This window comes from Centroberyx gerrardi, chromosome 1 (genome assembly GCF_048128805.1).
Source record: "Centroberyx gerrardi isolate f3 chromosome 1, fCenGer3.hap1.cur.20231027, whole genome shotgun sequence".
NCBI lineage: Eukaryota > Metazoa > Chordata > Actinopteri > Beryciformes > Berycidae > Centroberyx > Centroberyx gerrardi.
This window is the reverse complement of record NC_135997.1, coordinates 2,660,186-2,940,684: the sequence shown is the minus strand read 5'-3', so window position 1 is coordinate 2,940,684 and position 280,499 is coordinate 2,660,186. Positions and strand designations below refer to the sequence as shown.

The window sequence follows — 280,499 nt, the reverse complement described above, 5'->3', positions numbered from 1 at the left end:
TGGGAAGAAACCCAGGAGAACTACCACCACTTGTACTACTGCTACTGCTACTAGTAGTACTACTATTACCACCACTACTACCACCACTACTACTACTACTACAGCTACTACTACAGCTACTACCACTTCTACTATTGCCACTATTACTACTACTACTACTACCATTACTAGTACTACAACAGCTACTACTACCGCTACTACCACTTCTACTACTGCCACCATTACTATTACTACTACTACATACAGCTACTACTACCACAGCTACTATTACTTCTATACAGCTACTACCACTACTACCACTACTCCTACTACTACTACTACTACTACTACTACTACTACTACTACTACTACAGCTACAACTTGCATACAGCATAAGAAGTGTTTTGTAGCCAAGCAAATGCACTTTAGGTCCAAAAGTCCAATATTTACCTTTTTATCTGCTTTATTTTCCTCACTGACAATGCTCCGGTGGCGCTGCACCCTACAGTGCTCTGGTGGAAGACTGTAAGTAGATAATGACTGAATTTTCATTTTGGGGTGAACTATTCTTCTAATGCAAAGACCCCACTCCCCCTCCACCCCCCTCTCCCCCGCTACTCAATACAAACTATACTTATTCCTGTGAAAATCCACTTTTAGAAAACTCCACTTTCAGATGGTTCATTCTGCAGAACTAAGTCACTTTCTCAGGCGTTTTTTTGTTGGAGGTTTGAGTTAAAGGGAAGGGAAAATGGTGTCATCAAAATGTGATGACATGATGTGATAATTGAGTTGATCTAAATCAAACATTTATGCGTGTGTGCTGTGTATACGCTGTAGCTGCCAGATGCCCCCGAAGGAGTTATCAATTGTTTGATGTAAAAAAAAGTTTCTAGCAATAAAACACAACAGACTAGAAGCTGATTTGTGACAGGACTTCCCAAATCGACTATAACATGACAATCAGCCCTGATCCGCTGCTACACTGTTGGCAGACTGTTGTCCTACATTCACTTATTTTATTTTGCCCCTGTACTAAGTGCGGGCTTATAACAAAAAGAGAAATATGACTTGGGAATGTTATGATGGCAATATATGCCATATTTCAGCATAATCCGAAGCCTGCGGGCGGATCTTCTTGCTCCTCTGAGTCCAATTATAGAGTGTGTGTTGTGTGAGCAGACAGGCTCTGTTACAGATCGAGCCCCAGATCCAGCCAGCACTAGCCACCTCCTCTCATCCTCACGCTGGCACCCACACACACACACACACACACACATATACGTGTATATATATATGTACGCATGGGTGCATAGATACGCAAAGTGGGCGATTTGTTCAAATTTAAGTAGGCATGCTGTGCTGGTAAATTGTTGTTTACTCTCTCACATTTTCCCTGATATGTCTAATTAACAAGGGAGAATATATTCAACAGTATGTGTGAATGCAGGATTCAAACCCCCCCCCCCGCAAACGGCATTTGCGCTCTCTCTCTCTCTCTCTCTCTCTCTCTCTCTCTCTCTCTCTCTCTCTCTCTCTCTCTCTCTCTCTCTCTCTCTCTCTCTCTCTCTCTCTCTCTCATAGACACACACACACACAGGACAGCACTTTAGAACAAAAAGGCGCTTTGGAGAAATCTATTTTTCGAAAACTGAGCGAGAAATTATAAATCACCCTGAAAATAATGCAGCTGGCTGCCATGACAGCCAAGCGTCTCTTTGTTCTGGCCGACTGCTTCTGTGCCTTCATTAAAATAACAACAGTCAAAATGTCAAAATGTTGAAGGTGGGAAGCTGGGATACGCAGCGGGTGAAAGGACGTACCGGAAGGGGAACGAAAATGATGTGTTTTAATACTTCTTTCATTATATTAGTAAGCCTAGGTTGGTTAGACAGTGCTCAGCCTAGCAGTGTGGCCCTGTGGAGTCCTTAAAGCCACTGATCAGAAGCCCCGCTGCTGTAATGACACCCAGTGGGAGAGGGATATTGCTTACTTTTAACACCAAGGACCCGTCCCCAGTCCCCCCTCCCTCCTCCTTTGTCTCTGAATCCATCCGCTCCGTCTCTCATCCTCCTTCCTGACCCTCCCTCTTCTCCCACACCTCTTTGATGGATCCTTAACACGAACCGTCCCTGTTTTCCTCACCTTCCATCTTTCTCACCATCCTTTCCCCAGTTCCTACCACCTCTCCTCCCCTGTGTATTCTTCATTAGGATGTCCCATTAGCTGACACCTCAGCCGTTGAAAAAGATTTCACAGCACAGTTTGACATCATAAGACAGACAGACAGACAGACAGTACTACAACACAAACATTACTGGACACAGAAAGGACAATACCAGTGTTATTTAGAGTTACAGCCCATTTACTTCTGTCTATATCTAGTTTCCCCCAATCATTTTACAATGCATGCTGTATTTTTTGTCATCAAACCTAGCTTGAAATTAACTGCTGTCCCAGCTAACAAACACGGCCTAAATAAAAAGCCATGGATGTGACAGTAAAGTGTTTCTGAGGATTATTTCCTGGAGGAGACTTAATTTCTTCCTGTGGGTGTCAGCTGACTGACAGGAAGCAGAGCAGAGCGTAACGCAGCGCTGAGACGAAAACACTCGACTCAGCTCAATGAAATAAGGAGAAAACAGAAAGTTTGATGTGATGGATTCTCTCGTTGTTTTTCATACTGTACAAGAATGAATGGCAGCAAATGGCTTCTTCTGAAGGGAGGAAAACGAGCGCTGATATCTCAAACTATGCTGACTGTGTGCAGAAACCAGAGAGGAAGCTGGACCTTTGGTACTGACTTAACAAAACACCTTTATTCTTCTTTAAAACATGATAAAAATTTCAAGGAATTCGACTGGTACGAAAAATCTTCAATTAGACGTGGGTTTGCTAAATCAGTGTTTTATCTGGTATATTCAATGCTATATATTGGAGTTTTTTATGTACATTGTACTGTTTTTTTTTTTTAACTGTGTTTTACTGTATTGTATATTTCGTATATGTGCAATTTGAATAGGAAAGGGATTCCACTCTGTAATTGCCCTATAAATAACAGTGCATCTATGGAGATTTGCTCTTGATCTAGAGGGAACCAAGTGACACGAGCAAGCAGTTTTATATGATAATGATGTGCTGTACATTGTTAGTGTGGAGTATTTGCTCTGAGGTTCAGGTTTGCCTTTCCGTTTCTTCACCTCTCTCATCTCTCGTCTTATTTCTCTCTCACATGCCCTCTCCATCTCTCCTCCTCCCCTCTTCTCGCTCTCCACCTCCATCTCCATCTCCATCTCTAACGCTCCCCTCCATCCATCATCTAGCCACCTGATGTCTCCTACCTACATACAGCAACTGCTCTCTCTCTCTCATTCTTTATCTCTTTCTCTCTCTCTCTCTGACCACATCACCCCAGCCTCCCTCTTTCAATCCGTCCATCCACGACGACTCCTCTGCCTCCGTTACTTCCTGCATCCATTTATCCATCCGTCCTTCCATCCATCCATTCATCCTCGTTTTCTCTCCCTCGCTGTATTCACCCACCATCGATTTGACCTCCCCATCCATCCATCCATCCCTCCATCCTTCCACCCATCCCAGTCCCTCGTGGTTCCAATCCCATTCACACCTTGGAAGAGAGAAACACCTCCCAGAAGTGTGAGAGGGTGTGAGACGGAGAGAGTGAGAGAGAGAGAGAGAGAGAGAGGGAGAGGTGGAGAGGCATCATCAAAATGAGATGGGGCGAAGGGAAGGGGGGGACAGAACGAGGAGGAGACACACAGCGGGAAAAAAGGTGTGATTGAAAAGATGTGAAAAAAGGTGTGATTCACCATTTTAAAGAGCGGTTGGAGCCCTTTGCTCTCCCTGTGATCCTGGCTACCACAGATCGCCTCCTCCATAAGGAAAGCATTAGGGTTAGACGTATATATCAGGCTGATATTGGCCCAGATATCGGTCAGTCAGTGCCGTCCACTGCCAATTTGATGGACGTTCCTCCCCGACCACAGCTCTATAAAAACAGTCGGAACAACCTGTAATGACATTTTATTTTCTCTTTTATTTTATTTATTCATTGAACCTTCAACCTTCAACCTAATGTATCCCAGAGTTTCTCCTGCCATTGAATAGGTGCAGTGGGTCACACACTAAAACTAAAAAAGAGAGTTTTAGTGACACGCGATGGTCTAAATGAATGAATGAATGCTGTTTCAGAGGCTTTTCCACCCTGACAAGAATGAAACCCTGTCAGGGTGGACTTTAAAGATATATGGAATATTGGAACAAAACACCAAAATATCAGTATTGGCCTTCAAAACCCCATATCTGTCGGACCGTAGAAAACATCTAACAACTCTCTGTAACTCAGTTGACGCGTGAATGGCAGGTAACTTGCATCTAACTGCCTGTTTGTCTGAAGCCCAGGGGCTCCGGCTGGAGTCTAACTATCCCATTAGTTGTGTGTCTGTATGTCTGCATGAGTGTGTGTGCGCGCGCGTGTGTGTGTGTGTGTGTGTGAAGTCTCGGGAGTTTGGTATAACATCCACCTTCACCGACGCATTCTCCCCTCTCCTCCGTTAACGTGCTGTTGCTAAGATACCAGCCGCTCATCTTCACTCCCCCACACACAACCAGCCTGTGTGTGTGTGTGTGAGAGAGAGAGAGAGAGCGAGAGAGATCTTTCTCCCTACCTCCTGACCATCCTTGACATGCACAACACACACAAACACGCACACACACACACACACACACTTCTCTATAAATCATACCTCCATGCCCATCCGCCACCTTAAAGGTCATTGTTTGACAGGGAGGAAAGGTTTTTTTTTTTTCTGCCTCCTTCTCGCCTCCAGACACATTCCTGCCTCCTGAAAACAGAAGACAAATTAAACAAGACTGTTGGACTGACCCAGGAGCAGCTTAGACACTTCAAACACCAACATTTACATCCCACAGCTCCTTAAACAAAATGCCATCAAACACCACTTAACATCATAGTGTGTGTGTGTGTGTGCGTGTGTGTGTGTGTGTGTGGCTGTCCTGTCTCCAGCAACTCCAGCATATGGCCCCCAGTAGAAATCCAATAGCTCCACACACGCCATAGTATGGTACCTCTCAATAATTCATACCGATGTGTATTTGAGATACTGGCTCGGTGTGTATGTATGATTGTGTGTGTGTGTGTGTATGTGTGTGGCTGGGGGATGGAGGGGGCAGAGGTTGAGGTTGGGGGGTGGGGGGGTGGGGGGGGGCAGGGCACTGGGGCGTAGCAAGGAAACATACTTTCCTCATGGGAAGTTTTTTTTATGCCGATTCCAATATAGTACAATCAAAGGCAACAGATAAACCTAAACAGTTAATCACACTATAATTAATGTAACTTGCAAGACTGAATGAAGGTAGGGAAGGAATGCCAATCAAATAAATAAATACATAAATAAATAAATACAAAGGAGAAATAATAAACTGAAAGAGAAGGATAATTGTAGATTGTTAAAAGGAAATAAAGACAAAAGGGGACAACTGTGATGTCATATTAAGTTGTAGTTTGTAAGGACTTCTTTTGAGTTTAAATGCTTTTTTTTCTGAAATGCATGAGACTTAATAATAGTAGATAATAATAATAGATACAAATTGAAGCCTTCTTTCAAAACAGAAAATCGCTGTTACCAGTATTGGGTCGGTTGGTTTTTACCAGGAAAAAATCCTCTGGTGCACAGGAAGTGATGCGTTTTACGTTTCCAGTTTGTTTGGAATAAACAGAAGAAGAAGAACCGGGTAGTTAGCATGAGCAGCGATAGCCACCATGGCTGAACAGACACAGAAAAGAGCGCCACCTACAGAAACATCATCACTTCATCGATGGAAAATCCAAGCTCCGCCCACACTGTTTGATTGACAGGTGATCTCTGGGAAGTGCAGTGCAGAAACACCACAGCAGTGGAGTGCTTGGCACCAAAGACAAAACAACACAAAAAAATAAATATATAAATAAAACACAGATCTCACAGATCACCAATTTACGGACTGTGATGTGAATATTTTTATCACCGTCACTGATAACTAAGACCAACAGATATCTAAGGTTGTGGAAAATGTTTTGGTGTTTGTGAGCTTGGAGTCAAAATGCCTGCAATCTCTTCAAACTGATTAATCCAGCAAGCAATCACCTGTTTGTTTTTTTTAAGAATATATGCATTCAGATCAGTTACTGGTTTGTTTGCAGTCAAATTACTGTTACCCCATTACACATAATCTGTTTTTCCTCAACACTCCATTTAAATGGCACTGCAATCTAGTCCAAATCTTCTTGGTTGAATAATCACTTACTTATTCATGTTGGTTATGAGGAAACACGCTCCAGAAAACCATTGATCACATGGGCTGAGTAATCATGTAATATTTACCAGGAGAACTAAAGGCTATAAAATTCTTTGCCTCTTTCTCACGTGTACTCAGACACACACACACACACACACACACACACACACACACACACACAGGGGATTATGTGTGTTTGTAAGCATTTGTACCCACATGTGGTTGTGTGTGAGAGAGAGACGCATCTCTAAATTAAGGCTTTCTGTAGAGAGCCACTTTCTGCTGGTGCTAAAATTTCTCCTAATTTTAGTTTTGCCGGGGAAATGGAAGCGTGATGAGGCTGGGCCGAGCTGGGAGACGCATCCCAGCGCTACTGAGTGATGAGTCACTCAAATAAACAACACCAGGCCAGCAGGATAGAGAGAGAGAGAGAGAGAGAGAGACAGAGAGAGAGAGAGAGGGAGGCAGCGAAAGAGAACGGATCCGGCATTTATGTGCTATCATATAAATCGGAAAAACTAATTTCCCAGCCAGAAATGCATCATAGTTGGATGATGAAGTCAGAACATCGGCGAGTTTCCGAGTTATGACACAATGATGACCTTTACCCTTCTCAACGTGGCAGGAAAATCAAGCTTTGTGTCAGTCAACGGGAAAAAAAACGCTGAAGTTTGTTAAATTTGCTTGTTAAGCTGCAGGACATTCATGTTTACTTGTAATTTGTTTTCCCAGTTTCTCATAGCACATCCTGAACGCAGCGCTGTTTAGCGGCCAACTTGGAAGTCCCAGTTTTCAGACTTTCTCACCAGTTTGTGAACGCACAAATAGTCGGAGCAGGAGTGTTGCTGTAGGAAGTATGTGCACAGGAGGTGACTCCGGCCCCCCTCCGCTTTCCTCTCGTCCTCCTCACACCACCGTTATTCCATCTGCGACAAACATCTACAGTATGTCGACCCGTCCACAACTCAAACACTCCTCCACTCAATCATTTACTGATCGATTATCAGACATGTCCCTGATTGAAATTCAGGGTTTTGGTTGCTGCCCTGATAGCTAATCAGCTGTCATAACCAAACTTTCACCAGTCGTCAAAATCTGTCAAGGGAGGACAGTTTTGCTTGTCTGCACAGGAAAAACTGAGCCAAATATATTATTATTATTATTCCTGCATGTTCCAGATAACACTTGTCTCGGATAACACGGCAGCTGCTGTATCAGATTTTTGAGAAAGTATTGTTTGCAGTTTTGTACAGTTCAGCCAAATCCTGTTTCAAAACCAGAGCAGTGTGAAATAAAAGTATAAAATATTTATAAATCTGCACTTGAGGACCACAAAAGACATTTCAGTCTAGATACTTCAGGGGCCCCTCCCTCAGCTCGGGGCACCTGGATAGTCAGTGCCCCTTTTATGGAGCTGGTAGATTGAGAGGAATGACACAAATCCACAACAAAACCTACACCAGCCAGTATCACATTGCACACCAGCACAGATACCAAAAATAACACACAGCTATCACTCTGCTTTAGACACCGCCGAGCTGACAGAGGATTGCCAAAGCTTATATTTGTGGCTGCTGATGACACCAGTGAGTCATGGTGCTGTCTATTACCTGGAGGTGACAGAGTATGACTCGGTGCAGCATCTGGACTACACTGACTGAACACTCAGGAAGAGTTTCCTTCAACCACACATTTGCAAAAATACGTTTACCCTTCTATTAATGTAAAATAGTTGAATGTGAACCCTGTAAAAAAAATAAAATAAAATAAAACCAGGGCAGCAGTTTGGTTTGTTCAGGCTGCTTTTAGTTGAAGAGTTGCTGGTTCAATAACTGGTATTGAGAGTGATCAATACTAATTCCCTAATTGTCCCACAGGGATCAATAAGGTTTGATCTTATCTGATCTTACTGCTGCAGCAGTACCTTTGAGCAAGGGCATCTAACTCCCATGTATAGTATGTGTACCATTCTATTCTATAGCTATTAAAAATTCACATTAGTTTAATACAATAACTTAACAAAATAGACAGTTTTTTTTATTTAGTTTTTATTATATTTTTTCATATTCTGTATTGTAAATATCTCTTTTTGCTTTTTATATGTATGTTCTTGACCTTTTGACTTGCAGTACTTGTTGTGTTTTTTACTTCTACTTTCTTATTTTTCTCCATGTTTACTGTATGCACCTACATACCAAGGCAAATTCCTTTACTTTACTTACTTTACTTGGCAATAAACCTGATTCTGATTCTGATTCTGAGTTGTTCTGACTGTATTTATCCATGTAAAACGAACCATATATTCTGCATTTTTTGGTTTGTGGTAAACAGTATTACACTGAAAAGTTGAAGAGACCCAGTGAGCCGTGCTGTAACGTCCCTGTTAATGTGGTGGGAAGCTACTGCCTCTTATTGGTGGAGGTGTAAAATCACACCTACGTATATTTCTATCAAGTGCTTTTATTGTGCAGATGTCACAGTACAGTGTGCAAGTGAATACAACAAGAAACCCAAACAGGAACCACAAAACATGTGATAGCCAGGCAATTTAAAAGATAATACAGGTGTTTTTTTATTTAGTTAGTTTTAAGTGTGTTGTCAGTGGTCTAGGTTCCCCCCTGTCCTTTCCATTCCTCCTGCTGGTATCGGGACAGAAGAAGCCATTTGCTGCCATTCATTCCTGTTCACTATGAAAAACAACTTCCACAGAGTGAGAGAATCCATCACAGTAAACATGAAGCCTTCATTTGGTTTGGTCAAACTTTCTGTTTTCTCCTTATTTCACTGAGCTGAGTTGAGTGTTTTCATCTCAAGAAAGAAGAAATGGAAGTCTCCTCCAGGAAATAATCCCTCAAAAAACATGTCGCCTGTAAAACTTTACTGTCACAACCATGTCTTTGTCTTTAGCGTGTCTTTGTTAGACAGGGCAGCAGTTCATTTCAAGCTAGGTTTGACACCGTTAATATTTTAAAAACAACGAAAAATTAGTAAATGTGAAAAACCCTAATTACATATGGAATGCATTGGAAATAGACAAGGGGGAATGTAAACTAGACGTAGACAGAAGTAAAGGAGCTAAAACTCTAAATGACACCACTCATTATTTATTATTTATTTATTTATTTATTTATTTTTCATCGTTTATTGTATCTTTTAATTGTATTAATTTTATTGTTATTTTTTTATCTCACCTACGATTCTTGTCACATTTACTTTATTTATATGTACATGTAATTGTTTGTGAAATCTATTCCGTTTGATTACTAAATGGTTCAATAGGGATGGGGCTGAAACATGGGGGGGGGGGGGGGGGGGGGGATATATTGTGTTTATCCAACTGTATCTGTGATTTATTGCATTTTGTATGACTTTAAATACCAATCTACCAATACCTAACCCAAAAAAAACCTCTAAATGACACCGATATTCTCCTTTAAATTCAAAGCAGTAATTTCACGTTGAGTTAGAGAGGTTGACTAACATCCTAAAAGTTGCTAGTATGATCCCTGACACCAAAAGCAGTGTTTGTGTATCTGGATTGGATATTTAGAAAGACAAATTTCAATTGTGTGACAAGAAAAATGAAGTAATATTCTCCTGGAAGTACAACAGGTCCGGATCTTTTGCTGTAATCAAGACGGTCCGAGACGTGAAGTGTCTGGAGTACGACACTCTTCTTCCATCAGTACCCTCCTAGTCCGGGGTTAACCGGGTTTTGGCACGTGGGGGAACCCTGTTTCCGGTGGCTGGGGGGGGGGGGGGTAAGATACATAATTGGTTGGGGGGTCAGAAAAAAATAGTAATTTAAAACAAATTTCCTGCATTTCTACACCACCTAACCTCTAGTCTTTATTTTAGACTCACTGCATTGGTAGAGGATGTTGACCCGCTTGATGTCGTTGGCACTCATCTGTGTGGCTCGTCCAATCACAGCGTTGGGATTGGGCTTGGGGATGATGGTCGGCTGTCTGTTCTTAGAAAACGCATATCTAGAACAGAACACAAATACAAAAATGTATAGCATACATCCTTATACACACACACACACACACACACAAACACACACACACACAGACACACACACACAGTCTTACGTAAGTCACTTTTGGTGTATTTACATAGACTTACATTCATTTCCTGGAGACTTACCCTAACCCTAAGCATAACCACTACTTGCCTAAACCTAATCCTAACCCTAACCTTAACCTAACCCTAACCTTAACCTAACCCTTACCTTAACCTAACCCTAACCCTTAACTTAACCTAACCCTAACCTTAACCTAACCCTTACCTTAACCTAACTCTTTTTACCAATTGGGGATACGGCTTTTGTCCCCAATTGCACAAGCCGTCCCCAATCAACTGGTCTTAAGTCTGGTGTGTGTCCCTGAAAGTGACTTAAGTCATACCCACACACACACACACACAGAGAAACACAACACACTCACACAGAGAAACACAACACACTCACACAATCACTGTACAGTAGTCCAGAAGTATATGAGACGAAGCGACGAGTGACAGATACATTGGAAAAATCCAAATATTGCGTTTTCTCCTGTCCGTCTTGACTCCGTTCTTGACTGGATTTATGAGCTATTTTTAATACCATTAAATATCATACAGTAGAAAACATAATATTTCACTATTTACCATTTTAAATTGTGGAAAAATGTCTGATGATTTGGTGACAACAATAGCATTATGTAGGTGTTCACCTGTGTACGATAGGCTACGACTTTGCTTTAACAAATAATATAACCTCCCTCCAAAATGTGTTTTTTTTAATGTTTTACAAACATTAAAGCCGAGATGAGACCGATCGTCCATATTGCGATTTGTCGCTCTGTGTGTGCGACACATCCGGTGTACCGACCAGCTGGGGGCGACGTTGCGTTGGAAATGACGTACAGAGAATGTGACAGACTCAATCGTGAATGAGGCGTCACTCACACCATCATACATATATAGATATATGGGCTCAAACCTCAAACCCTGCACGCACCCACACACACTCACACACACCTACCTGCCGTAATGCATGACAGAGTTGTAGTCGTAGGGAGTGCCCAGGTTGTTAGTTGACACCTTCATAAAGTTGGGTTCCAACCCTGTAGAGGAGCAGAAAACATAATATATTACTCTGACAACAAGGCTTTGAAATTTACTTTTTTGTCCACCAGTATTTTAAATGTACATTTGTTCCTGTTTTTTTCCACAGAGAGCAAGAGAACAAAGTCACCAGTCAAGATCTTCCAAAAAATAATAAAATATCTAACAAAATACACAATGAATTACATTTTATCGTCCTCAGGTGAAAACCTGCCATTCCCTTTTCATGTTTTTGAGTTGAGAAAATTCTACAACTCTATGGTTTATAAAACATTTTCAAAACTAATTAGATAAACTCAAAAATGCAACGTGGTCAAACAATCACTTTTCTGCAGGTCCACATACAAAACAGGGGGGAAATACAATGGGGTGCATTCAAAATAATTAAGTAGGAATAGCTCAACATAATTAACATAGTATAATTCTCAACATAATTTGTTTAAACATTAGTATAATAAGTACATTAATCAAAAGATGAATGTTTGAAGACAAAATTATTAATTTGAATAGTATAAACTGTAAAAACAACAACAACAAAAAAAAAAGCATCACTCCTCCATGTTTCCTGTTTTTCTGCACTGTACGCTACCTCATGAAATGCCTTATAAATGTTTTTAAAGGTGAGCGGACCTGGCTGGATGTTCTGGTAGAGGATGGTGGCGTGTTGGTCTCTGTCGGAGCGGACCTGCTCGTGGTGGAAGCCCAGGGCGTGGAGGACCTCGTGCTGCACCGTTCTCCTGTACACACACCCTCCCTTCTGGAGGGAGATCGGCTGCCGTCCCCCCAGGCGACCCAGGTAGGACCAACACCTGACACACACACACAGAGCAAACACATATCAATACACTTATCAATTGGTGAGATAGGTGTGTAGTAAAAAAGTCTTGTTTTCCTTGTAATTCTGGGCCCATTTTGTTGTTTGCCGGTGTATTTTTCGTATTCTCGTGGATAACTGGCTAAAAGTAGATGATGTGACTTCACATTGAGACATCTCCAGCAGCTGAAGTTTGACAGCAGAAAATTTTTCAGCAATCTAAAACATCGTCAGGTTTTGGTGTCAGTCCCTCAGAATCAAAAAAAAAAAAAAAAGAGCGAGGGCTTCTTTCTAGAGCCGCCATTTTGCACCAAGAGACGTTCAACAATCATACAGGGAGAAATCCATCGTAGAAGAGGAGAGAGACCAGTTTCTCCACCCACAGGAGCAGGAGAGAGACCAGAATGCAATGCAGCAGCGAGACAGGCTGGGTGTTGAGTAAGGGATGTGACTCTCTCCACCTAGACATATAACCCTTAGCTGAATGCAACAAGTTCACGCCTGTTCTCTGGGGGTTGTCAAAAGGCATTCTGGGAAATGTAGGAAATCACTAACTGAAGTAGAAGTAGACGAGGCAGGTTGAGGGAAAGTGGCTACACCAAAAAAAGTAAATTACAATGCTTCATCACAAAATAACGGAAGTAATGGAATGCACTGAACATCACAGATTGCTGATATATAACAGTGGAAGAGTATCTGAGGGTGGATTTTCCCTTTAAGATGTGAGAGAAAGTGTGTGTGTATTTCCTGTCCTTTCACATTAGTGTAGGGGTGTGTGTTCCTACCCCCAGCCAGGAAAGAAATAGAGGTAGCTCCAGTGGTAGCGGCGCTTAACGAAGCGAATGCAGGTGGATTTGTGGAAGGACATCAGGCTTTGCAAGATGACGTTCCGCTGTGCTGGGGCTGCGGACACAGAAAGCCAGACGGTGCTGAGGGGCACAGGGATAAACCAACACTATCCTGCCTGCGGAAGAATTCCCTCCCTAAACAAGCTATCCACTAGTTAAAGCACAACCTGGAACTATTTCCCCATGATTTGACATTATACCCATCGATTCAACTGCTTCACTGTAGAGCTATGTCTTGCCTGAATGGGTGCGGCTCTCCAGTCCAGTCCTAAAGGGCCAATGGACAAAAATCAACCCCCAAAGCATGTCTTTTTCAACTTATTGACATCAATTCTGACATGTATATATTTCATTTTTAAAGTTATCCATGACCTGACAACTTTAACTATTCTATTTCTATTTTTTTATCCTTACTTTCCTATTTTTTAATCTTTGTTTCTTTCTCTTTTTTTAAATGTTATTTTACTAGACACATTTTGTCTTGGTTTTTCTTGTGATGCATTTATTTTATGTAAAGCACTTTGGGTTTAATTCTATGTATGAATGGTGCTATAAAAAAAGTTATTATTATCATAATTATTATTATTATTATTACTCTTATTTATTTTTGCACTACTTTACACAGAGCCCAGGAAAACAGGATCCAATCGAAAATGCCGAGCGCCTATGATTGCTGGCATGAAAGTTAAACTTTTCATTGAGTATAAACTATATTGTTGAAGCTTTTAATTATATTTGCTCATAAAATAGTACAACGACCCTTTAGACTGTTATGTTGCCCTGTCATTTTTGCATTCATGCTGTGCCAGCGTGTTACTGTTAATGTAAGATAAGATGAAACTTTATTGATCGCTGTGGGGAAATTAGGTCGTTGGAGCAGCAAAGGTAATAGCATTCAGCAGGGAAAAGGAAATACAGTAGGCTATAAACACACAAATATATAAATAAGCAATAAAAATAGTGGCAAAAATAAAATAATATAATAATAAAATAATAAAAGCAATATCGTAGAATCTAAACAGTTGTGATATCATGTAAACATGCTGTATGTTGCTGACAAGTTCAACATGACAACTGTAAAAGTGGGAAGTGTTGGAAAGAAATGGATTACTAACATTTATGGATTACTTATAGCTGTTACTTGCAGATGTCACTTGCAGTTTTGATTGCTTAGTTAAATATTGATTACTAAATCTTAAACATTATATACACATATATGTGGGTATAAGTGGATATAAGTAATAAGTATATATAAATAAGTAGGTATAAACTGTAATGTAATATGTAATGTAATACTTAATACTTTGTAAAACTTCCCATTAATGTTGCCTAATAAACCATTGACTTAATAACAATTTGCAGGTAATGGTGCAATAATGTGACCTATAGTCACTTTTTTCCTATTAAGTTTTCAAAAAATATAATATATAATGAAATATATGATAACAGTCAAAATTCAACTCACAGCTGTCACCCATTCACAGATTTGGTCATTAATTATGCTGCTACATCTAAAAAGGTATGAATATGTATGGAAAGGTCTTGGTTGATTATTGTAAATGAATTACATTTCAAAAATTGTATTCTTCCTTTTAATGTAATAAAACCGTAACTAGGAAAAAACAGCACTCGCTAATTCACTCAGCGTTCATTAAATGTGTAGCAGGATTATTATACAGTATTATACTGTCATGCTGCAATTTTCTGTTAGATTAATGATTTATTACATTAACGGAACATTATTACATTAATAATAATCCTGTCTGTTTCCTTATATTTTCATTTGACTTGATCTTATTTTACTTTATTTTATCTTATTTTTTACTTCACGTCTGGTTTCATTTTTAATCTCTTGTCTTGTGTTCTGTGTACTGAGTGTACTTATTTTTCTTAACTGTTTGGAAAGCACGTTGTAACAGTTGTTTTAAAAAGTGCTATATAAATAAAGTATATCATTATTATTTATTATTAACAGGTGTAAAAAGTATCATTTTTGCTCCAAGCAAGCAGCCACTACGCTGGCTCTGTGTTAGCTAATGGAGGCACATGTTGGACAAATGAGAATGCTACTATAGTCAACATATTGTATTTCTTAATATTGCTATATGAATTTTAGGTAACAATCTCTTTTTGAGTAATGAAACCCTTCTAGTTCTGACTGAAACCAAACAAAGTTTAAAAAGGAGTACACTGGTTTAAGATGTAGGGGTCAGGGGTCAGGGGTCAGGGTTATCTTACAGTAACTTACAGTATGACCAGGAGATATAGTATGGTATGTAGACGTATTTTGACCATTTTGACTTGTACCACTTGCAGCCTTTGGCCGTGCATGGTATTGCGTTCCTCCTGTGGTTCACCCTAATGTCACCATCGAACTTGCTCAAATCTTAAGGAGAGAGAGGACAGATATGTTGAACAGACAGACAGACAGACATTTAGCTAAGTATTTATTCATCTACAGATTAGACCTAACAAAAGGGCTCAGATCAGGAAGGAGAATCTATAAGAAAACAATTCAACAATGCTTTATCCGTCCATCTCATTCATACATGGAGTTTAACATCTTTGATGGCCATTCAAATTTCTCTGAAATGAAAACCAATCAGCTGCAACTGTCACATACATCCTGCATGATGAAGTCTCACCATGTTTTCACGGCTGTATTATATTTATATTTTAGCCCGATGAGTCAGATCTTACCTAGGTACTTGTTAACTGTCTCAAGGACGTCTGAGACGTCCATAGACTCGAGGTCTGGAAGCACACAGAGAAGACTAAGTGTACCAGAAACATGGAGCAATGGGTTCACTTGTTAAACATCCAGTTAAAACTATGTGTCAGAGAGTTGAGAGGAAGGTAGAGAATTAAAGACATCACAGTCCACAGTAAAATGAAAAATCACTGTGATATCTGTTATTTAAACTCACCCGGATATTCATCATTAGTTGCACCCTGCAGCACAAAGGCACAACATTGCAATGATTTGTTTATTCATGACTTCAGATATTGCAGCTGCAGTGCAGTAGATGAACATGTGTAATGTCATCTCAAAGCCCAGTGAACCTGTGATGTTAGTGGTGAGAGGGTCAAGCTTACCGGAGGAGCGGAGAAGACTGTCCTGCTCATCAATGAGAGGAGGAGGAAGAGGAGAACTGGAGTCATGATGAAGGGTCTCTCCTGTCGAACTTCAAATCTGGAATACAGTAAAAATCAGAGCATTGTTTCAGCAGCTGTTCAGTGGTCTAGTAAAAGTTAAGTGGTAAGTCAATAAATCGACACCCGAGTATCAGTGTCTGTTCCGAAGGAAAGTAGGAAGGAGGAGGAGAGAAGGGAGGAGTGAAGCTCACCTGTCATGCGACTCTGATGCTGGATGCTGCAGGTGCTCGGCTGTTTGCTTTTTATAGACAGCCAACACAGGGCGTGGCAGAGGATCTTTCAATCTCTGTCATCAACCAAATATTTTGCGGTTTGTTATTCAAGTTCAAGATCAATAACTTTATTTGTCCCCGGTGGGGCAATTGGTTATGCAGCAGTGGGACACATACATTTAGCACACATAAAACACAGGGCACATAAATACAACACTAGACCAAAAGACATAAATACACAGTAAAAATACGCAGTCAATTAAAAAGATACAACATTATGCAAATAACTACCTTTTCCTCCTAGAGTTTAGGAGGGAGATGGCAGAGGGTATAAAGGAATGTTTGTATCTGTTTGTTTTAGCTAGTGGAAGTCTGAGGAGGGAACCAGATGGCAGAAACTGAAACTGTTGATGTAAAGGATGGGAACAATCAGACAGGATGGATTCTGCTTTCTTATATAACTGTTTGTTGTAAAGATCCTGCAGAGTTTCCTGTGCAGTGCCAGTTATTTTGCTACAGACATTAACCACCTTATTGAGTACATTTTTGTGTTTTACCTTGAGAGATTGATACCAGCAGATAAAGGAGAAAGTGAGCACAGACTCAATAAAAGATCAATAAAACATTGTCATCAGGGTCCTGTCAACCTGGAACTTAAAGAGTTTCCTGAGACAAAAGAGACACTGCTGGCTTTTCTTGTACACCATGTCAGTATTACTTACTGTTATTATGAATTTGCTGGAAGAAAATGACTTAATTGGCACTGAATTTTCCTGGAAGGAAAGCAGATTGCAGCGAAGACTCCAGATAGAAAAGAAAAGAAAAAAAAGAATGGAAAAGAAAAGAAACAAGTCACACCTGTCCAGGAAGGTGAAACACAAAACAATCAATCATCTGGAAAATCATGTGCAGCACAGGATAGATGTGGAATGCATTTAGGAACAATGAACTTGATTAAGTTCAGTAGGCTATCTTGTTCTGTGGGGACAAAGCTAGCGCTCCTTTTCGGGGAAATTTCACCTATGGATTATATACTTTGCCATCACTCACCAGGTTGGAGCGGGCGGTCATCAGTCAACATGTCAAGCAATGAACAGGCAGAAAGTATGTGCATCTGAGTTGACTCCAGGGAATTGAATGCTTTCTAACAAATGGCTTCATTTCAGCAATTTTGGCATCAGGAGTTTTCCTATATGCACTTCTTACTTTAAAAAAGCTTCCCTGAAAAATGCATGAAATTGGTGCACTATCTGATAACACATAATCAAAATACAATATATCTAAATCAATATGTAATTTTTTCTGCTATAGGAAAGCTGCCACTTGTGTGAAGTTATGTGTGAGTGCCAAGAGATGCAAAATTCGATCTGACTGATGGGTGAGCCTCTGATAGTGTTAAAGCACCAACTAACCCACATCTAAGGCAATAACCTTTTATCTGGTAAATAATCAGACATAGTTTTACACTGTAGGCTTTGTTTATTCACTGGTGCCTTATCACATGTCAACAACAGACACTGTATGAGGCACACACATATTCCTCTACAACCCTGAAGCACAGAAGCAGTAGTGTGTAGTGCTGTTATGAGGCTATATGAGTAAAATGCATTAATAAGTAATTAGTTAGCAATGACAACAAGGCTTTTTTTGTGTTTTGGTACTGATGGCGTGGAATTGTTTCTTCTCTTTAAATCAACTTTAAAGCTTGAAATACCTTACGAGTCAATAGCACTCAGCTCTACACCTAACACACGCACCTTTCCAAAGCTTGTTCATGTTTACCAGGAAATGTACCATATATGTTCATTGCTATTCTTAAAAAAAAAAAACCCAGAGGAACTGTTCCGAGAAGTCGCATCATTCAGTTCTCTTTATCTCTCATCTTTTGGCAACCTAAACACCACATACAGGTTAGTCCAGACAAACATACAGATGCCATAATTCATCACTCATCTGTCAATCTGTACTGCTGCCAGCTTTACAGTAGCACGACAACCTATTTAAACTGAACATTTTAATTGATTTATAAGCTTGACTGACAGGATTTAAGCAATATCACACGAGAGGGAGTGCTGCTGTAGCCTACTGAATATGATTCGGTCGTAGGCACGAGGCCGCAGGCCGATTGCAGAAGACAATGCTTTTATACAACAGTTGTATAAACAAAGCTATTCATCAAGTATTGGTAATTTGAGACAACAGATGATTTTTGTCTTTTATTAGTCTCCGCCAACAAAAACAGTTTCCTATTCCCAACTGCAGGCTAACTGCTACTTTGAAGTTTGCACAGAAGAATTCAGGCTACGTTCTTCCCCCTCGTCCTCCTCTGACGACAGTTCATAATTAAGGTCAAATGTATCCATAAAGCTGTCGCTACTAGGTGCAAATTAAGTTACAGTTGTGTGTAGCTAACCAGCTGGTTAGCTAGCCAGCTACTCAGCTAACGTCAGATGACGTTGTCGTGATTCGCTTTTTATTTCTCCTCACAAGAAGCTCCAGGCAGCGTTCTTTCCACACAAAAATGCTATGTGTGAACGCAGCCTAATCAAGGTTACATTAGAACACCTGTGAAGCGGAGTGATACATATAGTAAAAAGTCCCAGTGCTGTTATACTGTATATCAGCACTCATGGACTGCCTCTTGTCCAATCAAATTACTCGACCGGAACTAACTGTTGTATAAGTGACATTAAGAATTGGGTTAATAGTAACTGCAATAATTGTAACGGTATGATTGATTTCTGTACCCTTGCCACAAATAAAAAAAAAAAAGGAAAAAAAAAAGGCCCATATCTACTAGCCATCTATTATTGTGCTCTCAACTTTAGTCAGTTTAGTTTAAATGGAAAAAAAAGATAAAATGATTTAAACATAAAAATAAAAAGCAAATAAAAGTTTGTCTATCTGTCATCATCAATGTTTCTTGCATCAAAAGTGGACTAACAAGAAAGTAAATGCACTGCCACACCTAAATATCTACATGCAATCCCAAGCATACCACTGCCAAGCTAAATGGCTGGGAGGGGAAATAAAGAGCATGCATGGCTCATGATCTCAGGTCTGCTGCTCAACAGTAATTGCACATACAACATAATAAAAACATACTAAGAGAATACCTAATAAAAACATAAACAACATAATAAGAATAAGAGCTTCGATAAGAAATGACATCAAATAACAGATTCTCACACATCTACACATTCTCACACATCTGCACATTACATCTTCACGTTCACATTTATATTGCACAGACCCTGCGGCCGGCAACTCATATTACCTATCAGTGTTAAGTGTAATTGCCATTGGCAGGAATAAGTGTTTAGCCTGCACTGAGGGACCCTGAATCTTTCACCAGGAGCTAGGAGCTGGAATATAGAGCAAAGGATATGAGTGGGGTCAGACACTATTTTCTGTGCCTGTCTGATAACAGACTTCTCATAAATTGACTGAAGGGATAGGTGTTCTTTAACCTCCATAGTTTTCATAGCAGTCTACAACAGACAATCTGAGATTTCATTTGTACAGACAAATTACTATACCAAGCTGTTATCCCATATCTTATTATGCTCTCTAAGACCGCATGATAAAAGAGTAACATAAACTTCGGCTCAACTCCATAAAACCTGACCCGACATACAAAGTACATCCACTGTTGCAGTCTCGAGCAAAGACTTTCAACATGGGTCCTCCAACTTAGATAGTTATCAATGTGGGAGGCAACATAATGTGCTCTCTATTTAAAAATCAAACATAAATATTAAAATATACATATTTAAAAATTATTATAAATATTCAAAAATACATTGAAAAAACAAGGACACATACACACAGAGAAACAGTGACAATACAAGACCTTGTAGAAGTGGCAGGAATGTGGAGACAGACAACTTCTCTCGTTGACTACACCAACTCGTGTGTCATTTATTTGAAATCCACAGAGCCAGACAATTTACATTGCGCTGCCCAAAATCACAACAACTCTACATCGAGCTGACGTCACTCAGAAAACCAGACTTTCTTAAAGGGGCCATGTCTCCTTAACCCTGAGAAGCACACAATATAACTGCGTGTGTTAAACATACCCAAACCACTGATTATGGTGAATAATGTCCATAGAGTCCGCCACATACGTCCCCCCAGAATTCACCATGACAGAGAAAGTCAACATGGAGGGGGACGGATGGCCCGGGGCGCCCACAGGAGGAGCCTTGGGGACCCTGTGGCGGCGTGGGGGCAGGGTGGGGGGTGGAGGCAGGGCAGGGGGGTGCCCCCGCCGCAGGGGTAGGGCCAGGCCAACGGGTTGGTCCAAGTCCAGGTGAGCTGGTTTGAGGCGGTCCGCAGAAACGTGCTCTGGCTTGCCACCGACGTCCACCACAAAGTGCTTGTCCCCGGTCTCCAGGACGCAGAACGGGCTGTTGTAGGGAGGTTGCAGGGGCCCACGGTGGGCGTCGTGGCGGATGAAAATGTACCCTGCCGACTGCAGACTTGTGGGGATGTGAGACCGTGGGAGGCCGTGATGTGAAGTGGGGACCGGTGCGAAAACACTGCCGTTGTCCCGGAGCGTGGCCCATTGGCGGGCTGTAGACCAGGGAGCCGTGGTGTTAGGGACGAAATCCCCTGGGACCCGCATTGGCTGGCTGTAAACCAGTTCGGCAGATGAGGACTGGAGGTCCTCTTTAGGGGCGGTCCTGAGGCCCAGCATGACTCACGGGAGCCTGTCGACCCAGCTGCTGTCCTTGAGGCTGGCCCAAAGAGCGGCCCGAAGAGCGGCCCGAAGAGCGGCCCGAAGAGCGGCCCGAAGAGCGGCCCGAAGAGCGGCCCGAAGAGCGGCCTTCATGGAGCGATGAAACCACTCGCACAACCCGTTGGCCTGTGGGTGGTACGCGGTGGTGCGGTGGAGCTTCACCCCCAGGCCCTCTGCAACTGCATTCCAGAGCTCGGACGTAAACTGTGGGCCTCGGTCAGAGGAGAGGTCAGATGGGGTGCCGAACCGGGCGACCCAGGACCCGATGAATTCCCGGGCCACCTCGGTGGACGTCGTCGACAACAGCAGGACGGCTTCCGGCCATCGAGTGGTCCTGTCCACCATGGTGAGGAGGTAAGTGAAACCGTGGGAGGGGGGAAGGGGGCCCACCAGGTCCACGTTGACATGGTCGAACCTCCTTTCGGGCACCGGGAACTGTGCCAGGGGGGCTTTGGTGTGGCGGTGCACTTTAGAGCGCTGGCACTCCATGCAGGTGCCAGCCCAGTCTCTCACGTCTTTTTTGAGCCCGTGCCAGACGAACCTGGCCGCCACCAGCTTTATATATAGCTCTGCGCGCCCATGTCCAATATAACTGCGTGTGTTAAACATACCCAAACCACAGATTATGGTGAATAATGTCCATAGAGTCCGCCACAACCTAATCATAGGCCTGTAGTTTAAAAGAAATCAGCATTGGGGTACATCTCAGGTCCTCAGGCAGGGCATTCCGCTTTCTAGGTGCATAGCAACTAAAGGCAGTTTCCCCTGCTTTTGAGCTTACCCAAGGATTAGATAAAAAGGCCCCTGCCTGATGACCTGAGGGCTACTTTTTGTTCATAAGTAACAAGCATCCCACTGAGCACTACATGTGTTTTCAATGTTGTCTCTATGCTTTAGCTCTCATATAGCCCAGGATATGTTTCGCTATGTATAGGCCAGTTTTAGACCAAGTAGTAAATACATTATTATATATTTAAACAATGCATCAACAGCTGTAAATATATCAAATATATCAAAAACATGCGCCAGAGAAGTCCATATGTGCAAGATAATGCTTTATTTTTGTCATTTACCCCAGAAGACGTAGTCTAAGATATACTGTAGATGTCTGCTAAACTTTCACTTTTAAACCCTATGTAGCCTCATTTTAGCCTAGAAGTCTATAACCATTTAGATGTCTTTTAAACGGCTGATCAACATAACATTGCTCAGTGGGATGTCTGATATAATTGGTGCAAGGCCATTGAGCGCTTTATACACAAGTAATAACACTTTTAAGTCTATTCTAGAATAGACCAAGGACCAAGGATGGAGACCTGCGGAATGCCACATGTGACATCAGTTCTCCCAGAGACAAAATCCTCAATCGACACAAATAAATCTCTGCCCTGCAAGTAGGTCCTAAACCAGCTAAGCACAGATCTGTCTAAAAGAATGTTGTGATCAAAAGGTATCAAATGCTGCGCTTAGGTCCAAAAGTATGAGAATGGATATTTTGTTTGAGTCTGTGTTTATTCTTAGGTCATTAATAACTTTTCCGAGCGCAGTTACAGGTTGTTTGAAATTAAGTATTTGTTTAGCTGATTGCACACTATTTTTTCAAGGATTTTACTGAGGAATGGCAGGTTAGATATGGAACTGTAGTTATTGATAATTGATGCATCCAGGTTATTTTCTTCAACAGGGGCTTAATGACAGCAGTTTTTAAAGAACTTGGAAAAACACCTGGGGCCGGTTGCACCAGCTGGACGTAAAAAAGTTGGGTGTAAGCCCTACGCCAGGTTTAGATACGTCCAGCCTTGTGATAAATATTTACACCTGTTGCACCATCTAAAACTACGACTAGGCGCAGCTACGCTCAGTGTAGACGATGCGCGTCCACGCTGACACATTCTACCACAGTGATAGTTGCCACTCCATTCACGTTGCTATGGTTACAAACTTACATTTACTTGCGCCAACGATTAGATTAAAAATGACTGCTGAGCCGAAGTAACGAAAATTAAATTACTCTGATTGCGAAACAAGAAAAATGATTGAATTGTACAGTAAGTATATGCATATTTTAGTATGCAAACAAAACAATGCCATAACTAATAAGAAAAAACAAGACGTCTGGCAGAAGATAACAGCGGCAGTCAATGAAGCAGAGGGTGGATTAGGAAGTCGGACAGTCGACGAAGTGAAGAAAAAATGGAAAGACCTTCTTCAGGCAGCCAGGAGAGACTCTAGCCTGCTCAAAAACCCCCTCCTAAAATCTCACCATACAGCACTATCATCATGGATGTGTTTGGAGATGACTCGCCAGCTTTCAACAGGCTAAGAGGCTGTGACACTAGTGCCAGCTATATAGACCTAACGAAAGAAAAGCAAGTTGAAGCTGGAGAAAGTTTTTCTTCCACATCAAATGCAAGTTCATCAGACACCAGTCATGAAGGTAACATGGCCTCTTAAAAATAGTAACAAATAGTAATAGTAATAAACCTGTTTCCACTGGGTGTAAATTTATGACGCAAGTTTTATTTTAATGAAGCTGCATCTCTTGCAGAGGATCCCAACCCGCCTTCAGCACCGCGGACACCGGAAAACACGGCAACTGTAACTGCTCGAAGGGCAAGAGATCCAGACCTCCAATCTGTGTTACTGGAGAAAGAAATTATAAGAGTGGAGATGGAGACGGAGAAGTTATGGGTGGAAAAGGAGAAGCTTGAGCTCGAGAAACAGAAACTTGCCTTAGAAATCCAGCTATTAGAGCGAAGGGCCAGCTACACAATCGAGAATGACAGTGTGTTTATGAATCTGAAATGAAAATAATCCCATACATCCCATACATCTAAATAAATATAAATCCCTGAATAAATCCCATACATCTAAATCAAAATTTTTAAACATCTACATCAGCAATCTTATTTTATTTCTCAACATACACAATTTAATCAATAAATAATTTATTTACAAGCTGTTTACATGTATTTTTTCGCCAGGACATACAAGTTGCTGTCTCTTCATTTGGAGCATGGTTTGATTTAGGGAAAAGACATAGGCCGGATTTAGCCACATTCTTTTATAGGCTGATCAGCCGAATTATATTGCTTCTGATGAGACGAGCCGTCACATCCTCCTCTGCAGCTTGTTCTCTGATATGTTCCACCTCTGCCTCCACTGGTCCCAAATCCTCCATTGGGAGAGGCACTCTCTTGGCTATGCAAATGTTGTGCAGCACAGCTGCTGCACAAATGATGGTGCATGCCCTCTCTGGCTCCATCCTGATTTCGCTGTGCAAAAAAAAAAAAGTCATTAGTATGCCTATATGCAGTAGCTATGCATCATCCCATAACATTACTCTCTGATAACCTATACCAGTTTAAGTGTAGGCTAAAATAAACAGGGGGTGGACATGTTTCATATTTAACCTAAACATAAGCCACACACACCTGCGCTTGAGCACTCCTATGCAGCGCTCAATGATCGACCTCGTCCGTGAGCGCACATAGTTGTACTGCCTTTCCTGCTCCGTCCGGGGTACCATGACAGGTGTCATCAGCCACTTCTTTAAAGGGTAGCCACTGTCTCCAAGCATTATGCCAGAGAGCCATCCCTCCTCTCACACTCTTGCCAGTGCGCTCTCCCTCAAGATGCGTGCGTCATGGGCAGACCCATACCACCGCGCCACCACATCAATTAATCTCATGTCTGCATCGCACACAACCTGAACATTAATTGAGTGAAAGCCTTTCCTGTTCACAAAAAGGTACTCGTTTTTAGATGGTGCCTGGATGCGCACATGAGTATCATCAATACAACCAAAAATACCGGGTATGCCGGAGTCTCTGCGAAATCTCTCCTTGGTGTGTATGGCCTCCTGCTGGGTGGGTAGACGAACATACTGGTGAGCCCGATCTTGAAGGCCCAGAGAAACTCGTCGTATCGCCCGGCATGCTGTACTTCTGCTTACATTCACCATATCAGCGACTGTATTTTGGAAAGATCCACTGGCATAAAATCGAAGAGAAATTAACACCTGCAGTGCTGGGGACAGCACTCCGTTCCTATCCGTTACATGTTGCAACTGCGGTGATAACTCATCAATTAATTAAAACAATTCAGCCCTGCTGAAATGAAATCTCTCAATAATTTCTCTATCTTCATATATATCCAGAGGATTGGTGCGGTCTCTCATTACTCTTTCACGCCTGAAAGCCCACTGATCGTGTAGCCTGTATATTAGACGCGCCATTGTATCAACTTTTTATTGTCACCTTGGAAACTAGTCAAGACTTTTCACTTTACACCTACCTTTGACTAGGCGTAAGATTTAGTCTCAGAGCAGCACTACGCCTAGATGGTGCAACAGGTATTAATTCTACGTAGGGCTCAAGGCGCATTTTACGTCCAGCCTAGTCTTACAGCGGGTGTACGTCCAGCTGGTGCAACCGGCCCCAGATTTGAGTAATCTATTTACAACTTTTAGCACATCAATCTGAAGACAGCTGAAAAGTTTAAAAAAAAGGTTGTGGGGAGAGGGTCCAGACAGCAGGTAAAGGATTTTAGCTGGCCTACAGCTTCCTCAAGTGTTTTTGAATTGGCAGTAGAAAAGTGTGCCATGGTAGCAGTAGGCCTCCTGGTTACATGGGTGGGGATAGGAAGCATGTCACCAGTAATGGAAAGCATGGTTTAATATTAACAATTTTTGTTTTAAAGAAATCTGCAAATTCTTCACATTTCGTTCAGTTCAGGGTAGATGGATGAAGCGGGGGTTAACCAGTCCGTCAATGGAAGAAAAAGGTTTCTGAGGATTGTTTGTTATCATTAATGATCCTGGCAAAAAATGTTTGTTGTTAGCGTTTTTAATTTGATTATTATAATTTTGAGACTGGACTTATATAGGTCATAATGTACCTGAAGTTTTGTTTTACACCTCTTTCATTCCACCTTACAGCATTCTCTCTTTGACTGCCTCAGGCACACACTGTCAAACAAAACCTCCTCCATCTTCTTCACATTTAAAATAAGATGCTTATTAACTCCACTGTACAAACCTGTCTGTTTCAGAATGGTATGCCGATGAACTGCTAAGCCAAGAATGGTTTGTTATTGCCTTCGTACTGTAGTATCCCATGTTGGAATTTATTGCTGAAAAGTTCTGTTCAATGTTTTCTCCTAGCCTACTGCTTTACTGCTCGACTTTAAAAACATTGCTCAAAAAAAGAAAGAAAATGCTGAGTGATAAGCATAACAGTCAGTCACCAAAAATTGTCCGTCCCATCACATCCAATTAACTCAGTATCCCGCTAACACCTCATGGTGCACAACCCCCCACAGGCAATTGACTCAGGCCTCGTTCACAACTTCAGACTGACGGTTTGACGGAGACTGAAAATCATTTATTACAATAGAGGATGATTGACGGACAGCAACAGACTAGCGCCCTCCTGTGGCTGGTGACTCCGTTGGCCTATGGATGACGGATAAGTTGGATTTTTCCGAATTGCTTTGAGAAAGGATCGTCACAATGACCAGAAGTGGGAAGTAAATGCATTTAGCAAAAGAGACTAATGGTGCCTTCAAATGGGGTCATGTTTATCGTGTTCACGAGAAGAGTCCATATGAACGCCCCCCCCTCCTGCGGTATTCACGACTTCGGAAGTGGAAATCTTCTGAAAGCTCCGAGTTCATGAGTTGTGACGTGTTTGTTGACGTTTTCAGAAATGGCGGAGGCCGTGGAAGTTCATTTTTCGGTTGTAATTTTAGTCATATAGAGTTTTTCTTAATTTTATGATATGTCTGAGGAAAATGTTGATATTCCCAACGGCCTCATCTTTTTCCTCTGTCATTATGCCTTTGCATTTCCTGCATTACGTTACCCGCTCGCTAGCTAGCTAAATTGTTAGCCTTGGTGGTTTCTAGACGCAGCACTGCCTAGCAGTGGTGCTCTCACAACTTAACCACTTGAACGCCAAGCATATCGTGTACACGACTTCCCATGTCGTAACCACGAGCTCACGAGTTCCATTTGAAGGCAGCATAAAACAATCACGAGTAACATCTTCCACTGCGTACCTTAAACACAACATCCGGCCTCGCCTCACCTATCCGGGACAGTCATGTCATGTGTGAACACACATGAAAGAATCAAAGAAGACTGTGCTCTTTGATTCTGAGGGACTGACACCAAAAGCTGATGGGCCCAGGAATGCAAGATACACTGCCAATTGTGTTTTTTAAAAAGTGTTTTTTAAAAATGTTTTAAGGTGGATTTTTCCTTGCCAACTATTTGTGTTAAGGAGCAGCAGATAAAATTGGGTAGCAAGTTGTATAAAAAAAAATGTTTTGCATACTGGATGTTATTGGTGGTGCCTCGCCTTCATACGCTGATACCTGCTTTAAAGCTGAGCTCATTGACCTCCTGGCCCGTGTAATTATAGAGCGCTCAGGCACGCACTCAATCTACCCCTATCTAGCTCCTTGAATCCCTGGTTAGCATTGGCCCTGCTAATGCTATCGCGGCTGGAGGGGAACTCGACTCCACTGTGCCATGCTCAGAACCTGCTCCTTCCCAGGCTGGAGATCCCTGGAGCTAGACCGAAGGCTCCAGTTAGCTCTACCCCCCAGCAAATGGAGCCCTGGACCACCGTTCGTAAGAGCAAACACAGCAAGAAGAGTCCCTGTTCCATCTCGTCATCCCGGGACATCCAGCTGGCCAACAGATTTAACGCCCTGGATGAACAGGATTTTCCTCCACTAAGGGGAGGCCTCCGGTCTCCCTCATCTATGGACATCGCAGGGCGAACAGTTGGACTGGCACCCCGAAGGAAGCCTGCCTTCGCTCCAGCAGTCACTCCAGCTCCTCGAAGGAACCCTAGGGTGTTGGTTACTCCACCGCATCCTGCGCCGCATTGCACTCCTCCATCCTCACCCCTGCCATCGCAGCCGGTTCCAGCACAGCTCCCACGCCATCCCACTTCACGACTGTGATCATAGGAGACTCCATAGTCCGGAATGTCAGGATGAAGACGGCGAAAACGTACTGTTTTCCTGGTGCGAGGGTCCAGGAAATAGCTAGCAGAATCCCAGTGATTATACGGGACCATCCAAAGTTGGAGCAAATTGTAGTCCATGTGGGAACAAATGACATCCCGAACAGTGCAGTCGGAACTGCTTAAACTGGACTTCATCTATTTGTTGAAGGTCCTGGAGACACAGAAGTGCCATGCTTACATCTCTGGCCCAATCCCAACTCTTGGCCGAGGGGTGGGTCGCTTCAGTCGCCTGCTGAGTTTACACACCTGGCTGTCATCGGCTTGCAGCGATTACGATGTGGCTTTCATTGACATTTTTAACTTGTTTTGGGAGCGTAGACAGCTTTTCTGGAGGGATGGCCTCCACCCAAATAGAGCTGGCTCTCGTATGCTAACGGCAAACTTATCTTACTGTTTACAGCACTCACATGCTCCACCGCTCCCTAGCCATTCACATGCACCTCCCCACTTCCGGTCAAGCCCCTCACTCTCTTCAGGTGACCAGTCTCGCAGTATTTGATGTCCTCCGGGTCCGAGCCACTGTCAGATCAGTTCTACTAATTTAGTTACTGCATATAACAGGCACGGACTCGCTATTATAGCTCCCCTTTCTATTTCCCCTCATTCCATATGTTTATGTGTGAACTCTGCAGTTAGTAATCTTCAGAATGAAGATGGTGTGTCTGATTTCCCTCCGCAGGTGTCAATCATTCTGGCACATTATATAGCAAGGCTGTCTAAAAAACGGACTAGTATTTATAGGCACAAGAGGGTTCTATCTGACCTAATCACTATAAAGACTGAGTCTGCCAGTCGTTTTAGTAATTCATTTTTAAATGGTTGCCTGTGGAATTTAAGGTTTATCACCAATAAGTCTTTTATTGTTAATGATTTTATTCCTTCACATGATTTAGATTTTATTTTTCTGGTTGAAACTTGGTCAGATACCAATGTTCCTCTCATTGAGGCATGTCCCCACAGAATACATTTTGGAATTGCCCTAGGTTATCTGGACGAGGGGGGGGACTTGCTGTTATTTGTAAGGCCGACCAAAAATGTACACCTATTGCTGTTGTCAATTTTATTTCTTTTGAGCTACTCTCATTCACTACCTCCCACCCTACTGTCTTTTTTGGCTTTTTATATCGCCCTCCCAAATCAAAAGGTGACTTTTTGACAGAATTTGGTCACTTACTTCCCATCACTACCACTAACTATGAGAAAGTTTTACTATTAGGAGACTTAAATATCCACATCGACAACCGGAATGACAAACTTGCATCTGAGTTCCTCGATCTTATCCATACTTTCGACTGTACTCAGCATGTCTCTGGCCCTACCCATCAACACGGTCATACTCTTGATTTAATTATTACATATGGCTTTAGTCCAGTAAATCTCCAGACTATGAACATGCATGTTTCTAACCATGCTGCTGTCCTTTTCAATGTTCCTCCTGTGCCTGCGGTCTCTAACCTGAGAGGCCCTCGACACTTTCGACCCATCACTTCACAGACCATTGAGAATTTCTGTATCACCTATCAGGCTTCTCAGCAGCTTGATCCGCTAGATTTCTCATGTTCTGCAGAGGAGCTGGCTACTACACTGAACAAAAATATAAACGCAACACTTTTGGTTTTGCTCCCATTTTTCATGAGTTGAAATAAAAGATCTAAGACTTTTTCTATGCACACAAAAGGCTTTTTTCTCTCAAATTTTGTTCACAAATTTGTTTAAATACATGTTAGTGAGCACTTCTCCTTTGCCAAGATAATCCATCCACCTGACAGGTGTGGCATATCAAGATGCTGATTAAACAGCATGATTATTGCACAGGTGTGCCTTGGGCTGGTCTCAATAAAAGGCCACTCTAAAATGTGCAGTTTTATAGTCTTGAAAAAAGACATTTATTAGGCACTGAACTATGGATCTCACATGACTAGGGCTACAGATATGCATTTTTTGAAAACCAGTCAGTATCTGGCGTGACCACCATTTGCCTCATGCAGTGCGACACATCTCCTTCGCATAGAGTTGATCAGGTTGTTGATTGTGGCCTGTGGAGTGTCGGTCCACTCCTCTTCAATGGCTGTGCGAAGTTGCTGGATATTGGCAGGAAGTGGAACACGCTGTCGTACACGCCGATCCAGAGCATCCCAAACATGCTCAATGGGTGACATGTCTGGTGAGTATGCAGGCCATGCAAGAACTGGGATGTTTTCAGCTTCCAGGAATTGTGTACAGATCCTTGCAACATGGGGCCGTGCATTATCATGCTGCAACGTGAGCTCTGGTGGACATTCCTGCAGTCAGCATGCCAATTGCACGCTCCTTCAAAACTTGCAACATCTGTGGCATTGTGTTGTGTGATAAAAACTGCACATTTTAGAGTGGCCTTTTATTGTGACCAGCCCAAGGCACACCTGTGCAATAATCATGTTGTTTAATCAGCATCTTGATATGCCACACCTGTCAGGTGGATGGATTATCTTGGCAAAGAAGAAGTGCTCACTAACACGGATTTAAACAAATTTGTGACCAAAATTGAGAGAAATAAGCCTTTTGTGTGCATAGAAAAAGTCTTAGATCTTTTATTTCAACTCATGAAAAATGGGAGCAAAACCAAAAGTGTTGCGTTTATATTTTTGTTCAGTATAGATTCATGAAACGATGTACTGCCACTCTGGACACTGTAGCTCGCTTTTAATTGTCTAAAGCCTGTCCTGCTTTAACTAAACCACCACCATGGGTTAATGACCGTGTCCGGAGCATTAGAAGGGCATGTAGACGTGCTGAACGGAAATGGAAAGCTTCCAAATTAAGGTGCAATTTTAATGCCATGAAAGAGCTTTTAAAAGAGTTTAACAACACTGTAAAGGAAGAAAGATCAAAATACTTCTCACATCTTATTGCTGCAAATCCTCACAACCCCAAGCTGCTATTTAGGACCATTAACTCCCTTATCCACCACCCTCCCGATTCCAATGAAGTCTCTTCTATTGAGAGATGTGAGACATTTCGGTCCTTTTTTGTCGATAAAGTTTCCAGCATTAGAGCCCAAATCGTACCATCTCTGTTTACTCTACCACACAGTGAGGTGTATCAGATTTTTAATTCATTTTATCCGGTATCACAGTCAGAGTTACTGAGGATGATTAATGGTATGAAATCTTCCTCCTCTCCTTTAGATGTTTTACCTACAAGATTTTTAAAAGAGGTTTCTGCCTTATTATCTTCAGATATTTTAGCAATTTTTAACAAGTCTTTATCTTCAGGGGTTATTCCTCCAATTTTTAAATCGACTGTTGTTCAAGCCCTACTGAAAAAATCCAACCTTGACACCGACAATCTTAATAATTTTAGACCCATATCTAAATTACCCTTTCTTGCCAAAGTACTGGAGGAAGTGGTATATTCTCAGCTCATATCCTTTATGAATGACCACTCACTCTTTGAAAAGTTTCAGTCCGGTTTTTGAATTCAACATAATACAGAAACTGCACTTCTAAAAGTCTTAAATGACATTAGGATGAATTCAGATGCCGGCTGTTGTACTGTTTTGGTGTTGTTAGACCTCTCTGCTGCGTTTGATACAGTTGATCATGGCATATTAATTGATCGTCTAGAAAACTGGGTAGGCGTGACTGGGACTGCTCTAGACTGGTTTAAGTCTTACCTGAGTGACAGAACCTTCTCTGTATCAGTTGGGAATGTCTTCTCTAGCTATGCAAATATCACCTGCGGCGTTCCTCAAGGGTCTATTCTTGGCCCTTTACTGTTCTCCATCTACATGTTACCACTGGGTCAAGTTATCCGCAACTTCAACATTTCTTTCCATTTTTATGCGGACGATACACAAATCTATTTATCCATAAATCCATCAGACCTCTCCTCAGTTACCTCACTCACAGCCTGTCTTGCAGACATAAGGTCCTGGATGTCCAGTAACTTTTTACTGCTGAACAATGACAAAACTGAAGTGATGGTGTTTGGACCCAAAGCATACAGGGATATTGTAAGCCAGACTTTAGTTTCCCAAGGTTTGCAGTGCACCCATGAGGCCAGAAATCTGGGAGTAATCTTTGATTCGGACCTGAACTTCTCTAAACATTTTAGCAATATCACCAAATCAGCTATCGGTCAAATCAGGAGTATTGCCAAGATTAGATCATTTCTTTCATTCAGTGATGCACAAACTCTCATTCATGCTTTTGTCTCCTGCCATCTAGATTACTGTAACACATTATTTGCCGGACTGCCCCAGAAATCTATCAACCGCCTCCAACTTGTACAAAATACCGCAGCTAGGGTTCTTACGAGAACTCGAAAACATGAGCACATTTCCCCTATTCTCGCCTTATTGCACCGGTTACCCGTGGTGCTCAGAATTGACTTTAAAATTTTATTGCTTGTTTTTAAATCACTGAGTGGCCTTGCCCCATCTTACATTATCAACCTTCTCACCCCTTACACCCCTGTTCGTACTCTCAGATCTGCAGACCAGCTGTTGCTCTCAGTCCCCAGGGCAAGGCTTAAGACAGAGGGTAGTAGGGCATTTGCCGTAAGGGCTCCACAACTGTGGAATAACCATCCATTGAGAATCAGACAAGCTACCTCAATGTCCTCTTTTAAAACTCTTTTAAAAACTCATTTTTATAAAATGGCTTTTAATTAGTTTTTCTTTATTTCTTTATGCTTTTATTCATTTATTTATTCTTAAGATTTTTATTCATTGTCTTTTATCTATGTTTTTATTTCTTGATTGCATTGTATTTATTCTGATATTTGCACTGTGTATTTTCTGTTTTTATGTCTGTGAAGCACTTTGTAAACTTGTTTTTGAAAAGTGCTATACAAATAAAGTTTATTATTATTATTATTACTACAATACAGTGATGGAAATCTGGACAAAATCATATCTAACAATAAAAATATTCTCTGATTTGGGTCTGGGAGACAAAATCTCATCAAATGGGGGTCCGTGGCTCTAATGTGGACTAAATTAGGGTCCTTGGTATGAAAAAGGTTGAGAATCACTGGACTAGATTACTGCAATGCTCTTTTCTCTGGCCTCCCTAATCAATCGACCAATTACAACTTATTCAAAATGCTGGCACATATGGGTCTGGCACTCGCTCACATCTCTGATCTTTTAACCCCTTATTCCTCGGCTGAAAATGTATGATAACACACAGTGCCATAGATGCGAAGCACCACAGCAGTGTTGCAGAGAGGAGGCGAGTGAATGAGCCTCCTAATGGCCACTAGGGGGCACAAACACTAACCGTGAGTGAGTAAATGCCTCCAAATGGCCACTAGGGGGCACAAACACTAACCTTGAGTGAATAAATGCCTCCAACCGGCCACTAGGGGGCACAAATACTAACCTTGAGTGAATAAATGCCTCCAAACGGCCACTAGGGGGCACAAACACTAACCTTGAGTGAGTAAATGCCGACGAATGGCCACTAGGGGGCAGAAAGACTAACCGTCAGTGTACAAATGCCTCCTAACGGCCACTAGGGGGCACAAACACTAAAGGGTAAATTCTACTTCTGCATCGAACGCGGTAGCTACACCGTCGGTACGGCGTAGCCTGCAGAGGCTGCCGCTGTAGCCTACATGCTCCTCTCCAAAAATGTAACTACACGTAGGGCGACGCAAGACCACAAGAACTGTGATTGGCCCGCTTCGTATTTCCTCCTACCTGTATCGGGTTGATGTCCACCGATAGCGAAGACAATAGACCCTTTTCACAGCAGCCATCTTGACGTGTCATAGCAGGTAAACACAGGTGTAACTAATAACATTAATGATGGCTCCATTCCATTTAGGTGTTCCAGTGACAGGGCCTTGGTATTGTGCATGCTGGGTCATTGGAATGGCACTGGAACACCTAAATAGACACATTCAAATTAATCACATGAAGAATCTGCTTCCTCTTGCCGTCGGGGAAGCTAATTCTTTTGAATCATCTTGTTGCTCTCTTCATTTCAGAGTGGATCTGTCTCAGCTCTCCCATGATACATTCCTCTGTATGGACTGAACCACCAGGAAGTGGATGTGCATCTCAGTCAGGGTCTCGGACATCTTTCTTTAGTGGACAAAGCTTTTTCTTCTTTTTTCTTTTTTTTCAGCACAAGATATAATAAAATGGTAAATGTTAAACTGTCAGATTCTCTTAGCTGCCTTTGTCGGTCTTTCACTGCAGCCATTGTTGTTCTGAGGTTTTGTCACTGCTATTTACAGTCTCCCTAGATTACAGTGACTTCTTTAAAGGTAAAAGGGGTAATATTTCTGATTTACTTAAGCATAATATGACTAGTAAATATCAGCAGAGGTTCCCGAATGGTAGTGAGTGAAACAAAGTGAACAGCCATGACACACGCTGTGGAGATTTCTGCATTCAAAAACTTGTTTGAAGGCCCCCAAGGTCCATTCAAAAATTTGGCAAGTTTTTTGCCTTGCTTATCGACAAAAACACACACATCGAACATCCAACCTGCCCACCATGCTGATGATGATGCTGATGATGCTGATGATGATGATGATGATGATGATGATGATGCTGATGATGGAGGGCAGAGAGTTGTTGCAATGACAACGCTGAATGATAGAGGCCGCATTGGACCAGAAATTACACATAGACCCATTAAACTTTCTGCGCCCCTACTGGAGTGTCATGTTAATAAACAAATAGAGGCTTTGAAGTTGTTTCACAATCCTCCTAGCAACCTTATATGGCCCCACGGAGGTCCACTGGTGAGCTGACTGTGTGAAAATAATGTCACACAACCAGCTGTTCACAGCCACTGTTGCCAAAGGGGTGACGACCTCCAATATGGCCACCAGAGGGCGTGTTATGTCACCTGAAAGCAATCTATAAGCTGCAGAGAGTTTATGCACATTTGTATATTGTATTGTATATTGTATTGTAGTTTCTGTGTTGCTCTTTCTGGCAAGTTGGCATTCAGTGTAAGTATACTGCTACCTTTAGTGCAGTCTCTGAGGGTCGCACACCCTACACTGGTCATTTTTAGCTGGCTAATGTGGGCTATTGGTGTATACTTGCTTGACTAGCTGACACTTCACTAATAATATACTATCACATACAGTAATATAGCAATAGTATTCTGTGCAATTGTCTGGTCTGTTGGTATGGTAATGCTAAGGTGGCACACAAAAACAGACTGGGTAGGATTGTGGTAAATGTGGTAAATTCATAGGCGAGCAGCAGAGAGATCTAGCTCACCTATACTTGACCAGACTGAATAAAATGGCAGATAAGATTGCTGCAGACATTTCCCACCCTCTTAACCATGAGTTTGGGGCTCTACCGTCTGGACGCAGGTTCAGATGGCCACAGTCTAAAACAAATAGAATCAGGAACTCATTTATCCCTTCAGCCATCACTCAGTTAAACAGGCAGTGGATATACGATGGAGCCATAAAAACAGCTAGCCAATTAAATGTAGGCTACTCCAGTCCTACAGTTCCACTTTTTTTTCTTTCTTTTCTTTAAGGTTGCTTGTTTCTACTTTATTCATTACTACTTGTAAACAATTTAACTCATGATGTAGTTAAATATGTTGCTGTATTATGAGGCGTGTACTTCTCAGTATGCACTTTATCTGGATATGTACATATTGTATTATATGTGCTGTATAGTATGTACAAATTGCCTCAATGAGGACATTAAAGTTTTCTATTCTATAGATACATTTGTGAGACATGGAGATGAAATGAAATGACAATTAACCAATACTCTTCTTCCCTTGTTCTCTTCTTCCAGACGGACTCCGTCAAGTCCTCAAAAGGGCACTCTCACAGGAAGATGACCACCGATATAGCTGCCGAGAAGAACGCAGGCTAGTTTGGAGTCGGCTACTCAATTTGATCAGCAAGGTCAAGGTCACCAATCCAGAGCTGTGCTTCACCGACAACCCAAAAGAGGCCACACTGCATCTCCTGTATAGTCTCCTGTATAGTCAGAAAAATAAACTTTTCAACATACTGTTCTTTTACTTTCAGAGTAGAAACAGAATACAGAGCAGCAACAAAACTACAGAAAGCCAGCCAACCTGCACACATGCTGTAGCCAGTACAGTCCACCAGAGGGCGACCTCACTCCACACAAACACTCATCAAAGATAACAGGTCCCATTATCCCAAATGGGACCTTAACTTAATATGAACTGCAATCCAGAAAACTCTGTGTGCATGTCTAGTCTAGTCTTGTTTATTTATATAGCCCTTTATCACAAGCATGATTCAAAGGGCTTTACATAGCATCATATACAGTACATGTCTACATACTACATACACATATACATCATTAACATACTACATACAAACACACTCATACCTATGGGCAATTTAAGGTCTTCAATTCACCTGACCTGCATGTCTTTGGAAACCCACGCAAACACGGGGAGAACATGCAAACTCCACACATAATGGACCGGGGTGGAGATCTTGCTGTGAGACAACAGTACTAAGCACTGATCCACCGTGCATGGTAACACTCTCACTGTTTCCACTGTACTGCTTTAAAGATTGTTTTTATTTTTCAGTCTGAATTTTATTTTCAGCTTCTGCTCCTGTAAAAGATTTGCTTTCTGGAGTAAAATCAATCTGTATATTGAGTGAAGAAAATTGTGTAGAATAAGGTCAAACAATTTACTATGACATTTCCATGAAAATCATTAAACATTCATAAAACCTGGAGAAAGATTTACCTCTATTTAGAGTTAGGATAGGTTAAGACATTTCCATAAAGGGTAAAATAGGATTTACAAGGGGTTTCATATGAAATGATGCATCTTGCCTACTGCCTGTTGGAGGACTTTCTTTAGTGTGATTTAGTTTGTATTTTGCTCTCTTACATTGTTGCATGTTGTTTGTCTGTGATGCTGATTTCTTCTGTGATGCTGAGGTCTCCCTTCAAAAAGAGTCTTTTTATATATATATATTATTCTTGATGCTGAATATGTGAATCTGAGTGTCCTTCACATTCTGGTGACCAATTTGGCAGCATAAATCAATGATGTCATAGATTACACTTTCCTTGGTTGTTAAAAGGCATGACTCATTATTTATAAAACAATAAATCAATATAATGGTGTATTTTAGGGCAATTGTAAGTATGTTCTATGTTTTATGGTTGTTTGACAAAAAGAGGTTCAAACAATGTTCATTTAAAACTTTAATTCTGGGACAACAATTGTAGAAAACAAAATAGATATTTAGCTTGGAGAAGTGAGATGAATAAAATACCAAATAAAACAAAGGTTCAAAGGAAAGATCAGTGATTAATGAATCATGAATCATGTTTGTTTACAGTAAAAATGAATAATAAACCTACATGAAAATACAAGCAATAATATTCTCACTTTAAGATGTAGGTGAGTGTGTGTGTGTGTGTGTGTGAGTGAGTGAGTGAGTGCGTGATCATGTACAGTGTGAACTATCATTTAAGCAGTTGTCTTTGGGCAACGGTGTGAGTGTTTCTCTACACAGGAGGCGACTCTACCTCCTACCCAACACAGAGACACTGAGGAACCAAGCCTAAACCCAGACCTAAATCCAAACCCAGGGTACAGGGGTTCAGTGAATGTGGAGTGGAAGGTGTGGAGGTGGATCAGTGTGTCAGAGGAAACTCTGTAGAAGGACAGAGTGCCAGCAGGCCAGTCCAGATATACTGCTATTCTGTCAGAGTCAGAGGAGGAGGAGATACGTATGTCTGTTCTTCTCTTATTGTGCCAGGCAGAGTAACTATTATCAGAGCAGAACAGACACCACGACTTATCATTCCGTCCAAGCCAGCAGTCATCATCCCCTCCTGTCCTTCTGATTCCTCTGTATGTCACTCCTATATCAACCACTCCTTTCCACTCGACCTCCCAGTAACAGCGCCCAGTTAGACCATTTCTACACAGCAGCTGTTTGCTATAGTCAAATCTCTCTGGGTGATCAGGATGTGGCTGCTCCTCTGTCATCACTGTCACCTTTCTGTTGTCCTCAGACAGAGAGAGGTTTCTGTGTGCTGTGTTTGGGTCCAGTGTGAGTTCACAGGCATCTGATGGGGAGAACAAGACACAACACAGCAGTGGTTTTTAATCTCATGAGCCTCTTCTGTTTATTATTTGTTGATTTATCAGTACTTTGTTATTAATCTGTTTCCAAGAGGATTTAATGACACTAGAAAAGTTCAACTTACACCTGAGGGGCACTGGTTTCAACTGACACTTTCCACCATGGTCAACACTGTGGAAGAGGCAGAAAGAAGAGAAATAGAGACAGAAAGCCAAATGGACGAAAACACACACACACACACACACACACACACACACACACACACACATAAAGTACATAATGTAACTGTACAGTCACAAAAGCTACCTGAGAGTGTCCAGTCTCCAGTGTGGATCCTCCAGTCCAGCAGAGAGCAGCTTCACTCCTGAGTCTCCTGGGTGATTGTAGCTCAGGTCCAGCTCTCTCAGATGGGAGGGGTTGGAGCTCAGAGCTGAGGCCAGAGAAGCACAGCCTTCCTCTGTGACCAGACAGCCTGACAACCTACAAACACACACAAAACAAGCTACATGTTAGATTTTATTAGTATACTACTGTGAAATTAGTTCTGTTAGTGCAGTCAAATGCTAGTAAAAACTATGGTGTAATTGGTGTTTAGTTCACAACACTAGGGACAGTAAGGAGAGGACATAATGAAATATTCTCATTGAAAGTAGTTCAGAGGGGCTAGAAAGTATTGCTGAATGTTAGTTTGAAAATTACATAAGCAGAGAAAATCGTACAGAGGTTAGGTATCTTCACTAACATTAATGTGCATGCAAATAAATAAATGGTCATGTGTTGAACATTATGTAATACTGACCTAAAAAAAGACTGTTCTGAGAACATGGACCTTAGAAATGTGTCAAATCAATTGAGAAAATTTGTAAATTGAGCTTACCTTAGAGTGTCCAGTCTACAGTGTGGACTCCCCAGTCCAGCAGAGAGCAGCTTCACTCCTGAATCCTGCAGGTCGTTGTTACTCAGGTCCAGCTCTCTCAGACTAGAGGATCTGGAGCTTAGAACTGAGGCCAGAGCTTCACAGCTTCTGTCTGACAGCTTACAACCACTCAGCCTGAAGAACCATTAGTAACAAGGACAAAAACTTTGAAAATGTTCTATATCAGTGCATTTAAAAAGATCACATTTAATGTATTCAATCTATCCAGTTATTGATGCACCTACAGAGCTTTATTGGAGGCTTTGACCACAGGCAGCAGCCTCAGAAGACCCTCCTCTGAAGCAGAGTATTTCTTCAGGTCTAACACGTCCAGCTCCTTTTCTGATGACAGTAAGATGAAGACCAGAGCCGCCCAATGAGCAGGGGAGAGTTCGTCTGTGGAGAGACTTCCTGATCTCAGGTACTGTTGGATCTCCTCCACTAACCAACAGTCATTCAGTTCATTCAGACAGTGGAACAGATTGATGCTTCTCTCTGGAGATGGATTCTCCCTGATCTTCTCCTTGATGTACTGGACTGTTTTCTGATTGGTCTGTGAGCTACTTCCTGTCTGTGTCAGCAAGCCTCGCAGGAGAGTCTGATTGGTCTCCAGTGAAAGGCCCAGGAGGAAGCGGAGGAACAAGTCCAGGTGTCCATTTGGACTCTGTAAGGCCTTGTCCACAACACTCTGGTAGAGGTGTTTTACTTTAGATTTCTCTCTTAATAGTATAGACAAACAGGATGTTGATTGAGTTTCTGACTGTAGATTGACACCAGTGTTGATGAATGACAGAAAGACATAAACAGCAGCCAGAAACTCCTGAATGCTCAGATGGACAAAGCAGAACACCTTGTCCTGGTTCAGCCCACTCTCCTCTTTAAAGATCTGTGTGAACACTCCTGAGTACACTGAGGCTGCTCTGATATCAATGCCACACTCTGTCAGGTCGGCTTCATAGAAGATCAGGTTGCCTTTCTCCAGCTGCTTAAAAGCCAGTTTTCCCAGAGAGAGAATCATCTTTCTGGTCTCTGTATTCCAGAGAGGATCTGCCTCAGCTCTCCTATGATACTTGACATTTCCCACTTTGGACTGAACCACCAGGAAGTGGATGTACATCTCAGTCAGGGTCTTGGGCAGGTCTTCTCTCTCATCTGTTCTCAACACATGCTCCAGAACTGTAGCAGTGATCCAACAGAAGACTGGGATGTGGCACATGATGTGGAGGCTTCGTGAAGTCTTGATGTGTGAGATGATTCTGCTGGCCTGCTCCTCATCTCTGAACCTCTTCCTGAAGTACTCTTCCTTCTGTGGGTTAGTGAAGCCTCTCACCTCTGTCACCATGTCAACGCACTCAGGAGGGATCTGATTGGCTGCTGCAGGTCGTGTGGTGATCCAGAGACGAGCAGAGGGAAGCAGTTTCCCCTTGATGAGGTTTGTCAGCAGCACGTCCACTGAGGTTGACTCTGTCACATCAGTCCAGATCTCGTTGTTCTGGAAGTCTAGAGGAAGTCGACACTCATCCAGACCGTCAAAGATGAACACAACCTGGAACTTGTCAAACCTGCAGATTCCTGCTTCTTTGGTCTCAGTAAAGGAGTGATGAAGAAGTTCCACCAAGCTGTACTTTTTCTCTTTCAGCAAATTCAGCTCTCGGAAAGTGAATGGAAATGTGAACTGTATATCCTGGTTGGCTTTGTCTTCAGCCCAGTCCAGAGTGAACTTCTGTGTTAAGACTGTTTTCCCAATGCCAGCCACTCCCTTTGTCATCACTGTTCTGGTTGGTTTATCTCTTCCAGGTAAGAGTTTAAAGATGTCTTCACATTTCATTGTTGTTTCTGGTCTTGCTGGTTTCCTGGATGCAGTTTCAATCTGTCTGACCTCATGTTCATCATTGACCTCTCCACTCTCTCCCTCTGTGATGTAGATCTCTGTGTAGATCTGATTCAGAAGTGTTGGGTTTCCTGTTTTAGCAATCCCTTCAAACAAACACTGAAACTTCTCCTTCAGATTAGATTTGAGTTTACAGTGGCATATTGCAGGAGGGGTTTCTGAATGAACAAACAACAAATAATATCAATGAGTGAATGTTACAGTAAATTTGAGAAATCTAAACATTTCTCGGTAAACGCATACAATTCCCATCACCATAGCATCTATTCTGCTCATCACTGGTGGACAAACAGGTCCTGGCTGTGTGTGCAGCTGAATGTGAAAGGCAACTGTGGGCAACTGTGCACTTTTTAAATTAGCACTACTGTGTTCAGCATTTTACACCCATATTAACAAATTGATAATTTTAGCTGATGATTTGTGAGCATTTACCTTTCTGATCTGGTATGGAATAGATCTTTTTTGAGAAATGTCTATATTTACAGCAGAGATGTAAATGTAAACATCTCCCATTTTCCCACCATTTCCCCTTTTCATCATGTTAAACCTGTTAAAGGCCTCTTACTGCTCTGCAGAGAGTCAGCCAGCTCCTCCTGCTTCATTCTCCTCAGGTAGTGCAGTGTTATCTTCAGAAAAGCCTCTCTGTTGCTCCTCCTCTGCTCTTCCTCCTCACCGTCCATCACCTCCTCATCCTCCCTCTGCCTCTCTAAGCATTCTGGGAAATCTGGACTCAGAACCCTCTGGAACCTCTTCAGCTCGTTCTTCACAAAAGTGACAATGTTCTCCTCAAGCAGCTGCAACAGAATAATATATGAATTATACTTTCTTATTAAAATTGCAGAACACAACATCAGATCCATCTTGCATGAACTGAAAGCTCACTGTAACATGGAGAGTAAGTGTTTGCTTTGAAATTCATTTGTAGCTGAGGTAAAATGTCTTGTTGTACATTTACACACCATAAATACAGAGTCCAGGTCTGTTTGATGCTCCTGGGCAGATTGATCACTGGGAACCTCTGACGTCTCCTGGTGGACTCTGGAGAAAACATGATCCATTAGTTTATATAATAGTAGGAGTATGAAGGGCCGGACTTCTTTCCTCTACTCAGTAGAGTCAGATAATAACAAACTCATCTGTTTTCAATTCTTACCTTTGCTCAGTAGAGTGCTGTCCATCTTTGAATACAATAGGTGGATCCATAGACCAGTCACTCTTTATGGACACACAGCTGGGTACAGGGGAGTCTGCTCTCTCCTGCTGGATCCTGCTACAAACACAGGACTGATAAATTAAAACAGCTTGTATGCTCACTTAAAATGTGTTGAAAAATATATAACGTTATTGGAATAGTTCACTCAAAAATTAAAAGTCTGTCTACTCTTAAATCTACTCACCCTCATGCCAGTTGAAACACAGTTGAAGTTTCTTTGCCCACACACAGAGAGATTGCCAGCACAACTCCATAGCAGTCTTTTCCAGTAGAGACCGGTTCTTTAGAGTTGCATACCATAAAATTACTCTATACAACTCGTGCAGCATAATCCAAATCTTCTGAAGCTAAACAATTGCACTGAGTGGAAAAGACCTATATATACATCATTATTTAGCGCAAATCTAAATGTAACTTTAGCACACAACCAGACCTCGCGCATTCACATGAATCTTCCCCACACTGCTATGTATAGGAGTCCCCATTGACTTCAACTGTTTTGGAGAAGGCTGCTGGAGTTGTGTTGTCAACCTCCCTGTTTGTTATGTGGACAACAAAACTTCACCTGTGTTTCAACTGGCATGAGGGTGAGTAGATAATGTCAGAATTTTCATTTTTGGGTGAACTATTCCGTTAAGTGTTCATGCTAAAAAAAAACATACTTTTTGTCAGATAAATGCTGATCTTTAAAATTAATATCAAAATGCTTGGACCAGTCACTCTTCATGGACACACAGCTGGGTACAGGGGAGTCTGGTCTCTCCTGCTGGACTGGGCTTCAACACAACAGAAACAGACCTTTTACTCTGAATAATGATGGTGTAATGATTATTTCACTACTGAGCTCTGAGATGGAGAACAGTCACGGACAGTTAGAGATCCTCATCTTACCTCTTAGCTTTGGTCTGCCTGTCATGTTCCCCAGACAGAGTGGTTTTAGAGGGAGGGAGCCCCTCCTCTCTCTCCTCAGACAGACTCATAGTAGAGCGAACACCTTTAAAACACACTGGACTGATTCACTACAACAAGGTTTCCACTACATATATTATTGCAATGGCTGTGTAAGTGTACAAAATACTAAAAATACCTGTTCTTTCCATCAAATAGACTGACAGGATTTTTAAGCCTCCATCTAGAAATGATGTGTGAAACAAAATGTATCTCAGTATTAGTAAGATGGTTGTGTTTTGCACACTTGGAGTATCAATAGTGGATAAACTGATCCAACCAGTTCTGAGGCTTCCTGCATTTCCGGCACTACCTGGCAGCCACTAAAAATAATACATGTAAATCATTCTCAGCCTATGTTTATGTTGTCCTCAAAGTCAGACAGAAATGTTGGAAATTATCATAATGAATATTTATATCTGCAAGCATCAGTTAGACATTTAGATACCTGAAACAAGTCTGCTCTACAGTTATACAACACAATGTGATATCAGCAAACATTTATAATGTTCCCAGATCCAGAACAAGTTTCAGTTTCTGAAACAGAAGACAGTTTCTACCTTCATCTGTAGAAGAAACTCTCAGAAGACGCTGCTTATTCTCATTCACCAGTCCAGTGTTCCTGTGTACATTTGATCTGAGGGTGTTGTCGCATTTTCATAACTTCAATCGCAGTATGGCATTATAACCAGTCTTAACTTGTTGCCAAACCTCTGGCAAATCACAGATCAGGTGATGTAGTTCTACTATGTGTCCACTAGATGGTGCAAAGTAACCATAGAATCTACAGTGAACTAAAAAATTGCCTCAGCACAAAAAAATGTGATGCATGGAGGAGGAGAAAATTGATCACATGAAAATCACACTACAGGCAGCATGGTTGGTTCAGTAGTTACCATTTATTTTATATTACAGTAAACAAGAGAAGAAGTTTTAATGTACCAGTGTTCGCCAATGTCAAAAAACAAAAAGGGGCGGGGAGAGGGGCCTATAGCCTATTTGATCGCCATGCATTATTTATGCCAGTATCGTGCAATTATATAAAAACTTGAAAACCATCATAAAAATACCAGAGAACATCAGAAAAAAAACATATCACAAATATCTGATAACATAAAACATGGATAAACCAATAAAGATACAATCTGTTGTGCAAGGAAGGAGTATTTTGGCGAACGTCATATACAATAAATACAGGTAAAACAACTACTGCTAACTAGTGTTATGACTACTACAAGCCTACAACTACTACTACTAATAATAATAGTAATAATAATAATAATAATAATAATAATAATAATAATAACAATAATTATAATAATACATACATACATACATACATACATACATACATACACTACCAGTCAAGTTTGGACACACGCATTTTTCTTTATTTTTACTATTTTTCACATTTTAGAATAGGCTAATAGCAAATCAAACAAATCAAAACTATTTTATATTTTAGATTCTTTAGCCGCCCTTTGCCTTGATGGAAAGGCAAAGGCTTTGGAAAGAAATTCATACATAGGCATCAACTTAACTATTTATATTTGTCGAAAAATCTAATTTCAAGCATTTAAGCATAAACCTTTAGATCAAAATGGCTTTAAAATAATGAAAAACATAGTACATTCAAATAAGGTGTGTCCAGACTTTTGACTGGTAGTGTACATACATTTATTATAGTACTCATATAGACAGAAAAATATTTTTTTACATTGTGCTCCTGCAACAATATAAAACAGTAAACCAGTCAACCTGCACACCTGCTGTAGCCAGTACAAACCACTAGAGGGCGATGTCACTCCACACAAAAATGTGATTTATACAGAAAATGAGTTGTGCATGTTTACACTCACTGTTACCACATCATTGGCTTTGTTTAGCGAACAATTATTTGGATTTAAGATTTTTTGTTAAGTTTGGAATTTTTTTATTTGAGCTTTTGATCCAAGCACTGCCAGTCGGTGACAGCTGAGTTTTACATGTAAATTAAGGCTGTTAGGGCTTTATTTTCTGGATTAAAAGCGACCTATATTCTGACACGATTATGTCAAAAAAGTTCCAATAGGGTTATCCTTAGTAAAATTGGATTTTAAAAGTGTTTCATAGCAAATTCTTATGAAAATAATTAAACATTTGTAGTGGGTGAGGGGTTAGCACTGTCGCCTCACAGCAAAAATGTCCCAGATTTGATTCCCGTGTCTTTCTGTGTGGAGTTGGCATTTCCTTCCGTGTTCACATCCTTACAGTCTATGGGTTTCCTCCACAGTCCACAGACATGCAGGTGGATTGGACACTCTCAGTTGCCCATAGGAATGAATAAGGTCCTATTGTGTTTAATGAGACGCGCCCTCTACTGGTTATAGAAGAAAACACACATTCCTCTAAATGACTACATGACTACAAGAGTCAAAAGTATATTGGACACTCTGGGGACCCGTAGTCAGCACATGTCACTTTCAGCTTGACCTAGTCTAAGAATGATATTCTTGACATATACAAATAGAGCAAAAAAGTTTCAGATTATATTACTCATTTTATATCATCAATCATAGATTTGTAGAGGAACTGTTGCCTGTTTTCCATGATCAATACTGAGAGCTGGATCAGTGTTGACACTGTATCCCAGGGTAGCTGATCTTTAAGGATAATAAATGTGAGAATGTTTTATTTGGCTTTCCCAATTCTTTTAATAAGCTGCAGCCTCATCTTGGTTATCTCTTAGCTAATGTTAAGGCTGCTGCTAGAATCCTGGGAGTGATTTTTGATTTTAATCCTTTGCTGACCTCGAAAAGGTGATTCACACCTGTAGATCAGCTCGTTTGGACTACTGCAAGTCTCTTTGGTCCTGTCTCAGTCAACATACCCTCTCTCATCTGCAGTTAGTACAGAATGCAGCAGTAAGGCTGTTAACTAAATCTATATATCCATATTACTCATATTTAATTCTCTACACTGGTTGCCTTGCCAGTAAATTTTAGAATTGATTGTTAGATTTTACTGATCACCTACATAGGTTGTGTTGGACTAGCACCTAGCTACATGTCTGACCTTTTAATCTCCTATGAGCCAAGTGGCAGCCTGAGATCCTTGGGCAGGACAGGCCGCTGTCAGTTGTCCCTAAATCCAGGCTGAAAACTAAGAGTGGCCTTCTCAGTTAAGGGTTCCAGGACTGTGGGACAAGCTGCCTGAGGAGATCAGGCTGCTTCTTCAGTGTCTTTTTTCAAATCACTCTTACATTATCCTTTTTGTTAATGTGTTTTTTTTTTAGTGTTGGTGCAAGTTGGCTATACATGGATTTTCTCATCAGGATATGAAAAGACATATAAACAGTTTATTTCCAATCTGACTCTCATGGTGTTATGAGCTAGCATCCAGAATACTCTGTTCATGTAAAACACCTATTTTTATATACCAGTCAGTCCAGCAGGGGGAGCTACTGATATTTGAAAATGAATGTTTCCCTACACCATACAATCATCATATTATTCCTGTATAGGCAGAAAAAGAAATTAGTTTTTAAATTTGTTGTTGGCTGCACAAAGTTCTTTGTTGTTGCTTCCTGCACCTTACACCTTAAGTATAAGTTACAGAAAATTTTGGAAATAAATTAGTAAAAACATAAATCACACAAACAGCACAGTAACTTCAAGGTTTCTAATGTTTTTATTTGGAAGCCTACATGGGTTAGCTGTAGCGGTGCTCCGATCAGCAGGCAGAGGGAGGCTCCCTCTCACACAAAACCCACAAACTTCACTAAAACATGAAAACCGAAAAGCTGACATCTTTAGACAAAAAAAATGAACACTTATTTTAGATAAGTGAGCTGCGTGTGCTTCAGGATTAGGAACCAAGTTGAGCGCAGCCCAGCAATACAAACTAGCAAACAAACCTCCCACAGGTTAAATGACCCAAATCTACTATTGTGCTCCCCACTTTAGTCAGTTTAGTTCAAATGGGGAAAAAAAAAGATTAAATGGTTTAAACATAAAAATAAATTAAAAGCAAATAAAAAGTTTAACTGTCTGTAAAAACTCTAACCTTAAAAAGAAAAAAGATTTTCTGAGAAGCAGGTGGTAACAGTTTGGACCATCCATATTCAAAATCAAATGACTTAATATAAACGTACGGCTATCACATAAAAAAACAGACAACAAAAAAAACAAAAAACATCAATGTCTCTAGCATCAGAAAGTGGACAAACAAGAAAGTGAATGCACTCTCACACCTAAATATCTACAATCCCAAGCATACCACTGCCAAGCTAAATGACTGGGAGGGGAAATAAAGAGCATGCATGGTTCACTTTTACAGCTAATCAAGTGCTGTGTGCACAATCAAAGTTACATGAAACCATTTTAAATACATGACATTAATGACATTTACCAAAGTCCAGGTAAAGTGACCGGTTTGACTCCTGGAGGTGATCAGCAGTAACATTAAAGGGCCAGGTCAGTGTCCAGCAGAGGGTGTAATCCCCCAGTCAGACAGCAGGGCGGCGCTGCGCTTCTCTGGCCTCCTCTGCTAAGGCACTAACCGTCTCTCATGGTCTATTCATGTTGTTGTCCACTCTGGACAACGTGTCTTCAGAAGCGGTTTCTCTCTCTCTCTCTGTAAAGCATCTTCAAACCTTTTTTTTCCAAACACATAGTCAAAATATTGTCGACTCGAGGCCGAGTGAACAGCCTGTCCTTCTTACTCCGCTAGTGTGGCAGGAAAACACGAGTGGACTGGCTGAAGTCCAAAACGTTGCAAAAAAAAAAAAAAAAAAAACTTGAGTGGCGGGTATTACAGTCAGTCACCAAAGATTGTCCAGTTTCACAGAGGGCATGTCTACATGTCGGCGCTAATAGCTTGTGATTGGTCCTGGCGTCTTGAGTCTCGTGTACCATTGGCTGGGCGACCAGAGGGGACGGGCCATCAGGAAGCGACAACCTGGACGTAGTTGGCAGGATAGAGGCCAACCTGGCCGCTGGTCAGCTGTCCTTTACACCAGCCCTGCTCATCCTCCTCTCCCAGCTTCAACAGCTCCTCTCCTGGACAGGAGGGGGGTAAGAAGTTACAACTGTGAAGTCATGTAAAACACAGCATTCACATCCATTGCAAGTGGTATAAGGCATTCATTCTTTGTGAAGATAATCCACACTAGAACAGAAGTGGTCACCTGTCCCACCTGGTCTATTACCTGGTCCTGGTTTAGACTAAGCAGAGCTGAGCTGGGCTAAGCTTTTCCTAACTGCCTGTCCCATCACGTCCCATTAAGTCAGTATCCTGCTAACGCCTCATGACGCCCACAGGGCATGGACTCACGCCTCGTTCACAACTTCACGGATTGCCGGTTTGACAGAGATCGAAAATCATCAATTCCAAGGGAGGATGACTGACAGACAGCAACAGACTAGCGCCCTCCTGTGGCCGTCGGCTCCGTCGGCCTGCAGATAACAGATATGTCGGATTTTTCCAAACTGCGCTGAGAACGGACCGTCAGAATAACCGGAAGGAGATGCATTTAGCAAGTTTTAAGGAATAGCAATTTGTAAATAGAGTCTCTCTCAAATATATTAAGTCAACAGAAAATATTTTTCAGTATATATAGTTTCAGGATGGTGTTGGTGTTAATTATTATCAATTAGTTCACTATTCTGTTCCGTCAAAGTAAAAGCACGTCAGTGTGTTGTAGAGGGAGCGGAGATTGAGCCAAATGGTCAAATCAGTGGACAAAGTTGTGCATGTAGCGTAAAGCTCCAACATGTAAACCAGGTCAAGGCATTACCAGAAAATACATAAATGCCAGAAAACCCAGGATTACGCCCAAAGCTAGCTCGCTAACCCACTAGACTTGCTTTGTGAGGCAAGACCCTGTTCTTACACCGGATCACTGCCACCAAATTATCACAAAAACAAAAATATTACTTTTTTCCACCCGCAAACCAATCACAAGAGAGTCTGGGGAGATGTATTTCATTCTGCAACTTGCCCATGGCAGCATTTGTTTGGAGCGAGAGGGTTGAGAGTTTGAAAACTGACAAAGTGAGTGACGTTTTCAAAAATGTCTGGTAATTGAACGGACTCTGAGAAACTCGAGCCATTAGCCATCTGAACGGAGGACGAGATTAATATGCACATGTGCACAATAATAGCAGGAGAAATTTGGCATCCGTCATTTTTGTAAAACAATAACAAGGGACGTCTTCCGCCGGGACAGTTATCCATGGGAATAACAAAAATACACCACGACAAAATGAGTCGGTCAGGAATGCAAGGAATATCACGAATAGCGTTTTTTTGTGCTTTTGGGTGGACTTTTCCTTTAAATACTCTCCAGTGCTTTGTGTTGGCCATAGGAATACCCTGATTTTTTAGTGAATAAGCTCTTTGATCAAATTACTCTTCTGCAACAACATTGTTGTGTTCTGTGTGTTGAGTATTTAGTGTTTTTGTGATGATGTTGAGCCTTCCAGTACAATCCACTAAACATACACAGCAGGCTAACATGTTAGCATGTACCACGGTGAACTAAATACACGCTGTACACACAGAAAAACAGTTACCAATATTCTTGTCACATAAAGATAAATTGATCAAAGATCTTATTGACACCAACAAAAGTCAGTGTATTCCTTTCACTCTAAAGTGGAAAAGGAGCTAACAACATAAATACGTTTATACAGCAAATACATCCCACCACAGCCCAGTGATTCATCAACCAACAAATCATTGAAACAGATTACAGACACTTACCTGACAGGCCAATGAGCAATATGAGTATAGAATCATAGATTATCCTGCGATAATCCCTCAAGAGGAACCACATAATAGCATTCTTGTTATTTAGACAGCTTTTGAATGTCAAACATCCCGTGGATCAGGAAGATCAACATTCAAAATGGGTTTTATTCCCAACAAGAATGTCCCTGTTGCCTGGGTTCCTGAGTGAGAGGGGTCAGTATTTAAAAAAATAAAAGCTGATTTCTTCATAAGCTTGTTCCAGTCGGCCAGCAGAGATAATGTGAAGCTGTTTGTGCTTCACATTTGTCTCAGCTGTATGCTTCAGGTTTAGGATGAATTTATAACTACACCACTGGCTCCACAGGTTACAGCATACATGCAGACTGAGGCAAAATGTAAAGTGTGTATGTGTGTGTTCCCAGGACAATACAGTTTTACTGAGAGCCCATGCGTGTGAAAGGATGTGTGTGAGAGACATGAGGGTGTGTGTGTGTGTGTGTGTGTGTGGGTGAGGGATTCAGGTGAGGCACCACAGGTGAACATGAAAAAAAAAAAAAAAAACCTTTAATCATAACAGACTGAAATTTTATGTTTATGTTGATTCTAATGTTGACACAAATACAACCACTTTTTGTTCTTTATTTTGTTCTTATTTCTCAAATTCATGTTCTCAAATTCAAATTAGCGAATATTTCATACAAATGAGAACACTGGTTGCAAAGTGGATAAAATCAGATCGCATTTTGCTGTTTCATGCTGATGAATAACTTTTCTATTCTTTTCATGTAAAATAGCCCCTAAAATAGAAAAAACAAGATATCTAACAAAAAACAAAATATACCAAAAGAAAGCCTTTTAAGCTTTTTAAAAAGCAGCAAGTGAAATTTGGCAGCCATATGCACAAGTTAAATTGAAAAAAGAGTTTTGCAAATAGGGACGATGTCATTTTGAGAAAATGGCCGGTAAAGGTTTTGTGCTTCATGTACTTGATGCAACTGGCATAAAAATACTTTGAAAATAACACTGTAAAGTTGGTTGGGGAGTTAAAATATCTAAAACCTGACCAATCTATAATTTCCCCCTGTGGTGCCTCGCCTTCACAAGCATTAGTAAGGGTTAATACCTGCTTTAAAGCTGAGCTCATCGGCCTCCTGGCCCGTGTAATCATAGAGCGCTCGGACATGCACCCCGTCTACCTGCTCCTCCTCGTCCTCCGCCTCCCCCAACCCGTTCACTGCCAGGACCTTCTTAGGGCTTTCCTCATCTGACCAGTCTGACGAATAGTCTTTCACCCTGCAGAGCACAGCGGACACAGAGTGGTGAGAGGTGGAGGGAGATTAAAGGTCTGATGAACTCTGGTAGTGTCTTGGGTTGTGCATCTTCCTCCATGATAAAACCCCAAAATCAGTGATTCTGTGATCTGTTGCTCCGGTAGAGGAGACTGGAGAATTGTGCTTTTTTCTCTCTCCATTCACTGTCATTGTATGGAGGAACAGTCTGAAAATCACACTTCTCATCATGCTGTTGAATTGTGGTTAAGTTAATCGCTTTCTTTAACAAATTGTGTAACAAATTTATGCCGATGGAAGGAAGAAAATAATATGTTTATCAATAATTGTAAATAGCCGGAAAAAAGTGAGAGACTTGCTTATATATTGGCAGAATCTGCTTTGTCAAAGTCCTGTCACCCACCTTTATTCGCCCATTTACAACTATTGGTAAATGTATTATTTTCTTTGTGCACTTTTTGCACATTTTCGTGAGCAGAGCATGGCTTAATAAATGCCTTGAAATTACTTTTTCTGCCTCCTTCTTAGTCTTTTTGATTTAAAGTAGTGTGCGGATTCCTTGCCTTTTTTATATATATATATATAATAAATCTAAGAATTGCACATTGCAGCAGCACTATTCACAATTCACACTATTAACAATTCTCAATTGAAACTGGATGATAGTAGACTGTTTTGAATGAAAGCTGGCTACACCATAACCATTTCTTTAAAAAATTAGAGCAATATTAGTGATATTGGTCGTGTTGCCCACTGCTAGAATGGACATTATGACTGTGGGAGTGTGAACATTGGTGTGCACATTTTCTAAGAATGACGAACTCTAAGCAACCACTAGGGGGCAGCAGTGACAATGACACAATACTACATACAGGAAGGTCTGTGCTTTGAACGACAGTATTATGCTGTCCATTAAAAACACAGATGGTTACATCCCAAGAGTGTTACCATTTTGTGACCAAAGCTCTTAGATATTAACAATATTCCACAATGAGATTTAATTCAATGCCACTCATCATTTTGTGAGATAATGATGATTGATAATGGGGAGGATTGCTGTTTTAGAAGTGGATTCCACAGATAAACTACAAGGTCATAGGCGCCCAGCCCATCCAGCAACAAACAACACACACACACACACACACACACACACAGTTCAGTTGTTCACACACACTCAGATGCCAGCATGCATGATAATGATGACATATGTATTAGATATTTTAAATAGTACGCAACATTGAAGTTGTATATTGAGAAACACAACCAGCTGTTCACAGCCACTGCTGCTCAAGGGGTGAGGACCTCCAATATGGCCGCCAGGGGGCGTGTTATGTCACCTGACAGCCTTCTATATAAAGCTGCAGAGTATATGCACTTTTGTATGCAGCAACGGGTTCGACTGTGTTTGTCTTTTAGGCAAATTCACCTTCGTTGCTGCCTTCAGTTCAGTCTGCGAGGGTCGCAGGGAGGAGGGATTTGTCGCTTGTTGCTTTTGAGAAAAAAGTCGCCAAAGGGGGTCGGAAAAGTCGCTAAATCAAGTGACAAAGTCACAAGTTGGCAACAGCGCCCAGAGATGCACACACACACACACACACACACACAGACAGACAAACACAAACACACAGAGACTGAGTCAGCTTTCTAGCTACTAATTAGAGTGTGTAGCCTGCTAGGTACAGGATGTTAACTCCTCAGGGTGGCTAGAAGGGAACATCATGACTAACGTGTAGTTCACGCACACACACACACACACACACACACACACACACACACACACAGGTGGTTAAAACGGAGATAATTGTAGTCATGTATTTAGTCTGGTCTAAACAGCCCACAGGTACATGTTGTTTTAAAACTTCAGGAAAACAATCCTGTATGTACAGTCCTGGTCTGCTCTGTTTCAACTAAGCAGTGCATGTGTGTTTGTGTATGTATTGTGTCAGTTAACCCTTTCCCCACTTGCTTGGAGGGACACACACACACACACACACACACACACACACACACACATCTCTCACAACTACAGCAAACTGCATGATGAGCTGCTCAGTTGGCGCAACTGTTAACATTTTGGCAAAGCGGAAACTTGGACACAGCGAGAATTTCCATTCCAACTAGCCTACATTTGACCCTGAGTTTAACTGGTGCAACCGACCGCTGGTGAACCAGGAACAAATCAGGAATAAATCAAACCAACACGGGCACAGCAGGACTGCTCATGGTTCATCGGCTATGATATCTGATCAGTTAGTTACGCTCTTCTGTTCTGGCGTCACTGAAGACACCTGTGTGAGAGTGACTAATGAAACACAGTGAAAAGCTGAATCACACAGAGCACCAGGAGGATCTGAGGAGGATCTGACCTGCCAGAGTCCTGGGTGGGGGGGCTGGGCGGGACCTCCTCTCCCCCCGAGGAGACAATGTTGGTGAGGGTGACCACGTTCTCCTCTGAATGGCTGCTCTTCTCCTTCCTGCTGATGGAGCGGCTGGCCTCCGGAGACCACTCCTACACACACACACACACACACACACACAAACATGCATATACTGAATACACGGCTTCTGTCAGGTGAATACCTTGCATCTTCAAAGGTGTCAAATTTACAGACTCAGATTGACCACCATGCATTTTGTAAATCATACCAAAAGTTTTGAAACAAGTTCATAAGGGCCAAGGGTCAGAAACCTTTCCCAACCTTTATACACTACCAGTCACACCAAATGTTTCTTTATTTTTACTATTTTCCACATTTTAGAATAATAGTAAAGACATCAAAACTATGAAATAACACAAATGGAATTATGCAGCGACCAAAAAAGTGTTAAACAAATCAAAACTATCTTATATTTTAGATTCTTTAAAGTAGCCGCCCTTTGCCTTGATGGAAAGGCAAAGACTTTGGAAAGAAATTCATACATAGGATCAACTTCACTATTTATATTCGTCTAAGGAACAAATTTCAAGCATTTAAGCATAAGCCTTCAGATCAAAATGGTACAATCAAATCAGGTGTGTTCAAACTTTTGACTGTGCTAGTGTATACCATCCTTCAATTCAAGTGAAAACATGCAGCAGCGATATGCAAATGTAAATGACAATGTGCTCTTTCTCCTACAGGTGAATGGACATTTTTCTACTGCACTGCACTGGATTGCTGTGTGGTAAATAATCAATTGAGCCCATCAGACCACACCCAGGCAAAACAAAAAGACAGCCTCCCCACCCGCCCAACCACAACCATACATGCACCTCTCTGACATAATAACAGGGCGCTGACAGAAGTAGGTGGCTAGGGATTCAGTTACTGCCCCAGCAGGGTCTGACTGGAGCACAGAACGAGATACAGCCTCTGTGTGTGTGTTGTTGTTGTTGTATTTCTACACTTGAGAGGACCAAATGTCCCCACAAGGACAGAAAGATTATGGAAATCCTCCAAAGTGAGGACGTTTTGCTGCTCCTCACATTTTAAAAAGGGCCTAATTCAGGGTTAGGACTTGGATTCAGGGTTAAGATTAGGTTTCAGTTTAGGGTTAGGGTTCAGGTTAGGCATGTAGTTGGGAGGGGTTAGGGAATGAATACAGTCGAGAGAAAGTCCTCACAAGTACAGTAATACAAACCTGTGTGTGTGTGTGTGTTGGGACAATGGCGCTCTGTTTGCGTGTCAGCGGCGCTGTGGGAATGCCAGGAGATTCCTAAGAGGACAGAAGAGATCCACTTCTTTCTGCCAGCCTGTCTCTCTTTCTCTCTCTCTCTCTCTCTCCCTCTGTCTCTCTCTCTCACACTCCCTCAGTCTCTGTTCCTCTCTCTCTCTCTGTCCATTCTCTTTGTATGACGCTGTCTCATTTCCACGGTGGATCTCTCTCTCCCTCTGCTCTCTCTGCCAGATCGGTTTTTCCCATGGAGGCCGACGCTGCCGAAAATGGTCTCGGAGGATAATTCCATTTTTGTTAATGGCGGGGGGATCTTATGATTCTTTGGCCAGAGGAGTGTATGGTCCAGTTAGAAGCTGCTCATGCTAACTGAATGGGGACAAAATTAAACAGTAATGTTAAACAGTAATGCTTTATTTTAAACTAAATACTTTTCCCAAACTAAAGATTTTGCCCAAAGCTAGAGACACGTCTTGGTTTCTCCTCCATGAGTCTAAAATGGCTAAATTATGCTGCTGTTCATATGACTTTTACTGAACCATACATTTCAACTTAATCTGGGCTATAGATTACTCTGAGACCAAAGAACCGCCTGACTGTCATCTGACTACATGACAAAAACAGTGGAATTATCCTTTAAGCTGTTTGCACTGTGCTGCACTTCTACACCTTCGTACAACACTAATACTGTACAGGCATCAGCTGACATTCTTTGTTGTTGTACCAGTACCTGTTCACCGGTTGTGAGTGAGTTCCTGACCATCTTAAGACGGATAGAGAGTCACTGAACAGCCAAAGCAGGTCTAGTTGCAGCTGTCTAGTCTAAAAGGTACGATCACACCTACAGTTCATTTTCCACAAGAGTGGAAAAGCTGACTGCGTTGCATTTTTGTATTTGGTTCGTTTAGGTTCACATTGCTCAATTTCAAGCGAACCAGGGCTTGTAAAGAAAAGTCACATGACTCACAAGTAGCTTGTTTAATGGACAGCGTGTGTGTATGTGTATGTGTGTGTGCATGCATGTGTGTGTTTGTGTGGTGGGGGTTAAAACAAATCTGATTCTAGTCCCTGTAACTTTAGCCAAGCGTGATGGACTTGTCTGTCTCTTCTTCTGTGGTGTTCATAACAGGTAAGAACACATGAAGAAACAGCTGAGTATGAGCATCAGTCCAGACTGCGGTTTTCCCTCGCTTCGTTTCGTTATGAGCATGAGAAACTGCTGGCTCTCCTTATACCCACAATCCCTTGCGTTTTAGGGGTAAATTCCCGTAGTTGATTGGATTACACTAAGCGCTGTTATTTGGTGCCACCAGAGTTTGAATGGCACTGTTCTCACCTGGACAAATGAACCAAACTAAAGGAGGAAACACTCCAGAGTTCGGTTAAGCCACACCTGCTTAGTGTGACCGCACTCTTAGTCATCTGAACTGATTTTTACACATCACTTGCCAAGTTGTGTGCATGACACTCCAACTGAAAGTATTCAGACAAAGAGATTTGAAAACTTCAGTCATCTGAAAACTTCAAATGGACTATTATGTGTCTTCTGTATAATCTGTAATGTGAGGATCTTGTGTATCACAAGGCTCCAGGTCTGGAACAAAACACACACAGCCACTGTATAGCTGCCAAAAATGAAATAGGAGCTTGGGAGGCAGGCAACCAGATCATTGTATCTCTATTATGATTTGACAATTCGGTCTGCAGACATTTTCAAAGACACAAAACAATACGATACAGGGATCAAAATCAATCTCTGTATCCGCAAAACCATGTAAACTGTAAACTGTGCTGGACAGACAGAAGGAATATGAGAGGGAATACAGCCATGTCAGTATGAAAGGCAACATTACCTGTGAATAAAAAGTGGTGGCTTCTTGCAGATAGCCGCTTATTTGAGTTGACTGAAGGAAAGGCCTCAGGTGTCGACCCGGTGAACCCACAGTGTGTCAAGTCAAATTCAGAATGCAGTCCCTCTGGAAATGCGTACTGCATAGGAATGCTGAATTAAACGGAGCAGTCCTACTTGCCAATGAAACCGTAGATTTTCTCTGCATGTCTGCCTCCCAGAATCCATTTCTTTTTTTTTTGCATTTTTGTGAATGTCTGTTTGTACACACTGGGCAGCTCAGCAGGCCTGTGAAGAGCTGTGATGTGTTTGTGCTGCAGCTTGGAGCTCAGCGGACTGGACGAGTGTGTTCAGTCCATTTCTACTAACAACTAAATAAACACTCACACTTTATTTGGATAGTCCAATGTTGATACTCAACTTCTTATCAAGTGACTATGATGCGTCACTAAAAAAAATCTACTGAGTTTCATGACACGTGATGATGGAAACTCAGATAATTCAAACTCATAATTGTGTGAAAACTCATCGATAGACATTCAGTGTCTGAGCTAAGGTTAGTCTTAGGCCTGGGGTTAATGTTAGAGTTAGGCTCAGGTGGGGGCGTCAGTGAGGCCGGGGACCATGTAACCGCGTCCCGGGTTCAAATCTGCCCCAGGACCTTTGTCACATGTCATTCCCCTCTCTCTCCCAATGTTTCCTGTCTGTCTCCACTTTCACCTCTCAAATAAAAAAGGCAAAAATGGCCATAAAATAATCTTTATAAAAAAGAATTAGGGTCAGGTTAGGGTTGGGGTTAGGTTTAAAAATGGGGTCAGGGGTTAGGGTTACACAGTCTGTAGAGATGCACCAACTCAAGTGACACTGTTGAACAAATACCTTTTGTCACCTGACAGTTAGTAGAGTATCACTGGACTATCCAAATAAAGTGTTACCAAATAAACCCTACTACCATGTGTGTGTGTGTGTGTGTGTGTGTGTGTGTGTGTGTGTGTGTGTGTGTGTGTGTGTGTGTGTCGGGATTCCAACATTCCAGAGCCCACTCAAGACTCTCAGTCACACAACAAGGCTTTGAGTGGAAGCCTGTTTAATATTCATTCCGTCTCTGACACACACATATACACACACACACACACACACACACACTCAAACACTTGTACAGTCTTGTACAGTATTCTTGTGTTTCATGAAGGGCTTTTAGAAAAATGTTTGAATGAATGAATAAGTTGGAACGATCCTGCCGGTGGAATAAAAAAATAAATCCGACCTTTTAGTGTGTCTTGAGCTGGTTTATGAAGCAAACGGAAGCCTTGAAAAGGAATAATTTGGATTTTCTGTGTGTGTGTGTGTGTGTGTGTGTGTGTGTGTGTGTGTGTGTGTGTGTCCGGCCACACCTCAAACTGGGGCCAGTTCATGCTCATGCCAGGCCCGTGGGTGTTCCTCCACCACCTCAGATCTTCCATGTCATTGGCTGCGTTGATGGTCTGACCCAGGTCGCGGTACAGGCTCTTGAACCTATTGGACAAAGCGACTGTCAATCATAATGTCTACACCCTCCTCTTAAAGGTAGTTACCACAGAGTGTATTCAGTGAACTGCGGCTCAGCTGAAATTCAAGCAGCTTTTTTTCCCCAGGATATACAGTATTTGATTTTCACTGTCAGCATAACATGCTGATGGAATTGGAGTTGGTCTCTAATGAGCATCACCCTGACTTTCAGTTAAATCCAGGGTATCTGCGGGTCCTTTAAGGTCTAAATTTAAGGTCTTGAAAAGTATTAAAATGTCTTGAATTCAGTTATTAAAAAGGTCTTATTTTTGTCTCTCAGATGAATCCAGAACAGTGTTAGTGGTACAATCTGCATCCTATCTGCTTCACTAAACACGGTTAGACTTAACATTTAAGTGCCTTAACATTTAATTTCCTGGTGTCCTTTTACTTACAGTACACTGCCCATTTACGGTTTCACAACTTAGTTATGTTCAATCAGAAATAGGCTGGTTTTGCCAGCTTTGTTTGTTCATTTTGGTTTTAAAAAAAAATCTTAAAAAGTCTTACATTTGGCTTTTTGAAACCTGCACATACCCTGTAAGTCATATCCATTTGCTACTGTAAATATGATATATTTTTAGTAGCAAGCTCCTAATTATACTGTGTGTAATATGGGACCTAGTGCTCTAAATTCCTAAAGGCTCCACTGAACAAGGAGGAATCCTACATCCATTCATCTATATCCAGCCTTCCCAGGAGCTGCAGCTGTGCATTTCTGAGGCCTGTTTCAATATCATATTTAACCCTTTCACCCCTGTTCATTCCCGTTCAACAAACAGTGGAACATACATGGAAAGATACATCAAGCACACCATAGTCAAACAGTTTGCACAGGTTTGGACTCTGTGTGAACAAACTCTGTCAAAGTCATGTGTGTAACTCAAAACAAATAAAGCACAGGAGTGGTTAGAAAGAAAGTTTGTTATTGAGTGAGATGAGACCTTTTGCAACTGCATGACACATAATGGAACAGAAACACTAATCTAGAGTAAAGAGCTCAGTGTCAGTGAAAAACTACTCCAGTGCTCGACAGTTGTGAAATATTTGATAGCTTGCTGATTTGCAGCGGCACCCTGTCCCACACTACTGTTGGCCAATAAGCTCCTGGAGCAGTCTGGGGATAGTGCCTTGCTCAAGGGCTCATACAGTAAATGATGTGTTGAATCCCCAATCTCCAGAGTTCCACTGAATTGCAGACTTCTGGATTTTGGGGCGCTGCCGCCAAGCCCAGGACGGCTTAGGGCTGTACCTTATCAAAAATCAGCAAGTATGTGACGGCTTTCTTACAGACTTTGAAGGCTGGTTCATGCTCTCTGGTTGGTTAGACACACACGAGCCACAAACTGTGTTTGTGTACCTTGATGTTGATGCTTCTCGCCTCCTGAAAACTCCAGCACTTTTGTGGCACTTTAGGAAAATTCAGCTGTCCACATCCCCCGAAAAGAAAAACAACCCCACCAGAATCAGACAGTAAATCTGCGTCTTCTTTGTTTAGCCAATGGAGACACCGCAGCACCGTCCGCATTGTTTCAAATTTCAGGTGGTGTGTCACTTTGCGTTCGACTTCAAGGCGCCTCGTTGTTTTGGCCGCAGTTGCATCATTTTGACCATGCGTACTCCGTCACCTGCATTTCAGCATGAACCAGCCTTTAGAGGTATGAAAGCAGACTTTTAGAGCATCCACAGACTTTTGTAGAGAGATTTCCCATAGTTCATTGCGTTACTGATAAGATCTTATCTTGTTTTTTGTGAGGTTTTTTGTGATATTTTTCTGTTATGTTAAAACATGTAGGTATGCCTAACCTAGATAATGTTTAGGCTATGCAATTAATTAATTAATTAGGCTATTTTGCAATGTATAGGACTATATAAATATTTGCTTATTGTTGGAATAGCCTAGAGGTTGTTTCATGTCCTCTGACTGTTGTTACGATTACGCCTTATGTCCTCCTGAGTGTTGTTGTTAGTACATCTAAAAATGATATAAGTAATTTGTGATTTTTTTGGGAGCTGCTGCGTCAGCCTGATTACTAATAAGAGTCACCTGCGAGTGACCGATTCAGTTTGTTTGCCTAAAAAGCACATTGAAGAAGGGCGTCTTGCCCGAAATGTCTGTGCGGCAATAAATATAAATTAATTAATTGGAGTGCTGTCCTGGAGTATTTCGTTACATATTTTTTGAGGATTCAGCACCCACATAAATAACTGAGGGTTGAGCGCGTTTTTTGGTAAATTGTTACTGATAAGATGACATAAAATGCACAGAGAAAAATGTAAACAAGACGCAAACAAAATTCTAGGCATTTCTCTTTACGTTATCACACATTACAATCAGGAGCTACAATTTCACATCAATGTAGCTATTAATGCAGCCTATTAGCTAAAGGACTGTTCTGCACTGCTTCACTGAAGGAGGAACGTTAGCAGTTAGAAAGTCTGTCTCATTAAGTCCTTTTAAGTGCTCTCGAAGCCCTGCGACCTTGCGAACTCACATTAACGCACCGAGCACTTCAGGCAATGTGAGATTACGTAAACCAAAGTTTGTGAGGGCTCAGTCCGCAAGGCTGGATGTCGGGATTCGGCCACGACAGAGGGGAGATGATTACTCCATTTGCTCTGCCGGGCCGGGGATGGGAGCTTGAGCAGTAGACTTCGATGGAGACTAACTCATTTTACACTAAAGCTGAACTGTCAGTAAACAATAGAATCTAAATTATTCATTACATGCTTTTTCCAAGTACATCCCATGAGAAAACTTCATCACTGCAAAGAGTTCCCGTACATAAACTGTGAAGTTGCTCAATGTGCAGCAAATAACAAAGTAAATTCCACTCAATATTTGGATAATGGTCCTGTTGTGCCTTACCAATCAGCATTACCATGGTAACTATGGACTGTTTAAATAGAATGAGAGGTCAATCGTTAATGGACAACGGCATGAGTTGCCCATTAACTCCTATGTACACACACACACGCACACACACACACACACACACACACACGTGCACACACATCTGAGATATGACACTTCTGCATGCCTTTGTACTGAGTCATGGATCATGAATCATCGAATGACCCTTATTCTTTGGTGATGTTTTTAAGTGTGTGTGTGTGTGCATGTGTGTGTGCATGTGAATGAGTGTGTGTGTGATCTTACCCGTCTTTGCAGGACAGGTCGAGGTGTGTGTGGATGTCCAGGAGGACGTCTTTAAAGAAGCGCAGCCTCTTGCGCTCGGCCTCCTGTGTCAGGTCAAAAACCTGCTCCATGTCCTCCATGTAGCGAGGGTTACAGCGGTTCAGCTCCTCCAGGGCCTTCTCATAGCGCTCCTTCGCCTGTCACACACACACACACACACACACACACACACACACACACACACACAGAACATACTGAATATTACTGGGGGTAGTACACAACCCTGCTTCAAAGATGAGGATAATTAAATGTGACTCAATGCCATTCCTACAAATTTAGGAGGGACTCCAAATTTTCAAGCAATGTCCAGAAATCCTCTGTGAAGTGGATGAAGGCAATGTGTGGATCTTGACCTGCGTTCACACTGCGAGTGACTTGGTCGATGAGTCGAAAAATAAAATGACTTCACAGCTCACCACTGACCCCAACAGACGCAACCATTCTCTAAGCCTCATTTTTGAGCCGTTTATCCCTGTCGTCTTTCAAATAAAAGTTGTACAGAACTGGGGAGCTTTGATTGGCTGGAATCAACTTTGTGCATTTTCTACGCGCCAGGTGGAACTACTGTTCATGAAACAAAATCACACTGGTAGGGAAACAAGGAAGTGTGGAAATTAAATTGGCTGTTGATGACTGATGACCGTGAGAGCTTCAGCCGTGGCCAACTTTTCTCAGCCGACAAGCTTGTTGACCGTCCATATGTGGACTTCCATTGACTTGTTGACTGTGTTGCTCACAGTGTGAATGCAGGGTTAGTTTTGTTCTTGTTTTTGTTCTTGATGAATAAATGTTGGATATGATCAAATATGATTGAACACACAAAGGTGTGCATCCACACAGGCACACAGCTACACACAAGTCCTTAGAGCAAGATCTACCATAGTTTCCAACTTCTAAATGATGAAATTCCCAATTTCTAAATGATGAGTCCATGTACTGACATTATGACTACTGAAAGTGAGGTAATACATCCAAGATTGGAGAAAGAAATGACTGGATACAATACTCATTTCAATTTAAGTTAGCTAACTCTAATTTCAGTCTTATTGGATTTGATTCCTTTGGCCCAGCACTCCACAAACAAGAATTTCATTGTTGAAGCACTCTTCTCTATGTACCGACTATCCATTATTCTGAATTTAATTTCCAATTTATAATTTCCCTCTTTGGAGGCTGGTGCGCTTGGTTTTGCATTGGGAAAATAGTGCAGCCACAGTACAGTGAAGACAGTTACACACATTTGCCAGCTGACAAGCCTGGTCATGTCTGTTTCATGGTTAAAAACACACACACAGGTATGTTTTCCTGGACTCACCGACACACCCACACTGGAAGAATTGGAGCTGTTGTTGGGGCTGTGTGTGTGTGTGTGTGTGTGTGTGTGTGTGTGTGTGTGTGTGTGTGTGTGTGTGTGTGTGAGAGTGTGTGTGTGTTTAAGTGTACCTTCTCGGCCTCCTGGTTGCAGCGCTCCACCCGGGTGGTGAACTTGCGGACTTCCTCCTGGGACTTGGAGGGGTCGGCCTTGGCGTGCGTTTCCCTGGTGACCGCTGTCCGCTCCTCTTTCCTGGCCTGGTGGTAGGTCTTCTTACTGGAATCCACCTAAACACACACACACACACACACACACACACACACACACTCCAGTTTAGTTTGCCACGGATCTATACAGTTTGCTCATCTTATTACCTATACAACACCTCAGGTCTTTCTCAAAATGCATTCTTGTGTTCATTCTTGTATTTGACGCAATATCTGACAGCCGAAGTACAATTCCAAAACAAAACAACACGAGCACAGAGGACAGATAACGATCCTGAAAGTTTACTTGCCAAACGAGGATGTACTGGATGGTGACATGGACAATGAAAATGAATAGGAAGCCCCAAGATTCATTGAGAGAATGACGCATCACGTCCAAACAGCGCTACAGTGTATAGTACAGTGCCGGTTGAATCAGCTAGGAAAATGAACAGCTGTGCATCTTAATTGATTGTGAGACATCAAACAAACAAAAAAAGGGTTTGTCCTGCCGAAGACAACTTGAGAAAAACGTTCTCCACAAGGACACAAGTATCAACTTGGCACTCGCGGATTTGATATTCACCTTGTTCTTGGTGCGCCCCAAAATCTTCAGTACCCGCTTCCATTTTGAAGTTCTTTTTATATAATAATACTAATAATAGGTTGGCTCTAAAAAGGGTCAGAAGGTGGGTGGGATCCATCACAATAATCACTTGATACCCCAAGTCACACTGCGAGCGACTTGGGCCCTTAGCCCTCCATGGCACCTGGTTTGACGCCCCTGCTATCTAAACTACTTTATTGACAAACATCAGCAGCCCTTCAGGCGTGTCTCACCTCCTTCAGCTTGCGGACCCAGGGTTTCTGGGCCTTGCGGAAGCCGTCGTCGGCATCCTTGGTCTCCCTGAAGCCTCCCATCATCTGCTTGTGGAAGCCGTCCTTCTGCCAGTTGCGCACCTTCTCGCTGTCCTCTCCTGCCAGCCGCTCCCGGAGCTCCAGATGCAGTTCGCTGAGCCGCTCAGCCGCCTGCATGAAGGCATGCCACGCCTTCTCCAGCGTACCATACTGAGGCCCTGGGGATAAAGGGGAGGGGGGGGGGGGGAGAAAATATTGTTAAATCTACATGAAACATCCCAGCTTTGACAAAGACACAATGTCGAAATGCGTCAGTTTTAAAAAATAAAGTCAGCATTATGTATTAATGTATGTATTATTATTAATTATGTATTAATCCATTACTTTTGCTGAACAATATATACTAAGACCAGTTATTTGGCCAATAAATCAATTCAACTTAAAATTGAAGTGATGAATGATGTGTTTGTGTGTAACAGCAGTATTGTTCTCAGCAGTGGTTTGTGCTCTCCAATTGTTTCCAATGCAAATCAGCTTGTTTCGTTTTTTTTTTTTTTTTTTTTTTTTAAATCAAGTTACATTACTTTGATAACAGTGGAATAATCTGCCGTATTTCAAGATACTGTCACTTCTATTCGATTCTAGAAACCAAAATAAGATTTAAGGACTCAATACCAGATTAAATTTGTGAAGATGGACATTTTTTGCAGCGATTGAACATCTCTCTGTGTGTGAAAAAGGCTTTGCTGTGATTTCTGACATGTGAAACGGGGCTCCTGGGACTATTTTTTTAGTACTTGGTCAATTTTTCTGATCCCATGTTCCAGCCCAGTGTGTGCAGTGCTTCCATTACCTTTCTCCACGGCGCCCCTCCATCTCTTGGCCCAGTCGCTGAGCTGCAAAGCGTAGCTCTTCTCTATCTTTGCCCTCTCCTGGAAGCAGCTGACCAGCTCATTACACAGCCGGTGGCCATCGTCCACCCGCTTCACCGTCCTCTTGTAGTTCCCCGGCTGTACACACACACACACACAAAATGAAAGAGGTTGACAGAAGCAAGGCTGTGCCCCTTTTTCAATACAACATGTGTTGTGGTTGCATTGCATTCTGGTCTATCTCCTGCTCCTGTGGGTGGAGAAATTGGTCTCTCTCCTCTTCTACGATGGATTTCTCCCTGTATGATTGTTGAACGTCTCTTGGTGCAAAATGGCGGCTCTAGAAAGAAGCCCTCGCTCTTTGATTCTGAGGGACTGACACCAAAACCTGACGTTTACCGCTGATGTTTTAGATCGCTGAAACTTTTTCTGCGATCAAGCTGCTGGAAGTATTTGGACGTGATGCCATGTTGCCACATCATTTGGCCAGTTATCCATGGGAAGAAGAAAAATACGCCAAATAACAAAAAGGGACCCAGGAATGCAAAGTACATCGCCAATACCTGTTTTTTTAACAAAAGTTAGTTGTTAAAGTGTTTCACGGTGCATTTTTCCTTTAATAGGGTTCCTTAGTTTCCAAGCTGAGAGAGAGAGAGAGAGAGAGAGAGAGAGAGAGAGAGAGAGAGAGAGAGAGAGAGAGAGAGAGAGAGAGAGAGAGAGAGAGAGAGAGAGAGAGAGAGAGAGAGAGAGAGAGAGAGAGAGAGAGAGAGAGAGAGATGAAGGTGTGTGGTTTTACTGAGGGAGTGAAAGAAGCCAGAGAGTCAGTCAGCGGGGACTCATTATGTGTCTGTGTCTCTATCTAAACACCACAGACCGCACGCTGCCTTATCTAACTGCAGAGCTTCAACACCAGCCAACCTGCTGCTTTAACTCTCTGTACTGATAGCCTAATTTCACGAGGGCTTCTCAATAGCAAACAAGATATTTTGAGCATAAGCACACATCCTGAGGCTACCAGGAAAGCTGCAAAAGGCTTGGTGAGGGCCGCATGTGAGCATGAGTGTGTTCTTGTGTTTCCAAACTATACTAGGACGACCAAATGTCCTCACATGGATGGAAAGATGAAGGGGTTATTTTAGAATTAGGGTTAAGATTAGAATTAACCTAGTTTAGGTTTATGATTTGGGTTAAGGGCAAGATTCAAATTAGGTTTAGGTTAGGGTTATGGTTAGTTTAGGGTTAGGACTTGGGTTTAGAGCTGAAGGATTTCTCTGGTGTTGATGAAAGTTAGCAACCTGGTGTCTGGAGTCTGGTGTTTCCCTCGTCAACGGCTTGTTCTCGCTCGGAGAAACAATCCAATCAGAGCCTTCGTGGCCGGGACTACAGTTTGTGCAGCCGTTTTTCATTGGCGTTTTGGCAGAATAGATTAGTTGAAATCACCCCCTTAACCAACATATTGTCTTTGCAAAAACAATATTATCGTGAAAATCGACCGACATTCTTGGGTCAGTTAGTAAATGTCTGGCTAACCCTGGATGTAGAAGCTAACTGGCTGCAGCATCATGTGACTGAAGTAATGTCAGAGCGGCCGGATACGTCAGTCACTAGTGATTGGTTCGGGGAAAATCACCCCACCCCCCCCCCACACACACACACACACAGAAAATGGCTAACGAGGAGGAAATCTTCTGGGGTTAGGGTTAGGGATCAATGTAGTCAATGAAGGTCCTCACAAGTCTCATAATGCAAGTGTGTGTGTTCCTACCTCCCAGAAGCTGTCGCAGCTCCCCAGGTCGCTGAGGTCTCCATTGGAAGACATTTCAGGGTCTCCCTTACAGCACGGAATGGTGGCGGCTAGAGGAAAGACTGGAAAGAGAGAGAAAGAAATGGTTAGACACACACACACACACACAGCTGGACAAAAACTGCATCCAATTCCCATTTTATTACACACAGTGCAATTAGGGATTTAATATTTGTGAAATCTCCTTGAGACAGACACATACTTGTGCATATCGCTGGTTTCAGGTGAAAACCTTGCCTCTCCAAAACGTCAGATTTTTGGAAACTAAGAAAAACAGCCTTGACCACCATACATTTTTGAGTTGAATTGGTTTGGAAAAGCTTTCATAAACCCGAGGGTTGAACTTCCTCAGCCCATAGAGGAGCCTGTAATCCTTCAACTGTTGCGAAAACATGAAAATCACCAAAATTAGAGTTTGGAGGTTTTCACCCGACGGCGCTCATATGTGTTTCACCAGAGCGGTCAGAGTGCAGCTGTTTCCCAGGGATTCAGGGTGCAATCAGCCCTGTAGTTTGTTTTCGTTGGTCCGAACAATATTTGAAAAGTTCACTTAGCCGAAAACCAAGTGAACCAGGACTTGGGAGATTTGGTAACCTGTCATCCCGTGAGAGTAAAAATTTTGGCAGCCAGGGAGCGCGGGAGTCAAAACAAATCTGAAACTTACTGACTTGTCTGTGCTATTTGCCACAGTTTACCATCTCTGGTCTTCATACCAGGTAAGAACACAGATGTCAGTATCCATCCTTATACCCATAAAACCATACGGATCACCGCTTGAACAACAAACAACATACTCATAAAACCAGATGTTTTGGGGTCATTTCCTGGAGTTGGTACGAATACATTCTCACTTGTAACGAACCACACTAGGGCTGCAACTAACGATTATTTTCATTGTCGATTAATCTGTTGATTATTTTCTCGATTAATCGATTAGTTGTTTGGTCTATAAAATGTCAGAAAATGGTGAAAAATGTTGATCAGTGTTTCCCAAAGCCCAAATATTCACATTTAAGAAGCTGGAATCAGAGAATTTTGACTTATTTTTCTTAAAAAATTACTCAAACCGATTAATCGATTATCAAAATAGTTGCCGATTAATTTAATAGTTGACAACTAATCGATTAATCGATTAATCGTTGCAGCTCTAAACCACACTACAATCAACTTGGACACGGACCAAGACCCGCATTTTTAGGCGTCTCGGTGCAGTTATTTGGTGCCACCTGAGATCGAGTGGTAAGGAGGAAACAACCAGAGTTCGACTGAACCGGTCCAAACATGCTTGGTGTGAACGCGCCCTCAGTGATTTTCCTCAAGGACGCTGCTAAAAGGAATAGACGGCGTCTGTTGCGGGGATCAAACCCGTGAGTCTGCCCGCTCCGCCACACCGAGCACACGGCCCGCTGCAGCCTCTGGCGGACTGCTGCTCCACGTCAGCCGACACGGGGCAGAAAGCCTGGTAGTGAGGCTTCGCCACTCGCTGCCCACAAGGCTGTTTTCTCCACACTGCCCGCCAGTTTTCCTTTTGCACACAACTGGACTGTCTGTGTCTGACAAACACTGATGCACTGTCACACACATCCGCTCCATTACTAAAGCAGGAATCCATGTCAGCGAGTCCTGTTCCTACACAATGGGTTTCATTCATCGGACAAGATACGCAAACATTTGTACAGAGTCATCGCTGATAATAACTTGCGCTAAAAAAACATTTTTAACTATGTATTTACCATACGTGTTTTTACAAAACTGTCAATGATTATTGACATGTTTTGAAATTCTAAATGTATTGGGTGTGTACTGTATATTCATATTTATTTATCATCATTTATATTTTTTTTTCATGCAGTTAACACTTTTACTTATATTTTCTTTTGTTGGGGGGGGTTGCCTTTATTTAATAAGCACAGAAAGACAGGAAAATTTTAGTAAAGATAGAGGATGATTAAAAAAACTTTTTTTGACATGCCACAACAGTTCCAGGTTGCATTCGAACCCAAGAACTCAGGTGCAGCTGAATCACCAGGATGCCCAATTTTAATTATTTTTAAAGCAAAATATTAAGACAAAACAATCTGCAGAATAAACTTGTGAACTCACTGTTTGGTAATGTGGAGTCATGTCAAGTATTTTTCATGAAGCGTAACTTAATATTGTGATCTTACATTTTGATATGACACGAGTGCTGTGACTGCTGCCAAGAGAGCCGAGCTGCAGCCTGAGGAGTGACGCGTGTCCTGGGACAGACTGAGAACAGCACTCCCACCTCAACATGAGCTTCTTCAACTGTGCAGCGCTGCAGTGGATCTGCTGCTGAACCCTGTACACAGTTCACCATGACCTCACTTCTCTATACACCATACATCCACTTCCTCCCCGCTGCCTTCCCGTTGGACGAAACCCTCCGTCAAGGCCAGATGACTTCCTGTGCCAGACACAACAACCTGGGAGGAAGAGCGAGCCGCGACTCAAGGTTGGGTGTGTGCAGCTTAGCCTCTATCTGACGAGAGCCCAGCACCCTGCTGAAGACCACACAGCTGCTCTGCACCGGCAAGACACCATGGAAAACTGAACGCTATGAAAGTAACTTTGAAAAGGGCTAGTTAGTTAGAACATGGTGGCTGCATTGCATTCTGGTCTCTCTCCTGCTCCTGTGGGTGGAGAAATTGGTCTCTCTCCTCTTCTACGATGGATTTCTCCCTGTATGATTGTTGAACGTCTCTTGGTGCAAAATGGCGGCTCTAGAAAGAAGCCCTCGCTCTTTGATTCTGAGGGGCTGACACCAAAACCTGACGTTTACCACTGATGTTTTACATCCTGAAACATTTTCTGATATCAAACTTCATTGTAGCTGCTGGAGATATCTGGAGGTGACGTCACCTTGTCTACGATTGGCCAGTTATCCAGGGAAATAAAAAAAAATACACCACCAAACAGCAAAATGGGCCCAGAAATGCAAAGTACATCGTCAATGGTGGGTTTTTTTTAGTGTTAAAGTGTTTTAGGGTGATTTTTGGTATATGCAGGGCTTGACATTCATGTGTTCTGTTTATGAAAATGATGTCATCACTTTCATAGTGTATTACAAGAAATGTCGGACTCGGTAGGCCGCAGTAGTCTAACGTTACCCAGGCGAATTCACAGAATATTTATCAACAACACACCATCATATTACTGCAAGAAATTTATATGAGATTATGTGCTTTTTCTGTTTAGGACTTTGAAATCTATTGGCCTGGTCGGGCTACTTAAAAGGCTAATCTACTGGCCCGGAGGTCTGGACATATGCCTCCCGGCAAGCAGGCTAATGGCAATGTCAAGCCGTGTATACATGACTATAAGAAACTCCTGGCTATTTTTCTCCCTCCCTGTTTTTGATCATGCGCTCAAAACTGCTGTCTTTCCACTGTAAATAACAAGGGGACAAAATAAAAATGGCAGCGATAGATCTGTGCCGTTCTAGTGGCTTGGGAGCAGGTTGGTGTTAAATTAGACGCCGTGTGCAGCAGTAGCCTTGGTGAACACACACTGCAGGGAACCTGTGGGACTGAGTCTAAACAAAGATCATGCAATTAACACAGACTAAAAGACTATTACTGCCATGACAGACCAGCAAATGGCAGAGGAGTGGACACAAAATATTTATGTGTGCGTGTGTGTGTGTGTTAACTTGTGTCCGAGGATGTCTGCTAGAGTGACGTTCAAGATAAGCCATATACTGACGCTCCTCAGATCTGACTGAGCAACTCAACATCACACCTCTCAGACGGCAGCCAATCCCCTTCAGCCAGCTGAGCTGAGGTCACATTATTTCTTCACACTGTCCTAGCACAGGTGTACACAACAGAAGGGTGACTGAGAAACAGTGTGTGTGTGTGTGTGTGTGTGTGTCGCGGGTGAGTGGAAAGTATGCTAGCAGCGGAGGCATCTGCCACCAGCATGCTAGAACATGAGTGAGTATGAGAAACTCACTTCGCCATGACGTGCTAATTACTGCTGCTATATCCTACAGGACAGCAGTGTGTGTGTGTGTGTGTGTGTGTGTGTGTGTGTGTGCGGTGAGAGTATTTGGGTGCGGCTCATTGAAAGCTGGGTTGGTCTGATTGCGTCTGTATTATCTCCGTATCTGCTAGATCGCCATACAAGTCAACAGCGAGCTACCGAAACCACCAGGCTGCAGTCACACACACCACTGTTGGACCGGGAGAACCAAAGTTCGCCACTAAACGCTTGATCGACTGTATTTCTTCACACACACACACACACACACACACACTCAGACAGACACAAATACAAACACAGCTTTGGAGAATGGAAGTGTTGACTGGCTGGCAGAAGGATGGCCAGTTTCTCAATAGAGCACTAGTTCAAAACACACAAACACAGCAGTCAGTGTATTACAGCTACTGGGCCGCATTCACAAAACTTACTTAGAAAAAAGTGCTTTCAAAATCTTCAAGCATTTTCTTAACTCTTCTTATTTTGGTTGCTAAGAAAAAAAAAAAGTACAAATAAATGGGATTCTTGAGTTCTCATATTTGTCATAACTTTAAGATAACCTTCCACTTAAAATTGGTGCAGTGAATAGGTATGCCTCTAAATTCATTCATTTAAACAATGACAATTAAGTATGCATTTCAAAGTATTAATACTTTTACTTACTGTATCTCACATTTTAAACTTAACATTTTATTGCTAAACTTAGCGTGTCATTATATTCATTGGGTGTATGTCACATGTCTCATGAAGAAGCCAGCAAATTAGACAGTTACACTTAACAGGCCTTTAGCCAAAAGGCAGCAACCAATGTCTGAACCTTTTCCTGTACTTAAATTTACTTATTTAACCCTAAATAATTTTTCAAAATAGTTTTATAGATGATACCCTGTGTACCATTGTTTTCTTCTCAAAGTGGATTCAAGTAGATTCAAATTTTCAAACTAACAAAGGTTATAGGCCTTGCAGACAAAGTGCATTTGTCATCAAACATGCTTTTTTAAATTACTGAAAACACATTTTCATTCCTTTAATGCTTTTTTTACTTTGCGGTTGCTAGGTAGGCGCTATTTGAAAAGTTTGCAAGAAATGACACTAATCTTAAATAAATCTTAAATATTGGGGAAATGCACTCACAAGCCTTCTGAAGAACTTCCTAAAAGAACACTTTTGTCGAATCTGGCACCTTGTTCTCTACATTTAAACTAATAGAGCCATAATGGTTCCATTATCAGACACACAGCACTCAACGTCTGTTTACTAGGAAGGAAGATCACTGTGAGGGGGTCCCAGGAGTGTGTGTGTGTGTGTGTGTGTGTGTGTGTGTGTGTGTGTGTGTGTGTGTGTGTGTGTGTATGTGTTAGACAGAGTGACTACAGCCTTCTCAGGCAGCAGTAGAGGGATTAGACTCTACCGTCCAGCAGACAGACAGACCAGCAGCCAGACCTCATTAGCCTGTGGACTGGGTCACTGCCCTGGAATACATGCTGAGCTGCACACTGTTGTACTGTAGTGCTGTAATACTGTAGTACTGTAGTTACAGAACCAGCAATGGCTTAATTTCTATGCTGGCACTTACAGAATAGGGCATCCCAAATGATTCAGAGTTACTGAATTATTGACCAGACTTTGAAAGGAATTAACGTTCTGTGCACACTGCTCCTAAGTGCTTTTCACAAACATCACTATAATATGAATATCAACACAATGCATTAACATTTTATAAACTGCCATAATGTAATGATATGCTATATATCATGCCATCATAGACACAGAGGAGGTGCTAGCTAGATAGATCCAGTAATGGAAAGATGTGAATACACAGTGAGGCCAACTGACCGCAGGAAAAAAACTGACCTTATTCCCACAGCGGCCATTTTGAATTCACATTGCACTCAGAAACTACCCACAAGATTGGCATATATATATATATAAAAGTGGCATTACTTCAAGTGAGGACTTCAGACAGACCTAACAGTTGTAATTAGCTAGTAATGTCAGGACCAACAACTACAAGTACTTGAATTTAGCAGGGAAGCTAGCTTAGTTAGCTACTAGCTACCCAGGCTATATTCTGGTAGCTATAGTGGACAAAATGCATTACCTTAAAATGTGAACCTATATCCCTTCATTCATTTTAATACAATTTTCAGTAGGGAATCTGTGAAACATTTGTCTGATTCCCAACGTATACATGATGTGTATTTTATTGGTACACAACAGTAGGACATAGCTAGTCTTCCGAGTTTCCCACCCAGGAAAGTTCAAAACGGACACGTGAGATAAGGAGATAAGGTCCATAAGCTCTCTGTTCCAGCCATCTTGTACCCCGACTCCACTTCACTCTCTCCCCTCCCTCATCCCCTCCTCAATATATTTCCATATTCATACCAAAAACATGTGCGGAAGGGATAAAAACATCACCATAAACAGTGTTCAGTCAAAGTCAGAGTGCTGTCCTTGGTTTGGGGAAAAAACATGCTGAGTGTGGCCATGCAACGCCCATCCAGATTGACAGATCCCTCCCATCCCAGTGGCCTTGTGTGTGTGAGAGTTTGTGTGTGTGTGTGTGTGTGTCCTCAGAGGATGTTTACATTCCCTCGGTCACTGACCACGAACTTGAGTTCAGTTCCCTCAGTTTAACCCCCACCCCACCCAGGACCTCAGGCCACCCTGGAGGACAGGGACCTGCTGGAGCTGGGGAAGACAGCAGGGTCAGTGGTTAGAGAGAGAGAAGAGAGGGGGATGGGGTGGAGGGGGGGTGTATGTGATGGAGGACCAAGAGAGTGTGATCAGAGATTCGGATCCAAGATTGGGAAATTTCCAGGAGCGAGAGATGATCTGAGGCCCTGCAGAGAGAGGGCTCTGTTGACAGATTCCTTCCTTGGGCCCTCATTTCTAAAAATGTTCTTTGACTTAGATTCCATAAAACAATATGATAAAACACTGGACCTCACTGCCATGGCGGCCATTTTGATCTTATGCCACACTCAGGGTCGGAAACTCTACCCGGAAGAGCAGCCAAGCTATATGTTCTACTGTTGTACTGGCACATCATAAACATTGGGAATCAGACAAAATCTTATCATGTCACAGATTCCCCACTGAAAAACGTATTAGAAACGAATGGATCTCAAGAATCCAGACTGATATAGGTTCGCAATTTAAGGTAAGACATTTGTCCCACTATAGCTAGTTACCAGAATATAGCCTAGTAGCTAGCAGCTAACTAGCTAAGCTAGCTAACTTCCCTGCTAAATTGTTGATCTCAGAATTATGAAAAGTAATTGTTACCTGCTTTGCTGAGTTTGGCATAAAGATCATTTTGTTATAAATCACAACTTTGTCTTGGATTTAAAACATAAACAAAAAAAATGTGTGTAGGTACATTCCAAAAGAAAGACAGAATTCCCATACATTTTCTATTATAAAAATCCATCTTTTTCCAGAAGCAAGATTTTAGCCAGTGCAGATACATAGATCACTGTTTTACACCTTTGACTACAGGCTAATAATATTACTGATGCTTAGTAGCATACAGTCTTTCTCAGTGTGAAACATTTCATAGTGTGGTGGTAAATTTGCAGACTTCACAAAACAGTCTCATGTTTACTATAGGTCAACAGTCCTGAAAATTGTTAGTAACATTTTCCAAAAAAAGACATTTATGGAAATTACTACCATCTGCCAGGGTCTCTTTAATTCATGATGGAAATCTAGACATGCCCCCTAAAATGTATTGGGGGAACCCAAGAGGGGTTCATATGGAAGTACTTTGGATTATGAATAGAGAGGAACATCCACAAAGGCCAATAAAGGATAGGATGGGCCCTCTTGCCCTTCCTAATCACATTATAGTGAAACAATATCGACTCTGGACATCTGGAAAATATCTGTCCAATGACTTGGAGAGAAAGACAAGGAGGTCCTCCCCACTGCCGGTTATTCTGGCGTAATTATCTAGTGTTACAAACATCTTAAGTCAACGTGAGCAGCTCCTAAGAAATTGGCAAGACCTTAAGAAAATAGAGGAATCGCAATTAAGAACTTCTTAATTTTAGTTCAGTTTTATCTTAAGAAATTTTGTGTGAATCTGTCTGTGGCCTCCTGAGCCATCTAGTCCATTAACCATCTGAAGGCATCCAAAAGCTAAAGCTGACCCTTGATCCAGAACCTTCTGGAGGCCAGTAAACTGTCAGGCCTGACTGACAGAACACAGCAGAGCCATTGAAAAAGGGCAAAAGGGATGGAAGGAACGAGACGCGACGACTGAAAGACGTCAGGAATGAGAGGGAGTAGCTTGGGATGAGCGGTGGAAACGAGGGAGGAGGAGGAGAAGACGAACCGGGGAGGGATGGGCACTCGCCATCTCTCCATGTTGAAGGCATGTGAAACAGACACAGATATCTGCTCCCTAGCTGGGAAACAAAAGGTTTATGAGCCAGAGAGACGCAGTGGGGTAGCGGGGAGGAGGGGGTTCGACAGCACATGGCAGCACATTGAGAAACACACACAAGCAGCTTCTGATGTGGTTTCTACAACACAGCTTATCGGCATGTGGAGCTGATTTGCAGAGCTTCAACACAAATGAGGTAGAATTGTGTGCACACATACACACACCAGCTAAGTGAATCAATCACAAACACTAGAAGGACCAACACAATCTGGAGAGATCTGCATCTAGGCTACTACAGGCTGGGAAGAGAAATAAGGGGGTTGGGGGCGGAGGGAGAGAGAGAGAGCGAGAGAGATAGAGAGACAGAGGGAGATTCTGGTTGTCGGTTTATGCAGAAGTGGGTCAGGGCAGGGAGGGCGGAGGGTTGGGGGAGGCGAGACCAGGGAAGGGAGGGATGAGGAGGGAGGACGGATAGAGAGGCAGGTCCAGACCTCATAAGCTGCACTAGAAAACTCACGGTCATTAATCTGATTAATGTACACCAACAGTTTCGCTGCAAACAGGCCTGTGTTATGTTTCTAGCTAGCAGTGGCCTCCACCAGCATTAAGCTCCTCTGCTAGCTTACTTGCTACATTCCAGCAGAGCTTGGGTTTGCAGGAGTGTGTAGGTACACATCAGGGCCCGCAGGCTTGAAGCATTTATGAACGAGACTGCTGAGAAAACTCTGTGCTACTTTTTTGAATCCAGCCACAGCCACTGTTGCTCTGCCAACAGCCGACTAAACAACAGAGCTGGAGAAGCAGCTGTACCACACAGCGCTGCTATGTGGCTGGCTGCACTCCTAGCCATTTTTTATTTTCTTTCCAAAATAAGAGATCCACCATTTGAAAGAAAATGATAACTACAACAATTGCAAAATGATTGCTAGTGTGAAAGTTAAGCACATTATGAATTACTATTAGAAGTCCTCTTAAGACATTTGCTTACTAGTTGTTTTTGAAGTAACTGAGGTATTTAAAAAAAAAAAAGAAACATTCAGCATTTCGCCATGAAACCCTTCATGGATTTGCCTGGGAAATGCCCACAAGCTGTTTCATTTAAGCCCAGTTTCCATGCTGCTGCCCATCCCATACTAGTGCTTGGCTATGTGTGGGGCTTCTCTGAAACGCCAACAGGACTTGATTCTCAATGCTTTTCCGGCCCCAGTGTCGTCACAGACTCCACGTTAGCACACACATGCTGAGGCAGAAGATTGAAAGGAGCGTATGCAGAGCGTAGTCCCTTCTCATCTTCACAGCCAGCAATACCAAGGCTTAACTCACACATACCATCGACTGAGAACTCACAAAATCAAGGTATTAAAGGATCAGCATGTAGCTGGTAGTGGATGATATTGCAAACAAAAATGCCAGGTGCAAAACACAGAAACCAATCCCGTCACACACTAAATTCTGAATACAGCATGTATGTTTACCTTGAAATGTTATTATGCTACTATAAGCACAACAAGCATGACTGTGCACAGTTAATCTGCAATCCAAAAAACACAGTTAACTATATGCTACACAGGACCAGCATAGACCAAAAGCAGACAGGCATTATTGAAGAGCAGAGCCCAGACAGCGTGACAGCAAAGACTTACCTTATCAGAGACGAAAACAGATGGACAGATGTCCAAACGGAAGACAGCCTATGTCTCCGAGGGCCTGAGAGAGAGAGGGATAGACCGAGACAGAGAGATCCCTCAGAAATAGATGTGTGGATGGAGAAAACAGCAGGAGAAAAACAGAGAGAGGCTTGTTAGAAAGCGGTCCAGGCAGCAGCATGCGGTTAGCTCCCCTGTAGCTCAGTCTGCAGCCCAGGACCAGGCAGGCTGTTCACAACCAGCTGCCTGTTATAGGGCCGGGTGCTGGAAGGTGGCACATTCTGGGTGTCACAGTGAAATGCCACACATGGAGCCTGTAGTGGAGGGCTAATGAGACGGCTGGAAACCAGCGGCCCCTATAAGAGGAGGTCAGAGGAGTTACCTCACACCTCTAAAATTACCTGCCTGGGAAATGACTGGGGGGGAAGGGGGACAGAGGATGAGTCAGAGGGATGTCAGCACTTCAAGACTCAATAAGAGTTCATCAATGATTATCCAATTAATTAATCCTTTTGTACTATGGCATTTTCAACATTTAAAGTGGTCGTTATCAATTAATTACCTCCCCAACAAGGATTCACCCCTGTTAGATAGTTTGTTTGTCTGTCAGCAGGATATCTAGTTATGAACAGATTTCCATGAAATTTAGCCTAGTAGACAGACAGGACTTCATTAGATTTTGGTTGTGATCCAGATCTGGGATTTGCGCTTTTAGACGATTATCGTTTTTTAGCCATAACTATGAAACTAACAGGGTGCCTTCAAGTTTTAGCATTTAACTGATCTACTATTCAAGTTGAATATATGACTCTTGGGTCATTGTGCCAGTCAGTCATGATCGCTTCACAACCCGGAGCTGAGCAGCCCTCCCATCCATCCTCTTTACTGGGAATACAGCTATGAATCCAGTTGGTTAGTAATGCACATCAAACGCTGAAAAAATACATGCTGCTTCTTGACAGAGGTTAGATACTGGAGAGCAGTGAGAGGATTGAAGCAAGGTCAGCTGTCACTGTGTAGATCAACGCTGCTGTTGGCACTGAGGCACAAAGATCGGCCTTTTCAAATCACATCCACAGCAGAACATCAACACATTTCATATGGTATTCTCCCATACTGTAACGCCTGCTGACTACAGCTCCACCTGTGTCAAACTGACAATGGTACATCCAAGGAGAGGAGAGAAAACAAAATAAGAGAAGATTACAGAGAGGCAGAGTGCAGAGGAGGAGAGATTGAGCCGAAGAGAGGGACAACTCAGCCTTGTTCCCATAGACAGCTGTGCTTCCAGCCAGCCAGAAGCTCTTATTTCTAAACCACATCAGTGAGGCCATGTTGGGCCAGGACGGCCTCCATGCCAGCTCTCCAGGCTCTGCAGAACAGGGGACTCTGGCTGGAGCCTGACTTGGCACAATCTGTTGCACGTCGCATCGAGGATTGCCAAAGATTAACCCTAAACCTACTTCCTGTAGTGTTCACATTTGCCTCCAACAACGCTAACCGAACCCTCGCTTTCTGGAAAATGCAAGCACAAAACTGATCTAGTCTAATAACATACAGCTTTAGGCTGTTGAAGGCGGTCCTTTCAGAAAATAATCTAAAGAAAAATCGTAATTAAAAGAGAAAAAACGTGTAAATATATATTAACGGTGATTTAAGGGATCCCTTACATTTCTCAGAATGTACATTTAATGTACATGGCTCATTTTAATTTGTCTCATTCTTTCTATCCCTTGTGTCTTTTTAAATTTCTTTTTATCTTTTAATTCTTTGGACCCTTGTGTTATTTTTATTCCTTTTGTTCTGTTCCTTGTTTTTATGTAAAGCACTTTGCAAACTCTTTTAATATTTATCAGAATGCAACTGGCTGTGTTGCTGCATCTTGTAGTTAATTGGAAAAACCCAAAATGACAAAAACTCAGAAATTAGCAATCTCACTTTACCTGCTGGGAAATTATCAACGAATAATTCGGTGTCATCTAACATGTTGTCATGATATGTGGCAAATTCTGACAGAAACAAATGATGGGGGACCTTTTCAAATGGTTTCTACTCTTGTCAACTGGGGTTTTAGAAACTGGGTTTAAGCTGTGGTGCCACTAGAAGCCATGGAAGAATAACATAACACAAAGTGAAGTGGGTACCATCAAACTTCTCTTCTTTGCAGCGTATAAGAATAAGTTTGGTGTCCTAAGATAGCCTGCACTCTCTGGTTTCTGTTTTTGGCCGTTCTGAGTGGCTTCAGACGCTGATCTCTAAAGTTTCGATATCAGCAACACTGGATAAGTAGGCCGACTGGGGGAGAGCTGACACACTGGGTGGGAGTTGACGCTCTGCGTTGACATATTTCACGTTTCCATGAAATTCCACTTGCTTGGCAGGGGGTTGGAGTCTGGGACTGGGGGCGGGTTCGGCCTCCCTGCCCCACCCCCATGGGTCCTGCTATACTCTAAGCCAGGGGTTCCCAAACTTTTTCACTCCAAGGACCCTCCATATCGATTCCTATTAACCCATGGACCACCAGTTGATAGGATTTCATCCCAGAGGAACCACATCTGAGAAGATTTTTTCCAATTAGATATGACTTAGTGGAGAATTTGGAGAATGTTGCAACAGTTGGGACTGAAACTGTGATCGGAGTAGCCCAATTCATACATTTTCTCATGGGGTAGAGTTTCAGAAATTATTGGAGAAAATACTGGGGACTCCCTTTAACCCTCTCAAGGACTTTGGGAACCCTTGCTCTCATTAAATAGCCTACTAGTAGCCCCTATACAGTATGTAGCTGTGCCTAGCTGTCAACGCTCTGGCATGGAAAGCCTCTCAGCCAAGTTCCGTGTATTGCCAAAGATATAGGTTGGCATACACATGAATTGTTTTCCTAAATTTCAAAAAGTTTGGGAAATAATAATAGATTGTATACAGTGATGCAGTGGAAAATAAAATAAAATCCCCCCAAAAAATCAACTTCACTAACAGAAAAGCATGAATTTCTGCTTTTCCCTTACAAAACTGTATCTTCACAGCAGACTGATACCACTAACTTTGATGTAAACTATAGAGTATAGGTGGGTTTACCTTCCACTCCATCCCTGGTTATATAGGCTCCACTGTATTCCCAGCCTACACAGTATAATATGTAGCAATACAGGCACACAGTGTGTCAACATGTGGCCGCTTCACTTCCATCTGCTTGTTGCTGTTCAAATCATTTACCTGCAGCTCCTGTCGCTTTGCTCCGACCTGCAGGAACAAACCAAACCCTTCTGCTGCCGCTCGCCTGTGTTTCCCTCCAGCTGCACAGCCGATAGCTGGATGATTGGGTGTTATCCTGGTGAAATGAACGCGGTCAGTCCCCCTTTACTCCCGAGCAGGCTGAGACATTTTGCCTTTGGAAGTTTACTCCGCAGTCAGCCGTCGGCCCCCCTCAGCCATTACAATGACATGATCCGACTTCAAGCCTCTCTTCTTCTAGAAATTCACCAGCACATGATCATCGGTTGATTGTTTGTTTTTTTTGCCTCCTCCCAAAAAAAAAACAGATGTAGTCCTTAGCCTATATTAAATGGAAAAAGTGCAGCGTTGACTTCTTGTGTAAAATAAAGAGTTTCGGCTGGAGCTGAAGTGTTTCCCCCTCCGATGCTGCTGGCGTCGTTGTGTTGAGGTCTCTGTAATCAGATGCTGCTCGCCACAATATCCATTCATCCTATTACAGACCTTAACCCTTCACTGTCTGGAGCCAACCGCCAGCACGGCTTTATGCCGCATTCAAGTGCTGTCGGGAAAAAACGACGCTACAGGTTGAGCGCTCATAAACCACAGAGGAAAATGATACTCGTACACAGTTTTATATATATATCATCAATCTGCGATGTTCAATGCATTCCAGCAGTTCTCTTATGATGAATTATGTGTTGTAATTCAGTTTTTGGTGTAGGTTACTCACCCTCCCTCAACCTGCATCATCTACTTCTACTTCAGTTAGTGATTTCCTACATTTCCCAGAATGCCTTTCAATAACCCCCAAGAGAAGGGGCGTGAGTTTGGTGGAGAGAGCAAGAATTCTACTGACAGCGATAGTGACAGCAAGAGAGCGAGTTTTTCCAGTTTATAAAAAGTGAGTCGCACCCCTACTCAAAACATTGCACTGCATTGTATTCTGGTCTCTTTCCTGGTGCTGTGGGTGGAGAAATTGATCTGTCTTTTCTACAATGGAACATATATTTATACATATATTTTTTCTAAAATTAAACAGCAGCCACAAAATTATTACTTTTGTTACAGGGTCCAGGTGTTATTATTTACGAGCAGCACTTGAAGGCAGCATTAGGCCAACCCAGCCCTGCTGATAGTTCTCTCTCTCTCTCACACACACACACACACACACACACACACACACACACACACACACACACACACACACACACACACACACACACACACACACACAATCTATCTCAGTCACACAGAATGATGGGTCTTGCTTCTGAAAACTAACAGCTCATACAGGCTGAAAAGTCTGGAGAGATTGATTGACTGATTTTTCGGCCCATTGGTCTAAATAATATGTAAAAAGTATTTTCAGTCCACAACACTTCACTGTAATTCACTGCCTATGTTTCTTGTTAATTTAAAATCTTAAGTCTTTCCAAAGCAAAAACATTTGTATTTATTTGTGTTGATGAGTAGATCAGACAAAACATTAAGATCAGTTTGGTTTGGAAACAGCGCCATCATCAGGACAGCAGCATAATAACACACTGCAGGTCTGGTTGGAGACCTTTAGTCAGTTCAAGGCAATTATTTGAAATGATTTCATTGATTAAAGCAAGCTCTTCACAGAAAGCACAGACATTTTCTGAATTCCTAAATAAAAAGTATTGAGAAACAGTGGCAGTACAACAGTAGCTCACACTGTTCAGCCTCTCCTCATAGTTGGGATTATTAAGGTTTTGTATTACAGAATATTTTGAGCCATATCAACAATGACAGGCACTTGGAGAAAAGCTAAAATAATGATAAGTGTTACATTTGTCAAAAGTGCACATTTCATTTTGCTCCATGAAAACAGGCTTTTATGGGTTCCTGAAAAACAAGAACTTTTGGCAGCCTTAACTTTGCGTGGCAGTCTAGAGGAAATTTTCAGTTTGGATGGTCAGATGGAGGCTGGCAGTGGCCACAAATGTCCAGGTTGGAAGTGTGCAGACCGACCCTGGCAGTCGTGAAGACGGCGAAGCCAGGCTTGATGCCGTCACCGCTCCTCCACCAGCAGCGATCTGAAGTTCTGCAGCTCCCTGATGCTCGTGGAAATCCTGAAGGACATTTCAAGAAGAGATTTTTATTCCTAGGGATGCGTGCACATATGTTATATACAGCACAGCACTTGCAAAACAGTAGCAGACATCAGGAATGTCACTATTAAAGTTCTGATTCATCTTATTACATTTGCTCACAAAATAGACACATTTTTAAGAATAATCATCTGTGTTATTGAAATATTTCTAAATCAATTTCAGGTAGAAAAAACTTTCTAAAATGTATACATAGCATGTGGAAGAAATGAAACCCTTTGTATGTTTTCTGTATTATCTTTGAAACTCAAATACTAGAGAACAGAAAAGTCAGCACCCTAACTTGCATTGAAAGACCAAACATTTGGCAGATGGTACATATTGTTGTAATGATATTATATTATATTATTATTATATTATGGGACAGGCTCTCATACCTTCCAAAGGCATTGAGGAGGGAGACGATCTCCTGGCGGCTCAGCTGGAAAGCGGGCTGTTGGACGCTAGATTTGGGCAGAGCCTCAATCTGTCGCTCTGAAAACAAAACCTTTAGGGCTGTGCCTAATCCCTGGGTCTGAAGGGGCGAGAGACACACAGAGAGAGAGAGAGAGAGAGAGAGAGAGAGATTAAAACAACAAACAAATCACAATTCAATGATTAAGAAAAGAGCATGCATATCCTGGTTTGCCATCAAAGCTTCATTCACCCTCCACCCACAGAACAAACAAATTCCCATACTGAACAGGAACGTTCTGGTTGTCCGTGCCATTGTATATTTATAAATACTGTGATACAACTATTAGATTACATTTGATGAGATTTTGATGATCTCCATGGGGAAAGCAAAAACTCCCTCATTGTTGGCAGAACTATTCTTTGGGTAACAGAAATTTTGCATTAAAGGATGAGTTCGGCGAATTTGGACCTATATATAATGAGTCTCTTCCATCCCTGTAGTACTCGGACCCACAGACAATATTGTCTCCAGAGTCAGCTGTCAGTTGAAACAGCTCCGCTGCCTCTTGCTGTTAACAATCAGTCCAAACTGTTTGTCAAAATATCTCCTAAAAAGCTGTTTGTGGCTCCATGGGGAGTTGAGAGGAAACATGACACAGTTCCTCCATTATGACATTATGACTTTCACTAATCAGGAAATCACAGAACTATTTTTCTCTGCTGCAGCACAGAGCGCTGTGGGGTGAAAGGTCGTTCCTGGCGGAATGATCTAGTTCTGGACGGTCAGGTCAGATTGTAAACAGTAGAGTTCAGTAGAAGACGATCCACTGAGTGGAAACGGTGCGGTGCCGCTGCTTTCCGGGCCGTGGAGAGAAATACGTCGGTCGTCTCCATATCGTTTTCACAGACTGGATTTTTTGGAGATATTTTGACAAACAGGACTCATTGTTGCAGCAAGAGGCAACGGAGTTGTTTCAACTGACAGCTGACTCTGGAGCCAATCTTGTCTGCAGGTCCAAGAACTATAGGGATGGAAGAGACAAATTGTATATAGGAACAAAATCGCCAAACTTATCCTTTAAAGCAGTAGCATCATGGATCACACACTGTGCCACAATGGTGAGCTTTAGAGAATGGTTTGGTAAGAGCCAATCCAGTGCATGAGTCCTCCTGACTCACCTGTAGTTTCCCCCACAGCCGACATTTGAAGCAGCCCACGCAGTCCATGATCCTGGAGATGTTGAGGAAGGACAGCCTGATGTCCTCCTGAGGTCGACACCACACAGCAGAATACACACATTGTCATTTTTGGGCTGAAGCAATATGTTCAAACACTTTCAAAATAATACAGACAACTTGTGTCCAACACAATCCAACCGACAACATCAAGGTGATTCTGTGAAAGATCAGGGTTTCATTTCTGACTTTCCCAGAAATGGGGGGGCGCTCTCTCACAGCTACAAGTGAGTTTTGCAACACATTTATCGCAAGAAGTGTTGCAAAAGTCAAGGCGTGCAGATTCGTCACTTTGTGATGCAAGAGAGCACATTTGTGAAGTTGCAGTGATCGATTCGAGAGGTTGTAATCACGGAGTTGTGGTTGTACTGGAAAATGGACTCAAGTAGAATAAATAAATATGAGTAAATGTTGGATTACAAGTTTGCAGCTGTCACTGAATTCATGTAAATATCAATCTACACATTTGTGAATATTTTTTCTGTGACTTCACATTCATTTTTGTTCTTCAAGTTCTCACATCGTATTTTACAAGTTCTCACATCAAGTCTACAAGCTCTCGCATTTTGCAACATATTTACCTTCATAGTATTCTCCTTTAAAAATAAGTTATAAACCTGTCCATTACAATAGGTAAAATGGTTGCAGACCTTGAGCTTGGCTGCCTCCTTTTCATCCCCAGCAAACAGAGAAGCCTCGTCAAAGTGCAGAGGGAAAGAGCTGCAAGTGTTGAGAAAGAGAGGAATCATTAAAAAATGGCTATACGTCACACGTTAGTAATAGCAACCGCACCACTGGCTACTAAGAAATTAAGACATTTAAATAGTATATTAGTCTTTATTGCTGTAACCTGCTTGGAATAAGTCTGGAGGTTGTTGTCAACACTAATACTTTAACCGTTTCGTTTCTAATATAGTTTATATGTTATGAATAAAGGTTATTATAGTAAATTAAACTAAACCTAAGACAAAAACATGGTTGTAAACTGAAGTAAAAATAAAAATGAGACTATGAAAAAGCTCTTGAGTCTGCTGATGCAGCAGGAAACCAAGTGGGACCAAGTTTAAGTTAGTTGAGGACGTATTGAAAAATTAATTTAATAATAAACAAACATACAAACATGCTCCTTCTGAACTTTAAAAAATACCTGATTAAAAAAAAAAAACAACCACAACCAAAAATACTAAAATTACAATTGAAATTTTAAACATTCGTAAAAAAAAAAAAAAAAAAAAAACTAAACTAAAACTACCAAAACCCCACACTGAAAACGAACAAAATCTAACTAAACTGAAATGATGAATGCAGTAATCTGCTCTCTGGTCTGACCTGGCCAGCTGCAGGATGTCCAGCAGCAGGTGTTTGTGTGTCCGGTCCTGGTCCGGCTGGCCGGTGTACAGCTGGACGGACGGCTGCTGGAAGAACGGCAGAGCTTTGGCCAGCGCGCGCAGCTCGATCAGGTACAGGAAGTAGAGACTGCGGAGCCTCTTGGGCCCCTCGCCGCCCGTCAGCTCCGAGTCGAAACGCTGCTTGAACTCCAACACGTTGTGACCCCACTTGCTCTGAAACCAGTTGTCTGAAGGAAACAGGAGAGGAGAAGAGGAGATCTGGTCTTCATCAGGGTCCAGACTTTTTAATTACTTTTGTACCAGCAGACGGCATGCCTTGGGGAGCCAGTGTATTCTTCATGGGGCTGTTAACGTTACATTGATGATGACGGACAGAACAGAGTGCTGTCTGTCTAATTTACGCAGCATTGTCTGTATTTTTTGCGTACGTCAAAAGTTGAAACAATTTGAACTTTTTCCAGACTGCAGTATACGTAATTATCTGTTACTGTTCACTAACCTATGACGATGGCGGTGGAGGTCACCTTTTCTCTCGATTTTCAAAATGGAAGAGCAACTAATTTGACTCGTATGCAGCTTCCAGAGCCGTATGAACAGCAGCCTGCCAGTTTACAAAGACAGAAGCAGATCTAGTCTGGCCTGGTATAATATTGGTGCAGTGATTGTTCTTCCAGGTTGGTTGAATAGAAACACAATGTTCAAATTGTGAATCCTGATACTGATATATTAGTTGGCTAGCAAGCGTAGCTATACGAGAATGGCAATAGCAAGGAGCTTGCGCTTGTCGAGATCCATGTTTCTGTGTTTAAAGATTATCCACCGCCTTCTTTCAAAAATGTCTCGCCCTCATTTTGCATTCCAGGCGGACAAAGAAAGGAGAGTGACGGATCCATAAACAAACTTAAAACTTTCATCCACTTCTGTCTGTGCTGCCTTGTTTTTTTTCCCCTCGATTGGAGATCGAAGTTTTTACACTTTTGGATAGTGATTTTTTTTACTAGCAAGAAATCTCCAATATGACCTATAGTTAACTAAGAAAAATCTAATTCTTCATTCAAGCAAAAAAAAAACAACAAGATTCACTAATAAGAAAGAGAGAGAGGGATTGAATAAATGAATGTGAAGGTGTTTGTGTCTCACCATCCAAGAGGTATCTGGCACTCAGGTGGATGTTGATGCTGGCGTGGAGGCCAGAGACGAGCCGGTAGAAAGCCCTCTTCTCCACACACTGACCTGAACCAGGAGAGAGAGAGTTAGCAATACTGAAACTGAAGAACAACACAAAACAGTGTTTGCAGTGACGCTCTCTGTCTGTTGGCTTATCGGTCTGCCTTGTTAAAGCGGCAATAAGCGAAATCTTCTGACCACTAGAGGGCGACAGAAACCGCAACACATTTGTAAATAACACACAGCAAAGGTACTGCACTACGGAGGCCTACTAAGGACAAACCTAGCAAAGCATCATGCATAAAGGCTAACAGCTAAGCTAACCGTACCTACGGAGAAGTGTCACCGGTTACCAGTCTCACTTTGACAGATTTTTCTCCTGCTGAAGGTTACATGTCCCACAATGACAAGTGAAGAGGCAGGTAGCAAGTTTACTAGTTTAACAAGTTTACTAGTTTAACTATTTTACTAGTTTAACTATTTTACTATTTACTATTTTATTTTTCAGGAAAGGGAGGGGGTGAGAACCGCTTTTAACAGTGAGGGAGGAGGAGCCAAGCTAGTTTTTAAAATCTGAAAAGCTACTGACTGAACCGGGAGGAGCTTCGTTCAGGAGCTGAATTTGACAACAAGCTTTAGAAAAGAAGTGAAAACAGCAACACAGCTGCTGCTGTGTGGATATTGGGTTATATCATTATGTCTCAATGAAATCTCCACATAGCACACATTAGGTTCAGGATAAGGTCTGATATCGCTTATTGCAGGTTTAGGGACAGTATCTCCTTTATTCTCTCTCTCTCAATCACCTTCAGGATGTTCAGCGACACCTGCTTACCTTCCAGCCAGCTGTAGAAGGTCCTTGCTGAAAATAAAAGCAGTGCTCTCATCAGACAGTGAATTCACGACTTAAATGCAGTGAATCATGGTGCGACGTAACAGTAAAGGCCGCTCACCCTCGCTTCCTGTACTGCTGTGGAAACCGGTAGGATTTAGCGGTCGCTTAACAGTATAAGGTCTGTGGGAGGGAAGACAAAGTGTTTAAAGGCAAGGTTCAGGATATTTATAACCCTATCCTACTCATCACTAACCAGGGCCCACCTCCTTTTTACCATTTGTCAGTAACCCCGGTGTATTTCCCTACCAACTACCAACGGATCCATTACACTGTTATATATCATCAATCTTTCATCTACCATTCCAGGAATTAATATGTGATGAAGCGTTGTAATTTACTTTTTTGGTGTACCCACTTTCCCTCAACCTTCCTCGTCTACTTCTGCTACAGTTAGTGACTTCCTATGTTTCCCAGAATGCCTTTGAACAACCCCCAGAGAAGGGGCATGAACTTGTTCCTTTCAGTATGGGTTTTTTTTACATGTAGGTGGAGAGACAGAGCGACAAACGAGTTTTTTCAGTTGAGAAAAAGTTAGAGTCGCCCCTTACTGAAACCCAAACCTGTCTCTCTGCTGCATTGCATTCTGGTCTCTCTCCTGCTCCTGTGGGTGGAGAAACTGGTCTCTCTCCTCTTCTATGATGGATTTCTCCCTGTATGATTGTTGAACGTCTCTCGGTGCAAAATGGCGGCTCTAGAAAGAAGCCCTCGCTCTTTGATTCTGAGGGACTGACACCAAAACCTGACGATGTTTTAGATCGCTGAAACATTTTCTGATATCAAACTCCATTGTAGCTGCCAGAAATATCTGGAGGTGACAACACGTTGTCTACGATTGGCCAGTTATCCACGAAGAAGAAAAATAAAACAAACTACTAAATGGACCCAGGAATTCAAGAACCATCACCAATACCTCTTTTTTAAACAGTGTTAAAGTGTTTTAGGGTGGATTTCTCCTTCAAGACATTTGATGAAAAATGTGCTGTAATCCAGTTCTGTGGTGTAAATTCTATGCTCATTTACTTGAAGCAGTTTTCCTCATAGATGCTGTTCCAGATCTGCCAGGCCTCTGGCCCCTTGTAGCCGGTGTAACGCTCTGGGTTCAGCAGCAGGTCCACATACTGGGAGTCTGGGGACTCTTCATCTGGAACAGCAACATGTGGGTCAAAGCTCAGACAGCCAGTCACAGATCACAACACCTTTAGTCTGATGAGTTTGATCCATAGTCGTGTAATGTGATAATATTCCACCAGGGTTGGGGAGTAATAGAATATTTGCAATGGTTTTGCGTTATTTCAAAGAGTAACTAAACCTTAGACCATTTCTGTGGGTTTGCTGCCATCTAATGGTTAAAAGCGTGCTATGTCACCACCTGGCACCAAAGATCAGCCAATAGCAGATGGCAATTGCAATAGCACGCTTTTAACCATCAGATGGCAGCAAACCCACAAAAGTAGTGCAGGGTTTAGTAAAGTAATTGTATTCCATCATATTACCCCAACCAAAAAAAATGTATTCTGATTACAGGTACTTGTGAAAAATTGATTACTTCTGGGAATACTTTTAAAGTGAAGGCAGTTGTTCTACATCTTTATACAATTTGGCACAGAAGGAAATTGGTGTTTGTATGCAAACCTGAAATAAATTTAGTGAAGTTTGTAATTTTTCACTTTTTCTCATACGTCAAATATGGCAATCTAAGTAAAGTAATCTGAAAGTAATTGAAAGTAATCAGAATATATTACTGAGTTTGGGTAATCCATTTTTTTTTTTTTTGGTATTCCAGTTAGTTTGTTCATTTGCACTTTGGTAGCTACATTATTATGCTGTGCTTGGAAAATCATGTTTTGAATAAAATCTGTAGTTACAGGTTGACTGACTGACTGACTGACTGACTGACTGACTGACTGACTGACAGATTGATTGACTGATTGATCAATTGATTGAATACTACCATCAGCCACACAGAAGCGCTCTGCCTCATCATCGTGTTTGTTCCAGTCCTGCAGAGCCTCTCTGGTCTCCTCACTGGAAAAGACAAAAGAGCGGTCAGTTGGTTCAGCTTTGACCTTTTGACTGAACATCAGCATGTATGTCCAGAGGTCAAGGGTCACGCAGGAGATTCAATCTGTCAATGTATAAATACTTGTGGCACAGGATGCTTTCTATTCACAAATGGTTCAGAATGAGCTCTATTCCTCTGTTAAATTTATAACCCAATTTACTTTCTGCATCAACTGACACAAACCTGGATCGAGCTGCAGCCACAACATCTCTTAAAGGTGCTGCAAATAACATTTCATCATCAATAAATCATCACCACATTAATTTTTAGATAGTAGTATAACTACCATAAACAAACAAGACCATCAGTGAGAAGCCTGTCAGTCTCTATCAGCCTCTACTCTGCATTTTCCATTGTTTCTCCACCTGGTTAGCCTGCTTCCAGACTCCTGAATCTCGACATGCCCACTCTTCAGATTGACAACTTCATCACAACTTCAAAAATGCACGGAGATTAATCTGAAAATATGGTTGGTTATCTTAATTCTTTAAAAAAAATAACTTAACAAGGTTTTCATTCAGCAGCAGTGATATTGTGCCTTGAATGCCTGATCCAATATAGGATGATTGTGTGAATCCAAACAAACCTGAGGGAGACATCTACAGCTCCAAGACGCTCCGCTTTCTCACACTCACTCAGCTGCTCGTTTGCTTCTGCTGAATACTGTACACACACACATACACACACACACACACACACACACACACGCTGTTCAAGTCATCAAAGTACAAGTCAGAGTCAAGTCCCAAGTCACCAGAACCCAAGTCAAGTCAAGTCTCAAGTCTTCTCTTCATGCATCAAGTCAAGTCTCAAGCAATGAATACTGTGACCCGAGTCTGACTCGAGTCCCTGTGTGAAACGATTCCTCCATTATTCCAACGAGCTCCACCTCAAGTCTGCTGTCCTGGCTCACCTTGTTGTGGCTGGAGGATCGGATTCCCTCCGGCACGTCGCTCTGTGGAACGGAGCAGACTGAGGTTTTTACAGCTGAAGTGAACGAGTGTTTGGTTTGCTTGCAGCAGGCGGATGTGCGGAGGAACTCACCGGAGAGCAGGGCTTCACCGCGCAGAGTCTCAGACCGCACCGGCCGCTGTCCGCCCAGAACGGACACGGCTTCTCCAGGTTCACCTGAGCCAGAGGGAGGTGATGGAAAAACTGCTCAAATCCTTTACTGAAGTAAAAGTAGCAGTACCGTAATGGAAAAATACTCTAGTAAAAGTAAAAGTCCAGCGTTCAAAGTTTTACAGTAGCATTAATAACGTATTAGCAGTAAAAATGTACTTAAAAACCACTTCTACCTTAACGTCCCTCATGCGAGATCATCATTATAAACACGTTTTTCAGCCAAGCTTTGTTCAAACCTACACACCCTGATTTTAAATTCTAGTCCAGATCCCAAGGTTTCCGAAGACACCAAATGTGTCATTCTGAATTACAGGGTCAGGTGTATAAAATGGTCCAGAAACATCTAGATTTTTTTCCATTTGTTGTAATGGTGCAGCCAGGCGTGCTGTATAGCTTCAATGAAGCGTTGGAACAAGCAGATACGGAATATGGATGTGACGCTGTACAGTTTGGAAAAAAACTTTTCTAATGTTAAGTAAAAGTAGCAATACCGTAATGGAAAAATACTTCATTAAAAGTAAAAGTTCTGCATTCAAAAATGTACTTTAGTAAAAGTATAGAAGTATTAGCAGCATAAATGTACTTAAGGGAAGTAAAAAAAGTAAAAGTCCTCATTCTTTCAGAGTGTTAAATTATTGAAGCATTAACCTGTAAGAAGTATTTTAATGTTGTCGGTCTAACTGCTCCATATACTGTTGGGGAGTTTAAACTCTAACAAGGCAACATATTTTATGAGCTTATCATATGTTTTGCATGTAAAATATTCAGATAAATGTAGTGGAGTAAAAAGGACAATATTTCCCTAAATGTAGTGGAGGAAAGTAGAACGTCTCACAAAATGGAAATACTCAAGTAAAGTGCCAGTGCTTCAAAACTGTATTTAAGTACAGTACTTGAGTAAATGGACTTAGTTGCTTTCCACCTCTGGTCTCAGTACATATCATTGGCAGGGGAGAGGACTGTTAGTGTGTGTGTGTGTGTGTGTGTGTGTGTGTGTGTGTGTGTGTGTGTGTGTGTGTGTATAAGTTACCTTGTAAAATCTGAAGTAGTCCGACTCCAGCAGATGTTGAAGTTTGGGGTGCAGCTGGTCGTTGTTGAAGGCATCGATGGTTTCCACATCGCAGGCGCAGTCGTCCAGGTTTCCTGAGAGCTGAGTCAGACCAAACACAACTTCACCTTCAGCATGGAAGATGATTGACTAATATTTGTAAAGTCAGGAGGTGTGGTGAATAAAAACATTAGCAGTCGGAAGACTTCCGCTGCTGGCTCAGTAACACCCACTCACCAGAACAGAAATAGAGAAAGACTACAGTATGTAACAGTAATTAAGATAATGATATAAATACACACAGGGCTGAAATATTACGCTAGTGTTTTGAAAGTCCACTCCACAGTCCAGACACAAGAACAGTATCATATTAAAGCCACAGTGGACACTGCTGGCTCAGCAACATTCAGAAACCATCAAGCAGATTCAGAATATTATCATGTTGAGGGCAACAACAAGTAGAGATGGGACGATCTGCTTATCTCACGATACGATTCGATACGCGATATGAGGTTCAGGATTCAATACAACCACGATACGATGTAATAAATAAAAGTTCAGTGACAACAAAGTCTGGCAGAGTTATGTTTAAACACAAATCTTTCTAGCGATGGCATTGGCTCGCTAGAATGTAAACAACAATTTAAAGTGTCATTACAAAGTGTAAATAATATACTTTGGATGGAGAGCTTGTGAAATTGTGATGGTCAAGCGTCTCATTTGTGATTACTACAGCAGAATAAAATGGAGCTGATATCACCATTCATTTTTCATATTGTCACATTTTTGTATTGCACTATATTGAATTTCAATATATCATCCTATCCCTAATAACAAGGCATCAATCAAATTTAACTTTAAAATGTTTTTAGTTGAGTCTTAGCATTTCCTTAAACAGGTTGCTGTTTTTTTAGTCAGTAGTCACTATTTTGAGAAAAGGCATTAAAGGCACTGAAAATTACTCAGTACCTAATAATATTTGAACTAGCATCTATTATATAGCAATTGATGCAATTACAATATGTAATGTAATACTTTATTTATATAGCACCTTTCAAAACCGAGGGTTACAAAGTGCTTCACAATAAAATACTAAAACACAGCAAAGACATCAAACTACAGGATAAAACAGTCAATACACGCACAACAAAAACAAGGCAGGATATTAAAATGCAAAGATAGAAAATAAGAATATAAAATAATATCAGTGGTCAGGGAAAGCAAGGGAGTAAAAATGTGTTTTTAAACGTAGTGACTATTAGCTGAAACAGTGACTAGACTATTGATTAAAACATAACTACTGCCTAACTTGTAGTGACTGGTGCTTCTCAGAGGATAGATGGTGAAGCGGCCTGTGTGCAGAACGTGGTCTGACTCTCACCTGACAGAAACACCTGCTGTCCGCCTGCGGGAGGAGGAGGAGGAGGAGGAGGAGGAGGAAGAGGAGGAAGATGGACCCGGACAGCTTCACCTTCACAACACACTGCTCCATCTCTGTCTAAAACCTACAGCACACACACACACACGCACATATATATCTATACACACACAGCATGTAAGACCCTGCGCTTCTTCTGAAAGGCAGCAGCTGGAAGAAGGCGGGGATCAATATGAAGTTTGCTTCCTCATGTTGCCTCATTTCCACTCGGCTACGTGAAATACGTGACCAGTTGACATGAAGCTTGACCTGGGGGAGTTCCCGTGCTGTACCGATACATTTCACTGCAGGCTACACCTCACGATATGTTTACATGGGCGTTTCAAAATTTGCAAATGCTGGACAAAAAAATGTATTTACTTGACGTTCATTCGACATCGTGTTCTGGACACTGGAAGTATTTTCTTCCTGTTTAAAACATCTGCAAGTATATCCTAAATACATTTTGTCCATCCACTCTAAATATATTTCGAATATCATATACATGTTCAAGTACATTTTGGGCATTTTTTTTTCATATAGGCTATATATTTTCAAACATCTCTCCAGAAGTTTTCTAAAGTATAGCCATTTTTCCTCATGTGTATAAAGGGATAGATAGATATGAGGTTGATGTTATTTTGAGCTTTTAGGCTGAAAACAAAACCCAACGCACATTTCGTCTTAGTTTAATATATTTACTTGTTCATTTATGTATTAGTCAGTTCGCCTCTGTGTAATGTAATATCAATGATCGGCCACACGGAGGCGCCAGAGGCTTCAAGTTCATAACCAGAAACTTTTCATTTTGATATCAACGAGCTCGGATGACATTTAAAGGGAAATGACACTCAAATTAGCAATTTGCTCATCTGGTTTTGACAGTTCAAACAGTATTTGCCAAAATGACAGTCACAATGACTGTGTGTGCTGATGGGAAATAGGCTGTTTGGGCTTTTACACCCAAATTACTATTATTATTTTATAACAGTGATTGATCTGTACCATAAAATGTGCCTGATCACCAGACTGAGGTTATTATCATAAACTAAAACTAAGACGAAACTAAAACCATCTTTTCTACTTGTAAAATTAACTAAAATAAAATAACAACATACAAATGAAGTGTGAGAAGTGAAGAATGAGTGAGTTCTAAATGGTCCCAAGTTTATGTTAAATAAGGATGTATTGGAAAAATTTATGTAAATAACATTTTAAAAGAAGTAATGATTTAGAAGTTATTGATTTATTACACAATACCTGTTGCGAAAATATACAAAATACGTTCTGACTTTCTCATTATACCTTTAAAAAAAGTAGCAGCCCTACCAAAATTACTAAAACTAGAACTAAAGCTAAATAAAAACGAAACTAAAATTTAAAAGATATATAAAATAGTATATATTTAATAACAATAAAAATAATATGCTGCAAACTAATGTTTAAAAAGTGTTTTATTGATCCTGTATTCGTGTGGCTGTAACCTACATCAGTGGTTCTCAAACTTGGGTCCAGGGACCAGCAGGGGTCCACAGCAGGGTCCCAGCAGAATGAAGAATAACTGAATTTCACTGTTATCTAATTCTCCTAAATTTACCCCCAAAATAATGTCTGTACTAAAATCTGTACTCTGTCATATCGGTTTTTTGGTGGTCCCCATGGTCCATTCATGGTCCTTGACATGACAAATTTGGGGAATCTGACCTAGATGATGATTGTGTGTGTTTGTGTGTGCGCGTGCGTCCCCTGCTGGACGGAATTCACCCCGCGGCTAAATAAATCCACTGTGAACAACTCCAAGAAGAGAGGGCGTCACACTGGCTTCATTGAAACTAAAATGAGTTTTATTTTGCGTATGAGAATAAAACTTTTTCTCATCCACACCAGCGACTACTGCTTACTGCTCTGCTCGCGCCTTTTCCATACATTATCACCCTTTTAACCCCCGCACGTGAGAGGAGGCGGATAAGTAAAACATGCCTGTCCTCACAACTATGTACTGAATCATGGATTCATTCTTGTTTTGATTTGGAGTTGTTTGCAATGGAAACATAATTTTTTATGAAAGTTTCCTCGCGCGCCCCCCTCCCACCCCCACCTCTCTGTCCCCAGCTCCCATTCTCTATTTTGGTGCTTCCTTATGCTGCCAAGCCCCTGACGTAATGCTCCGCTGTTAATGATTAGCATGTGGAAAGCAACGCCGAGGCTCTCCTTCAGACGGCTGCGTCAAGGCACGTGCACACAGCCGGGACAGCACCGGAGGTCGGCGGGTTCTGTGTGTCAAAATAAAAGCGTGGGATTTGTCACTGTCACTACTTTAATATAGTGTGTGTGTGTGTGTGTGTGTGTGTGTGTGTGTGTGTGTGTGTGTGTGTGTGTGTGTGTGTGGGTGTTAGGGTTATATTTTTGCTGATATTCAATATCTTTAAATTATACCATTCTTATGCTAAAAATCTATATTTTCCCAGAATTGTATTCATGGAAGAATGAAAAATCCTTTGAACCAGTAATTGAACAATGAGACTCTGAAACTCTCCATACGACTACTACTAGCTACTACTACTACAAATAATATTAATCTATTCATGCATATTTGTGCAGAATCTAATCAAAACGTGGTATTAGATTCAGTTGAAGTTAAGGACTTCCCATAGACAACCAGTGCAGTATTGATCATTTATACAATAAATATGTACTGTCATCAAACAAACTGCATCATAACCGCATCATAATGTTAACTGCAAATATCTGCTCGTTGTATAACCCTAGTAGAGATACTCATTAAATATATTCTTCAACTTCACTTTGGTTGTTTGTGTTGCTCATAAAATCCTTAGCAACACGTTCGCCAGTGTGGATTTTATTTTGAAATGTAAGACCGGAAGTTGCACTATACATTCCGTCTAGCTTGACACTGGTGGTTTAGACCAGAGAAGCCCGACTGCTGGGAGAGAGAGAGGAAAAGTTAGTCAAGATGGCAAATCCCACAGACCCGGAGTGAAGGGGCACCGCTCCCCCCAAAAACTGAGCTTGTCGCCCCGTCCTGAGACCCAACGATGCAAATTGCGCCAAGAAGTAAGTACCCTCGACTTTTTGGTATATCTTGTCATTTTTCTGCCAATTCAACTATTTAAACCGGAGTTTTTAAAGGAGTTTTTTGGCGTACGTTAAGCTTCTCTCCCTTTCTGCTCGAGTGTTTACCCAGAAAAAAAGGACTTAACCTTTCACACCCAATCTTTAAATTGAAATTAGGCCTACATCCTGTCTTTGGGGGTCTGTATTTCACCAGTTAGAGCTGTTTTATGTGAGGAAAGGGCGACGGCGAGTTTGAATTCATATTACTCGTATTCGTTAACAGTCATATTGCTAATGGTCTCGGAATTGTAACGTTAACGTTAATGTTGCTAACGGCTCGTCCTCGGGAATGTTCTAGATAGAGGGCTGGAATACAGATAAGGTTAATTTTATTCGTTTTTTTTACTAACTGCACAGACAGACACATCCGCCGACTATTATTCCCTCTGTGCTGATGAAGCAAAGTGACACTTTTAGACGGCGGCTAATGCTGAGTCTTGGAGGTAGGAGTCTGCTCGTACTCTTCGGCGTTTCTTCGGTTAAAAGAAACCACTGTAGCCTATCCACGTTTTAAAATACAGCTTTATAAGACTAACCTGTCATTATAATAACGGAGGGAAGTTGGTGCTACGGTCTCTACAGCCCGCAGCCCTGCCAACCGTCGCCGTCGGTAGCCTAACTGGAACCGGCGTCCTTCCTTTGGAAAATTCCGGGACGCAGCGCCAATACTACCGACAATTGTATTTTTAGGAATGGGTGGATACCAAAACGAAAATTATTTATTTTTGTCTCGGTGGTGAATGCCACAAGCCTATGCGCATAGGCGACGGCGAGGAGGCGACCTATAAATGCATGTATGAGTTTTTGCTGGCTGGTTTTCCACTGGCTGGTTTCTTCAAAGCGGCTCTGTTGCAGCACAAGTCTGCAGTCAGCAGGCAGAGCCGAAGTGAAGCAACAGGGACGCTGTCGCATTTCCACTAGGGTTGTCTTCTGTAATACTCTGTAAAGTGTGTGTGTGTGTGAGAGAGAGAGTGTGACATTTATAGTGAGACAGAGACAGATCATTGTCTTTGAAACATGTTTTTTTTCCCACCTCATCCTGCAGGCCTGAGGGGGATTCCCTGAAGAAAATGCCAGTGAGGGTGAAGCTGATGTGACACAGCGTGTGCTGGAAGAAAGCTGACTCATCAAATATCAATCCCTCTAAGTGCGACTAAGCACCTGAGAGCAGCTCATATCACCTAATGCCCAGCTAGAAGAACACTTCTCACACACACACACACACACACACACACACACACCGGAGATTATCAAACAGTGGCCAGGCACTGGCAGGAGAAGAAGGTGCAGAAATCCCACTAGCTATCAATACCAGTAGGAACCTATCCAACAGCGGCTGCAGTCCACACCAAAGGCACCGGAAGGCCCAACAGAGGCTGTTCTCCTGCTGTCCCGCAGGCAAGAATGACACCACAGCACTTCGGCTGAACCCTCGCCGCCATCATCAACCACCTGATAGGACCGCCTCCAACCTCTCCTCAACCTCAGGTGCAACCCTCCGCCGGCGGATTGCGGCGATCGGTGGGAGGAAGGCTGCTCTCCGAGTCGCTCCCCACGCTGTCTTGTCCGGCACCGGTCAGCCCCCCCGCCCCGCAGACCATGATGTTTCGTGACCAGGTGGGCGTGCTAGCCAGCTGGTTCAAGGGGTGGAACGAGTGCGAGCAGACGGTGGCTCTGCTGTCGCTGCTGAAGAGGGTGAGCCGGACCCAGGCACGCTTCCTGCAGCTCTGCCTGGAGCACTCCCTGGCCGAATGCACCGAGCTGCACGTCCTGGAGGGAGAGGCCAACAACCCAGGTAGGACAGACACTCACTAAGTTTACCTGGACAGCAATAATCCAACATTAACCCGATTAAGACAATAGTCTGAATAAGAAATCGCCATGTAAACAGCATTTTCTGATTACCTTAACCTGTGTAAGGTCATAGTCAGAGTAAGCAGAATGGCATTAAGACGTGGAGTATTCTGATTTTAGTCTCATTATTGAAGGGCATTTTAGACTGTAAACACCTTAATCAGAGGATTCGCCACTTTTTGCGACACAAGCAGCGATCCGACTGCTTGACGACGCTCGCTCTGCCTTCCAGAGGTTGCAAACTTGTTTCCAGAGGAAAAGGATGAAAAAAGAAGTCCCAACATTTTTGGGGTCAGGTTGAAACTGTCACCATGCTCAGGATTTTGAGGGAACTGGATATCATGAAGTTTTCATTAAAGCTCCAGTGCTTCTCCTTTGTCCTGTTAATCGGACTTTGCTCCGCAGCATGTAAACAGGAAGGTCAATGGAATAGTTCTATAAGCAATCCAGGTAAACAGCTCAATCAGAATATTGTCTTATTAAGAAGGCCAATAGTCGGATTATTGCTGTCCATGTAAACACAGTCACTGTTCAGAATGACAGATGATTCATTTCCATGCGTAGACCAGGCTAAGACATTAACTTTTTTGTTTTCCAGTGGGCTTTTTTTGCCCCCTTGATCTGATTTTTATTTTTAGGGGTGTTCTGGTCCTTTTCGAGGCGGTGAATTATGAAATAACACATTTGCATTGCATAGTGGCAAATAAACATTTAATTTATACCGCTGATATTTGTCTTTCCCACTGCTGGAAACTGGCGTCAGGCCTCTGTCCCCAACCAGTCCATCTTCCACCCATCCATTTGATGATTTTTTACGATATTGGTTGTTTTATTTTTGTTGATGCAGTGGTTTGTGTGGCGTTAGTTCTGCTGCTTCAGGCTGCGTACTCAGTGGTTTTCTGATCAAAAACCACTCCATTTTTCTCACCCAGAATACAGTGGAAAGAATCCCCCGGTCACAGGCTTCCACATACTTCCAGTGTCCACATCTCCTACGGTGGCCCACGGGGGACAGTAGTCACATTCACATTCACATATGAATCTTTAACAGCGAAAAAACTGTGAACAGGGTGAAATGCAAAATAGGGTACTTTACTTATTGGCAGTATGTTTTTTCCCTTCGCATATTTAATTTCACAGGCATTTCATGAACTTTCAAAGGTGTTTTTGCTCCAAGAATACATTCATTTCTCTGACCCTGGTACAGACACACACACACACACACAGGCTTCACCTAAGCATAAGAAGACGTTTCCTGTTCGAAACACTCCACTAGATCCATCAAGAGTAATAAATAGCTGAATCATTGGTGGGTGAAACTGCAAAGTAAAACGCTGAAGCGAAGCCAGTCAGTAAATGATTGTGGATGGAGGTCGGGGTCATGTGTAGTGTTAGCCGGCTGGAGACGGCCGTCAGTCAGAGTGCCAGGCTGGAGTGCAGCAGCGCTCCCTGGATTGGTATCGCGCCAAGGCACCCAAGGGGGGTCTGGCTGGGTTTTGTTGCATCAGACTGCAGCGTGGCCATGGAAACAAAAACCCTGGCAACCGACCGGGCTCATGAAAAATAGAATGAAGTGCTGCTGCTGCCGCCGCTGGTGCTGTGATGGAGAGCATGCGTCTCTCCGTACCTATGGCAACATCTGCATGCAGTAACACATCTGCTGGCTCACATAGTGCTTTCAGAGGCAGAGGCTGTGGACGTTACTGGGGTGACATAATGGCCCTACCCTGCAGTGTCTCTCACACACACACACACACACACACACACACACACATTACATGGAGTTTCCATCAGGGTTTACAGTGGGCAGTGGCTGCAGTTAATGCAGGCTGGTCTTTGTTATTGTTCAATATAAAGCTGGAGACATCAAAGCAGACTATATGAAGTTCCTCCCAGAGCCAGGCCTCATCCAGCCTGGTTCATACTGTCAGAGATCAAAGTAGGCTGAGGAGGTGGAGGGGAGGGGAGGGGGAGGGGGAGGGGGAGGGGGGGGGGGGGTGACCCCTTTTTACAACTCACCAGGAGGTCTACAGGAAAGATGTTTCTCTATTTTCTAACCTTTTTTAACACTGTACATTTTGTGTGACAAAGAGATGCTGTGTCTTCCTTCTACATGCCAACTGCTGGTGGAAGGCTAGTTTTGCATGTGGGAAGTTGACAAAGAATATATGACCAGTTGGCCATGCGTGTAAAAGAACATGATGTATGGGCCTGTGAGTTCAAGAATAATTTCACTGCTAGCTGTTTGGTGATTGGCCTGGAGTTTGAATTTATTTCCGTTCAGACTCGCAGTACTCTTGAATTACGTAGAATGTGCTCACACGTCTGATGCCGGTGGGTATGGGTATTTCTTAATCAATCCCTCCTTGCTTTACGCAGGACAGACACTGTATTATACTTTGAAAGGAGCTGGCCAGTCCTTTCTCCCCTGTCTAATTGTAAAAGGTTGTGGAGAGCAGGAGTGGGCAATAAGACCTCAAATCCATATCACAGTATATTGGTACATTTACCTTGATAACAACAAATTAACCAATAATTTTTCTTTAACCCTGGTTCACAAATACTGCATTTACCACTAGTGTTAGAGCTCTCTGACAGTGAAATTGAGTCATCGTCCTTGGCATTTGCACGCATGTTATTTCTTACTGTCTACAGTCAAGAATGTTAGGATAGCGAGGCTGTTTTTGTTTTGAATGCAGAATGCAAAGTTGAGTGCACAGACTGGACAAGGCGGATGTACATGGACAGGATGTGACTCTGTGTTGTAGTCTTTCTTAAGAGCAGTGGGGAAAGCTTTTACCAAACATTAGGTCGGTGAGAGATTAATAATGTTGGTATGGGTGAATTTTCAGTATACTGCCGTGGTCCAGTAGACAGCATGGTGGTCAGTCAGGTTTCTGTCTCTGACCTGCTCTCACTGTGTCTGCAGGTCAGTGAGGCATCCTTGTGGTTTGTAATGTAACTGAGTACATTTACATGCAGACTAATAATTCAATCATAACCTAATTAAGGAAATGCTCACGTTGTTGAAATTGTCTTATCTGATTATCTTAATTGGAATAAGGTCATAATCAGATTAAATTTAACCCGGTAAACACACCTAGATTACTGATCAATCTTTCCATCTGTTGGGGCGTGTAAACGCCTATGTCAGATTATGTGTTGTTGTTTTTTTTTTTGTTTTTTTTTTAAACTGCATGTTAAAGGTCAGCAGATGCAGTAACCTGGATGTTGTATTTACAAAGAAAAAAATATGGCACAGTGGAGTGGTGAGCGATAGACAGAGTATTAATGAATCCATATAAACCGGGTAATTAGAGAAATCGCGTTACTTCGAACCATATAGGCTAAATGTATTCGTAATCGAAGTATTGCCTTATGCTGATTATTCCCAGTAATCAGGGTATTGCTGTGCATGTAAACATGCTCATTTCCCTACTGGTTTTTGAACCATGGTTGCTTGTTTCTTCAAGCTGCGCATCAGTAGTACACTCCCATAATCCAGACATGGCTGCATTAGTCTATTATGTAGCTGTTTGTATCGTAAAATCTTGTTTATCTAACCATCAGACTTACAAATCCACAGGTCAACAAGTGGACATAATTATCAAATTACGCTGTGATACAAAAATGTGTTTTGTTGAGCCGACACACATTTGTATGTAAATGTTGGACTTTCCTTGTTGATATGTGCAAGGAAATGCTTTCAAACCAGGAATTAGACACTACTGCAGAGCACTGCAGAATATGTGTGTACGCTTTCCCTATTTTGAATAAGCATGGCAGTGCAATTTCACTACATGTCACTTCCAAACATTTCATCTTTTGGAACAGCCTCCATCCCAGTGGAATCGGGCTAAAGGAGATTTTAATGAGTTTCTAGCCTCTGTGGCTCCAGATTGAGTTTGGGCCACGCCCTCCGGTCCTCTCCCACCTGTGTCAGCTTGTGGTCGCCTCCCTTCCGCTGATTCAGCTAAGTGTGACGGTATCAGCCGGCTCGTTCCAGCGCCAGAGAGTTAACGTCAGGGCAAATGTTGCTGAAAAGCAGGAGATTGAAGAGGTCGTCTGGTTATGTGATCCCTCTGGTATGTTGTGGTTGCTTGTTGGAGTGTTTATCTGCTGGGGCAGGACTCGTATATCGGTTTGCTGATATTGGCCTTGTATTAAATTTGGGATATCGGTCGGTCGATGTCGTCCACTGCTGATATGACCGTGGCTCTTCCCTGACCACAGCTACATGAAAACAATCTATAAAACCTGCAATAAAATTGAATTTTCTTTGCACATTATGTGTTTTGTAAATTGATTCTTCATTTAAAGGCAGTAATGTATCCCAGAGTTTCCCCTACCATTTAATAGGAGGTGGGGGTTTTTATTAGTTTATATTTCACGTCAAAATGTTGTTTGTTACTTAGTTCTTCAGTTACCCTGCCTCAAAGAGCTGCTAACACTAAAAGCATTTCATAATCTGGGTTTCAGTGGAGAGTTTTAGTGTCCCATGATGTTCTAAATGCTGTTTCAGAAGCTTTTCCACACTGACAAGAAACACAATTATGGGAGAAACACTGAATTCTCTTTCGCCATCAAAATGGTTAAGTTTAAAGATACTGAATATCGGCACACAGTATTGATGACTTCAGTCTAAAAATATTTGTATCTGCTTCTTACATTCTCATTCTTTAAGAGTTGTAAATGAGTTGTTAATTACAGGAGGCTCAGACAGTTCAGGAATAAAATCAAAACCAAAAATAGTTCCTGAGACCTCATTACTTAATGGGTAACAAGTCGAATCGTTCATTTTCCAACATGTCTGATCACTAAAAAGCCTAATAAGATTCAGTGTTGGTGTAGAAGTGGAACCTGCAGGCTGCTGAAGGGTTAACATGCAGCTGGAAGTCTTGGGCTGAGTGGAAAAGCGCAACTATTTGGAAAGCGGTGTACAAATGAATGGAATCCTCAATGACCTACTTCTCTGAGTGGCTGAAGAGGCTGCCTTGTTTTGGGACCCAGCGAGTGATGTGACTTTATTTGCTGCTTGAGATGCAATCGTAGTCAATGGGCACACTATCTTACTGAAAGACAGACAGATGCTGTTGGCTCATGCAGGATTTATTTTATTGTTTTTTGTTGTTTTCTTTTGCCTTGATGTTATGTTTGAGGTTGTGGCATAGTGACTTCTTTGACTCTCATTGGTTTAGTGCATTTTTTTTTTCTTAAAGCCTCTGTATTTCCATTTGAGCTGCTCAGTAAAGCTACTTGTTCAAAATCAAGATCAGCCAGGGAAATTGTGTGAAAATAAAGCATTGTTCTCCCTGACTTTTCAGTTCAAGCCCATAGTCAGCAAGGGAGATGCCGTGCCCACTCATCCCTTCCAAATCACCTCATGGATCTGACTATTCTTGTATTCCAGTAGTTTTCTGAATTGTTTTTGATGGACAAACCAGAGTGAAAGTTTCATTCCACTTCATCCTTCATCCTAAACACAGTTGGTTTTCCCTGATTTGTGACAGGAGCAAGCTGTGGCCGTGCTTTTCACTTGTGGTTATTCGGGAATGTGACTTTTTTTTTTTCCCCCCTCAAGGAGAACAAAACTTCTTTTTAGCCAATCCCAAGAGGGACAATATCAGATCAAGTTGAAAGGACATGAATAGTGTGCAGAGCAGTATCTGAAGGAAGACACACACACACACACACACACACACACAGAACGCACAGTGTAGGGTTAGTGTAAGGGGGTGGGGTTAGGACAGGACAGTGGGCCTGGTGTTCTGAATGACTAACTTCATTGGGATGTGGTGTGGTGTGGTGTACTGCTGACCTGGCCTGCATGGCTGCTAGGGCTGGAGGGGGAGGGGGTCTATATGTACAAGCACCTGTGTTGTAGACATGAACTGAAGATGAGAGAGAGAACGTTTTGTGGTCTGTGTCACTGAGAAATCATCCATTTCAGAGTGGTAACCAATAATTATTTTTATTTTGTTTCCATCTTTGTTGCTCAGCCTCATTGCTGTGGTGTTTCTGCACTGCACTTCCCAGAGATCACCTATCAATCAAACAGTGTAGGAGGAGCTTGGATTTTCTGTTGATGCAGTTTGAGTTTCTGTAGGTGGCGCTCTTTTCTGTGTCTATTCAACCATGGTGGCTATCGCTGCTCATGCTAACTACCCGGTTCTTCTTCTGTTTATTCTAAACAAACCGGAAATGTAAAACGCATCACTTTCTGTGTGGCAGAAAAAGAGCGACCAGACACCGGCTGTTTATAAAAGCAAATGGAAAAGCTTTCATGAATGGATATATGTTGGATCACTGTTGTCTTATAGCAATGATTGAGAGTAGCAAAACGGACATTTATTTATATATGCGAATCAGAAAGAATATATAGCCATTATTTATATATGTGGCATTTATTTATATATGTGGCACTTTTTAGCTGCTTGTCGCAGCTAGTATAAGTCACTCTGTCGGTCTGTCTGTTGGTCCAAAAAATGTCAAAAAAAACTTTACTGAGAATGTGCTACCACGGGACACTGCTATGAGCCGGCCCACTGCGTCACTTTCAGTTTAGCTCGGCTGGTGAAGCATGCGCTAAGTTTGCCACGAGACTGGAGCGCAAATCCCGTATGAGTCACTTTAGCGAGCGCCAAACTGGGTCAGTTTTATTAACTTGTGGCCTTATGTCCTTTTGTGGTGTAGGCCTAACTAACTCAGTTGGCATATGAGGAAAAGGCTTGATAATCTATGCCCCCAGGAGGCATGGATAATGCTGTCTTACTTTCATCCATAATATCTACTTCAGCCTGAATGGACCCATGTGTAATGGGATTACAGATCTGATTACAAAAAATGGTAATGTAATCAGTTTGTTACTCAAGAAACAGAAATCAAATTTTGAAAAAATAAGATCACTTGTTGGATCAAAAAGAAGCATGGTTGAAGGGGAAAATGTGTTTTTGTGAGATCATGCATAACAGTTAAATTACAGTCTGTAAATTAGAAATAAAATGTTTTACTTCTATTGACTTTGAGGAAATCCAAATGTAGCTGGAAGTAATCAGATTGGTACTGGGTTTGAGTATTCTAGCAGTTGTTATTTCTCATTACCTTTTTAAGCAGGTAATCTTACATTTGTAATGGATTATATAGAGTGGTCCCATCCACCCCTGCTTTTAAGATTGTAATTAAAGTGACAGCTTGGTATGAATGTCTTTTATAGCCTTTCATAGCAGTTACCACAATAGGAGAAGTAGAATGGTGTTCTTGCTCACACAAGGTCAAAATCTATCATTTGATATTAAATAGTACAGCTTTCCAGTCTGCACTCTGTAAGAGAGTGATGTATAGTTTATGAATGGAGGCAGTGTGAACTGAAAATGGCTCGAGAGGAGAAACCTTGTGGCGTTGCTCACCTCAGGACTCTGTCATCTTCTGGTACTATGAAAGGATTTGGCAAAGCACCTTTATAAAAAACACAACTTAATTTACACCTGTAAGCACCAAAATCCTAAGAAATGCCAGGATTGTACTGGGTGGGGGTTTAACCTCAGTTGAAAATTAGAATTTGAAATGCTGGTGGAATCTAGGTCAAAATATGACTTCCAGCTAAAGAAAGATTACTTTTCATACGAACTGCTGGTGCTAGTGTTGAGTCTAATATTGTAGATCAGTGGAGAGAGAGAGAGAGGATAACTCTGCATCTGTCTGTGTATAAGATGACTGACACGGAGGGAAAGTCTGTGTTGTATAATGGCTAGTATTACTCAGTGAATTCCTCTCGCGCTCGCTGCCTAAACTAGGTCTGATGAAAACCTGGGCTGGAAATCGGCATTCCTGGCCGAGGCGGTAAACGGTTCCGGTGTTGGGGATACTGTCTAGGAATGTGGGCACGTCGCAGCACACTTGAGTCAGGCGCACAGCGGGATTTGGACGGAGGCTTTTCCAACGTGGGGGGAAAAAGACACAATGGAAAAGGAAAACTGATTCCACCTTTAGTGGAGCTAAGGTCTCTGGAGTACACAGTGGTATGGGAGAGGGGAGGGGTGAGAGAGAAAAGGGACGGGTGGGGCGGAGAGGGGAAAAGATGAAAACTTAAAGGAGAATAACGGTGTCATTTAGAGTTACAGCCTGTTTAATCTTGTCTATGTCTAGTTTACATTTCCCTCAACCATTTTGCAAAGCATGCTGTATGAAATTCGATATTTTAACATTTATAAATTTTTTCGGCAGTATTAAAATACAAACTTTACGGTGTCAAACCTAGCATGAAATGAACTGCTATCCCAGCTAGGAAAGACACCCCAAATAAAAAGCCATGGATGTGACAGTAAAGTGTTTCTGGGGATTATTTCCTGGAGGAGACTTTCTTCACCATTTCTTCCTGTGGTGTCAGCTGACTGACAGGAAGCAGAGCGGAGCGTAACGCAGCGCTGGGATGAAAACACTCGACTCAGCTCAATGAAATAAGGAGAAAACAGAAAGTTTGGCTTCATGTTTACTGTGATGGATTCTCTCGCTCTGTGGAAGTTTGTTTTTTCATACTGGACAAGAATGAATGAAGGAGGAAAACGAGCGCTGATATCTGCAACTATGCTGACTGTGTGCAGAAACTGGACCGCTGGCACAAACCTAAAAAAGCACTGGTATGATCCTTTAACTTGAGACTGACTTGGTTGACTTCTGTGCTGCCAAGGGAGTGCACATACATTTTAGTGTCCCCATAGTGATAAAGGTTAGGAGTGAAAGTTGGGTGATCTGATCCTTCACACACACACACACACACACACACACACATACACACACTCATACAAGCTTCAGTCGGCAACATCCTTTGTGCCTTTTCTAAAACTCCCACTGCCCGTCCCATCATGTCCAGAGAGAGAGAGAGAGAGAGAAAGAGCGCTTGTCTCTCGTTTGGGTGTCAAACTATTTCATCGCACCCACGCATGAGCAAACAGTTTATTTCTGGAAGTTGACGGCGTGTTCCGTGAACTCGTACTGAACCTCAGGAATGGGGACGGAGAACCTGCCAAAGCAACCGGGGGGAAAACGAAAAGAAGCTCGTCTCTTCCTCTCTCCTTATCAGCCAAGGCTTTCTCTTTTCAGTTCTTACTCCCAGGTGTGTGTGTGTGAGTGTGAGTGTGAGTGTGTGAGAAAGAGAGGACGGACAGAGAGCGAGGCCTCATGTTGGTGGGGAACAAGCTGCCAAAAGGACTCCACACTGATGGAAGCTACTTAAAGCCTCAGACTTGTCAGGCTCTTGATTTTATCTCAGAGAGAGGCGGACGAGGTGTCACTGATAGCGGGGATTATGCAATCAAGCGCTTCATGAATCCTTGAGGTTTAGTTTCTCTCTGAACCCCCCTGTGCTTCTTTGTAACTTTTGATCCCAGCTTTACTTTCCTCAAATAGTTGGATTACCACAGCGTGTGTGTATCTGTGTATGTTTACACCCAACCTCAAACAAAAACACATTTCGTCATCAGTTGCATTCGAGTGGCCAATCTGCTAGCGTGAAGGAAGTGTTTGAAGTAGACAGAGTATACATCAATGAATATATTAACTCCTGGTTGATTGTTTTGATGGCTAGAAGTAGGGATGGGACAATAACCGGTATTACATATTGCGGTAAAACAATAACAGTAAGAGTTATGACACAATAATAATAATTGCCGTGACCACTACGATAACCGTGGCTCTTGTTTGTTTTATTATATTTATGTTTTATTTTCTCCAAAAGGGGCAGCCCTCTAATAATTTTTTTTATTCATGTTGCTGACTGAGTTACAGTGGATGCAGGTCAATAGCACTTTATTTGAGACACATTTGACTTTATTTTAGAGGTTGTTCTTTGGATTCTATAAGGTAAACCAGCATTTTATAATTTTGTTTTTGAAGAAAAAAGTTAGGCTAAATGTCTTGTGATTGATATGATAAATTAGTTCTAAGTAATTGAAGCATATTACAGTACTGTTTTTAGAGTTTTCATCTTTCTAATAAGATTTCAAGATGATTTTGGTCAAGATAATCATACTATGAAATTTTCATATCAGCACAGGCAGAGCTAGAAGGCAAATGAGTGTTGGTAGAAAAATAAAAATGGTACAATTTGGTGTATGCTGACTACAAATATAATGGAAAGTTGAAAACATGGTAGGCTGAAAAATTACATCCTTTACTGTCAACAAGAGAAAACCAGCTTTCCTGGGTGATTTGCACACGTTTGCATGTATGTGTGTATCTGCCCGTTTGTGTGTGTGTGTGTGTGTGTGTGTGTGTGAGAGAGAGAGCAAGTGAGGGAGAGAGTGAGAACAGGTGAGGGGAACAGAGAAGCCAGCCTGTCTCATAGATGACCAGTCAGTCTCGTCCCGACCAGACCAGACATACAGGCGTATAATGTTTCCCCATATAGCCCCAACCACCCCCCCACCCCCAGGCCTGCCCAGCCCTGCCCTTACCACCCCACCCCCCCCAACACCCCCACCCCCCCACCCCTCTCAGCCAGCTGGCTATGCTATACAGTACACTTCATTGTATAAGGAGGCTGGTTAAGTTTGGGCGCCATCCAGACCCAACAGTGCAGGCAAGCAGATCCATCAAGACAAGGAAGCACACAGAGTAACATAAGGTTCACTTGGGACAAGGAAGATGTCATCCCATAGACTACACACTGCCACTTTAAAGGCCCATTCCTTAATCCAACTGTTAACAAAAACTGTTAACTGACATATTAGAAAGAAATGCTCCCATTGGTCCCAGATTTTAGGTCTGGGACCAGCTTCAATTCTTAGTTTTTTGCTTTGACAGAGTCCTGTTCACAAATGTTTGACTTCCCTAGACTGTATCAATAAGATTTGCATTTGTAAATTGAGCTGATTTCCGTTTAAACAGCTAGCACTCTGTACAGGGTCTGAAATTAGCTCCCACCAGGTGCCAAATGCTGGTAAAAGTCGATAAATCACTAAGGCTCACCTGCCACACTGACCGGTTACTTTTTGAGACTATAACTTTGAACGTCTCGGTTACACACAGTCTTTGGTCTTTGCCTGGTCTCAAACTTTATCACTGCTGACCACCGTACACTCTCTGGGACTGTGAGCCAATCAAATCAAATCAAAACAATGGCTCTGCCTCAAACAGGCTCCTGATTGGCTGCCTGTTACGCTGCTCTACACAAAGCGATAAATTAAAACTAAACTTCTGTTTCTCTCCTGCCTGGATGGTTAACTAGCCTAATGGTAGAAGAAACTAGAAATTATTCCCATGTGGAAACGCATAACAGCGTGAGGCCACCAAAAACAAAAAATGCGGACGAAGACAAAAAAAAAGATCCATACTAGAAGCGAGTGAGCAAGTTTTAAATTAAAACTCGAAATCTCCTTTCGTCTCTATATTGAATGTTTCACACAGTACCTGATTCTGTACACAAAATAGCATTGAAAACTGGTAGGGTGACATATTTCTATGGAAACAGCGGCCAGTAAAACATATTCTCAGCAGATTTTTTTTTTTTACTGAACCAAAAACATAATTTTGGACCCTGCTGGAGGTTCAGACTGTTGCCTCCTCCCTGTCCTCACGAATGGATGGCGATGGCGCCACCAAACACACTCGCTTACCTCTGATTGGTTGACATGGTGTTGGCCAGGACAGCCAGGGTGACATCAGCAGAACCGGCCGGTGAGAGAGCCCCATGGCAACGGTTGCCGTGACAGCCATACAACAGGGGTCTTTGAGTCCCTGGTGGGTGGAAATGACCTCATCCTACCCAGACTCCTCCAGGAAGCTGTGTTCACCGTCTGGTTCCAAAATAACCAGTGGACTTTCTTTCTGACCAGGCTGCAGTGCCAGTACTTATCTATCATTTTTCCCTAACTGTAAACCTAACCAATACCCTAACCTTGTTTGAGAATTCATGCCGAACCCTAAACCTTAAAAGAGATGGAAAATATGTGATCATTATTTTTTGGAGCTGTAGTTTTTTACTTTGATCAGATCAGTGGAGTTTATTAACAAGCATAAGTGAAGACTTTGTATAGAGTAGGGTTCAACTGATTTTGAAAGATCTTTGATCTTCAAACTCCACTGAAACCCAGACTAATGAGATTCTTTTCGTGTCAGCAGCTCTTTAAGGCAGGGAGACCCACCACACCTATTCAATGGCAGGGGAAACTCTGAGATACATTACTGCCTTTAAAAGAAGAATTAAGGTAGAAAAACATTATTGAGCAAATAAATGAATAGATAATAATATAATAATAATAATTACAATAATAATAATAATATTTTTCTGTAGCTCTGGTCGGGGAGGAACCGCCATCGGCAGTGGACAAAATGACTAATTAACTAACTACCTAAAGCCCAATATCAAGCTGATATATCGGCAAACCAACATGTCAGTCTAACACTAGTTGACTGTAATCTCTTAAGGGCATTTTATACTTTAATGAAAATAGTGTAAACTGGCTCTATTTGATGCCTATTTGGGGTTGAAAAGGGTATCTGCCTAGGTGTTGGAACCGGCCCAAGAATCTCAACTACACAAAGTCGCGCACTCTGATTGGTCGATCATAGGAGCTATCATGACGGCATCCAACTCTTCAAGCTCCAGCTGCTCCAACACATCCCATTCCTCCAGCTGCATTGCTATAGTGGCGTCCATGTTTGTTTTTACTGATGATTGTCGTCACGTCTGCTTCCTGTTCCTCTCTTCTTCTATGTTTCGTTTTGGTGCCATATGATTTTTTTATAAAACACTGGCACCCTGTGTACGGGATTTCAACAACATGCTACGCGCACATCAACGCATAAGTATAAAAACTTAAATGTAAGCGCCACTGCGTTCTTTATATTCGCGCTTTACATTACGCTTACATTACGTTCGACTATAAAATGCGCTTTAGTTACTGTAATAACTATTCATATGACAGATGCTTCTGATACAATATGTGGTTACTTGTTGGTTTACCCAGAGGAAAGGAGAGGCATACAGAAGGTGAGAATAGATGCAAGTATCATTTTACACATCTTCAAATATCCATTCATTAGTATTAATAACGAGTAATAACTGAAACCCTAGTTGGAGTAATCCAATTGCAGGTCCAGTCATTGCCAATATGTAACAGATGTAAATGAAATCAATGTAATTCCCAGCATTGCCGATGAGGCCATACCAGACATCATTACTAAAAAGAAGTTACTCAACTCCTCCACACAAACTGTCATGGCATTTTGTGGTGATTGCTGAGTAAGTGACCACAGTTAATTAGATTAGCGCTCACTTGGAATTTCTCTGGGTGAAATGTGCTGTAAATTTGGAGTCTAGTCTTCAAGCCCTGAATCTATGCAGCGTCTGATGTTCCTCCCACCAAACGCCAAATACCGGTAACATTTTTCTTTGGTGGATAAATAAATAACCCAACACACTGGCCTTTTTGAGACAATAACATTCAGTCTTTGGTCTTTGCCTGTTCTCAGATTTTGTCCCCGCAGGCCGGCGTACACTCTCTGTGACTGTGAGCCTGTTACGCTGCTCTACACAAAGCAGTAGCGTCTAAATTTCTGTTTCTCTGCTGCCTGGATGGTTAACTAGCCTAACGTTAGTTGAAACTTAGTTACTCCCATGTGGCGAGACACTTCATGATGAATTAACTAACCTGATCCATTGTATAAGTGAACGAGCAAGGTTTAAATTGAAATCTGCTCTTGTCTCTTCATCGAATGTTTCATGCACAGTTCCTGAACCTCAGCCTTTATAACAACAACTTTTGGTGTCGTCACAAAAAACGATGAATAGACCGTGTGTGGGTTCAAAATATAGATCTGGCTTTACTGGCTTATGTCAAGGTAGTAGACATGACAACACTAGTAACATAGTGTAAAATATACTTTGATATATTTTGGTAATCAAAATAAACCATAGGTCCATGTCAAAAACAAAGCAAAAAAACAATTAGCCTACTGATGTTGAACCAGTTGGCTGCCATGTTTAACCAGTGAGTCCAGTGAAGGCAGAGTGGAGCTCCCATCGCCCCAGGCTGTTGTGCTGTCGTGTGTTTTTTCTGAATGGGTCTCTGTGTGTGTTTGTGCTGTGTCTACTCACATGGTGTTACAGCCGGATGCCACCACATCCCCCAGGCTGTGGAGAGGATGCCGGGTAAACTCCCTGCCACACACACACACACACACGCACACTCTCCACACTAAACTGCACTCAGTGTTACGCATGACACTCAAATGTACGTCACAAGCCACTACATACACACACACAGTGATGCATATGACACTTATATGCTCCAGATGTACATGCCTCTCAACAGACATAAAACACACACACACACACACACACACACAGCACCGCAGGAGTGACCAGTGCACTAACTCACACTAAGTTCAGTGTGGCTGGGCCGTAAAGTCGGTGTAGACACATTCAGACACACACTGTCGCGGTCAAACCGGTTCGTTCACTGCTGTGTGAGTTGAGTTGTTACTGCATGCTCAGCCTCAGAGTTGTAGTGCTGTTTGCAATAATCAAATGTGTGTGTGTGTGTGTGGGGGGGGGGGGGGGGGGATTTAGGGTTCGACCGGTATTTGACCATTTTTGTGCCTCCAGAATGACAATATTCACTGTTTCCTCCAGAATTGTATTAGGGATGCACCGATACTGTTTTTTCACTGCCGATCCGATACCGATACCAGAATTTTGAGTATCAACCGATACAGAGTACCGATCCGATATTGACCCCTTTTTTTCTTCTATAATTATACAGCTGCATACAACATGTAAATAACATGGGAACAATAATTTTATTGTTAAAAAAAAAAGAAAAGCAGCAGGGCAAAAGAACTGACCAAAATAGGAATGACAGTTCCTAGGATATATAAAAGACTGCTGCAATATAGGGATACAGTGCAAAAAAAACTCACAAAAGTGCAAAAGAGCAATAAACTGACCAGTGCATACTGCTACAAAACAATATTGAAACAACCATGCAGCCTTTGCTTATATATATTTTTTTCTCTTCTTTAGTGTGAATAACTGACAGAAAAAATACTGCTACACATAGGCTTTTTCTGGGCATAACCTCCAGTGTGTGCCAAGTCTAGTCTAGTTTTAATCACTTAAGGACAAGGGGCAGGTTTTTCTTCAGAAACAGAAGCATCTCACCTCTCTCTGCTGTCAGCCTGTTCCTCTGTTCACTGACAGTGTTGACAGTCACTGACGCTGACGCACGCACAGGTCGCGTCAGCGTCATCAGCGCGATAGCATTAGCTTTAGCCCCCATCTCCAAAAAGCTTAATTTTGTGAAAACAGAAGACTTAATTGAAACCTTTATGGTGGCGTGTACATGATACTAAGCCCAAGGACACTCGATGTAAGTTTGAGCTAAGGAGCAGGCGTTTGGAAGGCGTCGCCAGATGAAGTTCTTGGTAAAGTGAGTTGGATAAAGATCTTTGGGATGCTAGTAATGGCATAGCCATCTAGTAATGGCATAGCCATCTACCGATCCTTTGGGGCTAAAATAATTCCCAACTACTGCACGCTCGCTTTCTTTTTCCAACTTCTTCTCTTTTTTACGGCAGGCGACTATGCCCGTTTATTACTCCGGGGGCTCAAACTGATTGCTCTGGATCGGATCGGATTATAACGTTCACTGCCACCGATGTCCGATCCAGCATTTTAGGCCAATATCGGCCTGATACCGATACCAAGTATCGGATTGGTGCATCCCTAAATTGTATTCTATTCAGGGTGAAAAAGCCTCTGAAGCAGCATTTACACCATCATGGGACACTAAAACTCTCCACTGTAATCCAGACTGACGAAGTTCTTTTAGGGTTAGCAGCTCTTTAAGGCAGGGTAAATTAAGAATTAATTTACAAGCAAGCAACAGCAATATTTTGATCTTAAATGAATAAAACCTGCAAATCAATTTTCGTTGCAAATTTTCCAGAGTGTAGCTGTGGTCAGGGAGGAACACACAACAACAACACTGGCTGCCGATATCAGATATTCGATTGATTCCTTTGCCTTCTCTCTTTCTTCTTCTTCTTTCTTTGACTAGCTTCTTGTTGTTGTTGGGCAGACCGCAGGACTGCAATGGTTTACAAAGACACATCTCTGTTAAGCTCACATACACACCGGAAACGATTCCACAAACCTCACCACCAATACACTGCTGCCTGTGAGTGTATGTGTGTGTGTTTCTGTACACCCTGTGCTGTGTGTGTGTGTGTGTGTGTGTGTGTGTGTGTTGTTCTTCCTCCCAGCAGGTACGGAAATAAACCTTTGGTCCAGAAAGGAAAATAATTATCATTCTTGTACAAATGAGGAAGGGGGGCTGAGAAGAGAGAAAGAGAGAGAGAGATTTTGATACAAGAGAGGGGGTGGGATTTCTTTTCTGAAATGTTGATGACTTTTCACTTAAATGCATTGTCAATATTGTTTGGTTTTAAACTGTCATGCCAGTAAGGCACATTGAATTGAACTGAGAGAGAAATAGACAAAGAAAGAGAGAGAGGAGAGAGAGATAGACAAAGAAAGAGAGAGAGGAGAGAGAGATAGACAGAAACAGAGAGAGAGAGAGAGAGAGAGAGAGGCTGATGGGCCCCTGACTGCCATTTCCTTAAATAGAGTTGTGGGCTTCTCCAGTCCGGCCCTGGCAGAGCGGAGGCTCACATTCCCAGCATAGCTGCGACTGCCACATTCGGAGCCTCCCGACACTGGAGCGCTACATACGCTTCCACAGGTAGACTACAGTTCATCTTCACTCTCCTTTAAGCCTCCACGCCTCCCTGACCTCCGACCCCCAGCTACTCCTGCAGCAAGGGAGAAGAGGGATGTTGATGAAAGGCTCGAGAGGAAATGGGAGGGGAAGGGGGGGGGGGGGGGGTTCTTCATTCATGCTGCAGCAGCGGTGTCCCACTAGGAAACTGCCCCCACTGCTAGGAAAAAGTAAAGACGATAAAAATTCATCCTCTGGCCTCTTCACTCCAAAACAAACAAAATCAAGGATAATTCCAGTATATTCTCTCCATATGTCATGACATAGTTATCCAAGTAAGAGACATTTTTTTAACCTGCAACAAGAAGTGCTGCCCTACAAAACTAAGGGCCGTAACTGAAGAAAGAAACAGAAAAAGCAGGACAGTGAAACTCAGAAAAATGACTTCATTATAATCCTCTTCATGATCTCCCATCCCGACAACTATTCTTGGTACAGAAGTGGATGATATATTGTTTGATGTATATTGTCTGATTTTCGTTAAAATGAAATCTAAATTTGAGTCATGACGTTTGACCTTTTTGAATAGACACAAAAAATAGTTACTGGTAGGGCAGAGTGGAAGTCTTTCTGGGCCCAGAAGAAGCCCCGCCTCCCTCTGCTGGAGAGGAAACTGTTTCTTGATATCCGTCTGTAAGGAGAGACGAGGTGTCTTGGGTCTTGGTTGCTCGGACATGGATTAAGCCTAGAAAGCCTAGAAAATCCCTGAAAGTTTGTGATCTGAAAGAGTGGATTTGAGAAAAATAAAATATGGCGTTTTTTTTTTTAAATGAATGGATATCCTTGAAAGTACTTGATTTTAAAAATTACAACACAGCACCCACATTCATCAATAGCCCTCACCTCCCTCCCTCCTAGTATCAATACTTAATATCCTGAGGAAAACCCTATGATGGAGATCAGCAGTTTTATAATGAAAGATTTCACCAGGATTTCTTGACATGACGAGATCAGGAGTAAAACATGAGGCCTTTATGATGTCTTACCCCAGAACACACCAATTTTGAGTTCTTGAATTTCACCAAACAAGACCTCTAAAGTAAATGAAAAGTGCTTGAATTTCATGTCCAAGTGAGTGGGAACCCTGGCTCTGTAGCAGCTACGCTTGGCTGTCACAGTCACCTCAACCTTGTTTTCACTTTATCTTTAGAAAGCAATTTCACTGCAACTGCTGCGGATTGATTTGTCTCTTAACAGATTTGGTGAAGTTGGTTTGAATGAGGCTTGGAGTGGAAGTGGGCTGACATCACATGTTGGAAAGAGCGCACTCTCTCTTCTCTGATGCAAGCGACTAAAACAGGACGGAGACATGTAAGGTAGCAGTGATGATGCGTTTCCTTTTCCTGTGGAAGGGGGACACAGGTCGGTGAACGTGTTAAACTCATCGTCACAGGCAGGTGTTTCCCACTCTGTTGCCTGTCCAGCTAAGCTCAATGGATACCCACCCCCCCACCCCCCCCATCCTGGCCACTATTTCCAACATTACACAGGATAAATAAATAAACGGAGCACCCAAGAGGAAGACACACACACGCGCACACACACCGAGAGGGGGCTTGGCTGATGCACACAATTCACTCCTCCTTTTTCCTCACATCCATACCAACACTGTGCATACACACACACATACACGTACACAGACAATGTGGAAGCCAGATGATAGCAGTACTGTATGTAATGTTCTATCATTTGACCAGGTGTCCTGGCTGTGATGATGCAGAGGTGTTCCTCTTCCTGTTTTATTATGGGTCACAGGAAACTCCGTCTGTCTCTCTCTCTTTCCCTCGCTCTGTGTGTGTATGTGTGTGTATGTAAGCACACGGGGACGCTCTGATTGATCTGCCACCGATTTCTAATTTTCATTTAGTGGTCTCTAAATTGGCCAATCCTACTGTCAGAGCCAAATTTCTCTGCACATGACAAGTGTAGAATCTGTTGGAATAGTCAGGTTTAGGCCCCATGGGGTTCTGGGTAATGGTGCTGTGTGTTTTGACATGCGAGTCGTCTGAAGCTGAGCTGTAGCATTAAACTACTGAACTGAGGGTTTCTCACATCGCCAACAGATACTGCATGGCCACTTTTGGGAACAGTGAGGAAAGGCTAACAGCACAGTGTGTATGTATAGACTAACTATGAATTTGGCAAGGTGATTCTTCACTGTTACTTTGTGCATGATGAAGCCTGTTTCATAGGCATGAGGTAGAATTATTGCAAAGTCTTTTGCATTTAAAATGGCATAGACTAATGTAAGGCTGACTGATATACCGAATATTTACCAAAACCGACACTGGCACTCTCACCAACCAAATGTTCCACATGTTGGTTTGTTTGGTAAATACATTTGTCAAGTAGCCAACTTTGCATAAACAGTTTCCTTTTTGCGTTGCTTCAGTTAAACTCAGATTCGCTTCAAAGTAGGAGATGGACAGAATAAGACAGGAAGTAAGGTGGGTTTACCTTCAAAATAAAAGCATACTTTTTATGATGCTAATGGTGAATGTAGTATTTCTGCTACGGGGTTAGGAAAATAAACAGATTATCGTTTCATTTATCGTTATCGAGGTAGACATGATACAGTGATATGAATCTCAGGCCGTATCGTCTAGTGTAGTGTAGATCCATTTTGTGTTATTTGAAAGTGGAATTGTAACAATTTTACATAACAATCCTGCCTGCAGTCTTAATTGCGTCACCTAACAAGCCCATCTGAAAAGGCGGGGCTTACAGTAAATGGTTCAGGGTTTTACACACCAACTGTGTGTGTGTGTGTGTTTGAGTGAGTGAGAGAGCAGTGTAAATCACCTGCTGATGTTTCCTGACAGCTTGACTGCCTGTTTCTACTCACTCAGCCGTACCTGTCTGACACAATGACTGACAAACACATTGATTAGTCTAGATGGACAATGTCTCTTTCTCTCTCTCTCCTTCTCTCTCTCTTTCTCTTTCCCTCCCAGTTGTTGCATTATGGTCGAGCTGCAAAGCTGAAATCTAAATTTCACCTCAGAAGCTGATTAGAAACCAAACCTTTAAGGAGAAATCACCCTAAAACGCTTTAACACTATTTAAAAAACAGGTGTTGGTAATGTGTCATGCATTCCTGGGTCCACTTTGTTGTTTGGTGGTGATTTTATCTTATTCCTGTGGATAACTGGCCAAACTTAGATATGTCACATTCAGATACTTCCAGTGCAGCTATAATGGAGTATGATAGCAGAAAATGTTTCAGCGATCTAAAACATCAGCGGTAAACGTCAGGTTTTGGTGTCAGTCCCTCAGAATCAAAGAGCGAGGGCTTCTTTCTAGAGCTGCCATTTTGCACCAAGAGACGTTCAACAATCATACAGGGAGAAATCCATCGTAGAAGAGGAGAGAGACCAATTTCTCCACCCACAGGAGCAGGAGAGAGACCAGAATGCAATGCAGCAACAAGACATGTTTTGTTTTGAGTAAGGGGCGCGGCTGCAATCATAGACACGCCCCAATGCTCATAAACTAGTTGGCTAGCTAGCTATCTTTACATGTCCATACGCCTGTCTTTGATTGAAAGCTCTTGGGATTGAAAAGCTCTTCGGATTGTCAAAAGGTATTCTGGGAAGTAGATGATGCAGTTTGAGGGACAGTTGGTTTACCAAAAAAATAAATTTCACTTCATCGCAAAAGAACTCCTAGAATGCATTGAACATCATAAATTGATGATATATAACAGTAAGTATGGTAATCTGAGGGTGGATTTTTCCTTGAACATCTCTGCAGACTTTATGCCTAACCTTAAAGCAATATTCCACTTTTTAACATGTACATTTTCCAGCTATATTCATTGCCTCATTCAAACGAACGGGAAGTAAAATTCAGAACGCTACAAACTCGTCCAGCTGTCTCCGATCTTGTTGAGTAGTTTATATTCTGGTTTTCATAGCGGTCAAGTGCCGAATAACCCCCATGATAAAACTAAGTGGAATATTGCTTTAACCTTAGTTAGAAATAAAAGGTTTATTTGTGATCTTTTGAAAACGTTGCAGTTTTTGGCTTTGCGACTAGTCTGGAGAGAGAATGCCACTCCTCTTCCTCCCTCCTCCCTCCTCCTCCCTCTTCGTCCCTCCTACTCTAGTCAGCTGTGTGTCAGTGGGTCAGACTGAGGCCAAGGCTAGGCTGATCTCCACAACGGCTCTAACTGCTGCATACACTGGCTCTCTCTCTCTCTCTCTCTCTCTCTCTCTCTCTCTCTCTCTCTCTCTCTCTCTCTCTCTCTCTCTCTCTCTCTCTCTCTCTCTCTCTCTCTCTCTCTCTCTCTCTGTCAATCTCTCTGTAACCTGACAGTGGGATGTCGCTCCATACCTCCTTCCTTCCTTCTCTCCTCCCCCCTTCCCTCCTTCACTCCTCTCCCTCCCCCCCTCACCTTTCCTCTGCATCTGGTGTGTGTGTGCAGGGCCCCTAGCTTGGGCTGGGGCCTGTGGGAGCCTGCCTGCCCTTCTTGTCAGGGCATGGTCTCTCTCTCTCTCTCTCTCTCTCTCTCTCTCTCTCTCTCTCTCTCTCTCTCTCTCTCTCTCTCTCTCTCTCTCTCTCTCTCTCTCTCTCTCTCTCTCTCTGGGTGGGGCGAGGCAGACCTAGTGTAGGATGAGCTCATTCATGCGCTCACGCTTCTCTCTCCCTCTCTTTCTCTTACCACACCTCTTCCACTGTATGTCTTCCTTTATCCCTTTTTCCACCCCTAACTTTCTCTTTTCTTTCTTTCTTTCGTTTTTATGTTCTTTTGCTTTTTCTTCTTTTTTTTCCTTGCTTCGTTCTTTCTTTTGCTTTTCCGCTCTTTTGTTCTTTCATTCTGTCTTTCGCTCTTTTGCTTTTTTGTTCTGTTGTTCTTTCTTTCTCCCCCTCTCTGTTTTTTCCCTCTCTTTTTTTTTACTCTCTCTCCTTTCTTTCCTCTCTCTCTCACTCTGTCCCTTCCTTGCCTGCTCTGGGTCGAACCTTGCTCTCTCCGGTGTGTGTGTGTGTGTGTGTGTGTGTGTGTGTCAGCTGAGGATACTTCTTGAAGTGTGTGTGAGTAACAGCTAGGGAGTCACAGTGAAAGCTGATCCAATACAGCGTGCAGCCCCTCCATGTATGTGTGTTGGCTCTATAGTATTCTACAGCGGTCCCACCCTGCTGGAGCGCTGATGCTGGGGAATTATTTGTTTGGGTGGGGCTCGATGTCGAGTCGAGGCAGAGGAGGCTGGAGCAGAGAGCTGGAAGGCTGCGATCGTCTTAGCACCTGGTTTCAAAAGGTTCCTCTTGTATTTTTCAAGGTTTTAGGTAGGGATGGGACGATCTGCTTATCTCACGATACAATGCGATATGCGATACGGGGTTCTTGATTCAATACAACCACGATACGATGTAATAAATAAAAGTTCAATGACAACAAAGTCTGACTGTGCAGAATTATGTTTATTTCTGAGACACAAATCTTTCTAGCGATGGCATTGGCTCACTAGAATGTAAACAATTTAAAAATGTCATTACAAAGTGACAATAATAGAATTTGGATGGAGAGCTTGTGAAATTGTGATGGTCAAGCGTCTCATTTGTGATTACCACAGCAGAATAAAATGGAGCTGATATCACCATTCATTATTCTGCTCCACAATACGTATTGTCACATTTTTTGTATTGTGATATATTGAATTTCAATATATTGTCCCATCCCTAGTTTTAGGTTTTGGTAGTCACTGACCAGGATCATCACACAACTGAGACCACACTTCCCATAAACTATCTTGCTTTACCTGCCTGCATGCCACATTCACATCGGAACAAGTGGAAGAACAGGATGACATCTCTTTGCTACAACTTTGGAGAGTTGACATGCTTAACTCATCCAAAATCCACATCCAAAATAATTATTTATGTATTTAAAATTAACCATAAATGAACTGCAGCAAATATTGCTTACTATACGTGAGTGGAGTTGCTTGTATTAGTGTGAATATAACTAAGAGCTGTTTCTCAAAATATGTGACAGAGGACAAGACAAAATTGTCAGCTGTATTGTTGGAATACAGGAAAAGTCATGGCAGCTTCATTATGGAGAGACAGAAAAGGTAAATTTTATCATTTATTGGTGTTAATGGAGCGACTCATTATACAGTGACTGCCTTCCCCTTGTTTCCGGGCCCCGTCCTTCCCCTCCGTTTGTATCTGTCGTAAGGACAGTCAGCCCCAAGGCTTGGATGTGTTTCCCTGCCTCATCTCCACATGTGCTTCTGTTGACCGAATCGAAGCCGAGAGAGGAAACAAGACTGGTGTAGCTAAAGAGCAGCAGCAATCTGTTTACAGACAAGATCACATGAAACTGTCTATGAAATCTGAGTGATGACTTGACTATTTAAGTAAAGTTGAATTTAAAGTCCTGCGAGTGTAAAGTAAAACTAGATTTAGTGTATTGCTTTTCCGTCTAAATCTGATGTTGGCTTTATTCCTCCCTTCTGACTCACTTCCTGTGTGGCGGGAAAAACAATTCAAAACATTGTTAGGGATTCAAATTTGGTTACCCCAGAATAAAAAAACTTACATAGATGGTACTCTTTTGCAGCTATGGTCTCATTTATTTACAAAAATTGTTCTACATTATCGAAATTATGTTGGTAACTGATGTAAAAAAAAAAGAAGTCCAGGAAGTATTTTTTAAATTGTGTACGAGGGCCTCAAATACTGTTGTAGAGAATGTTTTTAGCATGATGTTTTAGGTTTGGGTCCTTTGGGACTGAAAAAACACATTACTTGGTGTCTTGCTTAGGGCTGGGTAGGGCTTTAGTGCTGCGAGTAAGGCTGGGACTGGGGCTTGGTGTGTGTGTGTGTGTGTGTGTGTGTGTGTGTGTGTGTGTGTGTGTGTGTGAGCTGGGCTGTGGATCCGCTAGGAATCGCTGCATTCTTCAGCAGCAGGCTCTGTGGTATGCCAGCACATTCCCCACTGCTGAGCTGGAGAATCCACTCGGAAAGGAGGGATGGGAGCTTTTCCTTTCTCCTCCACCCCCACCCCACCCCTCCACCCCTCTGTCTTACTTTACTTCGCTCTCCTCAAGTCCCCCCACTCCCCGCCCCCTTTCCTCCTTCCCCAACTTCCTTAAAGTAGTCCAAATTGTCTTTTCCAAACTCTTTCCCCCCGTCAAGTCTGGGCCTTTGCTCAGCTATAAAATCTTGTTTGGTCTGTGTGTGTGTGTGTGTGTGTGTGTGTGTGTGTGCGTGTGTCTCAGCTGTGTATCCAGCTCTCAGCACAGTGTTGGAGTGTCTCTGTGGGGAAAAAGCCAACGCTGGGACCTTTCACAGTCCATCTCCTCCAGCCTATTCTCCCTCCCAGTATGCCTCTCTCCTGGCCTCTTTCAGCTAGCTTGCATTAGCCTCCTTGGCAGCCCCCTTCCTAAATGAAACCCCCTGCTCTGTTTACTGTGGGTCAGCTCTCTCTCTCTGTCTGTCTGTCTGTCTCTCTCTCTCTCTCTCTCTCTCTCTCTCTCTCTCTCTCTCTCTCTCTCTCTCTCTCTCTCTCTCTCTCTCTCTCTCTCTCTCTCTCTCTCTCTCTCTCGCTCGCTTTCTCTCTCTCGCTGTCCTCCCGCTGCTGAAGGGAACACGCCGTATCGGACGTGGTGTTGACTCAACAACGGCTATAGAAAGTTGCCGGTAGTGAGGCAAAGTGAGCCGGCCGCGTGTTTGTTTTGCTAACAGGACGAGCACAGGACAGGGGATTCGAGGCCACACACGCACACACACACACACACACACACACACACACACACAGACATGTATGACTGTACTTGTGAGGACTTTCCATTGACTACATTCATTCCCTAAACCTAACCCTAATGTTAACCCTAACCTAAACCTAATCCTGATTCTAACCATAACCCTACACCCAAGTCCTAACCCTAAATTAGTCACTTTGGAGGATTTTCGTAATCTTTCTATCCTGATGACGTCATTTGGAAATACAGAAATCCAAGACACACACACACACACCAGCCGTGGCGCAGCGATGAGGGAAAGTGGTTATGCAACATCACAGCGGCTAATAATGGAAATTTTCAGGCACGAGTCGGGGTCTGGGCTCTTTCCCCACATACACACCCATATCATACGCTCTGTCTCGTAATCACACTTTCCCCCTCTCTCTGTCTCTCACACACACACTTCTCCCTTGAAACTCTGTGTGTGTGTGTGTGTGTGTGTGTGTGTGTGTGTGTGTGATTGGGGGTTAATGTGCCCCCGTTGACCATTAATATGGTCTTATCTGTTGTGCTAGCTGCCTTGTTGTGGCTTTGTGTGCTGTTGACCCACCTATATTTAGAACGAGAGGAATCATGTGTCTAACAAACACTCCCTGTGTGTGTGTGTGTGTGTGTGTGTGTGTGTCTGCGGTGGTGTGTTAGTGTGTGTGCACATAACCAATGTGTAACAAATGAGCTAAAACAATCACATTGTTTCCACCATTGTCACTTGTGTCTTGTGATCACAAACTCGGATATGACGAGAACTCGCTCTGTCCAGCTCGGAGTCAAAGTTAAAGGGCAAACTTTCACACAGTTCCCATCTGTTGGTCTGAGGATCTGAAGCCCTGTTTGCAGGGGACTAATATTACTTCAGGACGTGAAGTGATTTGCGGAGATCTGCTGTGCCTGTCATTTGTAAAGTAAAATTTCCAGTGTAAATTAGCTACTGTAGTTTGGTGAAGACTGATAATACTCATCCCATGTGAATCAAACTCTTGATAATTTCAGTCATAATTTGTTTTTAGTGCACAATTTCTTCTCCTTCTTCTAGATGCAGAATTTCTGTCTTCGTCCTGTCATGAAAAATGTAGTCACTAGTGTAATCTATAGTGGAAAGCTTTGAATGCATATTTGGTGCAAACGCACCAGGGATTTAAGCAAATTTCAGTATTAGCCATTGCTAGAAAGATTTTTTTGTCAGTGAACTTTTATATATTACATCGTATCGTGGTTGTATCGAATTGTGAACCTCATATCGTATCGAATCGTATCGTGAGATAAGCAGATCGTCCCATTCCTAAGAGCGACACATCAGCCAAGTTGCTCACAGTGTGAAAGCACAGTCATTGACTTTCCTGTCAGTCTGTCTGGTTTGCATGCCCTGATCCAAACCTCTTTCTTCCACGCTGAAGAAAGGTTTCTCTTTTACAGTGAAGAGAGAGTGGGCAGGTTGGGAGAGGGTTCGGCCCGGGACAGAGAGGCGGGGCTCTTTTGAAAGCAGCACCCTTGTTGTGGGCGGTGGGTGGTAGAGAGGGTGTCAGAGGGCAGAGTCGGGGCAGGGTGGCACACAGTTCACCAGCACATATTATTCACATCAGGGAAACGCCGTGTCAGCCCCCGAACAAATGACTCTCTCTCTCTATCTGTCTGTCTTTTCTTTTCTCTGTTCCTGTCTGTCTTTCTCTTTGTGTTTGTCTGACTTTCTCTTTCAGTGTCTCTTCTCAGTGATTCATCAGTTCCCAGCTTCTCTCTCTCTCTCTCTCTCTCTCTCTCTCTCTCTCTCTCTCTCTCTCTCTCTCTCTCTCTCTCTCTCTCTCTCTCTCTCTCTCTCTCTCTCTGTCTCTCTGTCTCTCTGTCTCTATCTCTCTGTCTCTCTCTCTCTATCTCTCTCTATCTCTCTCTCTCTCAGTTTGATGTGCTTTACTGGCATGAAAGTAAAGAACAAAATTACCATCTCTCTGTCTGACTGCTACACATTGGATTTCTCTCACTTTGATTTCATTTTCATCTCCATAGTCCACTAGTCTCTATATCAATCACCTCACACTGTATGAGACACACACACACACACACACACACACACACACACTTTGGACTATTGGACTTTATCCTAAAAATACGTGTTCCCAGGGTTGACAATGTGTATTTTATGGAGCCCAGCAGTGTCTTAACTGGAAGGCCCAGCTTGTCTCTGTCCTGTCTGTCTATCTGGATGTGGAGGTGGATGGGGCAAGAGATTGACTCTTAGTTCCAGTGAAGTGCAATGTGAAAGTCTGAGTCAGAAAAGAAACTGAAGGAAAGAAGTTGTGGGTGTCGCCCTGTCCTAAAGACAGGAGGTAGAAGGAGCAACGGTCTCTGTGTTTCCACTCCTCTCCTCTGTCAGAGCCGTAACCTCACTTCAACCTCCTCTCCTCGTTTCTCCTCCCTCCTCTTTTACTCCCCGAGGGCTCAGGGCAGAGAGGAGGGAAGGAACGAGTCTGACATGCATGTGATAACTGTGATTTAATTTGTCATGTTGTATTGTACAAATAAGGATGAAAATGAACAGCAAATACCTGCCCCCAGAGAGGTGTGTTGCAGTTTCTTCCTCTCTCTTGCTGGCTAGATTCTGGTCGACTAGGTAGTAGGCTTGGGCGATATCCAAAATGTAATATTGTGATGGTGTCCCGCCAAAATATCATTAAAACTATATTATTAAAAAGATAGACATTTGATCTTACTATTCAAGCACTGGAAGAAACAATGGCCATTTGGTGTAATTTGCTCATTCCAGGAAAGCAGGCTGATTGTGGAAAAGGGAACCGAACCCACTTGAAATAAAGTGACACATTTTTCACTACAACTTTGATTATTTTTGTGATTATATTTAGTGATTTTTTTGATCACAAGTGTGATCTAAGCAACACATGGTGCTGCGGCCAGGTGGGGGTGGGGGGGTGATATTCGATACCACAGAAAATATATTCACTATTTGATATTATCGAATATTGGCCCAAGCCTACTAAGTAGTCTTTCCCTTAGCAGTCGACCTTTGACCTGGGCTGGATGTGAGTGGGAAAAGATACTGCATGTCTGTTCACTGCTCCAAGGTCAACTCCTTGACCTTTTAACCCTGGAGGAACGGGTCAACAAGCCAGAAGTAGCGTCCTGTGTGCTAGGTGGCTGCCTCTTCATGATCGCTGTTGTGGTACTATTTGAAGCTCTGAATATTGACAACTATCAGTTTCTCTTTGACTTTCTCTATCTTTGTCGTTCTTGTGGGAAATGACCGGTCTCTCCTCCATCGTGATTGGCTGGCTGAGAAAAAATCGGTTCACGTCACTTGGCACTTTTCTGAAAAGTTGAACATTTCCCAACTTTTGAAATCGCTCCGCTCTGCCAAAAAAGTCACTGGGTGCAGCATTTTTTTGGGGGCCTCCGCCTTTTGTGCGCCTTGCGGCCGCTTCCCGTTGGTTTCAGTGTAATAAAGGCGGTGGCAGTTTTGAAAAAAAAACGTTTTGTGTGAACGCAGACTTGCTGTAACTGCAACCAAGTTCAAGAGTCAGAATTCCAAGTTTCTGCAAATACCAGTTTTTCTTTCCTCTTTCTTCTTCTTCCAGACAGAGTGCTGGCTGCACAGGGCCAAGGTCCAGGGAGTTTTGGCCTCTATCAGTGAACCGCCACAAAGCCTTACTCAGCGTGTGATTTAGAGCTGATGAATGAGCAGGTTCTATCCCATCATCCCCAACCTTGAGTAGGAGTTTGGGAGAGAGCATGATAGGATTTGACCGTCTATATTCTGTGGACTGTCTATCTGTGTGAGACTGTATGCAGGGAGGAAGTGAGAATTACTGTGATGACTGGACTTTTGTATTCTATCTGCCTGCCGCTTGCCAGTACCGCTGACTTCAGAGAGAGACAAAGAAGGAGAAAGACAAAGAAACACAGAAGCCCCTTTCATGCACAGAACCCGTAAGATCGGTGTGTTAACTTTGACGGCAGCACTTATGGTTTCCCCTGTTCACACTATTAGCTATTATCTGAAAAATGTCTGCGTAGAAAGCGTTGATAGCAGCATGATATGACTATCCCAGATAGGTGAGACGAGGCCAGATGTTGTGTTTAAGGTACGCGATGGAAGACGTCACTTTTTTAGAAAAAATTGCAGATGAGGATCTCCTGTGGCCGGGTGCCAACTTTCTCCTGCTATTATTAATTTGCCTGTTAATCTCGTCCTCCGCTCAGATGGCTAATAGCGTCCGTGTCTCGGAGTCCGCCCAATTTCCAGTCATTTTTGAATTAAATGAAATTTGAATGAAGAAATGCTGCCATGAGCAAGTTGCCGAATGAAATGCGTAACCCCAGATTCTCTTGTGATTGGTTCGCTCACTCTACTTGAAAGTGTATTCACGTGCTCGACCCAGGAATCTTACAGCTTTTGTTCACACTAGTGTCACATAGGAAGATTCCCTTGAATTTCAGTAGGTCTCGAGGGGGAAATTCCCAGATGACACATGACTCTGCCACCGAAAATTTCCGGAGGATTTCTGGGTGAAGCTGCATGTGTGAAAGGGCCTAGAGAGAGAGAGAGTGGGGGGGATTCAAAAAGAAAAGGAGAAAGAGCAGCTGGAGTGAATGAAGAAAGAGAGGGCAAGAGTGGCAGGCAGTGGAGGAGGAACATTTCATAACGTCTGAACAGCTTCATATCAGCTGCATGGCTGTTCCATGAATACTGATTCAAGCCTTAAGTCAGCTTTCTCTTTCATAAGGTTTTAATGTAATTCACGTCATTTGTGTTTCAGTTTATTGAGCAAAAAATGCCAGAACTTATTTTGACATTTTTACACAATAAATTGACACACTGTTCCACTGCAGTGTTAAATGATGTATTACATAAACGTCTTTTAACAGTTTATATTTAAGGATTGAAGTAGTATTTGTGAATGTGTCATATAGCAGTTTTGAAGCTGTTATTCAGACATTATAAATATGCTATAAACTGGAGTTCATGTAAAGTGTTATCAATATTTTTCTGCAAAAACAAATAATGATTAATCAGGTGGTCTGTTCATAACTTGTGGTTGTAGGCTAAGCTTTTTTCTTACACCACCAAACAAACTTACAAAATTTTACTGTAAAAACAGTAGAATGTTGATGTTAAAATCGTCAGTGCACCACTGCAAGTTTTCTTAGAGCATTCATTGGGTTGCCTTTGTTACATCTCACTGTTTTCCAGCCTTTTGGAATTAAATGACTTTTAATCATGGAACAGGTCCTGTTCTCAGATGGACCGAGTCTTGCCTCATTCAGAGGAATGGAGGATTACATCATTATTGGAGAGGGGTGGAGTCACTCCCTGGCTCCCTTCGCTCACTCCTCCTCACTCCCTCTTACTTTCTCCTCTTGCCTCAAACTCAAAATCTCTGTCGCTCTGAGTGTAGATTGTCTCCTGACTTTGGGCCAGCCTGGCCCAGTTTACTCTCTCTCGTCCCCGCAGGTCCCCCTCCCACACTAGGTGACATGGATCTGGGGCCTTTTCTAAAAAAGGTGCCTGTTGTGTTGGAAGCCAGCCGGTGCTAAACAGGCCGCTGGCTCCTGGGGCTCGTCCAGACAACTGGGTAGACTTGACCCACACATGACCTCAGTGGCAGAGATGGGCACACACCAGGGCAGAAGTTAACATGAGCTCAAGAAAAAATGTTCATAAAAGTTCATAAAATGCCCATGAAATTGAAAAGGAGGGGGCAAGAAGTTTCCCTTATAATTAGTACCTGTTTTGCATTTCACTCTGTTCACATTTTTCTGTTGACAAATATTCATACGTGAATGCGACTGTGGGCCACTGTAGATGATTCATGGGAGCCAATGACAAGGCGACTCTTTCCAGTGCGTTCTGGGAGACAAAAATGGAGCGGTTTTTGACAGCCTGAAGCAGTAGAAAATGTCTGTTATTGTTACTCTGTATGATGGTACACAAATCTTACTGGTACAAATTGATTGTTTATTTGCTAATATGCAATGCAAAGCTTTGTTATTTGGTAAAAAATCACCCTCAAAATCAAAAACCTAAATCAGGGTGCAAAAGAAGCTCTGTGAAAAAAAGGACATTTCTTACCCTGGCACACACATGCTGCAGATCCTCTCACAGGTAGGAGAGCTTAGGTGTGTGTGTGTGTGTGTGTGTGTGTGTGTGTGTGTGTGTGTGTGTGTGTAACTGTCAGTTCCATGCTGTGAGGAAGACTCAAACCTGAACAACTTAATCCCTCAGTATCGGTCATCTCTCATGGGATCAGATGAATGTGGCCCTTGTTTGGGCGGCTTTAGGCTCTGTGGTCTTGCATCTGTCCAGATCAGTGCTTGTCACTTGTCCACTCTACGGGACAGAGCGAGCCGTACGTCACTGCGGAGTAACGACTGTGACATTGGGATATCTTTGGGCGGAGGGACCAGCAGATCTATTTCCTGGTCTCACCTCATAGGTCGGATTTAGAGACCAGAGCCTCACGGCCGAATTAGTAGGCTGTTGGCTGTGGACGGAATGACCGAAGTGGTCAGACAAACACACACACACATACACAGTGTGGCTCCCCAAACAGGAAGTGAAGCCTGGCTGCGTCCTGTTACATCCTCTCTCTATTTGTGTGGTTGTCCAAAGCCATTGCCCTGACCTGTAGGTATCTATAGCCCCGGTCCCAGATGAGAGGAATGGGCTCCTCACCTACTGACTTGGACGACAATAGAGCTCCATGACCTCTTGGTTATGTATAGAGCAGTTCTCTGCACTCCTACCATCAGCAGCACACAGCGCTGGTGTTTAGGGAAGGAGCAAAATAGAAGGATGACGGTGCAGTTGGCCCTACGTCACGTTGGCATCCTCTATCTTTAACCATCCATGTGTTCATCAATCCATCTGTCCGTCCATCCATGCGTTGCATTCTCTGTTTCCACCAGCTTTGGCAGCGTGCAGCAGCCTCGTTTTTATTGCTGAAATCTGTTATTAGTGTTGATTTGTTTATCACTGTGGTCAGGGTCCGAAATTCACACCCGCCCAGTGCCAAATGCCAGTAAGTTTTGTCTTTGGCGGATAAATTGATAAGGTTCAACCGCCACACTGCTTGGTAACTTTCTGAGATGGTAACACAGGCCATACATTTTTTTGGTCTTCGCCTGTTCTTTAACTTTGAAACTACGCTTCAAAATGCTGTCTGACAATTTGAATTCTGCTACATTTTATGATAAATTGCAAACTTGATGCAGTGTGTAAGTGAGTTTGCAAGTTTCAAATTAACTCTCAATACCTGATTCTACACAAAATAGCACTAGAAATGGATAGGGGGACATATTTCTATGGAAATATATGTACATTAATTATTTTCACCAGTAAAAATGTCTTTTTGTTTACCAGCACTTGGCAGGTGAGCCAAAAAGTTAATTTCGCACATTGAGGTAAATCGGTTATCAGTCTGTATTGATCGTTGTGTTTCCCCTCCTCTCCTTGTCCAACAGTGGTGATCAGCCAGTGGCAAGGTGAGCCGAAGGAGCGCGTCATTTCTCTCGTCCTCACCCACCTCCCGCTGCTTAAACCGGGCAACGTGGAGGCCAAGGGTGAGTACATGCGCCTGCTGCCGCGCATCCTGGCCCACACCATCGAGCACGGCCGCCACCTGGAGGAGTCCCGCCAGCTGCTGTCCTACGCCCTCATCCACCCCGCCACCTCCCTGGAGGACCGCTCCGCCCTGGCGCTCTGGCTCAACCACCTGGAGGAGAGGGCCGCCGCTCGAGGAGACTCGCTGGAGAGGCCGCCCCCTTCCGGGCCGCACCACCCCCACCACCAGTCCACGCCTCCATCCACCCTCACCTCGTCGGGATCCTCCTCCTCCACCAACACCTCCTCATCGGGGAACCTCTACCCTCTGCATCACCACCAGCGCTACGGCTCGGACGACCGGCTCAACGGCTGGCAGGGCTCCAGGGACTCGGGGCTGGGCGGAGGATGGCACCAGCAGCAGCAAGGCTGTGAGAATGGACACCTGCTGCTCTACCCATCATCCTCTGTGCCCACTACCATCAACACGGTTGGCACAGGTGGAGGCGGCAACACTAGTGAGTACACTCTCCTCCTTGCCTATGCTGATCTGTGCTCTTTAACCAACAATACTTAAAGCAATATTCCACTTAGTTTTAACATGGGGGTTATTCGGCACTTGACCGCCATGAAAACCAGAATATAAACTACTCACTAAGATCGGATGCAGCTGGACGAGTTTGTAGCTTATGGATTTTTGCTTCCCATTCATTTGAATGAAGCCACAAAAATAACCTGGAAACTTACATTGAACACGTTGGTGAACAGATTCAACAACAGATCCCGCTACTGTGATTTTCAATTGAGTGTTGGTCCAACGTTTTACTAATTTTAGTGTAAAGCAAGAATAGAAATGCAAAATGACAACGGACCCAGGATGCTTTGTTGTCTTAAAAGCAGGATCTGTTGATGAATCTGTTCACCAACGTGTTCAGTGTTAAAAGTTTTCAGGCTATTTTCGTGGCCTCATTCAAATGAATGGAATGGAAGTAAAAATCTGAACACTACAAACTTGTTCAGCTGCATCCGTTCTTGGTGAGTAGTTTATATTCTGGTTTTCATGGTGGTCAAGTGCCAAATAACCCCCATGTTAAAACGGTAAAAAGATGGTTCTTTTCAGAGTAGTCTGTGCTCAAGTGAAGTCAGAGTGCCTGGTTGGTCCTCTGGTAATGGTCATACAGTGTAGAAAATTGAGAACTGTAGTCATAAGGACAGTCCAAATCTGTCTGTAACACTCATACCCATGGAATGCTACACAAGCTAATGTTATTATTACGTATATTTGTGCTGGTTAAATTAGCTAATTACAAAATGCATCTTCCGGCGAAAATGACTCCTTATACTAGTTAGATTTACGATGACTTACCAGGATGTTGTGTGTGCCTTCCATGGCTCTGACTCGCCGGGTGATGGAGAGTTGAACCTTGAGCAGATATGTTGTTGAAAGGGTTTTCAGACTATTTCATCCTTCTTGGAATTGGATCTGTGTACGTTGTCGACTTCACTAGGCTACTACGGTCTGACCATTGTGTCTGACGCAAGGTGTCTCAAACGTGTTACTGTAATGTACAATGTAGATGCGCACAAAATTTTTGACACTTGATGTCGCAGTCCTTTGCAATGTGTTTTTCACAGAAATTCATATCACAATGACAATAAAAATAAAAATATATCTTGCAGCCCTACTTGAGAAGGGCCTTGACCTCTCACAAACTTGGCCATAATTTAACTTCATGACACTTGGTACATGATGTTGAGTAGAAGTAAGGTATATAGGCCAATAAAGGATGCTAATTCCTAAAACTTTTATCTCTTCATCTGCTCACTCGGGGGCCCACTTCTACAACCTTCAGTACACCACCACATGCCACACTGGTTTGAGTTGAGTTGGATTCAGTCTGCTATCACATGAAGAATAAAGAATTATTCTTCAAACATGCCGTATTCACATTTAGTGTGTGTCCTTTCAAGATGTCCTCTGTCATGCTCTGTCCACTTACTCTTCGCCCCATGTTTCATTTCCTTATCTCCGCTCCTTCAAATTGATGGCTTTAACACTGGAGGGGCATACAAATGTAGTATAGACTGTAGATCCTACAAATCAGTATGGTACTGCCCTTTTATGTCTCATGCAACAGTTAAAAGCACAATGGGGTTAGTGTCTCTGTGATAGACTGGCTGCCTCAGATCAGCCCAGAGTAATGGCTGGGGTCTGTTGATCTGCCCTCAGTGACGAGTTTAAAATGATCTACCAATCTCTCCTCTTGGTATCATTCATTAGTGTTGGATAGAGGTTGACTTATCTGCTTGGATTCATTTTACTCACAGAGTGGAGGCTGTGGCTGACGGGGGATTTGAACCCAGACCCGCTAGAGGTTTGTGTGCTTCCAAAGCAAAGTCAAAACCACTCCACCATCTTAGAGCACAACCCACTACCTCAGAGGTTACTGTCGCCCACTGTGGGCTGGCCTGATGATAGCCTGTCTGTCCGGTCTGGCCAGCTGATCGCCCAGTGGGGCCTAGGCTTTAATGTAGCACACGACTCAAAGGAAGCAGTTATGGTAATCAGAAAGGAAGTGTTCACTTAGCATTACACCCTTTGAAAGACTGAGTATGAACTTTTCCTGTTGCATCCACAATCACATTTATTTGTAAATAACGTGCATATTAGGAATTGGCTTTGGTGTAAATTGTGCCTTATTTGATAGAATTGCACAGAATTGACAGTGGCACAATGGCACAAAGGGCAAGTGTGTAACACCTAACAAAAAGAGACCAATTGAATTGAAATGCAGGTTACACTCTGAACACACTAAATACACTAAATATACTCTGGACACACTAAATACACTGTACACACTAAATACACTCCGTACACACTAAATATACTGTACTAAATACACTCTGGACACACTAAACACACCAAATACACTCTGAACACACTAAATACACTCTGAACACACTAAACACACTGTGGACACACTGAACACACTGTGGACACTAAACACACTAACATGGAACACACTAAACACACTCTGGACACACTAAACACACACTAATACTCTGAACACACTAAACGCACTCTGGTAACACTCTGAACACACTAAACACACTCTGGAAACACTAAACATACTAACACTTCGGACACACTAAATACACTCTGGACACACTAAACACACTCTGGATACACTAAACACACTCTGGACACACTGAACACACGCTGGACACACTGAACACACTCTGAACACTAAATACAGTCTGAACACACCCACACAGCAACTACTCTGACTAACTGGAGAACACGGGCTGTGTAAGGTGGAAGACACACACACATGCACACACACACACAGGGCAGGGCAGGGCTGTTGAAATTGAACATAACTATGGTCGGAGCAGGATATTTCCAGACAAGAATGCAAGGGCTCTGTTTTTTTCTGGGAGATGAAGGAAACAGCTGAGGGTTTATAAATAAAGACACATTTAAAACCCTGCTCACTGCTCCAAGCAAGATCCTCTTTTATTTTGGACTGTGAGCAGCTTCAGTCCCACACAAAAGACTTCAGGATTTCACAACTGGTAAACTAGAGTTACCCCGGCCACGATTGAATAACGAACACAATAATCAGATGGCATTCTGAGCAAATGAAAATGCGTAGAAGTCTTGAATGCACCACAAGCGAATTGGAATGCCTGTCTAGATATTCAGTGGTATGAGAAGGCAAAGGAAGACGATGATGAAATATGTCAACGCTTTCGGCGCCAAATCAAGCTATTTCCTGTTCTCACTGGGTCATTTTTTTCTGTGATCAAAGTTATTTTAGTCCCAAAAAAAAACTGTCGGAGAAGAAATCTAAGGAGTTTTGGTTTATATGTTCAAAAGTCTGCAGCACAGGCAGCAACCCACTGTTGAGTGTAAAGCAGGAATGATACAAGGCTTTGTCAAGTGAGTGTTTGGGCCAGCTGGCACCAAACTCATATCCTGAGTGGTATGGACAAAATTAATATCACGATAATCATAAGAAATTACTGCCATAGCAATGTATAACGGTATCTGCTAACATATGCAAAATCACATTAAATAATCACATTGATGTTCATCACATTGAACAGCATAGTAATATAAAGTATGATAAAACCTAATTTGTTTCAGGTGTCATTTTGAGATCTTAATTAGTATTTGCTTTTTAGCATTCATTTAGACAGCAGAATTGTGCATCACGATAACTTGATATCATTATTTCATCACAATATGATCCTGTTAAAAGACAATAAACAATAATGAATTATTGCTACGCATCCATAATGAATACAATAGTAATTTTGATCACTAAGTATCTTAGTATTTTATTCCTATTACTCAGAGTCAGCTACCACGTCTCTAACCTCCCTCCATTACACTCTGCTCATCTGGCTGTGATGATGAATACATGGGTATAATTGTCCAACCACATCAACCTGTATGCTACTGATAGAACATCCTGTTGCCACCCCCCCCCCACCCCCACCCCCCCAATACTCTCAGCCCTAGCCCAAGCCACAGCAGCACATACCACCCATCCCTTCCCTTGTAAGGCAGCCTTTGTGGGAGACTGTATTTAGGGAAAATGGCTAATATTTAGGGACTGGAACTTGTAATGTTAGCTGGGCACCTATTTTAAACGGGGCCCGTGAAGTCCTATACATAGCGCCAACAGTAAGAGGACCGCATATAGGAGGAGGAGGAGAGAGACTGGAGGACTGGTGGCAGCTTACCCCGTCAGAGCGGCGACACAAAAAGCTCTCTTTTGCTCTCCATCTTTTTATTCTGTTTACCTCCTTCCAGCCGCCTCTGGAATATTCCGTGATGCCAGAGCAGCTTTCGTTGGGCACTAAAGAAAGGCCTACCTGTTGTGTATGTGTAAAGTTGTGTTGTTGTTTTTTTCTAGTTCCCATTTCCCTCCACCACCTCACTGGGTTTCCACCTCCTAAACCAAACAGGAACAGTTGGCTTAGTTTGACCCCAATGGCTCTCTAGCATAAATGCCGTCCGAGCAGCAGAGATTTCAATTATTGATAGGGAAATAAGGGAGAGAGATGGAAAGAAGAGGAGAAAGCTTCATGGTGGAAAATCAGTCAGTGAGAAATGGATTTCATTGCTTTAGTACAGTATGTACATAAACAAGAGGAATGTGTAGCTCAATATCATTTCATTATGGCATGGTTCTACTGAAGGACGATAAACGATGATATTGAATTATTGCCCAGTCAGTGTCCATAATGAAGAGTCATTTTGATCACTAAATATTCTTAGTACTAGTATTCTGCCTCTATTGGGAGGTTTTCATCATTGAGCTGCTAAGTTGAGTGGCCAAACCAAGCATGTGAAGGGGGAATTTTAAATCTAGACGGTACGAATATAAACAGGAGAATAGACTTAACTTGATTACATCATTTAGAAAGTATAAACACATAAGATAATATTGTTAAATCCCTGAACCATTGTTAGGCAATATTAGTTTCTTTCGTCCATTTAATTCAGAGCTATTTGGACCAGTTATGTTACCCATCCACTGAAAGGATCTGCCTAATATTGATAATGGTTGTGTAATACAGTGATTAAAAACTAAAGCCAAGAGACTCCCAGGAGTCCTTAAAGAGTAACTAAACCCCAAACCCAAATCTGTGTAAAGCCTGACATCTAATGGTAAAAAGCATGCTACTGAAATTGCCATCTGCTATTGGCTGATCTTTGGTGCCAGGTGATGTCACCTTCTATAGAGTACAACAGGTGGTGACATCACCTGGCACCAAAGATCAGCCAATAGCAGATGGCAATTTCAGCAAAATGGCTTACACTGGCACTTCATTGATTAGAACCTAGCATAAAGAATATTCAGATCAGAGGTTTCACTCTCCCCACTGTTACCTCTCCTCCTACAGTATAGACAGATGGGGGTCCATGGAACAAACCTTTATTGGATGGGGGTCTGTGGTCTAAAGCGTATCTGCATGGCGATTCTTAACATGAAAATGTTTGGGAAGCCCTGGTGTATTACATCACTCTTGACAGTTCAAAGCAAAAGAGTGATCTTGCATCAATGTTGGGGCTGAGTGGCGATTGCTGGTGCTTTTTTGGCACCAGCTGAATCACATCGGTACCACCGACTACCCAAATATGTTAAAGCATTTGGCGCCAAAGTTTGGTACTTTAATGGTTAATCTTACATTGTTTTTCATACAATTGCCTTACCTGTTCTGAAAACCTAAAGTGACTGCTGATTGGCTTGCTAGGTAATGGCACCGGTATCGAATTCAAGGTACCACTACTTAACCCTGTCCCATGTCCCATTGTTTTCAGCTAGCCTCAATTTTCACATCGGTGTAGACGCTAAGAGCGGAATACTGTGGGGAGAAACTGCAACGTGTGTTACATGTTTGTCTGCAGTACCTAGCGTGCATTTTCTCCTCCTAAACATAAGAGTTCCTTCGACAGTGAGCAAACAGCAGTTTCCCTTTTATCATTTCTCCAGTCTGAGTAGAGCCCTCGCTAACAGTCTGAACCTGCCCTGCCTGTCTTGCAGTCCTGACGGGTGGAGGCGGCGGCCAGCAGCACAGTCCCCTGAAGCGCTCGGTGTCCCTCACCCCTCCCATGAGCGGCCCCAGCAGTCAGGCTCTGGGCCACGTCTGGTTGTCTCAGGAGGACCTGCGGGCCCCTAGAGGCCCGGCCCCGGACCATGCGCCCCTCTCTCCCCAGAGCAGCATCGCCTCCTCGGGCAGCGGAGGCAGTGAGCATCTGGAGGAGGCTGGTCTAGGAGGAGGAGGTTCTGCTCTGCATCGTAGCACCTTCCACGAGGAGGGCAGCGGCATGAGGGGTGAGTGGGAACAACCGATTTACAGACCGACAGAGAGAGGACAGATAGGCAGGCAGCATCGAGGAAGACAAAAAGACAGAATAGGGTGAGATCAATTCAAGTGTTCAGGGTAACCGCTGGTCCTGAAAAAGTCTTAAAGGTGCTGCGTGTATCATTTTAAGATCAATAAATGATTACCACATTAATTTTGAGACATTGATATGAATGCTGTAAACAAACGAGACTATCGCTGAGAAGACTGGCAGCATCTACACAGCATTTTATGTGAGCCGCAGGGTCGGATTTGTTGGGAAATCTGCTGAATTGCTTTATGGCACAAATGGATATTGCTTTACAGTACAAAACAGGAAGAGGGCGCAGTTTCTGGACATGGCAGATGATGGAAGAAGCGAAAGACCGATGGAAAAATCAACCTCCAACATGTTTAACCTCTTCAGTAAAGACAACAATGCCGGGGAGGAGGATGGGGGACCAATAGCAACATCCTCTTTGCAACAGGATTATGGGAAATGTGGTCTTAATTTTGTGAAACTGCCACGCAAGATTGAGGCTACAAATTGTCTCCATCATGGTCTCCTTTGTTTACATGTATTATATTATATTACAGTTAATTTGACAATGATACATTGTTATTATACATGTTTAAAAATGATACACATAGCACCTTTAAAATAATTTAGCTAAATCTAAGGTCCTAAAGTATTAAAATGTCTTAAATACAGTTGTAACAGGTCTTATTTTTTTCACCATGCAAGGTAGCATTGAAAAGGTCTTAAAAAGTCTTAAATTTGGCTTTCTGAAAACTGCAGATACTGTGTTGTCTCCTAAGTTAAAGGCAGATAAGGCAAGAGCAGCACTTGGCTCAGGTTAGAGGAGTTGTTGGTGGATTTTCTAATCGTTTCATGTGTGCAGTCTTGTTGAGTTGTTCTAATGGCCCCCTATTGATATTATTTTTTTCAAGGCCGATAAATTAGAATTTGGTATCAAACCCTGTTTTTCTATGAAATAGCGCTGTACTGTGTTCAATGTCATTCTGAGATGATTCAGGGGGAATGGAAAAGTTAGCTAACCTACCCTGGGGATGAAGCTTCCCCTGAACACTACCACCCAACCAGTCCTAACTGTTACCATTAGACAGAAATGACAGAGCTGACCCCAGGTCAGACAGTGCCGTGGGGAAACCAACTTCAGTAGAACTGTCTGCTGTGTGTGCCTCAGAGGCATCCAGCCAGAGGCTGTGAGAAGTGGTTGATCCAGCCAGAGCAGTTTGTCAGGGGAAGCAGATTGCAGAGCTGTTGACCCTGGAGACCCTTTTCTGAGGCTATTGCTGTCTGCACTGGGGTTAAACCTTTCATGTTTTGTGGCATTTTTAGCTGCGACCCGCAGCTAGTACAAGTCAGTTGGTCAGTCCAAAACTTTACTGCACATGTACCAATGCAGGACACAGCTATAAAGACTCTGTGAGCCTGACTGCTGCAGCATTTTCAGTTTAACTGGGTTGGCAAAGTATAGTTTTGCCACACCAGAGATCTTGGTTTGGCCAGTGTCCACCAGACGTTTTATGATCCAGTATTTAGATGTGCGTGTGTCGGAGCCCAGCTCTGTGCCTATAGATGAATATATAGCCTAAAGTAACCTTTTGAATAACCTGATTGAAGCCACAGACTGAAACGAACAAATGTGTCGTGACCACCACGCCTTCTCAAAGCGCCTAGCTGGTCGCAGCTTATCACGGGTTATGAGCTTGTTTTATGATGCATTTGTCATGTTGTCCTTTAGCTAACCAAAAAAGCAATGGTGACATTCTTCATTGCAACAGCCCCAAGGTAACAACCTTTCGTTGGACCCTTTGATTTCAGAAAGGAATGTTAACACTGTTCAGTCATCCGTTAGTGCCAATATACGGTAGATTTTTGTTTCCCCCACTGGGTGAGTGCCTGGTGAGAAAAAACAAAAAAACAAACTTCTAGGTATCCTGAATTAAAGACACACATTTTTTCCTTAGCCTGCCCATAATGCCCGCCGTCCTTATAGGCCTTATCGCCAACATGGCTGTCCTATCACAGGTACAATGCACAGGTGCTTGCTTTCCATGCAGTTACAGAGCCGCCGTGTCTGAGCCTTGATGTAAGTCTACATGGACTCCCTTGGCCAAATGGAAAATGTTCAGTTTCCCACGTGGCAGACTGACTGGTTTTGAACTGCTGTTACACCTCTGATCTGTAGGCAGGAGTCCATGATGAAACGCTGCAGTAGGGTTGAGACTGAAACCAAATCAGTGTGTGGGGAAACATTTGTAGTGCTGTGCTGGAGTATTTACACACATCTCCCTTTGGCTTATCTTCATTCACTGCTGAGCAGATTTCACCATTTAACATCTTTGATCATATACTGTAAATGTATATAGAGGAAAATCTAAACTCATAAAATAGGGCCCCTTTAATTTGTTTGTTCTCTGCAATTAAAACTTGTAAGCAAAAAATTAGCTAAATCAGCACCAGTTCTCTGAACTGCAAGTTACCACAAAGATGAGCACGTCTCAACAACTATCAACCACTCTCAGCATTATGAGTAGGGACTAGCTAAGCATTAGTAAGCATGTCAGCATTTCCAATAAGCTGTTTCTGACTAAACGTGTGATCACTAAGCATTAGATGAGTTGTTCCCCCTGCAAACAGCATGTGTTTCTGAATGTTGACATGTGACTTGCTACACAGAAATGTTGTATACTGATATGAATTTAAAAAAACTATCACACACATACACACACACACACACACACACACACACACACACAGACACATATGTGAATTTATGTTATACACACCCTTTATACCACTCCTGATTCAGTACTCGGCTAAACATAACCAGCAGACTGCGGCAGAACAAGAACGGACCTGGTGTAGCAGGATAAAATGTCGTGCTGCAACAAGTTCGGATACGCTTATGCTGTGTAGTTCAGGCGTAAAAGCTGCCGAGAAAATTTGCTACATGTACGACTCGACCGCTTTTTCCGACCAGCTGGGGGTGACATTGCGTTGAAGGTGACGTACGTGGAATGTGATAGATTCGGAAACAAGGCATTACATTTTGTCAGAAGCGAATTTACAGTCTACCGAAAAGAAACCAGAAGCAAGTGAGCGACATCACTACGGAAAAGAACCCAGAAGGACAATATTACTATCAATGTTATACCAAAATTAACTATCAATGTTACTTAGTAAAGTAAAGGATGGAGTGGACTGACATATTGCAGCAGCATTTTCTGTTGCAGATGCAGTTTCCTGTCTTATTTATACTGACTTGAGAAAAACGATATTTACGTCTGCAGCAGTGATGAAGTCAGGATTTAAGGCTTACTAAATAATTAAGTATGATATAATAAAGTTTTTTTTTATATCCAGTGATGAATGTAGTTAGAAAATACTTGCCTTATGTCACTGCTTCAGTAGAGAGCCAAAACTGAAGTGTGTGTGTGTGTGTGTGTGTGTGTGTGTGCGCGTGTGTGTGTGTGTGCGTGTGCGTGTGTGTGGCCTGCTTCACAGATGTTCCTGCGTGGCTGAAGAGTCTCCGTCTCCATAAGTACGCCGCTCTCTTCTCCACCATGACCTACGATGAGATGATGTCACTGACTGAACAGCAGCTAGAGTCACAGGTCTGTAGACACACACACACACACAGAGGAGAGGACACCTCGGATCCTGCACCTTGACATATTGTATAAAGTACTGCTGTGACAAACAAGAGAGAGAGAGCAAAAGGTCCAAAGGCGCAAGGAGTGTGACATCATTGACGTTGCCAGTATTTAATTGGCGTTAGGCGGCGGCCACACTGATCCATCAGAAAACATACAGAATTTATGACAGGTAGATTTCTGTCCATTGGTTTGTTTTTGAGCGTCAACATGTTGGTGAGGCAGAAGAACAGGAAGCTTTGCTCATAACTGAGCTACTTCAAAGAAACAGACTCTACAGTATAAATTCAATAAGAAACTGAGCTGGAAAACCTCCAGTCATCCCAATGTTACCCCAGGCTCTCTTTGTTTTATCTTTATTTTGGTCGGCCCGTCGTCGCTGTGTTCGGCACTAGTTTTCCAAAAGCAAATGTAGAAACGCCTCTGATTGGCTGAATGGACGGTGACGAATCCGTCCGTCCAGATTTCCGTCAGATTTCCGTCAAAACCGATGGAAATCTGACAGACGGATCGTCATCAGTCAACAGACAGCTCTCAGTGGAAATTAATTGAAATGAACAGAGACGGACAGACACAATGGATCACTGTGACCGCCGCCTTAGCCAGCCATCCTTAAATAACAAAGAGGGTAATGTTGAAAAGCACCTTAAAACCCAGTGGTTGTTCATATTGTATCTCTTTATCTCAAGGAATAGATATCAGTCCCATAAACTAGTGTTCTGCAGTTGAATGGAGGGATGTTTGAAACTTTCATTCCTCCAACAGAACGTCACCAAAGGAGCGAGACACAAGATCGTCATCAGCATTCAGAAGCTCAAAGAGAGGCAGAACCTGCTGCGCTGCCTGGAAAAGGTCAGTGTGACTGTACGCCACATGTCCTCCTCCTCTTCTTCCTTCTCTTCCTCTTCCTCTTCCTCCTCTTCATCTCCACACAGGAAAATCACTCTTAGATAAATCTTCTAGTCCTGAAATGGGGCCACTGATGTTTTGTTTTTTTGTCTCTCCCAAGATATCATCCCAGTGGAAAGCAGGGTGAAGTGATTTGAATTTAGAAGTCTTGTTTTTTATGGTGATTGAACTCTGAACCTTAGTGGAGTCACACAGGACACCACCCTCCCTTTCCTGTGTGTGTGTGTGTGTGTGTGTGTGTGTGTGTGTGTGTGTGTGTGTGTGTGTGTGTGTGTGTGAGTGAAGGGGGACAGTCTCAGTCAGTGTTACTTATCTGAGATGGCAGCTAAGGGAACACCTAATCCAGGAAGGAGAGTTTTGGGCTCCACATTTAAACCCGCCCCCCCGCAGCCCCCCGCAGCCCCCCACCCCGACCCCGCCGCTCAGCCTCCGAAGCAAGACAATGGCGCTCAAGGGCAAACCGCAGGAGGGTCTTCTTGGGCCGGCTAAATTCAGGCCTAACCTTTTCACCAACGCTTCATTTTAAAATTTGTTACCACCGCATTTGTAGGGCTGGGGGAAACTGGACACCTGTTGCTTGGTATTTTGGGTTTACACACCGCTCATGTAAGGCGCTGCTGGGTGAGGTGGGTGTGTGTGTGTGTGTGTGTGTGGGGGGGGGGTGATATGATGCAAGGGGACACAAGTAGGGAAGGAAAAACAACATGCATGTATTTTTGGGATTACTTTATTCTCTGCGCTATCACATGACAGTGTGGATCAGAGTGTTCTCTCTGTCTCTCTCTCTCTCTCTCTCTCATGTGAGAAATTTTCAGCCCGTCGTTCATAAGTGACAGAATTTTCTAGAGCGATTACCTTCACATTTTTGTGACATTATAGGCGACACACAACTGGCCTGAAGCTACATACCTCATTCTGTGCCTCTCTGTAAATGGCACGCAAGGTCTGTCTCTCGGATCAATGTCCAAGGCTACGTTCACACTACAGGCCTTTACGCTCAATTCCAATTTCCAATGTCTTACCTGTTCTCATTCGTGTTTGAAAAGTGATCCATTTCCGACATAATCAATATGAATGGACCTCTACTGTGAAGCGATCCGCATGCGCAAATGAACAACAACAACAAATGACGTCACATCTGCGCGACAGTAAATCGTGGAAGCTGGTGAAAGTGAAATTTCGCTCCAAGCGTCAAATTTAAGGAATATTTGCAGTGGAGGTGGGATGAGGCTTTGTCTGCTGATGGAGATAACTACCATGTTTTTTCTATCCTTCATCTTTTTCTAAAGTGTGTCAACACAGAGTGACAGACAGTGACCTGCTGTGAAGTGAGAGGTAAAAACCACATGAACTTCAATCTGACCGGTCAGACTCAGGTCACATTGCCGCGTATCAGATATGGATCGGATCTAGGGGCCGATAAGAATACGGCCCAAATCTGATTTAAAAAGATCAGATTCCAGGTGTTTTTTGGTGTTCACATCTGTGTCACATCTAGGTAAAAAAATCGGATTTGGGCCACTTCCACCTGTAATGTGAACGTAGCCAAAGCGCCATCGTAGATCACATTTCCTGTTCGTCTCACTGTGTTTTGTCTCTTCATTCTTCCTCCTCTGCTCCCCCTTTTTACTCTCCTCAAACCTCTCCTCCTTCTCACCTCTTCTTCCTCCCTACCACCAGGACGTGTTGGAGGGCAGTAACCTGCGCGCCCCACTGCAGGAGCTCCACCAGATGATCGTGACACCCATCAAGGCTTTCGGCGGCGGCGAGGAGGCCTCCCCGCAACGCCCCCTGCTGAGCCCCGAGGGCAAGAGCGCCGCGCCTGGCTCCCACTTGGCAGGAGGCGGCGGAGGGGAGGCGGAGCCCGGGACCAGCCTCATCGCAGAGGGCGACCTGCCCGGACAGTTCACACGGGTCATGGGCAAAGGTGAGCCACCAGGCGCCAGTGGTAGCAGCAAACAGACATGATTCATATTGCCACACTGGCCTGTTTGAGATGAAATGGTCAGTTGAGATTAGGTTTGGTTATCGTTAGGATTTTACTGATTCCGGTGCCATTTTTTTATTCTTCTTATCGATCCGATTCTTTCTTGATTCCATTATCGATTCCTACACTATAAGTTTTCAGGGGTAAAAGACTACATACAGCTTTAGTGGAGTTAACTTTGTTTTATTACTCACGAAGCACACTGCTGTGTAGAGTTACTCCTGTCTCAGAATTACTTTTCAAAACAAAAAACTCATATTTGGCATAAAGCCTTACTTTAGAGAACAAAATACAAAGTGAAAAAAAGCAAGTAATTGGAGGTCAGCATCAGGGAACAAAAACAAAATATTTTCCACTGACTGTATTCACCACTTTATTCGGTCGTTCAAGTGTGCTTGTAATTACAATATTTCTGACAGCACTTGAAGGCAGTGCCGTAGTGAGGGTTGCCTTGGTGCAGAACAAGTTCAGAACAAGGTCAGCAAATCTGTAAAATAATGAGGTAAATATTGGACTTTTGGACTCACCGTGCAATCGTTTACCTTCAGAACACTTGGGTTATGCTGCACGAGCTGTTTGGAGACATTTTATGGCCTTTTATTTGCCATTTTTGGAACTCTAAAGAAATGGTCTCCAGCAACTTCTGTTGTTTTGAAGAAGGCTGCCATGGAGCTGCACTAGCAAACTCACTGTGCCCTGTTCAAAATGCTTAATGACCGATAAGAGGAATCATTAGTGCGGTATGGTCGCTCATTGATTCTGGTGAATTAGGCAATTGGAACCGATTCTCGATACCAGCCCTAACTGAGATTGTTTTCATCGACTGAGAGATGTTGCCATATTGTAGAGTCCTCAGTAGAGTCCTCATGCCTTATTTTTGACTCCTCCCACTCCCCCAGTTTGCACCCAGCTGCTGGTGTCCAGGCCAGACGAGGAAAACATCAGCTCCTACCTACAACTCATCGACAAGTGCCTTATCCATGAGGTACACACACCTTCTGGAATACACACACTCTTTGTTTTTTATTTTATAACAATTTTTATTATTTCATAATCAACAAAATACAAAAAACACAATGACCAGCAAACAACACATACATCACCCAGACACACATACACACTCGCAAACTATACATTCTTGTACATGCACACATTTATACGCACATACAATTTGTCCATGTGAATAAACATGAATACACATGTACATGCATACATACACATGTCCCACAATGAATAAGGAAAAATAACACCAAGCAGGTTGAGTTGATCATTTTCTGACTAAATCAACACCAATATGCAAACACATTGTGATTTATTTTCAATGAAGTAGATTCTCACACAAATGAATTTTTGAGAGTTTGAGTAATTTGAATCAAAAGTAAACCAGCTCAACCATAGACACACACTCCAATGCTAGCCTGCAGATGATTGCTCCTATCCAGACCGCTCTCTGTCTGTCTGAAACTCAGAGTTGGAGCTGAATTTCACTTTCAGTATGCATCTTAAAACTGTGCCGCATCCTGCGTTAGATTTGCCCTGAGGAAACAGGCTATAAAACTCTGGAGAAGTCGGCATTTGACGAGACAAAAAACACCTGAAAATCCTGAGTCATGCTCTCTGCAACATTTCATCCCTGCTGCCTACTCCCTCTTCTCCTATCACTCCCTTCCAACAACATCTGCTCCCCCCCCCCCCTCACTGCCTCCCCATCAGTCCTTCACAGAGACGCAGAAGAAGAGGCTGTTGTCATGGAAACAACAGGTCCAGAGGCTGTTCCGGTCCATTCCGAGGAAAACCCTCCTTGACATGGCAGGGTACCGACAGCAGAGGAGGTACATACACCCATACTCACTCAAACTTTGTAGTTTCTATTGCCTTGAGGCCTGAGATGAAAACCCATTAAATCAGACCCTTTCACTTTCATTATTACTTTATACTTTCAGTATTAACAATTGAGGAAAAAAGTATGCAGTACACAGTTAATTTACCTTGCTCGTGTATTATGGCACACATGAAACTGCTGTTTGGCTGTCATTTGAATCTCACAGAATGCACAAACGCTGCTTGGTTAACAAGCAACAAGTCACAGTGCAGACACTTAGGATCAGAACCGCTGTACCAGTACACTTATCATAAACTAAACCTGTGTTTTCCTGTACCTCCCCCTCGGTCTCGTCCCGCTCCAGCCGTGGCTTCGGTCAGTCCAGCTCCCTCCCCACCGCTGGCTGTGTGGGGGGCAGCGTGTCGGCCAGGAGGAGCCTTCGCCAGTTCCAGATGCCCTCCAGGAGCCTGCCGGGCGCCAGGCTGGGCCTGCTGGGCAGCGGGGGGCTGCTGGGACCCACACCTCGCAGCTCCAGCAGCACCCCCACCGGCCTCAAACAGGGGAGACAGGTGGGTCACACCAGCAGGGAGACGGGTGGGTTAAAGCAGCAGGGAGACGGGTGGGTTAAACCAGTAGGGAGACAGGTGGGTTAAAGCAGCAGGGAGACGGGTGGGACACACCAGCAAGGAGATCAGGGAGTCAAACCAGCAAGGGTCCAGCAGGGACACAGCAAGGGAGACGGTTGGGTTAGACATAGACTGTAAAAACAGATGGAGTAGTGAGTGTGACGTCACCCATTGGCTTCTGAAGGGCTGTTTTGAAGCCTGGAGATTGTGTTTACGGTCGCCGCCATGTTGACATTTTTTGGAGCCGGAGCAGCCAAAGAGAGGCAGAGTGTGGAGCCAAGGTGGAGGGGGCGGACTTTGGGTCGTCTGCAGAGCCGACCTGTCAATCACTAGGAAAACAACCCCATTTTATATCCATTCTATCCTGTTAATGACACAATTATTTTGAAATGTATTGACTTTATATTTTTAGCAGAAGTTGGATTGCAGGTCCCATTGACTTCATAGAGTTGGGCTGGGGTTGGAGTCTTTTTGGAGCCGGCCTCTAGTGGACTTTAGAGGAATTGCTGCTGCTACACTTCAGGATTGGCTTCAAAATTCACCCGTGGTTTTGGTTGCTTGGATTAAACCAGAAGGGACACGAGGGAGTCAATACAGAAGAGTCAATTTGCCGGTCGTTTCTGAAACTGTTTTAAGATGCAGCTCTACACAGAACGGTCATCCTGAGGAGATTTTCAATGGATTCAAGAGTCTGAAACATTTTTACATGATGTAGTGTGCTATCACGTAGTCTGCCTGGTCTGTTGAGGTCAGAGAGAGCAGATAGGAATGAATGGCTCAGATTATGTCCTAAAAGACTTGTGGATTACAGATCTTTAGTGTAGAAATCCTCTTGTATTAAGTTCACGGTGTTATCATTTGTGTATTTAGCGATTGGAACACTGAACACAGCAGTGTTCGTGACCAGACGGAGGAACATTTTGAAGCGTATAGTAATACATTCCAGGATGTTTACAGTAACCTGGGCAGCAGAATTCCTTCTTCAGCACGTATTCTCCTGAAATAGGCTTTTTTTATTTTTTTTTTTAATCCCACGGTGAAAAAATGCGGGGCGAGGAAGAGGAGTAGCGGTGGTGTTTGGTGGATGGAAATCGTAGGCAGGTCACCCCACATACCAGAGGCCCTGCGTCAGCGCCGAGCGCCCAAACAGGAGGAGCTGTGGAGCCGCTTCAGGCCCAACCTGGCCCGCTTTGGTCTAGCCCGGCCCAGTTTATTGGGAACCGCTCTCTCCCTCTCTCTCTCTCTCTTTCCCCCTCTCTCTCTCTCATCCCTTACAATGAGAGGAAATACCTAAGTTCCTCCTCCTCACCCTAGACCTCCCTGTGTGGGACTGTAGTATGGATGTGTAGAGAGAGAGAAAGACAGAGAGAGGGAGGGTGGGAGGGAAATGTGTGAGTCATAGTTTGGGAGAGGTAGCTGTGGTGTTGGAGGAGGAGGAGGGGCAATGGAGAGAGAGAGAGAGAGAGAGGATGTATATGAGTGAGAGAGAGAGAGAGAGAGAGCTAGTCAGAGGCAGTGAGAACAGTGCACAGGCATTTCCTGTTTTTCCCTGGCCCTCAGCACTGGAGGGCCGTGAGAGGGAGAGAGAGAGAGAGAGGGAGGGAGAGGAGGGGCGAGGGGTGGGGTTGGGGGGGGTGGTGGTGGGGGGGGGTGAACGTATAATAGGCAGGTTACAGTGAGGAATTCATGTGGTGAATGTCTGAGACTGTCATTAGGTGTAGGCTAGACAGCCAGACGGGGGGGTGGAGAGAGAGAGGAAGTTGAAATATTGAAGAGAATTTGGCTTTGACCTATCACTTGCTTCCAGCTAATGTACATTTCGTATACCTTTTTGATCTATGAAAGTTTTAGCAATGAGCGATTGATCTTTGAAAAGCAATAATGTACACTACCAGTCAAAGGTTTGGACCCATCTGACTGAATGTTCTATGTTTTTCGTTCTCTTAAAGCCATTTTGATCTAAAGGCTTATGCTTAAATGCTTGAAATCATCACACATCATTTTGTGTGATGTCTGATGTGGAAAACTGAAAAAATAAAGAAAAATGTGGTGTGTCCAAACTTTAGACTGGTAGTGAAGTTAATGAACAATACATAAAATACGAGCAAGGCCTGCTTGAAATTCCCACCAATTTTTATCAGACTAAAATGTCTTTGCCACACATATGTGTGTTACATTAGTTTATCGTAATATTTATGGCTGTTTAAGCACAGTTAACTAATTGAATGAATGAATTATCTAATTAACTTATTGGCACTGGAGAGGAGAGGGAGGAGACTTTATTACCTCGGCCAAAGAGGTTGTTTTCACCCTGTTAGTTAGTTAGTTAGTTAGTTAGTTAGTTAGTTTGTCTGTCTGTGACCTACGAATGGATTTCCATGAACTTTGGTAGACAGATAGGCATTGGGCCAAGGAACAATTGATTAGATTTCGGTGGTGATCTGGTCTGGGATTTGTGCCTTTAGACTATTATCATTTTTTATCCGTAAGTATGAAACTAACGGAGATAGAGACTTGATTCCAATTCCTGAAAAGGTGGCTGTTTGCAGTAGGGTTAGACCAATATATCGGTTTTCATCAGGTACACCTGTGGTGTGTGTTAGGTACACCTGTATTAGGTACACTTCGTTTAACACAAATAGCCTGATGTGGTTTAGTTCTTTGTTCCACAAATATTAGAATGGGCAAGATGTATGATCTAAGAGATTTTGAGCGGTCTGACTGTTGGTTCAGCATTTCAGAAACAGATTTATTTTTTTGAACCGGCAGCGGTCAAATCCTCGTCTCTTCCTTCCATCATCCCTGGGTTAGGGTTAGTAAATCTGACATGTCTTGTGTTTTGGGGGGGGGTTTGTCTGTTGCGTGGTTCCTGCTGTAAGCTTGCTGTCGTCCTGTGTGTCGCTCCTCAGGGCCTGTGGTTCGCCAACCCCGGGGGCAGCAACAGCATGCCCAGCCGGACCCACAGCTCCGTACAGCGGACCCGCTCCCTGCCGGTCCACACCACGCCTCACAACATGGTCATGTTCCAGCAAGCCGGTAAGAGACACACACACAAACACACACACACAAATAACACTAGTGTCATGTTACTGTAACTTACAGCTACAGTAATATTGTTTTTCAACAATAACCTAACCCTAACCCTTTGCATTGTAAATTGTTAAAAATGCATTGCCAACAATAGGGAAAATCAACTCGTTTTTCCTCAATTCCTGAAAATGTGGCTATTTGCAGTAGGGTTAGACCAATATATCAGTCTGACGATATATGGGGTCTTTTATTAAATTTGTACATTTTTGTAAATTGTAAACAATTTAAAAATGTCTTTACAAAGTGCAAATAATATAATTTGGATGGAGAGCTTGTGAAATTGTGATGGTCAAGCCATCTCATTTGTGATTACTACAGCAGAATAAAATGGAGCTAATATCACCATTCATTTTTCTGTCCCATGAAACGTATTGTCACATTTATGTATTGTGATATATTGAATTTCGACATGTCCCACTTATTGAGGTGCACACAAAACCTATTTTAACGCAACATGGGATGTTTCTTGTTGCCGCTAGCCGCTCGGCCGCTGCTGACTGGACTTTGTCCCGCAGGCACACTGGACAGTAACGGGACAAGCAGGGACTTCCTCCCCTCTGTCACACACACACACACACACACCAAAACCTCTTTTGAGAATGGAGAGGAAAAGGGGATGAAAAAGGAGAAGGAGGGAGGAGGGCAGTTAGAGGGGGGGAAATTGGGGAATGTATGTGAGAGAGGAAGAGAGGGGGGGGGGGTTCAGGGGAATCTCACAATGAGGCTCTTTGTGCAGAGTGGATGGGGCACTGTGGCACACTTTCCTCTCTCCCTCTCTCTCCCTCTCTCTATCTCTCTCTCCTTTCCCTTCCCTCCCTCCCTCCCTTTCTTTTGACAACTCTGCAGAGTCATGCACACAGAGCATTCACCCTGCAGGCTGGCTAGAGTTGGACCTTAGCCAAAGTATGTGATTGGAAAGGCTGGAGCCCCCCCCCCCCCCCTCACACACACACACAAACACACACACACACACAAACACACACACACCCCTCCCTCCCTCTGTATCTCTCTCTCTTTCTGCCAATGGACAGATGAAGGGACTTATTAAGCTAGACACAGCAGAGAAAATGAGGGGATGAGGGGATGAGGGGACAAGTGTGTTTTTCTTTTGTGTGTGTGTGTGTGTGTGTGTGTGTGTGTACGCACACATTTCCTCAGTGTGTGTTTGTCTCGCTGTAAGTGTGGTGTGGTTGGGGTTGGTGGGGGGGGGGCAGGATTTGGAGCCTATAAATAGCCCAGTGTGGACTGCTGGGCCTAACTCAGCTCTTCTCTCTGGCCACAAGGGATTTTCACCGCCTGGCCCGGCCGGCCTGTTGACGACTCAGCTAAGGACTGAAATGCTGGAAGGGGTTGCTGTACTGAAGCCCAGATAGCCCCACCCCCCACCCCCCTCCTCCCAAAAAAAAAAGAAAAAAAAAGCTGCCTCCATCCTATCGATAGCTGAGGCCAAGGCAGCCAACAGCAACTGGGACCTGATAGGAGAAAAGGGGGGCAAAGAATAAAATAGAATAGAACACTTAAATGTCCTCACTGAGGCAATTTGTTTTGCAGCTTAAAAACAGTTACAGCAGACAGCAGTTATTTCAACATTCAGCACACACTCATATCACATGGTAAGAGTGAAATCACCTATTAAAACGAAACACATAGTGTGCAGTAATAATACAGTTTCAGAGTTGCAGTGCTTTGTCGTCTACACACACATATCAAGATAAAAAGATTGCAGAAATAGTTCAAAACAGAGAGAGAGGTGTGTTTATGTGTCTGGCAGGGTGAATACATGTTTAACTAGAGCTGTGCAATAATTCAATATGATGGTTTATCACCTTTCAGTAGAATCATATTGTGATGGAATAATGAGTTATGATAACAATTGAAATCTGAATCAAATTACAGAATATTATTTGACAGTTCAGGTCAATTTGATTATTTAACGTGTAATTTTGCATATGTGAGCAGATATTGTTATATATCGATATTGAAAGAATTGCGTATGATTATTGTGATATTAATATTGTCCATATCGCTCAGCGAGTGGGTGAAAAGTTTTGCCACCCCCACAATACACACACACACACACACACACACACACACACACACACACACCACCCCAAGCAACAAAAGACACCATGACTCTATTGCTGCAGTGCATTCATTGTATTGATGCAACATGTCTCCAGTGCTGGAGTTAATTGGCAGCATGGTATAATCTGATTACAGAGGCTACACTCTGGTTGAGTGGACGCCATTGTCCGCTCAGGGATTTGTAGCTGATCTGAATTCACTTCTTTTGTCCCCTGCCAACTCCTCTGATGCCGAGGGGAAAAAAATGTTCAAGTATTATCCTGATTCGATTCAATTAGGAACAAAGGCCCTGAATGACGAGGGGGTGTACTGTGCAAGGTCATTAAAATCCTGTGTCGTTTTTCACAGTTCGATACAGCAGGAGGAACTACTGTACTTTGAGATTGTAGGCAATTTCTGTCATGTAGAAGATCGACTGCAGACGCAAAAACTTACTTAGTTGGGATGCTAGAGGCAAATCTGACTCCCATACAAGAAACATCTTCACACTTAAATCTAGGGATGGGACGATCTGCTTTTCTCATTCTGTTTATTTCTGAGACGCAAATCTTTCTAGCGAGGCATTGGCCCGCTAGAATGTAAACAACAATTTAAAAATGTCATTACAAAGTGCAAATAATAGTAATACTAATAAAAGAGATCTTGTGAAATTGCAATATATTGAATTTCAATATATATATATGGTTCCATCCCTAGTTTAATCTGTTCAGGTTTCATTCGTTGGCCTTCATCAGGGCATAAATATTTTTTTGTTTATGTCATCGAATGTCACCATGTTGCATAGAAACTGTTTTCATTCTGGTTGTCTCTACAATGTTCTCTGCAGATTGTGTTGAAGTTGTAGCGCTTTAATCACATGTGGATGTTATTGTTGTTGTTGTTGTTGTTTAGATCTTCAGTTACCAGTGACGGAGCCAGACATCAACAATCGCCTTGAGTCTCTGTGTCTGAGCATGACAGAACACGCCTTGGGAGGTAATACACACACTTCAGCTTCTTTAATTCAACCTGCTTATTTAACTAGAATACACATGATTCAAATGTTCCAGAGGTTAAACATGGTTCAAGGACATGTAAGGCTGAAAAAAGCTTTGTCTCGGCTGCACAGCCTGGCTACCTTCCCCTCAGTGTCTCTCTCTCTCTCTCTCTCTCACTCACACACACACACACACACACACACACACACACACACCACACAGTCTCTCTCACCCCCACAGCTCACTGGCTGCAGTCAGTCAGCCACAGTGTCTCCTCGCCAGGACCCAAGTCATAAAAGCTTCCGTAAAGGCTAGCACTTGGATCTGACCAGAGCAGGAAGTCTGCTTTGTGATTAAAGCCAAGAACACAGTCCAGAGTGTCCAACAGTCAAGTCAGTCAAGTTCAGGCTAGGTCACACTAGACGATTTTAACTCTGATTCTAAGACCGACTGGACCAATCCCGATCCTCGGTCAGATTATCCTGTAGTGTAAACGGCTTCAGGACTGGAGACTTCAGAGCCTCACTCAGAGCCTCAGTCTGGAGTTTTTTCCAGTGTGTTTGATTTGGTCGGTCCAGTCTGGCTAAGCGGTCTAAGACTCACTGAGACTGAAATCTGAGAGCGATCCTGGCAACGGCCAGTGGGAGTTCAGCTCAACGGGGAAGAAAAAGAGAATGAACCGGAAGAGAAGTGGATTTAACAATAACAGCTCCCACTCATGTAGACATTTTACATCAGTAGAAATTCCCAACTCCACTTGCTCCTGAATCTTGATACGCTGCTATACAACTATATTTGGAGGAATAAACCACATGTAAAATGTTATAAAATTGCAACATGCCAGCATCAATCGACATAAGTATGACAATTCTCATACAGAATTCTTCATCAATGTTATCCTTGTAATAATGTCACTTCAAAATATATTTGTAATGTAAATGTAAACTGTAATTTATGTGCCACAAGAAAAAGATAGAGCACATAATTTGTAATTGCATTTACAGTGAACTGTTCTGGACAAATGAGAAAAGGTTTTTGAATGACAGAATCGGGTAGCGAGTGATTCCTCGTCTTCATGTGTGTGACTTCCTGTCCTCGCCCCGTCGCCTAGTGTGCACACCTTACTCAAAACCTTTCATTTAGTCTGAACTGCCGTCGTCTGGTATTCTGACCTAGGCTTTAGTGGAGTCAGTCGGTCAGTGACCTGGTTGTGCAGGTTTGCTGTAGCCAGAGTTTGACTCCGCCACAGGAGGGAGGGGGAGGAAACGGCGTCAGCATTCCCGTGTGAAGTGGAGTTTAGCCTGGGATAAAGTCGGTGCCCCCCCTACTCTACCAAGCTCCCAGGCTCAGACAGTAGGCCTCAGTGCTCAACACAGAGCGGGGGACAAGTGCTGCTTGTGTGTGTGTGTGTGTGTGTGTGTGTGTGTGTGTGTGTGTGTGTGTGTGTGTGTGTGTGTGTGTTGCGGTTAGCAGTAGGGAAGGCAGAGAGCAGAGGTGGGCACAGGAGGAGGGAGTGTGTTAAACTAAAGAAAGCCAACCCGGTCTTAACTACAGTCCTGGCTCTTTCTAGTCTCCCGCACCCAAACATCCACCCAACTAGCCAGCCAAGACCAGATGTGGCAACTGGGCAATCATATGTTGATCCACTCACTGGAAGAATGAAGGTGCGTTCACACCAAGCATGTTTGGAGCAGTTCTGTCAAACTCAGGTGGCACCAAATAACGGCACAGAGTCGGCTGAAAATACGAGTCTCAGTCGCCAAAGCAAACTGCAGTGCAGTTCGTTAGGGGTGAGAGCGTAACTGAATAATTCAATCTGAACCAAAACTCCCCCAAAACCTAAGGTTTTATGGGTATAGGCAGACGAATATTGACATCTGATAGCCAGCAAGTTCCTCATGCTTGGAAAGCCTAACATAACAAACCACAGTCTGGACTAATGCTCATATTCAGCTATTTTTTCATGAACATCAGAGAAAGTAAATTATAGTAAAGAGCACAGACAAGTCCATCATGCTTAGTTTAAGTTATAGGGACTGGAATCAGATTTGTTTCGACTCCCGTCACCAAAATCTGTAACCTAGCAGGAAGACAGTTTACCAAAACTTTGTTCAATAAATGAGCTACTCATGAATCCATGTGACTTTTTTAAATTTTTTTACAAGCCCTGGTTTGATTGGAATTGGGCAGTGTGAACCTAAGCGAACCGAAGTACAGTACAACAAAATAAACTTTTCAACTTGACCAAAGAAAACAAACTGTAGGTGTGATCGCACCCTGAGTGTATGAGACTGAAATTCGGGTGAAGGGTGTGAAGTGACGGGTCACCATCACAGAATCAACCACTATTCACCTAAACACTGTCTGCCGGAGGAAGGTAAACAAGCCACAAAAAGTTTGTGCCGCGACCGCACCAAAACGACACCAAACTGCAGACAAGCCACTTCTTTTGGAGAATGAACGCAGCTTTAAAACCCCCAAACCTCAGTTCATGTCAGACCGAGAACAAACATAAATACACTGAGCTTCTCTGAATGTTTATCTCGGTACCAGATTGGTTCAAACCAAGTGTTACCAATCACTGAAACAGAAACAGTTGAAAGGGATTTGGAAAACAGTTTGAGCCTAGTGTGTTTACACTTGACACAGTGCCACAGAATTATTGTGTCTAATATATCATGTACTCTGCTTCCTCAACATTCCCACATATAGTCTGAACTTTTTCAACAGCAGCTCACACTAACATTAAACTGCCCTTTCACTATCATGATGGAGGCTTTATTTTTGCCAAATCAGAACCTCCGCGGCACATAGCTTGATAACATTTTCCTCTGCAGCCACACCAGAGGCAACAGCTGTCAGACTGTTGTTTTTCTCCGAAAGGCTCTATCAGTATTTTGACAGATGTGTTGTTTCCCCGTCGTGGCGGTGCGGCCCCGGGCCCCTCACTGTTCACCAAGCCATAAAAGCTTCAGTCCGTAATCACAAACAATACATGGCACAGTAAGATCACTACTAAACTTCAAATCAAATACAGTTTTATTTATATAGCGCTTTTCAGACAACAATGTGACTCAAAGTGCTTTACAAACACGGTTAAGAACAGTTCAGGGCCATGAAAAAGAAAGACAGATAGATATAGAACTATGGTTCAAAAGATACTCTAAAGCAGCAGTTAAAAGGTGTGTTTTACGTTTTCTCTTAAAACTGGTGGAGAATTGGTGTTTCAGAAATCAGCTGTGAGTCTGTTCCAAAGGCGAAGGGCATAAAAGCTTTAACGCTGCCTCTCCAGCCGTTTTGTTTCTGGCTGTAGGGAGAGTTAAAAGACGAGCACCAGATGATCCGAGGCATCTATTTGGCTCGTAACAAGCATATCGGATAAGTAAGTTGGTGCCAGACCGTTAAGAGATTTAAAAACCAATAAAAGTTAATCAGAAGCCAGTGTAGAGATTTTAGAATTGGTGTGATATGGTCTGTCTTCTCCAGATAAAAACCCATGCCACTGCATTTTTAATAAGTTGAAGGCGACTAATAGTTCTTTTATGAAGTCCACAGAAAAGTGAACGCTTGCCTTCTTTTGGCACAAATCCGTATGTGGTAGTGTAGAAGCTGGCAGACTAGTTGCTGCCTCTTCACTGTTCACTGTGACAAACAGACTTCAGTCTGAGTTTGATCTCCATCAGGAAGTCTGGCCACACTGTTTGGGTGGCTGCTGATTCAGGATTTCAGAGATGAATTCTAATGTGTTTTCTTTTCCTCTTTAGATGGTGCTGACCGCACATCAACGATATGAGATGAGGATCTGAGGGAGAGCAGCAGGACTATGAGCAGGTGCATGAGGCTCTCTCACGATAAGTCACCTCGAGGTCACCAGCCCTCCCGTCCCCTCGCCCCGTAGCCAATGGTAGAGCTCAACCAAGGGACTGGGCGGGGTCCAAGTAACACAAGAGAGCCAATCGGCAAACGGCTAACACAAGCTATCACATTGGCACCTTCCATCGGGTTGGAAAAACACACTTCCTGCTATCCCAGCATGCTCACAGTCATCTGGGTCTGGGTGAGGAGAGAGAAAAGCATTGAAAATGGCCTGGACAGTGTGTGCAGAGCGCCCCAGCAGGCCGGAGGAAGTACTGCAGTCCGGTCCGCCTCAGCAGAACGGAGAAGCCTGACTGTGGATCGGGGTCCAGTGAGACTGAGGTGTCCCAGGAAGCCCTTCCCTCTCCGCCCCTCTGGTCCCAGCACACCGACCGCAGCTCCCGGCTCTGTCACAGCAGGTGGCATTTTTCAAAACCGTAACAGTACCTCAGACCCCAAAACAAGACAAGCAAAGCTAAAGGACGCAGGAGGAAGTTTGGGATTTCTGTGACTGTTTTGACTGAGGACTGAGTGTCTAGTGCGGATGCTCTTGGAGCTCGGGAAAGCCTCTTGCTCAGTATTGGGTGGCAAAAATCATTTATTTGTATTGTATGTATTTATTGTTTACATAATGATGCTACTTTCAAAGGGTACAGAAACATGTATGAATTTCAGGTATGAATGTTGTGATATTTCTGTAAAGCCTTGGCGTTTTACCATAGTTGCTTTACGTCCCATGAGTAGCCATCATGCTAGTTTACAACCAATGTGCTTATTCTTTATTTTACTTGCCAACAGCCAAGCTATGTTGGCTTGAAACTTTACCAAGAGATAGAGAGAAAGAACAGGGAAGAGGAACAGCAAATGTTGTAAAGAGGGACAAGGGAGAGAGAGAGAGAGTGACGTGGAGAAAGGAGAAAGACACAGAAAGTAGAAGGAAAAGGAAAAGAATCAAGCTGGGAGTTTGAGAAGTGATGCTGGAAAGGGAAGCGGATGTTTAAAAAAAGAATGAAATCAGAGGCAGGACCTTTGATTGGCTGAAGATGATAGAGGAAGATGATGTCATGTCCAATCATGTTGTGAGTCTATTCATGTGAGTGAGCGCAGGAGGAAGTGAGTTTGGCACCGGTCAATTACATATTGTTTATATATAGCATGTATGTACTCTTTGAATTCATAGCCTTTGTAGGCACTATACATGGAAAATGTAGGCTTTTATACATTTAAATGGGAGATCAGTACATCTGTATCGTCAGGGGGATCTGTCTGCATGTTCAGATAATGGGTATAGTTATTTTTCAAAAGCAGGGTGATATGCTTAAGCTGCATGTTACAACTAAAAATCTTTCTTGGAGGAAAGGAAGAACATAAATTGTGTGGAAGTACGGAGCGAGGAGGGGAGATAAACCAGGAGGTTGATTTGGCTGTCAATCAAACCATGTTGCTGAGAGCATTGCAACATGGGAGATATCAGGCACGGTCAGTCCATGAAGGGTTGTGTTCCCAGAGATCGTCTCATTAGCGCTTACCTCCACCTGCTGGCCAAACGCAGTCTAGGCTGAACAGACGCTGAGGTCCATGGACACACAGGCGATGTGCAGACGCTGCCAGGCGGGGAGCGAGCAGGGAAAGATAACTGCTGGTCAACATTTTGGGTAAAATCAATGCTAGGGAAAAAAAGTACTGGTTAAATACTTGCTGCAAGAATTGCCTGTGTAACATGGCCCTCTGAACAGTCTGTTCTGTCAGTGTAGGCCTACATTGAATTGGTTTTTTTTTGTACTTCTGAATTTCATGTTTATTCTGTGTCTTAATATTTATCCTCAGTTTATTGTGTCTGGCTAACAGACTGTATAAGGAAAGGTTTATGTTGAAATAAGCTGGTTAGTAAACTCTCCTCTGTGTCTCTTTCGAGCCTCACATCACTGAGCGTGTCCGAGCCGCTCGCTCCGACAGCCGGGAGAGGTTTCACAGTTTCCACATAATGCACGTTTCAGATCGATTTGGAACGGTTTGAAATGCCATCGCGGGGGGTTATTGATTGTTATTGTTTAGTTTCTTTATTAGTTTCTTGTAATTCTCAAGTATTTCCTTTTGTATTCTGCACTTGGTGCTGTGATACACTAAAATCTTTGAATGGGCATCCAAACAAGTGAGGCTCAAACAACATTTTGTGCAATAGAGTTGAATCAAACTGAGCAGGGAGCAGATGGACTGTAGAGGGAGGTGTTGGTCAAAGCAGGCTCGTGACCGTTGAACCTGCAGTTTGAGTACACAGACGGAGGTAGTGTGGTCGAAAGATAAAAAGCTCCTGACGCCACTTGTTGAACTAACATGGATTCCTGTTTGTCTAGTGGTAGATGTTGGGGTTTGACACACAGGACACAAGGGTTTGACCCCCGTGATCACAATGGCTAAATACGCAAACGGGGGGGAATACGCTCTCTTCCATCTTGCTCTGTTTAAAACGGGGAGTTTGGTTGAATGCGGCTTGAGATCCACTGACAGGTTTAGACTGCCATCACAGGATCCATGCCTCTCTTCACTACAGCAACACACGCACACACACACAGGCTGCAGTACAAACACACACACACACACACACAGGCAGCGTCTGTGTGTCGCTAATGTTTTACAGCCTTGTCACTTAACACACTCGGACGTTTGGCGCTGTGTTTAGAGTTGTGTTTGCTGCTCTTGTAGCCAGTGTGAGTCTATACACGAGTTCGAGTCTCTGATGTGGGCGGGTGTGTGGGAAAGGAGATTCCACCAAAGCACGGATTTGGCATGGATCCGTTTTTAATGGTGAATGGGAAGTTGATGTTACAGCTTTGATACAGCGCATCGTTTTGTTTTGTTTTGTTTTTTTACTTGGATGCTCCTCAGTGGGAGGAAGCGTTGGGATCTCATCGTATTCAGAGTCTTTCAGTGTCACTGCCATATGAATCAATACTAAAAGTAGATGCAGACAATTATTTATTCTTTTTTTTTTCCATAACTGTTGCAGAGGTGATTCTTGTACTCATTTAGGTGTATTATTATTTAAAGTACCATATGTATTAACATGTTATGGCTGGTGACCATACGTACATCTCAAATATTAACATAGTTATTTTTGACTTTTTATTTTTCTTCTTTTTTTGATCTATAATCTCGTTTGTATCTATTAGTGTCATGTTGAGGTTTTTCTTGTGAAGCATTGGTATCGGTGGCCTCCTGAACGTAGCCGCACCCCGAGAACAGGAGCCAGTCTGTCACATAAAACCCAGTCTGGGTGCGTTTGATCGCAGAGTTCCTGTAGGACAAGCCGCCAGCAAACTGTGTGTGTGAGCGTGTGTGTGTGTGTGTGTGTGTGTGTACGGGTTGGCAGGCCAGAAAGGAGACTGGTCAAGTGCATTCTGGGACTTGCAGTACTTGTAATCAACCTACTGACTGGCAGTTGTCCCCAGACACTGACCTAGGATCAGTCCTCGCTATTAGATCAGATTAGGATTTGGTATTTGGAATCTGAACCCAGATCAGCGCCCTGGGCCAAATGTTAACTAATTGTATGTTCCTGAGTGGGAGGGGCTTATGGGTTTGCAGCAGGGTTGGGTAGGTTACTTAAAAAACATTTTCCATCACAGTTACTAATTAAATCATCAAAACTGTAATCAGGAACATAATCCAAGGGCTTACCCAAACTCAGTAAAGTATTCTGATTACTTTCACTTACTTTCAGATCACTTTGCCATATTTGAGGTATAAAGGCACAGTTAAGAAAGAGTGAAAATTACAAAGATCAGGAAATTAATTTCAGGTTTGCATACAAACACAAATTGTGCCACATTTTATAGACATAGAACAGCTGACACTATTTAAATGATCTTCTAACTTTCTTGCTTTCAGTTTAAAAGTATTCCTAGAAGTAATCCTCTCATTTGTCACATACAGTGTTTTTTTTTAGGTAACATAACAGAATACAGTTAATTTTTTTTTTTGTATTTATATTTACATAACACAGATACAGGTTTCCTGTTGCTACCCAACCCTGGTTTCCAACAACATTTCCAGGCCAAAGGTAGAGGAGCGTCAGTGTGACATTTTTGTTTTACCTGAACACAGAAAAAGCCTGTGGTGGGAAGGAAGAGGGTGACAGTCTGGATCACCACCCATCTCTTCAAACCAAATGCTTTATTTTTATTTTTCTAAATGCATATCAACTCTGTGGGCGTCCTGGGAGTGCTTTTAACGCCGTACACACTGCAGTATTAACAGTTAGATACCGCCTTGATATTCCAAAAACAATATTTAATGTACTTTAAATCAAGACATATATGCTGTTGTGTTTTTTTTTTTATCATTCTTTTATTTTTGTCATAGATTCTGCAGTCAGTTATTGTCAATATGGGATGCCAAGACTTTTTTTGTAAATTCGACAGCATCCATTCTGTAACAAAGTTTTACCGCTTGACTGTGCTCCTTATTTCGTTTAGTTTTATTTTGTTATCAAAGAGCCGATGTCCTGTATTGACTGCAGGCTTACGTATATATTTGACAAAAGAATATTGTATGTTTAATAATAAAAAAACACACAAAAAGGACAAAAAATGGAAGAAAATGCAGAAAAAAGAAAAGGAGAAAATTGAAAAAGTGTAATTTATATTTTAGAACTGCATGCACAAGGCTGGGAAAGTCATATAGAATAACAAATGGCAGTGCCTTTTTTGTACTCGAGACATTTACCCCAAATGTAAATGGTTTTATATGGACTTTAAAAACTGTAATATTACAAGATGAAACCAGCTTCAGCTCCACTGGGCTACATTCACACTGCAGCTGAAAGTGTCCCAATTCTGATGTTTGTTTTTTTTGTTTCATTCTGCGACACAGGTCTCATGTTTTAAGTGCAGTGTGAACAGAAAAAAAACAAAAAACACATGGAATCTGATCCATGGGCCATGTTAATGTTTTCCTAAATCTGATCCATATCTGATCGACGGCCAGAATTCACCTGGTACTTTGTGTCCATTTGACCAGAAAGACATGGAGGACGACAACTCCAGCCACCAGTGGAGAGACAGCGAGGTCACAGATTTAATTAGTATATGTGAAAATTCCTTCATTCAAACCGAACTAGAGGGGACAGATCGTAGTCGACCAGGGTTTGAAACAATTGCAACAGAACTTGTCTGCCGCGTCAACAGAAAACATGTCGTCCTCCTCGAATGATGAAGTTCCCATCTGGGCCAATCAGTAACAAATCTGTCTCCTTGTTCTGAGCTGTAACTGTAGTTCTCTCTTGGGCCCGGTCAGTGTCATTTTGAAGATTTTAAGATGCATCATTTCCCCAAGTTTTGTCAAAATCGGGTCAGTGGTGTTTGAGATATTGAGCGTGACATGGATGAGCAAACAACTTATGTAGTGCCCCGCCTAATTTTGTAAATGTGATAACAGTGGTGTGATGCATCATTCCCCAAAGTTAATCCAGCAAGTACACAATCAGTGCAATTTAAAAGATGTCAGAATGGAGCAATGAGACGCATGATTCTCTTAAATTTAGTGAAAATCCAATAAGCAGCGTCTGAGATGTTGTGCGTGACATTCAAACAATTAAACAAACATTGCAGTGCCCCCACCCCCACCCCCCACCTTTGACCAGTCAGTGTCATTTTGAAAACGCCGTAACGGAGCAAAGACACGCATCATTACCTGAAGTTTCGTCCAAATCTAATGAGTGGCGTCCGAGATGTCGTGCGTGACAGACGGACGGACCAACCGGCGGACCGGGGCCGATCCTTAGTCCCTCCCCCGACTTCACTGTGGGGGAAAATCAAGAGCCTCAAATCCGAGTTCAAGAATTTGAAAGACTCCGATCAAACTTGACTGTATTTTGGGCGATAAACCCAGCAGTCGGGTCATTTCATCTGTTCTAACTGATATCAGATATGGGTCACTTTCAAAAACGAGTAGTCGGACAAAAAAAAACGAGAAAAATGTAAACAAAAACTCAGAATTTGGCACTACAGCCTGCGGTGTGAACGTAGCTTTTGATGGCGGAGGCGGTGAACTCAACCAATCCGCTGACAGGAACCGTGATGATGAGATCCTGGTGAGACCGGGCCAGCCGGCGCTGTGTGACGCCCGCCGTGTTGTTTCTGTACTCTGTAGGTACTTCTCAATGCTGATATGAAGTTATGAATTATTCTGGTCTGTACAAAAAAAAAAAATGTGTGGGTGATTGTGTGTGTGTGAGCGAGAATGACAGAGTGTGTGTGTGTGTGTGTGTGTGTGTACATTCATGTGTTTTTCAATGTGTCTTGCTGTAATTTTGTCCCAACGTACCAGAATGCTGTGACTTGGCATGCCCGTTATCCATAAAAGGTTGTAACTCCTCCAGTGTGTGTGTGTGTGTGTGTGTGTGTGTGTGTTCCAGTTTTCACAGCGCTGCACAGGGTTCCCACCGGCCTGGAAAATCCTTACAAGTTTGTGGATTTGAGGAAAAATAATATAAGGCCTAGAACGTTTTTGAAAACGAATGCATGGCCTTCATTCACACCTCCCTAGGACAACCCTGTGATGGGTTGACGTGAAGGATTTGACCAGGATTTCTTAATTTGATAAGATCATGCAAGAAGAATGAGGTTGAATGTTGACCGATGTCGTTTGAATCCTTGAATTTCACCAAACAAGACATTGAAAGTAATTTTAAATAACTTAGCGGCAACACAACTCTGTCACACTTGTTTGAGAACTCTGTGAGTCTGTTAGCTGTTAAAGTCGAGATGAAACGGCATTTCGAGAGTATCTAACTTCCGCATCGTGATGTACTTCCGAGTGAAACAGGAAAGACAGGCGGGACATAACGTTGGGAGGAATTTGATTTGAACATTGAAAAGTGGGCGTGTCATAACACCCGAAGACACACCGAAGTACCGTGCTGTTGCTAGCTAGCTAACTAATGAATCTTAGCTCTGTGCGCTAAAAGTTGATTGATTGATTGATGGGTGGATGTCATGATATTATTGGGTGAAATTGGTTATGGGCATGCTTACGTAAGCACACGGCATATTTTGTTTTACAGGAAGAAAACATGATTGAATTTTGATATAAGAATACAAAGAAATTGATTTTTTTTTTTTTTTTTTTGGCATATATTGTTAAATAGGTGCACAATATGACCGGGGATGTGATCTAAAAGGGTTAAAAAGGCATTTTTCATTTCATCTCGACTTTAAAACTCAACTGCAAGCTAACGTTAGCGACGAGGCTAACTCTTCTAGTCAACATTAGCATGTTAGCAATCCATGGCAGCAAGGAGACAGAGAAGCTGCTTTGGTTCTTGCTGTAAAACCTCTCAGCTCAGTGATTTGCTGTAAGTGGTTTATACAGAAGCTAGTCCAACGGTTCACGTGTAAAATGGCCGCCGCTCCGACCATCAAGGAATGTTGATTTGAATGGGAGTGACCGTTATATCCATTCAAGTTCTGTGGTTAAAATTGTCAGTCCAAATCCCACTGGGCCCCCCCAAAAAAAAAAATCGGAGCACTATCATCCTCTTCAACCGTTCACTTACAATGGAACAACAGTGATGTCAATGAGCTTTTTGGGAAAACCCGGCTCAGGATCTTACTTTTCACCAACACATGCGTCATGTCCGGTCACACCTAGAGCTGGATCCAAGAAGCTTCAGTTTGAGCAGAATCGTTATGAATTGATGCTTCGACCTTTAATCCGAGGTCTGCCCTCATTCACTTATCAGCATGAATTAAAAACATTAAGATTAAGGGGTGAGTACGTGTACGCTTAATTGCAATTGAGGGAGTTTAGGGAACAAAGCTTTGGGACGAAAACCGACGGCTGATGTTTTCCAAAATGTGTCGATGGAGAATCTGCTTACTGTGTGCTGCTGGTATGATCGGTATGATTTTGATTAGTATGACTGGTTTGGATTAAAATTGGGAGAGCTGTGAGGCATGCATGTGCTTATTAGCTTGTGTGTGTGGGTGTGGGTGTGGCATTGACTGAATGGACTGGATGTTTGTGGGCTCTTTTCAAATGCTTGATGTCTTTGTGATAACCACAGACAAAAAAGTATTAAAGAATAACTGTACGAAGGCCTCTCGTTCTCTTCTCTGGCTCGCCTCAAATCATTTCAGTAATTAAAGCTGTACATGTTGCATTCAGGACCGACACGCCCTCGCAGTCCTATTGAAAATGCAGATGAATGTCCATAAAAGTCCATTGCTGTAAGAGCATTAAGTACAAAGCGTTGTTGTGTGCGTGTCCTCCTCCCCTCCCTCTCACAGCTCTGATGTAAACTGAATGAAGGCGCAAAGTAAACTGCTGTTACTTTGCTAAGTTTTACTGAAATAGAGGTAAAATTGTGGCTCATTTAAAATGTAGGCTACAGAGAGCAGAGTTCAAACTAGATTCTGCTGATTGAAAAAAATAAAATAAAATTTAACAGAATAAAGTAAGGCTTTACTTAACTTGTTAATTTTTTGTTTTTGTTTGTTTTTTCAGTAAACAGAAAAGATTCATCCTCTCACTGTGAATGGCTCCACATTTGGCTAATTTACAACTATCCAGTCTCTGATGCAATGTCTATGGAGAGCGTGCAAACTCTGTACTCTGTAACAGATGTGATTTAAAATGTAGGAAAGGGCCATACATTAGTCAAAAAAGTAAAATTGCTGATTTAAAAAAATACTCAAATAAGTACAATTACACGAAAAAGCTACTCAATTACAGTAAAAACAGTGGAAACGACTCATGCAGGAGCTCAAACTACTCTGCCTCTTTAATTGGGAGTGGGTCTATATCGCCTATGGCTGTCGGAACTGGCGCTCGGGAACTCACCTGACCTGGCTCCACCAGTCGCCATCATGGTTGAGCGACCGAAGTATGCATCCATGAAGAAACCACACCACATACAGATGAATGATTAATAAATGCCACAACCAGTGGTTAAAGTGGAACTGTCCAAGTCATCTGACCGTGACGATCATGGTCACCATGGTCTCATTTAGCCCTGTCCCAGTGCCGCAAATGGTGGTCACTAACAAATGGTCCTTCGAGCCGAAATGAGAGTGAATCATGGCAGGAAATGGACAGAAATCAGAGCACAGATCAAAAGACCACTATATGGAGGCTGGCCAATCACGAGCCCCCCCTGAGTCTTATAAGGACTTAATTGAGGCCTAAATGTTAGAGGTGGGCTCCCACTTTCTATTCCGATTATCTGTTGACATGACCCACTACTAGGAAAAAGAGAGACAACAAGAATTTCCCAGGCTCCCACAACCACAGAGGATGTTCCTGGAGATCAAGGCGCGATCACTTGTCCTGCGGGTGGAGCTCAAGCAAAGCCTCCAAGTACTCACTCTGGTTTGGGTGAGCATTTAACTTCTATGGAACGACTACAGGCAGGACAGGATAGTCAGTCCCATCCTAGTTCATCCTATTCTAAATATAGAACAAAGCAGTCCTCCAGACATAGCTCCAAGTCAAAGCCCTCCAGTCACAGTGGCAGCTCTGGGACCAGCTATACAGATGGAGCTAGCACTTGTAGTGGGGTTAGTCGAGAACGATCAGCGGTCTTGAGTGACTCCCAAATGGCTACCCTGAGGGAAAGAATGAAGCTTCTGGCTGTAGAGGAGATAAAGAATCGGATTGAAGAGGAAACAATAGCAGATGAAAGGTGTAGGAAGTTGGATGAGCAAGCCAGAGCTGTTTTGAAGGAACGTGAGATTATTATCAAGCAGCTAGTTATGCAGCGACGGTTGCGCAAAGCTGAGATGGAACTGGAGGAGGCTCGTATGGTGTCATCCTTTGTGGAAGAAAATGAGGAGAGAGGTGAGCAGTTTGGCTTACCCTCAAAATTGCTTCCTCAACAGCAAGGGTCTCATCAGTGTCTTCGACAAGCTCCTCGGCAACCCAACTACCCATCTGAGCATCCTGTCCAAGGGCTACAGGGAGCCCAGTAGCCTGGCTACTTTGCCCAGCCACCTCAGGAGATAAATATCTCTCCAGCAGAGGGAAAATCCTCTTCACCCACCTCATCTCTTTGCCAAGCTCCAGTTGCAGGCTCATCTTCCATGTCACAGCAACCAACTACACCGCAGCAGACTCCTTCATTCCATCAGTTGCCCAATACTGCTGCTCATCTTAGTAAGGCTCCACAGAGAGTGAGAGGAGACAGTGAGCCACCATCCCAGCCTCCAGGTCTGTTTCCACAGATATGTTAATTGTCCTTCTGACCGGACAGCAGAAGGACCTGGAATCATGGAGCTACTTGTAGCTTGTGCATATGGTATCCTGAAGCCTAGGTTACCATACTTTGAAAGTGGGACAGAGAGTGATTTCATTATCCTTGACATGGCTTTAGAGCATGGGTCTCAAACTCGCGGCCCGCGGGCCAATTGCGGCCCGCGAGACGATATTTTGTGGCCCCCACCTTAATATGAAAGTTTAATGTTAGTGCGGCCCGCGAGTTTTATATGGATGGCACTTTACAGTATTGTGTGCGGAGCTGAACGAACCTACCAATCACGGTGGGGTATATGGCTCTCGGGGGTGGGACATCGACCGGGCTTGATGCAAGCAGAGAAACATTTCTCAATGAGTGAAAGTTACAGCAGCGTTGCCATGGAGAGTTTTCTTCCGTGCCTGGCTGGCTGCCTCGTTTCTATTGGGCACACGCGGACATTCGTCCCAGCGCGCTGCGTTCACAACACTTCCAAAAAAAAGTTTTTTAAGTTGCTGCCCAGCGGGACATTATACGTATATATGTCTCTCTCTGACAAAATAAATCAAAGTGATGCGTACGCGGCGGGATAAAAGAAAAGTAAGGAACTCAATGTAGCCTAATGTAGTCTGCAGTCACATAGCGACACCTGTCCGTCGGCGATAACAGTCCCCGGTAACCCGGACCAATTATAGGGTCGCACCGTTATTTGTGGGTCATTATTTTTTATTTGCATCGCGCTATTTGCATTGCCTCACACGATGAACACTACATATATTTCTATATGATGTCATTTGTTTTTTTTGTTTCTATGACTACGTTTACAACAACAACAACAGCACGGTGTAATTTCCGCTTCTTTTTCCTGTAACAGCATGGCGGATAACACTCCGGGAGCAGTCGCCTTTTTGCGCTCGCTATCCCGGTACTTTCTACCATCTACAAATGCCATGGTGTTCATGTCATCATGAAAGACATGAACATCGAGCGCAAAAACAAAGGAGACTGCTACCGGGCTATTATCCGCCGACCGCCGTGCTGCTGTCACAGGAAAAAGAAGCGGAAATGACGTTCAAAAAGCGGAAAAGCCATGTTCAGAAGAACAGTTCATGTTCTTCAATGTTCCATTCATGTTCAGGACAATTCATATTCAGAAGAACCCACTGAGGTTAAAGAACTGTTAATAAAGACGTTTAAATCTTATTTTGTGTTAAAAAATAAAAATAAAGACATTTGAGAAGATTGGATTTTTTTTAACAAAGCTTTTCTTGTGGAATACCTGATGCGGCCCAGCCTCACCCAGACTCTGCCTCCAGCGGCCCCCAGGTAAATTGAGTTTGAGACCCCTGCTTTAGAGAGTTTGCTGGGCATTCATAATAACCTCTCTGAACATTATAAGTTTCCGGTTTTGATGGACCACTTGAGGCTTCCTAATGCCTACAAGTTGGCCATTTAAGAGCAAAGTAGTATAGTCAATTGGTCCAGAGCGAGATCTCCAGTATCCTTAATGCCCCGCCTATAAAACCAGGTGATAACCATGCATTCCAAGAGTTCACCCTGTCAGTCCATTCTCTCATCGGAATGCTTCAATCCATTGAGGGTCTTGAGGGTAATGAACTTTGATGTGGCTCCCATGTTGACAAGTTGCCCAGTAAGTTGCCTGCCTATTACCGTGACAGCTTCATTGAGTACTCTCGTACACACAATATTCTGCAAGATAGCACCAGTTAGATCTAGACTTTGCCAGACCTATCACCATGGCTGACGGTTAAAGCCCAGGCTGAGAGTATATCTAGTCAGGTCTTGCACCCGTTGGGTGCTGAGAAGAGACAAGGAGCTACTGGGAAGGAACCTCGGAAGAGAGAGTCTCCCACAGCTATGTACCTCACTGGCGCCTCAACCTGTTCTGTCAGTCATTCAATAGCCAAGAGGTGAAGAAGAAACAGCCGAAATGTTAGTGCCCAGCCTAAACTAGGGCCTAAAGGGAGGGCAGAGAGTCAGCCATACTGTCCTTACTGTAATAACCAGGAACACTTCCTGGAAACCCGCCCACAAATAATGTAAGCCGATCCATCTCACTATTCTGCATGACATTGCACCAAAGGAATCATCAGACCCCAATAAAGTCCTTACGGTACATGCCACCTCACTCTTGGCCTGTCATTATTCAAGGTTCTATTACTGTTCCGGCAGCATGCCATTGGCATCAGTGGAGACATAAAGGTTATGTTCCACCAAGTTCGCCTGTTGCCCTCTAACACCGCCCTGCTACGTTTCATCTGGTAGGACATGAAATGTGATACTGAGCCCAAGACCTATGAGTGGAAAGTTCTGCCCTTTAGCACGACATGCAGCCCACTGTGCCATCTACGCCCTGCAGAGGCATGCTAGGGAGCATCCAGAAAGGGACCCCATGGTTCTTGATTCAGTGGAGAAGGCTTTTAATGTAGACAACTGTCTTCAAAGTCTACCAACTTCTACTGAAGCCAAGGCCCTCTTGGACAAGATATGTAATCTCTTAGCCAAGGGAGGCTTTGAAGTAAATCAGTGGGCTAGCAATGATCCTGCCGTAATCCAGCACCTTCCTCCCACAGCCAAGTCAGCAAGTGCGTGATTTATGGTAGGGCGCTCGACACCTTTGATAAGTGTCGCTCGACAGAGATTACGTATTTTCAACAGAAAAAAGTGTCTCTCGACACTTTCCTTTCATACGGAGCCCCTCTGGGGTCACATGGTAGAAAAAAAACTTGATGTGTAAATCCATGCGAACGGATTTGTAAACCATTCGCACAGTTTATAAATCCGTTCACACGGATTGTGAATTCGAGGGCACGGTTTAGAAATCCGTTCGCACGGATTTACACATCAAGTTTTTTTTTCTACCATGTGACACCAGAGGAGCTCCGTACTTTCATGTCACGCACCTGGAGAATTTTGTTATGTCGCGGACACCGTCACATTTTGTCATGCAATGTGATTGGGTAGTCACATTGCATCACACTAACGTCGCCATGAAGATTGTAGTTTTCACTGAACTGAACGTCCTTATTGATATTTTGGTCTGTAACTTTTTCGTCCTTGTTTAATTCGTTGAATTAATTTATCTTAGCTCGTAGCAAATATGGAGGGTATAGATGAAAGACTGGCAGAACAAGTTAGACAGTATCGCCACCTGTATGATTCTTCAATGAAAGAATACAAAGATGCACAGATGGCATTAACGTTGTGGAAAGAGATTGCCGATACCCTGAATATCAGTATGTTGGACTGCAAAATCTGCAAATCTACGGGACAGGTAGGCTATGTTTACTATCTTTACCTTGTTTGGTTCAATGGACACACTGACCACCTCCTTTTCTTGCACTCCCGTTGTCTTCTCAGTAGAAGCAAGTTTAAAATCTCTTCCTCTTCAATTAACTCACTGATTTCATCAAATCCCTCCATTATCAAAATGCAGAAGGATACAAAGTAGCACAAATATAGATATAAAACAAACAAGCTGTCAGAAGGATAGCTATACACCGATCGGGATGATATAATGTAACTAAACAAGCCAGCTGGAGGATAGCGTCTGGCTACCATGGAGACGACTGAAACCTTTCGCCGAAGCATAAATTACAAACGTCGCGCGGCTCTTTATTTTCTGTCGAGCGACACTTATCAAAGGTGTCGAGCGCCCTACCATAAATCAGCCTATAAAGTTATCCCAGAGTGGCTTTGACCCACAGGAGCCAACTCTTGGGCTCGGTTGGAGTTGTATTCCAGACAATTTGGGTTACAAACACAGGGTCCCTGCAAGATCTGAGTGCCCAACCTTACGAACCATCTACTGCACCTTTGCTAGCCAATACAGCCTGCTTGGTTACATTCTTCCATTCACCACAAGGGCTAAGGTCCTGGTCATGAACCCATTCATCCTCATGATCTAGCTGACAGATGGATCATCTGGGAGAAGGAGCTGACAGCCGGGGGAGGAGAGAGTACCAGAATGTCCTACTCAAGTAGAAGTACTGTTACTTTGATGATATTTTGCTTTAATAGATGTAAATGTACTGCTGTAAAAATCTACTGAAAGTAAAAAAGTGTCTCATTTAAAATGTCCTCAGAGTAGAAAAGAGAACATTGTTAGCTGTGATCTTTTCCATGTGATTCTAAACGGAGAGAGGACAGTTCAAACTAGATTCTTTTAACTGGAAAATGTGGAAATTACAAAATAAAGTGTAGAAACAAAACAAAGTCAGATTCCTCTTCCCACTGTGAATGGATCCACAATTTGTCAATTTCCATTGATCCAGTTTCTGATGTTTATGGAGAGCCACAAAATGTGTATTTTGTAATGGATGTGATTTTAAAATGTAGTGAAGTACAATACTTCAGTAAAAACATACTCAAGTAAAAGTAAAATTACTGACTTATTATTATTACTTATTACTGACTGAAATACTCAAAAAGTACAAGTACACAAAAAAAATTACAATAACGTGAGCAAATGTAAATCCTTCCACCCTTGTACAGATCGAGCATCATAGAATTAGAGGATGCTCTGTTAACCTGCCTGTCAGTGGAAACTCATGTAAGTTTGTAGGAAAACCAAACACACAGCAGGTTCGTTCCATCTCAGTTAACGGAGCTTTATCTTATTCCATGGGACAGTTTGGTCTGTTTTAGTGAACATTAACTTCTGTCAACCACTGATTTCTAGACTTGACATTATGAGTGCGTTCATACCTCCACCAACACTATGTTATTGTCAATATATGCCAGTTCCACGTCGGATTTTCACCAAAAGTCAATAATTTCTTCCATGCCACATTACCAACTTGTTTCACATTTTCATGACTAGACCTGAAATGGGACATGAGATCTGCCTGTTCAAATTTTACACACTTTTAAAGCAACATTCTGCTTAGTTTTAACATGGAGGTTATTCAGCACTTGACCGCCATGAAAACCAGAATATAAACTACTCACCAAGATCAGATGCAGCTGGACAAGTTTGTAGAGTTGGGATTTTTACTTCCCATTCATTTAAATGAGGCCACAGAAATAGCCTGAAAACTTTCAAGTTTTAAACATTTAAGTCGTTGGTGAACATATTCAACAACGCTCCCCTTTGGCCAATTGGTATGACAAGTTAATTAGTTCTTCCTCGCCCCATGGCTAATCAGTCTACTGTCATGTCTGACCCCAAAACACGCTGAGTTTGTGTCCTTGAATTTCACCAAAGACAGAGAAGAGAGATCCCTGCATTCACGTTATCAGATATCTGTTGTGGGGCTTCAAGCCAACACGTCAGTCCATCTTATCAATCAGAGATTCTTGGCTGTTGGTTCCTAACTTCTCCCATTCTGTCCTGTGAAGAAACACACAGCTGGAAAGAATTGTTGGGCCAGGCCATGAGGTTGAACAAAAGAAAACTAGTTAAGACAATAGAGTCAGCATCTGCGGCCTAACGAGAATCAGAGGCCTGAACTCTAGCCCACCCGCTGGGCTGGGACCTTAAACAAAGGAAAACAGCGCCAAAATTCCAACAAGCCCTGAAGTTCACACTTAGGTGTGAACTGGCTGGAACCCAACCTCCGGTCTCTCATTGGACGAGACTCGGATGAGCCCCGGGATGTCCCCATGACGTCACTAAGAATATAAATTCCAGAGCTACCTTTCCGCAGCGCCCCTTCCTTGCGACTACTTTGCTAACAAGGTGGTACTTGAAAACGTCCGAACTGTTCTTTTGTTTAGCCGAGGCGCAGTCTTCAACTCCAGCTCATGCACCAGCTCATCACTATTTTTGCGCGTCTGGTCTATTTTTTCCCCGCTATGCAGCCCTCAAACAGGTAAAAAAAACTCCATAGAACTGTGTAGAAAACGAGTACAATCTGTTTAAAAATGATTAAAATAAATACCTCATTGTACCAGAGGCAATGTGACGCAGCAGAGCAACCTTGTGGGTGTTTTTACATTGCACATTAAAATAAATCAATCAAATCAATGTGTATCCATGATCCTGTAGTTAAAACGATCTAGTTAATTAATTCAGTACCAGTTAATATAGCCGACACTTCCAAACCCTGCATAACCAACTGCATTATCACTTGGCAAAACTCAACTTGATATCTCCTCAGAAAACCACGGCTGGCACGCAACCACTCAAAGACGGAGTCTGTGTAGCAGGTAAAAAACCCCGCTCCGCCCCGCCTACGTGACGCGTCGCGTCCGTGTCCCATGTATTTTGGCCGTTAGGGTTAGGGTTAGGGGGCGAAAGGGGCGAAAACATGATCTGATCTGAGGGAACATAGCGCTGAGGGAACACAGACACGCTCCCGTTACTCAGTAACACATTACAGTAATGTGATTACTTTTTTCAGCAACGAGTAGCGTAAGGGATTACAATTTCAAATTCAGTAATTACATTACAGTTACTAATCCCAGTAATGCTCCGTTACTGCGTTACTTAAACCTGAACCCCCTTCATCCTTTTCTTTTCTCTCCTTTGAAATTGTCGAAGGTTTAAGCTTTAAGCCTATTATGTCTGTTTAATTTATTGTAATGTCAACTTGATTAGCTACTGTAGCTCTATGTGGCAACAAATGTAGCAGTTCACAATCACAAGGTAAACCCTTGGCATTAACAGTAATTAAGCCGTGCTATATGTTTTTTTTTATGGTAGCATTAGGTGCTGGATGTTGCTAACGTTAGCTAGCATGTGTGTGTGTTTGTGTGCGTATTTGAGACAGCTTGTGCAGACGTCTCCCGACACTTGGGTTAGGGTTATAGCATAAATGCCTCAGTGACACCTGTCGACATTTGTCTTATAGCATAAAACAGCCTTAAGAGTCTAACAGCCCCGCAACGTTGAATTTTATACTGCCAGGAATCGAACTCCGGTCTCCTGATTGAGAGTCTGCAGTCGAACTCCCTGCTGCACACTTTCACCATGTGACCCAAAGTGGTGAACAGAGCGACTGACTGACACTGATCCTAAATATCTAGATGTCTTGTGCACCATTTTATATACATTTCCATGTATTTAGCATGACGTTTGGTATCTTTGGAAACCTTGGGATCTTGACTTGAATTTACAATAAAGTTCTGTGGGTTTAGGGTTAGTGAAACAGCGTTTGTAAAGTTGGAGCCACCGGTGAGACCGGCAGGGTGGAAGAGAAACAGTCAGGACAACAGCTGTCACATTTATTGATTTATTGTCCTTTGATAAAAAGTCTTTAAATGAGCACAGTACATAAAGTGACAATGGTGGTGAAGAGGCCAAACAACAGGCCTTCCTTCTCAACAAGGCCACAGAAACAACATAGTTCAACTACAGCACTCATCTTCTCCCCAACCCAAGTAACACACACATACACACATATGCACCCGCACATACACACACACACACAAGACTCCAGTAACCAAATGACACCAGTTAAAACCTCGCAAAATCAGTCTGGGAGCACTACAGTTCATTAAAATGCAAAAATACACTACACATGAGCAAACATATGGATAGCTACTAAACAATGTGGAGAACACGCACACACACACACACACACACACACACACACACTGCAGACGTATAATTTACCTACTACTTGCCTAGTACTAAATCTCTCCTAAATCAACATTTCAGGACCAGGTCGGGCCGTCTGCTGTCACACGGCCGCCGCTCTGCGTTGCTCTGAAACCCCGAAACCATCTGCTTTGATTCATCTGAGAGACAACTTGGCACATAGAGAACACAGAGGACAATATGATCCGCTTACAGGGCGTTTTTTAAAGGAGAACACCGGTGTCATTTAGAGTTAAAGCCCATTTACTTCTGTCTATGTGGGGTCATCCCTATGTTCCCTCAGCCCTGTGTGTTTAGGCAAGGAGCTCGTACGGTTGAGGTTAGGGTTTGGGTTGCTTGCGGTCGAGTGTTTCCAGGGCAGATGAGGTGGTTGGGTTGAGGCGTGAGGTCACTGAGGTTAAGGTTAGAGCAAGCTTGCGGTCAAGGCTGTCAGAAGGTAAGTTGGGATAGGGCTGAGGGAACATAGACACGCTCCCGTCCATGTCTAGTTTACATTTCCACCAATCATTTTGCAATGCATGCTGGATGTAATCAGATTTTTTAACATTTCCTTGTTTTTTCCCCTTCGATTTTAAAATACAAACTTTACAGTGTCAAATGTGAAATGAAATTAACTGCTGTCCCGTCTTAGCCTGATATTCAGACTGAATGTCAATCTGGTTCCCACTCCATTATTCAGCCTGAGATTTCCTCCTTGTTAGCCAGTGCACCAAGAATGTCATCCATTTTGACAAAAAATGTCAGTCTGTTGGTTAAGGGGATAATTTCAACACCGTTGCAAAAACCGTTGCACAAACTGTTCAAACTTTAGTCCCACCCACAAAGGCTCTGATTGGTTTGACTGTTTCTCCGAGCGAGAACAAGCCGCTGACGAGGGAAACACCAGACTCTCTGAATCGCTCGACAAAATCTGAAAAGTGATTCAGGAGTCTAGTCTAGTCAGGCTAGTCCCGGCTAACAAAGACGGCCCAAGTTAAAAGACATGGATGTGACAATAAAGTCACGTTCTCCATTCCTGGAGGAGACTTCCATTTCTTCCTGTGGTGTCAGCTGACTGACAGGAAGCAGAGCGGAACGTAACGCAGCGCTGAGATGAAAACACTCGACTCAGCTCAATGAAATAAGGAGAAAACAGAAAGTTTGGCTTCATGTTTACTGTGATGGATTCTCTCGCTCTGTGGAAGTTTGTTTTTCATACTGGACAAGAATGAATGAAGGAGGAAAACGAGCGCTGATATCTGCAACTATGCTGACTGTGTGCAGAACCAGAGAGGAAGCTGGACCGCTGGCACTGACTTAACAAAGAAAAGACACTGGTATTCTCCTTTAAGATTACATCTGCAGCATTTCTGCTTAATTCGGCAGATGATTACAAAGTGAAAGTTACAGGAAAAATGGGAGGAGGAGAGTTGTGATGACATGAAACACACAGCAGGTCGGGACATGTGACTACAGTTCGTGGTAAAACACTTTTCCACAGCTCTTCCTCTATCAATATTTCATTTTTAACGGACAAACAGAGCTTCAAGGACTTCCCAGGACACAGGTGATATGTGTATAACATGGAATGTAGTGCTGTGTAAAGTGCAGTATTTGGGACAGAAACGAGGACAGGCCGACTGACGACATGCAAAAACACCAACTTTCACTTCCTGGAAAACAGAGTATCTTTAACGGCGACCTCACCCTGCATTCAAATGATGTCGGGAATATGTCACAACTCATCACAACTGTCAATCTTCGGCTATTTCAGTGGATTATGAATGTAAATACCACAGGAGATTTAATGTGTAACACTACAGTTATCAAGGAATATCCATGTCTTTTAAATTTGTACTTGTGATTAATTTTGGGCTTTATCGTATGAAATTTCTTGCATTCACGTGCGACTCTGCGCTCTGTTCAGCCATGTTGGAAAGAGCGATGACGTCACAACAAGAGTTCATGAGGCACTTCCTGGTTGGAAACCCCTTCAGACCGTAAATCCCACACCACTTGAATGCAGGATCATCAGGAGGCATCGATAAAAACTCCAACCAATAAAACCATCACAGATTTTTTTTAACAGTCCCGCCCCTCGCATTAAATAAAACTGTTTCTCTCCCTAACTGATCTCCCATTGGTTTAGACCTTTGAATGCTCCCTCCCTCCCGTTTTGTCCCGCCCCAACATCCTGTTTCAACAGGAAATACATCAAATCAAGGAAGTAAAGATCAAGGATGTAAAAGTTTAAATCCACTTTCTTCTGTCTGCTTTTCCCCATCACACACATCGTATCTGTAAGGCTGTGGCTTAGAGTGGCTATCATGACAGGAAAGCACACACACACACACACACACACACACACACACACCTGGTAGGAATTCCATACTGATCCATGAAAGCAGCAGTATGGAAACTCCAAATTTTACTGTACAGAGAATTAGAGAAATGTCCCAGTTTGGATGTGTTTGTTTTGAGTTTCAGTGCGTTTCAGTGTTGTGTGTTTGGATTCAGACACACTGAACACACTGAACACACTGAACACACTCTGTCATGTTGTGTGAGCCGAGCGCAGGACAGAGCATCGCTTTCCCTTCTGTTTTTTTGTTGTTTTTTTTCCTCCCCTTTCCCGCTGATTCCCCATTAAGAAACATTTTGCCTCTCGCCAGGCTGTCATTATAAATCAGAATTTGTTTTTAATTGACTTGCCTGGTTGAATAAAGGTTAAAAATATAAATCAAAAATATTTGTCTCACTGATTTACAAATGAGTGAAAATCTAAATGAATTAATGAGGCAGAGAAGAGGCTTCCTGCACGGGAGGAGGAGCAACAAACAGGTTTACTGATCTAGATAGTGAAATTAATGAAGTTGATAGGTTATGATTCAGATTCAGAGTTTTTTTTCTTGCAAATTTCTGACTTTAATCTCAGAAAGTCCGTTTTTTCTCGCAGATTTTTGAGTTTTTTTTTTCCAATCTTGGAAATCTCAGTATTTTCTCTGAATATTACCCCCCTCCCCCTTGCTGCAGTAAAAACAACAATGGCCCTGATACGCCATTGTAGGTTTCTGAAGCCCCAGAGGAGCCTGTGATCTTTTAACTGAAGTGAAAACATGAAAGTCACCAAAATCAAGAGTTACAAGGTTTTCACACGGCAGCAGTGACATGTAGAAATACAAATGGTGATGAGAATTTGATGACGTGTCGCTGCAGCCTGCAAACCTCAGGAGGACTGAGTAAAAAACGGGCGGACACAACACACCACAACACCACACACACACACACACACACACACACGCGCACCGCTTTGAGACGAGACAGAGCAGAGAAACTGAAAGAGTTTAAGGTTTAAGCATGCAGAGCATCAGAGGCATTTCATGTCGCACGTTTGATCCGAAGAGGAATGTGAGTCCAGGTGTAAAGGACGCTCGCTCTAATGGACCTGGAGCCTCACAGTCACATTTCATATGTCACATCTCTCTTTCAGATAATGGAGCGAAAAGGAAAAATCCACCATCAGATATTTTTATGCTGTCAGATCTCATCAGTCTGCGATGTTCAATGAATGACATATTTTGTGATGAAGTGTTGTAATTTCCTTTTTTATTTTACCCACTTTCCCTCAACCTGCCTCGTCTTCTTCTACTGCAGTGAGTGATTTCCTTTGTTTCCCAGCATAACCCAGTCTCCTTACTCAAGGCTGAACCTTGTCTCTCTGCTGCATTGCATTCTGGTCTCTCTCCTGCTCCTGTGGGTGGAGAAATTGGTCTCTCTCCTCTTCTACGATGGATTTCTCCCTGTATGATTGTTGAACGTCTCTTGGTGCAAAATGGCGACTCTAGAAAGAAGCCCTCGCTCTTTGATTCTGAGGGACTGACACCAAAACCTGACGTTTACCGCTGATGTTTTAGATCGCTGAAACATTTTCTCATATCAAACTCCATTGTAGCTGCTGGAAACATCTGGAGGTGACGTCACCTCGTCTACGATTGGCCAGTTATCCACCAAGAAGAAGAAAAATACAACAAACTACTGAATGGAGCCAGGAATGCAAAGTGCATCACCAATAGCTGTTTTAGGGTGGATTTTTCCTTTTAAAAGCTCTTACTGCATTTCCAAATCGATGAATTTGACTGATACTTGATTAAAAAGCACAAACAACAACGCAGGTTGACACTGGATCCACAGGATAAAGTCCGTCCCTCCAGAGTCAACAGCCTGTGAGTCAACATGGCCTCATGAAACTCTGTACCGCCACTGGAGCTTCAACACAGTGAGGTGGGGAAAGAAAAACATACATGTACACACACAAACATGGACACACACACACACACACACACATACAGACACACAGGTTGCACGGCAGCTGGCCAGCGCAGATGGAGGTAAACCCCAGGCAGGCAACAGGAGAGAGAGAGACAGAAAGAGAGAGAGAGAGAGGAGGAGGAGGAGGAGGAGGAAGAGCTGCAGCCTCCTCAGCTCCTGATCAGCGTCAGGAACTCGTCGCGGGTCTTGGGATCTTCTCTGAAAACTCCCAGCATGGTGCTGGTGACGGTCTTACTGTTCATCTTCTGAACGCCACGCATCACCATACACATGTGACTGAGGAGAGGAGAGGAGAGGAGACAAGGAGAGGAGAGGAGAGGAGGAGATGAAAAAGGAGAGGAGATGAGGAGAGAGGAAAGGAAAGGGAAAGAGGAAATTAAAGGAGGGGCAAGAAAAGGAAAGGAACAGAAGGAAAGGTAAAGAAAAGGAAAGGGAGAGACCAAAGGAGAGGAAAGAGAAGGAGGGGGAAGGAAGGGAACAGAAGGAAAGGAAAGGAAGGGAATGGAGGGAGAGGAGAGGAAAGGACAGGAGGGAGAAGGAAAGGAACAGAGGGAAAGGCAAAGGAAAGGAGGGGGAAGGAAAGGAAGGGAGTGGAAGGAAAGGAAAGGGTGAAAGGAAAGGAAACAAAAAAGAGAAGAAAAGAAGGACATAATGAGTCATTGAAGTACTTATGAACATAAAGCTGTTTGGCTGTTTTGTGCTGAGCAGACGTACGTTGCCTCGATGACAACGCCGACGCCGGCCGGCTGCAGCGCCTCGGTGATTGCCACGGCGATCTGTTTGGTCAGCCGCTCCTGAACTGTGAACCAGAGAGACGACAAACATGAAGCAAGTGACAGACAGCAGAGGTCAAGGCAACAGACTGAACACACTGCCGGTGAAACGCTTGATTTGGACTAAATAACAAGTTTTTTTTTATTGATTTGACAGCAAAATGTTCCTCAGTACCTTGTAGCCGGCGGCTGTAGATTTCAACGATCCTGAGGGGGAGAGGAGAGAGAAACACCTCATTAAATGTATCTTTATTGCAAATATAGTGCGAGACGACCGACAAGGATCGAGTCTGACGAGGAGGAATCAGCAGTTCAACACAGACAGACAAGACAGAGACAGAAAATAAGAAAATAGATCCTGACTTTACTCTCTCTCCCCAACACAGTCTCACAGAATTTGGTGAAATGAGCCTGAACTTTTAAAACGCAGATTTACATATTGTGGTCGGGAATAATGTGAAGATTAAATTCTTCCACCGTGAAAGGATCATGTGACAACAGCAGGAACTGTAAGGGACACCTGTCGGTCATGTGAAAAGGTTAGCTAACGCTTTAGTTTGGGCAGCTACATCTTCAAAGGTCCCATATTCTCCACTCTCCAGTGTTTTATTTTCTGTCTTGAGGTCCATTCAAAGCTGTGTGTGTGGTGTCATGAACCAAAAACACTCTCAATCCATTTTTATACTTTTCCAGCATTTCTCTGAGCCTTACCAAGAACAGGCTGTTTCTGTCGCCGTGTCTTTAAGGCTCATTAATATTAACGACCCTCTGTCCCGATTGGCTAACCGTTTCAAGAGTGAAACGTGAGACGCCGCGGCCCGGCGGCTACAGGTAGGGAAAACTCTCCGGTAATAAACGATGACAACCGCTCAACCGCTTTGAAAAAAACACTTTGTTAGTCTATTATTTCTTACAGAAATGATAATGAGCGAACCTTTGTGACGCCACAAAGTTACGGAAGTCCAAACGGCTCATTTAGAGGCTCGCTTTTCTAATATGGATTGTGTGGATTTAGTTGGCGACCGTGCGTTTTGATACTTTCACCATGTTTAGATAGACCATCCAACTCCTTTATCATCACAGAGGGAAGGAGAATCCTGTTTTACACCATATGGGACCTTTAAAACAGAGTAGAAAACGTGTTGTTCTCCTCCACACCTTTACTTTCCACCGCACTATTTCAGTGTCAAACTACTTCTGTTTCTAGTCGTGTCTCCGCTGCCTAATCCTTTCCTGCTGCGGAAACAGATTTCTCTCGCTTTATTTAAGACGTCGAGTTCACCAGGCTGCAAAACACTAGCGTAACATTTCCATGTAGTCTGTGTAGGGAAGTCTGGGTCGGTCACACACCGGCTCCAAGCGCCGGGTCGACTCCGCTCTCGCTACCGACCTGGTCTTCCCCTCCGACCCGCTGATCTTTTCTGAGCTCGACCGCTTTTCGACGAACGCGACCCCGTCCAGCTCCAGCGAAATGTCACGGGTATGAAACGACTGCGGGGAAAATGAAGGGATGTGTCTACTTAAAGGGAAAGAGGGCTTCCATTGGGTGGGGGGGAAAAAGTAAAAGATGCTTCAAAGACAGCTGATCTTTTTGTAGGGAAAAGACGGTGCAGCTCAGATCTCGCTTCATTTCAAACGGACGCTGATAAGAAAAGTCTTCGTTTCAGTCAATCACTGGATGGGACTTTGGTGTAAAGGTGTGAAAGTAAAGGGAAGCTCTGTGTGTGTGTGTGTGTGTGTGTGTGTGTGTAGTATGATTATCATGAAGGCACATTTCTCTTCCTTCCTCTCTAAGGCCGGTTACAGACTCTATGCAAGTAACGTATGCAACAACGCAAAAGGCGTTTGTCGCGTTCTTGCGTAGCAAAATGTGCGCCCAAAATCTGTAACGTGACGCTAACGTCTGCTGCGATGTCACACGTTTCAGGTAGGAACGCTAAATGAAACTTATTGCTAAATGAACAACCACCAATGAAGAAGTAATGTCCTGTGTAAACAAATGAAAATGGCGGTGGCTGATCTGGCAGTACCGGCTTCTTTTCAACTTTTTCTTTTGGTGGCGATGGAGAATGTATTTAAGTACACACTCCTCTACGGGAGCCATTTTAAACACTCTGCTCATATGTCAGTACTCCAGATAATATAATCAGGGCTTGACATTAGCACCACCCACCCGCCAAATATGGGTAGAATTTGGCAGTGGCGTGTAACACAGTCACTCTTACTAGCCACTTTGGCGGGTGGCAAAATATCCCTCATGCCCATATGTGTAATGGGAGGCGAACAGACGGGTCCGGTGAGCGAGCAAGCGAGCGACAGAGAGAGAGAGCGAGCGAGATACAGAGAGAGACAGAGAAAGAGAGAGAGAGAGATACAGAATGAGAGTGAGCGACAGAGAGAGAGAGAGAGAGCGAGATACAGAGAGAGACAGAGAGAGAGAGAGAGAGAGAGAGAGAGAGAGCTACAGAGAGAGAGTGAGCGATAGAGAGAGAGAGAGAGCGAGATACAGAGAAAGACTTTAATCAAATAAAACGTAATTTCCCAACAACAAAATTGTGGCTAGTGAAAATGCTGAGTGGCTAGTAACTTTGGAAAACCACTAGCCACAGTGGCTGGTGAGCAAAAAAGTTCATGTCAAGCCCTGAATATAATACTGCCATGCTGCAGACTGGTGGCTCTGCTCCCCCAGGAAGCTGCAGGAAGCCGCAGGAAGCTGCTGGGCGTGCGTGTGCTACGTTATCAGACAGTTTGCGTAGGTCAAGAACTTGCATTGACGTCTGCGTGCCTTGTGTGGAGTCTGTAACGAGCCTAATGCTGCATTCACGTCATGTTGGATTTACCATCAGTACGACCTGCTGACTGGGAACAAACGTTTGTTTCGCCTCCTAGTGGAGATTATAGGAGGAACGTGTGGGAATTTTTTGTAGCTCCGATTTCTCCGACTCGGTGTCATGAATTACAGAAGTGTGTCGACACAAACACTGCAGCTAATCCACCGGCAGTCTAAGGTAAAAAAAAAAAAAATCTAAATGATCAGTTATGTTCACAACACAAATGATCCCGTGGTCAAACTCGCGCGAGTAAAGCACAGTTAGAGATGGATCATTCCAACTAGCTAAAGGGCTGCTGGGTAATGTAGTTCGGTAACTAATTTTGTCGTTCATGTAAATAATACTTAATGGATTTTTGTGAAATTAAGCCAAACCAGATGTGTTGATGTTTACTACAACATATTTCAAAATCAAAGCCATATGCTTTTTAGATTGCTTAACCTCCCACACACTGACAGAGAGGAAAGACAACCAACGGAAATGACGTCAGCTTCGGCTCCCTGCGGAGTGTATCTTCTCATAACTCTGTGTGTGTGTGTGTGTGTGTGTGTTTGTTTGTATCTGATCATGTGTGTGTCCAGTACTGGGTTAGTAAGGGGTGTTAGAGTGATAAGCCTGAGGTATTGGGGTCAGTGGGATCAGATTCTTCACTGACACGCACACACACACACACACACACGCACACACACCTTTTAATAATCAGCTTAAACACAGACATCTAAGATCTTACACACACATCTAACCTGTCCACTTAAACAGCACCCAGAGAAACCGACACACACACACACACACACACACAGATACATGCACTCACATGTGCACACACACACACATTCAGATGGTGGGTGAGGTTCAGTCTGTCCTGTACAGATCAGTGTTGACGCTCCACTCAGTGTTATTAATCATGATTATTTGTCTCCGTTTCATGAAATAAAATTATTTTATTGCACTTTTGCACCTTAACATATTTTCACTGTTTCACTTTTGTCAGTTCAGTGTTTCTCAAAGCAGCAGCAGCTAGAAAGTCTTGTTTTAACTCTTACTGTCCTACTCTTATTGTGTCTTTATTTACTAAATTCAAATCATAAATAAGACTAACAAGTGTAACTGAAAATATGCAGTACCACTGCATTTGACTTGATAAATACAATAAAATAAAATAAAAATAATAATAATTAAATTAAAAGGTGCAGCTACAACACTGAAGCAAACTTTGTCCAGAATCTGTTCTTGTTTTTGTTCATCTGGTTTCAAACCAAAGAGTCTCCAGACGAGACGATGATCCACTTTTAGGAACTAAAATGCTTTCAGGATTTTCCTCGCTGGACTTAAGTTTTGGTCACATGATGCAGGTTGAGCATTCAGAGGCTGTGATTGAAATGCTTGATAAACCACACCAGGACTTTCAGGGAAATTGAAAACGTAACAAACACTTCAATATCGCTGAATTACACTATTATTAATTGTGGGAAATTTAAATCACACCCTACACTTTGAGCCTCAGAGTGACGACAGATCATTCACTGCTCAGTCTGTCAAACCTGAATGTAAATATTTTAATCCTAATCTTGAATGGATGGTGACAGCAGAAAAGTCCTGCACATGTTGGACTGATTCACATGTTTTCTCCTTACCTGGCCAGCTTGCTGAGGCCCAGGACTCTCTTGTTGGGGAGGTAGCCAATGTGGACCTGCACAGAGTGGACACACACACACACACACACACACACACATATTAAGTATTCAATTCAAGATTCAGTACTTTACAACAGTTGACCTCCCCGGTCCAGTCTGCTGACGGGACAAAACACTCTGAAATTGGACAGTTTCATCTGTTTCTGTACAAACTTCTCTATTTCTAAATGTCTGTTAGTAGAGTCCTTGTTGTTCCTGGAGTTATTTGGTGTTACTTTACTGTCTCTTTAGTCTCTCTCAACATTACTGCTTTTATTGTTTTCTGTTGCTTTCTGCAAACTGCGAGCCTTCTTGTCTTTTGTTTTGCTTTTTCTGCCCTTTCCTCCAATTCACCATCAAGAGGCTTTTTTTTACCAGGCTGTCACTGTGAATAAGAATGTGTTCTTAATTGACTTGCCTGGTTAAATAAAGATTAAATAAAAAATAAATAAATAATAATAAATAAATAATATTTTAAATAAATACTGTAAATGAACAACGCGTTTCGCTTGTTGCTTCCCAAGCAAAATGCACTGTTTGCTCCTTTTATAAGTTTGCAAATGCTGTAAGGAAAATAAAGATGTGATTACATTTTCAGCAAAGCCTCACAGTGTGTGGTTGGATAATTTCTTATATTATATATATAGTGCAATATCAGCGAGGGTTGCTAGGAATTTATCAGACAGGACATCAGGTCAGATACACATCTCGCATACACACCCATTACTAATAACGGCAGTAAATACACAAATCAGTCAGACAAGGGCAGCTAATTGACATATATGCAAAAAGTGAAAAATGTCAACATAAAAACAATCTATGACTTGTTAAAATAGATAAACCTAAAATAAGTCCTGGTCTCCAGAGCGACACACAGACAAATCTGAACTGTCTGGGAAACGGATGATTTCAAATTCTGGGTCTATTTAAATTCAAATCAAATTCAGATTAAGTAAACGAACAGTATTATTCAGATGCTGTACTCAAATACGTTGGTTGAAAGAGTTGAAAGAGAAGCTGCTGTTCACTGTGAGAGGAGACAGAAACCAAACGCACCACAACAAGAGGAGGAGGAGGAGGTGGAGGAGGAGGAAGGAGAGGAAGAGATGGAGTCATCAGCTGGAGAATCGCTGCTGTGGATGGCTGGAGGGTCTCACACACACATACACACACGCACACACACACACGCACACACACCACTCAAATGTCAGACGCAATTTGTTGGCAAGACTAGAAAAAGGGCAGCAGCAACAAGCGTGCAAAGATCTCTTGTTCTCTGTTTTTTTCCAGTTCTTTCTTCCTCTCCTCCTCTATCTCTCTATCGTTTCCTCCCTGCTGCAGACTGATATATTGGCATGAAACAGACTGATCTGGCTGCATTATTCATATTTATTTGCACATGCTGCGAGTTACGAGATAGCACGGCAGGAATAAGAATAAGAGTCAGTAAGGCTGGAGAGCAACAGCTTTCAGCAATCTGATTTAAAAAGGGAACTAATACACAACAACAACAACAGCGTCATCAGTTTACAGGTCTGCATGAAGAAATACCTCATTACTTTGTTGGATATGTAGGTGGAACGGACCGGACCGGACAGAACTATCTATATTGTGGTTTGGCCATTATTTTTTTATTTTTATATTATTGCATCTCTTGTTTTCTTCTTGTCTTTATGTGTATGGATGATTGTATATTGTGGTTTCCTGTTGTTTATGAACTCTCTTGCCTTGAATTCCCCCCATGAGGGATGAATAAAGTATTTTGATTGATTACTGTAGGAAAGTCTACACCAGATGTCGACTCTTCCTCCTCATTACGTCTCCAAACTGTAAGCAGCTCAACATGACAACAGGTGTGTTGGTCGTAAACTCATTTATAACCTGAGAGAAACAGAGTGGCCGGGAAACAGTTTATCAAACAGCCAGCAGAAGAAGAAGAAGAGGAGGAGGAGGAAGAGGAGGAGAAAGAGGAGGAGGAAGAGGAGGAGGGGGGAGAGGGAGGAGAAAGAGGAGGAGGAAGAAGTGGAGGAGGAAGAGGTTTAGGAGGAGGAAGAAGAGGAGGTGGAGGAGGAAGAAGAGGGGGAGGAGGAAGAGGAAGAAGAGGAGGAGGAGGGGGAAGATGGAGGAGAAAGAGGAGGAGAAGGAGGAAGAGGAGGGGGAGAGGGAGGAGAAAGAGGAGGAGGAAGAAGAGGAGGTGGAGGAGAAAGAGGAGGTGAAGAAGAGGAGGGGGAGGAAGAAGAGGTGGAGTAGGAGGAAAAAGAGGAGGAGTAGGGAGGAGTATGTGGAGGAAGAAGAGGAGTAGGAGGAGGAAGAAGAAGAGGAGTAGGTGGAGGAAGAAGAGGGGGAGGAAGAAAAGGAGGAGTAGGTGGAGGAAGAAGAGGGGGAGGAGGAGGATGAAGAGGAAGAGGGGGCGGTGAGTCACTGACAGGCAGGGAGATAAGAGGCGGCGCTGCTGACAATGACAAGGACGCAAACAAACAGCCACCTGACGGCCAGCCGACCACACGCACACACACACACACACACACACAGTCACTCTTACATGGTAGGTGTGTGTGTGTGTTTGTGTGTGGGTGATTCACTGCTGTCATCGCAGCCCATTTGCGCGGGGGAAAGGATCAGCTGCCGGTCTCTATTGTCTTAACGGGCACGCACCTGCAGGCGAAGATGGAGGGATAAGAGACGCACGAGCGAAGAGAGCAGCAGAGAGGGGGAGAGAGCAGCAGAGAAGGGGGAGAGAGCAGCAGAGAGGGGGAGAGAGCAGCAGAGAGGGGGAGAGAGCGGCAGAGAGGGGGAGAGAGCAGCAGAGAGGGGGGAGAGAGCGGCAGAGAGGGGGAGAGAGAGACAGAGAGGGGGAGAGAGCAGCAGAGAGGGGGAGAGAGCGGCAGAGAGGGGGAGAGAGAGACAGAGAGGGGGAGAGAGCAGCAGAGAGGGGGAGAGAGCGGCAGAGAGGAGGAGAGAGAGGCAGAGAGGGGGAGAGAGAGACAGAGAGGGGGAGAGAGCAGCAGAGAGGGGGAGAGAGCGGCAGAGAGGAGGAGAGAGAGGCAGAGAGGGGGAGAGAGAGACAGAGAGGGGGAGAGAGCAGCAGAGAGGGGGAGAGAGAGGCAGAGAGGGGGAGAGAGCAGCAGAGAGGGGGAGAGAGCAGCAGAGAGGAGGAGAGAGAGGCAGAGAGGGGGAGAGAGCAGCAGAGAGGAGGAGAGAGAGGCAGAGAGGGGGAGAGAGCGGCAGAGAGGAGGAGAGAGAGGCAGAGAGGGGGAGAGAGAGACAGAGAGGGGGAGAGAGGGGGAGAGAGCGGCAGAGAGGGGGAGAGAGCAGCAGAGAGGGGGAGAGAGCAGCAGAGAGGGGGGAGCAGCAGAGAGGGGAGAGAGCAACAGAGAGGGGGAGAGAGCAGGAGAGAGGAGGAGAGAGCAGCAGAGAGGGGGAGAGAGAGGCAGAGAGGGGGAGAGAGCAGCAGAGAGGGGGAGAGAGCAGGAGAGAGGAGGAGAGAGCAGCAGAGAGGGGGAGAGAGAGGCAGAGAGGGGGAGAGAGCAGCAGAGAGGGGGAGAGAGGCAGAGAGGGGGAGAGAGCAGCAGAGAGGGGGAGAGAGGCAGAGAGGGGGAGAGAGAGGCAGAGAGGGGGAGAGAGCAGCAGAGAGGGGGAGAGAGGCAGAGAGGGGGAGAGAGAGGCAGAGAGGGGGAGAGAGCAGCAGAGAGGGGGAGAGAGAGAGAGAGAGAGGCAGAGAGGGGGAGAGAGGCAGAGAGGGGGAGAGAGCAGCAGAGAGAGGGAGAGAGCAGCAGAGAGGGGGAGAGAGAGGCAGAGAGGGGGAGAGAGAGAGCAGCAGAGAGGGGAGAGAGAGACAGAGAGGGGGAGAGAGCGGCAGAGAGGGGGAGAGAGCAGCAGAGAGGGGGAGAGAGCAGCAGAGAGGGGGAGAGAGGCAGAGAGGGGGAGAGAGAGAGCAGCAGAGAGGGGAGAGAGAGACAGAGAGGGGGAGAGAGCGGCAGAGAGGGGGAGAGAGAGGCAGAGAGGGGGAGAGAGCAGCAGAGAGGGGGAGAGAGCAGCAGAGAGGAGGAGAGAGAGACAGAGAGGGGGAGAGAGCGGCAGAGAGGGGGAGAGAGGCAGAGAGGGGGAGAGAGGCAGAGAGGGGGAGAGAGGCAGAGAGGGGGAGACAGCAGCAGAGAGGGGGAGAGAGAGAGAGGCAGAGAGGGGGAGAGAGAGAGCAGCAGAGAGGGGGAGAGAGAGGCAGAGAGGGGGAGAGAGCAGCAGAGAGAGGGAGAGAGAGAGGCAGAGAGGAGGAGAGAGCAGCAGAGAGGGGGAGAGAGAGGCAGAGAGGGGGAGAGAGAGAGCAGCAGAGAGGGGAGAGAGAGAGAGCAGCAGAGAGGGGAGAGAGAGAGAGCAGCAGAGAGAGGGAGAGAGCAGCAGAGAGGGGGAGAGAGAGGCAGAGAGGGGGAGAGAGAGAGCAGCAGAGAGGGGAGAGAGAGAGAGCAGCAGAGAGGGGAGAAAGAGAGAGCAGCAGAGAGAGGGAGAGAGCAGCAGAGAGGGGGAGAGAGAGAGCAGCAGAGAGGGGGAGAGAGAGAGAGCAGCAGAGAGGGGAGAGAGAGAGAGCAGCAGAGAGGGGGAAAGAGCAGCAGAGAGGAGGAGAGAGCAGCAGAGAGGGAGAGAGAGGCAGAGAGGGGGAGAGAGAGAGCAGCAGAGAGGGGGAGAGAGAGGCAGAGAGGGGGAGAGAGCAGCAGAGAGAGGGAGAGAGAGAGGCAGAGAGGAGGAGAGAGCAGCAGAGAGGGGGAGAGAGAGGCAGAGAGGGGGAGAGAGAGAGCAGCAGAGAGGGGAGAGAGAGAGAGCAGCAGAGAGGGGAGAGAGAGAGAGCAGCAGAGAGAGGGAGAGAGCAGCAGAGAGGGGGAGAGAGAGGCAGAGAGGGGGAGAGAGAGAGCAGCAGAGAGGGGAGAGAGAGAGAGCAGCAGAGAGGGGAGAAAGAGAGAGCAGCAGAGAGAGGGAGAGAGCAGCAGAGAGGGGGAGAGAGAGAGCAGCAGAGAGGGGGAGAGAGAGAGAGCAGCAGAGAGGGGAGAGAGAGAGAGCAGCAGAGAGGGGGAAAGAGCAGCAGAGAGGAGGAGAGAGCAGCAGAGAGGGAGAGAGAGGCAGAGAGGGGAGAGAGCAGCAGAGAGGGGGAGAGAGCGCTCGCCGCTGACACAGGATGATGATGTCACAGCCGCAGAGCAAGGCTGGAACAGACGTGGATAACCTGATCTCTGCTAATCTGATTGTTGTCTGTCTGTCTCATGTTGAGAAACACTTTACAGCGGCTTTGTTCCTTCGTTCCTGCAGCGTCAGTACACAACAATACTGTGTAGATACCTGATGAAACAGGGACCTACATAATAATATGTATAAATAATACTTTTCCATAGGTTAATACACAGGTTAATACAGTGGAATAAGGCCATTGTAAAGTGTTGCCGAATACATTTTTAATCTACAAATTTGTGATAAATGCCTTTTTTTGTGTGAAATGCTGAATATTTACAGCCTCTAGGATTATTCTGATAATCAAGAGAAAATGAAAATCATCATTTGGCGTCAAAATTCACTATTCTGTTAATTTATGCTGCAGAAAGCATTTGTTTGAAGGTTGAACCAGTAATTTAAAAGATGGTTTCTCAGAGAAAGTTGCTCATCACTGAATAGCTGGCATCAGTTGTTCAAAGTTGCAATAAAATAAAACTTTTGCACCTTGTTAGTTAATTCTCCAAACAATAACATACACCTATTTAGCAATAAATGCACAAAAATGTAACACACTTTTATTTTCTGGTATATTTATATCAAAATCCCATTACTTTTACTAACTGGAAAACAGATTTGTGATGTATTTTTAATGCTTTAGTGCGACATAAAAACTCCAACCAGTAACACATGACAGATGTTTTTAACAACACTCTCAACATGGTACAGGGTTTAATTAATTCATTTTGAAGAATGTGGGGAATTTCAATTTGTGTGTGTGTGTGTGTGTCTCACCCTGCCGAAGATGGGCACCAGGTGATGCTCACACATGGAGAACATGTCGATGTCTTTGACGATCACCATCTCATCGTGGTCTTCGTCGAAGATCGCGTCGTTCAGCACATCTGCGGAGGAAACACACGGATGAAACCTCCTGCTGCTGCCAAAGATGTTTTATAGGGGACAAGTTTACTTTTCACATATTTATTTACTCATCTGTTTAATTATTTACATTTTTACTTGCTTACTTTTTTTTTATCTACCTACCTATTTATTGGTTCATTTTATTTCACTTTTTTCATTAATTAATTTGTTCACATATTTAACTTATTAAACTTAAATTTATTTAGTTCTTTGGCTGTTTTATTATTTGTTTCACTATTATCTACATATTTACTTTTTTTTTTTTTGATCCACCTACCAATTTACATACCTACCTACCTATTTATTTATTAATCTATTAACTTGTTTGTTTACCATTTGTTCACTTTACCATTCACATGTGAAATCAAAGCACATGTGCTTTTTGGATACATGTTGGTTTTCATATGGAACCTGGAATTTCCCATTGCACTTCCCATGTGAAAATAATGTGTGAATATGAATTGCCTCTGCAAATTTAAGTTTTCACATGTGAAACAAATGTTGTCATGTGTAACGGCAGGTGAAAATGTGAAGAAAATGTAGAGAAATATATGAAAACCAACATGTCCAAAAAGACAGACAGACAGACAGACAGACAGACAGACAGACAGACAGGCAGACAGACAGACATGCAGACAGACAGGCAGACAGACAGGTCCAGTCCCTGCATCAGTTCAGCACAGACCTCCAGCTGCTGCCTCCACCTGCTCCGGTGTTTCTCTCTGGCAAACACCGGCATCTAATTATAGATCTGCTTCTATACTCTTCCTGTTGTTGCTTTATTGCGTCTCTCTGTTGCCGCGGCTCGTATCGCCGCTCTAATGAACCCGCTTTATCTGTTTGTGCCCATGCATGACGGCACTTTTTAATTTCCTGACTGGCTATCTGTTTGACTGAGAGGAGGGAGGGGCGGGTCACTGAGCGACCTGTTGCTTCAGTCTCTGCTGGTGTGTGTGTGTGTGTGTGTGTGTGTGTGTGTGTGTGTGTGTGTGTGATGCCTGTGGAAGCAGGGTGGCAGGCAGCAGCTGCCAGGTAGAGCAGATAAACACTCAGATGTTCTTTTAGACTCAATTCACCGATCACTCTCTCTGTTTCCGTTCATCTGTCAGATTTTGACGAAACCTGCAGGGATGATTCATCTTCGTACCGAGCTCCAGCTTTTAAAAATGTACGCTGAGTGGTTGGCCTGATGGGGGCGCTATAATTAAAGGTGCATCACTGACACGACTGAGCCGATTTTGTCCAAACTTGGAGGGATGATGCATTTAGGCGCTGTGGTGTTTAAAGACATCCACTGATTGGCTTGATTGAGGCAGTTAAAGGAACTAAAGTTCAGGTGGAGAAACTTTACACCGGCAGTCTCAAACTAGGAGCCATGAGGCAGACACACACCGTAACAATACAAACAATACAAACGTAAACCTTTTAAAGGTTCAAATTAATCTGAAACTCATTTTTAGCGATTACAAACTGCCATTCCTTGTATCTAGAGCTCACTTGTTCAATTTGAGAGTGAAAACATATGTCCAACCCCAAGTCAAGCCTTAGTTTGGCGGGGCTTCCCATTGTATACAGATTCCCTTTTTTATTGCAGATTGTGGATTTAAGGAGGCGATGTGACAGGTGGCGGAAATGAAGGACCAAAAAAATTATTAAATGTTGAAATTTATTGAAAAGGTTTGACTACGTCTGTACCTAGACCCCCCTGCCCCTCCAGTATATAAGTAGTGCTCTGTATCTTAGTCGGATGATATCCACTAAATGTATTGCTCATAGGTGGCAGTTTAATAATCGTGGTTGGGGCTCCGTATCAAAATAAATCGTGTTTAGGGCCCCCAGTGTCAATAGAGTCCGTGACTTGGGCCCCATAATCATTCTAAACTGTGGCCTCTGTTCAGGGACCTGAGGCAGGTCAGTGTGTGTCGGGGTCCCGCCTGGCTGCACGTTTCAATTGAAATTAGTGAAATGTTGCAGAATGCATTGAACACGGATGCAGGACTCAGAATCTTTTGGGGCCCCTGGTGGTCCGGGGCCCCGGGGCATGTGCCCTGCATGCCCGGTCGGTAATACAGGCACGGGGTTTACGATCGCCGCCATGTTGACAATTTTTGGAGCCGGAGCAGCCAGAGCGAAGCCGAGGGTCGACACAGAGCCGCAGCTCCGCCTGCTATTGGTCCATAATCTGCGACCTGATGATCACTGGACAGGCGACCTGTCAATCACCAGGATAACAACCCTATTTTATAACCGTTCTATCCCGTTAATGACAGAATTATTTTGAAAATCGCCATAAGGAAACACATTAGAAGGAGTTAAATTACCTACTGAGACCAAAACCTCTTGTGGAAAAAATGTATTGACTTTATATTTTTTTGAGTTCGGTGGTTTGGAGCCTCTAGTGGACGTTGGAGGAATCGCCGCCTGCTGCCACTTCCTTATTGGCTTCAAAACTCACCCGGGGTTTTGGCCGCTTGGGCTTCACTGAAACTTGATTTGACCTCAAACAAGTTCAGATTCTGGTCAAAGTTTGCCTCAGTTTTGGAGCTGCAAAAGTACAATATTAAGGCAAATATATAGTAATAAAGTAATTTTACTCTATATAATAAGTAGTAATAATGTAGTAATTATTTATCATTTGAATTTTGTAAATAAGAACACAATAAGAGACAGTAAGAGTGAAAACAAGACTTTCTAGCTGCTGCTACTTTGAGAAATACTGGACTGAAAAAAGTGAAAATATACAGTATGTTAAGGTGCAGAAGTGCAATAAACAAAAACAAATTTTTCACAAATAATCGTGATTAATAATCATGATTACAAAATTTAGCAAAACAACCAGGATTCTCTTTTTTGCCATAATAACCGTGCCGCCCCAGTTCTGACCAATCAGCATCAGCGATCAGAGAGAAGAGCTCCGGTTTGTGGCAGGCTGAATGTAACAGCTGCTCAACACACACACACACACACACACACACACACACACACACACACACACACACACACACTAATTTAAAAAACATTGATGTAAAACTGGATAAGATGTTTCCTTCCCCCACTGCTGACTACACAACACACATCACTACAGCTGAACCAATGGCCTCTCTCTCTCTCTGTGTCTGTCTCTCTCTCTCTCTCACACACACACACACACACACACATTTCAAATTCTTGATTTAAACCCATTAATTAGTCATATAAACAAACAAAAAGTTTCATCACACCACTCTCTCACATCACTCTCTCTCTCTCTCTCTCTCTCTCACACACACACACACACATTAAATTTTATAATTATATTGGTTTAAGGGTATTTAAACATACAAAAACCACCAACCAATCACTCAGCCAGGCTCTTACAGCTTCTAAAACATGGTTAAAGCACTATTACATTATTAGTGGCAGCTGGAACACCACACACACACACACACACACACACACACACACACACACAAACAGTGTCACCCTAGAAGAGAACAACGTTAAGTCATTCTTAATGAAATCAAGGGCGGCAGCTGATGAAGACTGTAGGTTTGGACGCCCCAGGTGTGAGAGAGAGAGAGAGAGAAAGAGAGAGAGAGAGAGAGAGAGAGAGAGAGAGAGAGAGAGAGAGAGAGAGAGAGTGGGGGTGGATATCAGCTAATGACAGTGTTACTCATCATCAGCTCTTACATTCAATAGCACCGGCTCCTCGAGTGTGTGGGCGTGTGCGAATGAATACTACACACACACACACACACACACACACACACACACACACACACACACACACACAGGACCACATGTTGATATATTCTGAATGAAGCAGGAAATTGTGGCGTGAATGAATGAATGAATAAATAGGCGTACTCATTAATTGTTGATACAACCAGATGTGTGTGACAGGCTCACTGCTCAGCATCATCATCACACACACACACACACACACACACACACACACTTCCTGTACATTACCATAACCCTGGGCATGTATTCATGAGTCACTCATATGCACCCTGCTTGACACACACACACACACACACGCATACAAACACACACACACACACACACACACGCATACAAACACACACACACACACACACACACACACACACTCCATATGCCCAAGACACAGACAAGTCTTGTAATTTGTGTTTGAGCTTAATTCATAACAAGTAGTTTGTTTTTTTAAAGGTGCCATGTTGTTCTGTTTCCATGACTTGTTTTCAGACTTACTATGTCTCAGGATCAGAATAATGTGTTTTGCAAATAAATGTAGTTTAGTTAAAACAGTGCTTATTGAATGCATGTGAAGACGAAGGGCCGATCACACAGGTCGCACCGCACTGCCTGTTGAGGGCTACAAAGCAGAACAGCCTGCTGTGTTTTTGTGTTGTTGTTGCTAGGCAACCACAACATCAGCTGACGACCAGCTGTCAGTCACTCAAACAGCTGCTGTTCGTTGTGCTAGCTAGAGTAAGGTAAGTATAACAAGTAAGTATAACAAACAATAAATATTCATGATAAGAAGTTAACAGATATGTGGAGAGCAGCTCTGATTGGTCTCCAGTTTGTTTTCTGTTCAGATCGTGGAAACTCTGATTAGTGAAGTGGTAAAGCTCAGGGGATCAGCAGAGCGACTACTAGTCTGTTAACGAGTCACCGCAGAAGGCCTCTGATCTGATTGGACAGTAGAGAAAAAAACGACAGTGAGGCCTTTCTGCTCTGAGTTGAACTTTTTCAGTTTAAGGCGCTCTTCCAAAATTCGCCCAGCAGCGAAAAAGCAGCGTGCGAAAAACTTCTCTCACATTTAAAACAACTAGGACAGACCGCTCTGCTGCTGAAACACTTCCTGTGTCGTCACAATACTGCACCCTGATTGGACCGACGGCAACGGCTCCTCTAATTCAAATGAGGTAAACCTGCTGTGGAGTGGAGGGTTTCCAGTGCAAATGCTGCAAAGTGGCCTGATTGGACGAATTTCAGTAATAATTTAGTGACGGGAGCCAATCAGGACTGAGTCCAGCTGTGATGCGTTTCCTGGAGTTAGACTGAAACTGCCTGGAGAAATTTTTGAATATGCAAAAGCTTTAAATTGAACCACTCACACAAACCGAACTGTAACACTATCCAGATTAAACATTTTTGGCCATATAAGCATGTAAATAGAGAAATATTTGAATTCCTACAATAGAGCCCCTTTAAGTCCTGAGTAAGCTCTGCATACCTCGTCCTCATTATGTTTTGTTGATCATGTGCTTGTCAGCAAGAGGATTTTAAACTGATGTGGGGTGAGTGGAAGTTGGAGGCTATGATTAAAGCAAAACCCTTGGACCTGCTGACACACACACACACACACACACACACACACACACACACGTGAACACGCTGATCAAGCAATGTGACATCTCTTTCAAAGTACAAATGCTCCGCTCAGGCAAACAAGCGTTCAGTTCTCTTTATCAAGCGTCTTTCTGAAACTAAAACTGCTGTTTTTCTGCTTTCCAGGAAGTCAGAGGGGAGGTTACTGAACCGGCCAATCAGCAGAGGGGGAGAGAGAGCAGCGCTTGGCGTCTGTGGAGAACAACACACATGTACAACATCATTATCTAAACCACTCACAAACCCTGTCATGTTCCTGTGGGGTACGCATGGCACTGGGACATTGGGGTTGCAGTGCCACTTGATTCTCTCCCATTTAGATGTTTCAGAGGTAATTAAACCCTCAGGTGGAGATACGCTGCATGTCAAAGTAAAACATCTGGGTTCACCTGCGTTCGGCCTCAGCTCCGCCTCTGCTGAACGTCCAGAGGCTGGAAGAGCCTCCGACTCTGCAGCAGATCATAAACCGCAGTCCTCCCATCCCCCCTTACTGGCCCTCATGCATTTTTTCGCTCATTCAAACGCATTCCTTCCCATGCATTACAGCTTCGCAGTACACAACAGCCCTCCTAAACCCCTAAACCCCTAAACTGCCTCCAGATGGATGTGGGAGGGGGCAGATCCCCGGCTGCAGCCACTCCAGCGCACCGTAGCATGGAGAAGCCGGCCCAGATGGACCTTCTCACCTCGACCCGGCCGGCGGCACCGCACACGTGACCCGACTCCTCCACGAACCACATGAACCACATGGAGGCGCCGCACCCCAGGGTGCCGCAGTAGGGGGAGCAGGGGTACTGATGACCCAGGGCTAGGGATGGGACAGTAACTGGTATCATTATGTTTTGTGGTAAAAAACTAGAATGGTTATGACCCCGCCCCTAATTTTTATTACCGTGATCACTGCGGTAACCGGCGACTTGTGCGCAACATTTTATACAAAACCACCAAATTTATGTTAACATTTTATATTTTTCATAAATATTTTACATATGTTCTACAGTCTTACATTAAAACGTGTTTAAAAAGAGAAATGTCTGATATGAAAAATTCGTTATTAAGAAATTGAAGCATATCACAGTACTGTTTTTGCATCTCATTAATAATTATCAGGATAATATCGTATATAGAGATAATTTTGGCCAAGATAATCGTACTATATAATTTTAATGTGGGCACAGGCTGACCCAGGACCCCAAGCTGAAGGACTGAAATGCCTTTTTGTGGTCCTCAGTTTCAATCAGCTGATAATTGTCTGATAATTGCTCGGTAAATTAATGTGTGGCAGTGTGTTTGAGTTGTGGACGGGTCGACACACACTACCGGTAAAATGTTTGGAAACTTGACTGAATGTACTATGTTTTTCATTCTCTTAAAGCCATTTTGATCTAAAGGCTTCTGCTTAAATGCTTGAAATGTGTTTCTTAGACAAATATAAATAGTGAAGTTGATCCTATGTATGAATTTCTTTCCAAAGCCTTTGCCTTTCCATCAAGGCAAAGGGCGGCTACTTTAAAGAATCTAAAATATAAGATAGTTTTGATTTGTTTAACACTGTTTTGGTCACTGCATAATTACACTTGTGTTATTTGATGTCTTTACTATTATTCTAAAATGTGAAAAATAGTAAAAATAAAGAAAAATGTGGTGTGTCCAAACTTCTGACTGGTAGTGTAGATGTTTGTCATAGATGGAATAAAAGTGATGTGGAGATGAGAGGGAAGTGGAGGGGGGCCCAGAGTCACCCCCCACCCCCCACCCCTATAGGACCCATAATTCCTAGCTCCGCCCCTGGCCACGCCCGTGTGACGACACACGGGGCTCCAGCTGCAGTAGGAAGTGTTGTGGCGTCTGAACATTAAGTTCCTGAGATATTCCACATTCCCAGTCATCTGAGGTTTAGACAGTTGAAGAACAGGTTCTGCTGCAAGGTGCTGCCGCCTCACAGCAGACTCTACAGTGTTAATAACAGTTGATTTTTTTCAGCGACAGAGATTTGCCATGAATTGATTGGATAGTTGTTTGTCCACTCATAGAGCTGATGTGTCTCTGAGGCGGCTGGTCAAAACTACTCACCGGCCACTTTATTAGGTACAACTGCTCATTAACACAAACAGCGAATCATGTGGCTGCAACGCAACATATAAAGCATGCGGACATGGTGAAGTAGTTTCGGTTTTATGACTTTGAGCGGTCTGACTGTTGGTTCAGCATTTCAGAAACAGATTTTCACACTACAGCCTGTGGAGTTTACAGAGAAAACAGCTTGTTAATGAGAGAGGTCAGAGGTCAGAGGTCAGAGGAGAGCAGGCTGACTGGTTGAAGCTAACAGAAAGACAAATGCTCCAATAACAGTCTTCACAACAGTGCTGTGCAGAAGCATCTGAACACAAGCTGTTGGCTCTTATGATAAATGGGCGACAGCAACAGATGACCAGCCGGCACTAGAGAGGTGTACCTAATAAAGTGGCCGGTGAGTGTTAAATTAACTCTGATGGGTGTCGACTTGTAGAAACTCTTGCATGGGTTGATTTTTACATAACTGAACTAAATGAACACTGACTATTTTGTTGTTCATGATTTCTTTGTCTGGGATTATTTAAAAATAAAGGATGTTTGACAAACATGGTCTCTATTGTAGTTTTATTTTGGCAGGAGGGCACTCCAGCGGGGATCTGAAACAGTATTATGCCTAAACCTCTGTGTGCATCTGCAGGGATAATAAATACAAGTGGAGAGCGTGTTTCCTGGACCAGTTATGCATCCTACACTGTAAATTAACTCTTAAAGTGGCAACAGACGGACTAGGAACTCCAGTCAGAGATTAAATAAGGCACACAACCACCAATATAAATTAAAAACATTTTCTCTCCCCTTAAAAACCCTTTTAAAAGACTCCTCAGGTAAATTAAGTAAGTTTGATCCGACTTACAATGCTGTACATCCCGAACTTCATATCATAAAGATTCTTCCCAGCCTAAATAAAAGTGTCTAAAGTCTGTTCTGCAAATCAAAAGGTGTGTAAAGTGAATTTCGGTGCTTTCTCTGATGACAGGCTGCATGCTGGGTACCTGCCACTTGTTGATCACAGGACAAATCCCAACAGCCTCTGAGCGGCTTTGTGGATTTAACTCACCGATGATTTTCTCCTGGTAGCCCTTGGTGAAGAACTGCATGGCGGTGGCGGCCCTCCAGGGGGTTTTGAGGAGCCCCTGCCGCTGCGGGTCCTCCCCCAGGCCCCTCAGGATGGTGCCGTACGCCGCGGCCAGCGCCGGTAAGCTCATCTCGTTGTCCTCCACGCTCCGGGTGCGCTCCTCCCTCCAGCTCTCCATCACCGAGGCCGCCGTGTGGTGCGAGCCGGACTCCGCATCCGAAGCCTGGGGAGCGCCGGTCCGCCCGCCGCCGGGCCGCTTCACCATCCCCTCAAAGTGACCGTTCAACACGCCGCCGTCCCCGGACCCGGCGTCTTTCTTCTCGTTCGGGCCGTATTGACTCTGTTTGGAGTGCTCCATCATAACTCAGAGTTGTTGTTGTTGTTGTTGTTGTTAAGTGTCTCCTCTCTCTGTGCTTCCCGCTCCGCTCAGGACTTGCTGCTAAGTTTTGGGATGTTGCTCCTTCAGATCTCGCCGGGAGAGTCTGCTGCCGTGTTTGGGCGAAAGGAGCGCACCTCCCGCAGCTTCAGCATCCACAAGCTTTATATCAGCAGGATAATCCCCCGAGGATTCCTATTGGTCGGCCGGGTCCAGTGGGCGGGGCCTCCCTCCCTTTGACTGACACATGGCTGTAAGAGGATGAGGAGACTCCGGCTTCCATCTTCATCTACCATCAAACTGCTGTTTGACGCGTTTTGTAAGAGAACTGAAGTAATCCTGGAATACATTTAGAAGGCTGCTGTATGGACATCACAGCAGAACTGTGTTTCATATCAGCCAGGAATATTATAGTGATTCCACAGGAGATTGAAAAAAATACCATAAAGTACAATAAGGTCATTATAAACTCAGTATTGACACTACAGATCTCTATGGGAATATCATCAGGGCATCTGCAGGTTTCAGAAAGACAAATTTAAGACTTTTTTTAATGCGACCTGGAATTGGATTTAAGAACAATTTATATACTGATTTTCTTTTGATTGAACACAGCTAATGAAAGCTCTGAAACTATAAATGCGCAGCACAAAAATGTCGTCCAGCTGTTTTTAGTAAAGCTGGATGCAGATTGTACCACTAAATACCTCCAACACCTCTAATAACTGGATTTAAGACATTTCAATACTTTTTAAAGCCTTAAATTTAGATAATTTATTGTAAGACTTAATCAGACTTTTTAAGAACCCGCCCATATTAGAGTGACTTTACATTACATTAGGCTCTACAGCACACAAGAAAAGAAATCTAACAGCCTTTTCCACCGGTCCCAGTGAGTAGTACAGTACCACAAAAAGGAAATCACAGATTAATATATAATTACATTTATTCAACAGTTAAGATACAGTACATTTAAAAAAATGTTTGAAACATAAAAACAAAACCAAGCATACGCCATTATTTCTATTCTTCGAAATTTGTTTTATGTCACGGATCCATCACTGAACTTTGTTGTTTCTGGTGTTTTTAGATATTTTGAACCGACAGTGATCTAATGCCTGAGCCAGGAGAGAAACTATTCATAATCAATACTTCCCAAACAGAGTAAACACAAATTTTCTGACAAAATATCAGACTAAACATGTTTATTTATTTATTTACCAGGGACAGTGCACATTTAAATGATTCTTCCCCTCTCAAAACGAAAGACACTTTCCAGACTTTACTCTGGACAAAACCTCAGTGATGTAAAAAAAAACAAGTATCAAATGTTTAGTTTTTGTTGAAAGCAAATGCCGAAAGCTTGGAGGAGGCATCCAAAGATTTTTTCTTTTTAGCACTACTTTCATCTGCTTCTGCCTGTCCATTTTCATTTTCCGCACCTCCTCCTCCTCCTGCTCTCTTCCTCTTCTTCAGATCTGCTGCGTCTCCGGTCTGGCCCTTCGCTCTCTCCGTCCACGACTGCATCACAACGGAAAGGACAGAAAACACACGTTAATTACCTTAAAAAAAAAATAAAAGGACAAAATGGTCAACGCTCTGCTGTTTCCATCTAGTCACCAAGCACCTACACAGTGACTAAACAGCAGCACACATGAACAGTCAGCCATGCAGTTTGAAATTGCATCCTGTCATGTATAATCACTATCGACAGGCCGCTGCCTCTTTTCCTCCTTCTGCTTTTTTCTCCCCGAGCCGAGACAAAAGGAAGCGGCTGCCTGGACGTAATGGAGCTGGGATGAATCATCAGGCCGGGCAGGCAGACTGGACCCCCCCGCCCCCTCCACACACACACACACACACACACACACACACACACACACACACACACACACACACACACCTCCAGCCCCCAGCGGAGCCCTGTCCATTAACCCCATACATATTCACACAAGCAAACACAGCACCATTATTGAGCTGATAGATAGTACAAGCCATAAAGCCTATTCAATTGTCATTTTATTGTATTTGGAAAGGATAACGCAATTAGGAACAAGTCCACAGTAATGATAACAACCCCCCCCCTCCTCTCATACACACACACACACACACCCCTCCCCCACAACCACCACCCAGGGTCAGACATTCAAATTGCTCTCAAAAGCTCATAAAACGCCTGTAAAGGCCAATCAGAAAACAAGTGAGTTCGCAGTCTGGAGCAGCAGAAACTATCGGCACCACACATCCAGATGTAGAGGAACATGTAGACCAACACAAACCACTGCAGCAGCAAAAACTCAAACCACCAATATCGTAAAAAAAAAACTCAACAGTTTACAGCTGGAAGATGGACTGGTTGGGGACAGAGTGTCTTCTGAAGGCTGCTGCCAGTTTCCAGCAGTGGGAAACAAGTTAAAATAAAAAAAATCATAATACAATTGGCCCCGAAAAGGACGAAATGCTCCTAAAAATCAAATCAAGGGGCTTTTAGTCAGTTTATTTCCTAACCTAGTAGTCAGTAACAGTTTCTATTATGTGGATTAATGAGAGAATCAAAACCTTTCATCTTTGCTTGAAAATCTGAAGACCTTAAAATGGCTTCGAAGCTTCAGTGAGAATTACCCGCGGCTCGAGGCTTCTACCCGGGGGGGGGGGGGGGGGGGGTGTTGAACAATGGGATCCTCAGCGGAAAAACCCAGAGCATGTTCCAAAAACTATGAAAGGTAGCACATCTCAAATTTCCAAGTCAAGGAGGACAAAATACTAACATTTCACTTATTTATTGGCTCACATCACAATAGAAAAACGCTTACGTGTTTCTGAAGAAGGCTCTGTGCCGAAACGCGTAAGCGTTTTTCTATCGTGATGTGAGCCAATAAATAAGTGAAATGTTAGTATTTTGTCCTCCTTGACTTTACCTTTCATAGTCAATGAATGAATTGTCTGAGCCGTGACGCTGCCACCTAGAGGCTGCTGGGACATTTAGCTGTAGTTTTATAAGTGTTGCATCTCACTGGTGAAACAGATTATTTACCAAAGGTTAGGTAAAATTAGGCCAGTGGACTCAATATTTTGTGTTAGACATAGAATGATGCATAGAGCAGTTAAGGTTAAGGCCATAATAAATGATTAATCATCACTACACACACACCTGGAATTTTACTGTATTTATTCAACCTGGGGCACATTTCCAAAAGAGCATCTAAGAATAGTAAGATATTAACTTAGTTAATTAAATTCTAACACGCTTTTTGGGGAAACAGCACCCAGCCCCACATTGGGCGTAAACCTTCAACATTCCTGAATTTCCCCAAGGGATCAATAAAGTGCCATCTCATATCTCTCTCTCATCTTATCTCAGGTTAAGATGGGTCAAAAACTGCAGATTTATTGTAGATTTACTGACTCGCTCTCTCCCTTTCACACCCTCTGTCTCTCTCACACAATACTATCATAAGATCAATACTTCGTGCCCTCGCTGCCAATACACACTAGAAAAGGTTCCCAAGCAACAGGCGCCCCCCTCTCCCCCTCTGTTTCACATCCTCTTCCTCTTGTCTTTGGCTGTGTGGAGTGTCATCTCGCTTTCTGCTGAGTGTCTTTGTGTATGCAGGGTCACGACGAGGCTGCAACACACACACACACACACACACACACACACACACACACACACACACACACACACACACAAGGGTCTGAGGCCATTAGCTGTGCAGGTGGGTGAAATGGAGAAAGGGGATATCAGTGATAGAATATTCATAAATCACCGAAGTGAAATAAAGCGGACATCTAACCTGGTTCCACCCTCACAACTGAAAGAAACCTTTCAGGGTCAGATGACTGAAGACCATCCAGGCCGGTTCACGCTTCAGTGTAATCCGATATGAGTCGGCACAGTGACACGACCATGTCCAAAACAACAAGGCACATCGGCCACCTGACATTTAGTAAGTCCGTTATGTCAACGGCAGCGGGATGGAGGTTCTGTAGGGCGGTGGGCCTCAACGTGGGGTCCGGGGACCACCAGGGGTCATTGAGGGGGTTCCAGAGGGTCCCTGGCAAATTGATGAATTGTTAAACTTCACCATTATTTCATTTACAAGAAGTTAACACAATTAGAGAATGTAGAAGAATGACTGTTTTGATCATAGTTTCTCTGTTATCGCTCTACCTACAAAATCATATCTAACAGTAAAAATATTCTCAGATTTGGGTCAGAGAGACAAAATCTCATCAAATGGGGGTCCGTGGCCCTAATGTGGACTAGATTAGGGTCCTTGATATGAAAAAGGTTGAGAATCACTGCTGTAGGGAATGAAGAACAGACCAAAACGAGAGTGTGGAGGAGCTTCAGCCTGACAGTGAGGACCAGGACGGGTCCTGGATCTGGAGCTGATGATCACCAGACTCACAGAGTCTAATTGATGGTTTCACTGGTCAGTTTTCCCACACCAGGGCCAACTGGGTCAGCTGGGATGAGCTGAACATGACTGTTTCAGTCACAAAACTTCTACCACAACTATACTGGACTCACTGTTGAGGCAACAAGATGCATTTTGTAAAGAAGTTGTAATATCATATATAATCATATATCATATATAAGTTCAGTCCCATAGCATATTTGTGGTTTTGAAAGCTACAGCTAGCTAGTGAAGCATGATAGGCGAATATGAAATCTTTTCACCGCCTCAGGACACAAATGTTATCCATTTATTTCCCATACACACTTTTACAATCCACTTAACATGTTGAAATTGTTGCCAGCATATGTTTACATAATCCCAGTGTATTATTTTTATCGTTTGATTATTTTCTACCATTTTTTACTGCTATGATATTTCCTTTTCCCCGCTGAATCTTATTACTTTTGCTGCTGCAACAACCTAATTTCCCCACAGTGTAGTGTTATGGGACTCGTAGTCTCGCACTGTGCGGACGGGGCTTTGACATTGAAAACCACGGCTCATGGTTGAGGGGGCGGGGCTTATAAGCCTCAGTGTCATCTCAGATTGTTCGGCCTGCAGCTTGTAAACAGAAGCGCAGGAAGCCTTGAGGAACTGTGCATTAGTCGGCATCATGTGTCTCCAACAAAAAGAAGTTTACACAAACCATCAAAGATGATATCTGTGTGTCGGCAGGGTTGTTTTAATTTTAATTCCCTGAGACAGAGACACAGTTACTTTTAGGAAAGAACGAGGACATTAAACCGGACGACACACACGTGTTGGAGCAGCTAACGGAGTCGGACCGTTCAACATCAACCATGTTGCCAAAGTCTGATCTAACTGTCAGACCTGCTGTGTCGATCACTGATATATCGTGGAACCAGAGCGCTTCGTGGTTTTTAAAATATTCCTCACTGCGCTCTATTTCGGCCGTGTTTAGTGGGTTCCTTGTCGGTGACGATTCACTGCAACAACAGTGGAAATATTGGGGTGTTTACTCTCTAAGATCTCCATTAGCCTCGTTCTAATTCCCGTACAGGATTTCTATCAGTTTGTGTGATGCTCTCGCTAAGCGTCGCCAGAGCTTCTGGGTTTTCTCAGATTAGGGGACTGGTTTCAGACCCACAATCACATATTCCTCTCTCTCTCCCCTCTCGGTGTCCCATACCAGCCGCTGCTCTGCTGACAGCGTCCTGAAGCGTCCCATGGCCTCCTTGATGACGTCCGTCTCCTCCAGATCGGGGTTGTCCGCCATGATGCTCTTCCTGTTCTCCTCCAACCACAGCTGGAAGCCCGTCTTTGGTCTGACGCAGACACAAACACAAGTCAGTCAACAGCAGCAGCAAGACAAAAAAACAGTGCAAAACAGAAAGCTAATCTGGAAACGACTCCCTCACTGGACACCAATGCTGAATTTTGGCTCTGATTTCCCCGATAATCATGTAATCACATCTTACCTCTTGTTTTCGGCGTTATCTCCCGGTGAGGCTGGAGGCGGGGTCTCAGGTCGCTTCAGCCTATCCACAGCCGGCTCCACGTTCTCCGGAGCCTTCTTATTGGCTGCCTTGGAGCCTGTCATCTGTAGCAGTGTGGACTGGGTCTGGAGCGGAAGGGGGGAAATGATCAGTGGAGAACTGAGAGGAATAAATCTCTCTTCTGGGACAGCAGGTCTGAAGTGTTGCGTGATGTCGCTGCATTACTGAAACCAGCACAGAACAAGGTTTGCATGGCATTTCCAATACTAATACCACTAATAACTTCATTTGTATAGCACCTCTCATACAAGATGTAGCCCAAAGTGCTTCACATAAGAAATACAATAAAAACAAAGAACAAAGTGTTAGACATACAAAGTTAAGCAAATAACAGTAATAAAATAGTTGGAACAAATAAAAGTAAAACAGGTTAATACCAAAATACTATAATACCATAAAATACCAGGGGGTACACAAAAAATAAATAAATACATTTAAAAAATAAAAATACTAGCATATTATTGTGATATCAAACCATTAAAACCATCGGTCAGAAGGATTGTAATTTTGTAAGCAACAATTATATTCCATTTGGGACAGCAGATTATGTTGATGGCATATTGGATAGTAATAATTTGCAACTTTTTCCATATAAATAAAACATCCGTTTTACTATACTCTATTGACGATTGATACCATACAATAGTAATTCAATCTATATCCAGTTCATAAAGCTTTTCCACTGTCTGTTCTAAACAGCCGGTGTCTGGTAGCTCTTTCCTGGGAAAAACCGTCTGCCGCACAGGAAGTGATGCGTTTTACATTTCCAGTTTATTTGGAATAAACAGAAGAAGAAGAACTGGGTAGTTAGCATGAGCAGCGATAGCCACCATGGCTGAACAGACAGAGAAAAGAGAAACTCAAACTGCATCAACAGAAAATGCAAGGAAAGAAACATTAATCGCTCCGATACAGCTCTGACACCATGGAAGACACTGGCTCATGTGTGTGTGTGTGTGTGTGTGTGTGTGTGTGTGTGTGTGTGTGTGTGTGTGTGTGTGTGTGTGTTAGTTGTACCTTGGTCTTGGGTTTGGGGGCCAGGGGCTTGAGGATGGGGGTTTTGCTGGGTTTCCCTGTGGAGCCGCTGAGCGGAGCCAGCCTCCTGCTGCCCGTCATGCTGTCCAGGACGTTGGTGACTCTCGGCTGACCGGACGCAGCCGGCGACTTCCCCGAGCCCAGGACCTGCACACAGCATCACATCACATCACATCACATCACATCACATCACATCACATGGTGTCATTCAGCAGACGCTTTTGTACGGAAGAGGATTAGGGCCACATGAGAAAAATGTATTTGAGTTCTGATTTTAAAGTCAGAATTCCGATATATCAGATATTTCATGATTATTTTAAAGCTCTAGCAGGAGAAAAGTTTGAAGGATTGAAGCTGGATTGATAACAGAGACTTTTGTTGACTTAAAAGTTTAAGTTTACCCTACAATAATTAAGAGTAATTAATAATAAAGAGTGATTTCACAGCTAAATACTCATAGAGATGCACTGAAATACAAAAAGCAGCAAAGAAAACCTAACTATAAAATCTAAGTGTGTTGATGCTTACTCCAGTTTTGGTTCCCTGAAGAGGAAGCATGAAGAAAAAGGGCTGCAGTTCTTTAACTGTTCCGCTTCAAATTAAATCTGATAATTTCCTTACAGTCATCATGCTTGTTGACATCCAAATAATCAGAATAGTCGCCATCAAAATACTCAAAAGTAAATAGAATAAAGTCAAAGTCTGGACTTACCTTGAAAGGATTTACACGTCCCTCTTTGCTAACTGCAAAACAGATTTGAGACATTAGCCGTTTATTCAAGTTAAACATATTTGAACAATGCTGTCCTACCTTTTAATATTAATCATATAATATGTAATATCATTAATCATAATCATAGCAGAAGCTGCATTATACAGTATATGAGTAGGTGTGTCAAAAAGCAATAATCCATTGCAATACAGAGGAACAGAGAGAATTTTCAATTATTGCTGACTGAATAAATCCCCTAAAGTCAGATTTGCATACTTATAACAGATTTAATCTGATGAATCTCAGTAGAAACCCCCCCCCCCCAAAAAAAAATAAAAACAGGTCTGAATGAATGGAGCACAGCAGTAGAAAAATAATCTTTTAGCTGAGCTTTTGTCAAAAATACATTCTGCTTTTTTCCCCACGGCGCAACAGAGGGCATCACAAGGCAAATTCAAGTCAGTCAGTCAGTCAGTCAGTCAGTCAGTCAGTCAGTCAGTCAGTCAGTCAGTCAGTCAGTCAGTCAGTCAGTCAGTCAGTGCTTAGTGAGATGTCACTTCGTGAGATGGCCTCTAGAGGCGTCTTTGACTAAGAGATGGCCTCTCCTATGGGCTAAACGCCACATTGATTCTCATACACTGATGCCATATTGAATCCCACACAGAGCCACACTCTTCGGCGTCAATTTACAGACATCCACATCTGCTGTCCTGCAAACCTTAACAGTAGGTCACGTTATCACCTGTGGTGTGACGTTGGTGGAATAGGTCATTTAACCGATAAACGTGTCGCGCTAGCCGAGCATCGCTCCCACTCCGAGCCCCACTCCGAGCCCCACCCCGAGCCCCACCCCGAGCCCCACCCCGAGCCCCACCCCGAGCCCCACTCCGAGCCCCACTCCGAGCCCCACTCCGAGCCCCACCCCGAGCCCCACCCCGAGCCCCACCCCGAGCCCCACTCCGAGCCCCACTCCGAGCCCCACTCCGAGCCCCACTCCGAGCCCCACTCCGAGCCCCACTCCGAGCCCCACTCCGAGCCCCACTCCGAGCCCCACTCCGAGCCCCACTCTGTCGTTAATTTACATACGTCCACGTCTTCCGTTGCCGTATAAACTTTAACGTTAGGTAGAGTTATTACCTGTGGTATCGAAGTGATGTTAGTGGAATTATTTAACTGATAACCGTGTCGTAATGCTTCAGTGCACTGAATTAAACTGAACACACACTCCGTGGGTCTGTACAGGATCTGTGCTGGTTTCCATTGACATTGTTGCATTTGCACACAAAAACACACACAGACCATATTTGCTCAACTCAGTTTGCACAAGTAAAAACAAACAAACCACTTCGTTGAAACCAGAAGACACTCATAGAGCGCAAACCTCTGCCAAACTGAAAGAAATCTCCAACTTGCCATTACACCCAGACACATCATTCATATCACGTCATTTTTAAGATAAACTGATTTCTTTAACCTGCAGTCACAGTCTTGGATTTGGGATCAAGTCTCTATCTCTGTTAGTTTCATAGTTATGGCTACAAAACGATAACTGTCTAATGGTGAAAATCCCAGATGTGGATCAGCACAAAAACTGATGAAATGTTCCTTGGTCAAAGGTCGATGTGTTCATCAAATTTAATGGAAATCCATTCGTAAGTTTTTGAGAAATCCTAACTTGCAGAGGTAAAAAAAAAAAAGCCAGACTCCAGATGTCTCACTTACATTATGAACAAACATTAAAATGGTTCCTAACAAAACACACTCTCTCATCTGTGACAGACAGTGACTTTTGCCATGTGATCTCAAACAAACACGGACTGTTGATCCAGTAATTGTGTGATTGCTGACTCAGCAATCACAGGTATAATATTCTCGCCCTTTATTTTTTTTCTTCTTAATCCGTACGCTTTTTTGCACCTATCTCCTCCTTCATACTTTGAGCTAGAAACTCCATTCAAACTTTAAAATGTTCAGCTTGTTTAGGACATAGGCACTTGTATTCAACTTTTTGATATCTATTATACTTTTTCAACTATTCTACTTTTTTCCACTTTTTTTTTTTTTTTTTTTTTAATAATGGGAGTCAATGGACGGAATGTTCAAACCATGCCCTCTTTGAACTCCAACTACTCTTTCATACTTTAAGCTAGAAACTTCATTCAAACTTTAAACGGGTCACCACTTTTGGTACTTTATCACTTTAATTCACCTTTTTGATACCTTTTGTACTTTTTGAGTAATCACAGTTTAAGTTTTATACTTTTTTCAACCTTTATAATGGGACCCTATGGAGCTACACTAGAGTGCGTGATGTCACAATTCACTCTAGCAGACTTTACAGGCTGCACTTTTTACTAAATTCACACATTTTAAAACTGTGACAGTTCACACAACTTTAATACTACATACACATATTATACATCAAACCCTTCAGCTGCTTCTGCTCTCACTCACAATGTCAATATATAAGCGATGCGATGTATAGTTTTTGAGATATTAACGTTTGTTTGACACTAGTGTTCCACTCTTTTTCACACTAGTTTCTGCTGCACTGCTGCTCTCTTACACATGCAGCTCTTCTGCTTAATTCACTCTTCTCCATTTCAACATGTCTTTTACATATTTTCATACCTTTTTTACTTCTTAGTATTATTAGATTTTAGTACATTTTTAACATTAGTACTTGTCACTGCCTTCCTACTCTTCATACTACTAGTACCCTCAAGCTTTTCACATAAGCCTTCCTACTAACTATCTGGACAGATAGTTTGTTAGCCTTCCTACTCTTCCTACCAACTACATATTTTTATACCTTTTTACTTCTTAGTATTGTTACATTTTAGTATATTTTAGTACATTTCCACTCTATTTCACAGTAGTTTCTGCTGCACTGCTGCTCTCTTATACATGCAGCTCTTGTGCTTATCTCACTCTTCTTCATTTCAGCATGTCTTTTACATATTTTCAAACCTTTTTACTTGTTAGTATTATTACATTTTAGTACATTTCTAACATTATTACTTGTCGCTGCCTTCCTACTCTTCATACTACTAGTACCTTCCAGCTTTTCTCTCACTCACGTTGTTGGACACACACACACTTCTCATTTTTTCACTCTTCTCAATTTTAACGTGTCTTTTACATATTTGCTTACCCTTTTCTTCTCACTATTGTTACATTTTAGTACATTTCTAACATTATTACTTATCACTTGGACACTCATTACAGCTCCTTCAAAGAAGTGTTTTAAACTGCCACATTTCCCACAGTTTTAACATTACATACACATATTATACTTTGGTTCAGCCGTTTCAATTTGAACAGACGATCCACGGTCAGTCATGTTAAGAAACACGCACACGGACACGCCCACACACACACATGCCTACACACACCACATATGCTAGGTATTCGTTACTATGGGCTGTCAAGAGCAACAGTTTGCACACTCAGCAATCACACACATTTTCTCCAGAAAATGCACCTTTCTAGTGTTTAATAATGTTTACTCACTTGGTTTCAGGGACAGCTTTTCAGGAGAGCCTCCTCCTTTAGCAAATGGATTCAGACCTGCATGGACAATCCAACATGTTAGAAGACACAATGCAGTAGAGAACAGTTCAATCTGCAGAAAAATAATCTGCATTTTGTGCCTTTAATGGAGGACAGAGAGGAGAAGAGAGAGGTGGGACTGACGTTTCCTGTTTTCTGCTGCTTCTTCTGTCTCCATCTCCTGTCCTTCCTCCTCCTCCAGCTCTTCTCCACGCTCCTCTTCCTCCTCCTGATGACGTCTGTTGTTATAACGGCTTCCTGTGGCCTCACTCTGCCCATACCTGTCCAATTCAGAAACTCAGGGATCAGACCTATAAGGCTGGGCGATATGACCCGAGATTCATATCACTGTATACTGTCACATTTATTATTTATTTTTCTACCCCCGGTGCAGAAATACTACATTCACCATTAGCTTCATAAATCAAAAAAATATGCTTTTATTTTGAAGGTAATTCTGTCCTTCTCTGTCTGGCTTGACACAGCTGATTCTACACTCACTGCTGCTTTGAAGCGACTCTCAGTTTAACTGAAGCACCACAAATTAAACCGTTTATGCAAACTTGGCCAGTGTCGGTTTTGGTAATTTTTCAGTCTAACCTGACCCCTTTCTCCAAAACACTCCACACTGTGGAGTTAACTGACATTTTGGCAAATAAGCTCTCTGATCAGCTTACCATTTGCATTACTCTTTATTGAGTAAACACATAGTCTCTCTTCTGTATGTCAGTATTTGTGTGCTATGTTTAATATACTAATCTGTTTGAGATGCTACTAAGTGGCTTGACCATCACAATTTCACAAGCTCTCCATCCAAATTATATTATTGTCACTTTGTAATGACATTTTTAAATTGTTGTTTACATTCTAGCAGCCAATGCCATCGCTAGAAAGATTTGTGTCTCAGAAATAAACATAATTCTGCACAGTCAGACTTTGTTGTCACCAACTTTTTTTTTACATTGTATCGCGGTTGTATTGAATCCTGAACCCCATAATATATCACATATCGAATCGCATCGTGAGATAAACATATCGTCCCATCCCTATTAATAACTGATTTGGGGAGCCAGGTTGGCCTGGTGGTTACACAGAACGCCGCTAAACCAGAGACACGGGTTCAAATCCCTGTGGAAGTATCCACCCACGCAAAAAAGACAATTTCCCAATGTGGATTGATGAAGCATAAGGAATCGAATGGCCTAAAAGTTGTAGATTCTAACAAGCAAACCCCAGTTCCTGACAAAACAACACTACGGCTGCTTCTTCTCTTCGTACAGCCTTAGTGATGTGTTGTATTGTCACAATCGTTATGGTAATTCAGTGTAGCAGCCATACAGAATGATCTTGTTGGACTTTACCCAGAAGCCCTCCTGGCGCTGGAGTAGTGCGGCTCCTCCTCCTGCTCCTCCTCCGGCTCTTCTTCCTGGACCTGGTTGGCCTTCTCCAGGGCGATCTCGCTGAGGCGCTGGGCGAGGGCCATGTGTCTGGACCGGGAGGCGTAGCGGATGGCCAGAGTCACCGCATTCTGCGTCATCAGCTCCGCCAGCTCCACACAGCGAAACTCTCTCTCCAGTTTACAAGACAACTGGAGGAAACAGTGAATTAAAATCATCCATCAGGAAAGTCGGAGCACACGACAAGCAGCTGGAGCGTCCAAAGATAAACAGGCACCAGAATGTAAAATTAACACCTCTAAAGGTCTGATCACACCATTTTGCTTTTTTCAAACTGCCAGAAACATTTTTTTGGCACTTTCTAAAGCTGACAACACTTCAGCTTTTGAGAGGAGACAACATGACAAGTTGAGCCAACTAACCACAAAGAAAGAAGAGGCGGGGCTTCACGGTACGAAGGCAGCCGACTGTCAACAACACCAACAACCAGAATGAAAATAGAGAAAGTGCTACTTTCCCAGCACCTATTCCACACTCAGCCATCCTGGCGGCCTGCCCAAGGTTTCTTCCAGTTCTTCCCCCTAACAAGGGTTTTTCATGGGAGTTTTTCCTAGTTTGCATGGAGGGTCCAAGGCTGGTGGAGCCGGTAGGTTAGGCTATGTAGATTAGGTGGGCTGTTATGTCTTGCTATAATCTGTTTTTGTGAGTCTTGCTCTTCCTGATGATTGTCCTATATCATTCTGACCTATGGTTGATTGTTGATCAGTTAGATCTACTTAGGCTCATTCTCTGTACAGTCCTTTGAGACATGCTGTGATAAAGGGCTGGAGAAATAAACTAACTTGAACTTATACTAGTAGAAAAGTTGTTAGTAGCTGTTACTCTGATCATAAAGAGTCAGCATGGAGCGAACTGGCTGTGTTGTCAGAGTTTCTGGTGTCTGAGAGCGGCAGCTGGTCGTTTTGGATACAAAGCGCATGTTGAGGCTGAGGGAACGCTTTTCTACAAAAGTGGAATAGTATGAACGCACCCCAAGTCGATACTTTTCTCCAAAGACAACTTAAGGTGTTACACTCCGATAGTTCATTCATTTCAAATCCATTACTGCTGCATCATTCAGCTGCAGATGAACTATGTTGCAATGAAGGTGTTGCATTTATTCTTGTTATGTGTCGATAATACATGCCCCATTTTTTACTATTTCAACAGGAAGTTTTTGTGATGAAAACGTTTCATCAGTGAATCAGAGTTGTAACAAAAATGTATATTGTAGTACTATAACCAATCACGAGCTCTAATCAGGTTCATCTCAAAACAGCATCCTTATGCAGAACTCGGCTCACAGTTTGCAGCAACACAGATGCATTACGGATTAACGTGATCCCAGCAGAAGAGGTGTGTGATGTGTGTGGATCTCCATCAGTCTTCACAGGTTTCTTACTCACAGCAAACATCTTCATCAGCAGCTCCTGCTGCTCCTTCTGCGCCCGGCTCTGTCCCTCCTCGTCGATCTCATACCCACTGGAGGACAGGAAGCTGTAGTGGTTTTGGAAGAGGACCGAGCGCCAGAACTGCTCCTGGAGGAGGAGGAGGAGGAGGAGGCAAGGATGGATGAGTGGGAACGGTTCACTTAAAATTCACATTTCAGTAAAGTTTGAAAGTGTAATTTCAGATGTGCTGTCAGCTCGGCCCCAGTGACCTGCAGTCCAAGCAGTATGGGTCAGTTCTAAAACTGATAGCTGATTGGATCTTTTCAACTGCGGTCCTGTGATAGAGCAAGACATTAACATTGAAATAATAATAATAATAATTACTATCTGAATTGGGCCTCTATAGGAATGCTCATCTTGGATTATGGCACAAGAGATAGTAACATCATATCCTGTGTATTGATGAATAGAGCACTTTTCAAAACAAGGTTACAAAGTGCTTTACTTCAGCAATATCACACCAGAGGGAGTGCTGTTGTACTGAATATCAGCACGGCTGTGATTCGGTCGCAGACCGCAGGCCGAGTGCCGAAGATAATCTATCTGGTAAGCATTTGTTTGTTGCACAACACTGTATTGTCTGCTAGAAGTTCTAACCAGCTAGTTAGCTAGCAGCTACTCAGCTAACGTCAGATGACGTTGTCGTGATTTCCACACACAAAAACGCTATGTGTGAACGCAGCCTAATCAAGGTTACATTAGAACACCTGTGAAGCGGAGTGATACATACAGTACAGTGTCCCAGTGCTGTTATACTGTATATCAGCACTCATGGAATGCCTCTTGTCCAATAAAATTACTCGACCGGAACTAACTGTAGTATAAATTAAAATATCAAATCTGTACAGCTAGAAAAAAAACGATAATAAAAAGCTTAACTAGAAAATATTCTAGAAAAAATTGCAAACAAACAATTCTGCAATTCATACTTTGTCATTGAAGTTTTATTCATTACATTGTATCGTGGTTGTATCGAATCGTGAACCCCATATCACGTGTCGAACTGCATAGTGGGATAAATGTCACAATAGCGTCCCACCCCTAATTTTTAGTAGAGTTGGGACAGTATGGTATATTTGGAAGTTTGGGTTTAGGGGACGGACCACCAGTGTGTCTGGCTGGATGTGTTGGTATGTGTGTTAAGCGTCGTCTCAGGTGTTTGGTGTCCTCACCTCCATCTGTCCCTTCTCGGTGACGGTCTGGCACAGCGGCAGCTTGAAGGGCAGGATGGCTACAGCCGGCCGGGGCAGGGTGGGGGGGTACCGGGAGCCTTTACACGGGATACATCTGGACGGACGAGGACACACCAGACTTAGGCCGAAAGTAAAAAATAATAACCTGCAGGCAGCGGACGATTACTGCTGGGATCAGGATGGAATACTTGCCAAGAATGAGTGTGAGAAGGAGGCTGGTAATGCTGGTGAGATTTAAAGGCTGTTTATGTTGAATTGAAATGGTTTCTTCAGGGCTTGTATCATGCAATTCATATTTTTAATTATTATAACCAACAAATGTATTTTTTTCAACAAGCAAAAAGCCTCCAGCTGCTAAGGGAAACACTAGCCATGAGAAACTTACACTTCCCACATTGAAGTTTCTATGCCTTTTCTACAGTTTTTTTTAATATCAATATATATCACAATATGGTTTATATATGTAAAATCACATGTTAAACAATCAAATTGATGTTCATTGCATTGAACTGCATGGTAATTTTAAGTCTCATGTCAAACAAAACACTGAGATTTTCAAATAATATTCCATAAAATGTTTCATACGTTACTTTTAAAATAAAATTTGCTTGTCTTCATCACTTTACACAACAAAACTGTGTATCACAATATCAAAATATCTTCATATCATCTCAATATGATTCCAGTAAAACACAACAAACGATAATATTGAATTATTGCCCAGCCCCACTTTCCTCCATTTAGATCAATGTGGAGATCAGTCAGTCAGATAGATAAACTTGTAACATATATTACTCTGTATACTATTTCAACAGCCAAAAACAGCCTCCTACATGCTTCCAACACACTCCCAAAACTGAATACAGAATACGGAAACTTAACCAAAGGGAAGCTTTTTGGATCCATCGACAGTATCCTGGTCTCAATGAGGATATAGACTTCACATGTTTTCTGTACTTTTTCTCTGTGTAGGCTCTCCTTTTCTCTCACAGCCTATGAAAAACTTATATATGGGTATCTATGCCCTATGTATGATGTACATGTTATATTTCTGTGTAATCTATTCTCATGTTATTTGGTTTAATTATATATATATATATATATATATATATATATATATATATTTTCATTATTTTCAATTTGTTTCACCTGTTATGTGATTATCCGGGTCATGTGCCTGCCTCCCATTGGCTGTTGCTATTATATAGGTGAGGCCACACCCGCGTTGTCTATGTTTAAAGCCCTGAAGAAGACCTACAGTGGTCGAAACATGTTGGCTTTTTTAATGATTTAGCCACTACAATAAAGGCTTTTTAAGAATTTTTTCTTCCTCGTGATTATATAATTGGAGTGCCTGGATTGTCCTTCGGTTTGTAGCACACTCCCAAAACTTCTGAAGAGAAGACTAACATACAATCAATTTCTCGGACTAGCAAGTGTCAAACTGGAGGAAGATGGAAACAGAGCGGTAGACATGAGGAAGGCAGGAGAGAGCGAGAGAGAGAGAGAGAGAGACAGACAGCGAGAGAGAGAGAGAGACAGACGGAGAGCGAGAGCGAGAGAGAGAGAGAGAGAGAGCTTCACCTGAGCTGCTGTGGGTTCTCGTGAACTCCGACCACCCAGTAGTGGTCTGACTTGCCCTTGCAGTTCTCCCTGGTGTTACACACCGGAGTCCATGTGTTTCCCAGGCAGCGGTTCAGCAGCCGCACCACCCCCTCCGAATCCACGTAGCAGGGGGTTCCTGGAAAACAACGGAGCAGCCAGGCTGTAATCTGATGGATCCTCAACAGAAATGAAACACCATGAGAGCGCTGTGTGCGGTCGGCAGGAGACGCCACTCGTGTTGAGATAGTTCTCTTGCTCCTGATTTTGCTTAGTCAGTATCCACGAGCGAGGTAATGACCATGTATACGTGAGGATGTGAATGGATATGTAGAACTTGTCAACTACTTATGAACTTACAACCTTAATGTTTCTTTTCCCCCCTCTTCTCTCCCCCTATGTAAAGGATTGTTTTGGATTCATGCAAGCTTTGAGAATAAAAACAAGTAAAAAAAAAAAACATGGTTAATTTGAAAGAGAGGTAAAGTGTTGTGAGGCATTCTCAAATTTTCCCTCCGGCCTGTTTCCTCAACATTACAGTCACTCCTACCAGTTCTGCGGTCTTGGGTCTGAATGTTGCGGTCGCTTAAAAGTATAAAGTTCATGTGGTGGAAAAAGAGAAAACGCAGCCGATATGAATAAATGGATGGATGGATTATGGATGGATTTACGCCTCTGGTTACTGGTGTTACTGGTGTCAAGTAAACTGAAAACAGTGGTAGCCGCCATATTGGTCTGAAGTAAACGTTACTATGGTTACAGACATTATTTACAGCCATCGCGAGATTGGAGTGGAGTGACTCCTGTTACCGTACCGTCTAGTCATTTTACTCCGCTCTGCTCCAGTCTGTACCGTTCATATACATACTCATTCATAAATTCGGTTGGCACTACTAAATTCTGGCAGTGTGTACGTCGCCCTAGACATACGTGTTTATGTATATATGTGTGTGTGTATGTAAAGATATGTGAGGTGGTCGGACTGACCCTCAGCGGTAAATCCCAGCCAGGACAGATGGGACTTGCGGGAGAGTGGGAGGGGCTCGCTGTGGATCACCTGCCTCTTCCTCCGACCCAACTGCAGCAGCTGGACCCCCAGAGCCTGTTCCCCATCGAAACCTGTAGCTGAGGACACACAAGGACAACAGAGTATGAATTGGGTTTGTTTCTGAGACACAAATCTTTCTAGTGATGGCATTGGCTCGCTAGAAAGTAAACAACAAATTAAAAATGTCATTATAAAGTGCAAATAATATCATTTGGATGGAGAGCTTGTGAAATTGTGATGGTCAAGCGTCTCATTTGTGATTACTACAGCAGAATAACATGGAGCTGATATCACGATTCATTTTTCTATGTGCATATTGCCGCATTGCAATATATTGGATTTCGATATATCATTCCATCCCTAGTGTATAAACACAAATATAACGTCCTGTCAAAACTTGTACATGAGAAAAAATGCAGATTGAACTTCTAGCTGTGAGTGCGTGATGCTCGAATAAATATACAGTATATAAAAGCAGCTCATATCCATTTGGATAAAACAGAACCTGAAGTTCATTACTCAATATTTCTAAAATATAGAGGGTCCAGCCTGTAAAATGTCATATGACATATGTTTCTTGCTAACCTTTAAAAAGTACCATCAGCTGTTTAAATTTTGTGCTGTCGTTTAGTGGGTGTAGTGTAAGAGTATGTCCCGCTTTTTCCAAATGGTGGATCTCTCATTGTAAAACAGAACTTTTCACACAGATAAATAAGTGTGTACAGAGATACACTGAAGTATATAGGTAGAACTAATTTGAGCTTTTATTCTATTTCTGTGCGATTCTCTGTTGATCCCCTGCGGAAGAGGATTAGGACCACATGTGAAAAATTTGAGAATTCTGACTTTATTCTCATAATTGTAAAATTAATCTCAGAACTCAAATTTTTCACACATGGCCCTAATCCTCTTCCATAATCCCCCAAGGATGTTAAGGATGCTAGGGATTCAGTTTTGCTCAAAAACACGTCAGCATCGATTGAATCTGGACCTACTGGTTGAAGGACTCTACCCAATTAGACAGGTTGAATCCATAAAAAACTATATGCCAGGGCTGTGTGTGTGTGTGTGTGTGTGTGTGTGTACCCCGGTGGTAGACGATGAGCAGCTGCTCTCCGTGCGTGGCCATGCAGACGACGGGCCCCGGCAGGCTGAACAGCTCCCTTTGGACTCCTCCTATAGAGAAGAGGCGGAGCATCATGGCGCTGGTGGCGGCGGCGGCCCAGCTCTGGCCCACACACAGCGCCTTCACATCCTCGCCCCTCGGCAGGTCCACCATCCACTCCTTGTTGGTGTCCCAGGATGAGAAATGGAGGCACTGCAGCTTACTGGGAAGGGGAAGAGAGAGGAGCGGGGTGAGGGATTTTAGTGGCCGCAAGTCAGATCTGGAAAAAGCACTGCATCACTGCTTCGTCTTCATAACTTTCAAAAAACTTCTTAAAACTCATCTATTTTCACTGGCCTTTTCTTACATTTTTAATTATTATACTTTTACTTGTGTATTATGTCATTATACTTTTATTTGTGGCTCCTCTGCACATTGTTTTAGTGTTTTATACATCTGTTTTATACTGTTGTGACACACTTTGTACCCCTGTTGTTTTCTGTTTACTGTGCTTTTAATTTTGTGAAGCCCTTTGTACCTCACTGTTTTGAAAGCTGCTATATAAATTGTTGTTGAGTTGAGAAAAGTTACACTTTTTAGAGGAACACACGACTTGGACTGCTTTTTTGTGAGGCAACCAATCACAACAAAGAAGAGGCGGGGTTTCACAGTATGTAGGCGGCTGAGAAGTTGTTACTCTGATCATAGAGTCAGTATGGAGCACACTGTTGTGGGAGTTTCGGGTACTGTAAGCCTTTGAGTTATACCTATGCAAGGCAAACTTTATTTATATTGCACATTCCACACACACAAGGCAAATACAATGTGCTTCACATAAAACACAAAAAAGAAAAGAAAGAAAGAGCTAAGTAAGGATGAAAATAAAAAATAGAAATATTAACGAACCTCTATACCTGTGATTTACCACATTAGTGGAAACAAAGTGTACATTGTGCATAATCAGTAGAGCTGCAATGATTAATCGATTAATTGTCAACTATTAATGGCCAACTATTTTGATAATCGATTCATCGGTTTGAGTAATTTTTTTAAGAAAAATAAGTCAAAATTCTCTGATTCCAGCTTCTTAAATGTGAATATTTTCTGGTTTCTTTACTCCTCTATGACAGTAAACTGAACATCTTTGGGTTGTGGACAAAACAAGACATTTGAGGACATCATCTTGGGCTTTGGGAAACACTGATCGACATTTTTCACCATTTTATGACATTTTATAGACCAAACAACTAATCGATTAATCGAGAAAATAATCGACAGATTAATCGACAATGAAAATAATCGTTAGTTGCAGCCATAATAATCAGCACAAAATAAAGTTGAGACAGAGCTTTTTCTACAAAAAAGTGGAATGGTGTGAACAAGACCTAATGGGCAATTAGTGGAGAATCGAGAGCGATTACCGTTCTATCTATTCCCTACTAGGGCTGCACGATATTGGATAAAACTGACATTGCAATATTTTTTTTTCTGCGATATATATTGCGATATGAAAAAATACAGGAATTTTCACCAAATGACTTGAATAGCTCTATCAAGCCTTGCCCCTTTAAGAAGGTGGCCTTGTGGGTAACCTGCGCGGGTGACGTAGTAGGAAGTGAGTGTGTTTTTAGCCGCAGCCAGAGTGAGTTGCAGGATGCTAAGTGAGTAAAGTTACCATAGTTAGCGGGAAAAGAGCTTAGAACGTCACCGAGAGGCCGTGCATTATGTTCGCTGCTGTACCGAAATAAAGTGTCAGTTCTCCACTGCAGAGTTGGTCCGGACTCTTAGTAAAAAGCTTGTTACCAGCTACGAGCCAGGCTAAGCTAAAGTAGGCTAGCACAACACCAGAGGCTTCCCAACTACGGTTCGGAGCCGCGAAAGCTGGAAAGGTAACATACCCTACTCTTATAACAAACCCTTAAATCGGAGTAAATTATGTTATATCAGACAGACTTCTCTTGTAGATTAGTCATGGAAAATGAGAACCATGCAAGTTTTCCTTTTGTATCAAACAGCAAAAAAGTTGTAGCATGACGTGTTTGAGTTAATTTGCCTTACTGGACATCGCACGTCCTGCAATGTGACTATTGCGCATGCGCACATCACGATGACGATGCTGAAACGATATATCGTGCAGCCCTATTCCCTACATGACATTTAACGCAGCTTTTCTCCCTTTGTTTACATGCAGATGAAGATCCAGGGACAGGACAGCAGGAGGCGTACCTGGCGAGCTCGTCGGTGCCGGGGCAGGCCAGCAGCACGGCCTCCTGGGACAAGTCAGCCATGGTGTGTCCCAGGGAGTTGGTGAGGTGCATGGCGTGGTGCACGGCCGTGTCGTGAAACTCCACGTCGATGGCGTTGTCCTGCTCGTCGTTGTACCCTCGCACTATTCCCACCGAGTTCCACATCTGAGACACGAGAGGAGGAATCCGGTTTGGTTGGTGTGACACATGATTGTAAAGAATTTTTTCCAATTTAGAGTTAGATGAAACTTTAACTATCTCCGTGTGACGTGTGTGTGTCTGGATGTGTGTGTGTGTGTGTATGTAGTTTATGTATGTATTTGCACATGTACATCTTTATATATACATTTTATTTTGCCAATATTATTATTATTAGAATTGTATAATTTATTTATTTTAATTTCTATTACTATTTTTAATGTTATTTTTATTTGTTTATTTATTTTTTCTAAGCTGTACTTAGTATAAAATGTCAACCTCTTTTCCACATCATATTTCTGCTGTTATGTTTACCTTTTTAACTGATTGTATGTCTGCAGTTTTTTGTCGAAAATTAATAAAAATTTGGTCCAAAAAAAAAAAAAAAAACTATCTCTGTGTGAAATCATCACAAGAGCACAAGAATAGGATATAGAAAAGAATAAGACAAATGAGTCCTAAAGAAAATAAACCAATAATTACAACAACCACCAAACATATTGAAAATAATACATTAATTAACCATATAGTTGTATATACAATCTTTTACCAATATTTTCTGGGAGGAATTTCAAGGAAATTTTCTTTTCAGTGATATTTAAAGATCACTAAACACTAGGGATGGGACGATATATCGAAAATTCAATATATCGCAATACAAAAATGTGACAATACGTATCATGGGTCAGAAAAATGAATGGTGATATTAGCTCCATGTTATTCTGCTGTAGTAATCACAAATGAAACGCTTGATCATCACAATTTCACAAGCTCTCCATCCAAATTATATTATTGTCACTTTGTAATGACATTTTTAAATTGTTGTTTACATTCTAGCAGCCAATGGCATCGCTAGAAAGATTTGTGACTCGGAAATAAACATAATTCTGCACAGTCAGACTTTGTTGTCATTGAACTTTTATTTATTACATCGTATCGTGGTTGTATTGAATCGTGAACCCCGTATCGCATATTGAGTCGTATCGTGAGATAAAAAGATCGTCCCCGTTAAACACAGAAATAGCACGACTCCCAAATCTCCACTGGATTTGCCTACATGTTTATTTTCAAAACATTCCAGCCGCATCTTCACATTCATTTTAAGATCTCTCTGTCAGTCTGTCTTACCATGAAGCGGTGTGTGAGGTGAGCGGGGGTGGAGCCGGGCTGGAAGGCCTTCTGGGGCGGCGTGGGCACCGGCCCCTCGTAGACGGGACGCAGCGGTACCGCCGGGGCAGCTGGGGGCGCTACGGTGCTGCCGGCGTCATCGTCCTCCCCGTATTTATCCAGCCCGAACTTCAGCGAGCCCGTGTCTGCAGGAAAACACACAGGAAAATATGAGTATTTACCGATGTTCACCGTTTCCAGATGGTAAAATCGAAATATTTCTAATCGTGCGTTTACATTAGGGCTGCAACTCATGATCGGTCATATGAAGAATTTCACCGTTTCCCATCTCTCTCCCTAACAGTCACATGATCAGTTTGGGACAGATCCTTCTCTAGACAGAGATAAATCCTTTAACTTACCCAGTGAGTTGTCATCGTCCAGGAACGCCCCCCTGTTCCTCACCCGCCCTGTGGCAGGCATGAGGTCGTCGTCATCGTCGTCGTCGTCCCCGGCGACGGGGTTCTTGGCTGGAGAGTTGGTGTCGCTCACTCCTTCATCCATCAGTCTGTCGTCATCGTCGTCAAACAGGTCGTCGTACTCTTTTGCCGCTTTGCTTGCTGGCGCCTGATGAAAGTCGACAACTCAACACAGTTAATGAAACCAAATTGATCAAATTATTCAGTTAATTTGCATGCAAGTGGAAAACTCGCAACAATTTCATTTGCATGTAATCCATTCTATCATGACAATGTCAATGAGATGATGCCATGCATATACAACCACATTAAAGGAGCGATTTCAAGGAGCAATAAGTATGATTTTTGACAATGACCATGATAGATCTGCGGGGGTTTGACTTAAACGACCCAATAAATTGGTGAATACAGTCAGTGGCAAATATTTTGTTGTTGTTCTGCGATGTTGACTTCCAATTTCTTGAATTTCTTTCTCTTGCTCTTGTATTTTGTTCTCTAAAGTAAGGCTTTATACCAAATGAGCCTTAGCTGTTTTGAAAAGTAATTCTGAGACAAAAGTAACTCTACACAGCAATGTCTGTCTTGAGGAATAAAACAAACTTAACTTCACTAAAGCTGTATGTAGTCTCTTAACTCTGAAAATTTATACACCAGGAATCGATAAAGAATCGGATCGATAAGCAGAATTGAAAATGGCACCGGAATCGGTAACATCCAAACGATACCCAGCTCTAGTCAACGCTCAAACCACATTCCCAGTGAAACCCGGTTTTATTTGGGTGTTACCTTGGCGGTCTTGGTGCTGGAGTTGGAGGAGGTGGAGAGTCCGTCCAGCAGGCCCAGGCAGCCCTCTGTGTCTGTGTAGGCGATCTGGCTGCCGGACGGGTGCCAGGCCAAACCACACACTGTGTAGCCTTTCTCATGCTTCTGCCTGCAGCGGAGAGCAGCCGACTTCAGGGTTAATGATCCTGAACATCTCAGTGTCACTCTCCTCCTGGTTCTACTGGCTCATTTTATTCTTTAACCGTTATTTAACAAGTGTTGTCCCACATGAATGATGCAGGCACCTTCTTGGGCCAATCAGCAACAAGATGCATCATCGCTCCAAGACTCATCAAAATAGGACCGGTGGCGTAGCGGTTATGGCCTTTCACAGTTTGAAATTTGCCAACCAAGTCAAGTTTAACTTTATTATCAATTTAGGAAATTAAAAAGAAAAAAAAAATGGATTCTCTCTTCAATGTCTAATATGAACTGTGCAGCAGACATATTTAACCATTACACAACCTTGAATTTAAGACGTTCTGTGCTGTCCTAAGTTACGATTTTCTTTAAGTTAGGACGCTTCTGTAATAACTAAATGCCTATTTGGAGTAAAGATAGGATCAAAATCCTAAACGCAGTTAGGAAACCTTATTCTGTAATGGCAAAACTCTTTCTTTAATGTTTCTGTAATGTAATGGGACCAACTGGTGTCTGAGATATCACATTTGAGTTAAACATTTTCAGCCAATCACTGGAATCTGTAAGGATAGCTGGATTTGTGCAGCTATCTGTTCATTGCACATCAACACACACACACACACACACACACTTCACACTAGTGTACTCATTTCTACAGCGCACCTTTCCACACACAGCTTGTTCTCCACCTGCCACACGGTCAGAAAACCCCCGACGCTGCCGGCGGCCAGGAACTGTCCGCATGGAGACCAGGCCAACACGTTTATGGGCTGAACACAGAGGGGAGGAGGGGAAAAAGAAAGGTTAATGAAAGAGGGGAAACAACTGCTTTTACATAGAGGTTTCAAACAGATTAAAGCTTCAGTCCTGCTGCTGGTTTAAACTACAGAAGAGTGGAAAGCTCCACAGGCTGCAGAGCAACAAATTCATCTTCTGCTTTAACATCAGATGAAGGAAAAGAAGGAAAGAGTTGGGGAAAGTTACCTTTGAGACCAATTACTTTACTATGTTACTGTTCCTAAAAATTAACCAGGGACTTTACTTAGTAACTCTTTATTAAAAGTAACTTGTTAAGAGTATTTAAGTTTTTTCTCCTCAAGTGTGGTTGTATCTATTGTGCTTGTTATGCAAATGCTTTTGAAAATTTTAAGTGCTGTTCTTTGCAGTCGACCTGTGTTTGTCCCCAATGAATAACTTGCAGGATACTCTGATGTTTTTACCCTTTTCTTTGAGCAGTTCAAAATAATGTGAGTATTTCCAATTACTCAAGTTCATATGTGGGTCCATTTTCTGGCCAGCTAACCTATATCAGAATTGGGAACCCACCAAAAACATCACTATGTCATGTAGGGCGAGACTTTCATTTTTCACTTTATGGAAGAAAATAAAATGTACAAATAACTGATTGCTTCACTTTTAAAGAAGGACTGTGTTAAGTTACTCATTACTACAAAAAAGTAATCTGATTACTATAACGCGTTCCCCCGACACTGATAATGAGAGCAAATGATTCAGATGGAAAGCATCACTTCACACTGTAAAAGGCATCGACCTTTTACTGAGAGGATCACTTTACGATCAGACGACCCACACAGGAGTTTCTAACGAGCGCTGGCACAAAGATTTCCATTAATTCTCTTTATGAAGCCGCTGTGTTGTGCTTAATAGTGATGTGTGGGTGAGCGGGTTCACGATGAATCAACTCATAATGTCTTAATAGTTAACACCTCATCGTTTCCAGGCAAGACCGGCCCAGGTCTATTAAAAATAACTGAACGCTGCTTGTAACAAGACAGTTAGGATAACAACCTGCTGTCAGTCTCCTTCTAAAGATCAAACTAATGCTAATAATTGAATTTTCTCTGCTCAGATCCGTACAGTATCTGTGCAATTTGCACTTTTCCTAGAATCTTTCACATTGTAACCTAGCATGGCATTTTATAATTATATTTAAGCTCTTTTCATGGTTTTCATGTCTTCTTATGTTTCAATGTCTTTATGTTTTCTATAATTGTCGTGTTTGTAAATCCATGTTGATTGTGGTGAAGCCAAAGACAATTTTCCAGATTGTGGACAGTAAAGTTTCTACCTAGGAATATTTTTTATCAGCTAAATTAAATAGAAATACGTCTTGCTATCCGTTTTCAGTGCTATTTCCTGTACAGAATCCAGTTCTGTGTGAGAAGATTTAAAGTTTAAATGTAAAAGTTGCTCATTCACTTATACAATGAATGTTTTTTTGTCTTAGTGTTTTTTTCTTTTTAGTAGCCTGTGACCCGTTATGTGTCGCCGAATAGGAATAACATTAAGATTCTACAAACTTCAGGCTGGCTAACCATCCAGACAGAGGTTTACACACTAGTTTTATGTAAAACCAGTGTAAGAGGAGCCTGTTTGATACAGAGCCATCGTTTTATTTTGATTTGATTGGCTAACGGTCAGAGAGAGTGTACGGTGGCCAGCAGGGACAAAGTCTGAGAACAGGCAAAGATCAAAGACTGAATCAGCTGAGGTATTGAAATGTTATCGTCTCAAACAGTCACTGGCCAGAGTGGTGTTACCTTCTGGCCCTGCTGCTAAACCTCCCCATACATTACCTGCCATGTTCGTATCGACTGTCATTTGTGGTGAAATTAATGAAAACGATCAATCGTTACGATGGCAAAGACTGGGAAAATAAGGCCCAGGTTCGAAATAACCGGAATTATCCTTTTAAAAACATTTTTTGTTTATTTATACATTGCAGTGCAATATTCAAAACGGTGCAAATGCTTACAGTATACTTATCTTTTTCTTCTGTTCCTATAGTTTTTATATTACTTTTTATATTATTTATTGGTTCTATATTGTCTTTCTTCTGTATTTTAAAATGTACACAAGCAACCACTAAGCTAAATTCCCTGTATGTGCAAATAAAATGATTCTGATAAACTTGAAAGGAAACAGTCCAGGGAAGCTTGTGTTCATGAAGACGAAGACGCACTGACATCATCCCCTTGTTGAAGGTGTGTGTGTGTGTTTGTGTGTTGAATGTGTGTGTGTGGACTGGACCTCACCTGTGTGAGCATATCATCAGACAGAGTGCTCACATGATCCCAGGAGCCTCTCTCATACAGATTCACCTTCGTCTCCACAGGAACTGCTAAAAGCTGTGTATACACACACACACACACACACACACACACACACACACACACACACACACACACACACACACACACACACACACACACACACACACACACACACACACACACACACACACACACACACACCAGATGTTGATTTTAGAACCAGTCTTCTGTTAATTAATATGAATTAGATCAATTATCTGTTTGCAAGACCCTGACTGGAGCAGTAAGCGGTGAAAGGCCGTGGTTTACAGTGATTTCTGAACAGCTGAGAGGATTTGTGTGAGTGAATAAAACCTTCTTAATTGTCCTAAATTCACTGTCAGTCACGGCCAAGTGTGCAAAAGGACTCTAAATTGGACATTGGTCAAAATTAGACATCACAGAAGACTCATGTTGTACTCCGGATCCTGTCAAGTCAAGAAATCCTGATGAAATCCTTCATTTAAAACAAAACTCCATCTCAGGTTTTTCTCAGGATGTGAAGTGTGAACGAGAGAGCTACGGCATATTGAAGAATTGGTGTGCTATATTTAAAAAAATAAATAAAAAATAATAATAAAAAAAAAAATCAACAACTTTCAAGGCCTCATTTTATCTTACTCAAATCCACAAACTGGAGAATTCTTAAGGCCAGTGGGAATCCAGTTTACATTTACTGTTATCATGCGGTCAGAGAAGCACATTTATCAGGTATTTTAAAACGGCTTCAAACCTGACTCAGCCAATCAGAACTATCTGATTGGCTGAGTCACATCACATTAGATTGGCTGAACTATACGGCACCCTAGGCTCAAAACATTCCTTTTCTCTGTGGCCTTTTGCTAGATCATCTGTATGTAGACAAAACAGGTGTTATTTATATTGTTTATTTATTTTATTGATGTTTCTTTCTGATGTCTGACTTCTTTCTTTCAATGTCATTTTACCTGACAAATTCGGTATTTTTTTGTGTTTTATGTGAAGCACATTGAATTTGCCTTATGTATGAAACGTGCTATATAAATAAAGTTTTCCTTGCCATGCCTATCTGTTTCATAAAAGTCTATGATTGGCTCCCAAAGCCTTTCCCCTCCTCCTGAACACAGTGACTGACCTGAGCAGCTCTGGGTTGCCAGGCCAACCGGCAGAGCGACTTGGCGTTGCTGATGTCATTGGTCTTCTGCAGCACGGGCCAGCTGGCCGCCTGCGTCTGAACGGACACAAAGCAGAGCAGCGTCTGACAGACCGGCCAGAGGGATGGAGCCCGCATAAAAGAAATATATGGCCGTGTGATTAAATCTGTCAGCGTCAGATGTCAGGACAGTGACGTACGTACCTGCTCCTCGATCTTCCACACCACCACAGAGCCGTCGCAGCTGGCCGACGCCTGGAGGGGAGCAGACAGAGGGTCATGTGACCTGACGGGACAAACTGTTTCCTATCTGAGGAGACTCTCAGCTGAAGGAGAGCGGGGCGATACTGCACTGCCCGTCAGAAGTCTGGGGACACCTTGCTTTTGAAAATGTTTAATAAATCTGCATGTTTTCTTAACCCTGTTAAAGACTAACTAGGTTTACTTTGAGAAAAAACTAAAAAGAATCATACATGTAAATATTTGTGAGGATAACACAAAAACAATTAAACTATATTGGGAAATAAAGGTTTTATGTGATTTGAGTTGCACTCTATGTATGAATTAGGGCTGCACGATATGGTAAAAAAAAAAAATCATATTGCGATTATTTTGACAGATATTACAACTGCAATATGATTCACGATTAATGTGAATGATCATTTTTGCATCACAATCTTCATTTTCACTGAAAAAACTATTAAAATCATGATGATGTGACATTTGTTGGGGTCTGTACCAAAGAAACATGTTTTTTTTACATCTGGAGAACAAGATTTGTAGGCCAGGGCATCTCTGCAGTGCTACAGTACTTCATTTATAATGGTGTTTTGTCACACATTTTACCTTTATAAAAAAATTGCAGCTTCTGCGATTTGGATATTGCAGTTGGCCATATTGCCATTTAGATAATATTTCGATTAATTGTTCAGCCCTAGTATGAATGGTGCTATAAAAACAAGCTTATTCATATTATTTGGTAGGTGTTCATGTCAGACCTTGCTCTTACTCATACTCAGCATACAAACAGGAAAAAACCTCATTGGCACATTGCTGCTGCTGGAGAAAAGCAGGTTCACCCACCAGGAAGTCATCTTTGGGGTCAAAGGTGACGCTGAGGACGGGCGCGTCGTGGCCCCGCAGTGTTTTCTGCTGGCTGCTGTCCGAAACCTCCACCACCTTCACCATGAAGTCACTGAGGAAGAGAGAGAACAAAAACATTCGGACTGGAGTGTGCAGGCAGTGTGTGTGTGTGTGTGTGTGTGTGTGTGTGTGTGTGTGTGTGTGCACGTGTCTGGCTGGGAGCAAACAGCAGCTCCAATAAGGAAAAGGGCATGTTGTCAGCTGTGAAGCAACAAGCGTGCAAATTGTCAAATCAATGCACAAGAGAATCATAATAATTCTGATTTCCTCCAACATCCTTCAGGATGCAGATGCCAAATCCGCCCTAACAGCCTCAGATGCCTGAATTTTCACAATCGATATCACAACAGACATTACCTGTGTGAAAACAGGAACATCAATACGGCGCCATGCTCTGTGCTTTGATTGCTGTGATAAACCTGTTTAGAGCAAATCAATTCTGGCAGCAAACAGACGTTTATCTCCAATCAAGACTAATCATAAACCGATCCAAAGTGCCGCTCTGTCTGTGTGTCGGAAGAATCATTCAGTTACGCCGCTGTGTGCAGCTCGTTTTGTATCGGAGGAGCAGAAATAAAGCCACTGAGATCATGGTCAAGACATTAAACACAAGAGACATACGTTCCGCACGGCAGCTTCCCAGACCCCACAGGAAAAGCCGGAGCAGAATAAATGTGCATGACTTGGAAAACTCAAAGTGACATTTCTCATTCTTCAGCTCTGGTTCTCTGGCAGAATCACGTCACCAGTGGGAAATATCTTGGGATGAACTGGGTGGATTCATCCAGTCAACTGAACATTGTCATAAAAAAAAAAAAGGAACTTTATCATTTCAGGAATAATTTCAAAAAGGACGCTCTAATTATTTCCATGATCTTGGTCCATAAACAGTGCAGTGGTTAAGACTAGGGATGGGACGATTAGTCGATTGACAGAAAATTAATTGATTATAATTTTGATAATCGATTAATCGTTGTAGTCATTTATCAAGAAAAAAAAATACATTTGCTGGTTACAGCTTCACAAATCAGTGTTCCCCATACATAGGTTCATTTGTGACGCACTGCCACAATATCAGCATGCGCCGCCACAAAACCAAAGGTTGGTCAGTATAGAGATTGATGTAAAGCGATCTGTAACGCTGCATCATGTTATTTTCTGTCACACCAGAGACTAATGTTGCTAACCTTGCTTGTAAACTCACCACACACACGCCTTCCTTCCCACTAGCAGACCTGCAGCTCTGCACTCAATCTGACAGATCGTCCAGTTGTGAAAACTAAAGTGAAGCTTAAAATCCTTCAATTTGCTCCAAACTCGCACGTGTTGGTAACGGTGTTTGTAAACTGTAACTTTCCGATAGAAAATTAACATGAGTGCAATGCAAAGACTATTGCCCCTGTTCCGTGATGTATTAAAAATAAGTGGTGACATACTGTATGTCCGTACATAAAACTCCACAATATACTGAAAATGACTTGTCGCTCAACCCCCTGCATTAATTAATTTTATAATGATATGAAATGGAGAAAAGCAGGGGGGGGCCCTGCTTTTCTCCATTTCATATCATTATAAAATTAATTCTTTGGCCTTTTTGGCTGCTAGTCAGACTAATTAAGACATTTTAAGTATCAGTTGGGGCTCTGGGAACTTGTGATGGGCATTTACCATTATTTTTAACAGTTTATAGACTAAAAAATAATCTATAGATTAATCAATAATGACAATAATCGTTAGTTGCAGCCCTAGCTGTCAGTGAGGTTTCAGCAGGATAATCTGAGTTACATTAAGTGTGCGACACTCTGTCCTGTCTAACCGTCTAACATGAGCTGATTTTCAACCGAGACAAAAAAGAAAATCAGTGAAATCTGTCATTACATGTGTGACGCAACGCATTTTCAAAACCAAAAGGATTCAAAAGGATTTTAAACGTCCTCTAGAGCAGTGGTTCTCAACATGGGGTCCGGGGACCACCAGGGGTCCTTGAGGAAGTTCCAGGGGGTCCCCAGCAAAGTGATGAATTATTAAACTTCACCGTTGCCTCATTTACAAGAAGTTAACACAGTTAGAGAATGTAGAAGAATGACTGTTTTAATCATAGTTTCTCTGTTATCTCTCTATCTACAATACAGATAGTCATGGAATTCTGGACAAAATCATATCTAGTAATACAAATATTCTCATATTTGGGTCAGAGAGGCAAAATCTCATCAAATGGGGGTCCGTGGACTAAATTAGGGGTCCTTGATATGAAAAAAGTTGAGAATCACTGCTCTAGAGTGTCCCCAGCCTCAGCATCTCAACAGACACCAGCAGCACCAGCTGAACATGTTGCTTTACCTGGAGCCGGCAGCGACTCTGGAGCCGCTGCTGTTGAAGGTGACGTGGGTGGCGTTGGTGGTGAAGCGGGTCAGGATGCCGTCCGGGTCACCGTCAGGAAATGTGTGGATCTGCACCGTGTTGTTGGAGCCGGCGGTCACCAGCTTCCCATTCTGTGGAGGGAAGTCCAGGGAATACAGTGTGTTGATCCTGTTAGGGCTTACTGTTAAACTGTTAAAGGTATTGGTACTTATTCAACAGATACAACGTCAATACTACAATGGAAGATCTAGCAAATCCCTCAGTTAAATCAAATTATGCACCATGACGCAGTAAACTACCCATCCCAAACCAACCAGCCTACCTACCAGAAGCCTGCAGGCGACCTACCTTCAGAGCCAGAGAGTAGGCCTTTTCCCCAACGTTGATGGACTTGGGGTCGTCATCATCCAGACTCTCCCATATCCGAACATCTCCGTCACTTCCACAGGTTACGATGAACCTGAGGGAAATGTGAAATGGTTAGGAGATGGGACGGGAAAGAGACAAGATCCCTAATCAGAGTCTCCAGAGTCTCCAGTCCACCTGAGCTGCATGTCTGTGGACTGTCGGAGGAAACCCAGGAGAACACGGGAGAACACACAAACAATCGACAGAGTTAACTACTGATCTACTGGATAAATTAGGCATAGGATTTGAAGAATGATTATAATAGGACATTTATTTTATGCACAGCATTTGAAAGTATAATAATATTGCCCCCCGTGTTTCCAAACACTGAAAAAATAAACTTTTAAACTTCTAACTGCATTTTTAACTCAGCGGCAGGTTGGCCAAAAGCAGGAAGAAAGACGGGCTAAAAAGAAAAAGCTTGTGAGCTGATGACTACAAGGTATTATTTCCACATAAAGTGAAGTCGCAAGAATAGCAGTGTGCTCGAGTAAATTTTTGTATGATTTAATGATGTAGGCTACATGCTCTGAGAACCTGGAAGACATATACGTAGGCGGGACGTCCTGGTGGCTCAGTGGTCAAACCATGTGGACGAGACATCCTGGGTTCCTCGCATTTCATCCTCCTCTCTCTCTCAATCTTTCTTGTCTCTTTCCACTTTGAACTGTCCAATAAAAGGCAAAAATGCCCCAAAAAGAATCTAAATAATAATTTAAAAAAAGACATATATGGAGGTGTGCGGACTGTTTCGGACACAATAAAACTGGAGTTCCCACCAACGCTGACAGAGTGCCTTTGACCAAGGCACTGAACCCAAACTGGTTAAGGCTGCCGCACTACAGCCGCTGTATGTATGTATGGAGATATACAGTACATGGGGTTTACAGGGTTCTCATACTCACTTGGACATCAAATTCAAGGACTTTTCAATGACTTTCAAGGTCTCGCCTGGTGAAATTCAGGGACTCACTCTTATTAAGTCAAGAAATCATGTTAAAATTATTCATTTTTAAACTGAACACTGCTGCTGTATCAACACAAATGTCCATCACAGGGTTTTACCTGGGATGTGAAGTGATGATGCTAGTAACTCAGATTACTGTAACTGAGTCGCTTTTTTGTGTATTTGTACTTTTGAGTATTTTTTAAGTCAGTAATTTTACTTGTACGTTTTTACTGAGGTATTGTACTTCATTACATTTTAAATCCCATCCATTACAAAACAGATTTTGTGTCTCTCCATTAGCAACAGAAACTGGACAATCATAAATTGACAAACTGTGGATCCATTCACAGTGAGAAGAGGAATCTGACTTTACTTTGATTACAGCCTTTATTTTGTACTGTCCACATTTTCCAATGAAAAGAATCCAGTTTGAACTCTGTCCTCTCTCCTTAGAGAATCACATGGGAAAAATCACAGCTAACAACGTTCTCTATTCTAAAAAGTAACTCAGGAAGTTTTACTCCTTACTTCTACTTCAGTAAAATATCAGCAAAGTAACAAATCTTCTGTTTCCACCACTGATCTTTTCTTCATGTTTGGATTAAGATTGTATTGTTTGACGTACTTGCCGCTGTCATCGAAGCAGACCTCGGTGTGTCCCTCGGAGTGTCCGTAGCGCATCGGCTTCCTCTCACAAGGCATTTTGACAAGCTGCAGCCTGCTGAACAGAAAGACAGACTGAGAACTGAAGCTAGCAGCAGCAGCACGACTCCATTACACGTCCGACACACAGACACACCACTGACCCTCTTGCCTTGCTCTCTCGGCTGTTTTCTGCCACGGCTAACTCAGTTAACACGACTCTACTTTATGTCTAGCTGAAGAGCTAACGCTAACAATAAAGCCAAAGCAACGTTAGCTAGCTTAACGATAAGATAAAAAGAAACGCTGTCAACGGCATTACGGCTAGCATAACGCATGTTTCACTCAAGCTTGTGTTTTTAAAGTAGTTAACGAATAGGTTATAACTTTACAAGAGCGTCGTAAAACAACTTACAACTTATCCGAGTGAGTTACAGAGTTTCTTCTCCCTGATGAGGCTCTGCTGAATCTCCCGCGCTGCGTTGAAAACAAGGAACAGCAGCGTCACGACTCCCGCCAGCTACGTCATGACGTCACTGTCATAACCCCTCCCACATTCGGCCCCTTCCAGTTGTGTTTACAGACTGATGAAAAGTAGAGCCTTTATGTCACTTACTCTAGGATTGTAATATTAGGCCTACTGCAAAAGTCTGGTATAATTATAAAAATAATTCCAATTATAAGATGACTTTGAATATAAATGTCTATTAATATGAAGCAAAAATTGGAAATTAGATCATACTTTTTTGTGTTGTATGTTCTGATAACTTATTCTTATTTTGTATTTATTGATTGCTTTTTTGCGTTTATATTTTTGTTCTAAATTGTTAGTTATGTGTGTTCCTTACGTGCTTTCTTACTGTATTAATTTATTGTATTCAAACATTCACCTTGTTTTTACTCTCTACTGACTCTCAGTGTAATGACATGCTCCATTATGCTGCTCTTCTTTACAAAAATTCAATAATGAATTGTTAAAAAAAAAAAAAGAAGAAGAAATGAATGCTCATGGATCCTCATGGATTTGCCTTTACTGGAATCACTAACAAGAGGAAAAGTGAATACACTGTAATTTGTTACAAAGATGGATTTCATGTGGTGTAATTATATACATCTCTTATTTATTCATTTATTTTACTATTTTATTGTTTTCTTATTATTATTTTGCATTCTTCTTCTTCTTGCTCTCCTTCCTCTCATGATTCATATGATGACTCAGTAACCTTTACTCTGAGGACATTTTTAATTTGTACTTTTACTTCAGTAGATTTGTACACCTTTTTTTACTTCTACTTAATGAAAATAAGTAAAATATCAGCAAAGTAACAGTACTGCTACTTGAGTAGAACAGTCTAGTACTCTTTCCACCGCTGTCATTTAAAATTAAAAGTGTTCAGTGGGAAGTTAAGAGACAGAGCAACAAAATTGCCTGATTTCCACAGACTTGATAACAGGGTTTTTACTGATACTTAAGTAAAATATCAGTAAAGCAACAGTACTTCTACTTGAGTAGGATATTCTAGTCTTTCCACCATTCCACCTAAAAGAGCCGGAGAAGAGGGCGAGAGAGCAAAGTGATGCCCAGAAACAATTATTCACTCATGCTATTCATTTAATTATTTACTTCATGCGAGTAGCTTTTAATATACAGCACCTCTTGACTGTTTCCAAGGCCGGCCTCGACCCGACTGTCCGCTGCCTGGAGGAGAGGCGTCTCAGGGGATAATTTGATTAGAGCAACAGGAAATACTCTGCTGCCAGACAGCTGTGTGTCTAAATATTACATCACTGAAATCTAATAGTCCAGAATCAGTGTGTGAAGGTGCATGTGTGTGTGTGTGTGCGTGTGTGTGTGTGAAACAAATAGACTACATCTATCAGCCAAATAATATTATTCCCAGTGCCCTTTGTGTATGTGCTTGTGTGTGTGTGTGTGTGTGTGTGTGTGTGTGTGCCTGCTATAACTGAAGTATGGGTTTCAGATATAGGCTACATGATCAGATGAGGTCGGCCTGCTCTAACTCAAGACGTAAAAACTACTGTTTCATTTCTCAGATTTGGATATCAGATATATTCTAAATATAGTGTAATGCTAGATATCATTTCTGAGCTTCTGAAAATGCGCTCACTAACCAGATCATACAAGACGTCATTAATATTTCATGTATGTGGTTCGGGAAAATCAATATGTGTGGCTCCTGACTCTGTCCATTGACTGAAACTGTGCACTGACGAGTGGAGGGCAGTGTCGCTGTCCGAGGGATCAAACCTTAACAACCAAAGTCCAAACTAAAGAGGATTTCCATGAAATTTAAGACTGATATATCCATTTCTGAGGAAGAATACGGCTGCAACTACAAACCGATCCATTTACTCAAGCATGTAGTACTGAAATACTGACACATGGTTAGCAGTGAGGTAGAAAATAACATGTTATGAAAAGATTAATGGCTGTATAGGCCTAATAGATATTCCATGTGCTGTTTTGTATGCGTACAACAAATACTAGCTGCTGTAGGGCAGATATTGCTTTACACAGCCACTCAGAGAGAGAGGGGTTGAATGACAGATGAGAATCTGAATTCCACCTCAGTTAGGGGTAAATTGTCTTTTTTATGTCCTTATCTTTTCATTTTCTCTGCTGCAGCGCTGGCATTTAGAGGTGTCCTTTGCAGAGAGCGGGGTGAATTGTTTTCAGAGCGATACTTCAAAAGGAGCATTTTCCATACCATTAGCCTGTCTAAGTATGACACAACCCATAGCTGCAGCACAGGCATGGGTAAGCATGACTTGTACTGCACCATTAAGTCGGTCTGATTTGGCACAAAGTGTCTGAAGGAAATGACAAGGCCTGAAAAACAGTCGTGCGACAGAGGCAGTGTAAATGGCATTTATTGGTTTGTGTGATGAATACAATATATGCCTACCCAGAGGTGAAATCACAGTGATCCCAATAGTGCTTAGTCCTACACTGTATAGCACTACACCATGTAAACAATATTCAAAAAGCAATACTTGATGCTGAAATACCATTTTCAGAGGTGCTTTCAGTTAATATCAGATGATGAAGAAGCAGCTGAACAGAGTGAGAAGGTAAGCATTAGCAGACAAAGAAGTCTCTCTAAAGCTTTGATAAATGCACTTGTATCGCCATCTTGTGGTTGTATAGAAAAAGGCAGCTCACATCAAATCAGTTCAGTTTAGTCTGTATATATAGGAAGCTCACCATTGTGTGTACAAAACCGAATTACTGAAAGAGGTGAAGAGTACAGGGATGAACATGACTCTTACATCATTATCTGAGAAAGTTTTAAACCAGTTAGATACTGTAAGTTATCGCTAATCTCTCTCTCTTTCTCTCCCATATTGATTGTTAGTCCAGTTCTTTCACCCATCTAGGTAAGTAGATAAAAGTGTCAGTTCTTAACAAGCACACACTTCCTCCTTGTCTTCTGCATGTCTGCCTCAACTTTCCCACAAAGAGGTAAACATGGTCAAGTAATCCATCAGTCTTTGGAAAGAGATGTGGTCAGTTTGTATTTTACGGTTAGTTACAGTCTTAAAGTGTTCAGCGGATATGGCAAAGGTTGGAAAGTCTAAGTTTGAGAAAAGTCCGCCCCACCTCACCCTTAGGAGGGAAGAGGTCTAAATCCTTCACTTCATTGGAGAAGTAATGAAGAAGAAAGAAAGTCAGGACATTATTGGGTTGGTTGGAGATCGTCCGGTTATGTGCAGGACGGGGCTGGGAGGGCAGACATGACAGACATAGAAAACCAAAGCCAACTTGTGTTTTCAGAGAAGGCTGATGCTTGTTCGTAGGTTGGCTTGGTCTCTTTCTTGATGCATCAAGATCAATAAACCTCTTCAAATACAGTTGTTGTTTGCCTGCTGTCCGGCTCTGCACCTTCCAGAATTCAATAATTCCCAACAGCAAAGCTATTGGGGGTTCAATGGCAGTACTTTTGCCTCCTTGCTAATGGGATCTGTCTCTTTAGTTTGTCCCATGTTGGCCATGGTATGAAGCCTGCTTTGGAGTGCTACACAGCGCAGGCCCCATTACACTTGATGTGGTACTGCCGGAGGTAGTCTCTGAGCTGAGGTGGCAGCGGCAGGCTCTCGATGCCCTGGTAGGTGGTGCTGCTGCAGATCACGGCCCTGCACAGGTGCTGCAGGGAGAAGGGGAAGGTCCTGGGAAGCGGCCGGGACAGGAGGGGCTCAAAGAAGAGGCAGGTGGCCGGGTCGCTGTAGTGCCTCAGAAGCCCCGTCACACTGGGGTCCCGGTACATGCACGGGTCGCGTCCATCAAAGCTGAAGCGCTTGCCGTTCTGCTCGATGCGGGCGTGCAGGGAGCGGCTGTAGCGCCGGAAGCTGACCGAGAAGAGGAACTCGTCCTGGGCGGAGTCTCGGAGCAGGAAGGTGCCCTCCGGTTGGCCCTCTAGAAGCTCCTCTGCCTCGAAGCGGTTCAGCACCCCCCAGTAGCAGGGGCTGTTGTTGATCTGGAGGAGGTCCGGGACCAGGATGTAGTCGGTGTGGCCGCAGCTGCCCTCTGCTCCCCCGTGGGGACGGGAAGGGTCCCAGTCCTCCAGGCTGGTGCTTCCAGGCCCAGGGGAGCAGCTGATGTCCTCCCAGGAGAGGGGTGTTGGCGGCGGGGAGGAAGAAGAGGATGAGACACTGGGCTTGAGGGGAGCCTCCAGGCCCTTGATGGCACTCGGGTGGGTGGAGTGTTTTTTAATAAGGTGCCAACAGTGGGCCAGTTCAGACTTGGGCGAGAAGGGGCACTTGTCCTGCATGAGCTCCGAGACGTGGATCTTGCGTTTGGACCAGAGGAGCACCGAGAAGGGCCGCGAGGAGCCGGGGGGGTGGTGGTGGTGATGATGGTGGTGATGGTGAGAGCGGAGAGGGAAGCACTGGCCCACGGCATCCTGGAACTTCTGCCGCAGGGAGCGCCGAGACAAGGCCTTCCGACATGCCACATCGATGTCTGCAGACGTCAACGCGTCCCCCAGAGTGCTGCAGCTACACTTCCTCTCTCTGCGTCGCCTCGGACAGGAAGTAGACCGGACACCCAGCTCCTCCATCCCCTCCGCCTCCGGTCCTCCAGGACCCGGCTCAGTGCGGGAGCTCCGGGAGCGTTTCTTCCCCCGCCAAACATAGCTATCGGCGCTCCAACTGCGGATGCCACATTTGGGACGGGTGTCCGAGCCCCGCGACTTCTTCTCTGACATGGCGGCTTCCTCTTCCTACTCTGTGACACATTCAAAAACAGACAAGTCTAAGTCATGACAGGATCAGGACCATGTCTCAAAAGAAATGAAAAAGTAGCTTATTGTTAAAAATAGATTATCAGTAGCCTTTTTATAGAGTTGAATTTCTATGTGCATGAGACAAAGGGAGGCAGGAAAAAAAGGCACAGAGTTGTACCTTTTGTCACTGTTACAAATGTAAAGCCACAGTGACAAAAGGTACAACTCTCTACCTTTTTTTCCTGTACTCTTACCACAAAGAGTTCTACATAGTACCAGAAAAGAATGGGTCTACATAAGACATTTATGGCTCTGTAAAGAACCCTTTGAGAATTCCTCAAGAACTTTTTAAGGGTTCTTTTCTGGTTTGCCAGTTTTTTTTATTTCAAGGGTTCTTTGAGTCATTACTTTTCTACCCTAAACAGAAAACAAAGAACCCTGGAAGACCCTTCCTTATTCTGTGTGTGCAGCACCATTGTGGAATTATTTGTTTCAGGACTAATAGATGTGGAGTTCCTGTGATTTATTTATTTATTTTTGTTTTTGTTATGGTCATTGCCAAATGCAATAAATTAAATTTAGAGCAGCAAGTGGAAGAAAATGGATCAGTTTCCGTGAAACAGGAGAAATTGGTTTAACATTCAACCAGCCAATAGACTCTTAATGCATCATTCTCAGATAGTTCAAGAAGGAAGTTTTGTTATCCTGTAGTCTAGGTTTTTATTTTCATTTGTACTTTGTAACAGTTTACAGAGACAGTGACTGACTATAACCTCATTAACTTGAACAGACTTTGAACACCAGCAGATTTAATTAAATAGACTAGTAATAATTCTCTATTGTTATCAACTGTTTGAAGATTACTGTAATGCAAGAGCATCTCTTACCTTCCAAACAGTTTCAAAAGGACAGCTCCATATCCATGTTATTACCAGGCGTTCGCTGTGCGTTAGCAGACATGCAAGACCAGCCTGCAGCGTTTCCAGCTCCAACAGACTGCAGACTGTTCCGCTTCCTATATAATTATGATGCCAAATCCCCGAGGGAGCAGCAGTTTCCTCTCAGCCAGGGTCGGGTCTGAATGAAGGGAGGGAGGGAGGGGGGGGGAGGGGGGGGGTTGTCTCAGGTTAATGGCAGTGAGACATCCTCTCCTCTCCCTTACATCTCCTCATTGACGAATTCCATTTCCAAAAACAGAGATAAGATATCTGTATCCAGACCAGCCGGAGAGAGCTTTTTCATTCACAAAATGAATTATTCCTGGTCGTAATTCTATTTGTGCATGTCGACTTGTGTCATTTTAATTTGATCAAAAACCCATAGCTTCACCTAAAGCGTTAGAGCACATTTCATGGGGAGTTTTAAGATAATAATCTATATCTGTGGGAGACACCAAGCTAAACCAGATCATTCCTCAGATTTACTAATAGCCTGCACAGTCTTACACATTAGCTGCTTAGCTGTCTGGCTAATTAACTATTCAGCCCTGTAGAGGAAACAACCAAGCATTTAAAAAGCTTCTCTTATTGATTGGATAACCTTTGAGTTTCCCAGTTAAAACTTCCAGCAAGTGCTGAAAGGACTCATCTGTCAAGGTGATGTCATGCTCACTGTGTCTGAGCAGCCTGCTGCTTCTGCATGACATTTTGCAAGATCTATAATTCATGAAACAAATAGACTACATCTATCAGCCAAATAATATTACTCCCAGTGCCCTTGGTGTATGTGTGTGTGTGTGTGTGTGTGTGTGTGTGTGTGTGTGTGTGTGTGTGCGCTTGCAGCTCTAACAGATAAAGGATAGCCATCAATAAAATGCCTGACATCTCAGATAATGTAGTGACACTCAACTTCCTCTTAACTGAATATTTAATGCTCTTCACATTATCACACAGCCCAGCAGGGCGATAACACCACATGTTCTGGCACACAACCAGGTCAATTTATCTGACTCTACACTACATTCATGTGGCTTAGACTTAAAAACAAAACTCAGCAGGCCATCCGGTCTTTAGTTACCAAGGTTCGGTCGCCTCTGGAAATAATTATGAAGTCAGATAAGTTAGGAAATGTGCATTAAATCCATTTCTGTATTTCTTAAGGACTTTTCTCCTCACCTCCACCTGTTCAAAATGTTGGTATGATAAGATAGAAGTGTAATAGGACAAGTCAATGTGGTTTGGGTGATTTGCTCTTTCAAACTCCTTTTTCCATCATTTTAACTTATTCATATCAAGAATCCATGAAGCTGTAACTGAAATTCCTAAAAAGTAATGCGTAAAGAGTAAAATAGACCAAAAGCTTATTTTCTATGTATCGACAAGTCCAAGTTTTCAAGAACAATCACATATTTAACTGTAGATTATATATGGGGTGGGGTGGGGGGTGGGGGTGGGGGGGATCCTCGCAACATTCCCTTTGTTAAATTCAGTGTAAATATAAAGTTATAGTTGCTTCATATTTGTAATCTGATTACATAATCGGAGGATTACAGTTACTACCCATTCACAGATTCTCAGAAACTCCCCATTTACCGCTCACTCAACCTCTCCATTGAACCAAAGCCCAAATTGATTCAGCAGAATAATGGAGTAGAGAAAAACGCACACACACACACACACACACACACACACACACACACACACAAACTGTCAATGGAAACAGGTCAATAGTGTGCGGATGCCAACGGTGTGCATGAGCTCCACAAACACAAACACACACACACACACACACACACAGAAAGAGAGGGAGAGAGAGAGAGAGAGAGAGAGAGGTCAGGTGAAACATTGATTAGAAGACAAAAGGCTGATTGGAAGTGGCAGGAAAATGGACTCAAACCAACTTCATTTACTGACTGTAACGGGTTTAAAGTTTGCAGGAATTGGTTCTACTCTCTGTTTTCTTCAGTCACAACTGTCTTTACAGTTGTCGTCAAATTTCATGCAAAACTTTTCTAAACAACCAGCAGGTAAAGTAACAGCCAGAGAGACAGCTGAGTGAGTCAAAACTGATAAAATCTCTGATAAAAAATAGAATCAATTCAGAATCAAGTTGCACAGATCCATGTACAAAAATACAATGGAATGCATCCAGAATAAATAAGTAAATAAACAAATAACTGAAATATAAAATTATAACTGAACAAATAAAACATATAAAAAAGATAAAGTATAACAATAATAATAATAATAATAATAATAATAATAATTATTATTATTATTATCTTTATTTGTATAGCACCTTTCATACACAACATGCAGCCCAGACTGCTTTACATCAATAGAAGGCAAATAAATTAAAAAAATATATAAAAAAAGCAAAATGCATTGCATTAAAAGACTGAAATCAAGTAAAATTAGAATCATAAGAATATGCAAATAAAAGAAAATAGACAAGGTGAACTGCATTAAAAGAAACAGTTAATAATAATGACAATAAGAATAATAATAATAATAATAATAATAATAATAATAACAATAGAAGCACTACAATAAAATCTGAAATTAAAAATATATATATATATATGCACACACACATCCATACGTAATTCCACATATAAAAACATAACCTACCTGTTCCTACCTATACACTTGACATTGCCAGTCTTATAAAGTGGGAAGATTTGTTTAGGGAGTGCTGAGTCCAGTCCAATCGGCCCATTAACTGGCCCCAGTGCATCATGGGACGCGGGGGCCGGACCAGGCGCTGGTATGGTATCAGGCCGACATTACAGATCCATCGATCTGATGAGCATTTATGAATAATTGATGCAGCTGAATGGATGGGAAGTGTAGCTTTAGCTCTGCTTGTGTTTTTATGTCAGCGCTGGCCAGTTTTCATTTTCATTTATGCAGTGAAGACACACAAGGCTGTTACACTTCTTTTAACGGTTTGACTCCATTTTCAAACTGAGGAAACAGCATTTTGATGGTGTTTTGCTTCTGTAAATTAATGTATTTCTAGTTGAAACAGGATGTTAGGCAGGACGGAACACAGGGAGGAACCGCTCAAAAGTGTTTAAAAGCTCAAAAGTGTTTAAAAGCTTAAAAATGCCTTGCTCATAATCTTGAGCTTCACAAAATCTGGATTCTTTCTGGAAAACTTTTGTGTTTAACCCGGTTTCCCTCAACCTGCCTCTTCTGCTTCTACTGCAGTTAGTGATTTCCTATGTTTCCCAGGATGCCTTGCAACAACCCCCAGAGATGATCAATGTGTTCTGCATGATATTTCATGAGAAGTTCTGCACCCGTGATCTATGCATGGCCAGCTGCCACCTACTGTACCACTGCACTAAAACCACTTGATACAAGCAAGGTCACCAATATCCTCAAACAGCGTTTTAGGGTATTTTTCCTCATTAACTATGCATGCTGTCGACCAATCAGAGCGTTCATTGCAACCTGGGTGTATGTGACATCATTTACACCAGCAAGTAGATTGGAATTCTAAAAATGTTTGATTCTGTTGTTTTTCAAGGACGTTAGTCAAATGTCCACAGTGCTGACAGTTATAATCATTTGCGTAACTTTACATTAACAGGTGCTTCGTTAAATTATACCATGAAATTGACAAATGTAAATAGAGGAGACAGACTCTACAGGACCCCCACTACAAGCCATTATAGCAGATAGTGAATTGATAAATAAATTCCATGATAAAGACAACCCTTGGATAAAAGTAACACTAAGAATATGGCAGAAGATAGTTAAAAACCATAACCTGAAGGGTGCAGAGAAGATACTGCGGTGGTGTGCGTATGATGCTGATTTTAAGCCAAATAGGACAGACTCTAGATTCAAAACATGGAGGAGTACAGGGGTAACTGCATACTGTTGTTTAATACAAAAGGGAGTGGTAAAAAGTTTTTAAATGTGTAAGAGGGAATATGAATTGGAGAACAAAGACTTCTTCAGATACTTACAGATACGGCATCGGTTGAATGAGATCATGGCTGAGGGATCAGGAAAATTGGGCAGTGACATGCTGAATGTTTTTGTGACAGCCTATGTATCTGGGAGTGGACGTGGACTGATATCAAAATTATACAAAAATTTACAGAACTCCTCAAACTCAAACACTCAGCATGTTAAAAGTAAATGGGAAAGAGAAGGAGGAGTGCAAATATCTGAAGAAGAATGGGAGAATATTTGTAAACTACAGTGGAAAACTACTCACTCACATAGCTGGAGGGAATTTGGATGGAAAAGTACCATGAGATTCTTTATAACTCCTGCTCAAAAGAGATATCAAGGTGCTGGTACAAATTGTTGGAGGTTATGTGGCTCAACCGTAGCCAATCATTACCACATATTCTGGGGTTGCCCGACACTGACACCCTTTTGGCGAGAAGTTCATAAATGTTTGGAAACTGTATTTCAAATAATTATTCCATTTGACTTTTTCACATTGTATTTGGGAGAGGTAGAACTGCATATTCAATCTGCAGCAGATAAATATTTAATGAGGATTTTACTAGTGGGAGGGAAGAAGGCCATGACTAAAAAGTGGTTACAACCAGATGCTCCAACACTAGATGATTGGTATAAAATTATACACGATATTTACATCATGGAAAGACTGACATTTTCTATAAAGATGCAATCGGAGAAATTTCTGAGATGGTGGACAAAATGGGTCGGGTATATCGGTCCACGGAGACCAGACTTGCTTTAATTATCCTTCTATAAAATATTGAATCTACAGGATTGCCAAATAGATCGGGTTGTGAGTGTACCTTTATGAATGGATGGGCGAGAGTGACAGCTTCTTTGTTCATTTGTTCAGTTGCTTTTTGGTTCAGAAATGTATACATCTGTTTAGAATATAATTAAAAAATGACAGGGAAAGCAGAAGCTGAAAGGTCAGTATTATTGAAACATGTCTTGGACTACTCAATGATACTTGTGCAGTGTATTCTGTATGCGTATGTAGATGTGTGTAATATCTGAATGTACTGAATCTGACATGAATATTCACTGTGTATGATCTCCCTGATTTAAAAAAATAAAATTATAAAAAAAAAAGAAATTGACAAATGCAATTCTCACTACACTGGTCCTTTAAAATCTGTGTTGTTAGTTTTAATCTAAATGATTAAACCCTCTCTGTGCTTCTGTGCCTCTGTCCCACCCATCTGCCTTCCCCTAACCCCCGTGATGCTGCTGCTGTGTGTGTGTGTGTGTGTGTGTGTGTGTGTGTGTGTGTGTGTGTGTGTATGATCATGTGAATTACAGAGATGGTAAATTGAATCAGCAGGGAGTCTCTGGCTCCACTGCTCTCAGTTGTTTCCATTGATCTGTATCAGAAGACCGTCTCATTACATAAAGGAAGATTCCACCATTTCTGTCCTGCAGCAACAACCGAGCTGTGGGACTTTTTGTCTTGAAACTGTGGAAGTGTCAGATTGAAATGTAGCTTCAGTGGAGATTCTTTGCCTAGACTTTTTATAGTTTTTTTTTTATATATATATAGTTTAGGCTTTAGTTTATGCATCCAGATATCTAGGTTGAAGGCTAGACTATCAGTGTCTGGGAAATTATTTGTTAATGTAAATAAAGAAGTAATACTTTATTTATACAGCACCTACATTGTGTGACAGTGTAAAGTAGTAAAACATGATTGGCAAAATGGTAAAACACAGAGAATATAGTACAATATACACCCTGAGAGACATGATTAGGATATCTCAGGGTTCAGGGGGCAATTCATGAATAAACTCATCACTTCCAGTTCAACTGAGGAACTGGAAAAACCTACAGGAGACAGAACTGGAAATGAATTGGAATTTCAGGATGTTGAATTTAATTTAATGAAATTAAGTGAAATTCCATGTGTTTTTGTTTTTTCTTACCACTTATCTGAGATTAAACATAGTGTTATATATTATCAATACTGAATATCATAAAATGTTAAAGGAACCTTTCAGGTGTTTTAAGTTTTGTTGATATTAGTCTTTGCTTTGGGGCAATAGCACAGCTGTAGTGGTGGTTCTCACAGTTAGGCATTAATATGCACCTGTGTGCCTGGTTTGGTGTAGTTGGATGGCGGGAGGGGCAACAGTTCTTAACCCAGATCAAGAAAACACAAAGGCAAAAAACAACACAAGAACTATAAGACAACATTACCCAAGATTCAAGAAATCACATGTTGAACACAGCAAGAATCATCAGTCTATATACAATAAGGTTAGTGTTTGTTAGTGGGAGTAAAGAACCAAACTCATCATCACTGGCTCGGCTAATAGCAGCAAACTTTTGGACGGTTAGACTGTAGCCAATTTGTCACTATAGGTGGTATTTGATGCAGAACATGACTGGTAATCCATACATTATGATTGAATGTATTTGATGTATTTGTCTTTTATTTGATTCATAATGCTTGATTTATAATGTTTAGCGAGTCAAGACAAACTCTCTTAGAATTGATTGATTGATTGATTTTATTTATGGATTAGTAAACAAAAAACAAAACAAAGAAATCCAAAGGATAACATGTTAAAGTGAAAAACACTTATTTCCAACATGGTCCCAAGATGTTAAAAAGACAAAGAAAAACACAAGGAAGCACAAGACATTGAACATAAAAACTAAACAAACACAATCCTAAAAAAACAAAAACACATCACCACCATTACAAGATAAAAAATAACTCCTACATCAGAAAAACAAGGACAGCTAAAGTAACAATGTCATTGCAGATTTCATTATAAATCTGTTACCCTGTTCCATAAAAAAGTCCTAACCTGACTTCTATAAGCCCCTCTCATATTTAAAAACTTGACGTGTAACGGAAGGCTGTTCCACAACATGGCACCAGTATAAAAAAAGGAACTTCTAGCTACATTATTCACTCGAGGCACTTGACATGAACGCACACTGGCCCTGGTATTATAGTTATGCTGAGTATGGACCATTGTTATCTGAGAACACAAGTACTGAGGAGCATACCCATTGATAATATTGTACATATGATGCAGCTTCTGTTGTTCTACTCTGAGCTGTACTGGCAGCAGTCCTACCCTTCTGAATTCATCACTACCAACATGAGTTCGAGGGGATGCATTTAATAAATACCGAATAATATTATTTTGCATCACCTGCAGTTTGTTCCTGAGTTTAGCTGTCAAACCACTGTACCAAGCAGAGCATGCATAATCGAAATGACACTGTATCAATGATGACACGAGAAGTTTCTTAACAGAAAAGTCGAAAAGCCTTGTTCTGCGAAACAGGAACTTGAGTTTGCTGGCACACTTAGATAATATTTTAGCAGCAATATATTCACAGGAGAGTGACTGCTCCAATATTATTCCTAAATATGAGACATTTGTCTGAGATACAATTTCAGCTCCATTACAAAAGACTTTCAACGTATTTGTTCTTGACAGCTTCTTCTTAGTTCCAAACAGGATTGACTCGGTTTTGCCCAAATGTATTGAGAGCTTGTTATCTATGAGCCACTCTCTTACACTTTCTAATTCATTACTAAGAGTGTTTTCAATCTCACTGACATTATTCCCAGATACCAGTAATGCAGAATCATCAGCATACAATAAAAGCTTGCATTTCACAGCCGCTGGCATATCATTTATATACATAAGAAATAAAAGAGGCCCTAAAATAGAGCCTTGCGGCACCCCACATGTAATATCCTGAGGTTCTGATATAACCCCTTCAACATCACAGACTTGAGTTCTTCCTGTAAGGTAAGAAGTGAACCATTTTACAGCAGTATGTCTAAAACCCATGCACTGTAGTTTTGATAACAGTATAGTATGATTCACTGTGTCAAAGGCTTTTTGCAAATCAAGCAAGATCATGCCAACATACTTTCCTTCATCAAAGTTTTGTCTAATAAAGTCAAACAGATGAATAAGACAGGTTTCAGTAGAGTATGCTGCTCTAAAACCAGACTGAAGCTCATACAACAAATTTTTTTTAACTAAATATTCCTCAACCTGCTCAAACACAAGACGTTCAAAAACCTTAGACATGGATGTTAAAATTGATACTGGCCTATAATTTCCAACATCTGATTTACTATTCTTCTTAAAAAGGGGAACAACCCTTGCCCTTTTCAGTTCACATGGGAATTTACCCTGACTTATAGATAAATTTACTATATGAGTAATCACACTAGAAATTACACTGGCACTATCCCTCAGAAATCTGGCTGGAATAAGATCCAATCCAGTTGCTTTGTTTGTGGGTAATGCGGATAGACACATCCTTACCCTTTCCACTGAAACAGGACTTATCTCAAATACATCAGGAACAACATTTTTATCTTTGTAGAAAGAGTTCGCAAATGATAGGCCATATCTCCCTGAGCCACAAGGTAATTTAGTAACCAAACTAGCAGCAATGGTTGTAAAAAAATTATTAAAATAACTAGCAACCTTCCATTTATCAAAACATATCTTATCCTCAATGACTAGTCCAATATTGCCAGATTTTGTTTTGGACTTTCCTGTGGAGCCCATTTCGTTCAGTACTTTCCATAATTTTTTGGGCTGGTGTGAATTTTCAGCAATAGCATCCTCATAAAATTGGGACTTTGATTTCTCTGTCTTATATCTGGCTTGATTTCTAAAATGAACATATTTATCATAATCAGTAGGCAATTTTGACTTCTTAAACTTTCTAAAATATAAATCTCGTTGTCTAATAAGATCTAAAATATCTGTAGTCATCCAATTTGCACTTCTCTGTTTAATTCTAGTCTCCTTCATTGGAGCAACAGCATCAAGTGCAGCTATAAAATGCTCTTTAAAAAGGGTCCAAGCCTTATCAACATCATTGCTACCCAAAACATCAGCCCAATCCCTCTCAGAAAGCCTATGTTCAAATCCCTCAACTGAGTAATGTTTAGTACATCTGGACCTAATAGAGCGGTGATTTCCAGTATTTATCTGTGATTTAAATATCTTACGAGTGCAAAAAATTACTTTATGATCACTTAAGGCAATATCAAGGACGCCTGATTGGGAGATCTTTTCACACTCTGAGACCAATATCAAGTCCAATATGGACTGGCTATTTACAGACACTCTAGTAGGTTCAGTAATTAGTTGTTGCAAACCAAACACTTTACAGAAGTTTGAAAATGATTTAACTAAACAACTCTTACTAGGAGGCAATAGCAAGTTTGTATTAAAATCACCCAATATAATACATTCCTTCTCCATGCATACATTACTCCTAATACAAGACATCTCTAAAAGTTCATAAAAGTCTGTTTGCTTAGGAGGTCTGTAACAGACACCAATAATAATGGGTTTAGTCTTGAGAAGCAGCAGCTCAATCCATGCCGTTTCCAAGCCCTCCACCTGGAGGTCGGCTCGCGGATTGAATGTTAGATCACTCCTTATAAACAAGCATACCCCACCTCCATTTCTGTTGCGATCACGCCTGTAGACGGAGTAACCGGTGAGCTCAATTTCTGCGTCTTGAATGGAGCTATCAAAGAAGTGGAATTTAATGGAGTTTAATGGAATTCAGTTCTGTTTCCTGTCACTCCAATACAATTCACATTCTGTTTCCTTACAGCTGGGAGACTTTCACACTCACACTGCAGGAGCTGGACTGCAGTCTAATGCATTCTCACTTCAGTTCATGACTGGACCAAACATGCTGTCTCTGTTCTGCAGAGCATCACGGCCTTATTGGAAGAACAGAAAGGCACCATAAAGGATGGGAACGACTCACTCTCTCTCTCTCACACACACACACCTACACACACACACACACACACACACATGCGGTGCAGCAGGCAGTGGCTGTATATTCATGCCATTAAGACGCAGACGGCCTGGATCTGCATCAGATCCATGCGGTGGACATGTGAGCCGCTGGATCAGCTTTCCACTGGGGAGATTTATTTCTGCTGCCGGCGGACAGCAGCCGCTTCCCGCAAGCTCCATCCAACCCCCGCTCCCCCGCTCCGCTGTCTGTCGCTGCCCCACACATTACTGAGAGAAACCCAAGACACACACACACACACACACACGTATGGATATGGATATACTTACACCAGTGTTTCCCCTATGTATTTTTTTTCTACCAGTGGTGATTAGTGGGAATCTGGTTTTGCTTCCACATTTGACCCTTTGTGTTGTTGTTTAGCTGAAGCACTGAAGCTGTTATTCACTGCACAGAATGGTTTCTGTTCTAAACATTGTCCAATAGTTGAGTCAGAATAGCAAAACAGAATTGTCCAAGACACTTTGTCACAGTGCAAAAAAAAAAGCCTTTATTTCACATGGCAAGAAGAGGTGGAAATCATTGTACCAGCGCACTGCGGTCTGGTCTGGCCTAGATTTGACATTACATTACATTACATTTTTTGGTAAGACTTTACAATAAGGGTACATTAATTAACCCTTAACACTAACCCTTAACACTAATGGTGTTCATGTTAACTAAGGTATTAATTTATACATTATTTAATAGTCATCTTTATAAACTATTAATGTATAAATTAATACCTTAGTTAACATGAACACCATTAGTAAATTATTACCAGACATATTAGTTAACTGTTAATTAAGGGTTAGTTAATGCTTATTAAGCATTAACTAACCCTTATTAAGCATTAACTAACCCTTAATTAATGTACCCTTATTGTAAAGTGTTACTCATTTTTCTTTTTATTTATTTTTCTTTTTAAATGTCATTTTATGATTTGATAATGTCATTTTACCTGACAAATTATGTATTTTTTTGTGTTCTATGTGAAGTACATTGAATTTGCCTTGTGTATGGAATGTGCTGTATAAATAAAGTTTGCCTTGCCTTGCCTACAAACACTCGCTTTCACTTTTTACATCACTTTTTAATAATTCTACTAAAAAATTGTATGAGGAAAAAAATGTTCTTCATTCAATATCTCTAAACAACAGAGAATCTAGTCTGCTTAGTCTTACATGTTTTGCTGTGAATCATTTTGTAAGCGTAGATCCAAAATGAGATGTTTTGTCTTCCTTTTGAAAGTGATGGCATCACTGCTGCTGAGAGAACTTAAAGGAAACTCTGGCACACACACACACACACACACATACACACACACACTACTGCATGCACACAGCATACTGGCCCTGTTGTGTCTGTTCTGTTTTTGGTGTGCTATAATAGATTTAGGTAGAAACTGGAAGCAGCAGCGTCTTTTTTTCCTCTCACTTGATGAGTTGCTGGTGTGAGACTGCAGGATGAGAAGAGACTCTATTTAAAACTCGGTCAGCTGAACCATCCTGACACATTACAGCAGCATCTGGATCAATGTGAAGAGGAAGAGACTCAAGATAACAGAATTATCTCCGTCTGTAAACGACTTCTCACTGCCACATGTCGTCGTATCATGACAGCAGAAATCCAGTTAGGCCTCATTAACATCTAAACTAACTGGCTCTGCCCTCAAGCCGGGCTATACAGAGTCAAACTTTACTATCTTGTCTGATAACATGAAATACAAAATACCTCTCATCTCATTTTTTATTTAACCTTTATTTAACAAGGCAAGTCCCATTGAGAAAATCTGTTTTTTTAGTGTGTGTCTGCATGCATGTATATGTATATGTAGGTAGGTTGTATTTGCATCTGCATGGCCCCTATGTAGCATTTCCAGTATGTAAAATGTATGGAAGATAATTGTGATGCATGCAATGTACTGTCGATGTCTTGTTTTCCACTGTCCTCTTCTAAATCAAATAAAGAAACAATAAAAATTTGGTCATAAAAAAAACCCCATCTTTTTAAAATAGTGAACAGAAAAGAGAGAGAGGGAGAGAGAAAGACAGAGAGAGAGACAGAGAGAGAGAGAGAGAGAGAGAGAGAGTGTGTGTGTGTGTGTGTGTGTGTGTGTGTGGTGGTAATGGTATATCTCTGAATATCTGTATATCATTCACCCTCAGGGCAATACAGTGTCATGGAAATCTTCAAAGAAATGTGACACTGGATGAAAAAGCGGAGTTTTACTGTAAAGCCTCACAGGACAAAACAGCAGCTACACACACCGGTCTGTAATGTCAGTTATCACAGAGAGAGATGAAGTCAGTATTACTCATGCGAAAACTGAGGCTCCTGGACCAGAGGTGAAACTAAAAACCTTTAAAAGCTCACTTGGGTAACATTTCTGAAGCAATAATTCAGCTGAGTCACGATCCGACTGTTTTCTAAACTGAACACCTGATGAGTTTGACTCTTCATGATGTCATCTAATATCTCTTCCTGAGATGCTGTGTGACTTTTTTTGTGTATCATCACCATCGCCATCGTTACTTCATCCCAAAAACTTCCTGTGTCATCAGTAAAAACCCTGTTATCAAGTCTTTGTGTAAATCGGGCAATTTTGCTGCTCTGTCTCTTACCTTCCCACTCAGCAATTTCAGCCATTTAAAAGACATCTAAATGGTTCTAGACAGTCTAGTACTAGAATGTCCTACTCCAGTAGAAGTACTGTTACTTTGCTGATATTTTTTACTTACCGTAAATCCTCTAATAGTGGCCTGTAGTCAATTAAAAGCCGGGTCTCCAATAATGGCCGGGGCCGTGGTCGACACGAACAAATAAAGGCCAGCCTCAAATACAGGCCGGGGAAAAAACAAAGGAAACAAGACTAGGTCAAAACCTAGTATATGGCTGGACCGTGTCCGTCTCCTCTCTTCGCCACTGCCTCACCACCACGGCCCGCATTGACGTGACGCATCGGCGTCGGGACCCCCGCCGAAATCTCGGCCGGATCACCGGGAACACATCAGCGCCCAGGTTCAGTTAGCTTCAGTTAGCTTCAGCTTACATGCAAACAACGGTGGATACCGGTAAACTCCTGGTGCCTGTTTGTAACTGTAGTTTGTAGTAACGTACAAGCGCCACAAGATGGTTCGGCCGGCGGAAGTCTCTGGAGCATGCCGTCGTCGATTACCGTAATTATCGTAATGCATTGCAGTAACAAAAAAACGGCTACCTAACGAACCCCAACAGAAGCAGATCAGAAAACAAGGAGGCTTCGTACTAAAATATGAGCAAATATACTTATCAAACAGAGGGAATTAGAAATAAAGGCCTGTCTCTAATATAAGCCTGCTTCCAATAAAGGCCTGGTACCCTCTGCAGTTGAGGTAAATAAAGGCCCGGGCCAATATTAGAGGATTTACGGTAAGTAGAAGTAAAAGTGTCTCATTTAAAATGTCCTCAGTAAAAGTTACTGAGTGAGAACGTTTGATCAGCTGTGATCTTTTCCATGTGATTCTAAAAGGAGAGAGGACAGAGTTCAAACTGGATTCTTGTAACTGGAAACATTAGAAATGACAAAATAAAGAGCAGAAACAAAGTAAAGTCAGATTCCTCTTCTCACTGTGAATGGATCCACAGTTTGTCAGTTTACGTTGATCCAGTTTCTGTTGCTGATGGAGACACAAAATCTGTTCTGGGGTTAGGGTTATTAACATGGGTTTCACATGAAGTCACATGGGTTTTACATGGGTTTAAACTCCGCCAAATGCGAGCACAACTCGATCAAGAAAATCCTCCTTAGGTGCACAGCCAAAGATTAATACATGAAGAAAGAAAAGCCAGCACTCTTAATGTCCTTTTGTCATATATTTGAATGGGCAGCTATAGAGCACAAACGACGGACGCGTTTCAGCAATAAGCCATCATCAGCTTTACATGGGTTTAACATAGGTAGTTGATCACATGGATTTATGAGATGTGGGACTTTAGATGGGTTTCACATGGATTTCACATGTTATCCCATAGACATCACATGGGTTTTTATATAGGATTCACATATAATCCCATAGGTTTCACATGAGAATTTACACAGTCACACTTTACACCATGAAAATGTTCCATGTTCCATGTGCAAAGCACATGCATTCCATATATTTCCCATGTGATTTTAACATGTTAAATTTCATGTGTCATCACAGGTACAGATGATCACATGGATTTTACACATGTGGAATTTTCTGTAAGGGGGCCATACAGAGCCAAAAAGATCCAGAGGCGCAGCGTTGAAATGCCGCCTGGTGCTCAGTGGGACGGCATCGTATCTTTAGGTCTGGCTGGGGGTCGATGTAAATCTGTCAGTACAGTAGGCTTACAGTGTGGCAATTCTCTTTTCTCTTCCTGCCTCCACAGGCAGGTCAGGGGTCAGAGTGCAGAGGTCAGGGTCAGTGTCTTGCTCAAGGACACTTCAGCAGGATGATGGGGGGGAATGTGGCGGAGGTTGCAGAAAAAGAAAATAAGAAACTAAAAAAGAGCATTGTGGGTCGACGTTTTTCAATGTCACCGCCCCCTCCGCACAGGATCTGGATACGCTGCTACCTGAGTGTGAGACTAGCAGCCACTGCACCGCTCCATGAGTGCTGATGGACTGGAGGTCGACCCGTCTCTCCTCTCCTTCCCTCTCCTCTCCTCTCCTCTCCTTCCCTCTCCTCTCCTCTCCTTCCCTCTCCTCTCCTCTCCTCGGCTCTCCTCTCCTTCCCTCTCCTCTCCTCTCCTCTCCTTCCCTCTCCTCTCCTCTCCTTCCCTCTCCTCTCCTCTCCTCGGCTCTCCTCTCCTTCCCTCTCCTCTCCTCTCCTCTCCTCTCCTCTCCTCTCCTCTCCTCTCCTCTCCTCTCCTCGGCTCTCCTCTCCTCGGCTCTCCTCTCCTTCCCTCTCCTCTCATCTCCTCTCCTCTCCTCGGCTCTCCTCTCCTCTCCTCTCCTTCCCTCTCCTCTCCTCTCCTCGGCTCTCCTCTCCTCTCCTCTCCTCTCCTCTCCTCTCCTCTCCTTCCCTCTCCTCTCCTCTCCTCTCCTCTCCTCTCCTCTCCTCTCCAGCTGTAAAACAGAAGCTCCAGGTTTACCTCCGGCCCTCCAGGTCGACTCCAGGCTGTCAGACTGTGACAGACTGACTGACGGAGAATCACTGACAGCTTTTCCATCCATTCCTCCTAAAGCGGCTTATCTGCCGGCTAACATCCTGCCTGTCTCCTGACCTCTAATGCATGGAGGAGGAGGAGGAGGGGGGCGGGGGGGGGGGGGGGGGGGGGGGGGGCAGAATCATTTGAAAAGGCTTGTATGTCTCTTGTAAACGTTTGCAAAGCCCCCCAAAAATCAATAGCAGAGAGGAGAAATTCCAGTAACTCTGTGTCTGTGTGTTGTGTGTGCAGCTTGTCTTACAGAGGAAGCCGGTGACACAAACACATTAGCATACAGAGCCATTAAACATAGTCAGGATGTACTGGGTGGTGTGATCAGAGGTCCGGTAAGGGCCTCACTTTCCTTATTCAACGGAGTAACATCAGTGTTATTATACGCTACAAAAATACACTACCAGTCAAAAGTTTTGAAAATTTTTAGTATTTTCCACATTTTAGAATAATAGTAAAGACATCAAAACTATGAAATAACACAAATGGAATTATGCAGCAACCAAAAAAGTGTGAAACAAATCAAAACAATCTTATATTTTAGATTCTTTAAAGTAGCTGCCCTTTGCCTTGATGGAAAGGCAAAGGCTTTGGAAAGAAATTCATACATAGGATCAACTTCACTATTTATATTTGTCTAAGAAACACATTTCACGCATTCAAGCAGAAGCCTTTAGATCAAAATGGCTTTAAGAGAATGAAAAACATAGAACATTCAATCAGATGTGTCCAAACTTTTGACTGGTAGTGTAGTATAAGTAAAAGATAACAATTTACCCACCATACTGGATTTCTGTCTACTTCTCTAATACGTTATCTTTATCAGTGAAGAAAAAGCTCCTGTCTACTGAACTTTGCAGTTAGAGCATCTTTATTGAGGACAGCGTTTTGGTACTGAAACCTTCATCAGGTTAGTTTTACAGCAGGGGCGCATCTAATGATTTGAGGGTCCTATAGGCAAAGGCAAGCATGGGCCCCCCCGAATCCCAACCCTCACTGTTTTCAATCCGTCCTTTAAAGACAGGACTTTCAAAGTTGGGGCTGAGCAAAGTCTGTATGCAAGGGCCGGACAAGAACACTGAGGCTGATCTGTCCTGACTGAGCGGCCCAAACCACGGGTGAATTTTGAAGCCAATCCTAAAGTGCAGCAGCAGCAGTTCCTCTAACATCCACTGGAGGCTCCAAAAAGACTCCAAACCGCCCAACTGGACCACAACCCAACTTCTGCTAAAAATATAAAGTCAGTACATTTTTTCCAAAAGAGCTTATGGTCTCAGTAGCTAATTTCACTTCTTCTAATGTGTGTCCTTATGAAGATTTTCAAAATAATTGTGTCTTTAACAGGATATAATGGATATAACACAGGGTTGTTTTCCTAGTGATCGACAAGTTGCCGATTACTGGCTCTGCAGACGACCCAAACTCCGCCCCCTCCACCTTGGCTCCACCCTTTGCCTCTCTTTGGCTGCTCCGGCTCCAACAAATGTCAACATGGCGGCGACTGTAAACACAATCTGCAGACTTCAAAACAGCTTTCAGAAGCCAGTGGGTGACGTCACACTCACTACTCCATCTGTTTTACAGTCTGACACACACAAGGTGATCCACCCATCAATAGTGCCACCATCCCAAGGACATAATAACTCAATGAATGAAAAACGCCTCTCCCTATACAAGAGGGACAATTGTATTTGTTTATTACATATCTTACACATACAGAACATCATAACGCTTACAAATCAATCATTCAACAAATCTTAATGAGCACATATAAGCTTATACATCAGCAATATGGCTCAAAGTGACAAAGTCCCTGCGTTTTCTCCAACAATGGTTATTCCTCATCATGTTCCAAGTTGACTGTTTTTTTGGAGGACTTCTTATTGGATGTAGTGCAGGTTGTTGAGGACTTCTTATTGGATGTAGTGCAGGTTGTTGAGGACTTCTTATTGGATGTAGTGCAGGTTGTTGAGGACTTCTTATTGGATGTAGTGCAGGTTGTTGAGGACTTCTTATTGGATGTAGTGCAGGTTGTTGAGGACTTCTTATTGGATGTAGTGCAGGATGTTGAGGACTTCTTATTGGATGTAGTGCAGGTTGTTGAGGACTTCTTATTGGATGTAGTGCAGGTTGTTGAAGGACTTCTTATTGGATATAGTGCAGGTTGTTGAGGACTTCTTATCGGATGTAGTGCAGGTTGCTGAAGGATTTCTTATCGGATGTAGTGCAGGTTGCTGAAGGACAGAGATTCTGTTTCTGAGAGCGGGTAAGGCTTACGGTAGAGTCTTCTGCTTGACAACATTAGGATGAAGGCTTCAAACACTTTCAGCATGTGGTTGAACTCTGTGGGACCAAACAGAGGAGACAAATGAGGAGAATGAGGATAAAACAACAGTTATACAATAGTATCACACATGCTATATTAGTGACTTGCAGGCATTACAGACCTGAGGAAGAATAAAGTTTGATGTGGTTTAGAACATTTGAGAGGCGCTTGGTTTGTCTTTCCAAACATATCGCTAAATTCTACCATCCTTGGACCTATAAAACTCTTTCAAACTCCTCTGAATAAACTCAAAAATGCATGGTGGTCAAGCTGAGTCGGCTTTTCTCAGCTCCTGAAATGTTGACATTTTGGAGATTTGGGATTTACGCCATTAGGTGATTTTCTTGTTTTAGCCATAACTATAATGCTGTCATGTGCTGCTGGGAACGTCCGACATCCAGGACTTTCAAGTCAGCTGCTAAACAGCGTTGCATTCGCGTGGTATTTTGTCAGAAAACCAAACCCGGAAAACAAACAAACATGATTAACAAACATGAACCGTTATGGAGGCTGCAGCTTTGCAAGTGTTCAGCGTTGGTGGAGGTTTGCAATTTAAGTGACCTTTTAGTCCTGAATGTGGTGTAGATCAGGAATAGGCAACCCTGTGCCATGGAGGGCCGAGAGTCTGCAGGTTTTCATTCTAACCAAACACTACAGCAGCTGATTTCACTGGTTAGTTCCTCCTCTCTGGTTGAAGCTGTGCTAATCAGTGAAACCAGCTGCTGTAGTGTTTGGTTGGAATGAAAACCTGCAGACTCTCGGCCCTCGTGGTCCACGGCGGCCCGGCCCCTGGGTTAGATCCAGGCTGCTACCTGAGGCCCGGCCGTTCCAGTGAAACTCCGCTGTACAGGGGACGACGCTGTAGGCTGTCAGCACTTCTATGAGCAGAGGCTGCAGGCTGTTAATCAGCACCGTAACCATAACGATGCTGTATTTAGGCAGCAGGCGGTATCTGTGATCGGCTATCTGTAGGCCGGTTCTCATCAGGATGTTGAAGACGTAGAGCGACAGCAGAGTGGAGACGCCCATCACTATCCCCAGGTAGAACACAGGACTGTGAGCATCAACCTGAACAGACAGAGTGGAACAAGAGGAAGCAATTTGAAAATAGGCATAGTGTTACCTCCTGATCAATACTGTAACTAGTCTGAATATACTGGCTCAGACGTACCTTTTCTTTGAAATATTTTCCATCTGCCCACAAAACGGCATTAATAAATTGCAGTATGGGAAGCAGAAACATGGTCTGAGATATACAAACACGGAAAATGGTGTAGATTCTCCTGTAAAACACAAATCATTTAAAAAAAAAAGCAAACATTCAAATTAAGTGCTGCAAGGAAAGCTTCTTCCCCCGACAAAATGAACCAAAATGGACAATATCACTGTACTGTGTCCTGTACCTACTGTCATACAGTCCGTTCTTAAATACTCAACTCTGCTCTGGCTGTATAGTTACGCATTTATATCTATTTCTACTCTGGAACCCAGTGCAATACCCTGTATATATTTCTGTTTATAATTATTACTATTGAATTTTCTTCTATTATTGGCTTCCATAGCATTGCATCAGTGCAATCAGTCAGCTGTATAGATAAGAAACCTATTTCATACATTTCTATTTTTCATTTTTTATATGCTAAATATACTACTTACACTTGTATATTACTTCTTGGTAACACTTTACATTAAGTGTTCATTAACTACTAATGAATTTACTAACAAGAATTAAACATAAATAACAACATTAGCAAACATTAGTTCATGTTAAATGCACATGAACAACTGCATTAATTAATGTTGTTATACATCTTTGTTAACTACAACATGTATACCAAATTACATGAATAACACATATTTGTTGTGACTCACTTTAGTTAATGTCTGGATATGTTTAAGTACATAAAGAGTTCGGATTTCAATTTAGACAATACATTGGCATTTACAAACATGTAGAACGACATTACTTAATGCCGTTGTTTATTGTGCATTTAATATGAACTCATCTTTGTTAATGTCACTGTTCATGCTTAATTCATGTTAGTAAACACATTGATTGTGATCCGGTGAGGAAAGTGAGAGGAACTGACCGGTGGATGTGAAAGGTGGGCAGGCAGAGGCAGCAGCAGCAACATGGACTCACACTCAGAACTGAATCCACACGCTGCATCTGCTGCAGCATCGGCTCCTCCCCGCCCAGGTAGGCTACCGTCAGGTGGAAGAAGGCAAAAAGGGACGTGCCAGTGTAGCTGTGGACACACAACACAACAACACAACAACAACAACAACAACACAAAAACACAACAACAACAACAACACAAAAACACAACAAGACAACATAACTGGGTTTTAGAGGTGACTTGCTGCAGCGACCAAAACTGTTTGTTTGCTGGACCAGGAAGGAAAGAGTCTTGAGAAGAAGCTGAAAATGGTGAGTGAAAATGGGAGTGACACTGATGTACTGATAACAATATCAAATAAATATAATCTGCTGTAAAGAAAATTAGCTTTAGATTACATGTAACAGGATAACAGCAATATGATTTTAAAAAGAAGTAACTTTAGTGTGTTAGGTATTATAAAGTTAGATTCAGGTTACAGAAACTAGGTATATAATCCAACTGTGTTGGATTATTCAGAAACATGTTTGAACCGTTAAAGGCACTTATATTGAGAGATTATAGTCACTAATATCATTTGACACATCTTGAACTAATGGTTTATCACAGTTGTCATGAACACACCAATATTCTATTTACAGTCTGTTCAATTAAATAAAGATTTTTTCTGCTTTATCTATGGTTTCTGTAGGCAAAGTAACATAAAAGTAATTTCAAAGAATTAGATTTGCAATTTTGAGGACTCCAATGGTTTGTATTGTTGTATCCTATGAATATATTATATAAAATATCCCATACCCATCCAGAGCTTAGTGTGGTAAGAGGTGGACAGTGTATTTACACAGAGGAAGCACTCACACTGAGGTTATGAGGTCTACCAGGGTGGCGGCCCGGGGAACGGTCATGCCCAGCTGTGCAGCGATGCTGATGACCTGAGAGTCATAAATATGGTAGAATCTTTACCACACACACACACACACACACACACACACACATACACACACTGATACACTAATACAACTCCTAAAGCTCTCCATTTAAATCTGAGGAATTGACTTTTAAAGCCGTGTTCCATTCAAGCATGTAGCCCATTATTCCTATACAAGTTGAAATGTGAAATGGTTGTGTGGAGTACATTACTATCACTACTTCATTTTTCACTGGAGGCAGAAATAATCTCATCGGTTGAGTTAAACTGCAGTAGGCAGAGTCAAAGAACCACAGTTTTTCTGGTAAAGTAATGTTTGACTGAAGCCCAGTGAAAAAGTCAAGAGGTAAGAGAGGAGGTAATGTACTGTTGGCCAATCCAGCACACTCTTTGATGTGGTTTCCAGTCTTTTAGCACAATTTTTTGAAGAGTTTCGTACTGAAAGTCAAGTGATGTGAAATCACAGATTTAAGAAGCAACAATTTAAATTTCACATGCTGGATTTGGCTAAAGGTCTCAAGAATTTGCCAACAGTACGTTAGCTAATGTTAGTAAGCCTGTAATCTATCCATACTAAGTTATCTAGGTTAGCTAGTTAGCCTAGCTGACCTTCCAAGTTCAAACCAACTAGCCATGATACTAGCCTGTAGCTATCTAGGTAAGCTAGTTAGCTAGCTGCTGACCTTCAACATCATGAATGCCATGGTCATGAATGAATGAAAAAAGAAGTCAGTGCCATTTATTTGACATTTTTAATATTTTGCCCAGAGTTCCTTCTTTTACCATTCAAGTTTGCTACTTAGCTTGTGCTCCAAAAAACTGTGGTTCTTTGGCTCCGCCCACTGAGGTTTAGGTTGTTTTGTAATAATGACAAAGTTAATTGGGAATGGGATTGAAATCACTGAATCACTCTAATAAAGCGAGGAGTTTTGCCACCTCTAGTAATACTAATGCTGTCCGGACAGGGCCAGTGATCTTCTCCGGTTGTCCAGGTAAAAATTCTGGCTGAACTGCAAATGTCTCCGGATTTGTCTCCAAAAAAATCTGGCCACCTTAACTTACAGGAAACAGTCCCAGGACGATGAGGCAGCGGTCCTTCACCAGGGTGGAGCTGACGTTCCTGCTCAGAAACACCCACAGCTCCACAAACAGGCCGCATGTCGACAGCGTCACAAGCGAGAGGAAGACGAAGAAGCCCAGCGTCACGGGCCTCAACCCTGTGTGACACATACATATAAATATGTGTTGAGATGGGGCGTCTTGGTGGCTCGGTGGTCTAGGTCAAACGAGACGTGCTGGGTTCGAATCCAACCCAGGACCTTTGTCACGTCATCCCCCTTTCTCTCTCTGTCTCTCTCCCAATCTTTCCTGTCTGTCTCTACTTTTAACTGTCAAATAAAGGCAAAAATGCCCTAAAAAAAACTAATCTTAAAAAAAACCATGTCAAGATATAATGTACAACTGCTGCGATTTCTCCTGTAACCCACACAACATCCTGGGTTCGAATCCGGCCCAGGACCTTTGTTGCATGTCATCCCTCTCCCTCTCCCTCTCTCTCTCTCTCTCTCTCTCTCTCTATCTCTCCCCCAGTCGTTCCTATCTCTCTCGACTTAATTTAAAAGAAAGAATAAAGAATAAGCATGACTTGATTTTTGGACTGCAGCTATTCCTTGGTCTGCATGGTGCCACTGTGATGAATACTGTGTGTCACTTGGATTCTTATCTGGTGTTCAAACAGCAGCACACATACTGTACATGCATGCTAACAAACACTCAACACACACAAGCGTGCACAATGACTCGCACACAAACACACACACAAACACACACCCCACACAACCTTTTTTTTATAGCCCGTACTTTTTTTTTTTTTGTATTAGGAGCCGTTCAGTCCCAGCAATCCCACATTTTTTTCAGAAGCAGAAGAAGAAAGGAAGCCTGACCCATAGAGATAAAACAGTTTTATCCTCATACTTCATACTCTTTTAAACTGTTTTATCTCTATGGCCCGACCCCACAGTCAGATCAAGAGTCGTACCTCTCATGAAATCCTCGGCGTAGGGTGTCTCCACACTGCAGTTCACCATGCTGCTCAGACAGGAGGGACTCAGGTTGACTTCAGCGGGACTCTGTCTTCACTCTGCAGGCTGTGGTTCAGGTCTTTATGTCTTTAAGTGCCACATCTACCGACTCCAGACCTTTGAGCCTGATATCAGGGTCATAAAGTGGTGATACAAGCTGCTTGATGAAGAGAAAAGTGTGTCAAGTGTGTGTGTGTGTGTGTGCATGTTTATGTTCCTCATGTGTTTTACTTCCTTCCTTTGATCACACCTGTACTGCTTGCTCTTACCTTTGTTTTATTCATTTATCTATTATCTGTATTCAATGTTTTACTGTTTTTATTTAAAAAATGTCTCTTCATTTTATTGTAAAGCACCTTGCAACCTTGTTAAGAAAGGTGCTATATAAATATATACATATATAAGTAAAATAAAGGACACTCCATGGTTTCTAATAGCTATCTCAGATTTATTAGGCATCAAAGTTGCCCTCCTGGCCAACATTTAAGGATCAGTTTATTCTGATAATAATGAGAATGCCATATGTATTTCAATCCAGCCATCTGAATTTGTGTGATAGCCTAGTTGAGTAACTATGGAAGAATCTAGATTTTCATCAGTTAAACCCCAATCAAGCCAAAACTTCAAATAAACAGGGTCAAATTCCTGCCTCAGTGTTTTTTCAGATGGTAAAAAAAAAATACACAAAATAAGTTCTGATGAAGGTCTTGCACCAAAAGCTCAACTGAAAAGATGAAAGACTGCACAGTGTTTACCAAGCACTGTTGCATGGAGCTTTTTTATGATTCTGGGATGGTAAAAAATAAAAATAAAAACAAAAAAAAACACTGTGTGTATGTGTGTGTGTAATGTGTGTGAAAAGCTTGAAAAAGGCATTGCGAATCAGTCAAATGCAAGAGGAGTGACATGCTGCTGCACTCTAATGCAGTAAAGACAGACAGAGCATCTCAAAGGCATAAGGAGTTGGTGGTTTTCTACTGAATATCAAAATTCATGCATTCATTCATTCATTTTCTTTCCAGTCCATCACAGGGCGAACACAGACAGATAGACTCTCATAAAGCGCAGGATCAGGAGCAGTAAATATATTATTACATATTTAAACATGCAGCTGCAAATAAAAAAAATGGCTTATACATATCCAGAAATTATCCTGGATGACATGAGAGCTAAAGTAGAAGCACAACATTGAAATGCCGTCCAGAGCTCACTGGGACAGGTTTGAATTTTACATGTCAAGATCATGAGTGAACCATGATCTTGCAGTGGGGAAATCTCTGTGATCTTGACTTGAATTAAGCTTTCTCAGCCTTGTTCCCAGTTAAACCAGTTGCTGCTCTTGTCTTAGTGTGTGTGGTCGCAGGATCCAGTAGATGGCAGCAGAGAGACATGACAGACTATTCAACTGAATCTGGCTGCTACATAATTGTATAATGTCAAATGTTTTCATGTCCTTAATGCTGGCACTATTACATAGGTTACTGCTCCTGCCTTTATGTTTTATTTTCCTCCTATTGTCATTGGTTAGATCGCCTGGAAGAGATTTGTTTGTGCAGTTTCTTTTACTTGTGGCTGCAGGGAACCAGAAAATTCGGGAAAATGTGGGTTTGAAGTTTCATTCTAAACAAAACTCTTGGCTGGTTTCACATGACAACACTGTATGGCATGGAAGAAGCTAGAAGACTCACAGCCACCCAAACCTCTCATGTTCAAAATTGCAATTATTTATTATTTGCTTATTGTATTCTTGACGGTTAAGAGGACAATCATGGCATAAAAGTACTATATATCATATGTTTGAATACATTTTGACATTTGACATTTTTGTAGGGATACTGGAAGTTTTTATGCCAGTGTAGAAATATTAGGATCATAGCTATGCAACTTTATCTGCCTAAGAGTACAGCCAGCTGCTGTGAAGTCATTAGATCTGGTTTTATTTGTCTAAGATAAGATAAGATAAGATAAGATAAGAGAAGATAAGAGAAGATAGGACTTCATTGATCCCCTTGGGGAAATTCAGGTACCACACCAGCAATTGGCAGACAATGCCAAAGAAGTCAAACATAAATCAAGTACAAGAAGGTAATAGAAGAAATAGGTACAAAGATTTAAAAAAAAAAGTACATAATATACAACAATAGTGACAGACACAAGGTAAAACAAACTTCAGAGAAGTAGTCCAGCCAGCAAGAGTCTCGAAGGACCATCAGATGTCCTGGTCTCTTCTTGGCAAACCGCCTCCAACTAAACTCCAGAAATGAGTTTTGGTCTTGTGAGCCGGTTGCCTGTTCTCCGCCTCACACCGACTCATAGCCAATCTGTTTCATCCAGTTTCATCATATACTCTGCCCTTCAACATGAAACAAAGAGTTGAAACGGGGTTGATCCATTACACAAAATGTTCTGCAAACCATACGGAAGTGTCACTTAGAATCAACAAAGTCATCAACAAAGTGATTAAGTGTAGACTGGGACCTGGAAGCTGGAGCGGACCAGCTTCCATCAGCTGCCTGCAGTTTTAAAAAGAAGTGAAAGTATTCCAACATTTTATTTCAAGATTTCCTCGTTCTTCCTGTGTTTACGTTCACTTTTCAGATGCAGCATGGACCGCTGAGTGCAGGGCTGGGACGATGTATCGAAATTCAATATATCGCAATACAAAAATGTGACAATACGTATCGTGGGTCAGAAAAATGAATGATGATATTAGCTCCATGTTATTGCTGCTGTAGTAATCACAAATGAGACGCTTGACCATCACAATTTCAAAAGCTCTCCATCCAAATTATATTATTGTCACTTTGTAAAGACATTTTTAAATTGTTGTTTACATTCTAGCAAGCCAATGCCATCGCTAGAAAGATTTGTGTCTCAGAAATAAACATAATTCTGCACAGTCAGACTTTGTTGTCATTTAACTTTTATTTATCACATTGTATCGTGGTTGTATTGAATCATGAACCCCATACTGGGTGTCGAATCGTATCGTGAGATAAACAGATCAGTTCTCCATTCAATATAAAGGATCTTGACTGTGGAAGAGTTCTTCACACTCACTCCACAGTTTCAAATCTAGACTTAAAACCTGAGGAATTAATGTGCGTGAAGATATCTTCCTTCAATAACTCTCTTTCTCTCTTTGAACACACACACACACACACACACACACTCCCACTCAGTGCCACACTTTCACTTGATATTATCATTATCTACATCAAGATTATTTTCGTTTGTTTATTTCCCTTACTTTTCATGCATGCATTTGTTGTTTTGTACCATTCTTCTTATTATTATTATTGAGTTTGATATCTGTTTGTCCTGTTTTTTTTCTTTTTCTCCTGCAGTGAGATGATTTGTCTAAGCCTCATGGGGTTTCTTTATCTCACCTGCAGTTTGTATTTCTTCTCTTCTTTCGTTTCCCAGTGTTTTATCATTTGTACAAATAAACCAAACCTAAACCTAAGATGGCAAAGATTTGCAAGTATAGGATAGGTGTTAATACAAATAGACCAAACAATTTTGTTAGGGTTAGGGTTAACACAGGGCTAACCCTAACCCTAACCAAACAATTTTGTTTGGTCTATATAAGATGCCGGCTATATAGGCTACCTTTTTAAAGTCTGAAGAAGAGCAGTGTGCTCCAAACGTCACTTTGTGGTGCTTTACAATAAAGAAGCAAAAGGGAGCTACAGTGTGTGGACTTTCTTTCTCAGACAGTAAAATGAGTCATAACTTCATCTGGTAAACAGGTTTTCTCAGGCTGCCACACACAAGATAGAGCCTTTTGTCAAGTTTTTCTTTGGAGGAAAAATGCTACGTCAAACATTAACATATGCTTATTTGCCACTCATGTTTTCATCCTGTTGAAGCGAGCTATATCAGGCCCTAGGGAGCCGAAGTTGACGTAATTTCCGTCAACCCTAGAGTTGACTTTCCCCTCTGTCAGTGTATGGGAGGTTACTTCATATCAGCAATCTAAAAGGCATATGGCTTTGATTTTGAACTATGTTGTAGTAAGCATCAACATATCTGGTTTGGCTTAATTTCACAAAAATCCATTCATTATTATTTACATGAACCACAAAATTAGTTACTGAACTACACTACCCAGCAGGCTTTTAGCTAGTTGGAATGTTCCATCTGCTGCAAAGGGAACAAGCTCTGGTAGCTAGCTAGCTAGCTGCTGCTTCGTTCTGTGTTGTAGTTCTCCATCGTTACAAAATCTTAAAATAAAAATAACAGAAACGTGCAAATTGAATAAAAGCTTTTGCTGCATAGTGAGCCGAGGGGAGAATCTCAACACCACTCGTTGCTTTGTTTAGTTGCAGAAGACAGAATACTTTGTGGTCGATGGAAAATCGCGTTAGCCGCGTTTCCTCATCGGCTCCCAATAAAGAACAGCAACTTGTTAGATAAACTATAAACTCCAACACCTGGAAAGCTCATATCTTAAACATATGCTTAAAGACAGGAGCTAACAACAAATGTTTCAAAGACGTGTGCAAGAGTTGTGATCACATGAGTCTGTTTCCCATCATGGCACAGCATCAACAGTCACAGTTGCTCACTGTTTGAGTGGGAGACTTTGGGTGTAATCCAAAATTTGACTCCAGGTTCTCGAGGAGAGACTGGGGATGAAAATGTAAATCATTCTTTTTGAAATTTCTCCAACGTATTTTAATGTTCTCTTCAATATTCACTGATGACCTAAGGTGTCAAATAGAATAATACTTGGTCTGCCTCTCCCACTGAGCCTTGTGCCAGACAGCATCTTACTCAAAGACTACTAATAGATGCATTATAAAAGTGACAGTTTTTAATTTTTTCATTGAGACAGAGCGCCTCAGACACTTTTTTTGCTCGGAACGACAGTTTTGACTGGATCTTAATGTACATTTACAAAGACTTCCCTTGCATTGGCCTATTCTGACTCAGCACCATATTTACACTAATAAAGTAACTAAGTAGCCCCCTTTCCACTGAGGGCCAAAACTGGTGCTTGAACTTAGATCCAGAGTTCCTGAGCCGTTTCCACTGGGTTGACCTGGGCCAAAACCAGGCTTGTCCAGGAACTCAAGCCCCTCTACTCGGCCCTTCTAAATCCTCCGGGCCAAACTTCTTTGCCCTGGTGTTTATACGTCATCACCATTTTTAGCCTCGCGACAGCAGGTGCTCTATGGATGGTATTGTCGGTCGGTCGGTCGGTCGGTCTGTTCACCACTTTATGGGTCACGTGGGCCGCAGGGAGCTATTAAATCTTTGTTCAGCAGTGACACTTTATCTTCTGACCTGAATGGTGTTGGCCTCGTCCTGCAACCTTCTACTACCTCTCAAAACTTCCCACAGAGTTATTAAAAGTAACGTTAACGTTTACACAGTCAATTTGACAGCAGCGTTGTCTGCCATGTGACAAACAGTTGTGTAGTTGTCATGGTTATCCGGGAACTTGTTAACGAGTGGAAACACGTTAACAAGTTTAGCTCCAGTGCTTAAGTTCCAGGCTAGAGTCCGTGGACCAAAGTTCTTGGGCTTTTGCCCTTCAGTGGAAAGAGGGCTAAGAGGGTGCATCCATGTTGCATTTGGTCTTTACAGAGTTGGTGAGTTCAGTTAGTAGAAGCCGCTGTTCAGTCAGTGAAAGCCAGTGAAGGCCAATGAAGGCCTCACCCTGACAACATCTACAGCACAATCTCTCCCCAGGTGAAAGGTGAAAGCAGGCAGGGCCTCCCACACTTTGCCGCTGTTTTTCCTGAATCTCGCCGTCATTTCCCCCATGACTGCATCCAGGCTAGAGAAGAACCAGAGTCTGCTCTCTCTCTCTCTCCTCTCGCTCTCTGCAGCTTCACTCACATCCTCTCTCAGGCTTTTTGCTGAGAGTCTCGTCTTCAACGCTTCATCGCTGGTTGGTTCTCATCATTGCTGTGTTTGTCCTCATTCTCCTCACATTTCTTCCTCAGGTCTCGATGTATGTGAGGGGATTGTGAATGACTCAGACACAAATAGGTTTGTCATTTGTGGCTGGACTGATGAGGCTCAGGACTCTGTGGAGCATGAAGGTGACGACTGAGGTGAGTCTAAGTGGACCCAGGGCCTTCAGCAGCTCCACCTCCACCTCAGCTGCTTCCCATGGATCTGAGGAGGGAGGCGACGTAATCCAGACACTTAAAGATGACATTCGCCTCTTTAGTTTTTTTCCTTTGCACTGTGCATCCAATGGTGGGTTTCAAAATCGTTCAGTATCAATAAAAAAACACTCCATTTGGTAGGCTACTCATAGAAATGAAGACGCTCTTTGGTTGGGAAAAAAAACAGTACCAAGGCAACTCTTCTTGTGACAAAACATTAAAAAGACTTTATTCACTGGCTAGAACATTTTGAACAGTTAAAACATGTTTCAGCTGACGTCTCCATCAGGGAGAGATACAAATGCCAACACACTCTCACAGAAATAGAGAATAGCCTACTCACACATAGAAAGTGGGGGGTTATTCAAAGTATTGATAACAAACAAATTGATAAAAGTTTAGCCTACCAATCAAGCGTAATAATATCCATCTTTGGTGTTGTGATGAACTGTAGATACACTGACCAGTTTCAGCACAATTTTCATTACAACAAATAAAATCTTTGAGACTCAATTTAGGAAAATTGCAGAAGAGGATCAACATTTATTTGAGTTTTGAGAATAAAGTCAAAATTCTGAGATTAAAGTCAGAATTCCAATATCAGAATTCTGTGTGGCCCTAATCCTCTTCCGCATAAAAGATAGTATTAAAGGAATATACAGTATTGACAGCATCAGATATGTGAGATCCAACCCGCTAGGAGAGGCTGGCTGTGATGTAACTGCCACTCATACAGCCGTGTGTCAGCGTGTGCGTGTGTGTCAGTATTTGTGTGTGTGTGTGTGTGTGTGTGTGTGTGTGTGTGTGTGTGAGTGCGAGCGCGCGCGCGCGACGGATTCCCATCACAACCAAAATGGCGGCGGAGCGGACAGCCGGCTCGGCACTACACTGAAGCGTTGGACAGCTAACGTTAGACTAAAAAAAAACCCAAAATACCATAAGTCATCTCACCTTTCCGCGCCTACCGGCGCTGTAATGCTCCAGCACCGGTAGGCGACACCGGCCGAAGTTGTGTGAGGACTAATTTCACGTTCACAAGCGGCGTAAGTACGAAATGATGAACCGTTATAGTGACTGACTGACTGGCGGAGGATTTACCGAACAGCTGCTGATTACTCGTTAGTTGCTAGAACAAGCTAGAAATCCCTACGCCGGTTAGCTTCAACTGTCCGCGCACTTTGTATGCTAGTCTGCGTGTTTATCACCGGTGTGTAATTTTCCCCCCATAATTGCTGCAAATGTCAGTTTTGACCTGATGGGGTTTGACCCGGCGGTTGCCACGCTTTCCTTGCTGCTTTTACTCCGCCTGCCTTAGCCACGCATGTGCTACAGGTTGTTTGCAATCATTCCTAATCCTTTCTGATTGAACTGTACATGGCATGCTGCAAGGGGAACATTTCCAGTCTGTCTCGCACACACCGACCTTCTCAGCAGTGATATATGTGTCTTTTTACCCACCAATGTGCGGGCGGTTGGGGCTAAAAATAACCCCAAACACTGCTCCCTCCGTGTTTTTTCCCCTCTGCCAAAGGATATTTTAGGTCGTAATGTCTGTACTGCTGGCACAGAGAAATACACTTCTTCTCACCTAGCCTGCCAAATGATGCTTTTAGGCAATGCCCTCTCCTCCTGCCAGTAAGGATAAGCATTTCATATCCCATTTTGTAAAGCATTATCATTCCAAGCATAACAGCTGTCAGTGTTTTCTATAGGTTATTAGGCTGGCTGTGGTGGTGTCAGGCAAAAGACACAGGGTTTGTCAGTGGGAAAGGACTGTGTGTGTGTGTGTATTTAACAGCCTTGTTAAATATAGTGTTAGTTTGAGAAACCTATTCATGGTGGGTCTGTCTGATATTACGGTGGATCGCCACCAATAAATCTGTGTATGGGAAAGGCAGTAAAGCCAACGTGGGTGAATTTGGGAGAGCAGCAGCGATGGAGTCTTGACATTCTGGAGGATTGCTTCACAAAATTCCCCCTCACACTTGTAAAGTTTCTGTGGTGTCACACAGGACAGGCAAGTCTGGTCAAATCATATGCGACAGAAATACTCACAAGCCTGTCATTTTAAAACCTCAGCTGCACATACCAGAAAGGTAACCCATACTGTAGCCCCAGTGCGAGTCTGTCTAAATCCTAAGCCTTGCTCTGTTTTCTTTTTTCAAGCATTAGTCTTCTCATCACATGGAATTTCTGATGGTCAGACTCTGTTGTGCTCATGATGGACAGGATGTTTGTTTTTTCCATCTTTGCCCTGTCTGTTCTTGTTCGGAGGACTTACGGCTGCTACAGTGGAATGCAAAAGAGGAAAACTAGTTGCACCAGAGACAGTGTTATATAGAGGAGATGGGGCACTCTGTCAGTTTTGAATGGGAAAATCAGTAACTCTAAAGATGGCAGCACAGACAACGTAAGTCATGCCATCAGCAACACTGGCCAATCGACGCACTTTTGTGTGCATATCATTAAGAAGATCCGCCAATCATACTTTCAGGTTCACGCAGCCACAGTTTTATTTACTACAACTGATGCAAGTTGGGGCCCAACAGAGCCGGGACAGTGGAGCTCCATACTGTGGGCTGCATGATGACATCACCGTTTACAGTTGACACCATGACAGTAAAGTGTCTGGGACTGCTGTAAACCAGACTGGTCTTGAATGTTGTAATATTTCTGTGTCCTTTGGAACAGATTTTAACCTTGTGTGTTGCATACAATTCATCAGTGTTCCTAAATATGAACCATAGACTGTAAAAACAGATGGTGAGTGTGGCGTCACCCATCATCTTCTGAAGGACATTTTGAAGCCTGCGGATTGTGTTTTCAGTCGCCGCCATGCTGACATGTTTTTGGAGCTGGAGCAGCCAAAGAGAGGCAAAGGGCGGAGCCAAGGTGGATGGGGCGGAGTTTGGGTCGTCTGCAGAGCAGCAGCGCCGCGTGCTATTGGCCCATAATAGCCGACCTGTCGATCACTAGGAAAACAATCACGTTTTATATCCATTATATCCTGTTACTGACAGGATATAATGATAGAAGAAGTGAAATTACCTACTGAGGCCATAACCTCTTGTGGATAAAATTTATTGACCTTATATTTTTAGCAGAAGTTGGGTTGTGGTCCCACTGACTTCATGGAGTTGGGCGGTTTGGAGTCTTCTTGGAGCCTCTAGCGGACGTTGGAGGAACTGCTGCTGCAGCACTTCAGGATTGGCTTCAAAATTCACCCGGGCTTTTGGCTGCTTGGTCAGAACTTTGGATAGACGACTATATAGACGGATATAGGAGTCTTGTCTTGTCAGTCACAAACTTGCTGCCCGGGAGCCGGATTTTGGTTGCACTCCAAATGAAAACGCTGTCATGTCACACACGTGAGTCGAGGACATGGACTGAGCGCATGTGCAGTCGACTTGGCCAGGCGCTGTAGTCCTGTGGAGATACAGGAGGAGGATTTACTGCCGAGAGTAAAAGATCAAAGGATAGACAGACAGCTAGACGGCGTCTGCTCAGCTGATTGAAGACTCCAGGAACACCCAGTAACCCCGACTCCTCTTATCCTCACACTAGCCCTAGGGTTAATGCCTGCCATCGAGCTATTTTAAGCATTTATAACTGAGACCAAGTGTCCCTCGTGTGGGACTGATGTCCTTTAAACCCTGAGGCAGAACTCACATGTTATTCCTACGGTCTTAAACAATTCTGTGACCACAAACCGCTTCACCAAAGCTAGGATCCAGAGTGCCAAGACTGCTGCTTTCGCAACGAGTGGAAATCTGATACGGGGTCTTTGTAGAAGGTTTCACTGTTGTGTTTCCAGGTAGTACTGCAGTTTTATACCAGAACCTATGGAAATCCCTGGAGATTCACGCTGGGTACCGTCACAGTGAAGCTGGTCTGACATTCACATGATGCTTAAAGGAAAACTCTGCTCTCAGACCCTCTTCCACTGTTAGATCTCATCAGTCTGTGATGTTCAATATTCCCGGAGTTATTTTGTGATGAAGTGTTGTAACTTACTTTCTTGGTGAACCCACTTTCCCTCAACCTGCCTCGTCTACTTCTACTGCAGTTAGTGATTTCCTACGTTTCCCAGAATGCTTTTCGGCAACCCCCAGAGAACGCGTGTGAACTTGTTGCATTCAGCTGTGTGTTGGAGAGAGTGATAGCGAGTGCATAGAAGAGCAAGAGAGTGAGCGTTTTGCCAGCCGAGAAAAAGTGAGAGTGTTCCCCCTTACTCAAAACACAACAGCTGCATTGCATTCTGGTCTATCTCCTGCTCTTGTGGGTGGAGAAATTGGTCTCTCTCCTCTTCTACGATGGATTTCTCCCTGTATGATTGTTGAACGTCTCTTGGTGCAAAATGGCGGCTCTAGAAAGAAGCCCTCGCTCTTTGATTCTGAGGGACTGACACCAAAACCTGATGTTTACTGCTGATGTTTTAGATCGATGAAACATTTTCTGATATCAAACTCCATTGTAGCTGCTGGAGATATCTGGAGGTGACTAGAGCTGAACAATTAATTGAACAAAAAAATCTAAATTGCAATGTGAACTTCTGCAATTTCCAAATCAGAGAGAGAGGGTTTTCTAGGTGTTTTAGAGCTGCAGGTAATCTGTGGTCCATGAATCAAGTGCAACATTGGTGAAAACCTTTCATCATACTCAAACGCAGTAAATCCTCTACAATGACTTTTTAACGAAATCACTTTTCTTTAAACAATTTTGAAGTTCTGAAAAATGTATGACCAGAAAAACTTGTGAAGATATGACTCACAGTTTAAATCGCAATATTCTGTCAAATAGTCACAATTCAGCCCTAGACGTGACGTCACCTCGTCTACGATTGGCCAATTATCCAAGAAGAAAATACACCAAACTACTAATGGGTCCAAAAATGCAAGATACATCACTGTTTTTAGGGTTGATTTTTCCCTTAAGAATATCACGATTAGAGGTTCTGTTTCTGCCTTTAGTTGAGATTCGTAGACATAGCCTATAAATATACTGAAATGTTCAACCCTGTAGGAATAACATATTTGAATTCAGCTGATGGTTGGATTTTTGTGTTATGGTTTCACTGCAGAAGATACAACACACTTAAGGTTTCAGGGACGAGATATACCAGATACACCAGACTGTATCTGCCACTGATATCCATATCATCCCATAAAGGAAAGATACTGTGTCAGCAGGACTTTAATGCAGAATGGGTCCAAAACAAGACATTGTACTGGAAGAGAAAAACTGCTATAGATTTGCATGCAGAACAATGGAGAACAGGATTACATGTTCCCAGGGAATACCATCCACAAACACTAATTATCTGTAAGCTCACAGTATTGTCTGAGGGGAGAAAGGCAGGATGTCTCTCAGTCGGTGGGTGGCATCTGGTATTAGACAAGATGAATTTGGGCGCCGGGCACTGATCTCATCCACTAAAGCACGATTCATCGCTCGTAGCAAAGTCCTCTGTCAGGACGCGAAACCACAATTCACTCAGTTCAGTTGTTTGTACTTTTTTCTACGTGGGGTGGATCGTTGAGTAGACTACAATATGTGTGAATCGGATAAACACAATTTTGTCCAATCAAAGGACAGTGGAGTAGTTTAAGAATTGACTTACCCTTCACACAACTGAATGAATAGACTCACACAGATAGGAATGGGTGTTAAGTGGCCATTTGCTGTTTTAGGTGCACCGATACCAATTTTTCAGAACCAAGGTCAGTACTTTAGGACAATATGAGAACCATAGGTGTATGTAGTATAATAGGCTGCCTAGTATTGGCTTATTATAAAACAATTACAGGAACAAGCGCTTCATTTGATCAAAATATGCACTGAAAATTGTGTAACACATAATAATACTAATATTACATTAGAAAATTAGCAGAGTGTTCACAAACAGTGACATTTCAGCATTTTCTACCAATGTCAAGCAAGCCAGAATAAAAAAAACAAAACACATTTCAGTCAAAATTTCAGAATAAAACCAATTTTGATGAACATATTGCAGTTTTTTGAGTAACACAAAGTACCTAGCTGAGTATATTTAAGGGAGGGTCTATAGTGAATGAATATAGAGATGTTGTTTTCCAGAACTCCTGTGGGAGCTGGATCGACTCTGATACTACATGTACAAAAAAGCTTGTGAGCAGCACATCACGCAGACGACATATTGAACTGCTGAGAGAAAACAAACAGCAGATGTGTTGTTTTCCCTTAACAGATGTACAAGAATACCCTGCAGCAAACAAAAAAACTATATCTGATATTGTTATAAGTAGCAGAGCTCACCTGCAGGACGAGGCTCTGGAGTCAGTTGATGCAGTATGACATTCACATACAGGGAGCCGGCTGTATCTTCACTTTCTCATATTGATATATAAAAAAAAAAGCATCATACCACCAGTTATCTTGATAAAGGCATTTGCCGAAACATCGAGACTGGTGTGGTATGATCCTTTTTTTGATATATTGTGTGTGCACCTGATACCTCAGTTGACTTTTCCCTTCAGCAATTTCTTAATCCTCCACCAGAGTCTTAATCGGGTCTTAAGGACTTCAGGCCTACTGTAGCAAGGACTTGAGGAAACTTGAATTGCTGGTTTTGATATGAAGCACAACATTAGTCTGGATTCACATACATTTCAGGGTTTACATGGATTTTTCCAGGCATAAATTACATTATAGCCCGATTTTACACTTGGTCGCCTGCCATCGCCACGACTCCACCGATGAAGGCTACAGACTAGATTAACCAAATTGTACGATTCTCATGTTATTCTGCTACTGCAGTGTGGCCTAATAGTTACACAAGAATAAAGCATTATTCCCCACTGTCATAATTTTCTCTAATCGTTCAGACAGAAGCGGTTGCTTCATCAGTAGAAAGTAAAGACTGTCACTGAATCAAAGCAGCCAGACTCCAAAGCAAAATGCTCAGAGTGAAAAGAGGTCAAACTGAAAAACAAATGCATATCTCTCTACAGATCACCTTGTCTGACTTGAAGGCGAAAAGCAGTCTTAAGAATGGTTTTCTGCCAACAAGGGAATTAAAAGATCAGGTTGGGAGATTAAGTTTCCTGGAGACGGGGTGTTAATTCCCGCAGCTCTTCCCTGTCTTCATACACAAACGGGGAATGGCAACATCTAGTAGTTTTTCTTTTCATTAACAGGCTGTTCAGGTCAATTTTCTCTAGCAGGGCTTTGTCCCGAAGGGTGAGACCAGTTTGTTGAATGTATTTCAAAATGCACATTAGGTTGGTCTAACCGATTTTCCTGAGACTGGCTGCCTTTTTGCTCAAGTGTGAAATATACTGTAGAAGCGAAGCAACATTACTGTACAAGGTAGGCTAACAAACAGGGATGTCATTTTTTTGGATTTCACTGCTCAACCTCTAACAGTTGGTTATTTTTTCAGTATAGAGAGACAGGAAAAATGGGAGAGAGAGTGGAGACATGCGACAAAGATCCTGGGCCGGATTCGAACCCAGAACGTTGCGTTTACTTGGTACACGTCTTAGACCACTGAGCCACCAGGACACCCCATGTCTTCGTTTCTCTAGATGTAATCAGACAGTGATGTTGACTGGATCAGTGGCTGGCAAGTGAAGTTTGCCTCCGCTGTGTCTCATGCTGCTGCATCACAATCCATCATGGCTTGCTGGTGTTTGTGCCTAATTAGCCCTAACAAACACACCGCAGTTTTCCACTCATGCCAAGATATAAAGATTACCTTAAATTAGAGGTGTGTGTTGAGAAAGATTTACATCTTAGTAAGTTAACCAAGACACTTGCATATGATCACCAACATAACAACAGCATGTTCTGTTTGGTGGATGCTTTAATCCCAAGGCACCTTTTTGCCCCATTCTGTCTGTCTGTTAGCAGGATTTCTCAAAAAGTTATCAATGAATTTGCACGAAACTTTGTGGAAAGTATAACGGATTTGCGTAGCACCATCAAACTTTGTGGCCAATCAGCAGACAGAAGAAGAGGCAAACCCTCCATTATTGGCCCAATCGAACAACATGGAGGCACTGGAGAGCTCATTTCCAGTTTAGACATAACCGACCTGCTAATTTTTCCAAAACTTGGTCCAGTGGTAGAAGGGCAGCAGTAATGGAAACAGATATACAGCTGATTGGCCATGTGGTGTCAAGATAATCGGCTAAAATCGGCTAAAACGTGGCAAGAATTTGAACAGGCAGAACTCGTCAGTCATGAAAATGTGAAGCAAGTTACTAATCGGGCATTGAAGAAATTATTAACTTTTGGTGAAAATCCCACATGTGGAACTGGCATATCATGATAATTCATCATAGCATTCGCGGAGGGATGAGCTCTACTGAGAGACATCTAGTTTTTCTGGGTATTGTTATTTCTATATTCTACCCATCGAGCTTCCTTTCTGCACAGTAAACAGCATTATGCTCAGGATTGGCGTGACAGCAGTCGAGGCCTCAGGAGCTTCAGTCACATTGTTCTTGGCTGACCTTGAGCGTCTTCCTTCTGCTTTGACAAGGACTTTACTTTGAAGATTTTGATTTGAGGTAATGGAGAAAAGCTGTTCTGGCTACGACAGATAAGTGTTGTAGCTGCAGATAAACCTCCAATCCCTTCAGTGAACAAAGCGGCAGGTTTTCTTATAACCTAGATGCTTGTTTGGAAAGTGTTGGGAAGTGAATTTCACAAAGCGGAGTGACTTCAGAGGTTTGCGTTTTGAATAACATGCAGAGAGAAAAAGTCCTGTCTCCCTTTTTCTTCTGGAGGCGAGAGTGGTGTCTGCTGCGAGTCCCGAGAGTGGAAATAATGAGAGAAGAATACATTTTCTAAAGCTTCTCGGTGTTTTCAGAAAGTTGTTGCCCAAATTTTTTTTTTAAACTTTAGATTCCTACAGATCTAGTCAGTGTTGACTCCCCTTGAGATTTTGTTGATAATCAACAGTCTTTAAATTATGAAAAAAAACCTTGAGCTTCAAGGCGTCGGCTCTCCTTTGATATTTCAGCAATTCAGCACAAAAATGTTAAACTAAAGTTGAGCATTTCAACAAAGAAAGAGTTGGACTGTCAAAATTAAAGACCTAAAATTTCCTTAAGCTGCAGTAAATAAACCTGACAAAAAGGAACCTGTATTGATCCTAATTTTATTTGATTGAAACCTGAAAGGAACCAGTAGCTGGAAGTCCGGGTCTGAGTCCCGGCTTCATGCCTGCTGTCCACAGCATCATCGATTTCATCATGTTTTTTTCATGATTTTCACCACTTCCACATCTTCCACCTTTCCCAGACGAGCAGTAAATGGTGTTGGTTAGGGCAGATAACGTTTTTTTTGGATTCCAAAATCCACCAAATACTTTCACTGTTTTACCAGCTGAATGATTTTTGTCTGTGGATCGGTCTCTATTCATCTGTCTGTCCGTTTGTCTGTCGCATGCGGCATCTCAGACACTGCTGATTGGATTTTGACCTCACCGCTGTGTTCTGGCATTTTCAAAATTACACTGATTGATCCAAGAGGGGGGGGGGGGGCGCTACAATAGGCCCTTTTCACATCGTCATGGTAACAGCTAAACCGGTGCATTACAACATCCTGTGGCAAGTTTCTTTTTGCGACTTATTGACAAACCAATCCAACAAAAACAACAAAATTGGTTACTAGCACTAGATACATAATATAACAAATTAAAAATTTTGCGCAGGTTGTGGAGCGATTTAGTGAAGGACAGAGCTGGCAACAGGAAGTTGTAAAGCTGCAGAAGCATTGAGAAACGAAATGTGAAAAGGGCCTATTACAGGTCAAAACAAGGTAAAATATTTCACTGATTGGCCCAGAGGGGGAATGCATCATTCGTGGAGGACAACATGTTTACTGTTGTCTTGTTAGAAAAAGGTCAGCCTCTGAATGATGGCTGGTTATAAAATATGATAAACTTTATTGGACCCAGAGGGGGGAAAAAAAGCGCTGCTGCTCACAATGCAAACATAAAAGACAACAATAGTCACACACACACACATAAAAATACAAGGTCTGTTGAGAAAAGTTAATGCGTCCATACTGTCACTCATGCCTGCACTCAGCTTTGCACTCGCACACAATTCACTCTGTCATACAACAATTTGTTTGTGTCAAGTGTGTGTTTAGTGCTTGTTGTTCAGTAATTTAATTGACAGTGGTACCAGGCAGAACTTGGTTATCTGCCAAAGTGGCTGGTACAGTAGCTACACTAAATAGGCTATGTGATCTTGTCAAAATACCCAGAGAGCTGGCAGAACCCCAAAGCTTAATGCTCATTCCTCTGTGGATATACAGCTTTCTTTTTTGGCTGTTTGAAAGTCTTTTGCATGTTGTTTTGGGAGCAGAGAGTTTATAGGACACAACTAAGAGGAGACCAGAGATAACTCCATATTAATTACATCTCACTCAGGTATGTCAAAGATGCTACACAGTCAATCAAGAAGCAGAAAAGTGGAACAGCTCGAGTTGAGATCCTCTCGGCGTTCAGTTCAAGTTGACTAGCTTGAATCACGAGTCAGAGGTGTAGGGATTGCAGTTTGGCACGGAAAATAAACTACTAATTTCCCACCGAGTCCTCTTTTCCTTCCAGATATTGCATGACTTGTCGGCGTCGGGAGACACAGGAACTAAACGCCCACCCCTCTGGGCTAACTAGAAGCAGATGCTTGGCCAGTAAGGCTTCCTACTGGCTTGTGTTTATGTTCTTGAGCACATTCCTTTTTACCTCCTCCACGCGCCTGCCCTGCTGTGGCCGTTTCTGCGCTGGATGTCTTTACAGCTGCAGTCGAGAGCATTGACGGGGCCCGTTGGAGCCTCAGACGAGAGCGAGTCCCCTCATCGGCTTTCATTGGCCCCCGGTTCTCCTGAACTTTAGACAGCTGGAAATCGTTCCCCCCGTCACGTCGTCTTGAGCGAAACCCCCTGTGGAAGAGACTGAAGGCTTGTTGGGTCTGGACATCCTATCGAACTCCTCCCTGAACTCCTGCTGCGGCTTATGGGTCAGGGAGTTTGGGGTGGGAAGCTTTGTCTCTGGCTCTGGCACCAGGCCTTTCATGTGGCTGAGTTTTAGAGTCTCTGGGCCCACGGTGCTTCCACCAGAGTCTCTTTCTCTTGCTTAATGATCATTCACACACTCCTCTGTAGCCTGCGTGGTTACTACTGAGTATTATAGCCTGGATAATCCGTGCATTCAGCCGTGTCATGATGTGAAGCACCTTTTCAGCGTATTATCCACATCATTTAGCCCTTTAAGATACTCTGTAGTTGTACGCTGATTTCAACTTCATGAAGACAAATGGTCTGTGGAAAGACCTGTGGAAAACCCCTTCTTAAGGCATTTGTGCTGCATGAAACCCATGTCATAAATGATTCAGAAACACATAAATATTTACTGTATTGCCTCAGGACCGCTGTGAACGGCTCCAGTGACCTTTTAAAGAGCCATGTGGCTTGAGCACATCCTCTCTTAAACGTTCACTGCGTTTTATGCTTGGAGGAATCGGTTGTGACTCCTCTCTGGGCGTTTACCTCAAGACCAAGGCGAGCTTTTCTTCTCGGGTCAGTCTGCCAAAGGGAAGTAGGGCAGCCAGCGATGAAGATATCTGGATTAGACCACTTACACTGCGATGCCGATTTTTATTCTTATGTGTCAGGCTCAGCGCGAGTCACGATTCTGAATGTTTTGGATGCAGTTCCTGGGAGGGGATCCAGTTATGATCTGTGCATGTACTAAATGTAACTAAACTGTTGTTGTGCCTTCTCAGCGAAGACGCATTTAAAGTCAAGGCTGGTTGTGTGGAAAATATAAACTTGCAAAACTGCAAGGTTATTGTTTTGCTGCAGCTGCACAGCCTGAACCCCCCATTATATAGCAACTGATATTTGCATGTCGTTTTGGAAGTTGTTTGAGAGACGTCTTTGTTTTTTCTGCTTATCTTAAGAGTCTTAAAATGACTCTTAATATCCATTTTTTTTGTCAAAGAGATAAATCCTATCACTTTCCCTAAAAGCCTCACCGGTGTCTTAACAAAAGTACAAACTTCTCTGCGTAGAATGCGTTTTTCATACAGTCGCCGGTGTTTCCATGGTGAAGTCGGCAGTGCTGGTTTCCTCTGTACCTCAGATATAGAGCAGGCTACAGACAGAGCTAGTGTGACGACGGTGGGAAGTGGGAGCCCAGGATTGTCCTATATATACAGTATAATCCTTATGTAATGTGTGTCACGGTGCTGTTGGTGTTTGGTTTTCCTTGTATTTTTAGCAGGCTGACAGCATGGCAAAGATGAGTGGCATTCTGTGGCCCGTCATGTGGCTCTGTGGGGAAGTTGCTGTGTGGCAGCGCTCTCCTGCAGTGAATTAGGACAATTTCTTTGTTTTTTGTCACAAAGTGAGACGTTAACTGTACTTACTGCATGAAACATTGTGTCTCAACTACTTGTGCCTCATGCAAAGTCCTTCTTGGTCAATAAGCTGGCAGTAAAAGCCAGATAGCCATTGTTCTGGCCTCCACCCTCCGTAAGTCCTCTCCTCATTTGATTATCTGAATATCCATTGTGTAAGATATCGCAGTCGTCCGTTCTTTTTATGGACTCGCTTTGAGTACGTTTGTAAATGAAGAACAATAAAACTTAGGTTAGCTTTGTCGTTTTGTATGATTGACCTGCAGCTGACAAAAGCACACGTGGTGGACGATGTTGGCTGGTGCCGCTCTTAATGCCTGTGAAGTAGAGGAATGTGCACACACACACACACACACACACACACCTGCAACTGCTTTGGTTCCCAACTTTATAGATGGTCTCGGCTGTTCTTGTCCTGGTAGGGTTCTCCAGACACATGTTCACATGCAGGCGTTTAGTGGCGGTGTGTGTGGGCAGACATGAAAGTGTAATAGGAGTGTGTGTGTTTGTGCCTCATCACCGATCAGCATGGGCATCCTCCTCATATCATTTCCCATTCTACATATTCTGCTGTTTTCCTGAAACCTCAGCTGTTCCACCAAACCACAAAAGAAACACTGAGGAACTCTTGAAGCAAGCAGAACACTTAGTCATAGTTGGGTTATCACCAATACACTTAGTCTTACTTTGTTTCGATATGGTGACGTGACGTGTTGGATGTGAAGCATTAGCCTACTCTGTAAACCAGCTGACTTTCCATGTGTACCATTACTTCAGTGGATTTATTTTCATTTTGAAATGTGAGAATGCTCTTTTGCATTATTTTGTTCAATTCCCAAGTAAACGTGACTGAAAGAGACATGGGCACGTTTCCCAGAATCCTTTCCTCTGTTTGATACACTGATGTGTTGTATTGAGTGTCCCAGGGACATTTATGAGCCAGCTCTCTGTGTTGGATAGGAAGCTGGACTCAGACTGTGGTCCTGGACTCAGGATGCTGTGCAGATGTTGGGCCCTTCCAGGTCTTTCAGTCACTCTGGGTTTAACCAGCTATTTCCCAGCTGCACAGCTGTTTGATAACCAGAGGCATCCTGCCAAAAGCAAGGGTGATTTAAAGGAATATTCAGTTTTAGGTGAAATTCTGTCATTATCTACTCACCCTCATGCCAGTTGAAACACCTGTGAAGTTTGTTAGTCCATATAACACACAGGGAGGTTGGCAGCACAACTTCTCCAAAACAACTAAAGTCAGTAGGATCCGGTTCTTTAGAGTTCAGCAAAAAAATTACCATAAAATGACTCCATACAGCTTGTGCAGCATAATCCAAGTCTGCTGAAGCCAACGATCGCACAGTGAGTGGGAAAGACGGATATTTACACCATTATTTAGCACAAATCCTCACTATAGCCGTTAATTTCATAAACCTTCACCTTTGCGCGCACCCAGACCTGTGCGTTCATGTGAATCTCCCCAACTTCTGTGTTTACA

The 280,499-nt window shown here is 42.7% G+C and overlaps 9 protein-coding genes across 11 annotated transcripts; 1 reads left to right on the top strand and 8 right to left on the bottom strand.

Moving 5' to 3' along the window:
- Nucleotides 1-9,293: 9,293 nt before the first annotated feature.
- Nucleotides 9,294-15,438, bottom strand: LOC139928531 (low choriolytic enzyme-like). Its single transcript, XM_071921110.1, has 7 exons — nt 15,320-15,438; nt 13,009-13,126; nt 12,040-12,218; nt 11,327-11,408; nt 10,162-10,286; nt 9,706-9,990; nt 9,294-9,378 (listed from the first exon to the last, which is right to left on the bottom strand). Exons 2-6 carry the CDS (start codon nt 13,089-13,091, stop codon nt 9,980-9,982), a joined length of 480 nt encoding a protein of 159 aa, XP_071777211.1. The 5' UTR covers nt 13,092-13,126; nt 15,320-15,438; the 3' UTR covers nt 9,294-9,378; nt 9,706-9,979.
- A 21,956-nt stretch (nt 15,439-37,394) lies between these two features.
- On the bottom strand, nt 37,395-43,155 carry LOC139928565 (protein NLRC3-like). Of its 2 annotated transcripts, none has more exons than XM_078285104.1 (9): nt 42,980-43,155; nt 42,258-42,371; nt 42,064-42,142; nt 41,670-41,898; nt 39,459-41,262; nt 39,175-39,348; nt 38,604-38,777; nt 38,422-38,468; nt 37,395-38,280 (listed from the first exon to the last, which is right to left on the bottom strand). In XM_078285104.1, exons 1-9 carry the CDS (start codon nt 43,042-43,044, stop codon nt 37,676-37,678), a joined length of 3,291 nt encoding a protein of 1,096 aa, XP_078141230.1. In that variant the 5' UTR covers nt 43,045-43,155; the 3' UTR covers nt 37,395-37,675. The 2 variants fall into 2 exon arrangements, with proteins under 2 accessions (XP_078141230.1, XP_078141231.1); XM_078285105.1 differs by having other exon boundaries at nt 42,258-42,374; nt 42,980-43,019.
- A 3,760-nt stretch (nt 43,156-46,915) lies between these two features.
- Nucleotides 46,916-80,245, bottom strand: pacsin3 (protein kinase C and casein kinase substrate in neurons 3). The gene is made up of 10 exons (XM_071921148.2): nt 79,843-80,245; nt 66,547-66,647; nt 64,763-64,919; nt 63,892-64,127; nt 62,977-63,132; nt 61,495-61,670; nt 58,181-58,301; nt 53,650-53,792; nt 51,121-51,290; nt 46,916-48,304 (listed from the first exon to the last, which is right to left on the bottom strand). The coding sequence occupies exons 2-10, from the start codon at nt 66,598-66,600 to the stop codon at nt 48,189-48,191; spliced, it is 1,329 nt and encodes a 442-aa protein (XP_071777249.2). The 5' UTR covers nt 66,601-66,647; nt 79,843-80,245; the 3' UTR covers nt 46,916-48,188.
- A 1,042-nt stretch (nt 80,246-81,287) lies between these two features.
- Nucleotides 81,288-92,813, bottom strand: ero1a (endoplasmic reticulum oxidoreductase 1 alpha). Its single transcript, XM_071921116.2, has 15 exons — nt 92,637-92,813; nt 91,238-91,357; nt 90,127-90,210; nt 89,996-90,037; nt 89,669-89,745; nt 88,972-89,045; nt 88,041-88,161; nt 87,079-87,140; nt 86,961-86,987; nt 86,099-86,191; nt 84,939-85,185; nt 84,260-84,329; nt 83,553-83,639; nt 82,355-82,491; nt 81,288-81,938 (listed from the first exon to the last, which is right to left on the bottom strand). The coding sequence occupies exons 1-15, from the start codon at nt 92,745-92,747 to the stop codon at nt 81,878-81,880; spliced, it is 1,413 nt and encodes a 470-aa protein (XP_071777217.2). The 5' UTR covers nt 92,748-92,813; the 3' UTR covers nt 81,288-81,877.
- A 2,809-nt stretch (nt 92,814-95,622) lies between these two features.
- Nucleotides 95,623-158,252, top strand: samd4a (sterile alpha motif domain containing 4A). 2 transcript variants are annotated; one of them, XM_071921136.2, is made up of 13 exons: nt 95,623-95,747; nt 96,853-97,602; nt 129,658-130,254; nt 136,297-136,587; nt 140,133-140,242; nt 141,047-141,133; nt 142,871-143,117; nt 144,077-144,162; nt 144,891-145,009; nt 145,364-145,568; nt 148,535-148,661; nt 151,692-151,775; nt 155,542-158,252. In XM_071921136.2, the coding sequence occupies exons 2-13, from the start codon at nt 97,407-97,409 to the stop codon at nt 155,568-155,570; spliced, it is 2,178 nt and encodes a 725-aa protein (XP_071777237.1). In that variant the 5' UTR covers nt 95,623-95,747; nt 96,853-97,406; the 3' UTR covers nt 155,571-158,252. The 2 variants fall into 2 exon arrangements, with proteins under 2 accessions (XP_071777237.1, XP_071777238.1); XM_071921137.2 differs by lacking the exon at nt 136,297-136,587.
- A 19,443-nt stretch (nt 158,253-177,695) lies between these two features.
- gch1 (GTP cyclohydrolase 1) lies at nt 177,696-198,066 on the bottom strand. Its single transcript, XM_078284579.1, has 6 exons — nt 197,618-198,066; nt 188,998-189,107; nt 182,971-183,026; nt 178,681-178,712; nt 178,447-178,531; nt 177,696-178,008 (listed from the first exon to the last, which is right to left on the bottom strand). Exons 1-6 carry the CDS (start codon nt 197,994-197,996, stop codon nt 177,882-177,884), a joined length of 789 nt encoding a protein of 262 aa, XP_078140705.1. The 5' UTR covers nt 197,997-198,066; the 3' UTR covers nt 177,696-177,881.
- A 922-nt stretch (nt 198,067-198,988) lies between these two features.
- Nucleotides 198,989-232,306, bottom strand: wdhd1 (WD repeat and HMG-box DNA binding protein 1). The gene is made up of 26 exons (XM_078285494.1): nt 232,282-232,306; nt 231,850-231,942; nt 230,216-230,327; nt 229,847-229,998; nt 227,447-227,558; nt 226,568-226,618; nt 226,346-226,441; nt 225,175-225,267; nt 222,782-222,888; nt 221,942-222,086; nt 221,099-221,303; nt 220,698-220,882; nt 219,352-219,536; nt 217,107-217,348; nt 215,960-216,097; nt 214,955-215,111; nt 213,350-213,464; nt 212,133-212,264; nt 210,652-210,878; nt 209,435-209,571; nt 209,252-209,308; nt 205,739-205,770; nt 205,009-205,173; nt 203,914-204,056; nt 203,625-203,760; nt 198,989-199,532 (listed from the first exon to the last, which is right to left on the bottom strand). Exons 2-26 carry the CDS (start codon nt 231,924-231,926, stop codon nt 199,344-199,346), a joined length of 3,390 nt encoding a protein of 1,129 aa, XP_078141620.1. The 5' UTR covers nt 231,927-231,942; nt 232,282-232,306; the 3' UTR covers nt 198,989-199,343.
- Nucleotides 232,307-235,903: 3,597 nt separating this feature from the next.
- socs4 (suppressor of cytokine signaling 4) lies at nt 235,904-238,081 on the bottom strand. The gene is made up of 2 exons (XM_071912361.1): nt 237,997-238,081; nt 235,904-237,111 (listed from the first exon to the last, which is right to left on the bottom strand). Exon 2 carries the CDS (start codon nt 237,089-237,091, stop codon nt 235,904-235,906), a length of 1,188 nt encoding a protein of 395 aa, XP_071768462.1. The 5' UTR covers nt 237,092-237,111; nt 237,997-238,081.
- A 17,145-nt stretch (nt 238,082-255,226) lies between these two features.
- LOC139926808 (organic solute transporter subunit alpha-like) lies at nt 255,227-260,475 on the bottom strand. The gene is made up of 6 exons (XM_071918648.1): nt 260,427-260,475; nt 259,451-259,605; nt 258,319-258,392; nt 257,484-257,589; nt 256,153-256,408; nt 255,227-255,357 (listed from the first exon to the last, which is right to left on the bottom strand). The coding sequence occupies exons 1-6, from the start codon at nt 260,473-260,475 to the stop codon at nt 255,227-255,229; spliced, it is 771 nt and encodes a 256-aa protein (XP_071774749.1).
- Nucleotides 260,476-280,499: the final 20,024 nt, after the last annotated feature.

Bases quoted from the DNA above. Each gene is read 5' to 3' on its own strand.
- LOC139928531 (XM_071921110.1), bottom strand. From the start codon at position 13,091: ATGTCCTTCCACAAATCCACCTGCATTCGCTTCGTTAAGCGCCGCTAC. The intron at 12,219-13,008 runs GTAGGAACACAC...TGTGTGTGTCAG, and splicing joins TATTTCTTTCCTGGCTGGGG to GTGTTGGTCCTACCTGGGTC. The intron at 10,287-11,326 runs GTAGGTGTGTGT...GTTCTGTTCTAG, and splicing joins TCTGTCATGCATTACGGCAG to ATATGCGTTTTCTAAGAACA.
- LOC139928565 (XM_078285104.1), bottom strand. From the start codon at position 43,044: ATGAAGAGTGACTGGTCCAAGCATTTTGATATTAATTTTAAAGATCAG. The intron at 39,349-39,458 runs GTAGGTGCATCA...ATGGTTCTTCAG, and splicing joins AAAGCCTCCAATAAAGCTCT to GCTGAGTGGTTGTAAGCTGT. The intron at 38,778-39,174 runs GTAAGCTCAATT...GTGTGTTTGTAG, and splicing joins TGTAGACTGGACACTCTAAG to GTTGTCAGGCTGTCTGGTCA.
- pacsin3 (XM_071921148.2), bottom strand. From the start codon at position 66,600: ATGTCTTCCAATGGAGACCTCAGCGACCTGGGGAGCTGCGACAGCTTC. The intron at 61,671-62,976 runs GTACACTTAAAC...TGTGTGTGACAG, and splicing joins GCAACCAGGAGGCCGAGAAG to GCGAAGGAGCGCTATGAGAA. The intron at 48,305-51,120 runs GTATTAACCCTT...CCTCCTGTCCAG, and splicing joins TGAGCTCAGCTTTAAAGCAG to GAGAGGAGCTGTTGAAGCTG.
- ero1a (XM_071921116.2), bottom strand. From the start codon at position 92,747: ATGGAGCAGTGTGTTGTGAAGGTGAAGCTGTCCGGGTCCATCTTCCTC. The intron at 87,141-88,040 runs GTAAATGAGCAT...TCCCTCCCACAG, and splicing joins TATGAGGAAAACTGCTTCAA to ACCTTATACTGTTAAGCGAC. The intron at 85,186-86,098 runs GTGAGACACAAA...TGTTTCCTTCAG, and splicing joins TGCCAGATACCTCTTGGATG to ACAACTGGTTTCAGAGCAAG.
- samd4a (XM_071921136.2), top strand. From the start codon at position 97,407: ATGATGTTTCGTGACCAGGTGGGCGTGCTAGCCAGCTGGTTCAAGGGG. The intron at 97,603-129,657 runs GTAGGACAGACA...CTTGTCCAACAG, and splicing joins GGGAGAGGCCAACAACCCAG to TGGTGATCAGCCAGTGGCAA. The intron at 144,163-144,890 runs GTACACACACCT...CCTCCCCATCAG, and splicing joins ACAAGTGCCTTATCCATGAG to TCCTTCACAGAGACGCAGAA.
- gch1 (XM_078284579.1), bottom strand. From the start codon at position 197,996: ATGATGGAGCACTCCAAACAGAGTCAATACGGCCCGAACGAGAAGAAA. The intron at 178,713-182,970 runs GTAAGGAGAAAA...TCTCCCCCTCAG, and splicing joins GGCCTCAGCAAGCTGGCCAG to GATCGTTGAAATCTACAGCC. The intron at 178,009-178,446 runs GTACGTCTGCTC...TCCTCTCCTCAG, and splicing joins GGCGTTGTCATCGAGGCAAC to TCACATGTGTATGGTGATGC.
- wdhd1 (XM_078285494.1), bottom strand. From the start codon at position 231,926: ATGCCTTGTGAGAGGAAGCCGATGCGCTACGGACACTCCGAGGGACAC. The intron at 230,328-231,849 runs GTACGTCAAACA...CATTTCCCTCAG, and splicing joins TGCTTCGATGACAGCGGCAA to GTTCATCGTAACCTGTGGAA. The intron at 225,268-226,345 runs GTCAGTCACTGT...GTGTATACACAG, and splicing joins GGCAACCCAGAGCTGCTCAG to CTTTTAGCAGTTCCTGTGGA.
- socs4 (XM_071912361.1), bottom strand. From the start codon at position 237,091: ATGTCAGAGAAGAAGTCGCGGGGCTCGGACACCCGTCCCAAATGTGGC.
- LOC139926808 (XM_071918648.1), bottom strand. From the start codon at position 260,475: ATGGTGAACTGCAGTGTGGAGACACCCTACGCCGAGGATTTCATGAGA. The intron at 256,409-257,483 runs GTGAGTCCATGT...CTGTCTGTTCAG, and splicing joins GTGTGGATTCAGTTCTGAGT to GTTGATGCTCACAGTCCTGT. The intron at 255,358-256,152 runs GTAGCAGCCTGG...TTGGTCCCACAG, and splicing joins CTGGAACGGCCGGGCCTCAG to AGTTCAACCACATGCTGAAA.